General features: G+C 36.6%; 2 protein-coding genes, 1 non-coding gene and 2 pseudogenes across 8 annotated transcripts; 2 read left to right on the forward strand and 3 right to left on the reverse strand.

Moving 5' to 3' along the window:
• Positions 1-10,866: 10,866 nt before the first annotated feature.
• Positions 10,867-27,129, reverse strand: Eif1ax (eukaryotic translation initiation factor 1A X-linked). Its single transcript, XM_027927405.2, has 7 exons — positions 26,875-27,129; positions 20,941-21,024; positions 17,300-17,403; positions 16,311-16,361; positions 14,613-14,694; positions 12,940-13,031; positions 10,867-11,215 (listed from the first exon to the last, which is right to left on the reverse strand). The coding sequence occupies exons 1-7, from the start codon at positions 26,888-26,890 to the stop codon at positions 11,210-11,212; spliced, it is 435 nt and encodes a 144-aa protein (XP_027783206.1). The 5' UTR covers positions 26,891-27,129; the 3' UTR covers positions 10,867-11,209.
• A 5,054-nt stretch (positions 27,130-32,183) lies between these two features.
• Positions 32,184-141,169, reverse strand: Rps6ka3 (ribosomal protein S6 kinase A3). Of its 6 annotated transcripts, XM_027927350.2 has the most exons (23): positions 119,069-119,162; positions 118,040-118,076; positions 111,708-111,764; positions 86,528-86,644; positions 80,282-80,363; positions 71,998-72,078; positions 70,571-70,650; positions 69,879-69,985; positions 67,481-67,518; positions 67,145-67,287; positions 66,426-66,496; positions 57,203-57,291; positions 56,943-57,007; positions 56,538-56,640; positions 55,671-55,795; positions 51,331-51,456; positions 48,996-49,085; positions 46,435-46,593; positions 44,578-44,739; positions 43,475-43,551; positions 43,006-43,123; positions 37,948-38,088; positions 32,184-37,408 (listed from the first exon to the last, which is right to left on the reverse strand). In XM_027927350.2, exons 3-23 carry the CDS (start codon positions 111,747-111,749, stop codon positions 37,286-37,288), a joined length of 2,139 nt encoding a protein of 712 aa, XP_027783151.1. In that variant the 5' UTR covers positions 111,750-111,764; positions 118,040-118,076; positions 119,069-119,162; the 3' UTR covers positions 32,184-37,285. The 6 variants fall into 6 exon arrangements, with proteins under 6 accessions (XP_027783151.1, XP_071462830.1, XP_027783150.1 ...); XM_071606729.1 differs by lacking the exons at positions 118,040-118,076; positions 119,069-119,162 and adding an exon at positions 141,120-141,169; XM_027927349.2 differs by lacking the exons at positions 118,040-118,076; positions 119,069-119,162 and adding an exon at positions 140,682-140,788.
• A 47,818-nt stretch (positions 141,170-188,987) lies between these two features.
• Positions 188,988-189,060, reverse strand: Trnaa-cgc (transfer RNA alanine (anticodon CGC)). The gene has a single exon. It is a non-coding gene; the product is annotated as a tRNA-Ala (tRNA).
• A 61,995-nt stretch (positions 189,061-251,055) lies between these two features.
• On the forward strand, positions 251,056-252,852 carry LOC139701326 (sal-like protein 4 pseudogene; annotated as a pseudogene).
• Positions 252,853-252,867: 15 nt separating this feature from the next.
• On the forward strand, positions 252,868-253,846 carry LOC114086003 (sal-like protein 4 pseudogene; annotated as a pseudogene).
• The last annotated feature ends 34,512 nt before the right edge of the window (positions 253,847-288,358 follow it).

The raw sequence follows: 288,358 nt of genomic DNA on the forward strand, positions 1-288,358 counted from the left end.
AGATCACTGTATTCTGGCGCTGTAGTGCCATGACTCCTGACTGGGGCTCTTCCCTCACTCGGATAACAAGGTGTGTTCATTTGGAAGACCCTGACTGATTGTGTTTCCTGACTCGACAGAAAAGAATACATGATTAAGAATTCATAGCTGGGGGCTGGGGATGTGGCTCAAGCGGTAGCGCGCTCGCCTGGCATGCGTGCGGCCGGGGTTCCATCCTCAGCACCACATACAAACAAAGATGTTATGTCCGCTGAGAACTAAAAAAATAAATATTAAAAAAAAATTCATAGCTGGGCTGGGGTTGTAGCTCAGTGGTAGAGCGCTTGCCTTTCACGTGTGAGGAATTGAGTTCCATCCTCAGCACCTCATAAAGATAAATAAAATAAAGGTACTGTGTCCATCTACAATTAAAAAAAAAAGAATACATAGCTAATGGGTAGAGATTTGGGTGACGATGAAAATGTTTTAGAGTAATGATTGCATAATTCTAAATATACTACCATTGAACTGTACATTATTATATTATTTTGGTACTGAGGTTTGGAACCATGGCCTCATATGTTAGGCAAACTCTCTACCACTGAGCTACATTCTCAACCCTTTTTATTTTCTGCTGAGACAAGGTCTTGTTAAATTGCCCAGGCTGGCCTTGAATTTAAGATCCTCCTGCCTCAGGCTCCCAAGTAGCTTGCATTATAGGTGTGGTCACCACACTCCACTGAGTTGTACATATTAAACAGGTGAACTTTAAGATGTGTAAATTGTATCTCAATTTTTTTAAAAGAATAAAGCTGAACCCCCTAGGAACTGGCATTTTGACTCTTGGCAAAAAGCTTGGAAACAATCCCTTGTGGCACAAAAAATGTTTCTGTGATGAACATGTTCCTGACACACCCAAAGGTGTGCCTGGAGGAGTGTGTTGAGAAAGCCAGAAGGGGAGTTTAGACAGACACAAATGAGCAGGAAAGTGAGCAAGTCAGGGCCAGTGTCTGGAGCTATAATAAAGCTGTTTCTAACCCATTAAGATCAAGCCAAGTCAAGAAGAGCATGGGACCTTGGGTAGTTTAACCAACTCTTGAGCTCATGGGCCTGATAATATCTGTGTAGCATGCCTCTCTAGTTTTATGCTATTTTTTCTTTTATTTTCTATTCTTGCTCCCTTTTCTCCCATCATAAAGCTTAAAAAGTTTTTTGGTATGGGGGATTTAATCAAGCTTTGCCACTGAGATACATCTCCATCTCTTTTTATTTATTTATTTTGAGACAGGGTCTAGGTTGCCCAGGGCCTCACTAAATTGCTGAGGCTGGCCTTGAACGTGTGATCCTCCTGCCTCAGCCTCCCAAACTGCTAAGATTCCAGGCGTCTGCTACCTCACCTGGCTCCTGATATTTTTATAGCTGTATTTATGAGACATATAAGATATGTACATTTTAAACTTTGCATGAATATTGCACAATAGCTATCATTCTGTTTTTCTGAGCTTAGAATGATGACTTGAAGACCTATGTATCCATCGCAGCTATATACCAATCAAAAAATGATGGGGTCTGGTTTCCCCTTCTGTAGAGTGCCTGTTCAGTCTTTGTTCATCTTTTCATTGGCCTATTTTTTTTTTTAATTTCCAGGAGTTTCTTGTATTCTAGGTAATTTTTTTTTTGTGAGTTTCAATGTTGTGACTATTTCACCCTAGTTAACTAAGCTTTTCTAAGATTAGCAAAATTTTAAATTTTCATGCCAAAATCTTTTTAACATTTTTACTCTATAATTTTACCTTATCTTTTTTTAAAAAACTTCAGCTGTAGACAAATATTTGCATGTGTATTTCCTAGGATTAAGGATAGAATCTGTTGGGGGCTGCGATCAAGTCAAGATGGAGCCTGGCAGTTTGCCAGGAGGAGTGGTTTGTGAGGCAACACCACCGAGCCATTAAGATGGTGGGGATTCCTTATTGGCTGATTGCTGTATTTGGACGATGCTAATTGAGTCAAGCTGTGTGTAATCAGGTATATATACCTCTGCTGTTCCGTAATAAAGCAGTTCCCGCTTCAACCTTCAAGTTGCTTGTCACCTCCAGTTATTTTGCCCAGCCGGACTGCGGCAAGTATCCTTCTACAACTAGAGTTATCAACTTCAGAAACTTTTTAAAAATATTTTTTAATTGTCAATGTATTTTATTTATGTATAACGCAGTACCGAGAATTGAACCCAGTGCCTCACTTATGCTAGGCAAGCACTCTACCACTGAGCCACAGTCCCAGCGCAACTTCAGAAACTTTAATATGGACATAGTTATCTATTTGGCTGCCATTTTCTCCACCTTAAGAAATACTGTTCTTCTCTTGCAATAAGGCATCTGTGGGGAGACACTTGGAGGTCATGCAGGTAACTTATTCTTCATTCTCTCTCCATTTAATATTCATTAATAGTTCTTCCTTGATCCAATCTTTTTCATGATGGTTACAAAATGGTAAAATTCTAAGAATTTTTTACCTTATGGTCTGTGCTTTAAGAGCCTTTGTTAAAAATATACTTCCCAAGCTCCAAGATACTTCACATTTTCCACGTTCACAGGTCTACCTTTACTTTTTTAACTTTATTTATTTTTAATATGGTTCTGAGGATTGAACCCAGTGCCTCATACATGCCAGACAAGTGTGTTACCACTGAGCCACAACCCCAGTACCTACCTTTACCCTTAAGCAATATTTTTCTGCATATGGTAGCTAGGGATCCAAATTCACTTTTCTCTGTAAAGTTTTCTCAGCAACATCTATTAGTCTATCCTTTCCCCAATTTTTGAAGCCACTTCTATCATGTATGAAATTACCATATTCTCTTTTTGTCAATTTCTGCACTTATTATTATGGCTTTTGGTACAACTTAATATCTAAAGTGGATCCCCTCTTTACTTTTTAGTGTGTGTGTGGTGCTAGGGATTAAACCCTAGGTCTCATGCATGCTCAGCACACGTTCTATCACTGTGCTACATTCCCAGCCCTTTAGACATTTTTAGAATTCTTAGACATTAAAAATTCCCAGATTAATCTTCTTTGGAACATTTTCCAATCTCTCTTCCTCAAATCACGTTGTACTATTAATTGGAATTATATTAGTCAAAGATTAATTTCAGAATTGACATTTTCATAACATTATGTCAGAACATCCACGAATACAATCTATTTAAGCTGCTTTTTTTTAAAATGGCATTCAAGTAATAGCTTTCTCCATTATACTAACTTCCTAAAAATTTATACTTATAGTTAAATAGTATGTCTTAAAATATATACAATTTAGTTGTTAGTCCAGCACAGCAATTTTGTTTTTCTAAACTCAGAACCTGTCTCCCACCCTCGCCATTTTTGTGTCACTGGGGATGGAACCCAGGGTGTTCTACCACTGACCTACATCCCCAGAGAGGGATCTTCCTAAATTGCTGAGGCTGGCCTTGAATTTGCAACCCTCCTGCCTCAGCCTCCTGAGCTGCTGGGATTACAGGTGCCACCCTGCCTGGCTCAGAATCCATTTATAGAAGGTCAGTGAACTACAACTCATAGGTCAAATTACAGTTCACTATTTCTGTTAAGTTTTGCTGAACCATAGTTGCACTCAAATATTTGTGTTGTTTACTGTTGTTTTGTGCTACAATAGCAGAACTGAGTAGATGTAACAGAGGCCATATGGCCTGCAAAGTCTAAAATACTTACTACCTGATTCTTCACAGAAAGTTAGCCCATTCCTAATTTATTCTTAAGAATTGAGAATCACAGCTGGGCAAAGTGGCACATGCCTGTAATCACAGCTAGCTACTCAGGAGGCTAAGGCAGGAGTATCCTAAGTTTGAGGCCAGCCTGGAAAACTTGGCAAGACCCTATCTCAAAATAAAAAATAAAGGGGCTGGGGTTGTGGCTCAGTGGTAGAGCGCTTGCCTAACATGTGTGAGGCACTGGGTTTGATTCTCAGCACCACGTATATATAAATAAAATAAAAGTCCATCAATAACTAATAAAAATATTTAAAAAATAAATAAAAAATAAAAAGGGCTGAGGGTGTATGGCAGTGAACATTTACCAAATGTTCATGAGGACCTGGATCCTGGGTTCAACCTCCAGCACCACACAAAAATGAGAATCAGAGAAAGCTTTTATATTTGCTAATGGTGGTAGATATTCATAAGTTGATTTTCCTTGAAATGGCAAGCTCATTTGTGAATTATTTCTATCACTATTGACTATATTAGCAATCAAAAATTATGTAATTCAATCAATAATAAACCCAGTAACAACAAAAATAGGTTTAATGAGATGTGATTTTAAAAGCCACAAAATTTGAGTTGGCTTTATTTCAAAGTTTTGCAAACCTTTTTATTTGGCTTAGAAGACAGTCTCATATCTGCTTTTCTGTTCAATACTGCAGTACCTTGTTTTGGTTAAAGAACATTAAGAAAGTCTGGCCTTGGAGGAATATAGTTGGAATGGACTTTGAAACATCCTGCATGTGAAAATATTAATGGACAGAGCTAATATTAATGGACAGAACTATAAAGATCTACCAAATTTTTAAACATTTCATTCTGCAACATTAAAAAGTTGCACTTGCCAGGCACAGTGGCCCAACCCTGTAATCCCAGCGGCTCAGGAGGCTGAAGCAGGAGGATTCCAAGTTCAAAGCCAGCCTCAGCAATAGTGAGGCGCTAAGCAACTCGGTGAGACCCTGTCTCTAAATAAAATACAAAATAGGGCTGCAGATGTGGCTCAGCGGTTGAGTGCCCCTGAGTTCAATCCCTGGTACCTGCTCCCCACAGTTGCACTCATTAATATGACTGATCTTTTCGGCCAAGTCTTTACTATGAAGCTGTCAAGCTAATGGTAGTCAGATAGTAGTTTCCTTTAAAACCTTTCTTTCTGCTGGGTATGGTGGTCCACACCCAGCGGTTATGGAGGTTCAGACAGGAGAATTGTAGTTCAAAGCCAGCCTCAGCAACTTATTGAGGCCCTAGGTAACTTAGTGAGACCCTTTCTCAAAATAAATAATAAAAAGGGCTGGGGATGTGGCTCAGCGGTTGAGTGCTCCTGGGTTCAATCCCCAGTACCCAAAACCACCAAAACCCAAAAATCTTCCTTTCTGCTTGAAAGGTCAAGTTTTGTCACTGGCAAAAAAAAAAAAAAAAATCATTTTCTTTGAAGTAACAGACTCAATTCATCCATTTTTGTGAAAATGCTGACCACAAAGTTTTGAATAACTAGTTTGAGGTTTTTTTCCAAGTAAAAATTATGTTCCATGAAAAAGTGTCTAGTTGTTTGCAACTCATACAAGCACTTTTTTATTATTATTTTTTGTGGTACTGGAGGTTGAATCCAGGGCCTCCTACATGCTAAGTTCTCTACCAGTGAACTGCATCCCCAGCCCTTTTTAAGAATTTCTGAAACAGCCTTAAATTTGAGATTCTCCTGCCTTAGCCTCCCAAGTTGTTGGGATTATACGTGTGTAACCACCATGACTGGCACACTTGAGGCAACTGTCCTACCCTGGTATACAGAAATGTTTTATGTAGTACTTTCTACTCTGTCACAAAAAAATTATAAAGATGTATATTCAAGTGGTGGAATGTCCTTGATCTATATTAATGTACTCATTAGATTAATATTTTTATTGTATTGAGGGACATTCTTATGTAAAACTGGTTATCAAATTTTAAGTTTGTTTGCTTTTGGTGAATAACCTTGCAATATTGTGAAACTTATTTGATCTTTGTCCTTGTTTCTGGCATACAACTCCTATAACTGAAGTGATGTCTTTGTATACTGATATGACTGTTGACGGTAGACCCTTGGTAGCTTCAGTATGGGGACTAGTCATGGGAAACTCCAAGGTAGAACTAGAGGGTTGGGCCCTCAGCTGCATTTAGTCACCAGGAACAGTAGATGAGCTGAAGGTTAAGCTGATCACCAATGGCAAATTATTTAATCAATCTTGCCCATGTAATGAATTTCCATGAAGACTCCAAAAGGACAGGTTTCAGAGCTTCAGGATACCCAAATACCAGGGTAGTTCCTGGGAAGACACAAAAGCTTTGTCCCCCCTCCCCCATCCATCTCTTCATGACATTCATGCTTATCCTTTGTAATATCCTTTACAATAAAACAGTAAATGTGTTTACCTGAGTTTTGAGTTAATCAAACCCAAGGAAAGCCAGTAGGTCAGAGACATACGTAAAAAAAATCCAGGGCTTGTTATTATTATCTGAGGTGGGGTGGATTACAGCCTTGGACACTGAAACCACCTTTGGAATCTGATACTAGCTTTAGGTAGACAGTTATCAGAATCGAATTGGAGGCCACTCAGCAGGTTTCTGCTACAGAACTGATTGCTTGAATTGTGTGTGGGGAAGATACCCTGCCTACTTGGTCAGACATTGTCTGTGTGTACTTTTACTTAATATTCTCTACGAACCCATTTAGCAAATTCAGAGAAATCCCAGGCAGGGAATACAGCTTGGTGGTAGAGTACTTGCCTAGTAAGCTCAGAACCCTGGTTAATCCATAATGTCACAAAGGAAAAAAAAATCCATTATTTTTATTCCTGAGATGTCTAAAATAATAAATTTATATGCAATAAGCTTTTATTGAATTCACAAAATCCAACTAATTCTCTATCTTATAGTAATCAGAAAAGGACCTCAAGATTTTGGTGCCACTTTTTGATCTACTATTATCAACTTGTAAATTGAACAAAACATGGATTGGAATAGTAAGGGAAGTGATGAAGTTGGATTGGGGATATAGCTCAGTGGTTGTAGAATGTTTCTCAGCATGTTTGAGTCCCTGGGCTTGATCCCCAGCACCACAAAAAAGAAAAAAAAAACTGAACAAATTAGCCAGAGTTATAAATATTTAGTTCACTTGTAGGCCTCTGCATAGTACAAAAGAACGTCTACTGAATGTGATTTTGGCAATTTTCACTTTTGACAACTGATTTACCATTAGAAAATGACTTCTTCAGCACAGGTTTGTGACAGGTTTTACTTGCTAAGAAATGCAACTTCATACGTGGAATGATTAAACGTATTCATTCAGATCAACCAAAAAGACAAAATCAAAAAGTGAACAAGGCATATCTTTTCCTCATATATCACAATTAAGTTTAAAAAAAATCAAAATTTTAGAAAGGAATCAACATTAACAAAAATTCATAAAAGCATTACAAAGTTTGAAAAGAATCAATTGTATACTTTGGTGGAAGTTGATTCATATTTTATTTTCTAATTGCAGTTTGCATCTGATTTCTTTACAGTATTCCACATGATGGGAAAGGAAACCTCCAAACCAGTCAGTACTAATTAGTTGTCATGAATCTATAGTAAAAGGACATAAAAGGACTCACCAAAGACTTAAAAATGAAATATCAGAGCCATGAATATTGGTAACTATAAACTTTCTCTAAAGAAATATAGAGCAGTTGTTATTCTATAAAATATCAAGCAACTTTGAGTCTTTCATCTTTTAGTCTTATGCTGAATTAAATAAGGTTGGTAGCAATTACTTTAAATATCATGTCCACATAAATATACAAATATATACTCTACATGTTCTTTCTATCACAGTAATCAAAGACTGCAAGCAAAAGATATGGTAGAGAACATAGAAGACATGCATCTTCTATCTTACACAGTCCTGGGTATCAAAGTGAAAAGAGGCAGACACTGCTCTAAGTGCATTACACATATAAAGATCTATTGTTATTAATCCTCCCAACAATTCAGAGAGACAGGTACTATTCTCATCATCCCTATCTTGCAGGTAAGGAGCCTGAAGCTAAGAGAAGCTGGAAAAGGCACCCATGGTTACCTGTGGTTCAGGGCAGTGGAGGTTTTAGGTACAGGCCACCCGATCCCAGGGCTTCTGCGCTTTTCTTCCTAGCACACTGCCTCACAAGGAACAAGCAGGTGGGTGGGCAAATTCCAATATACTCTCTGAATTGCTCAGTTTATTCTATAACTGAGAGTCTAATATCTCTTCACACTTAGATACTAAGAATTCAGATTTCGTTGTTTTCTGAACAGGAAGGAAAAAAAAGATGACAGTTTAAGGTAAACCCAAACACAAAAGTGGTATGAAAAAGATCATGGAAAAGTTAACAGAATAAATGAAACTTACCCTTACTAAGTAGGAAAAAGATAAACATACAGGTAACATAAAGAACCTCATTTTCATTCTGATACTTTAACTGTCAAGCCATAGCCAATACTGGATGTCGATATATCTGCACACAATATGAATCGAGTAGAAATCTAGCTAGGTATTTTATTCAAAACATGCTTTTACCTATTTATTCAGAGTCACCCTGAAGTCAACAATGACAGCAGTTTATAGCTATTAAAGATGTTATTCAACATCATAAGTTAATGGTTATATAAGATAGATGAAATTTAGTTTAATTACAAGCCAGACAGTTTTTCAGCCATGATTCCATAGATGCGATGAGTAAACCAATGGCTGTTTTTCAATAAAATATAAAAATTGTCATCATGCATAGTGTACAGGCTCCTAAAGAAGTGGTCTTTTGGGGCTGGGGATGTGGCTCAAGCGGTAGCACGCTCGCCTGGCATGCGTGCGGCCCGGGTTCGATCCTCAGCACCACATACAAACAAAGATGTTGTGCCTGCCGAAAACTAAAATAAATAAATAAATATTAAAAAAAAAAAAAAAAAGAAGTGGTCTTTTTAAAAGCTGGATGTTCAAGAAAGATTCAACAAACAACTAAATCTTGGCACAACTTTTTACATGAATGCTTGGTTTGGTTATTCAGCCACTTTAGTAACATGATATGTATATACTCTAACTGGAAGTAGAATAAACTGCATGAAAAATGAAACCTTCTCAAATTGATTAGTAATAACTATTATACCCTCTTAGCATTAAGAAGCATTATTCTTAGATTTTAAGCCTTTTATTTTTCTTTCTGGGCATTGCTTATAGCATTGTAATATGGGAATCAAAGAGTATAACCCAAAACAAACAAAAAAAACCAAAAACATCAAGAGTTTTGAGGACCACTCACTCCCATGCCTTATTTGAAGTAAAATCAGATCAACAAAATTATAGTTTTCACATCATAAAATTCCTCCAAGTAGCACTGCATGAGGTATAACCTTACCTCAAATATTTAATCATTATCATTCCACATTTTTTCAGGAGGCAACAGCAATATACTGGGTCGTTACTACCCAAGCATGAAAAAATATACCATCAGTAAATACATGAATTGGGGACATAGCTGTAATTTTTAAAAACTCTTTAAAGAAATCATATTTGTTAGAGGATGTAAGTAGAAAAACTAAATTTTGAGTTGAACTATCCCTACCAGGAACTATATTACAAATGCAGAGTTCAGTCTTGGTAAAATTACATGGAAGATCTAAGGTACAATGTAAGTTTAGCAAAACACTTTTAGGTATAGAAACCTAAATATCTCATATTTTGATTACTGATGAAGACAATCACTAACTCTCCAAAGGCTGGTTTCTCATGAATACTAAAAACCAGCCCCTGGTCTCAGATGCATTCCATCCAGATAAATGTTCAGAAACTTCATAGAATAAGAAACAAACCACAATGAGGCACTCTATACTGTTCTAATAGTGTTTTATGGTACCTCAGATTTTAAATTCAGTTTTTACACTTAGGAAAGTAAATTATAATTGAGTGGGATTAGAGAAGCTCTGCTTGTTTTTTTAAGCCATATGAAGGTTTATTACCATGTGTATTACTTTTCATCACTGAAAAAAAATCTCTGGAGACCAATGGAATAGAACTTCAACAAGCAACACAAATAGATCTGTTTTAAAATCGTATATGATTATAATGTGGCTAGTGAGGTTTGAAGAATTGACAATAAAAAACTAAAGGCATACCTACACTCCTAACACAAAGGAAACTTTCCACATAATAAAATACATCCTTAATACAAACCAAGATATAATATACTCTGCAGCATGATGTTTTCTTTATTATATTTTTTTAGCTATAGCTCTTCCATTCAGAAACTGGAGACCATGTTTTCATTAAGTTTGTGATTTTTCCTTCTTATTTCCCCAGGTTAGGGATAGGTTGAAAAGGCTTAATTTGTACAAGTTTTTATGAATTTAAATCTTCATTTATATATTTTAAGTGTTAACAAAGCATTCAAAATGTAGCTTGTACATGATTTCTAAAAATAAAATAACACTTTTAACATAATCTTTCTGTTCTGCAAAAAATATTCTACATACATATGATCAAAACAATCTTTTCCTATTTAGGAAATTTCCTATGCACAGTAATTGAGGGGGGAAAAAAAAAAAACTACCTATATTTCCAATGTTAAGATAGCTGGGTGCCACCTAGTGCTCAATTTCTGTAACTACCACCTTTACAAATTAAAATTTGCTATTATAACCCAGGTTCTAAAACTACATTTTAGAAATATTCCCCATCCCCCATGGTTACAATGGCAAAATAAGATCATGAAAAGAATGCACATGATATCAAAATTAGTGTAAAAGTAAATGCTACTTAAATATGAAAAAACAGGTGTATTGTTTTGACTTCAAATGCAGATTTCTTTTTTTTTTTGAGAATTTTAATATTTATTTTTTAGTTTTCGGCGGACACAACATCTTTGTTTGTATGTGGTGCTGAGGATCGAACCCGGGCCGCACGCATGCCAGGCGAGCGTGCTACCGCTTGAGCCACATCCCCAGCCCTCAAATGCAGATTTCTGCCTCCTTCAAAATTTTTAGGGAACATTTGGTAACTGGAATATACAGAAAAATTCTGTATAGTCAACAGGCTAGTCAAAAGTAGGGCTTAATTATAATTCATAACAAGTACAAGGCAAATGGTTTATTCAAAACATCCATTTACTTACTGCAAGTGGTCAAAGTAGGAAAGGCAGTAATGTATTTTTTTTTCTTTTTTCTTTTTTTAAATAGATGTGCTCTTCTATCCATAAGCTCCATTACATCAATAGCATAAAATGGGCTTAATGTTTCACTTAAGATAATTCAGCATTATCAGTTTTAAGGAAACAAATACCTTAGAAACAAATCAGTCTGCCTTAACAAATCACAATCATGCTAATGAAAATTTAATCTTCTTTTAGGGTTATGGCCAAAATCCAAACTGCAGGACAATCTTCCGAAAAATTGGAATGTAAAGTGTTGAGTTCGATTTAGATCTGAAAAGGAAAAGAATATCAGGTCAAAGAAAACAACAATTATCCTCAATTCTAGTCTGCTATCAGTCCCTCTTTATGCTCTCCTTTGTAATGTTTATGTTATACAGAATATTCTTAATAGAGTGTATCCTTCCTTCCTTTCTTTTGTGCTAGTGATCTGAGATTTTATATTGTGGGAGCATTATCTCTTTAAGAACTGGACAAGCATCTCCTAATTCTCTTCTTCTCAATATGATTGTAGGAATATAGCTAGAAAACCTCTAGAGAGATGTCTAGAGAAAAAGGTATTGTTCTCAGGTGATTTAGCACACCCTTACAAAATGCTCAATAGAAATCAATTACCTTTAATAACCACTACCTTAGTCTGCTGGGCCCAGTTTTGAGAAGGTATGGGCACAGAATCAGAAATTCTTTTGAGAAAATCTTGCTTTGCTTAGATCCTCAACCTATCACTTCAGAGTGTGTGGCTTCACACTCATGCATTTTCTCTGGTTAAGTTCCTGAATTTTCTAAAGAGGCTTTCTATTTGAGCACAGCCATCAAAAATATTTGGATCAGTTCTTAATTCTTAACACACTGGCTACATGTCAAGTTCTTGTCACTTGAATATAACTGTTAATTCTACTGTCGTAACAGTTGTTAGAATCTTAGCTCAGGATCTCCAAAGTGAAGTACATTAAAAAATAATAAAACAATGCGTTTATTTTTCCCTTTTCATTTTCTATTTGGGGTATGCTTTAAAATGTACACAATGATAGTTGTGTACATTGAGTTTAATTCTTGGTGTGAGTATTCTGAATGATTTGGAGATGCACTGAAATGTAAGATGGACTGAAAGATGAATTGAGATATATGATTAATCAAGTATCTACAGGTTCTGGATCCACTGATTTTAACCAACCACACAGAGGAAACATTTCAAAAAATGTGGTCTGTATTCAACATATATACTTGTCATTAGTCCCTGAACAATACAGCATTACAAATATTTACTGAGCATTAACATTCACACTGTATTAGGTATTAGTAATCTAGAGATGACTTAAAGTATTTGAGAGGACACACACAGGTTATATAAAATACTACACCTTTTCATAAGGACTTGAATACCTGTAGATTTTTATATCCTTGCAATGTGTGTGTTGTGTGTAGGTATGTGTCTATCTGCCTGTCCTGAACTATGATCTGAGATGATTGTACAGAAGTGTTAACTGTAGAATCTTGGCGGTGGATATCACTTGTGGAGCCTAAATCAGACGTCCCCAAGACTGGCCTTGGTATCTCTTAAAAGCTCTGGCAATTCTATTACAGAATCTTGGTCAGGAACAATTACTCTAGGTATTTTGAAATTATATATTTGAATCAAATAAAATATTATTAGTTTTGATTATGTACATAGATACTTTGGGAACCTTATTTCACATGTATAGGGGATTGAAAAGCAGGGCTTATGATTATGATTACAGTGTCTGGCATTCATATTGCCAAAGCAAACATTTTTAGGAAGAAATATTGAAAAGGGCTGTTTAGAGTTCCCAAAATAAAAATAACAGTTTGGTTATTTTGTAAATAATTCTAAGGACTTTAATTCATGGACAAGATCCAAAATATACTCATCTAAGTGTTCCATATTCCCAGAATAAATGAAACTTAGTGCAAAGGGCTGGCTTTTCCATGCATAACTCATCAACGGAAATCAGAAAATGCAGAGTGCATCTACTTACATCATCAATGTCCTCATCATCATCTCCAATGTCATCAAACTGAATTTCATCATCATCTCCAGGACCGAATGTATCAGTTTCATTGATTTTAGCTGAAGACACAATAACAGATTGAAGTATACAAGGAGACTCTCATAAGTCAATGTTTAGTTTAATTTAATCAAAGTTTTCATCATAAGGAAAACTTTCCAAACTTCTACCTACCAACACTACTATACAGAACAAATTTCCAAGCAAGGTTATAGCTTTGTCAAGACAGAGTATTTATGTTATAATTATCTTTTGTCCACAGGGGTATTTTTAGCAAGGCAGGCTCTAACTATACTAATTCTGAAGCTATTTACAACTTCCAGGTAGACTTCAAAAAATGTTTGAGCACATACTAACAACTCTATTTCTTTAAGGAAAACTGGTTTGCATTGATGTCTGAGTCATCAACCAGAAAGATTTGGTCAAATCATGCTTAGGCCTACAACAATCACATGCTATTCCTATTTCCAGATATATTACCATTTTCTATGTCACAAAGGCTAAATAAATAATTTCAGTGGAATTTTCATGATTACATAAGACTGTTTCCATAATAAAATACAATGGGTCAAAAAATAAAAATAACTGCTAAGCAAAAAAATGTAGGCTTACAAATTAGTATATAAAGTACATTTCCCCTATGATGAGATTATGAAAGATTTAATTTTTTAAGTTTTCTGCATAAAAAATGCATTACTTGCTGGGCATGATGGCATACACTTGTAACCCTAGCAACTCAGGAATCTAAGGCAGGAGGATCACAAGTTCAAAGCTAGCCTCAGCAACTTAGCAAGACCCTGTCTCAAAATAAAAAAGAGCTGGGAACATGGCTCAGTGTTTAAGTGCCTCTGGGTTTAATCCCTGGTTTGAAAAAAAAAAGGAGGGGGGAGCATTACTTTTGTATTTGGAAGGAGTGGAACTAAGAATATTAGTTCTAAAATTTTACAGAGGGCTGGGGCTGTAGCTTAGAGGCAGAGTGCTTGCCTAGCATGCAGGAGGCACTGGGTTCAATCCTCAGCACCACATAAAAATAAACAAATAAAATAGGGCTGGGGATGTGGCTCAAGTGGTAGCGCGTTCGCCTGGCATGCGTGTGGCCCGGGTTCGATCCTCAGCACCACATACAAAACAAAGATGTTGTGTCTGCCGAGAACTGAAAAATAAATATTAAAAAATTTAAAAAATAAAAAATAAAATAAAGGCATTCTGTCCATTTACAAGAAAAATTAAAAAATAAAAAAAAGTCTTACAGGATGCAATGATACAGGGACATAATGGATTGAAAACTGATTTTTTTTCTTGTGGCGCTGGGTATCCAGCCCATGGCCTTGCATATACTAGGTCAAGTGCTCTACTGAGCCCCACCCCCAACTCTCCTCCAAAGGAATTTTTAAAAAGTACTATAACAAAATTATTCCTTTCACTGGCATTATACAGAAGTTAAAGGTTTATAATAAAATGAACTTACTAAAACTGTATTTTAGCAGGAACAGAATTCAGTAATTTCTTTTATAGTATCTAGTATTATGACATAAGCAGGCATTAAAAGTAACCAACTAAAGCAGACAAAATCCACAAAATTCTACAAAAATTCCTCTACCTAAACACTGATAACCCAAACACCATATGACAAGTGGCATTACCATGCTCCGGAAGCTCGCCATAAGCCTTCAGACTTCTAGCTTCATCTGCATTGTATTTTAAAATAACATCAGCTTTGTTATCCTTAAATAGAAACAAGAATTTTAGAACTGATTACACATACAAAAATATTATCAGTTATTTTACAAATTATTTTTGAATTGAATAACAACATCAAGTCTCACTGTTCTGTTATAAACCTTCCTAAAAGTTTTCTCCTACCTTTGAAAAACATCCTTGGGTTTAACCCAGAAGGAAGTAGGTTATGTGCATGACTAAATAATGAGCTTAGGAAAGATATTTACTGATCTTACTTTAAGAACAGAACTGTGAGCTGGGCTTGGTGGCGCACGACTGTAATCCTAGTGGCTCAGGAGGCTAAGACTGGAGGATCACGAGTTCAAAGCCAGCCTCAACAACAGTGAAAAGCAAGTCAGTGAGACCCTGTCTCTAAACAAAATACAAAATAGGGCTGAGGATGTGATTCAGTGGTCAAGTGCCTTGAGTTCAATCCCCACCCCCACCCCCCACCCAGTAAAAAGAACCAACCCCAGCCCCCTCTTTAGGTATTTCTGATACAAAAGTTCCACTGACAAATACTGCCTTAAAGTTTACACTTCCCCATTTGAAATGAATGACCCAATTAAGGAAGAAAACTGATCACTTCAGCCCATTGGGATCTTGTTAAGGTGCATGATCTGATTAAAGAGGCTTGGGACTAGGGTCCAACAAGATCCCAAAAGACAGTGATGCTACTGATCTCTGGGCCACCCTTTAAGCAGCAGGGGTATAGAAGGATCATGGGAGATTGCTAGTCAGAATGTTACTCCTTTCAGAACTTTGGTGTCCTTTCTAATGGGGAATTAATTTTTCTTCCTACTTCTGGGGTTAAGATCAAAAGAAGAAGATGGATATTAAAATGGTTTATGAATTTAAAGCAGGCTTTCTCAACCAAGGCAATAATGATCATTATGAACAGGATAATTCTTCGTTGTGGGATGCTATCCTGTGCCTTGTAGGATATTCAGCATCACCTCCAGCCTCTAACTATTATGCCAGTAACACTATCCACCTCTCACAGTTGTGACAATCAGAAAAGTCTCCAGGTGCTGACAAATCCTAGAAGAACAAAATCACCCAGAACTGAGAACCCAATGATTTAAATAATTCTTTATTGGGACTATAAAAATACAGATACTATCAAATGGAGATGAGTTCTAAAAGGTAAAAGTCAAGTGGATCTCCCAGATCCATAAAGTTCAGATCATAAAGGGCAACTACCATTTTCTTCCCCAGGTACTCATCTACATTTAAAGCATAAATTTATATCAATAGTGTATGCATTTTGTAATTACTCACATGCCTGTTTTATTCTCATAACAGGCTATATGCCTTTTCTGGGATGGGCACCTGACTCAGTATATGCCCTACAGTAATGGTTCACAGGTTTTTATTTAAGACTTATACATTTTAAAAACTTGGGGAAAGAGGCTAAATGTAAGATTATATTTTTATTTCACCATCTAAGAACAATAAACCACCATGATATATTATGGCTCATTCCAAAAAAGGGGAAAACTTTTTAAATATTAAAAAAAAGAGAAAACAGATCGTTTAGCTTTTAAAAAAACTTTATGTATGTATTAACTCCACAGATGGGCATCTGGAAAACATAATCCCTGGAATCATCAAAATTTTACCTGGTAGTCTCGAAGACCAACCAATATGATGTCTGAAGTATTTATCCAAACCTACAAAAGAAAAAAATCATTGTACAACATATTTAAAATAAAAATGAAGAGACTGTGAACCACTCCAAGTGGTTATCTACTAGAGAATAGAAAATTATGTGGTTTTATTTTCTTCTGTATTCCACCTACCCACATATACACAGCTCCCTTTAGTTTGGGAACAGAGGATTAATAGTACCAAATTTTAAAAAGTCACAAAATCAGAGCTGGGACTTTTTTTTTTTTTTTTTTTTTTGGTGCAAGAGATTAAACATAGGGACATGCTAAGCACAGCTCTACCACTGAGCTACGCCATCAGTCCCAGTGAGTGATGCCTATTCAAATTTTATTAATATGCTTTATAGCCATCCCACTCAATACAGAATCCAAAATAGGTCTACCTATCAGGTCCCTTATGGCTTCTTAAAACAATAGTTCCCAGCCTGTCCCCCCCTTTCATAACATTAACATTTTAAGATTTTTTTTTTAGTTATAGATGGACACAATATCTTTATTTAATTTATTTATGTGGTACTGAGGATTGAACCCAGTGCCCCATGCATGTGAGACAAGCACTCTACCACTAAGCCATAACCCCAGCTCAACATTTTAAGAGGTTATTTGCTTTGTAGAATGTCCCTCAATTTTCACTTGTTGGCTATTTCCTCAATGCTTCAGATTCAAGTTAAATATACTGGGTAGGAATACAACATAGGCAATGCAAAATATTCTTTATAAACAATGGAATATATATAAAATTACCAGCAAGACACTGTCATTTGACTAACAGGTAAATTGCTAAGCCCATAAAAACTGCAGGTGTGTGTGGGGGTAGGGGATATAGCTCAGAATTAAAGAGTGTGCCCTGGGGTTGAGCCTTAGCACTCACCCCACCACAAAACTATAGAGGCATTCCCTCACCAATTTTATATTAGATTAAAACAAATCTCCACACCTACCTTTTTTCTCAATTTCCCTCTGATGTGACATAACCTCTTTACACCATCGAAACACATTGCTTCTAATCGTCCATTTCCCAACATTTTGATTACTTGAGCATACTCTGGGGAGGTGGAAAAAAAGGAGGGTATGAAATACTGAACAATTTTTGATAAAAGTAAACTTAAATACATGCAGTAAAAGTATAAATACAATGAAGGAGTTATAAATACCACGCTAGTTAATGGTAGAGCCAGAACCAAGACTCTGTAATGCCATTTTTATAACTTGTACCTATTAGACATGTTTTAGTTATCTATTCATTTTGAATAAGTAGACTGTTGTCTTTATGACTGTATGCTCTATTTCTGGAGATCAAAGGTGGTTTATCCCAAAATGAATATTATACATCATAAATCTCTCACATTCTTTTACTCTTTTCTCTTAGAGTCTTTAGAAGCAAAACTCAAGGAGAGTTCTTAAAGCCAGAAAGGTGTTTCCAAGTAAAACACCAATTTTTTTTGGTGGTATTGGGGAATGAACCCAGGAGTATTTTGACTCTGAGCTACTTCCCCAGCTCTTTTTAAATATTTTGAGATGGGGCTTGCTAAGTTCACCAAGCTGGCCTCCTGTCTCAGCCTCCCAAGTAGTTGGGATCACAGGTATTTGTCCAGTTTAAAATGCCAAATTTTTATTTATTTATTTTGAACTCAGGGGCACTTAACCACTGAGCCACATCCTCAGCCCTTTTTTATTTCTCTGAGACAGGGTTTTACTAGTTGCCTAGGGTCTCACTAAATTGCTGAGGCTGGCTCTGAACTTATGCTCCTCCTGCCTTGGCCTCCTAGGCTGCTGGAATTCCAGATGTGTGCCAACATGCCGTGCGTGCAAAATGCCAAATTTTTAAATAGAATCTTTTCAAATGGGTACCCAGGTAGTTACCCCATTTCACTGCCAATAGAAAATACTCTGAGAAGATTATGTGACCCAAGGATGGTGGTAGTAGCACGTGGGACACAAGACTTCAGACACTTTAGGTTACCCATATAACTGATCCCCAAAGAGGATATACACCAACTTGTAAACATACTGAGAATATCTGAAAGGCTCAACCATGGGGCTGATGTGTAGAAGTGAGTTATTCAGACTACAGTGAACCTAGTGCCTCAGGAAGACTGGTCCATTCAGAGGCAGTCTCTCTTTAAAGTAGAAAAAAAACATGAAAAAAAGTATTGTCTGCCTAAATAAACACAACTGATAATAGAGGCAAAAGTTACTGAAGCTAAGAAATGAAAGGTCTTGTCAGGCATGGTGGTGCATGACTGTAATCCCAGCAACTCGGGAGGCATGGTGGTGCATGACTGTAATCCCAGCAACTCAGGAGGCTAAAACAGGAGGATTGCAAATTCAAGGTCAGCCCCAGCAACTCAGTGAGACTCTAAGCAACTTAGTGAGACCATGTCTCAAAATAAAAAAATAAAAGAGCTTGGGATGTAGCTTAGTGGTAAAGACCCTGGGTTCAATCCTCAGTATACCCCCACCCCACAAAAAAATGATCTTTTAGCCAGAAAACATGTTTCATTTTTAGTCACTTATGTGTACAGCATGAATATATTTACCAAAAATTCTATAAAAAGGCTATCAAGAAAAGTTATTTGCTGGGCTGGGGTTGTGGCTCAGTGGTAGAGTGCTTGCCTAGCATGTGCAAGGCCCTGTTCGATCCTTAGCACCACATAAAAATAAATAAATAAATATAATAAAGGTATTGTGTCCAACTACAACAGCAACAACAACAAAAGTTATTTGCTGAAGTGCTGAAAATTGAGGCAATTGGTGATACTGGAATATAATCCTATTACTATTTAATTACCTGTGTGTGATATGTAGTTCTATTGCAGTTATATAAAACAATAGGCTTAGCTTTAGGAAACACATGATGAAGTAAGGGAAAAGAAACATGTCTTCAACTAAATTTCAATTGGTCCAGGAAAAACCAAACTAAATCAAACCAAAACCATGCATTTCTTTTTTTTTTCTTTTGTATCAGGGATTGAACCCAGAGGAGCTCAACCACTGTGCCATATCCCCAGCAAACTCCCCGCCCATTTTTTTTTAAATACTTTTTTTAGCTGTAGTTGGACACAATACCTTCATTTTATTTATTTATTTTTATGTGGAGCCAAGGATTGAACCCAGAGCCTCACACGTGAGTGCTCTACCCCAGCGCCCACCCCCAGCCCTTTTTATATTTTATTTTGAGACAGGATCTCTCTAAGTTTCATAGGACCTTGCTTAATTTCTGAGGCTGATTTGAACTTGTGATCCACCTGCCTCTTCCTTCTGAACTGCTGAGATTACAGGCTTGTGCCACTGTGCCCGGTATGCATTTCTTAATACACATGCGTTGAAGGATTTAAGGGAGTTCATTATACTAAAATCACAACTTTTCTTTAGGTTTGAAATTACTCAAAAATAAAAATGTGGGGGAAAACACAAGTGATCTAGTCAGAAATTATGTTATATACCTTGGTTTGGCATTGACAAAAATCTTAACCAGTCTATAAAAGTCAATTGATTGTTTAGTTTTACCCTACTATATTTTATGAAATCATAAGTTAATGGCACTGGAGAACGGAGAGGCCTATAATGACCTCAGATTCTTCCTTCAACTACAGATGATATTCTGAACATATCATGTAGCATCATTTATTGGCAAAAATGTCCACTAAGCTGGTGCATGGTTGTAATCCCAGGTACCAAGTAGGCTGAGGTAGGAGGATCACTAGTTCAAGATAAGCCTCAGCAACACAGCAAGACCCTGTATCAAAAAAAATTTGGGGTGCTGGGGATATAGCTCAGTTGGTTGAGTGCTTGCCTTGTATGCACAAGGCCCTGGATTCAATCCCCAGCACCACAAAAAAAATTTTTTTTGGTACTGAGGATTGAATCCAGGGGTGCATAACCAGTGAGCCACACCCCCAGCCCTTTAAAAAATATTTTATTTAGAGACAGGGTCTCTGAATTGCTAAGTGCCTTGCTAAGTTGCTGAGGCTGGCTCTGAACTCACAATCCTCCTACCTCAGCCTCCCAAGCTGTTGGAATTACAGTTGTGTACCATGGCATCCGGCAAAAATTTTTTAAAAAGAGTGGAACAGGAATATAGCTCAGTAGTAGAATACCCGAGTTCAATTCCCAGCCCTGGGGAAAAAAAATCCACTGAATCAAGAAACTGTCAACTACAGCTGTTCAAGAATGTGCAATTCGTTCTTCACACAGAAAAATACAGAAAAACATTTTAACTCTGGTTCTAGAAACAGTTCACCTGTGGATGGCTAGCCACCACCAGAACACCAACAAGAATGGACTATTTACAGGGCCATCACAGGGCTGTACCATGGCTGTGTCCTGGTCATCTTTAAGTCATAACTCAAGTGTTCACATAAGTCAAGGAAACTTGTGTATAAATCCTCAATGCAGACTGACACCAGGAAATATTATGGAAAGAAAGGCTCTAGAAATGCAAGAAATGGGAAATGGAGAACAAAAAGGACAAGAGATTTACTGCTCAGGATTATGAATAGGATCCCCTTTAGAGATCTAATTCCATATTTAAGGAGGAAAAGATGTTACAAAAACAAGACTAACACATGAAACCACTTACCTTGCCCATCCTCTTTGAACACCAGCTCTCTTTTTTCAGACTCATTTTCATTCTTACCTCTGCGTCTATTTTTACCTCCTTTACCTAATCATTTTTTAAAAAGAAAAAAACATATAAATTATTTGCAAAACAGTATGAAAAGAAACATTAAAATAAGGCTTATAAATTATATTTTAAATCACTAAAGTGAAAAATTCACCTAATTTGAGTACTCTTAATCATATTTAATATTGTTAACATACCACCCTCCCCACTCTTCATGGATTTTTCTTTGGGGATTTTTCTGACCCAAAATACAAATAGCAAATATTATAAAGTCAGGCATCATGGTGCAAGCCTGTATTCTCAGACACTCTGGTAGCTGAGGTAGGAGGATCACAAGTTTGAGGCCAGCCTGGGCAGTTTAAGGAGACCCTCTACTAGAGATACAGCTCAGTGCAGATTACTTGCCTAGTGTGTGTGATACCCTGGGTTCCATTCCCAGTGCTACCACCACCAAACACATACACACAGAGAGAAATACACAGACAAACATTTTAACTTAGCACACATCCTTTCCAAATAAAACCACAATTCCATACAAATTCCTTGTTTTTCATTTCTTTTTAATACAAACTTGGATCTTTGGGTGTGTTCTGCTAACAGAAAACAAAAGAATGAAAAATAAGAAAGAAGAAAAACTCTCACAAAAATATATAGAACGCCTCATGAATTCGCCCCATACACATTCTTGTAGTAAAATCTTGAGTGCCTTTGGAAGGAATTAGATGTTTCTAAGATGAAGTGAACAGAGTGTCTGGACAAAGAACTGTGGTTTTTCACTTTTGGTATACAGCAGAGTACTCAATCACTGAAATCTCCATTCAAAATTCAATTTACTCTTTTTTTTTGAATTTTTAATATTTATTTTATAGTTTTCAGCAGACACAACATCTTTGTATGTGGTGCTGAGGATCGAACCCGGGCTGCACGCATGCCAGGTGAGCGCGCTACCGCTTGAGCCACATTCCCAGCCCTCAATTTACTCTCTTTTACAAAGATGATCCTTAAATGATACCCTTGTTGTTTGTTATATATTCACAGGAACTATGCTCTTAACTACCATGCAACCATGCTATCTATTTTGTCATGATTATCTCTATGAGATAATTTATTCCCAGTTACCAATGAGTTCACTGAAACTCAGATAAGTTAAATAACTCACTTAAGATCACAGTCAGTGAGCAGGGTCACCCAGACTCCCCCCCTAATCCTTTTTTGCTTCTAGTTCTTAAATTAGGTACCTCTCTAAAGCATTTTGCTCTCTTTTCAGAAATCTAAACCACATGCTGGATCTTGATAAATTCTATAAGTGTCTTGTCTCTCTCCTTCCTGAAACCTCAAGAAAGGAGCATTTGTAGGAAATGATGAGGGGATGTGAAGTTATAGCTACTGAAATGAACACACTGATTCTGTTGTGATACAGCAAGAACAACTCCAGGAACTACAAGAGTTTGAATTTTTATCTTATAAGATGCAGCTTAGACTGGATATTTGAAGTTAAAAAGGTGCTAACTGCCCCAACTTTGAAACAATGAAGATGTCCTTTATTTGGTTGGTGAATGGATAAACAAACTGTGGTACATCTATATAATGGAATATTAGTGATAAAAACAAAATAATTGTGATGTCCTGAAGAGACATGGAGGAACCTTAAATGCGTACTGGTAAGTGAAGGAAGCCAACTTGTAAAGGCTATGTACTGTATGACTGCAACTATATGAGACATCCTGAAAAAAGCAAAACTATGGAAACAGTAAAAAGATCAGTGGTTGCCAGGAGTTTGGGAGGGAGAGATGAATATATGGAGGAGATACTCAAGGCAGTGAAACTATTCTGTATGATACTGTAATGGTGCATTCATATACCAACCCTAATGTAAACCATGGACTTTGGTTAATAATGTATCTCTACTGGCTTAGTAATTATAACAAAGTACCATACTAATACACGATGTAAATAATGAAGAAAATGAGGGTGGGGGAGTGAGCAGAGAACAAATGGGAACTTTGTTATTTGCTTCTAGTTTTTCTGTAAACCTGAAGCTGCTCCAAAAAGCCTATTAACAATAACAACAACAAAAGCAGTAAGGTACACAAAGATACAATCAACAAATATGGACTGTGATGAGCAAATATATGATACATTATGAAAAAAATTTAAAAACCAGATCTTCATATTAAAAGATATTTAAAAGACCTGTCAGCCAGTCAACACACAGACCATATCTGGATCCTGACTTGGTGTGGATGATGCAAGATTAGTAATGAATTGGGAGTATCTGGAGTTAGGAGATGTTTATACAAAGGTTCATTATACTGTTTTACTTGAAATTTCATTTAAAAATAAGTGAAAAAGGAAGGTAGAAGAAGGGTATAAAACTACCAATGATATGAAAAAAAGAAATACATATTTGCTTATATATAAACTATTCTCTGAAGGACACACAGAAAATGTAAATATATTTACTACTCAAATTTTTTAAATAAAAAATCCTTTTTATGGGCCTGGGATTGTGGTTCGATGGTAGAGTTCTCACCCTTGCACTTGTGAGGCACTGGGTTCAATCCTCAGCACCACATATAAATAAATAAAATAAAGGTATATAAAAGATCCTTTTACAAAATGCAGAGCAGACCTAGCTTAGAGCATATGAAGAGGAAAAACTAGTCAGAATAATATTTATGAGATGGAAATGAGAGCTGTGACCAGATGTGGAGGGGAAAAGAAGGGGGAGAGTAAAGGATGCCCAGGGCTTTCACACAAACCCCTTAGGGTCATCAATTCAAGACTTTGTAAAATGAGGGAGTTAGTTCTAAAATTCTCATTGGAGTCTTTAAAAATTCTTAATTTCCCTCTCACCTATCATTTTTCTTCATACTTTAAATACAATTTCCCACCTTTTGAAGAAATTAATTTTTCTCTCACTTATCATCTTTATGCTAGTAATCTTATATCTCATCCCACTATTTCAATTTGGTATTATTCTCAGATTTCTAATGGCTCAGTGAATGGGCCTGTCATCAAACTCAATTTTATTCAAAGCTCAATTTACCTTCTTTTACAAAGCTTGTCCTTAATCAACATTGTTTCTGTTATATAACCTCAGCGACCATGCTCTTAACTACCTTATAATAATGCAAGCCAGGAACTGGGGTTGTGGCTCGGTGGTAGAGTGCCCGCCTAACACATGTGAGGTGCTGGGTTCAATCCTCAGCACCACATATAAATAAATAAATAAAATAAAAGTACTGTGTCCACCTACAATTAAAAAAAAAATGTAACCCATTTACTCATCACTTCCCTACTTTACCAGTAAGTTCACTGAAGCTACCTCTCCACAGTATTCTGTTCTCATCCCACAACCTAAACCACATTAGCAGTCATTTCCAAAAGGCAGGAGAAAGGCTGTTAAGTGGTAGTGATACCAAGGGACTCATGGGAAGAGCTTGGAAGCAGTAAAAATGTTCACAACCCAAATATAATCAAGAATGTGCGCCTGGCCACAAAGACACATATTTGACTTTCTAAAGCAGCACACTTACTCTCTCCTGAGCCAATGTCTGTCACCTTGCTCAATGCTATTGTTAGGTGGGCCACTACAATTTCAAGTTCAGTATTTGAGGCATTTTTAGGGAGCAAGAAAACTAATTTCTTGGAAAAAGACAAGTACTTCAAACCATTATGCCTGCCAGATCTTCAAACTAGAGCACAAGTTCTATTAGGGCCAGGATTATTCCTACTCTGTTCACTGGTTATATATCTGAGCTTGGCAATTCCTTAAATGAAGCAATTAAGAGTAGTCCAATATATTGCTAAGGAATGGTGATCTCAAAATCATAGGTAATAACCTCTTCAAAGAATTGGCTTTACAAGTACAGGAATTGACCTCAGTGGTTACTTCTAGAAAGAAAGGAAGAGAGTAAAAAGGGACCAGGGAGGGATGCACACAGGGCTTTGATTTGATGTGTGTTGTAATTCTTAAATTCACAATAATGAATTCCCAGGTGTTCATTATACTTTTGTATCTCTCAAATGTTATTTATTTAAAAAAAAAAAGATTCATTACTTGTCAACTTATCAGCCATGTAATGGGACGCTCCTTAAACTTTTGAAAGAGTAAGACCAGGTCTGAGTGTATGACAAAGTAGCATAAAGTAGAATAAACATTCTAACTTTTTAATCTTACTTTCTAGAATAGTTAGATTCTAAACTAAATCAAATTCTCAAATTCCTTCTTTAAACCAAACAGAAGTGTTTTGGAGAAATTTCCAAATGGTCTCTTTCTTAAGCAAAACATGAGGCTAGTGAACTAGGTGTGACTTTAGTGAACCAAAGGGGAACCTATTATTCACCAAAAGGTGCAATCAACAGAAGGGAAGTGACTTAGTCCAACAAATATTTATTGAGCATCTTCTAAGTAGCAAGTGCTGGCAATCTGATGTGATTAAGGCAGTTGCTATTCCGGTCCTTTAGAACTTATAGTCTAGTGAGGGAAGTGGAAATTTCATCACTCAAAGATGTGAATAAGATACTTATCGAAGTGATCCAGTTAACATGTCAGAATAAAGAATTCTATAGATTAAAAATTACAAAACTAGGTGTGGTGGCACATGCCTGTAATCCCAGCTACTTTGGGAGGGTGAGGCAGGGGGTACACCAGTTTGAGGCCTGCCTGGGCAATATAGCAAGATCCTGTCTCAAAAAAAGAAAGAAAGAAATGTTTTAAGACTTCTGAAGACTTATATATTTGTCCTCCCTTCTTTTTTGTAGCAAAAAATCTTGCTAACAAAAAAGACCTGCAAGTTTTATTTCTGAGACCAGTAAGCTGTGTAGCAACTTGAAGGACTGAATCAAATAGTGAACAGAAGTGTGACCAAGTACCTTGAGAGTAATGAGTAGGGACAGCTACAAAACAGTTAAATAGAAAAGAGAACATAAGTAGGCATGGATCAGAGGAGAAGATCTTAAGATGAATACCAAAGAAGACTTATGGGCTGTGTAATATGCCCCTCTCCAGTGAAAAATACAAAGCTTTATCTATTTCTACTTGCACATTTTTCTTCAAGAAATTCTAAAGGTATTAAAAGTAAAAGAATGACTGTAAGTCTATAAAAAGGCGAATTTCCTTACTGAGTGTTCTGTTTTTACTTAGATTAAGCCTTCCGTTTTAGAAACCCCAAATAAACTTATCCTCGGCTGATAATTTGCCAACGTTTAGCCCCAGAATGAGAGAATAAAGGTTTTTTATTCCCATCTCAATATATACATGATCTTAAGCCAAGTCAGAAAACTTCGCTAAATATGGATGGAGTCTTGGGGGGGGGGGGGGAGTTAAACCTCATAAAGAAACGGAGCAAAGTAAATCTCTAGAGATGAACCTTAAAAAAGCATCAAGGCATCACAGTTTATTAAGGACAGAGAGGAGCCTCAACAATACTGAACAACTGTCCATAAAGAAGCCCATGCAGAGTACCAGATGGGCACGAGAGCAGTCATCACTCTTAAAGTTCAGAACGGATCCCAGGGCTTAACTTTCCCTGCGGGGTAAGTCCACAGGGACCCAACTGCGAAGGCCAGGAGATCCCAAGGAAGGTCCTGCGATAAGTCCCTGAAGCGCCGCGGTCAGTCTGGCGCGAACCAGGGGCAAGAGCCCACATTCTCCCACAGGAGGCCCTACAAAAATGGCGTCGGCTCCACCCCAATGTGACCAAACTGGGAAACAGGAGTAACTTCCTCGGCCCTCTCCAGAGCTCCAAGTCGCATGTGGAGCACCCAGGCACAGGCGGGCAGGGCAGGAAGGTCACTGCGGCCTGGGTTGACCTGGATGCTGCGGGCAGGGCCAGGGAAATCGGGCCGAGTAAAGCCGTGGTCTCGGGATCCGGGTGGCATTACCTTTATTCTTGGGCATGGCGGTGAAGGTGGACTCGCGGGGTCTCCGACTTCTTTCCGAGCGGGAGCGGCGGAGGAAGGGACTCCTCAGAGGGGCGCGATGGGAGACACGAAAGAGCGCGCGCGGGACCAAGCAGGCTCCTGGAGGCCGAGTAGCGTGCGCCGGAGAGTCTGGAGACTGGGTTCTTCCGAGATCCGCTTGCGCCCACGCTCGACAGCAGCAAATGGCGTCGCGGCTGCTTGCGTCGCCTTTCCCCGCCTCCCGCCGCTGGCAGGGCCCACTCCCCCCACCCCACCAGCCCTCCACCCCCGGCTCTAGGGCGCAGGCGTGGCCGACTAACCCTTATTGTTAGAGCCGAGGGAGCTGAGTTCTGGGAGGGTTCTGAGGCGCCTGAGAGCACGCAGGGGGCGGGACCGTGAGCCGGGAGGCGGTGGAGTCTGGGATTGGATGGACGCGGCCCTGAGTCATAGTAAGGGGAGGATTGAGGTAGCGCCGGCTGCTGTCTAGGCCAACCGTCTGTTGGTTTGTAACAAACCCGGCGTCTCCCGGTTTGACAACTTGCTGACTCATGAACCTCACAGCTAGCTCAGTTTTAATGTGGCCCTTTCACCCGCCCAGCCAGGCTGGGAACCTGAGGGTAAGGGGAGACCTGTCTGTTATCCATTACCAAAGCATATTTACATGGCACTTGTTAATCCTTTTTAAATGTCTTCCCTGCCTCCTTGTTGCTTATCACTACCAGCACTTAACAGATTGGCACACAGTGGGTGCTCAATACACATTGGAAAAAAGAAAGGAAGGAAAGACAAGTTAGGTGTTAGGGGATGAATTATGTCCCTCTAAAGTTTTTTTTTTTTTTTTTTTTTTGCACCAGATATGCAACCCAGGGGTGTTTAACCACTGAGCTACATCCGTATCCCTTTTTAAATTTTTTATTTTATTTTATTTTATTTTGAGACAGGGTCTGGCTAAGTTGCTTAGAGTATCGCTAAATTGCTGAGCCTGGCTTCAAATTTGCAGTTCTTAGGCCTCAGCCTCTTGAGTCATTGGGATTACACAAGTGTGTGCCACCACTCCTGGCTGGAAGTTCAAATGTTTAAAAATGGAAAGTATCTGTCAAGTGGGAATGTAGTTCAGTGGCCGAGTGCTTGACTAGTATGTGTGAGGCCCTGGGTTTGATCCCCAGCAACACACACGACACAAACACAAACACACGCACAAAATCTCTGTCAATTGCCTGATATAAAACCTCGAAGGACAAAATAAACATCAGGGTTCATTTCTCTATGATAGATAGCATGATTCCCATGTATGACTGTTCATCAGAATGACTGGGAAAGAGGTGAATCATGTGAACATCTGGGGGAAATACGTCGCAAGAGCAAAGCCTCTGTATAGAAGCATGTTTGGTATATTCAAGGAATAGTAAGAAGGAGCTGGGCATGGCTGTATGTACCTGTAGTTCCAGCTCCTGGGGAGGCTGAGGTGGGAGGCTGAGCCTATGATTTCAAGACCAGCATGGGTAAAATTGAGAGAACCTGTCTCTTTTTTTTTTTTTTTTAATTAAGAAGTAGCAAGAAGTCCAGTGTGGAAAGAATGCAACAAGCCAAGGGAAGAGTTTGGGGAGGTAAGATCAAGATCATAGAGGTAAGGAGACCAGATCTTTGAAATCCATAGGAAGTTTTAAACAGATTATTTTGACTTCTTTTAAGAATATGGGGGCTGGGGACATAACTGAGTTGGTAGAATGCTTGCCTTGCATACACAAGGCCCTGGGTTCAATTCCCAGTAACTAACACATACACAAAGAACAGACTGTAGGGGGCAAAGACGATAATAGAGATCATACCAGATGCTACTGCAGTTATCCAAGGAAAAGATAATAGTAGCTTGGAATAGAGTATAAGGTTTCTTTTGGGGATAATGAGAATGATAATTGCTGCATGCCTCTATACTAAAAACCACTGAATTGTACACTGTAAATTGGACTTTGTGGCTTATGAATTGTATCTCAATAAAAGTGTTCAGAAAAAGAAATGGGAGAATGGATCTGATCATGGAAAAATAAAATAATTGACAAATACTACTGGGGACTTAGCTGAGATTAGAAAATATTAGATTGCAGTGGTATCAGCTTGCATAATTGTATGGTTTCTTCCAACATACAGTGTCCAGAAGTGTATACACAGCATAAACCAAAGCAATCCAAGATTGGAGTTTTGTTCAATGGCTGCAGTATAAAGGCAAAGAGGTTAGGAAGTTCAGAGTGCTTCTGAGAGAAAAGTTCAGATGATCAATTATGAAGCTATGAGGTTCAGTCTGAGTGGTAAAGGAAATAGAGTGGATGAAATTTAAATTTTTAATAAGATTAACTATGCTTTTGAAGATCTGGCCTCTGCCTACCTCTTAAGCCTCAAGTCTTCTTATATTTTAAACTCTACATATACAAAACAGTTTGTTTTCTCAAGAACCTCCAATTTGTCTGAATCTCCATACATTTTGTTCTCCTCTTCTCCTTTCCTCTTTTAGGCCTCAGCTTAATCAGTTTCCTTGGAATGTCTACCCTAATTCCTAGGCAGCCTGTATATATATATATATATATTTTAAAGCATCATCCTACACTTCCTTTACCTATATTTTTTAGTGTCAATTCTATCAATCCAAGGTAGATTAACACAAAACTGCAGAAAGCATGACCATGACAAATACTCCTACTCCAGGTCAGCTTAAGGAGTCAGGAATTTCTCTAGGTAATCATGGCAAGTAGCCTAGTAAACTCTAAAGATATCCATGTCTAAATCCCTAGAAACTGTGTATATCATCTCACACGGTGAAAGGGAATTTAGGTTGCAGAAGCAATGAAGGTTGCTAATCAGTTGACCATGAGATGGAGCGATTATCCTAGATCATCTCCATAGATCAGATCTAATCACACAAATCCTAAGTGAAACAGGCAGAAGAAAGAGGTCAGAGAGATAGATGCATATGAAGAGGACCAGACTGCTATTGCTGTATTTTTTGTTGTTTGTTTGGTTTTTGCAGTGCTGGGGATGGAACCCAGGGCCTCCAGAGTGCTAGGCAAACACTCTTAATACTGAGCTGCCCCTGCAGCCCCAGGCATGCTGCTGCTTTTGAAGATGGAGGAAGGGTTCCATGAGTCAAGCTATACAAGTGGTCTTTAGAAACTGGAAAAGGCTAGGAAACACTTCTAACCAAGAACCTCCTGAAAGAAGTACAACCTAGGGCTGGAACTGTGGCTCAGCGGCAAAGCACATGCTTAGCATGTGCAAGACCCTGGGTGCGATCCTCAGCACCACATAAAAATAAATAAAGGTATAAAAAAATAAGAAGTACAGCCTAGCTTGAGACCCTTTTTTTTTTTAGCCCAGTGGCACCCATATTAAACTTCCAGCCTCTAGAACTGTAAGATAATACATTTTCATTGTTTTGAGTCACTAAATTTGTGGTTATTACAAAAGTGACAGAAAACAAATACAGTTAACATCCTTACAGTGTCTCAGTATAATGCCAACTAGAACTTACCACTGGCCATCATATCTGAATACCCAAATCTATATAAGCGGCTAACACCTAAACCAACTTGTTGAGAGCCACAGTTTCCTCAGAATGAGGCCTGGCATTTTTGCCAGAGGGAACGGTTGAAAGGTGACCCTGCTCCAGGATTAGGTCGGATCCTGCTGGGATTAGGGCGGATCGTGCCTGCTACTTTTGAGTTTCCATTGAGTTCTCTGGGGTTCTGAGAGAATTGGCCCGCGGAGCCCGGTGGAGGGAGTGTGTTCCTGGGAAGTGTGTATAGAGTGCCGGTGAGAATTCGGGAATAAAGAGTTGCTGTTTGAACCTACAAGGCTTGGTGGCGGCTTGGTTATTTTGTGCCCAGCCAGACTGCGGCACCAACTGTTATGGAATGAATTGTCTTCTCCAAATTCATAAGTTGAATTTCCAACCCCTGGTACCTCAGAATTAAATATCACAGTATTTTGAGACGTGACTGAATTAAGACCATTAGGATAGGGTCCTAAGGCAATATGATTGGTGCCCTTATAAAAAGGAACAGGCTGGACATGTAGCTCAGTGATAGAGAACTTAGAACATGGGCAAAGTTCTGTGTTCAATCCGAAGGAGGAGGAGAAGGAGAAGAAGGAGGGGGAGGAAGGGGAGGAAGGGGAGGAGGAGGAGGAGGAGGAGGAGGAGGAGGAGGAGGAGGAGGACATCCATGGTGCAGAAAGAGGGCACCATCTGTAGTCAAAGACAGAGGTCACAGCCTGCAGGTACCTGAATCTTGGACTTCAGCTTTCAGAACTTTGAGAAAATAAATTTCTATTGTTTAAGCCACCCAATCTGGTATTTCAGAATATAAAAACATTTACAGGAAAAGGGGTAACTTCAGGCTTATTATTAAGTACCCTCTCTATTAGAAATCAGTGACCTCAAATTTCCTTTCAAACATGCTAATGAGACTTGCTAGTAGAAAGACAATGGAAAAATCCTTCTAAATGCTTTTAGCAAGATATACTTTGTCAGCTTGGCATGGTGGTGCATGCTTGTAATCCTAGCGGCTCTGGTGGTTGAGGCAGGAGGATTGAAAGTTCAAAGTGAGCCTCAGCAACTTAATGAGGCCCTAAGCAACTCAGCAAGACTCTGTCTCTAAATAATATAAAAAGGGCTGGGGATGTGGCTCAGTGGTTGAGTGCCCCTGGATTTAATCATCAGTACCCCCCTCCCAAAAGATATACTTGGTCTTTATAGACGGCTTATTGTAAAACCTGCAATTCATGCTGTATGGCTGACTGGAGAGAACAGGGGCTCATCATTAAGTTGTGTAAATAATGAGGTATGAAAAGGCAAAGCTGAAAAAGCAAATGACTCCCTTTGTTTGAACAAGGTCTCCACATATAAATTCACCAGGAAATTTATCCTTTAATTCTGAACCCAAAATATACTGTAATGAGGAAGGAAAGGGGCATTTTTGGAGTAGAATCTGATCATTTTGGACTTCTCCAAGAAAAGAATGTTTCATTTGTGCCTACTAACTTGTATCTTTCAAATCATTAATCAGGTTTTGTATTGGTAAGATGTGTAACTAATGTGAGTTATGTGTGTCTGATCTGACAAGTCCTTTGGGTCAAACAAGATGATGCATAACAAAATTATTTTGCACTTATTTCAGAAGTATTCCTGTTTTAAGTTCTATTAATACAATTTCAAAAATATGCTTTGGATAGAATAATTTCATATTATAAGGTTTGATCATCATATAATCAAAATAATAAAATGATAAAAGGGACATATGTGAATTTATTTGAAACTTTATTATATAAATTTTCATTTCTTTTAAAGATTACAAAACCTGTTCTATGACAGGAATACAAGCAATATTGTTCCAGGATTATTCATGGATACATCTGAAAGAGCTTAGATTACACATTAATAGTACGATTTGCAAACTTCCCAGATTAGACTCTTAAGTAAAACAATTTAAAGTATTCAGTGATATTTGATCCTTTACAAGCAATTCATAATTATATGGCAGCAGTGCCAAGCATCTGATGTGATTTAACCACCAATAAAGGGTACAGTATGTAAGAACTTGTGATATGGAAACTTGGGCTTCTGGCATGCCTTTACTAGAGAGAAACTAGTATAAAGTAAGATCATATATAATAGTAGAAAAATATTTGTGATTTTTCTTTTTTAAAAACTGCTGAAGAGATACCCATCCCATTCCCACCCATGGAGAAAAAGGCAAAATAATTACATCCCATAGGTGTAGACCTTCCCTTTTGTTTAGGGCAAAAATTAAGATAAACTAATATATGTATATGATTTTAGGAATCACAAACTCATCACCCATAATCACTAAGGATGCTAATGAATGGCAATACCTTGAAGCTTTTTTAAATTAAAAAACAAAGCTTTAGATGGTAAACTACACATATAGACACACAAACCAAAATCTTTATCCTTATGTCCTTGCTTTGTATTTAAAAGTTCTATTTTAAATACTTGTTTGAAAGACTCAGTATACAGTTCAATCAGTACTACAGTGATAATAGGAGTAAAGATGCTCACTTCCATTATATTGAACTAATCTACTTAGAGAGGACTATTATAGCAACTCTCTTTTCATATACATTTACATATACTTTACTCAAATGGTATGTGCTCTAAAGACATTTTCTTAAGGTTTGCACCTCTGAACTTCTATCTCTAAATTTCTTTTCCACTAATCTCTATTCAAAATGTCATATACTTTGCTAGTTACGCTGGGAGAAGTCATGGATATTTAAACAGCTTATCATGCAGTTCAAGGTTATATGGCAAAATAATGAGGAAAGTGCCTGAAGAGGTAGGAAGTAGGCTCTCATCCCAACCCTTGGTATGCTCTGTTATTAACAGTTAAAAGACTGGAATCAAAGTGGTAAATGAGATTGATAGTAATACCAGACTTAAGAAAATTAAGTTGACTTAGTTACTATTCTTTGAGAACACTCAGTCACATTGGAACCAGTTACAAGTCACTTGATCACACAGAATGCAGCAGTGTCAAAAATACATAAAGCACATTGTAGATACAAATTCTTCTTGGTATCCATATTTGGGTATCATCATTCTGTAGATTCTTCACTGCAAAAAGTGGTTAAGTGTGGCTCTGTAGAATACCAGTCTCAAGAAAGTGAATTTATTCTTTCGTTAATTGATCTCCACTAATGGTCACTAGGGGGAGACCAGTAAAATGTAAGCAACCTGGGGCTGAAAGAGGACTATTTTCATTAATTGAAATAAAAATGCTGACTTAAGTCAACTTATCTGTGAATTAAATAAGGCTCAAAGTATACACCCAGTTTAAAATTAGCCACAGGGAATTGAACCTTTCAGGACAGAGAGATCTAAACTGGAACCTTCTGGTTGAAGCACCAAGATCAGCTAAGGAATCCTATGTATTTATGAATCACAGAAAATAGACCTTTTACATTCCTGAGCTATCTGTCTTAATACCTTCTTAAATCTCAAATGCTTAATACCACTATAAGATCTAGTTTACTCTATAAAATATAGTAAAGCCAGCTGAAAAAATGGTAAGTCATTTATCAAGGCCAAGGAGTGTGCACTGCTGGCCTCAATATGATTAAGCACATCTGTGCCAAGGTCCTTAAATCTTGAATGCCAACTCTCATTCTAGACTGGGCCTACCAAGTCGTGTTCCTACCAAACACATTCTATCTTCTCTTGGAGTCTTTGCACTCACCCACCCTCTGTTCAAATCTTGCCTGGGCTGAGGGTACAGGTCACAGCTAAATGAAAAGCCCCATCTCCCCTGATGTATCTGATCCCAACAGCAGTCACTTCTTAAAAAAAGACAGGAAATGCTTGATTCAAAACCACTCACTGGAGTGCAATGCATGTGAAATGGGTAAATTCTACTGCATAGACACCACACCCTTTCTTCGGATACTCAAAAGTGACTTTTCCCACATGGCAGCCTCACAGCATCTTGATGTTAGGTTCTACCAAAATCACATTTTTGGACTTCTGGGGTTGTAAATGTACTCACATAAAATCTGTTAAAATCAGGGGTCTAATGTATTTAGAAAGAAGATATCACTATAAACCAGGAAGAGATGAAATGATTCATAAAAAGGAAAAATAAAAATGGGCAAAAAACTTACCTTCATTTAATATCATTACTCGAAAGGGAAGATACAAAACGCATGGTAGTGTAATTCATATTTTCCAGTGCATGCTTGGCAATGTTAAATGCAATCCATCATTCTGAATATTATTGTGTATTATAAACTAAGAGGAAGTTTGTAAAAGGTACTGATAGCTTTAAGACTGGACTAACAACTCCTGGGAGAAGCTCGAAAAATTGGCAGCAACTTGTAAAGGGCAAAATATTTCAGGGTTCTCAATACCACAACCATAGAGGTCTGGAAGAACTGGGACTTTGAGAAATTAATGAGAAGTTTAACTAAGCACAAACACTACACTTGGAGCACATTGTTGGCCAAGTCTGCCCAAAGGCAATGAGAACATCAGAACCACAGAGAGAACAATTTAAGTTAATAAACTGCATTTTAGGCAGAAAGCCTTCACTTTTGCTTTTCTCCAATAAACTGACAGTTTGACTAGATAAAGAAGGCAATGATCCTTGAAAGGAAAAAAAATCTTTGTATCATATAAAAGTAGATGACTACCTTAAGAATTTTTTTTAATTTGGCTACTGGTCAGGGGATAATATGAAGGAAAGGCAGCATGGTGTTACGAAGAAAAAAAATGAAATGGAGAGAAGAATTCTAGCCTTTGATTTGGGTCACAGGTTCTTTACATGCAATATGATAAAATCTAACCAGGTAACTTATAAGGATTTATATATTTACTTCTAGTTCTAAAAGATGATGGTGGACAATATCTCTAAACAATTAGGGAGTAACATCACTGGCAAAAATCCGAAAATATTTTTTGCTCAGAATTATATTAACAGTTAAAAAGTGACAAGAATTTGGGTTGACCATGGCTTGAAAAACTGAACAGAAAAGGAAAAAAAAAACAGCTTTCTTTCCAAGCAACAGAAAGCAGCTTTTAATAGTTAGCATCCGTACACTCAAGAGCTTAAAAATTTTTTTATCTAGATCTTCTGATACCCTTCCTCTTTTATATTTTTCATTTAGAAGGTAAACATACATTTGGTTTCTATGCAACTATCATTTTATGTTGTTTGGTTGGGTTTTATGTTGTTGTTGTGCAAAAAGGAATTTTATAAATTTCCTCTTTGTCTTTAATTGCATATAGGAGAAATTAAGGAATTAAAAGTGGCTTTCAAAACATTTAGATAAAGCACACTCTCTTGGCTGAACATTCTTATGGGAAGATTTAAAGCTTCTGGCAGATTTCTGACGTAAATGGCTTAGTACATGACTTAGATCTGTTTGGGCACATTCCTGATGAGGTACGTTAAATCACCTTTTCCTTGCTCTTATGTTTTTTACATTACATATTGATGTATGCTAGGTAGTTTGGCAAAGATATAGGTAATGATGGGTACAGAAGTTTCTTTCATCAAAAAAAATTCGCGAAACTAGCAAATTAGATGTAGATAATGAACACTTCAATCTAAGTGGACCCAGGAGCCATCATGAAAGTCGGTCATTTCTGAAATCAAAGGAAGAATTATATAGGTCTAAATCATCAGGAGAGATTCAGAAAACAATTAATATTCACTTGGGTTAACTTAGCCATGATTTCAGGTTAGAACAGATAATGTTTGATCAAGAATGTTTTATTCCCTAAAATAACAAAGTTTTAAGTCCAATTTCATATAGAGGCCTGTGGCCTTTACTACATTCAAATTAGTGTTTAATATAGAGTATTTATTTAAACATGAAATACCCAATAGGACTTCAATTACGGGATGCTATATTTTCCTTCACCAAACTTTTTACCATGACTCTTGAAGGCCTTTGATGTATATTGGCAAGATCCCAAGTAATATGTCAAATACTAAGTATGTATACTATGTAAGAGTGAAAATGCAAGGATTACTTCCTTAGTTGAAGAAAAAAGAATCCTAAGGAGTTGCAAAGTATATGGACTAACTTCATAGGTGTACTTGATTTCATGCCCCCCACACGATAACTTTCTGTACCATAACAGCTCTCTAGGTTAGTCTAACAGAGCACCTGACTTTAAGAAACAAACAAATGAACCAGTGAAACAGACATGGGGAAAAGATATGTACATTTTGAAAGTATTACATTCAACAGCTGTTCCACATGTGGCTATTTTTAGGGCTGTCCAACAATACTGTTAATCCAGGTGAACTATTTAATCAGATTTAATAGTCAATTGATTAATAATAGATTCCAAGTTAAACAAGGCATGTATACATTAAAGAAAGTAGTACAGAAATGTACTGTATATGAACTGTTTACAAAAACATACAAAATGTTGGATGGCACAAGGGATACAGTGCTAATATAAACGGATTGTTTAAGCTAAGTGCTTAACATAAACTGTCCATCCCTATAACTAACAAAGAATATTTAAGGGACATGAAATATTTCCTATAAAAATAATGCTATATGGTGTAGAGTACTTTATTCAGTGTATTTTAGGTGGTATTCATATGTTCATTATTTTTCTTGTTGATTCAGTGAATATATCTTCATCATGTTTTCATTTTCATTTCATCCGAAGCTCCAGGAAAATCTAACTTGCTAACAATCATTTAAAGCGAGAAGAGACGAAAGCAGGAGCAGCAGCAGGAGCAGCAGCATTATGGGTACCAGCTGGGACAGTGTGTGCTTGCAGGTGTCTCTCAGATATGTGCTACCTGTCGCCAGAACTTGTGCTATCAGCTTACATCATGGTACCAAATATCTCACTGAGGTCACTTCACAGGGCTGTTGAGGTGATTTTTTTAATACCTCTCCGCTGAGCAAGAGTAGAGCGGCCTACTGGTTCCAAAACTGGTGACTGATTACGGTTTAAAGCAGAATATGTAGCTGCCATGGCACCCTGAGAAAAGAAACGAAAGGTAACAAAGTGATATGTACTCAAATATGAAATAAACATTTTCCCCCAGATTTTTTTATATACAAATGTACATAGATTTTATTACTTTCACAATGAAAACAGCCACACTGGTCAAATCCTCTGATTTAACTAAAACTCAGACCAATGTGGGAGGTTGGAATTAGATCTGAAAGTATAGGGATGGGTTTAAAACAAGAGGTCCTTATTTTTCTCAGGACTATTCAACTTGTGACTTTGCAATCCTTAATATATTAAAAAAGGAACATCCATAAACTTATCTGTCCTTATTGTTAGTGAATACCTATTTCTGTAGAGTGATAGAAATTTAAAAGTCATCTTAAACTAATTTTATTACTGACATTTTGGCATGCCTTGACTTTTCTAAGTCAGCCATGTAAGAGGACCCCATACTAGAAGGTAAAGGTAAGTTGCTGAGGGTATGAGAGGGCTTCTCAGAGTCTCTTCTGGCCCTGACCCTTCTGGAGGACATACAAAAACACTGACTGAATGGGGCTGCTCACCTTTACTAGATGTGGTGCGTCCTGCCTGTTTAGTTGGTATTGTGGCAGTTGATCCCAATGGACAATCCAAGGATGTCTGAGCACAAGAGCAGCAGTCAATCTCTGATGAGGGTCTACATGAAGCATCTTTGACACCAGGTCCTGTTATGTGAAGAAAAAGAGTAAAATAAGTTGAATGCCCCCTCTCTTATTTTTTTGCTTCTATTTCTGTGGCATGTGATCCTGGTAAAGATTCTTCCTTAGCTTCTATGACACTGTTCTTTCCTGGTAGCAGTCCTTTGGGCTCAAAGCAATTTGGCCAAGATGACAATTTGGAAAAAAAAAAAAAATACTCCAATCTCTCTTTTTTCCTCTCTGAGTAACAATAATTTTGGTGCATAATAAAGGGTCAATATACCACATTTTATATATATTTAAGTATTCTGGCTCTTCTCCCCCTCAGATTTTTTGAGCTTCTGACATTTTTGGAGGTTTATTTCTAAATAATATTCAACTACCTAAGACTTTGGTGTTGCTATTGAAAAGCAGAACATAAACATCCATAACAAGAATTCAATTGGAGAGGGCTCAATGCCCCCCTCAAAGCCCCCCTCAAAGATTACAGGAGTCTTTAAAAAATTTTTTTCTACTTCAAAAGCAACTCACGGGCATTACACATAAACCAGAAAATACAGAGAAATGAAAGAACATAAAGAACACCCATAATTTCACTCTTCCAGAGGCAATCACTGTTAACACTGAGTATATATCCAAACACCTTCCTAGGCATAGAATATAGATTCATGTCACCACCATATGGTTTTACACCTTTTCAAAATGATAACATAATTGTCATTTATAAATGTCAGAGAAGAACTCTGACTCCATGAAGCTTTCAATTCAGTGAGGGACAGACAAAGCAAACAAGAAGTTCTTTGATGGGAGGGACAAGTAAGTACAAGGTGTATCTAGAGGAACATAAATAAAGAGACACCTGACCTCAACTAGATGGGATGGCTTGAAAGTGACCTCTTAAGAGGAAGGTGAAACCTGAAGGATAAGCAGGAGCTGGATTAGAGAAGGGAAGGGGGAAACACAGTATTTCAGGTAGATAGAAGGGAGTGCATTTAGAGAAAAGACCTCAGGTTCAAGAGAACAGGTCATAGTTGAGGAACTGCCTGGAGTGCAATGTGGATGCAGTACAAATTGTCAAGGAGAATGTGGCAGCCAATGAAGTGGGAGAGCTGAGAAGGGATTAGATTAGGAAGGCCTTTGTAAGTTGTATCAGCAAATCTGGAGGTAAGAGGGTAATAAGTTTATAGTTTAGAGAGATCATAATCACTAAGCGTGGAGGAAAATGGATTTGGGGGGCAAGCCTGGAGACTCCATTTTAGAAAATGACAGCTTCAAGTAGGGATATAAGAGATGGAGAAAAATGGGTGGAAATGGAATATTTAGAAGAAAGAACTAACAGAATCTAGCAGTTGACTATATATAGGGTACTGGGAAAATGTTGCTCCAAGTACTCTCCTACTAGGCAGTATGGTTTCTTTCTTTTAGTTATCATTAACAGCTAAGAATAGGAATAAGTTACTGAAGAGAATTAGAAATAAAACATAAGCTGGGTATGATGGTGTGCACCTATACTAGCTATTTGGGAGGCTGAAGCAGGTAAAGGATTACTTAAGCCCAGGAGTTCAAAGCCAGTCTGGGCAACATAGAAAGACCCCCATCTCAATCAATCAATCAATCAATCAATAAATCAGTCAGTCATTCAATAAGGAAGAGTCTAAAAAAGAAAAAAAGAAAAAGTGAACAAAGTAGCGATCTCTCCTATCTAATTCTGAAAGTGGGCCAAAGTGCTTAAAATGAATAAAATATTGCAAAACTGTCCAGGGCAAAACCAAATTCATAATTTTAATCTAATCCGTGTGCTTGATTTTTGGCCCAAGTCACTTTGAATTTCTCTCTCCTACTGCTACCCCATTCAATGGCCACTCCTCCTCAGCTTTTTCTTTCTCTCCATATTTTCTTGTGGCCCTGAGGATGGAACCCCAGACCTTGTCTATGCTAGGCAAGTGCTCTTCTACTGAGCTACATTTCCAGTCCTGGTTTTCTCTTTAAGTAGTGGCACTCCCTTTAATTCCTTCCTTGGCTTTTTAGTTATCATGGATGATACCAACTCCTAACTTCAAACTTCACCCCAAACTTCTCTCTGAAACCTGCATCCATATGGCCAGTTGCCTATTGGACATACAAGTATTATGTCACATAAGCATTTCAAATTCATTATGTCCAAATCCGTAACCACTGCTCTTCTCAAAGCTTCTTTCATTTTCTACTTTTTGTTGAAAGACCACCCCCCTGCAATGTTTGCCCAAGGTAGAAATGTGGACTGCAAGCTTGATACCCGTTTCTTTCCTTCTCCCTCTCCCCGCATCCCTTTCAAAGAACTGGGATTGAACTCAGGGACACTTTATTACTAAGCTACCCCCAGCCATTTTTATTTTTTATTTTGAGACAGGGTCTAAGATGCCAAGGTTGGCCTCGAACTTGCAATCTTCCTGCCTCAGCCCCCTGGGTTGCTGGGATCATAGGGGTGTATGACCATGACTGGCCAATATATCCTTTATTTATGTCCAATAAGTTACCAAGTCTATTCTGCATCCTAAATATATTTTCTATTTGGCCCAAATTCCATCACAGATGCTCTAGTTTAGGTCCTCATCATTCATAACCTGAAATATACAAAGTCTTACAAGTAATGTCCGTATTTATTAGGTTAGTAAGTACTGAATGAACTGGTCCTGTAGGTAAAAGTGATAACACAGTCCTTGTCTTTTAAATGCTCAGTAAAGAGTGGCTATGTTCCTGTTCTTCTCAAAGCCACATGTGATACACATGGCACGAAAGGACTGATAATGTTCACATAATGTAACTTGCTCTTAAAGGGACAAACCCAAATTGACAGAGAAAGCCCTCCCTCCTACTTTGTGAGTAATCAGTGTTACATCATGCTTGCAATCACAAGTCTTAACTGTACATATTAGCAAAAGTTACTAGTAATAATGTGAATTTAAGATAGGCTGTTAGTTGGATACAATTTTTTGTGCTCTATATGTATCTTCATCCTCACCCATATTATTCTCTCCTACCAAAAATCATACTGGAATGAAAGTAAATAAGGAGAAAATTATAGAGATAACCTCAACTGGCCTTGGTTTACTAAAAAACCAAGAAATGTGTAGCTTCTGATACTTCACTATTTGGGAACATTAATTGATATACTTCTCAATGGATTAAGGAAAATCTGATCACTGCACTACTTAATGTTTTTAACAGTTCCATAAAACCCAGAGTAAGCTCGCAATCCTAAGCAGGAGCCACAAAGGTTTATCAGCTATTTTCTCTTGTGCCCTCTGTAGTATTCCTATCAATTGTGCATTTCTGGCTGCCTCTTAGATTCTGAGCTCCCTGAGATCAGGAATTCTATCTTTTATCTCTACAGCTTTCATTTATTAAGCACACTGTAGGTGCTCATTAAGAGAATTACAAAGGAAACAGGTACCCAGAAAAATGAAACAAAGGCTAATATTTTATTGAAATTTTTTTTGTGGTGCTAGGAATTGAACCCAGTGCCTCGTGTTAAGCATGTGCTTTACCACCAACGTACACCCCAGTCTAATATTTCATTTTAAATGCAGTGAAAAAACAAATATTAAATGTATATACATTAAACTGGTTAGCTAAGGATTCATGCTTTATCCCAAAAGAACCTATATAAATTTTTGATATGCTTTATTTATTTACACAATCATCTCAACTCAAGCTTCCATCCCTAAGAAAACTCAGCACTTTTACCAATGTTTCTTCATTTCCTTTATGTTTTTCTTATTTTGAAGCGTAAAACTTTACTTTTTTAAAAAAAACAATTTTCTTCCAGTAAACTGAACATATAGAGTCAGTGGTATTCTTGGGATGGCAGATCTAGAGAGAAGGGCTTTTCAATTGGCTTCAAGCAGAGGCTATAAAACTATGCTATTGTTTATTGTGAAAAAGATGAATCCCCTTTCTTCTTTAATTTTTTTGGGTACCGGGGATTGAACTCAGGGGCACTCAACCACTGAGCCACATCCCCAGCCCTATTTTGTATTTTATTTAGGCTGGCTTTGAACTTGCAATCCTCCTACCTCAGCCTCCTGAGTCACTGGGATTACAGGCATTTGCCACCACGCCCAGCTGAGACTCTTTCTTCTTAACATGAATCAAAACTAGAACATGGTGTAATTATTCTAGGGAACAAGGGCTTTGGAATAAGACATTTTATTTAAAGCATCTACATGTTCCTGGTGCGTAATCATAGACGAGTTCACACTAAAACTCTGATCCTTGGTTTTCTTTTGTAAAGGGGATACTATCATCTATTTTACAGAGTTGTTATGAGTATTACATGAGACACTGAGGTGAAATCAAGTGTGATGCACATAGTAGACAAATGAAGACTACACTACCACCATTATTATCCACCAAGCTTGTCAGTAAGAAGTAGCTTTATCTGTAAGGATAATAAGGCCAAACTGACATCTTCTGGGAAAGAAACAAAATAAACGGTCCATTTTGGAGTTCAAGTTATTTGAACTAACATCACTTCAATATACTACTTTTTAAGTTTTTTTCCCCTCAGAACTAGGGACTGAACCCAGGGCCTCATGTATGCTAGGCAAGTACTTTATGACTGAGTTACATCCTCAATACCCTTCAAAAATTTTAGTTAGTATTTTGCTAAAGTGCCCAGGCTGTCCTTGAACTTGCAATCATCCTGCCTCAGCCTCCAAGTTGCTGGAATTACAAGTGTATGTCACTGCACCTGGCTTAAGAAGATATTTTTAACTGAGAGTATTTCTTCTCACTATGGATTGTGACAAATTATTTTCTCAAGAGCCAAAAGCTTGTAGCAGTCCTGGGCATGTAGCTCAGTGGTACAGTGCATATTTATTATGTATAAGGTGATGGATTTGATCCCTAGCACCAAAACCAAAACGGAATAAAAAAGAGCTTGTACAAGGAAGCCAAACTTACCTTTGCTGTATCTGAAACAGAATTCCAGTAACCGCCGCTCAGTGAGAATTTTCCACTACCTATTCGTGCCAATATTTCCTCTGGTGTATCATCTGGACCATTTGCAAATGGAGTGTAACTAGTTTATAATAAAATTAAAATGTTAATGAATAAATTTTTCTTTTTTGGTTGGTAATTTTTATATTCAGTTGAAGTTTCCAAAAGTATTGAGTAATTCAGTTAATATAATACTTTATTAAAACAATGCTCTATGGCCCAAAGTAGTCTAAATATATGGTACTCTAAATATTTTAAGTTAAAATCAACTTAAGACCAAGACATTGATGATACAGCTATAAATGCAGTGTTTTTATTTTATATGTATATAAAAGAAAGCATGATAAAACATGGAAAGATATTATAACATAAGGATTTTAAAAAACCTACATAATTTAAGCAAAATATTGATGAATAAATGGTACACACTCACCCAGTAAGCATTGTATAGAGGAGGACACCAAGACTCCATATATCACAAGCAGCATCATAGCCTTGTCGTTTTAAAACCTGGAAAAAATAAAAGATTAGCATTACCACACTACTGTTTTTTATATATATTTGGATAGACTATGAACTAAATTATATTTTCAAAATCAGTGTATAAGAAAAACTTCAACAGCACACAAATGACAAGGCAACATATTAAATCTATTCTAGAACATTCTACCAACAATTTGTATATATAAATTTAATTTGGTATTTGAATAACATTATTGAGCTGCTGTAGTTACAAAAAGAAATATAAAACAAATTGATCAATTTCTTATTTTAATTTATATTTTGTATAGCACTAGAGAAATATTTACAGACAATACTTTTAATAACACATAACCTAGTACAAATGATATAGTGCAAAATACCACATATATAAAAAATATATGAATAAGTTGATTCACTCAAGCAAATAATCAATAGTGATTATTTAATAATCATTATTATTAGGCATGAACTATGACAAATAAGAAAAAAGATCAATTTCCTAAAATAATCAAGATATGGCAGGGAAATATATATAGTTAATAATTCAACATGATAAACATCATAACAAAATTATATCTGAAGTTGTATTTCACATGCTAGGCAAGTGCTCTACCATTGAGCATAACCTCAGCCTCAATTTATTATTGATAGGGGGAGAGAGGACAGGTTAGAGGGCAGCTACCTTGTGTGCGACCCATAAGTAAGAATTCAGTATGAAAAGGGAGGAGGTAGGGGAAGGGCAGAGGTCATTCAAATGTTAGAGAAAAGAGGGCGGAAGAGTCTTAGTGATAGGCAAGAAGTTCTGAGTAGCCAAACTTTAGGTAAAGGATAGTAAAGACCGCAGAGATTTTGTAATATTAAAGAATTTAGATTTTTTTTCTTGTAGGTACTCAGATGTGATTGAAGCATTAAACAGGAAAATAAAGGGTTGGCATTTTACCATAATTATTTGTTCAATAAGTCTTCAATTAACAATGATTAACTATTCTATATTAAACACAACAAGCAACTTTTTACATACTAAAATACATAAGCAAACTCTCTCACAATTACCTCTGGTGCAACAAAGTTTGCAGTATAACAAGGAGTCATGAGAAGACCATTTTCCGCTCTCAGCTGTTTTGCAAAGCCAAAATCACAAATTCGAATAGATTCTGGATTACCAGACTCATCCACATAAAGAATGTTGCTAGGTTTCAAGTCCCTGTGAACCACCTAAATTGAAATACAAATTAAAGAGTTAACATTAATGATTCATTTCTATTATAAAACGTTATTCACAAAATGTGAAGCAATGCATTTAACAAGATGATGAGTCCTGACCTTTAACTTATCCCAACATTATAAAATACTGATAATGTAAGTATAACTCTCTTACATAGACTCCAGGGCAAGGAGGAGGAGGAACAATAATAGTTACTTCTTCCCTCTTTATCCAACTGAGCAATTGGGTTAAGGATAAATACAAATAGAAACAATATCTATCTCCAAGTTATTCACTCATTCCACAATATTTACTGAGTGCCCATCATGTACTAGGGTATTCTATAAGGAACAGTAAACACTGGTGAACAAGAAACTTAAGATCCCAGCTGTTCTGTACTGAAAGCTTGCATGGTAAGTAGGAAGGGCAGAGAACAGACAGGTTGAGTAATGGGATGTAGGTGGAAAGGTCACTTTGAATAGCATTGTAAAAGAAGGTCTCTAGAGGGGATAGCATCTGATCTAAGACCTGAAGAACACAATAAATAAATCATAGTAACAGTGGGATAAAGTCATTCTAAGTAATGGGAATAGTGCATACAAGGTAGGCACATGACAAATATGTACTGACAGCAAAATGGAATAGGCATGTGTTGAGGAATAAAAGGGGAGAAGGGAAAAAATAAACCCTCTTTCAAGTATTGCCTTTTGAAGTGAATATGTCACACAAGCAAAAAGATATATTTTCTTTAGAGTTTTGTATTATTTTCCTCCTCTAGTAACCTACTTGAATACTTCTTTTATCATATGCTTCTCTGACAATTGCTTTTTAGACTTGTGTTTCTCCATCACCAAATTCTAAGTCGATATTCTAATCAATCATCTTAGTTTTAGTTCCTAACATCTAGAGTATTACTTCTCCTTCCTTACTATTTTACTAATTACTGATAAGATACTGGAAAAAGAATAAAGAAGACTTAGATGACTGCAAAGTAATGAATTCTCCAGTAAATACTGAGTTCTGTTAATTTAAAGGTTCAATACTAGGCAAATCTTAATTAGCAGTTAGAAAGCTCTAGAAATGACAATTTCCATTTGTTAGCTTCTAAGGGCAAAGATAAAATGAGAATAAAGCTCTGAAAATGAACTCCTAAAAGAAGAACTCTTTTTTTGCATACACGTATCAAAATATGTTGTACACCATAAATATATACCATTTTATTTGTCAATTAAAATGTAAAGAAGAAGCAATCTTTGTTTCCTTTGCTTTCTATCCTTCTTCACTCCTGATTTCCTTTCCTCCCCCTTTCCCTCATTTTCTCCTTTCTTTCTTTCCTTCCCAGAATTCCTGATATTTTTGCTTTTTACTAAAATTTTGCCTACCCAGATCTCCTTTCTTTAAAAAAATATGATGATCTCATTCATCTTTTCTTGGAAAGCATAAGGATTTAGTATAACAAGCTAGGATTTCAAAGTAGTACTTCAAAGTTCAATGGAAAAAGTTTAATGTAGGAAAAACCAGTAGGATAATGAATCTAATTGTAGTTATTTCCTATTACATGCAGAAATTAACTCCCACATTTGTAATTTTAGCTAAAATATTAAGAAAAAGAAAGCATGTGCACGCTCGGGGGTGCGCGCGCGTGCACACACACACACACACACACACACCTATCTCTTAATAAAAACAATGTTAAAAATACATACCCCTTGTGCATGAAGATATTCAACAGTTTTGGTTATAGTAAACAGGACGGCACTGGCCTCTCGTTCAGAGAAAAATTTCTGTCTAAGAATTTTATCCAGCAATTCACCTCCTTTCATAAGTTCTGTTACTACATACACGTATTTCCCGTCATCATACACCTGTAAAATTAAGTATCAAAATATAAAACATTATTTGAAGATTTATGTGTATCCCAAAGTTTAACACATTGAAGAGATATACTTTTTTATATTTATTTTTTAGTTGTAGTTGGACACAATACGTTTATTTTATTTATTTATTTTTATGTAGTGCTGAGGATGGAACCCAGGGCCTCACACTTGCTAGGCGAGCACTCTACCGCTGAGCCACAACTCCAGCCCCCATTGAAGAGATATTAAAATTCATTTTATATTCAAACAAAATTTTGCTTTTCACAACCAGTGGAAGATATAAAATCTGTAAACAATTTTATATACCTAAAAATATGAAAACAAAAATTGATGAGATTGAATGTCAGAAAAATACCTTGTAATTTTCTTCTGTGAAACTTAAGTCATGGCAATCAAAACAACTATGGGTAGGATATGCAAAGGGGACACTGAACTTATATTCTCAGGGTTTGTTTCTCCTCTTGATCTCTTTCTATCTACTGATGACAGCAGGGACTGGTATCAAAAGTATAAACTCCTGTGATTTTCCAATTTCTGCAAAGGCAGAACTTCTATAATTATATACACAGAATGAATGAATTATTCTGGCTTTGATTAAACTGAAAAAAACAAGTTATATGAAACAATTAGGAAGGAAGATTAATTATTAAAGATAAATTCCATCCAACCACAAAGAAGTGAACTCTTAACACAGAAATAGAAAGCTCACTGGAATTTTGTATTTATACCCCAGACAATCCCTAACTGAAATAATCCCTTTATTAAACTTAAGTTCTTTTTATTTCCTTCTCACTATATTGTTACTGGAAAACTTTAGGTAGCTCCATAAGCAGTACTAGATACTATATGGGTGCTAGGGCCTCAAGCACAGAGAAAATGAAGTTAAATATCTGCCCTCAAGTTTTCGTACTCTATATGGAGAAACAGACATATAAATAGGAGTAAAACTGTGCTGGAGATGCTGTAATAAAAGTTTGAGTAAAGGGGCTAGGGTTGTGAGTTAGCGGTAGAGTGCTCGCCTAGCATGTGTGGGGCCCTGGGTTCGATCCTCACACCACATAAAAATAAAATAAAGGTATTGTGTCCAAATACAAAAAAAAAAAGTCTGAGTAAAATTTTAGCATATATATATATATATATATATATATATATATATATATATAGAGAGAGAGAGAGAGAGAGAGAGAGAGAGAGAGAGAGAGAGAGAGCCAGCTAGCTTAAGGAGTTTCCAAGGCTAGGCTGAGAGAAAGTATTTCTAGATTTCCTTTTTAATTTTCTTGATTGCATTCTTGGAGATTATGTTTAGAGTCACTGTTCAGCTTCACACTTTGATGTGATTTAGTAAACATTTTTCTTCCAACAACAAGCAGAAATAAATCAATCTGATTAAATTGCAGTTTTTATAACACCCAGATATAGCCTTTGGGCCTATGTGAGCACCAGCAATAAGAGAGTGAGCTAAATGCTACCTGGGCAGTGCACGCCCTTTGCCGATACTGTTATAATATAAGCCATAGGAGATAAAGTAAGCAGGGTAACATGACAGCTAGGAAAGGATACCTCATTTGTCCTAAGGGTGGTGATGTGCAGGGCAGACTTCCCGGATGAAGCAGTACTTTAGCACTGTCTTAAATGTGTGGTAGTTAGCCAAGCAAAGGAGGGGAATAGTGTTCCCAACTGAGGGAACCATAAGTTCAAAGACAGAGGAATATGAGAAAAAGAGGCATGCTCAAAAAAATATATAGGGGCTGCGGATGTGGCTCAAGCGGTAGCGCGCTCGCCTGGCATGCGTGCGGCTCGGGTTCGATCCTCAGCACCACATACAAAGATGTTGTGTCCGCCGAGAACTAAAATAAACATTAAAAAAAAAATTCTCTCTCTTTTAAAAAAAAATACATATACATATATATACACACACACACACAATATAGCATGGTTGGAGCATAGGGGGAAGTGTGACAACTGCTATAGAGGAAGGCAGGGGCTTGAAGGGCTGGGGAGTATGAATATAAATTGCAGAAAGGGAAGTAATATAGGTAGATAAGTGCATTTAGCTCTCTGGCAGTATTGTGTTAAACAGTTTGGGGAGTCTGCAGAGACTTGTCAATCCTGAATGTTAATTAATAGCAACATTAATATTGGACATTTATGTATATGTTCAAGCAAATGCAGATACTAAAAAGAATGTTAAAATACTTTTCTTCTTATGACAAAAATAGAAAAGTATAGAAAATTTTTTTCTTTAGAAATGGAATTATGCTGCATATGTTGTACTCAAATCTACTTTTTAAATTTACTATATGGAGGCCTTTGTCTACCACATGATATTTTAAAATATGCCAAATGAGAGTTAGACAACTGAATCAAGTGATCCTTATTAATATACTTACATCCTTTAGAGTAATGATATTAGGATGCTGTCCATAACGAAGAAGGATCTCAATTTCTTCTGTTGGGTCTCTCTTGCTTTTATCAATAATCTAAAAGACAAATATTTATCACAAAATCTCATGAACATAAACTTTGAATGTTTGTAGCCACAGACCTTAGGTATCATCTCTGTGTGTGTGTACACACGCGCATGCATGCGTGTGATGTGTATATGCCATTTATCATTAGGTGTGTTCAACTACCTGGCTAGACTGTTTAATTAGAAAGGTAGTCTTGATATAGATGGCAAGATTGTAAATGCTAACCCATGAGTCACATTCCCACCAATCTCTCCAGTGTAAATTTGTAGTAAGTTTAGGACTTACTAAAAACTGAAAAGCCTCAAGAAAAGATTCAAAAATACAGTTAACATATCTTTTCTTCTTGAACGTCTTAAACTTTTGGGAATTCAGTTAATTTCTAGCCCTCTACCAATACAGATAATTAAGAGCTGGATGTATCTATAACACCACCACTAGCATCTGTTTATTGAACTAACATCATTTCTTTTAATACAGTTCTTTAATGAAATATCCCATTAGTTGTAAGCTACTTATAAAAATTAAGAGTTAAGTAGAACAAGCTTATTTTTGTAGCTAAATAGAACACTATGCAGAAAACCACACCTAGAATTTTACTTGTTTAGAATTAAGTTTAATTATTATAATAAAGCTCTTAAAATACTAACATAGCTTTCTATGTTAGTAAACATTTTCTAATAGCTTTCTAATCCTTGTATGTCAGCTGCTTCTTAAAACATTTCTCATAATGTTTTCATCTGTTAAAGTAATAAACTTGTCTTTTTAAAAAGACAAGTTTGGTTTCAATTCTGAAACAAATTTTGTGGCTTTCATATATTCAATTTTAAAACAGGTCAGTAGTAAATGTATTCAGTAAATACCCAATCACTCCAGCAACTTAGGAAAGAATGTAAATCAGTATTGAGTCCAATCTTTCTGAAATAGATTTAGTTGTAAAACAAAATACCCTATTTGGAGAACAGGGAAGGCAATTCCACACCACCACTGAAACCAACTGCAAATGATAGTGTGGAATTAGGCAAATGGATAATTAAGAAGGTATATGAAATAGGCATGTTAAGTGAAGAGGCTCTTGGAAACCAGAACACATTGACAAGTGTCATTTTAACAACATAATCTGATCTGCTAATCTGAACCCAGTTTACATCATACTTGTGCTTGTGGACCTCAGATTGGTAGTATTACAGTCATGTTGGGATTGAATTTATGAATTTAACTTAAGTCACAGGAATCTACAAAGAGCTTGGAGAAAACTTCAAGGTTTTGAGCATACTGCTCCTGGTTTCTGCAATTCAAAGGGTGCCTCAGTCCATTTTTGTTTTTTTTCTGATGTGTTTATGGTGGCAAGACATATCCTTAAGCTGTACATGAAGTGTATTATTCTTTATTTCTCCTTTTATGCAAACAACTTAAAAATTTCTATGTATTCTAGATTCTAATGAGAGCAATAGTAAGAAAATATGTTATTTGTTATTTCTATGGTTCATCTTTATATCTGACAGAAAGCCTTATGGACACCGATGACTTTTTAAAGTGTTTAGATCCAAGTTTGAAATAGTAATAACAATATTACTCTCTCAATAACTAAACATATTCTCATATTTATAAACTAGTACTAAGATTCAAGAAAAGTTGGAAGCTTTAGATATTAATTGAATTGCTTGAAAGGGAGAGCAGACATTACAATTCTGAGATGTGAAAAGGCAGGTACTTTGAATATAGTATTTGTTCATTCATAACTCAGATTTGAAAAATCAAACTTCATCACAGAACTAGGTGTCTTAGAAAATTCTGTCTTAGTACACTTGATGAAATGAAAATTGCTAATGATCATAAATTGTATGACCATGGCTCTTATTCTTTTGAATCACAGATCCCTTTAGATGTAAAGACATTATGAAGGTTTTTGCCAGAAAAATGTAAACATACAAAATTTGGCACACAATTTTGGGGAATTCTCTGATACCCTGATGATAAAATGGGGACTTCTGAGAGTAAAAGGAATACTATTAAGAGTGAGAGGTACAAATTTGTATTACCCTGGGCTAACTGGATTATGAATATCTTATTTTTAGCCTCAGGGGAATTAATGGTTCCAGATTAAGATCTTTGAACACCACTAGCCCAGATATTTAAATTTATCTTAACTTTTTATAACAAAAGGCACTTTTACCAAAGAGTGTACTTTTTAACTGGTACTGAGAAGTATAAGAATGAACTTAAAGAGCCACAGTTTAAATCTAAATATACTTACCTTCACTGCAAACTCCATATTTGTGGCTTTATGTATACATCTCTTGCAAACAGAGTATGAGCCAACTCCAATATCTTCTTTTACTTCATATCCATCAGTAAACTGAATACTGTTCCTGTGCAACTGCTACGAACACAATTATTAACTGATGAAGAGTTCCATAATGCCTTTAGTGCATTTCATAACAAGGGAATATGTTACTTAGTATGCATTGCTGATGATAACTATAAATGTAAATGAATATTGGTGAAAATAAAAAATAATTATTTATAGCATTTATTCTACAAGTGCTGTTTTACCCTCCTGAGTTGCTCAGATTTCAGGCATGCACCACTGTACCAGGCAAAGTATACCTTTTTAAAAAGCTCATGATCAGAGAAAAGATAGGCTATTCAACAAATGATGCTGGGAAAAGTGGAAATCCGTATGTAATAGAATTAAAGTTAACTACTATCTCTCTCCCTGCACAAAAATCAACTCTAAAGACATAGGATTTAGTCCAGAAACCCTGTACATACTAAAGAAAATGTAGGCCCAACACTTCAACATATTTGCTCAGGAACTGACTTCCTTAGTAAGACTTCTAAAGTGCAATAAATAAAATAAAAAACCAATAAATGGGATGACATTAAACTAAAAAGTTTCTTCACAGAAAAAGAACCAGTCAAGAGCATGAAGAGAGAGCCTACAGAACGGGAGACAATTTTTGCCATGTGCAACTCAGATAGGGCACTAATTTTCAGGACACACAAAGAACTCAAGAAATTTAACACCAAGAAAAAAACTAAAGAACCCAATCAATAAATGGGCAAAAAACGTGAATAAACCCTTCTTAAAAGAACAAATATGAATGGTCAACAAATATATGAAAAAATGTTCAACATCTCCAGCAATTACAGAAATGTAAATTAAAACTACACTGCAATTTTATCTCATTCCAGTCAAAATGGCAGTTATCAAAAATACAAGGAACATTGGGCTGGAGATGTGGCTCAAGCGGTAGCGCGCTCGCCTGGCATGCGTGCGGCCCGGGTTCGATCCTCAGCACCACATGCAAAGATGTTGTGTCCGCCGAATACTAAAAAATAAATATTAAAAAAATTCTCTCTCTCTCTTAAAAAAATACAAGGAACAATAAATGTTGGTGAGGATGTGGGAGAAGGGTACATTTGGGGATGGGATTGTGGCTCAGTGGTAGAGCACTTGCCTAGCATGTGTGAGGCCCTGGGTTTGATCCTCAGCACCACATAAAAATAAAAAAATAAAATAAAGATATTGTGTCCAGTTACAACTAAAAAATAAATATTAAAAAATTTTTAAAAAGGGCACACTTATACATTGTTGATGGGACTGCAAATTGGTGCAACCACTCTGGAAAATAGTATGGAGATTCCACAAAAAAGTAGGAATCTGGGGGCTGGGGTTGTGGCTCAGTGGTAGAGTGCTTGCATAGCATGTGTGAGGCACTGTGTTTGATTTCCAGCACCACATAAACAAAACAAAACAAAAAACTAAATAAACAAAATAAAGCTTAAAAAAAGTAGGAATGGAACCACCATTTGATCCAGTGATCCCACTCCTTGGCATCTATCCAAAGAATTATAAAATCAACATACTACAGTGATGCATCCACATCAATGTTCATAGCAGCACAATTCATAATAGCTAAGCTAAGGAGCCAACCTAGGTGCCCCTCAATAGATGAATGGATAAAGAAATTGTGATATATATACACCATAAAATATTACTCAGGCATAAAGAATGACTTTATGACATTTGCCAGTCAATAGATGGATCTGGAGACTATCATGCTAAGTGAAATAAGGCAAACAACAATAAAGGGGAGGAGAGAGAAGTTCAATAGACAAAGGGTAATGAAGGTAAGGAAGGGGGATAGAAATAGGAAAGACAGCAGAATGAACCTAACATAATTTTCCCATGTACATGAGTGAATCCCACCATCATGTACCTCCACAAGAATGGGGTCCTAATTAGAATAAGATATAATCCATGGTTATATAATTTTATCAAAATGGTTTCTACTAACATCTATAACTAAAAAGAGCCAATTAAAAAAACTCATGTTCAAGGGGCTGGATCTCTGGCTCAGCGGTAGCCACTTGCCTGGCTAGTGTGAGGCACCTGGTTCAATTCTCAGCACCATGTAAAAACAAATAAAATAAAGATCTATCAACATTAAAAAAAAATTCATGTTCAAGAGGAAATATTGAATATGTACAACAGAAAAAGGGGCCTATAGCTTTGTCTGTTATTTAGCCCCATTCCATTCCCCAAAGAGCTATAGGTTTTTTAAAGCACCTTTGCAAATAAGGAGACGTTTAAAACTTCTCATATACAAGAAAAGACTTATGAGAATTCAGAATTAGAACATCTGGATGGTTTAAGATGTACCACTTATTAGGTCATGTAACCTTGAACTTGTGTTTTCTCAAATGGTAATGATGAGGATTAAATGAAAATATCTGCAAGTGCTACCTGTTATTTTGGACTTTCAGTAGTCATGCTCTCCTTTCTTTACCCCTAAATCATAGTTTTATACAAATTCTCAGAAAAAAAAAAAAACTGCTCATGAGTTAGGGACTAATAATGTCCGGTAGTTGACAATTAGCAAATTACTCTTTCCATAAAGGTAACTGAGGGAAGTTGTGTTGCCCTTATCTATACTGATATGAGATCCTCCGTGACTATGTGCTTTGCATAAAGTAGAACTTGAATTTTTTAGAAAATATGTTTATGGTTGCTATGTTAAGTATAGAAGTTATAATTTAAAAAACTTTCCACACACTTATGTGCTTGTATAGTAAAAGGGAAAGACTAACATAAGCTTTGTTTAAAAATGAGTGTTTAGGGTTGGCGGTGAGCTCTGTATTACATCACCTACCTAGTGTGCACGATGCCCTAGGTTTGATCCCCAGCAATACAAAAATAACTAAATAAACAACAACAACAAAAGCAAAACAACCAGTATTTATGGCTGGGGTGTAGCTCAGTAAGAGAGTACTTGCTTAGTGTGCATAAGGCCCTGGGTTCAATCCTCAGGACTGCAACAAACAAACAAACAATCAAAACCCCATAAATAAACCTAGTGTTTAAACTGATTCTCTAGAAAGCAGAAAGCAAACAAATGACTCATGAAAAAAATTTTAGAGCAATAGCAACTTGGGCTGGGGATGTAGCTTGGTGGTAGCATATTTAAGACCCTGGGTTTGGTCCCTAGTGTGTGCATACATGCTCACAGAGAAGCAACTTGGTCATTAAGCAAATGTAAGCATTAATTATACCCTAAAAATGATTTAATGCCTCAAAAGAGATTTAGTTCTGAGTGAAAAGATGAATTAAAATTTTAAAATTTTATTTTAATTTTTAGTTGACACAATAATTGTATGTATTTATGGCATACAGCATGACATTTCAATGTATGTATATGTGTTTACAATGTGTAATTAACACATCAGCATGAATTAAATTTGTCTTTCCATAATATTAGAATGAGAGGAAAGAAATATAATGGTTTGTATTATTTGTGTTCTTCTAACAATATTTAATTTACTACTCCAGCTTCCTGTTATAAACACACTCCAACCTGTCTCTATGGCCTTACCTACTTTTTCTGTAACTCTGATAAACAGCTAGGATGAAGAGTAGGGGGCACTCTAAGGCAATGCCCATAACCATTTCTTCCTAATGACAATGGGGGGCTCCAAAAGAACGAGGGCGTAATTCTTGGAAAACTTAAGATCTGAGTTCATTTTTAGTTCTTATGCCTTTCTAAGGCAAAGATTGGTAAACTATGGCCTGTGGGCCAAATTTGGTTCATTGTATATTTTTTGCAAATAAAATTATATTGGCACTCAGTCATGCCCATTTGTTTATGGACTGTCTATAGCTGCTTTTGTGAGACAACAGTAGAGTTGATTAGTCATGAGAGAGAAAATATAGCCCATAAGACTTCAAATATCTATTTTCTGACCCTTTACAAAGTCTGTTGACCCCTATTCTAAGGCATCAGGAACCAGGAGACCTCAGCCCACCACAGCTAACCTGATAGAGGCAGGGAGTGAAACACATTGGCCTGATAAACATTTTGAGGCATGGGACAGGAGACAGAAAAAGTAGAAAGAATTCTATTTTCACATCACATAGGCATCTATTGGTTCATGCAATCTTTTCAATGACATATGAAAGGAATTTCTAAGAGTAATGCTAATAAGATAAAATATTTTAAATTGCTTACTTAATAGATAAAATCTAATCTTATTATTCATGTAAGAAACTATATCTTAAATTTCAAATTTAAAATTATTTAGGAATCCACTCACCTGAACAATTGAATGTACACCAACTGTTTGCATAGCTTGGCTTTCATCATCTGAGGTAATAGCAACAAAACTAAACCCCCGAAAAAGCTGATGTGCATTAGCACTAGGTGGAATGCCAGGTGAATCTGAAAAGAGGAAGAAATTACTAAGAATATTCCTTTGAAATGTAACTAAGGGAAGAATTGTTGATTTGTGTCCTTTATCACTTACTCTGGTGTTCTTCTCAGGCACCATGTACCTTCTGCTATCTAGGATACTTCAGTGAGGTGCTGTGTCAGATCTGTCCTGGTTACTCTACATCCTACTAGGATGTTACCACTCTAACATCCTACTCTCCAAAGCCTAGAAAATAAGTTTTTTTTTGGTGGTGTTAAGGATTGAACCCAGGGCCTTGTGCATGAGAGGCAGGCATTCTACCAACCGAGCTATATCCCTAGCCCAAAAGTAACTAATTCTTTTGAAGAATATAATAAATTGAATTATTGGGTTAATAGTATTTGAAATTAGTGCCATCCTATTTAATCCCCTAGAACAATGGACAGTTTTATTATCTGAGTTGTTCAATATGGTAGCCAGTAGTCACATGAGGCTACTGAGCATTTAAATGTGCCTATTGGGACTGTTTAATTTCAATTAATTTAAATTTAATTAGCCTCATGTGGCTACTCACTACCATACTGGACAGTGAAACCTTATATGATAATCTATCAATGCTATGGCTCCTAGTAAGTAGGGGAGACAGGTTGATATTTAGCAAATTTAGGGTCTTTTGTGAATACCATCAAGTGTTATCTTGGAAAAGATTTTCTGATTGAACAAGAAAATAATCTGCCATCTTATATTTGAGTGTTCATGTTTCCTCTTTACCTTTGGGAGTTTTTGCAGTAAACTCAGGATCAAAATAAAATGTATCTTCAGGCCTGCCAGTTGCAGGCTTAAAAGGTGGGTGAATTTCTCTTCTATATAGTTTCTGGAAGAAAAAAGAGAAACTTAGACATGTGTCAATTATAAACATATTTTATTTTTATTTATTTTTTTTTAATATTTTTTTCTCAGCCCATATTAAGACTGATTTTTTTGAGAGAGAGAGAGATGAGAGAGAGAATTTTTTAATATTTATTTTTTAGTTTTCGGCGGACACAACATCTTTGTTGGTATGTGGTGCTGAGGATCGAACCCGGGCTGCACGCATGCCAGGCGAGCGCGCTACCACTTGAGCCATATCCCCAGCCCTATAAACATATTTTAAACAAGTTTTTATCCTATACTTACATTCCAGTCTATTGTTGAGAAAAATGAATGCCTTTTAATTTCTTCAACTCCATCTGGTCCTGCTCCTATAAAAAATTGGTAGGTTCATTTCAAGGAGAAATGAATAAATAGATAATTATACATATTTACTTAGTTCTGATTTTGCTTTTAATATTTGTCTGAATATTTAATAATCCCATCACAAAAAAATCCACCCCACCCCCAAATAACTCCAAACACCAACACACACACAAAAGAAACAAACTAATTAGAATTTTTACCTAATCTGTTTGCAGGATTTCGTTTGAAAAGCATTCGTAAAAGACTCTGAGCTTCAGGACTCAAAAACTGTGGCATCCCAAGTTTGGCTCTAAATAATAGATCCACATAATAACATTTCATTTTTGAGACATCTTCATTTTTATTAAAAAAATTTAGACTTTTTATATTGAAATACTCATAAATTCACACTCAGTTATAACAATAGAGATCCTTTACCAAGTTTCCCCAATGATAACACTTTGAACTCTAATGTAGCATCACAACCAGAATAATGACAATGCATGAATCTCATTAAGATGGCTCCAGTTTTATTTGCACTATGTGTTTATGTGTTTTTAGTTCTTTTGCCAGTTTTTTTTACTTTCCACATTTTTTATTAGTGCATTATAGTATGGACGTGCCATAGTTATTTTATCCATTTGCCTGTTGAAGGAATAAAACTGCTATGAATATTCATGTACAATTTTTAAATTTTAGCCCCCAAATCTTCTAATGGACTTCTTCATTTTCAGAAATTTGCAAAGAGTACTACTGTGAAAATAAGGTCATCTAAGCCTTAGTTCTGTTACTAAGAACTTTGTGATGCTGGGAAAACCAATCTCTTTCTGCTTGTCTTCATAAGCAAAGGAATGGGTGGGGGCTGGGGGTTTGGCTCAGTTGTAGAGTGACTTGCCTGGCAGGCATGCAGTTCTGGGTTGTTAGATCCCTAGCACCACCAAAAAAGTAAATAAATAAAATAAATAAATAAAAGGAAGAAAAGAAAGAAAAGCAAAAGCAAAGGGATTGGATGCTAGATCAATGACCCTAAAACTATACACTTAGAAGTCTTTCTTGAAGGGAATTTTTAAAAATCCAATATTAAGAACGTGTACTTCATATGCTACTTTCCCCCTCTCAATCCCTTTAACAGCTCCTGCAGGGAAAGGGAACTGATTGATGGAAAAGGGGTTTGTGGAACACTGAAGACTGGCACACAGTCTGAAAACCACTGGCCTGAATGAGCTTATGGTCTGGTTCAGCTACAGTATATAATTTTCTTCTTTTTCCAAACCTACAAATTAAAGAAACCATGGTCCTGTAAGTATGACAATAATAACAGAGTTAGAGAAAATGGCTAGAAGAGAAATTCCTATTTCAGAAATAGATCCATTTATTATTCACTGAGCTGTTACTGAGTTATTATGTGCCAGACAGTACTTAGTGCTATGGATACAGAACTAAATACAGCCCCCCCATGGTCAGTGGGGAAGATGAATATAGATAACCTTAGTACATTAGGAGGCAAACCTAGAAAAACATGGAAAGAATGCTAAGTGAACAGTAATGGATATCTAATTTAACATGGGACATTCTGAAAGGCCTTCAATGTAACCTAAAGGTTGAAAACTTAGTAATTTGGCCAGCATTCCCCCAAATTTTACTGAATAACATTAAGTTCCTCCAGACATATTGTACAAATAATAAAACATTTCATTAATATTATAGAATGAATATTACAGAATATGAATTTGTACAATGCTACCTATCATAGCCTTCTGTTGGAGACATAGAATAAAATACATTGCACATAAAAGGTTGAGAAATCTAGAGTCAAGAAATCATTCTTTTTTCTCTTCTATTTTTCTGGCACTAGGGATTGAACCTAGGGACATTATACCACTGATCTACATTCCCAGCCCATTTTATTTTTTTGAGACAGGGTCTTGCCAAGTTACCTAGGCTGTCCTCAAATCCTCCTGGGATTACAGGCATGTGCCACCATGCTGGGCTAAGAAACCATTATTTTCTGAACATTTGTCTCCAGCACCTCTTTTTCAGAGAATTCCTATTAAGTCTGTATAATTAGAGTTCTGGCCAGGGCAGCACACACCTGCAACTCAAGAGGCTAGAGTAGGAGGATTGCAAATTCAAGACCAATCTGGGTAACTCAGCAATACCTTGTCTCAAAAGTAGAAAAGGGCTGAGGGTGTAGCTCCCGTAGTACAACACCTTCCCCCCCCCCAAAAAAAAAAAATTAGGGTTATATTGAACAAAACTGAAGAAGCAGTGCTATATTAGGTATATTAGGCAGAGCTCTTGAAACAGTAGATTTTTTTCCCCTAAGAAATAACTCCAAGGGTAGTAGAGAATGATCTGGATTGGGAAGAGGTGGTAGTAGATATTCTACATTGGAATGTGGATAAGAGGTATCCATGGCCTAAATGCTCAGACCCTGGGTTTAATCCTTAGCACCCACAACAACAAAACAAAAAGAATTCAATTGGCTGAATCACACTAATTATCAAATCTCACGAGTTCACCATAGTAAAAAAAAAGAAAAAGCAAAGTTAAAACAAACATTAAAAACCAAATTCATTAGACACCACTCCAAATGAAAGTTACTCGGGCTCTGAACAATTGGAAATAATTAAGAAAAATTAAGAAAATAATAAAGTATTCTGCGTTTCTTGGATGACCCTTAAAATTAACTAAACAGCCCCAGTCAATGAGAGAAAGTTCACTGTTTCAGAAAACATTTAACAAGTGAGAAAGGAATAATAGTAATAGAAAAATCACCATTTTTGAATCTTTTAAAAGATAATTGATTCAAGTACTTATTTTCAATGGATTAAAACATTAGACAAAAGCCTAACAGGGAACTTTGTAGTGGTGGGATCACAACTGGAATCACAGGAACTCATCACTGGTCGGACAACCTGGCATTGTAAACCTCTTAGCTTAACACAATAGGGAGCACTAAGTATAAGCTATGAAATAATCTTGCCAAAAGTTTAACAGAAAAGATGGAAGAGGGCTGGAGATGTGGCTCAGTTGTAGAGTATTATGCCTAGCATGCATGAGGCACTGGATCCTCAGCATTTGATCCCCAGCACCATAAAAAAAGAGGATAGACAAACAAGTTAATATCACAAGGACAATAAAAAGGTTGTACATTCCTAAGAAAAGACTAATTGCTATGTAACCATGATAACAAGAGAACTATCAGAACTGGTTTTAAACCCTTACTTGATTCTCTCTTTTTTTAAATACTTATTTATTTTTTAGTTGTAGTTGGACACAATACCTTTATTTATTTATTTTTATATGGTGCTGAGGATTGAACCCAGAGCCTCACATGGGCTAGGCAAGCGCTCTACCTCAGAGCCACAACCCCAGCCTCCTTAGTTGATTTTTAATTCATTCAATTATCAATGACAATTTGCCTGGTGGAAACTTCTAAGCCAATCAATCAGTAAGTGTCCCTGAAAATTAGCCAAACAGGATTGGTCTCACTCAAATAAACACATGTGAATGTCAACTGATCAATAACAATCCCTTCTTAAGTAATTATACTTAGTGATGATGTCATCCCATGTTTAGACCTGAAAACCTGCCAATTCTTAAACTCTATATTTTCCCCCAAGGATCATTGGTCTACTGTGCTGGGACTGTGCTGGGAGAGTCTCTACAAGAACAACATTATTCTTTCTTACTATGAACAACTAACAAAATCAGCTTTACATTCTTTGTTTTGGATAGTGAGGTAGTCCCTTCCCTTGACAGAAAATCTGAAAAATTTGGTTAAGAACTGGCATTTGATAACACTCAAGCATTATTACTAGATTTATTATGTAAGAAAACACGCATATTTTCTTTTTGAGTCTTTTACCAGAAGAAGAATTTTATTTTTATTTTTTTTTAGCTGTTGATGGACCTTTATTTTATTTATTTATGTGGTGCTGAGAATCGAACCCACTGTCTCACACACTCTAGGCAAGCACTCTAACACTTAGCTACAACCTCAGCCCAAGAGTTTTATTTTTTGAATATGTGCATAGTTTGCTATGGCAGGAGTTTTCAGATTGCAATGCTCTCCTATTCCCAAATAAATATCATTATTCTTGGGGAAAATAAAAAAAAATGCATATTTGAGCAAGGAAAACTGAATTAAGGTGAGAAATGACACATCTGGAGTGTTTAAAATATTTCAGTTAAGAAGAAAAGAAGAGGGCTGGGGTTGTGGTTCAGTGGTAGAGTGCCTGCCTAGCACATGTGAGGCACTGGGTACAATCCCCAGCACCACATTAAAAAAAAATAAGCAAAATAAAGGTATTGTGTCCATCTACAATTAAAAATATTTAAAGAAGGAAAGAAGAGAAAAAGGAATACATGAAGCAAATGTGACAAAGTTCTGATGATTGCTGAATCTGGGTGATGGGTATATGTGATACCTGTATATTCCATTTTTCAAAATTTATATTTGAAAATGTTTATAATTAAAGAAAAACAGAAACAAAGAATGGGCATGCAAAAGACAGCAAAGAGAAGAATGCTTAGAGAGGTAGAAGAAATAGATGAGGAAATAATAGGAAAAAATGAGGATGAGGGAGGGGCCAACAGTGTCAAATATTCCTCAGAGCAGCCTTCCTTAAGTGTCTTATCTAAAATGGCTCCTGTCCCTGCCCCTTCCCTCACACACTAAGGGGTCACTGGCAGAGTAAATTACCCTGGCTTATTATATACCTACAGTTCCCATTACTATCTGAAAGTATTACATTTATTTACTTAAATATTAAATATTAATTCCTTATCTCCCCCACTAGAATGTAAGTTCTGTGAGACCATTGATGATTGTCTGTCTTGTTCATACTGCATTCCCAGTACCTGTATAAAGTACTCAATTACCTGTTGAATGAATTTTGTGAATGACTGGTAGACAGTCACCTTTGTGACAACCTTCCACAAGTTTTAGCAAACCAGAAGAATATTAATAACCATAGTGAGAGCAATTTCAGTAGAGTGGTAGAGATTAATGACAAACAGGCTGTGGAATAAAAGAAGCCAAAAAATAGTAACAGAAAGCATAGACTATTCTTTTAGAGGCTTTGTACTGAAAGGATGTAGGAAGATGGTGTAATAACTTGAAAGGAAGGTCAGGTCAAAGAAAAGGCTTGGTTTTCATCAACACACAAGAAAGTGTCTGTCAGCTGAAAGGAGGGGGATCAGAGTAGATGGAGTGATGAAGGTTCAGTTCAGTGATGAAAGCCAAGTGAACATTCATTCATTTATGTAGTACATATTTTTACATTTGAAGAATAACATAAAATACAAAAAAATTCAAACAAACAAACAAAAAACCCTGCCCAAATCATATAGCTTAATGATTTACCAAAAAGTGAATAATTATCTGGCCAAGAAAGACAACATTACCAGAATCCTTCACCCAATGTAACCACTTTCCTTATTTTGCCTCTAGCTTGTACCATGTAATACAGACCCTAAAAATATGCTTTAATTTTGCCTGCTCTATAAACTGTATAAATAGAAACACATAGCATTTATCCTTTTGAGTTTGAAATTCCTTTGCTTAACGTTCTTGTGAGATTTATCCAAGTTGTTATATGTAACTGTGGTTTGTTCATTTCTCTGCTTGTGGCACACCATGCTCATGGGCCAAAGATGTGGACCTGTTTTTGTATGGGTCCTAAGAATTGTTTTCTTCCTATAGAGTTGGACCAAAAAATACAAATAAAGAATAATATGTGACAGAGACTGTGTGTGGCCTATAAAACCTAAAATATTTACAGATAGTAAATACAATTCCTACTCTATTCAACTGTATAAATATACCAGGGTTTATTAATCCATTCTACTGCTAATGAAGTACCTTCTACTAGTTCAAACAATGGTGCTATGAACAGCTTTATATTGTTTTTTTAATGTGAGTTCCTTGATGCATATAAATTGAGTGCATGGCTAGGAGTGGGATAAATGCATGATGGTATACATATATTTGTCTTTAGAAGATAATGACAAAAACTGTTCTCCAAAATGGTTATAGGAGTATTTGTATTTATATTCCTTCCAGCTATGTATGAAAGTTGCCACTGCTCTACATCCCACCAACAATCTATATTTCCAGTCTCCCATTTTTTGACTGGAATTTAAATTATATTTAATGAAAACACTTTCTTGCCAATTTGAAATAAAAATGATTTTGTATATTTTAATCTAATGCTGCTGTGGCATCAAGGCATACTGCTTCCTGCTCTACAGGTTTTAGATACCATTGCAGTGCGAATTCTCTAGTGCTTTTTAAAAATTTTTTTTTAGTTGTTGATGGACTTTATTGTCTTTATTTTTATGTGGTGCTGAGAATCAAACCCAGTGAGTGCCTCATGCATGCCAGGCGAGCACACTACCACTGAGCCACAACCCCAGCCCCTCTCTAGTGCTTTTGAGGAATGTGTTAGACCTGTTCTCCTTTGCTGGAAGTCCTTGTGGTAATTTAAGGCTACATTGTATCTTTCTCCTAACATGGATTTAAAAAAAATTTTTTTTTAGTTGTCAATGGACCTTTATTTTATTTATTGGTACGCAGTGCTGAGAATCAAACCCAGTGTCTCACACATGCTAGACAAGCACTCTGCCATGGAGACACAATCCCAGCCCTTTTGGTACTTTTTATTCTGGTAAAACTATGCAGTTTGGGGCCAGGGTTGTGGCTCAGTGGTAGAGCGCTTGCCTAGCCTGCGTGAGGCACTGGGTTCGATCCCTGGCACCACATAAAAATAAAAACAAATAAAACAAAGGTATTATGTTCATTTACAACTAAAAAATATTTTAAAAAATTATGCAGTTTGAAGGTTTTGGATATTTTTTATGATCTGCAGGTAAAGGCTGAAACACTTTATGTGGAATTCTTTGTGTGTATGTGTGTGTCTGTTACTGGGGACTGGACCCAGGGGCATTCTACCACTGAGCTATATATCTCAAGCCCTTTTTTTACTTTGAGACAGAGTCTCTCCTAAGTTCCCCAGGTTGTCCTTGAACTTGCAATATACCTGCCTCAGCCTCCTGAGTAGCTGGGATTATATGTGTATACCACCATACCTGACTGAAATTCTTGATTTGGTAAATTTGTGATGGAGCCAATCTGTACAAATCAGAGACTCCACACCTTTTGTCACAGTCTGTAGTTTGGATGGGAGTCTCTCACCTACTGAGCACAAAATCTCTGCCATAAGTATAGTGATTATTCTCTTTAGAAGCAATGCTGCCCTAAATGTTTAGCCTGCTAGTCTCTTTAATTTTAGCCATTTAGGTGGATATGCAGTGGTACCTAATAGTAGTTTTAATCTTCATTTTCTTTTATTTTGTTTTTCAAGAGATAGGGTCTCCCTATGTTGCCCAGACTGGCCCAGGACTCCTGAGCTCAAGGGATCTTAACTGCCTTACCTTTCCAATTAGCTGAGACTACAGATATGTACCACCCCACAGGAAATTTTGCATTTTATGATTAATGAGTTTGAGCATCTTTTCATAAGTTTATAAACCATTGAATATCCTCTTTTATGTGGTCCCTATTTCTACCCACATTCTTATTGTTTCTTTTTCTTATTGATTGGAGTTTGATACATTCTGGGTACAAGTCTCTTTGCCGATTCTGTCAGAAACTTCTTTTACTCTTTTTTTTTTTAAATATTTTTTTCAGTTGTAGATGGACACAATATCTTTATTTTATTTATTTATTTTTATGTGGTGCTGAGGGTCGAACCCAGTGCCTCACTAATCTAAGGTAAGTGCTCTACCACCAAGCTAAAACCCCAGCCCCTTTTACTCTCTCTTAATGGAATCTTTTGGTAGGAAGTATTTTCCCTCTACTGCTCTGCAATTCCCAATGGTTATAAATTAAGGGTATACATATATGTAGGTCTGTTACTGTTATCTCTAATCATTGCAGAAGTCTACATAATTGTTTCAATGCTATATTGAGTTACTTACAATTATAATACTTGATACCTGGCAAAGGAAGTCTAAATATCTTAATCTTCTCAAAGAGTATTTTAGTGATTCTTGGTCCATTATCATATTAGAATCAGTATATCAAACCCTCCATATAAAACTGGATTAAATTTTTATTTTATTTGCATTGCAACTATAATTTTATTATCTAGTATGGTAGCTACTACCCATATATGGCCACTGGACACTTGAAATCTGGTCATCCAAAATCTAAGTGAAAAATACACGCTGAATTTCAAACAAATATGAAAAAACACTTTAAAATATGTCTTAATCATTTTTTTTTAACTAGAGATCGAACCTGGGGGCGTTTAGCACTGAACCACATCCCCAGCCCTTTTTATTTATTTTGAGATGGGGGTCTCACTAAGTTGATTAGGGCCTTGCTTGGTTGCTAAGGCTGCCTTGAACTTGCTACCCTCTTGCCTCAGCCTCATGAGTCACCGGGATTACAGGTATGCATCACCACATCTGTTTCACTAATCATTTTTTATGTTGGTTACCTGTTGAAATGATAATATCTTGGAATATTGGGTTAAATAAAATATATTATAATTAATTTTGTTCCTTCTTACTTTTTTAATTGTAGCTTCTAGAAAATATAAAATTATGTATATGGCTTGCATTATATTTCCATTGAATAACATGATGTATAGAACCTACATCTTTATAACACTGGGTCTCTTATAATGTGAACATGGTTTATCCTTTCATGTTATTTTGGTTGTTTAAATTTCCTTTAAATAAAATTCTCTTGTTTTCTGCATAGAGTTCTTGTATAACTGTTGCTGGATTTAACCCTAGAAATTTGAAAATAATTTTTTTTTTTTTTGGTGGTACTGGGGATTGAACCCAGGGAGCAGTACCAGTGAACTATATCCCTATTCCTTTTTATTTTGAGACAAGGTCTTGCTAAATTACCAAGGCTGGCCTCAAACTTGTGGATCCTCTCCCCTTAACCTTCCAAATAGTGTGGATTATAGGTATTCACTGCCATGACTGTGGAATTCAAATATTTTATTATTGTAAACAGTATCTGCTTTAAAATTGTCATTTTCTGTTACTCACATACAGAATTTACTTTTTTGCCTGCTTTAACATACTGTCTAGTACCACTGGTACAATGCAGATGGAAGTGGAATAATGAACATATTTATCATATTCCAAATGTCAAAAGGTAAACTTTCAGTATTTCATTACTCACATGAAGATAATGAGTACTCTAAACCTATGTAGTTTGTTTATATTTAAACCAGGTAATAGTGATGAATTTACTAGCTATTTCTTTATTTTTCCCCCCGAGCTTTATTTATTTATTTATTTATTGTTTTTTGGCTATTTCTTATACTACATGTCCAACACTCTAAAATCTCATTTTTTTTTAGTATGAAGCCTTTATTTTAGAATATCAAAACATCTTCATTAGGGAGTACTTACTTAAGGATCATTGTCATTGTTTCTTTTCGATCTTTTCCTTGGAAAGGTAGTGTGCCAGTGAGCATTTCAAACTACGGAAAGGTAAAATAATCAGAGGTATAAGTCAATAAATATAAAAATCTCAAGGCCAGAAGTACAGAAAGCATTATCTTAATTATAAGTCAAATGTTTAATACTTACACTATATTCATTACAGAAATTCCTGATAAGTCCTAAAAGATAATTGAGCTCTGTAGTTTTCTTGCATAAATTAATCATTTTATTTATTTTTAAATCACATTTCAAATGGCAATTTAAAAGTGTAGATATGTGAATAACCTGACAGATGTCAATTTCATATAAACTTTTTTTTTAAACCAATACTGGGAATTGAACCCAAAGGCACTTTGTCACTGAGCTTTTGCTACATGCCAAACCCTTCTATTTTTTAAGATAGTCTCTGTAAGCTTCTGAGGCTGGCCTTAAACTTGTGATTCTCTTTCCTCAGTCTTCTAAGTAGATGGGATTAAAGATGTGCACCCACTGGGCTTGGCAAAAACTAAGGAGTTTCATAGTCCTTCTACACTGCAGGCAATAATTTTTCTTATTTATTATATATACTATAAAATATAGAAAATAAAAATACCAATTTCTCTCTTATAGAATTCACTTTTGATTATCCTTTAATATACAAAGCAACAAATCCCAATTCTCCGAAAGGCCAAAAATCCAAACCTTACCATTAACACACCAAAAGACCACCAGTCCGCGCTTTGAGTATGACCTCTACGATTAACTACTTCTGGAGCCATATATTCCACAGTTCCACAAAAAGAATATGCCTTCTTTTCATGGTCAATAGACTCTTTACTTAGGCCAAAATCTGCCAAAATAAATACCACACAATAATTTTCACATATAAATTTTAAACTCTGAATTCCAAAATTTACATTATTAAAAATTCTAACTCAGGTTTTAAACATAATGTATTAGTCAATATTTGCACCATAAATAATCTTAGAAGAAATTATATAGAAGAGAGTATTTTAATAAAATGAAGGGTTTTTCTTTTTTACCTGTTAACTTGATGTGGCCTTCTTCATCAAGAAGTATACTGAAAGAAAACAAAGTCAGAAAATCTCTCAAATCACTGAATAGTGATGTATAGCAACTAAAATGAAATAACTTTTTTCCCCTTCCCCTCACTTCCTCTTGTATGTACTTTTGTATAACTCTGAGGGTCTCCTTCCATTTCCATGGAAATAACTTTCTTAAGCATCAGATCACATTTATTCTAAAATATTGCTTTAGACTGAGAATTACAAAGCAAAGGTAAAGGGTGAAAATATTTTTTTGGATACATATTTATAAAAGACCCAAAACAATGCCATAACTTAGATTAATGAACAATAGGCACTCAAAAACTATTAGGGGAAACCAAACCAAATAAGCTATATCCTTCTAAGCTGTTCTCCCCCCGCCCAGTTGGCCTGACTAAACATTCCAGTTTCATTTTCATGGTCATTTTTTAAAGTATCTAATTCAAGCATCCTTTCCAAGTTCTTTTTTCCTGACACAATCTACATAATCCTGTTCTCAACATACCATGTTCCCCACATTCCTCATTTTCACTGACCTATCCCTTCACTATAGACATTCCTCAGTGTTTTCTGGGGAATTACTAAAATCTTATAGTAACTTTTTCTTCTGTTTGAATATTTATTTCATCAGGAATAAATTTCATATCATGATAGAATTTGGGAAAATAACAAGAAAAACTCAGTAATTATTTGGAAAATAAAAAAAGAATCATATGGATGGGGATATAGCTTAGTGGTAGGGAGTTTAGGATATTAGCATTTATGAGGCTCAGGGTTCCAGTCCTAGTACCAACAAATAAACAAAACAAAAAACAATAAATAACATATGAAATGTATCCAAAAACAAAATAAATGACAAACACATGTAAAAGTATTACAATTTCTAAATAATCACTTAAAAGGGTTCCAAAGGAACATTTTCTCTACTGCCTGTCACAATGTGTAATTTAATTTCTGCACATAACATTTTAAAGTAATAATAAAAATAGCTGATAAAAATGATGGTTACACAACTCTGAATATACCAAAAACCAATTAATCAAACTTTTTTTGAGATGGGGTCTTGCTATGTTGCCCTGATTTACCTCAAATTCATGGGCTCAAGCAATCCTCCTGCCAAAGCCTCCAAAGTGTTGAATTTATAGGTACACACCACTGACTGAATTATATATTTTAAATGGATCAGTTATATAGTATGAGAATTATACCTCAATAAAGCTATTCTTCAACCTCCTAAGTCACTGGGATTACAGGCATGCACCACCAATATCAGTTTTTTTTTTAAATTGGTGCATTATGATTATACATAACAGATTCATTGAATTAAAATAATTCAATCAATTTCATTTTCCAGTACCTACCCTGTCCCTCCCCCTGACCCTTTTCTTTACTTCACTGGTCTTCCTTTTATTTTCATGAGGTTCCTTTTTTCAATGTTTGCTTCTCCATTACTGCTACTAAAAGAGTTGGAAATTTTGCTCAATTCAGACTTAAAAGTTGAAATTGTAAGAAGAAATTTCCAATAAATGGTATTTGGGGGAAAGTGTTATCTCTATAACATTCTTCATATCAAAGAATTTCTAGATGGAATTATAGTTAAAAAACAAAATTAGAAGAAAAATATATGATCATGGGATTGGGAAAAGCATTTTGAACAATAAAAGTCATGAGAGAAAACACAAAAGAAAAAAATGGATTGATGTAAGAAAAAAGTGTGTAGATTAAAATAACAAATTTAAAGAATGGAAAGCTGGGCACAGTGGCACATGCCTGTACTCCCACCTACTTGGGAGGACGAGGCAAGAAGTCACTTGAGTTCACCAATTCAAGACCAGCCTGGGCAACACAGTGAGACCCCTGTCTCAAAAAAAAAAAAAAAAAAAAAAAAAAAGTAGAAAATGCAGATATAACGTGGGTCAAATGTCTAATTTTTTTTTTTTTTTTTTTTGGTGACAGGCTGGCTCCAACAACTCTCTTGTCTCATCTCAATCTCCTGAGTAGTGGGGACTCTAGGTATATAGGTGCATGTGACAGCACTTAGCTAAACAGTTAACACTCTTATTTGTGAAATTCTTTTTTTTTCTTTTATAAATTAATGGGAAAAAACAACATTCTAAAAGAAATACAAGCAGCAAAGGTTATGAACAGAAAACTCACAAAAATACAAACTTCCAATAAAACATATTTCAACCTCATTAGAAAATCAAATAATGCAAATGAGAACAAGACAATATTTTTGTTTAACCAAGATTTTAAAAGTATAGAATATACAGTGCAACAGAGATGTTACACACTATATGAAGTCACTTTATTTTTTATGACCTCCTAAACAATTATATTACATTATATTCAACTTAGTAGAATGATTCCTTACTTTTCTGGTTTTAGGTCTCTATAGATTATTCCCAGGCTATGTAGATGATCTAAAGCAAGTGCAAGTTCAGCCAAGTAGAATTTGACATCTTCTTCTGTGAACATCACCTAAAATAAAATAATTTTTCTATCTTTATTTTCTTTTAAGGTCTGTGAGTTTTATTTAAAGTTCCACTTTAGAGTTTAAATAATTAAAGAGTTTATAAATATGCTAATTAGACATAGCCTTATCCACAATTTACTCATGAAAGAAATTTGCAAAATAATCTAATTGGTCAATAGCAATCGCTTGTTAAATGCTAACTATGCACTATGGGGGAAATAGGTTTACATTTTATTTAAAAACTATATTTAGATTGTGCCACTGTTGTCTCGCCATAGTAAGAGCTTAGAAATGAAAAGTTAAAATGCATGCTGAATTGCTACTACTCATTTTACAGTTTATCTTGTGGATATATTTTCACTTCTGAAAAACTATGAAAGAAGCTGGGTTAATACAAGGATAGTTTGTCAATTTTAAGTCCTACTTTTAGGATAAATTCAAAAGATAGGAAAAAAAAAAACTCTTGTAGCTCAGTTTCTTCAATGTAAGAATCTTGTGCCAGTGGAGAAAATATAATATTGAAATATAACAAAGCTTTAATTGAAACAGGATGAGTATAAATAGATTTAAAACAGACATTAATCATATACCTCTTTGGATAAGCGTGTAAACAAATCTCCTCCCCTGAGAAAATCCAAAATAAGGTATAACTTCCCTTCAGTTTGAAAAGCTAAATGAAGAAAAGAAAATTCAACAATTGTAGTTCATTTTTTAGGTTTATATTAGGAAAAGTCATTCATAAACAAATATTACTTTTATCAAATTAATGATTGACATCAGAGACTTAAACTTACTTTCAACTTAGACAAAAACTACTCTTTCACTTGGTTTCTACATGGAAATGTTAAAATCAAGGTTTCTTATTGTGGAACTATTAGGTTTTCTACAGGAAAGAGTCTCTTAGGAACATGACAGGACTAAACACGTAATTAATAAGAAAAACCCACGACAGAAAAAGACTTACTTAACCATTAAATAAAATGCAAAAACCATGTCACTAACTACAAAAAAAAGTGGGTTGGTTAGATTTAATTACACATACTTTTTTATTTGTTCTTTTTAGTTATACATGACAGTAGATTATATTTTGACACACTTATACAAACATGAAGTATGTCTTATTGTTAATTAACACATAATAAGAATCACTATACCTTTACCCACTGAGAAGTACATGGCTTTGGAGAAAAGAAAGGCCACTGATACTAGGGTTCTTTCTTGCCTTCAGGTTGGGCTAACAGGTAGGGACTATAAAAAGCTGGTTGTTTATTATTATTATTATTATTATTAAAAAGCAGTAAATGCTATTAGCTAATCCTATGGCTAACACTTAGAAACTAATTTTTTTTTATGTTATACTCCATGTTTGCATACGTTTATTTTATTTATTTATTTTTATGTGGTGCTAAGGATGGAACCCAGTGCCACACATGTGCTAGGTGAGCACTCTACCACTCAGCCACAACCTCAGCCCCAGAAACTAATTTTATTTTGTTTAAAAGAAACAATAGCCGGGTGGGCTGGTGCAGGCCTGTAATCCCAGAGGATCGGGAGGCTGAAACATGAGAATCACAAGTTCAAAGCCAGCAAAAGCAAGGCACTAAGCAACTCAGTGAAAGCCTGTCTCTAAATAAAATACAAAATAGGGCTGGGGATGTGGCTCAGTGGTTGAGTGCCCCTGGGTTCAATATCTGGTTACCCCCACCCCCAAAATAAGTAAAATTAAAAAATAAAAGAAACAAAAATTTCTGAAGTTGGTCTAAGAAGTAGACCAACTTCTACTTGGGGATGCAGTTCAGTGGTAGAGCACTTGCCTGGGATGCGTGAGGCCCTTGGTTTGTTCCCTGGCACCATCAAAAAACAAAAAGTTTAATTTCTATAACTTTATTTTATTATATGTATCTGTAAAACACATACATACATACATATATATCTACATCTATATCTATATTGGAGTTTATCCAGGAAGTGGGCAAATTAGGTAAAGTGATGAAATGACAGTTCGTTCATAACTTACCATAATGCAACTTGACAATAAAAGGATGATTAACTTCTACCAAGATATCACGTTCCATTTTTGTCCGAACGCGGTCTCGAACTAAAAAAAGATCACAAATATGCTGCTTCGCACTATCTTTCAAAGATAATATTAAAGCCATATTCTTTGTATTGCCTATTTTAAGTAAAATTTTGCTTATGTGTATAGAAGTATGTAGTATTATTGCTCTCAAATTCATAAAATTAATACAAATATCGTTTACTACATTACATATCCAAAAGATACTGTGTTTATTTATAGAATCTATGCTTTAAATTTAAAAATACACGTTAGGCTTAATGTCAAATTTTTAAGTATTTAAATCAAAGTTGTGGACAATGAAAAAAAAACACAACTTCAAAAAAAAACAAGGCATCTTAATATAAAATATTAAAACAACAAAGTGGAATAGGCTTCAATACTTCCACCAATCATTATCAGCTCAATTCAACAAACATTAAGTACTTATAAGATGAGGCAGACACAGTAAAGGATGGGAGAGAAAGGGAGAAAAAAGGAAGTGAAGAAGAGGAGGAGGAGGAGAGAAAATACTGTGATACAGGTAAAAGATGTTTCTTTGAAGTTGGAAAGATCTGGAGTCATCTTTGTAATCTTGATTAAATTACTTACTTAAATTCACTGAACTTTAGTTACCTCTCAGTTACAAAATAGATATATTACCACTGTACCATTTGAGATAAGGTTTGTACTCACAGCCTGATATGCAAGAGATATTCAACTAAATGGTAGACATCATTATATCAAATTATAGCACTAGGAATATGATTAAGGGATAAAACAATTTATTACAGCAGTAAGTAGTGCAAGAATTCAGAGGCAGGCAAAATTGGTTTTACCTGCATAGGAAGGTTTGAAGAAAGAGGCAGGGATATGGCACAAGCTTAAGACTTTTTAAGTGGAATTTAGGGTAGGAAAGACTGGGTTTAGAAGAGACCAGGTATGGAGTACTAACAAGAGTAAAGACATGTAAGCCTAAATGTTGATTAGGAAGGAGCCAAATCAGTATGGAAACAGGTTTAGTACTAGGGAGAGGATGTAGGGAGGATCCAATTTGTAACAAGCTGGAAAACCAGGATGTGTGGACAAAGCTATCTTCTAGCCATCAAACATTTCCTGAGCAAAGTTTTGTGCACTAGGCATTAGGAATATAAAAACAAGACAATCTTCAAGAAGCTCATAAACTAGTGGGAATGGCAGAGAAGTAATAAAATGATAAAACATTTTGATCAAATATTATGAATGGTTATGACAATGATTAGGATAGAAAGAATGGGAGAGTTTTTTGAGGGAAACTGGAAACAGGGAGTAAGATGTGTTGGTTTTATTTTCAATTTAAGGTAACCACAAATATTAAAACAGAAATAAGACCTTAGGGCAAAATAAATAAGGTAAATAAATACACATATTCATACACACACAGTTTCCCCCATTCTACCAGTTTTCTACTCCCAACTATGAGATTTTGGTACCAATTGACCAAAAATGGGCAAATCAGGAATAGGAATCAATAGTTCTTAATGTCTATGCAGTTCGTGTGTGTGTGTATGTGTATTACTGGGGATTGAACCCAGAGGTGCTCTGAGTTACATTCCCAGCCCTTTTTATTTTTTATCTTCAGACAGGGTCTCACCAAGTTGCCCAAGCTGGCCTCAATCTTGTGAGCCTCCTGCCTTAGCCTCCCCAAGTATCTGGGATTACAGGTATGCACCACCTTGCAGCTAGCTCTGTGTTCTGACTTGTCTTGCTAGTATATCAAATTTAATATCAATCTGTGATTTCATTATCTTGTTCTATCACTATCACTACAACTCTGTTGTCTTCCTTATTATATCCAATAGGCCCTTTCTATTTTTTTTGTGAATGAAGTCCATCACCAAGGCCTGTTGATAATTCTGTTCCAATCTAGTCTATATTTGTTCTTTTTTATTATTACTCATACACTCTTAGATTAGTTCTTATTACTTAAACCTGGAATCTACATTTCTTTTTTCAATTTTTTTTCTTAGTTTTAGGTGGACACAATAACTTTGCTGTATTTATTTATTTTTATGTGGGGCTGAGGATCAAACCCAGTGCCTTGCATGCGCTAGGTGAGGGCTCTAACGCTGAGTCACAACCCCCAGCCCCTGGGATCCACATTTCTACCTCTTGCAGTAAGTATACAAAGTATATCATTTAAACATCATTCTTCTCATTAAGTAGTAGACATATCCATCAATATATTCACTAAATAGCTCTCTCTTATTATTCTCCTACAATGAAAAGATCAATTACTTGAGAGTTAAGAACTATGGTTTAGTGGCTGTGCTACTAACTAGAAGAATTACCTTGGTCAAATCATTTCATTGCTCAGGGATTATTTCTTCTTCTATAAAATGAGGGACTAGAACAAGATGATTTTCTTCTGCTTGTGATTAGCTTGTGAAATAGTTGTCTTTCTTACATTTTCTTATAATTAGCCTTGATGAGACCTCATTTAGTTGAAAATCAGCAATGAGATTTACTCATTAAAGAATTCCTTCATTTTTCTGAGGTATTATACTATAATAATTATAATTTGGTTTCCTTTCATTATGTAAAGACCTAGTGACAAATATAAATCATCCCACAATCAGGAATTCTGACCAGAGTATATATTAGTTCAAAATAAAGCATGTTTTATATTGGTCAACTTCTAAATTCTAAAATAGAAATTTGTTAATACTTGCTTAGGCAACTAGATTCTTCTGACATAGTTATTAGATTTAAACCCTCAATGACTTGAACATGAGTGTGAATAGGAAGAATGCTGTTTATATTTCTTGGGCTATATATTAAGAAACAGTTTTAAACAATGGCTTACAAAATCTTTTTGGCAGACAGACCACTTTAATAGGAAAAATTCCCCATTAACTTGACCTAATGTCATTGACTTCTATTTGACCTCGCTTACTGTACTAATAGGAACTTTCAAATGGAAAGAGACTTCTGGTTAAACATGGATGTTTTACTCTCTACCTTTCCCCCAACCCCCATTGAAATGATATTAATGGAAAAATTAAAGTAGTACCCTCTTATCTGTGAGGGATATGTTCTAAGACCTCTAGTATATGCCTGAAATCATGAATAGTATTAAATCCTATATTTACTATTTTTTCTTATACATACATAGCTATACTATGATAAAGTCTAATTTATAAATTAAGCACAGTAAGAGAATAACAACCTTTAATAAAATACAACAATTATAACAACATACTATAATAAAAATTATGTGAATGTGGTTTCAGTTGCTCTCCAAACATCTTACTGAACTTTCAATGTTGCATATAAAGGAAGCAATTTACGGCTTCCTTTTAGAGTGTCTAAATTGCCAGTGTCGTTACTTTTGTGCTTAGGAGACATTATGAAGTAAAATGAGGATTACTTGAACATAAGTACTGCCATAACCATCTAATGACCAAGATGACTACTAAGTGACTAATGGATAGGGAGTAACATATAAAGCACGGATATGATGGACAAAGGGACGATTCATGTGGTGGGCAGGACAGAACAAGATTTTATGCTACGTAGAATAATGCACAATTTAAAACTTACAAATTGTTAATTTCTGGAATTTTCCATTTAATATCTTTAGACCACTGTTGATGGCCAGTAACTGAAACTGTGAAAAGCAAAATCACAGATAGGAGGGGACTATTGGTCAGGCATGATGGCACATGTCTATAATCCTAGCTACTGGGGAAGGTTGAGGCAAGAGAATCACAAGTTCAAAGCCAGCTTTAGCAACTTAGCAAGACCCTGTCTAAAAAAAAAAAAAGAAAAGAAAAGGCGGGCGGGGGGATGTGGAGAGGAGGGAACAGCAGAAGACTGGTAAATGGTAATTATCACAGCAGATAAACTTTAAACCTAAAACCCTTTCAATCAGCTTTTTAGTATCTTATTCCTCCCTCTATTTCTATTATTTTGTTCTGCATTACTAGGGAATGAACCCAGGGGTGCTCTACTACTGAACTACATCCTCAGCTTTTAAAACTTTTATTTTGAGACAGTGTCTCATTAAGATGCCCAGGCTGGTCTCAAACTTGAGATCCTTCTGCCTCAGTCTCCTCAGTAGATGGGATTATTGGTGTGCTCCATAACACCTGGCAGTACATCGTTTTTGTTTTTTGGTACTGGGGATTGAACTTAGAGGCACTCAACCACTGAGCAACATCCCCAGTCCTATTTTGTATTTTATTTAGAGACAGAAACTCACTGAGTTGCTTAGCACCTCGTTTGCTTTGAACTCATCATCCTCCTATCTCAGCCTCCAGAGCCACTGGGATTACAGGCATGCGCCACCATGCCCAGCAGTACATCATTTATTTTTTAAACTTTTTTTGTAGTTGTAGATGGACAGCATACCTTTATTTTTTTTATGGGTTGCCAAGGATCGAACCCAGTGCCTCACACATACTAGGCAAGCACTCTGACTGGGGATGTTGCCCAGCACCACTGAGCCCTAGCCCCAGCCCAGCAGTACATATTTTTAAATGAAGAAAAGTTAGTGAAGGGTCCCTAGGCATTTGAGGGAAGGTCATAAACATGAAAATCATCAAAAAGCAGTAAAATAAAACAGACAATATTAAGAACAGAATAAAACTAACAAAATGATACGGTACCCATGGAATAGGAACAGGAAATTTTAATGGGGATGTGATAGCGAAGCAACAACTATACTCAACAAATAAGTGACAAGAAGTGGAAACAATGGAAAATCAAGAAGTGGAAACAGAGCTCATAGATGAAAGATACAGTGATATCAATCAATTGCAAAATGCAAATTCACATTTGAAATTTGAACACTGATTAGATAAAATTATGTTAATTTTTAAGGTATAATACCAGAGTTCTATTATTTCTTTTAGGAGTATCTTTTAAATATATATACAAAAATATTTATGGAAGAAATTACACAGTATCTGGGATGTGCTTCAAAATATGAAGAGTGGAAGGGAGAGAACATAGATAAAAAAGATCAACCATGAGTTGATAAATGTTGAAGCAGAGGAAGTGTAGGTATATGGTGATTCACTAAATTTTGTTTTTTTTCTTAAATATTTGACACTTTCATAATAAAAAAGCTTCTTTTAAAAAATAGAATAATTAGTCAGGTGTGTGATGTACACCTGTAATTCCAGTGGCTTGGGAGGCTGAAACAGGAAGATCGTGAATTCAAAGCTAGCCTCAGCAACTTAGCAAGACCCTGTATCTAAATAAAATATAAAAAAGGACTATTTCCTAGTTAACTGCCCCTGGGTTCAATTCCCAGTACTCCCCCAAAACAGAATAATCAGAAAACAAGGCAAATCCAGGAAATTATAAATGATGGTAGAAATAAAAAGGCCAATAGAAAGGTTGAAAGACAGTTGATGAAATTTACCAGAAAAGAGAAAAAAAAAAACCCAGAAAATAGAAAAGGGAAAAGTACAGAAAATTAAGGAATGATCCAGGAGGTACAATATATTCAAAGAGCAGAAATTCCAAAATGAAGAATAAATTTCAATATAAAAGTTTCTAGATTGAAAGAAATAAGTTTTTAGATTTAAAAAGCGCTAAACTCACACTAAAGAATACTATTATATAAATTGTAGAATACCAGGGATAAAAAATAGATTCTAAAGATTTTTAAAGAGAGGGGCTGAGGATGTGGCTCAAGCGGTAGCGCGCTCGTCTGGCATGCGTGCGGCCCGGGTTCGATCCTCAGCACCACATACAAACAAAAATGTTGTGTCCGCCGAAAAGCTAAAAAATAAATATTAAAAAAAAAATTCTCTCTCTCTCTCTCTCCACTCTCTCTTTAAAAAAAAAAAAAAAAGATTTTTAAAGAGGAAAAGCTGCTTACACACAAAGGGCCGCGAAACAGAATGGCAATAAACTTCATCACTGCAATACAGGAAACAATGCCCTCAAATATCTGAGAGAAAATTCTTTCTGACCTAGAATTGTACACCTAGTGAAATCATAAATTGAGGAAGTAAAATAAAGGCATCTTCCAACATGTAAGGTCACAAAAGTTTTACCATGCATTCATCCTTTTTTGAATTGGCCAATAGAAGACGTGTTAGACCAAAACTAAAGTAAACTGAGAAAAAGGAAGATACAGAATTCAGGAAAAGAGAATATAATAAAGATGTGAAGGAAATGTGAGTCCAAAAAATTATTTGGGGGACTGGGGCTGTGGTTCAGTGGTAGCATACTTGTTTGGCATGTGTTAGGCACTGGGTTCAATTCTCAGCACCACATATAAATAAATAAAATAAAGGTCTATCAACAACCCCCCCCCCCACACACACACACTATTTGGTTTAGCTAGGAACAATTTGTAAAGCTATAATAATAAAAACATTACTGGGAAGATGTGAAAGGAAAATTATACATGGGTGGCTGTATGAGAACTAAATCCTAATCTTCCATGTTAGAAAGTCAATAGATGATGTCTCCAAGTGAAAACCACCAAAGAATTACAATATAGGAGTGTTAAAGGTAAAGAAAGGCATGAAGCAGCAGTTAAAAAATGAAAGTCATTGTCTGTGATGGGTTAAGAAGCTAGATAGGTAGGAGGGTGGGTGAAGCACTGCTATCTTAAGTGATAAGATTATACCAAAATCACTTTGAATAAAAATGAAAGTTATATTTAAGAACATATTCAGAATTATCCAGCAGCCTACAATTCCATAAGTCAAATAAGTCAAATATTTTAACCTTTTTAGGATCCCTTTTATAGTTTAGATCTATGTAATTTTACTTGTAGTAAGCCTAATTTGTTAAAAAAAATTTCAAATGCATATTTTCATTTAGTTTTTGTAATTCAAGTATTTCATTTTAATACTATCCTATTAAGTGATACACTGTAATTTTCTAAATATTCCTCTATTTCAATGTTTGTGATTTTTAAATTCTTACTATTTTAAATAATTTTGCAATGAGAATTTTCAAGCATATGAGTTATTTTTCTGAGTTTATTTCCTCAGGTTAATTTAGCAACATTAATGGCTCTTTGTACTTGTTGCAAAACTGCTTTCCAATTTATACTGTGATTATATGAAATAATAACTCATTATTTTAACATCCATTTCTTTGATTTTTTTTGGCAAAATGGAACATTTCCAAAGATTACTTATCTCCTTGGGTAACAAACAGTATTTAGAAATAACTTCGAACTCCATCATTACTTGTACATTTATTAATTGGAATTCTACTGCAAGAAAGAGCTTTTCCTTTTCATTAATTAACTTATGGATTAACTCATGGATTCTTATTTTATTCAAAGGGTTACAATGTATCACTATCATTCATTATTGCAGTGCTCAAATTGTCCCATATTTGGTAAGTAGGAGTCCCCCTGACTCCTTGTATTAATATTTTGTAATATTCAAGGCAAATATTTTCTTCTTTCTTATTTATATTATTTTTGATTACATGACAGGTTAAAAATTTTTGTACTGCATCAAGTAAGTGGCAATGCCATGAGTGTAGACTCTGTATAGGAAAGAAAATACACTCAGGAAGGGAACAGGAGAGTGAAAGGAAAGGATAGTGTTTATTAAAAAATGTGAAATTTCTTAGTATGATATTATCCACAGTGGGTGACTAATTGGGAATAACATCAGAAATAATAAATGATCATTTCAAATATTCCTTCCCAGATGGTTTAAAGCTTTATAAATCACATGTAAATTATATAGAAAAAAATGACATTAGGAATCAATACATAAAACATTTAGAGATTATGTGGTAAAATAAGCAATACCACTAAATAAAAAGAAGATTTAATTATTTTTAAATCTACATATAATATCTTCTAAATGATTCTTTACCTTTAAGAGTCAGATCCTGCATGAGATCTCTCAAAAATAAAAATTTAGAGACTAAAAGTCAAGATGATAAAGTCTCTTAGAATAAAAGCTATTTTGCCTCCAATAAATCAGTACTTTTTCAAAACATTAATAATTACATTAATTTGAAGATGAATCAAACCCACTAAAGCTCAAGCTGAATTTATAATACTTCTTTTATAACGTGGCAATTTCTGTTCTCACTAGTCATATGATTCCTAGCCCAGTAGGAAAATTTCACCAAGTCAGTCTAAATTTAAAGCCAGTAACAGGAACAAATTCAGAATATAAGTAAGTGGCCTCAGAGTCACATGAGCTCTATGGAGACCTTTCAGTTTGTTTAAGACTGCATGAATATTACAAATAGCAGTATCACTTACCTTTCAGTGTGGCCTTCTTTAATACCTTCATGGCATAAAGCTGTCTAGCATCAGAGCCTGAGATTTTTTTAACTAAGAAAACCTGTATTTAAATAAGATAAAACAAATGTTACAAAGTACCAGAAACTATATAGCTTCTTATGAAATAAGACCCAAGCCATAATAAAATTTACTATTATACAGATTCTGATACATGGTAGATTAATTTCCCCCAAAATGTGTTGAGAGCCACAGTTTAGTCGGAATGACCTGGCATTTTGCTAGAGGGAATGGTTGAAAGGTGACTCTGCTCTGGGATTAGGGCGGCTCCGGGATTAGGGTGGATCCTGCTGGGATTAGGGTGGATCCTGCTGCCTAGGGCGCCTGCTACTTTGGAGATTCCGGGAGAATTGGCGCGCGGAGCCCGGTGGAGGGAGTGTGTTCCTGGGAAGTGTGTGTAGAGTGCCGGTGAGAGTTCGGGAATAAAGAATTGCTGTTTGAACCTACAAGGCTTGGTGGCGGCTCGGTTATTTTGTGCCCAGCCAGACTGCGGCAAAAATGTATTAATTATACATAGGAGTTGTAAACTGTGGATATAACCTAGGATATAAATGTAAATGAACATATTTTTTCATTTGTTGTTTGCTGGTTCCCAAAGAGCATGTAATACATTAATACAGGAAAAAAGCCTTTAAATCATGTATGTAGCAATTACATAAGTTACACATTTTAAATGCATAATACAGGTAATGATGGCTCTGTATTTATTTATTTATTTATTTTTTTGGTACGGGGGTTGAACTCAGGGTCTTGCCACCACTGAGCCAATCCCCAGCCCTATTTTGTACTGTATTTAGAGACAGGGCTCACTGAGTTGCCTAGCACCTCATTTTTGCTGAGGCTAGTTTTGAACTCACAATCCCGCCTCAGCCTCCCAAGCCACTGGGATTACAGATGTATGCCACTGTGCCTGGTTATGGCTCTGCTCTTAACAAAATAAAAATTCTTCTAATCCATAAAAAAATTTCTTTTCTGCTCTGGAAATTGAACCCAGGACTCCCATATACTAGGTAAGCACTCCATCATTGAGTTATATTCACAGCCTTGTGGAAAAAAAATTATTTGCAGTACTGGGGATGGAACATAGGGGTACTATACCACTCAGTTACATCCCCAACCCTTTTATTTCTTTTTAATTTTTTTTTGTGGTGCTGGGGATTGAACCCAGGGCCTTATTCATGCGAGGCAAGCCACTATACCAACTGAGCTATATTCCCAGCCCTCTTTTTTAATTTTTGAGATAGGTTCTTGCCGTTTCCCAGGGTAGCCACAAACTTGTTATCCTCCTGTTTGAGTCTCCTGAGTCACTGGGATTAAAGGCCTGTGCTACCACACCTGGCACATCAAAATTCATATATAGGGATTCCTCTTGACAATTTTGTTGATACAATTATTCACTGATGAAAGGTCTTTTCTGTATCTGAAAACAGCATATTAATCTCATTGCTGGGCAGAACAATTTAAAACACTAATACTGAAGAATCTTATTAACAAATATTTAATGTATCTCCACTCCCTACCTTTTTCTAAATCAAATTCTCACATATTCTAAAATTTGAGGAATACATTTCTCAGGTGTATTATTGAACGCCTTTATTTTCCAAATTATTTTTGGTTATCATTTTTTTTAAATATTGTTTTTTAATTGTAGATGGACAATACCTTCATTTCATTCGTTCATCTTTATGTGGTGCTGGGGATTAAACCCAGTGCCTCACTCATGCTAGGTAAGTACTTTATCACTGAGCCACAACCCCAACCCCATATTTTTGGTTATCTTTAAAACAGTGTGGGATTTATAAAAAATAGAGCCTGCTCTAAATAACTCACAGTCATGCTATAACACAGCTAATACTAGACTACCAATATCTATATCAGTATCTACTCATTTTGACCATTACATTCATGATCTTTAAAAAAAAACATTTATTTTTTAGTTGTAGTTGGACACAATACCAATACCATTTATTTATTTATTTATTATGTGGTGCTGAAGATCGAACCCAGGGCCTCACATGGGCTAGGTAAGTGCTCTACAACTGAGCCACAACCCCAGCCCCATTCATGATCTTTTTGTTCCAAGCCTTTAAGTAGACCAACTAAATAGCCTGAATTACGTTACCCATTCCTTAACAGCTTTTTTTTTTTTTTTTTTTTTTTTTGTATTACTGGGGATTGAACCGGGGCACTTCACCACTGAGCTACTTTCTCAGACAGTATTATTTTTAATTTTGAGACACTAAATTGCTGAGGCTGGCCTTGAACTTGCCATTCTCTTGCCTCAGTCACCCAGAGAGAAAAGTATTCTTAATCAAGGTGGTCTTAAGGTGGACTGCTGCTAAAATGTTAAAGGTAATCAGAGATTATTAATATTTTTGGACAGAAATAAATTCTAATTAGATTAGGATTTATCTGATATTTATTCATCTTAAGATTCTCTAATCAAGCACCTTTGTTCTAATCTATTAAAAAATTCTCTTTGTAGATTCCACCTTTATTCAACAGTATTTTGAAAGCACATTCTTAACACTTTTCAGCATTTCTTAGCTTGCAGAATACTCTCACAAGCATCTGTAATAATCACGACAATTTTGGGAGACAGGCCTACTAAACAATGTCTGTTTTATAGCTACCCAAATTAGGGCTTAGAGAAGTTAAACAATTTGCCTGGTGTCATAGTGCAAGTATTGGGACAAGATCTGGGTCAGCCATCCAGTCCCGGACTTCTGCTTAGGGTGCTCTTTATTTGTTCCCTTTGGCTGATGACCAGCCACACTAAGCATGAGCACCAACAGTCCCAGCTGACATCCAACCTTCTTCCACTAGAGTATTTCTGACCTTTCTCACTGCTCCATGAAGCTATTCTAGGCTCTGACAGGTCATCCTTGTTTCCTTGGCTTACATTGGCCTTTAAGGATGAGTAAGAAAGGAGACACCCTATTTTTAATGTTTTCTATTTATAGTAAGGTATTTAAGCTACTTCTAAAGAAAAAAGGGAGAAGCATGCTAATTCCTAGGAACTTAAATACTGTGTTCCCTAAAATCTACTCTATAAAATAAGCTCATCTATTGGGTTTATTGAGCAGCATGATAATATAATTTAATACCAGATATTATGTGTTTGACCTCATATCATTTAATTCTCACTACTATTCCATGAGGTCAGCACTATTACTCACTTGTTACTTCTTTCCAGAATTATGTGCTAGGTACTGTGCTATTGGTTCAATATATTACCCCTGCACTCATGGATTATATAGTCTAGTAGGGAAAATAGCCAATAAATAAATCATTATACAAAAGAAAAACTGCAATTGTGCTAATGATTCTGGGGCATATAATGATCTGAGAGGATATAATGGGAATATGACCTAGACAGGATGGCAGAGAAATCTTTGAGATCTTTGAGCTCACAAGCAGGAGAGGAGCTAACCAGTTAAGGAAGGGGTGGAAGGGGCAGGATGTTTCAGGCAGAGAATAAACGGAATAAGGAAAGGCTTTATATTGGGATGGAGTCACAGAGTGAAGAGCATATAAATGGATGTTCTAGAGATTGCTAGTGATCAGACTGAGGGATTCCTTACCCATCTTCTTAAGATTTGTCCTTATCAAAACAAAAGGAGGCTACTGAAGGGTTAAGAGGGTAGAATGTAAGACTAGCTCATGCTAGCTGTCACATAAATAACAGACTGAGGCAAGAATAAATTTGGGAAGACCTAGTTAGAAGATTCCTTCAATAATAAACCAGGGAGAAGTAACAGTAGCATAATCTGGAGAGGTGAATGCCTCTCAGTGCAGAAGACTAGCATGATTTGAGAAATCTTTACTAAATCAACTGGACTTGGTGACAGATCAGATTGGCTAGGGTGTTATGTGTTTGTGTGCGTGCATGCATGCGCTGTGTAGAGAGACTTGAAAGAGATATCAAAAATGCCCCCCCCCCCAAATGCCTCCCAAGATTCTGGCTTGCTTAACTGGATGCTATTCATAGTGACAGAGAAAAATGAAAGAGGATAGGTTTGAGGGTAGGGGAAGATCATGAGTTTGGTCTTAGACATGATGAGTTTAAAGTGCCTTTGAGACATGCGAATGGAAAAAGTAAGCAGCTGTACAGAAGAGTTTAGAACTTGGAAGAACAATTTAGGTTGAGGATATAAATCTATCATGTCAGCAGTATGTGGGTTACAATTAAGATAATGTAATAGAGAAAATCAATTAGTAGGAGCTACAGAGGAAATGGCAGCTTAAAATCAAAACTGGAGGAACTTCAATACTTAATGACTAGAAGAAGAAAATAGGATTCCAAGACGTCAAGTAACTTGCTCAAGAACACACAGTAAGTAGGAGAAAAAATACTGAATACAAGTCTGGCTGACCTAGAGCCTAAACCTGCAACCATTATGCTCTGATGGCTATTTAGTCAATATTTGGATTAAAAGCATGATTTGGGTTTGAAAGAGGTTAACAACTGTAACAAATTACCCATGTTTCCCAAGCACTGTTAAGCACTCTCGCTAAAATACACAAGAGAGCTAAACTGGTGCAGTTCTGAAGGTTGCTAACAAGACATTTTCAAATGTTTCCTTATAGAGAGGCAGTAAGAAATTATTGCACTGTGAAAATTGAATGCAATCTCAGAAATTTTCTCTTGCTGAAAACCAGTCTAGATAGATAGAGTAGCAGTACTTTTAATGCTACTTCTCAAAATGGAGTACAAAAAGTTCCCGTGCACTTAATAATTCACAGGGAACAAGAACTATTTGAGGAAAACTGATAAAGAATGCTGCATCTTCTGAAGTAATTATTTGTTGACTTTGGGAAGCACATTTTAGATATTAAAAAACAAAGATGTTGTGGCTCATTGGTAGAGTGCTCACCTATCATGTGTGAGGCACTGGATTTGATCCTCAGCATCACATAAAGATAAATAAATAAAGGTATTGTGTCCATCTACAACTAAAAATATTTTAAAAAAACAACAAAGATGTTATTGAATAGAATGCAAATTAACATTCAAATTTTAAATGCATTACCTTCCAACCTCAACACAAGTACTCAGATGCCAGTGTATCAAGGGAATATTTTGTGATTTTTAATCATTCAAGAAGCACAGCTAGGCTGGGTGTGGTGGCACATGCCTGTCATTCCAGTGGTTTGGGAGGCTGAGGCAGAAAGATCACAATTTCAAAGCCAGCCTCTGCGACTTAGCGAGACCCTGTCTCCAAATAAAAAATAAAAACAAAAACAAACAAACAACAACAAAAACAGGCTGGGGATGTGGCTCAGGGGATGTGGCACCCTTGGGTTCAATCCCTGGTACCAAAAAAAAAAAAAAGAACCATAAAAAACACAACTGAAGAATATATATATACTAAAGAGTATAAATACTGCCAATTAACTAAGGTTTGCACAGTGCTTTTTTAAATTAGTTCTTTTTAGTTATACATTCAACAGATGAATGGATAAAGAAAATTTGCTATATATACATAATGGAGTATTACTCAGCCATAGAGAATGACATTATGGCATTTGCCGGTAAATGGACAGAATTGTTGATTATCATGCTAAGTGAAATAAGCTAGTCCCAGAAAGTCTAAGGTCAAATATTTTCTCTGATATGCAATGTACTTTTGACTGACTTTATTCATTTTTCCACAATGATAGTAAGAAATGTAAAAACACAGAAAGCACTGCTGGCATGGAGACTGGTAGCATTTCATAAAATATTTCCATTTCTATATGTATGAAATATACATAAATTACAAAAGTCAACTTTTTAATCCCAAAATCTTTTGATTAAAATTTTCATTCAGTTCCTTATAATTTTTTAACCTAAACCTTACTTCTTTCTCCAAGGTGTGTATAACACACACACACTTTAATTGATACATAATAATTGTATATATTTAAGGGTATACTGTGATAACTGATACAAGTATATAATGTGTAATGATCAGGGTAATTAGCATTTCCCTTTCCTTAAACTTGTATATAATTTGTGTTGGGGAAGCTTCAAACTCTTTTCTAGTTCTTAATAAAATAATAACAAATTACTGGTAACTATAGTCTTATTCCCACTATGTAACTGTATTTGGTCCCTATTATCCAAACTTCCTCTATTTCTCCCTATCCTTTCTAGCCTCTAGTGACCACTATTTTACTCTCTACTTCTATGAACTTTTTAAAAAGCACATATTTATAACTTACCTTTCCAAATGATCCCTGCCCTAATACTTTTAAAAGTTCAAACTGGGAAGGATCTGCTTTTTCATGTCCTTCCTTTACATGATGTGTGATGGCAATTTCCTTGATGCTGCCTTCTTCCTGTTGAAGTAAATATAATATAGAAAAAAACAGTCAGTCCAAGCTACTTTTTTTTCCTCCCACCAGAAACCAAGTAATCTTAATTTAGCACAACATTAGAAATCTTCAAGTTAACATACAAAAACTACCCTTTACTGATCTATGAAGTGAATAGAAAACACAGACCAAGCAAATATCTAGAGATAGAATTATACCAGTCAACTACATGGGCCAATTTAACATTAGTGATAAGTATTTCCAAGTTTTAATTCTCCCTAATGGAGATAATTCAAATAGTTGTAAGGCAGGGAAGAGGGTGAAGAAATCTGAAATGGATTGATTACAGTAAATATTGTACTCTGGCATGTGATTGTACTAGGCAGAACAAAGGCTATATACAAAAATCCCTGTTTACTAGAGAGAAGGGTTAAAAAATATTCCAGGGTAAACATGGATACCCTTAATAAAGTTGTTTAAGAAAGTACACTGAAGTTTTATTTGTTTGAAATATCTAAGTTACTTCCCTTTCTAGAATAAACTGGGGTCTGACGGGGATAAAGAAGTAACTCTAAACTGAAAAATTCGAAGAAAAGATTTAACAATTAGATGGAGGATTAGTCACTGAAAAAAAATGACTATTCTGCATAACAAAAGTCTTAAAAAGTCTTTGGATTTTAAAAGACAGTCAACACTTCAGTATATCTAAGGAAAGGTATCAGAGAGGGAGAAGTGTACATAAGATTTCAATTACTTTTTTATATTGAGATCAGCAAATTTAGCATAAAGACATATTGTGTATAACAAAAATGACAACATAAAACCAAACCTAACAGAAACATAAGCCTGTCAAATAAAGGCTACCATATCTATTTGACTATAATCTTATTTTTTCTGGATGCATAAATACTATTAGAAGAATCTAAATGTGCTATACAAATAATTATTTTTATTACTATAGTATGCCAAACAAATGTTTGAGCTCAATTTACATTTATTCTCTCACTCCCTTCTCTTTGTTGGGGATTACATCCAGGGGTACTCCATCTATTGAACTATATCCCCAGACCTTTTTGTTTTTTATTTTGGGACAGAGTCTTGCTAAATTTCTTAAGGCCTTGATAAGTTGCTGAGGCTGGCCTTGAACTTGAACTTGAGATGCTCCTGCCTCAACCTCCAGAGCCACTGCACCTGGCTTCTATTTACACTTTGAGATATCCATTGGATGTTGGCAATGTAAACAATTGCAAAGATTTCTCAAAAACACTAGGATATCCTAATGTGGCAGCTTCTGAAAATGAGTTCTAAAAGGAAAAAGCAGCTCCCAGAAGAGGATAAAAAGGAATCCAAACCTACTGTTTTACTTTCTAAGACAGAGGCTGTAGTTAGTAGGTTTTCCTACTACTTATGCAGCCTAACTAATCATTTTAGATTCCTGTGGAATTTATGTAACAACAACATCAAAAATCAATCTCCTAATATTGGGGGGTTTTTTTAACAGTTTTTAAAAAATATTTATTTATTTATTTTTTTTGGGTGTAGATGGACACAACACAATGCCATTATTTTTATGTGGTGCTGAGGATCGAACCTGGGTCCCGCCCCTGCTAGGCGAGCACTCTACTATCACTGAGCCACAATCCCAGCCCTTGGTTTGGTTCTTTACTTTGTAATTTCACTTGCATTGTCTCCATTAATTCTCACAAAAACCCTACATAGCAGGTATTAGGGTAGAACCAAACATTAGCAGATTCTAAGATGCTACCATTTTTGTGGGCATTTTTCTCTTCAAATGAGATCAAAGTACAAGGGCTTAGAGTAATAGCTGTTAGCAGATACAATAGGAAAGACAGGAAGCAAACTACCAAATTAAAAAAAAAATCTTTCAAAGAACAATATATGTAGGATTGATTAAGTAAGATATAGATTGAAATCCAGCAAATACTTAAGCACCTACCTCATGTCAAGCCTGTTTTAGGTGCTTTTTTCATTTTTTAAGTCTCATTAATGCTTTACAACAAATATTTGACCACATATTAGTGGGGTTTTTTTTGACAGTTTTTTTATTGGTTGTTCAAAACATTACAAAGCTCATGATATATCATCTTTCATACATTTGACTCAATTGCGTTATGAACTCCCATTTTTACCCCAAATACAAATTGCAGAATCACATCAGTTACACACTCACATTTTTACATAATGGCATATTAGTGACTGTTGTATTCTGCTACTTTTCCTATCCCCTACTATCCCCCCTCCCCTCCCCTCCCATCTTCGCTCTCTACCTCATCTGCTGTTGTTCAATTCTCTCCCTTGTTTCCCCACCCCCTTTCCCCTCACAACCTCTTATATGTAATTTTGTGTACCATTGAGGGTCTCCTACCATTTCCATATGCTTTCCCTTCTCTCTCCCTTTCTCTCCCCCCACTCGTCTTTGTTTAATGTTAATCTTTTCCTCATGCTCTTCCTCCCTGTTCTGTTCTTAGTTGCTCTCTTTATATCAAAGAAGACATTTGGCATTTGTTTTTTAAGGATTGGCTAGCTTCGCTTAGCATAATCTGCTCTAATGCCATCCATTTCCCTGCAAATTCTATGATTTTGTCATTTTTTAGTGCTGCGTAATACTCCATTGTGTATAGATGCCACTTTTTTTTATCCATTCATCTATTGAAGGGCATCTAGGTTGGTTCCACAGTCTAGCTATTGTGAATAAACAATAAACAATAAACAAGAATAAACAAATGGGACTTACTTAAACTAAGAAGTTTTTTCTCAGCAAGAGAAACAATAAGACAGGTAAATAGAGAGCCTACATCCTGGGAACAAATTTTTACCCCTCACACTTCAGATAGAGCCCTAATATCCAGAATATACAAAGAACTCAAAAAATTAAACAATAAGATAACAAATAACCCAATCAACAAATGGGCCAAGGACCTGAACAGACACTTCACAGAGGAGGACATACAATCAATCAACAAGTACATGAAAAAATGCTCACCATCTCTAGCAGTCAGAGAAATACAAATCAAAACCACCCTAAGATACCATCTCACTCCAGTAAGATTGGCAGCCATTATGAAGTCAAACAACAATAAGTGTTGGTGAGGATGTGGGGAAAAGGGTACACTAGTACACTGCTGGTGGGTCTGCAAATTGGTGAGGCCAATTTGGAAAGCAGTATGGAGATTCCTGGGAAAGCTGGGAATGGATCCACCATTTGACCCAGCTATCGCCCTTCTCGGACTATTCCCTGAGGATCTTAAAAGAGCGTACTATAGGGATACTGCCACATCAATGATCATAGCGGCACAATTCACATATTAGTGTTTTTTAAAAAATATTTTTGTTGATGTACCTTTATTTATTTATATGTGGTGCGGAGGATCGAACCCAGTGCCTTACACATGCTAGGCAAATGCTCTGCCACTGAGCTACAACCCCAGCACCTCATATTAATGTTTTTGAGGGCTGATAACAAAGCAAGCAAAAACATTTCAGAATTCTCTACGTACTCTCCTATTTACCACTAGAAATTTTATCTAGATCTTTGAAAGGCATAATGGTTGAATACTCCATAGTCTGCAGTTTAAAGAGATTAAGTGAGGTCTAAAGATCATAAGCCAGGAAGTGTCACACTAAAGGCTCAAGTTCAGGTCTTCTGACTTCAAAAACAAGGCCCTTATCATTACACCACTCTGAGACTCTCTGAAGCTTTTGGTGGTTTACCATCCCAAGATCAATGACAGGAACCTATAGACTTATACCCCTGGTCTTTGTAACTAGCCAATTATCTCTTGGTTTAGTTATCTCAGTTGCTTAAAGAAGTGGTGTTTGAATATTTGACAGCACATTTATAGTACAAAATATTAGCATAATCCAATATTTGAATAATTAGTGGTTTATAAATTATATACATGTAAAGAAGTTCTTTCTTTTCTCTACCCAGAAATATTATTACAATATTAATACAATATTATTGTATTACATTTTACATACTTGACTCATGAGCCAAGTTCATGGGCTGGATTCCAGCATGTGACACTTAGCCTCCAATGATAAAAACAACAACAAAAACAAAAACTATCCAAGAGCTTAACTGGAATACAGCAACCATTTATGCCCATAAATTAGAAGGGCATGAAGAACTATACTCTGTAACATTTCATGTTTTACCCCTTTTCTTTCTTGGGAAAGTGGGATGCAATTTATCAGGTCACAATATTTTTTCACTTGATATATTGTAGCAAATGCCTATCACAATCGTCTTCACAAATAAAGATGCAACACCTGTAAGAAGGAATAACTCCTGAATTATGAACATTCTGCATATTGTAGCAGTCATACAGGATCAAGGTAGTGTGAGCTGCTATCAAGCTGTGAGTCTCAAAATAAAGAGCAGTTACTACTCTCATCTTTAATGACTACCCTTTCTTTCCTCCCAAGTAAAATAAATTACTAAAAAATGTACTCTTCCTTTGATCCCTTCATTCAATAAACATATATTGAAATACCAACTATGTATCAAGCATGGTACTGGGGATACATTTTCTTAATTATTTTTCTATTTCCAATAGTATCATCCAGGTATAAGCCTTTCAATATCTTTCATGTAGAAATCTGAAACTAGTGTGATAAATCATTAATACCCCTTTTATGCCTGTGTCCACTCCAGTACATCTTCTTGACAAATTCATTTTCTAAAAGTATACAGCTCCAGTCATATGAACAGGTTACTCAAAAATTCCTCCAATTTTCCCACATTAAAAGCACTGCTTCATGTGGCATAAAAGGCCTTCTATAATATAGTGTCAATCTACTTCTCTGGTATTATCTTTCAACATTCCTTACACATAGCCTTTTGTCAACCTGAGTTATTTCCTGTTCCTTAAACTTTGTTTTTAAATTGAAAACAATACGTCCACATAGGCAACAGATCAAACAGTGGCAGAATAGCTTAGGATAAAAAGCATCCTCTTTGCCTAGATTCTCAAAACAATTAATATGGCATTTACTTTGATAATTCATTAATTTATTAACCTTAAGACAATGTCTATTAACTTAAAAATGAGAAAAATTTAAGGTTCATTTTCATTATGTCCCATCCTCTCATCATCTTCCTCCCCATTGTTAAGATAGTAACTTCTGGGCACTGTGGCACATGCCTACAATCCCAGAGGCTCGGGAGGCTGAGGCAGGAGGATCGTGAGTTCAAAGCCAGCCTCAGCAACTAAGTGAGGCCCTCAACAATCTAGTGAGATCCTGCTTCAAAAATAAAAATTAAAAAAAGGGTTAGAGATGTGTCTCAGTGATGGCGTGCCCCTGTGTTCAATCCTCCCCCTCCAAAAAAAAGTTATATTAATTTCACATAAACTTCTTACTTTTTCTCCTAGTTTTGGATAGAATCCTAATTCCTCACTTTTTAAAAGGAAGTTAACAGTGCTCATTCTTTCTCCAATTTCCCCCACCTGCTGCTAACTATATTTTTTACATTTTTATTAATATTAAGGCTATTAAGAAAATGAATGTTCTCTTCTGCAAGTGCAACTAATACTTCATGCTCTTGCCACAGCCTGATTCTGAATTCAAAATGGATGTCCCTATAGGGACATCCATACTACCATAATAATACATTGTTCAACTGTAGGCTAAGTAATATATTAAATTTCCTTTTATCTGGGCCCATAGCACTGATTCCCAGGCCAATCAAAGGAAACTTAAACAATAACACTCCATCAATGCTTAAATTCATGATAAATTTTACTTTCTTATTTGGACCCTGAATTTCTTATAAGCAATTTTCTACTTTTCCTGTTTCTAATAGGTCCTCTAACATTCTTGAGTGGAGAGAGAAGTTAATTATTTTTAATTTTTAGCCCTTAACCATACTACTGCCCAGTCTTCTCAAGAGACCTTTCCTATACTGGAGACCTTCCTTACCCTCCCACCAGGATGGGCGGGGTTCTTCCAGGCCTGCTACATAGCAGTGTTTTTCTGGCTGAATGAACTATTTGCAATTTCCTATTAAAATATCCCCTTATAATTTCCTAAGAATGATGGTGTGGAAGAAAACTTTCTGAACTGTGCATATCTATAAATGTCTTTGTCTTCATATATGTATAGTTTGGCTTGGTATCAAAATTTAAAATAAAAATAATCTTGCCTCAAAACTTTGATGCCACTGGTCTACTGCTTTCTAGTACACAGTGCTGCCATGAAATAAATGGATGTGAACCTGGTCACACTTTGAGGGGAGGTGACCTGGTTTTCTTTTTGGAAGCTTAAGGATTTCTCTGTCCTTGTTTTTTCTGAAAGTCCATGATTTGGGATAAATAAGGGTCTTCTTTTCTTAAGAATGCTAGATGTTTGGTGAATTTTTATCATATAAAGAGTTAAATTCTTTACCTCTGAAGAATTCTAACACTTCTTTGATAATTTCCTTCCATTCATTCTTGAGGGCTTCTCTTTTTTGAGACTCCTCTATTAGTTGAATATTGTTTTATGTCTAGAATTGAACCCTTTATGCTTCTTATCTTTTTTTCTCCTGTTTTATGTCTCCAGTTTAATGGAGATTTCATTGACTTGACCTTTCAGAATACAAACTAGAATAATGTATATTTATATGTGTATGTATATGTTTATGTGTGTTTATACATAAATACTAGGGATTGAACCCAGGGGTGCTTTACCACTGAGGTACATTCCCAGACACTTTACTTCTTATTGAGACAGGGTCTCATTAAGTTGCTGAGGCTGGCCTCAGCCTCCTGAGTTACTGGGATTACTGGTATGCACCACCTTGCCCAGAAAAAAATATTTATCTCTAAATTGGGGCACAAAGAGTACAGAAAATTTTTCTGCAGATGGAAAGGAAAGATCAATGCCTATGGCAAGTTTGACAATGGCTGATTTCCAAAAAATTGCCACTGTTTTGACTATGTTTCCCATTCCAAATTTAAATTTTATAAGACATAAATTCTTACTTATCATATCAGCACACTCTTTTTCTAGCTACTTTTATATACATGCAAAGCTGCAGTTGTATAATAGGCAAAATATTCTTGGTTGATCTCTCAATGCCCAGGTTGTACTTAATGCTACCAACTCATGGGGCCATGGATATTTCTGAAATGATCTACAGTTCAGCTAGGTCATAAACTAATGTTCGGGCAATCTTGGGCAACAGGTTATAAAGCAACGATATATTCTTCTAGCTTATACCATGTTTCAGAGAGGAGTATCAAATAAGGCACCAATAAACCTAGAACAGACTGACATGTGCATGTGAAAAACACATCTTATGTTACTAAACTACCTGTTACTGAACTAAATCACACAAAAATATAAAACTACAGTCCAATGGTTTGTGAAACTGCAGTTTTGCCTACCTGTCCATTTGTTACCATTAAAAACATTACTTTGTGCATTTACAACAGTTATAAATTCTATGTAGTAACTTTTTTACAAAGTATATGTTTATTTGATGAGCAAAGTTCTAACTGTAAGTAAAATGTTGAGGCTGGCAGTGAATCTACATAATCCTGTATTATTCTTCTATACTTCCCTCTGTTAAAGACATTTGTCACCCACAGCTTAAATAGTCTTTAAGGTTCACCTTTTAAATGGAGGGAAAAAATAACCTAATATTTCCTTTTCAAGTTGTGAGGGAAAATTATAATTGATCCTAAAATGTAAAAAGGATTAAAGAAAAGAAACTGAAATTAATGATGTCTGTTTGAGTTATAAATATACTAATATTGTAACATGCTAACATTAAGGAAACAAACTGGGTGACATTAACTGATTTTAAAAAATGATTCAACATTTGGCATCATGCCCTGCCTTGTATACATAATTTCCTTTTTCCTCCCCTCCCTTGAGTCAGGAAGTATGTTCTTGAGGCATTTGTATTTTCTAAATTGTTTTGAATGCCAGAAAATATTATTAAAGATTGAAGTAAAATATTTAAATGTTCCTTGGTAAAAGTCAAGAAAAAAATCTTTTTCTAACATAAATATGTAACCATTTTTGGTATAACATAAAAATGACATTAGAAATGAAAAACGCATACTTTGCTCCTTAAAGTTAATTTCAAAGTAATGGAAGCATCAAGATCTCTATAGATACCTGTAATTCTATGATAGGCCTTTGAAAAAGGCAGGTTAACTTCCTTTTTAGATGATCAAGATAAAAATTTTTTGGTTTTAATATAAAATTAGGCTGGTTAAAGACATGGTAAGAGCACATTTTAATTTATTCTAGATTATAATTTGATCAAATTCATTTTACTTCATCTGCTAATGGAATGATAAGCGTGCTTAGCATTTTTTATTTAACAAAATTCTTTAACAGAGTGTTATAAGCTAGCTTCTTACATGTTTGGGAAAAAAATATTGCTGGTTCTCCAGACTTACATTCTCAATCAGTGCCATGAGGAGCAGTTTTCTCCCAACTGAGAATCCCAATCAGCAAATTTAATGTTTTTTTAAAGAGCAGCAGAATAGCACAATTCTCATGGCAAAATATCAAGTTGATTTTGACAGAATTTTAGATTTTAATACAATGCAAATTACTATCCACTAAGCCCATTTTAACAAAGTAATTGTTTGAAAATTGTGTCTACTTTTAGTCAGATAAAATTACTTGCTTAAGGTTACTTCAATGTGGAGCTTAACTTTCAAGTTTTTACAAGAATGAATTTCAACAAAAAACTGATTTTAAGTTCTTAGCTGCTTAAAATAGCACTCTCCTATCTGCCAAAATATTCCTTACATAATAATAATAATCTCCTACATATTAGTAAATTTGTAATTCTGTTCATTACTGGTTTAAAAATGAGAATTAAGTCATTTGTTTTATTAAACAAAATTACAAAAACTAGCAAGATAAAAATTATTCCAGCACAAAAAGCCAATGTAAAAATAAGTTGCCAAAATACATCAAGTTGAAACGTATTATACAATTGGCTTACTTTTACTTAAAAAATATTATTAAGTTCTATCAACACTGGTTTTGAATTCTGAAGTTTCTTAAAAGAGCATATAAAGTAACTATTTAATTAGCACAATTAGTTAGCTCAACTAAAACATTTTATTTTTTTAAAAGAAGTTGAACAAAGCTTACCTGTATAGAACGAACACGAAAAGACAAAAATTTGAACATGGCTACGAAACCATGTTGGTGATAAAGGAATTTCTGACGGTAAAACTTAAGTTAGAAAGGGAAGGCCAAGCCCCTGCAAAGTTTTCTCCTACCAGCTGTTCCGGCAATTAGAAAATTTCCTGTCAGGCGGGTCCTGAAAATGCTAGAAAAAGAGGCTGTACAGTTTTCCTGTGGTAAAAGAAAGAAAGAAACCTGCCGGCAGGGGGACTAATGTAGCTGATAGGTAGGGAGGCCAGAACAGGAAACCCAAATAGATTTGCTGATAGTCAAACCCTGTTGAAATGTTCTTTTCTTCTCATTCCTAGCAGTGCAGACAATTTTCATAACCAGTAAAATGAATGTTATTATTTTAGAATCCTGAGAAATGCCAGTATTTCTTAACTAGTCACCACTATTAAAATAATAAAAGTCGCTGATGCGCATGTGGAATTTTACCCTTTGTAAAGTTTATACACATACTCAAGACATGGCCTCAAGATGATTTTAAGGTTATATATAGACATGTCATGGGTGTTCCCTGTCAATAAGGAAGAGCTTTATAACTATGGGTAGGAAATGAAGACCACATGCAAAAATATTTAATTGTGATTTAAGTATAAATTCTTCCCATCTTAAATGAAAAAAAATATTTAAATTTACACTGGTTATAAACATCACTTATCAACCAAGTTAAAGACTTGAAGGATCATAGCTAAAACTCAATTTCCAGCTAACAAATCTTTCTTTTTCTTAAAAAGCTGATTCCTGTTATTAGTGAGAAAAAAGGAACACTTTGAAAGAAGTTTGAAAAAAAGAAGTCAACTTTGCATTTCATCCTTTAATTATAGAAGTTCTTCAAAGATATTTTCACCTTAGAAAAATATTTTCTTTAGTTGTAGATGGACACAATACCATTATTTATTTATTTTTTATGTGGTGCTGAGGATTGAACCCAGTGCCTCACACACGCCAGATGAGTGCTTTACAACTGAGCCACAACCCCAGCCAGAAAAATATTTTCTAAAGTCTGTTAATACCTAGAACATGATCATTACAAATAAAACACTAACTAAACATGGCACTAAAACAAAACAGCCCAAGGAACAGCACTTTAAGAGCGGCGGGGAAATGTTTTATTTAATGTAGAACCAACAAAAGGTATTAATATACATAGCCTATGAGAATTCAATAAAGCCACTGAATTTTCAAAACCTGAAGAGACTGGAGAACACCAAGAACATGGGACTGAGGGTGTAGTTTTGTGGTATAGCATTTGTTCAGCATGAATGAGGCAGTGGGTTTGATCCACAGTACCCAAAACAAAACACCACACCAAAACTAAACAAATATTAAGGATAATCAGCTCACTTTATGAATGACGAAACTATCGTCCAATCTATAGCTGGAGCTCCATTCAGCACACTGATGGAGAAAACACTAAAGTGCCCATTATGTGCTATGGGTATTATATGAGAAGCCAGGGCTTTTCTTTTTCATTTTTGATATTGGGGATTGAAGCCAGGGGCACTCAACCACTGAGCCACATCTCCATCTTATTTAGAGACAGGGTCTCACTGAGTTGCTTAGCACCTCACTTTTGCTGAGGCTGGCTTTGAGACTCGTGATCATCCTGTCTCAGCCTCCCTAGCTGCTGGGATTACAGGCGTGCACCATCACGCCTGGCCAGGGCTTTTCTTGTTAAATAAAATCTTTATGGTGATTAAAAAAAAAACCTGATCAACTAAAAATTATCCTATGTAATCAAAACATTAGAATCAACTTAAGTAAGTATCCAGGACAATTAATTCTTCCTGGACAATTGTGCACTACTCAGTTAAAAATGCACGCCTTGGACTGGGGTTATGGATCAGTGGTAGAGGGCTTGCCTAGCATGTGTGAGGCACTGAGTTTGAGTCTCAGCACCACATAAAAAAATAAAGGTATTGTGTCCATCTACAACTAAAAAAAATTTTAAAATGCATGCCTCAATTTTTCAGCAAAGCAAGCAGTTTTTCATGAAAACAGAGTTCTCCCATCTCTCAAAGGAATTACTAAAGCCTCCTTCTGATGCTCCAAAAGGGCAGCAAGGTTAGGACAACTACCTAATACATAACTTCAGTCTAAACATGAAGTGATTCTTAAGACTAAGTTAGGAATATGAAAATATCATGTTTTATATAATCAATTAAGGGGAGTATCTGTAAAGAGCAGTCATCAACTTTATTCAAGTCTGAAGAGGGGCAACCAAATAATACTTTTTAAAGAATTAGTTGAAATTGGCTTTAATTATGACTAATGCTCAGGTTAATAATTCATTTTGCTGTGTGTGCTTTTTTAACATTAGTCCTAAGAAAATGAAGCAATATTTCAGTTGCCATAACCTTAAGTCTCCCTAAACTGAAACAATATCTTAATTAAAAACTGTGATATTGCTATATAAGACAAAAAGACAGGTTGGGGTTGCAGCTCAGAGGTAGAGCACTTGCTTAGCATGTGTGAGGCCCTGGGTTCAATCCTCAGCACCACATAAAGTAAAATAAAGAAACAAAATAAAGGTATTGTGTCCAACTATAACTAAAAAATAAAATATTAAAAAAAGACAAAAAGACAGAAAATAGTAAATGGTATTTTACATCATAGGGAGATGTTAGGATATACAGCTACCTGTCTGGAAAATGCAGAGAGAGCATAAAGAGAGCATAAAGGAAAGTAATATAGATCTGATTTAAAAATTTTAAAAACTTCATCACATTATAACTTATCACAGACCAACTGCTATAATTGGGTACAATTTACCTCCTAACTTAACATGAGCTCTGAAAATTTATTTGGTGCATCTCTTATGGGATTTGTTACTGTTTAAGCATATCCCACTCCCTGACCAGATTACTCTTGAGAATAGGCATCATACTTATTTCAGTATTCACAAAGTAGATAGTAAGAACTCAAATAATGTCTGCCTGAATAAATCATATGCTAAAATGTGAAATGGAAGCTACTTTGTGTGGTTGTGCACATAAAACAAGATATTATTTATACTTTTTTCTACCTCTAAACTAAATTTCTTAGAACTTATCTTTTTCGTTTCAGCTAATTTTCTTCATTTTTTTTTCTATAGATTTTATCATTTACCTTTAAAGTAATATATGTCCATTATAGAAACAATAAGGATAAACAAAAAAGGATAAAAATAAAAGGAAAATATTCCCATCTGAGGTTCTCTCTAGTCTTTTTTTTATATGATTTTTGGGATCATCCTATACATATTATCACTTCTGTAAAGGGTGAGGTAGTAAATATTTTCAGCTTTGCAGGACATATGGTTTCTATGAACTCTGTCAATGCAGTGGGAAAACAATTGGGTGAGGTTGTGTTTTAATAAAGCTTCACTTACAAACACAGTTGGCAACTGGGGTATGGTGGTGTATGCCTGAAATCCCAGTGATTCAGGAGGCTGAGAGAGGAGGATCACAAGCTTGAGGCTAGCCTCTGTAACTCAGAGAGACTCTATCTCAAAATTAAAAGTAAAAAAGGGCTTGAGATGTAGCTCAGTAGTACAGTGCCCCTGGATTCAAGCTCCAGTATCAGAGTAAGAAATAAACCAGGTGGTAGACCAATGGTTATAGTTTGCTGACCTCTGTTCTATTATTAAATAAATTTCAATGCATTATTAAAACTGCCAAATACTACTACAGAATTCTGTTGGACATATGACCTTCTAAAACATTGTGATGTCCCATCTTTAGTGTACATCCATACTTATAATTTCTCCAGAGCAACCCTTTCTCTTGTCAGCATCCAGAAAAATCTTAAAAACACAAATTAGACCAGATTATGCCCCTACTTCAAATTCTTTATGGCTTTCTATCATAGAAAAAGAACCCAAACTTCTCAGTCTGAAGTTTTAAGTAACCACTAACAAAAGTTTTGTTGGTCCTGACTTAAGGAAAATACTCATGAAAGCATTCAGATGATATAAATACTTATAAATATAAAAGATATAAAAGAATAAATGTTCAGTTTTATAACTGTTTTTATCTATTACTATGGTCACCTATTTTTTCCTCCTTTGACCTACTGATTTGACAACTTACATGAATATACATTTCCTAATATTGACCTATACTTGTATTTCTGGAAAAAATCCATTGTTTTAATATAATTCCGTACTTTATTTATAATATAAGTATTTATATTTGTAAATATTAAGATTTTTGCAGTTTTACTCATTAATGGAGTTGGTGCATGGTTTCCTTTTCTGTGCTAACATTCAATTTCAAAGCTATACTAACTTTATAAAACAAACTAGATGCAATGCAAATTTTGTTTGTTGGGGACTCAACTTAAGACCACAGGAGTGATCTATTTCTTGAAAGTTTACAAGGTTTCTAGTGATTTAAATTTCTCCCATGGTCATTGGTATAGTCAGTTTTTCTTGCCATTCTCAAATGAAATAATTTAAATTTTCCTTAAAGACCATATATTTCAAGCTGTGCATGGCGGCACACTCCTATAATCCCAGCTGCTCTGGAGGCTGAGGCAAGAGGATTTAAAGTTCAAGGTCAGCTTGGGCAATTTAGGGAGACTCTGTCTCAAAATTTAAAAAAATTAAAAAGGCTGTGGATGTAGCTCAGTGGTAGAGCACCCCTTGGTTCAATCCCTAGTACCACAAAACAAACAGAACAAAAAAACCCCTCAAACCCCAAATAACCCAATCCCCCAGAAAAACACAACCACATATTTCAGCAAGACTTTCACATTAGTATACTGTTACACTTGTTATTTAGTTTTTGAAACTGATCTTCAGGAAGATTTCAAGCATACCCAAAAGTAGACAGACTAGTTTAACAATCCCTCGTGTGTCCAACATTCAGCTTTTATAACTTTCAACTCATGACCAATCTTTTCATATACTCACTTCCCTCTATTCTCATAATTATTTTGAAGCAAATACCAGACATTATATCATTTCATCTGTAAATATTTCAGTTGTTATGATGTTTTAATCTCCTTCCTATCTGTGGTTATATCCTGTTTTGCTTTCCTAATGTGGTACATTTGCTTCCCCCTCCCGCCACGCTGTTTTCTAATTAACTGATTTGGAATTTATATTGAACTTCTTCCTTTTGCTTTTTATAGGTTTACTTTGTAGTTTTTTTCTTTTGCTTTTTTTCAGAGTTCTTAATTACTTTATTTGAATTAATGAAGTTTTCTTTCAAAGAATAACTATCATATTAAGATAGTACTATATTCTAGGTACCATGTTTTACATGAAATTATCTGTTAATTTCCACTATAGTAAGGAAGTACTATTATCCATACTACAGATGAAGATAATGAGGCTTAGAAAGAAGATAAATAGCCTGCTGCACAAGTCTTTACAGATTAGAAGAGGAAGTGGTGTGATATTGGTAGAAATATAACCAAGCAATTCAATCTGAAGGAGAGTTCATGTGAATAGTCAGTAGCTGGCAAAATATCAGGAGGTGCTCAATCTTTTGATAAGATCCTGTAGCAAGAGGATTCAGTAAAATGTCTATAGCAGAGTTCCTAAAAAACTTTCTGCAATATGTACTTGTTGGTAGGACCCTAACCACAGTTAAATGCAACTATTAATCATCTTCATGACCCTGTGACAGCTGAATCCTTCTGGAGAAAAGAATCAACTCCCACAATAGAAAATTAAAATTGACATGTTCTTTAATTTGTTTTCAGTGTTGGGGATGAACCAAGGGCCTTATGCATGGTGGGTATGTACTTTATCAATGAGCTAAATCCCAAGCCCTGAACCTGCTTTCAACTGATTCCTTTGGATGAATGGAGAAGAAAAAAATCTGTATTTGTATGAATTACCCAGTTTTTCAAATACTAAAGGGTTTTAATATCTAAGGATTGCCATTTATGTGCAAGAGCTTCTCTAGCATACATATCAATAGCTAATGCAAAAAGTGCTAAGATTTTAAGGTTTTAAATCTGAGATGGAAAATAAATTTCATAAAGGTGATTAACTTGAATCAAATGGTAGTGGTTTCCTAGAGCACTGAGAAGGCTTTCTTCTAAGACCTTGTCTCTGAAAAGCATGCTGTGTTCCATTTTCAGTCTTTCCCATAGGCAAGAACACAGGGCAAGGGGCAGCAGCACCATTGTCCCAGATCAGAATCTTGCAGTAGACAGCAATATATTATTCTTCTCCTGTCCACACATTTTTCCTGCTTAACCTGAAATTCTTTTTACTTAGTCATACCTGTCTAAAAGAGTTAAATTAAAATATTCATTTAGGTAAAGGGGTTACAACTTTCCATATGCCCATATTTCAGGTTGACTCAGCCAACCATTCATATTTGAACATAATTTAATTAAATCACACCACTTTCTTTCCAAATAGATGAGATCACTTAACCTAAAGAAATGGGTATTGTGATGAATACACAAGAGGCTAGGAGAAGTGAGTTTGAATTAGAGGCACCATATGAAGGAAGCAAGGCATGAAAAAAAAAGAATTTTTTAAAAGTTCTTAGGGGTGGAGAAAAGGGATACCAGGAAAGGAGAAAATAGCCCTGAAAGAAAGCCAAAAAACAGCAAAGGGAAGACTTACATGCTTGGAAATTCTGCCTACTACAAACATACCCTATTTATTGCCACCATACAGTGCTAATTATAATGCTACTTTTTTCAGAAATATTTTCCTAAGTGGTATATACTTAAATCTACTAGATTATTTTTCCCCCAAGCTGAGTACTAAAATATAGTCTCAGCCAATGAGAGAACAGACAACATTCTATACAGTCAATAAGTATTATTAATGTAAAATGCCAAAATTTTTCTCTGCCAGTGACGACCATATCATATTTTCCTGTGTTGAATAGCTATTGTCCTACTCTGCTAGTGTTTCTCTTTCTATTGTTTATTTTGTGCTTGAACTACAATGACTACAAGAGAGAATTAAGTATGTGTTAGACTCATAGCTATGAGTATCATTCTGGATGCTCAGATGCAAGTATAAAGCAGTTTGAGGGAAGTTTTAAGGAAATGGGGGGGGAAAGCAGCAGGTAAGCAGTAACTGGATTTTATGAAGGGCACCACACACATCACTGGAGCTTTATGGTTACTATATGAACAATAGGTAGAATAATAGTATGAGTGGAATATGGGGAAAAAAAAAAAAACAAAAAAAACTAGTGCTACCAGCCCAGCAGGACTTTGGGGGATTTGAAAAGAGCAGGACACTGCCTATGTCCTCCACAGAGACGCTATTAATTAATCTGGCTTTTAAGATCACCTGCACTCTCCTTTTAAACCAGTTTTACCACTACTGGTTGAATAACATTTATCCAAAATGCTTGGGCCAGAACTGTTTTGGATTTAAAAAAAAAAAAAAAAAAAACAGGGTTGGGGTTGTGCCTTAGTGACAGAGGCACTGGGTTTGAGCCTCAGCACCACATAAAAATAAACAAAATAAAGATATTGTGTCCATGTATAACTAAAAAATATATAAAAAATTGAGAACATTTACAAATTCATAATGAGAAATCTTGGAGATGGGACACAAGTCTAAACCTCAAAATACAATATTTTTAGTGTACCTACAATTTTACTGCAGTCTGTCACATGAAGTCAGGTGTGGAATTTTCTACTTGTGGCACTGTTTGAGTACTCGAATAGTTTTGGATTTTAAAGCATTTTGTAATTTCAGATTAAGGATACTCATTCTGTACTAGTTTTAAAAAGTTTTCTCTAATTCTTAACAATTATGCCCATGACTATGACATAAGAGCTATGAAAAAAAGAAATAAACAGAGGGGAGTCTTTAGTTCTAGCTACTCAAGAGGCTGAGACAGGAGGATTGCCTAAGCCCAAGAGTTTGGGGCCAGACTGGGCAAATACCAAATAGCATTTATCTTATTTATATATAAATGAATGAAAGAAGAATGAGAGGGTCAAAGGATCAAGTTAAGGGAAAACAATTCATTTCACAATTTTGCCTGACGGCTAGGCCTATTGTCAGCCAAAAAATTACTGGCTATCATCTTGGTTCCTAAGTGGGGATATTTGATCCCTGGTGAACAGTCTGAGAAAGCAAGACCAGCCTCTGGAAGGAAGAGGACAGGGAAATTAACACTTATTAAGCTCTTACTTTGTGCTAGGTACTTATTTGTCTCCTTAAATTTTCAATCCTCAAAAGGAACTTTGCTGGTATTGCATCAACTGTTAAGAGAACTATTTCCTCATTATGCAGGATATTGTTTTAATTCTTCTTTGATAACCAAGGGTACCTCAACAGTTAAGACTCCCTATTTCTTCAGCCTGGATCATGCAGAGCATGGATTCCTCTGGCCAGATGAGAAAGGATAGACAATTCTGGAGTTTAGGTAGCTGTCTTTTTTGTTGCTGTTCTTTTTAGGTATACATGACAGTAGAGTGTATTTTGACATATTATATATACATGGAGTATAACTCATTTTGAAGTGCTATAAGGGGCATTCTAACTTCTGCTATGGAGGCAGTCTCCCTCCCTAGTCTCACAGAAATCAGAAAACAAAGGGTACTGGTTAGCATTAAGTTAATTGTGTGAGAAATTAAACTAACTATGCATCAATATGGGTTAACAAGCAAACATTACTGGGGAAGGAAGAAGGTGATGATGGTTAATCTTCTGGTATAGATCAATTTAGTGGGACAAATTTTCTTCTATTTTATGAGATACATAAAATACTCACTTTAGGTGGGTAAAGATCGGAAAGGATTGAACTTTTAGAAAGTCAGAAGGAAGGAAAACAGCATTAAAGTTCCAGAGGATGGAAGACAAGGGGATCTAAGATATGGATGGGAGAAGCAGATTTTGGGGCAAAGACCAAAGGGAAACAGGAAAGATGAGGTATGGATAAAGGAAAAATCCAATCAAAACAAAATAACTCTACCAGAAATAGAAACCTAGGAGATCTATTCAGGAGACATTCCATTGACTATCTCAATATATCAAGAAGGACTGGGTAAAGATATTTTATATTCAGGAGAAAGTGGGCTATCCTTTATGTTTATGTTTACCAATTTAATTAACATATCTCATCACCCTGCCCCTAACTTTGGCTTCTGTTTATACCATTTCCCATGAGAATGCTTTCACCCCAATATTGAGATTTACTTCTCAAAACTCTATCTATTCTTCAAACCTCAAGTTAAGTTTCATGTCTTCTGTGAATTTTCATTTTCTTACACAGGTTATACTACTTCTAAAATTTTAGTTAAATCGTCATCAAAAGTTAAAGGGTCAGGGCTGAGGTTGTGGCTCAGCAGTAGAGCACTCACTTAGCATGTGCAAAGGTCTGGGTTCGATCCTTAGCACCACATAAAAAAAATAAAAGGTATAGTGTCCAACTAAAACTAAAAGAAGGTTAAAGGGTCAAAGATTGCTACTAGGCTTATAACTGAAAAGCAACAGTACCCTACACTCTTGGTACCCTTTCAACTCTTTTTTGTAGTTCCCTCTGGTATTTACCTCTATGTGATAAATAACAACTTAATAGTACTTTCTCATTAATTTCAGATATTACTTTTAGACATACTATTATGTAGATGACTTAGCATTCCTATTGCCAATTTTGGTTAAGTCCATTAGTCTTTGCAATTCGTGTGTCTATTTAAACATTGCTCATTGATGAGGTACTTTAGTTACATTTCTTATTTTTCCAGTGTACAACTTTTGCTCTTCTCTAACTTATAGTTACTTTGTTTTAAAACTTTTTTTTTTTTTTGAGAGAGAGAGAATACTTTTAATATTTATTTATTTTAAAAAGTTTTTGGCAGACACAACATCTTTGTATGTGGTGCTGAGGATCGAACCCGGGCCACACGCATGCCAGGCGAGTGCGCTACCGCTTGAGCCACATCCCCAGCCCCAAAACTTTTCTTTTTCTCTCTGAATTTTCCCACCCTGCAACAGCCTCTCCAGCGAATTTCCAATATTCCAATCTACTGGAGAATTCATCACTTCTATACTAGTACAACCACCACCCCCAGTATTGCTCTGGAGGACAGTATTGCTGGAGCCGTCTGTCTGCTACAATTTGAATTGAGTACTCTCTAAGCCTACTGAATGAACTAGTCTTCTGAAGCCTCCTTTATTCATCAGTAGTGTTGGATCCTTTGTTTCCTGAATACCACATCTCATTTTTTTTCTTAGTTAACAACTCTCCAGTGTGGTGGAGCCCTTTTTCCAGCAATTTCCTAAAATAGGTGATGTCTGAAAATATCTTAGTTAATAATCAATCATTTTCACTAAGCATTTTAAAGGCATTGTTTTCTAACTTCAATATTGAAAAATCTAATAATATTCTTATATTCAATCCTTTATATATGATTTTTAAAAATCTGTAAAACTTTTAGGGCCTTCCCTTTATTCCTGGTGTTTTTTACCTTTATTTTGTTTATTTATTTCCCTATACCTTGTTTTGGAATTCCTCTTTGTTAAACAGGAGATTGCTCTTTCTTTTTTTCTTATTTTTAAGATTGCTCTTTTTTTTCCTTATTTTTAATCTCTTTGTCTTACTATTTATTTTGGGAGAGTTTTCCTCTACTGTAGCTTCTAAATATTCTACCAAAATGTAAAACATTCCTATAATGTTTAATTTCTAAAAGTATATTTTTATGATTTTTAAAAAGAAATAGCAAACATTCTATTTTAGGGAATCAATTCAAACACATTAGCTTTTCATTTTTCTTTATCTTGTATTGTGTATTCCTCTAAAATTATTCTTTCATGTTGGAAGCCTTCCTCAAGCATCTGATATTTGGCTTTTTCAGAGTAAAGCACTGCACATTTATAGTCTTAGCTACTTGAGAGGCTGAGGCAGGATAGCTCAATCCCGGGAGTACCTGGCCAGCCTGGGAACATAGTGAGACCTCCACCTCAAAAAAAGAAAAAGAAAAAAAAGGCAGGGGGAGAAAGGGAAGGTGAGTGTTTGTGTGTCAGGCAGTAGAAATGGCTTGGATGTTCTGGGCCTGGTCAACTGGAAAGCTTTCTTGTAGGTTTATCAGCCAAGTAGGAAGTCTTTACAAATTTCTTCAGGTAAGGTCACCCCACTCTCCTGCCAGGAAGACATGGACCTGTGGGTAGAGTGGGGCTCTATCACCATTCAGTAGTAGGATTTACTTGACCTCCCTGTTTCTAGCCCAGTGCCTCACCATAGCTCCTACTGTGCCTGAGATCCCCAAGTCTAGAGCCTCTCTGGTTTTCTTTATAATTAACTTTTTTGTTGTTGCTGTTTTGTGGTATTGGGGAATAAACTATGGGGCACTCTACCACCGAGTTACACCTCTAGCCCCCCCCCTTTTTTTTTTTTTAAATTTTGAGAAAAGGTCTCACTAAGTTTCCCAGGATGGCCTCAAACTTGCAATCCTCCTGCCTCACCTTCCATGGTAGCAGAGATTACAGGTATGTGCTACCATGCCCAGCTCCATCTGCTTTTCATATTATATCTTGTTCAAGTTATAGAAATTTTCTGATTTCAAAGATTAGGTTTATGTTTCTTATTCACCTTTTTGTTTGGGGTGATAACTTCCCAGAGAAGAGGACCAAAACAGCTTTATTTTGCCATTTTAAAATTACAAGTTTCCTTATATGCTTTTGTGCCTCTAACAAGGTAGCAGAATACCTGGCACTGAATATATATTAAGTACTTGGTTAATCAATGACTAGAATTGGTTACATAAAGACTAATATGCTGTAAGAAAAACACTCCAAAATGCAATTATGCAAACAAGGTGCCTATTTGTCTTTTTCAAAGAGTGGTTCATAGGTAAGAGGGTAGTTTAGGGTGAAGAGGTGTCACTAGATAATTAGATTATTAAGGGACTGTGGTCTCTTCTCTCATGTTTTTACTCTGTTCTCTCGACTGTCTTTTCTTGGTCAAAACTGGCTTATCATCACTACCTTGCATTCTAGCCCATGGAAAAGGGATCAATCAATCTATAAGAACACCCACCAGTTGACAAGTTCCCTATTATATTTATTATCTCTCAGTTTCTGTGGGCTAGGAATCTGGGCCAATGACCATATGAGCTTGAAAACAGATCTTTCCCCAGTCAAGTTTCAGATGAGGCTCTATCCTTGGCCAGCACCTTGACTGCAGTCTAGGAGAGTCTCTGAGCCAAAAGATCTAGTTATGCTATGCCTAGATTTCTTGCCCACAGAAACTCAGATAATAAATGTGTATAGTTTTAAATAGGGCCCTAAGTTTGAGTAATTTCTTTTTTCAGCATTGGGGACTGAACCCAGAGATTGTAGCTCTACTATTTTTTATTCTTTGAGATGGGGTAATTGCCCAGGCTGGCATGGAATTTGCAAATTGCTGGGGTTATAGGCATATGCTACCATACTTACCATACTCAGCTAGTTTGAGATAATGTGTAATTCACTAAATAGATAACTAATACAACATTTCAACTTTCATCATATAAATTATTAGTTGACAAAACTTCTGATTGTGTATCAGAGATAAGAACAGTTTAAAAGTATAAGGTTAATATACATTTTGACAATATTTTATATTTCATACCATTAAAGTAATATTAAATACTAGGGCTTTATCTGATACCAAACCCTAATTTTTAAAATCTGGAATGATCTGCTGAACAACCTTATCCAAGTTACTAGTAATATGTTTGTCCTGTACCTTTCTACCTATCTCTAGAATGCATTTTTTTTTCTTCCACAGGTTTAAGAGCTACTAATGCCATAAAAAATATATAAACATATAAAAATTTTAAAAAAACCAAGGCATATAATAAAGCCATATAATAATGCTTTAATTTTAGCCTACAGAGAATAGAAGGTTTGGAGGTTTCCCTTCCAAAGGAATATTTAAAAAAAGAAACAAGGCAGTTGAAATCAGGAAAATCAATATTAACACTGACTGTTTTTACACCTGCTTAGACGTAAATACATACTATAGACCACTGAAATAAAACGCCTCAAATGGTTTGGGAGTGGGTAGAAATCTAGACCAAATTTGAAGGTAGCCCCAGGCACAAGGCCTCATGCATGGGTCCCTATGGTAGCTAAAATAAATCCATACTTTCATTTAATTATAAAATACTTAATAGCAATGGGGTACTACAAACAAGGAATAAGTCAGACCAGGTCATTGCAGCTCACAGTTTAGTAGGGAATACAGACAAGTAAATGGGATCTGGTGTGGTATTGTCATTAGGGTATACACAAGCTGGTATAGTGGCACAAAGAAAAATGTCAGAATTGGAAGTGGTAGTTGTCTTGGGAAGATGTATCCATTGAAATTATATATAAACTTGGACTTTAAGGATGACTAGGAATTAAATGGAGGGGGTTGGTAAGAAAAAAATATGAAAGAAAGAACATCACCTATGAAAGCCCAGATGCAAAAGATAAGCTAATGCGTTAGGTGGATGGCCAGAGAGGATGTGGAAAGAAGTATGTAAAGAACTTATAATGCACCGCATGGTCATTCACACTGAAGAGTTTAAACTTTATTTAAGAAACCACAAAACTATTCAGGGGTTGTTAAAGCAGAAGAGTAAATTGGTCTCACTCTTCCCTAGATGACATAAGGTCCATGACAATCTGATTTCTGAAAAATAAACTTTCCCAAATGTTAAAAAGCATATAGAAACACATAACTGTATATATATGTACATACATAATGGCAATATCCAGATGAAAGACATAGCACAAAATCCTGTTTACAACATAAAAACTACTACAAATTACCTTAATAGGAAATGCATAAGAACTATGTCACAAGCTATAAAATTTTGATAAAAGAATATCAGGATAAATGTTGTTTCTGGATGTGAAGACTCAATTTTATTATTTTTTTTCATGTTAATCTATAAATTTAATGCAGTTCTAACAAAAATCCCAATATATTTTTCAGGGAGTAACTGACAAATTGATTGTAAAGTTTAATCTGGAAAATTAAATGCATAAGACTACAATTTTGAAAAGTAAAACAGTGGGAAGGCTTGCCTTGCCACATATAAAAAAACTTGATTTCAGACTTCTAAAACTATGAGATAATAAATTTCTGTCATTTAAAGCCACCCAGTTTGTGTTAATTTGTTATGGTGGCCCTAGAATACTTATATTTGGGGTATAACACAATTTTAAATATGATGAGAGGTATCTCAAAAGAGTGAGAAAAGAATGAATTTTATTTATTCAATAAATAAGGATTAAGAAAGTGGACTATTTAGAAAGAAAAATTAGATTTCTGCCTCATATGAGATACTAAAATTCCAAGTGGATCACAGATCTAAATGCAAAACCCAAGCCAAATCAAACAAACAAACAAAATCCACAAACAACAAAACCCAAAAAAAGTAGTAGATGAAAATGTAAGAGTATATTTTTATAACTGTGGTGCAAAGAAGGATATTCTAACTAAAACATGAAACCAGAAGCCAGATGTGACCATTTAAAAATGAAAACTTCTGTATACATACAATGAAAGACAAAATCAATGTTCCAAAAAAAAGGGATAAAATAATTCAAAGGTATTCAACAGATATGGAGTTAATATTCAGAATATATTCAGAGATTATACAGACAAATAAAAAAACAACAAATAACCAAAAAGAAAAATGGGTAAATGATAGAATACATAGGTCAATCAATAATGTGTGGATATTTAACCAAATAATCAACTGAGATACAAATTAAAATGAGAAACTATTATTTATTTAGACTGGTGAAATAAATATTTTCTGATAATATCTAGTATTGAATAGGGAATGGTTGAACTAGTACTTATACACTGAAATTTTTACAATCTTTTAAAAGAGCAATTTGGTAAAGTCTATTGAAATTTATATGGCCATATCCTTAGTTCCACCTCATCCTTTACTAAGAGTACATCTAATCAAACACAAGTTTACAAAAACAAATAGGATAAAATTAGAATACTAGGTAACCATTTAAAAAGACATCTATATATACTGTCATAAAAAGATATTGACTGAAAAGACCAAGTTGTGCAACACACGTATTTTCAGAGAAAATGAAGCTCAAATTATTTTGTAAACATAAATAATATTTGTCTATGTGTATAATAGCAAGATTAACAACTAAGCTGCAGATATGGTTATTTTGTGGGGGAGGTTGGGAACAATTTTTTAATTCATTTATGTAATATTTAACAAGTGTCCATTGTGTACCAGATATTGGCTCTAAGTGCTGGTGATTCAGTAATAAAATGACAAAAAATAAACAGGTGAGGAAATGGCTGATATCTACTTTCTATGTTAAATAATTCTGTAAATTATGATCTTTCTATATATTTATTATTAAATTTATGGTCAGTTTGATATTTAAAATAAACTATAATGCATTAATAAAAAACTTGACAATATAAAGCAATGTGTTTTATTATTCTCTTAAGAGTCAGTCATGACTTTTTATAAAAGTCATTGACATATTTAAAAATATGTTTTGGGCTGAGTACATGCCTGTAATCCTAGCAATGCAGGAGGCAAAAGCAAGAGGATCAAGTTTAAGTCCAGCCTGTGCATTTTAGCAGAACCCTCTCTCAAATTTAGAAAATTTTTTAAAAGGCTGGTGTGGGGATGGGGTGTAGCTCAGTGGCAGAGTGCCTGCTTGCCTAGCATGCAGCAGGCCCTAGGTTCAATATCTGGCAACACACACACACACACACACACACACATCAAAATAAAGAGATGGTTTTAAACATGGGAAAGTGAATTTTAAAAAAAAGGGTGGTGTGTAGCTCAGTGGTAAAATGCCCCTTGGTTAAATCCACAGTGCCCTCTGACACATGCACAGGTAAATTCAATGTGAGATAGTGACAAGTTTCTAATACTGTAAAATGATTGCTTTGCTCAGTTTAAAAATAAGAATAATTTTGTGGCATCTGATTTGTCTCTATCCCTTGTGATACAATATTCTACTTACGGTTTGTGGATTAATCTCCTCCTCTCCCATAGGTTCATCCATAATTTGCTGTCCATTCTGTGAAAAGCACATCAAGTAGAAAGTTACCAAAACAGATTTCACATCAAAGTTAAATGAAGACAAAAAAAAAAAACCCAAAAAACTAATTCAGAAATATTTTCTCTATAGTGCTCTAATGAAATACAACCACCATCTAAGAATGCAGTTGCAAATTTGCCAACAGGTTGTGCTTCAAAAGTTCTTCTGTAAACTAATTATTTGAAATTATAAAAAATATTTTCCCATGAAATAATATAACAAATGATGACTACCTTTCCAGGTGAGCCCTTGAGTTTATTTCAATAGTTAAATGCATTGCAAATGGTCTTAGTTAAGCCTCACCAAAGAGCATTTACAACATTATGTATGGCAAAACACATTCTAAACTCCAACTTCATTAAAAATTAATCAGGGAAACATTGATTATTTCAGAGATAATTAAGCTTAATTTCTACATCAAAATAAATTTCAGATGGATTAAACATTGAAATGTCAAAAAATAAAATTATGTAAGTCTCAGAATACAGGTGAATAATAATCATGGAGTAAAGAGGTTAGAAATAATAAGGAAAAAATGACATCTGAATACATAATACTTTAAAACTTCTTCTGCTAGACACAAAAAAAGATAAAAGACAAACTGATTACAAAAAATAAAGTAACATATGACAAAGGGTTGATATCCTTGATACATAAAGAGCTTTGTTTAACATACCTGTAAGAAAAAACATGAACCTCAACAGAAATGAACAGGGGAAAAAGTTCATTCGGCCTTAGTACCAATCACAAAAATGCATTTAACCCAAAGATACCTTTTGCCTTTCAAATACATAATGGTTTACAAATAACAGCAACACTCAATGCTAAAGTGGGCATGGAAAAAAAGAACATTCTGGATTAACTACTGGAAAAACTGTGAAATCAGCACAACCCTTCAGGAAGGCAATCTATGTCTATTAAAAAAAAAAAAAACACAAAATTCTGAAATGTCTCATTGATTCTATTTCTGTTTTTTTTTTTTAAATGGACAAGTGCACAAAGATGTATATACAAGAATGCTCACCATAATTTTTTCCAAAAAGAACTCCAAATTGGAAACCTAAATTCCTAACAATAGAGAACTAGTTAAATATATATTATGGTACATCCATATAATGGAATACTATACAGTCATTAAAAACAATGATAAAGATGTAATTTATTGACATGGAAAGACAGTCACATGTAATAAGTGAAAAAGGAGTTTACGAAACAATATGAATTGTAATGATCCCATTTTAAGCAAATATATACATTCAAATATGCATATATTTGTATGGGGAAAACTCTGGAAGGATATACACCAAAATGTCAACAGTGGCTATCTGGGTGGTAGAATTTTAGACAATTTAAATTGTTTATTTGTTTTCTTATTTGAATGTTCTAATATGTTTACAATGTCTACAATGAATATGTATTACTTGTGTAATTTAAAAAACAAAACAAACAAACATAAGTCAGGAACACAGGGATTTCTCTCATTCCCTCACTGGAAAAAAGGAGTAGTCCTTTGACTACTCGTTAATTCAACAAGTACAGAAAGATCTAAGCTAACTGTCTTATGAGAATTGTAAACTGGGAAATAAAGGCAGCTCACCTATTATTATTCCATTTACCACATGGGGCAGCTTCTCTGAATTTGAACTCCTCTCTCTAATCTTCCCATCCCTATTTCCATCTCATACATTCCATCTCATTCATGCTCTGTTCTAAGTACTGATCTGGAGAGAAAGGGTAAATAAAATATGGCCTTCATCCTAGAAGGTCTACTGACTTATACAAAGGGTACCCTTCAGTTTTACCCACTCACAGAGGATGTTCCTGGGTTAGTTAATATCTATATAATACTATAAAGCACAAAAATGGTGCTAATGTGCAGGAAAATTGGGGAGGCAGGTAGAACATCTTTAGTTTCCTAAGACATTTTCAGAGGCTACAATATTGCCCATTTCTATGGTAAACACATCCAACTGTCTCAAGGATACTATTTTCTCCTAAAAGCTACTACTATTTACTTGACTGGCTACTGATTATCTTTATCCTAACACCCCAAAGAAACCTTAAACTAGCTCTTAAGAACTCTGTTTCTGGAGTCAAACACATACATTTAAAATCCTGTTGTTATTACTAATTATGAAGCCTTGGACAGCTTAATATAAGCTCTAATGAAGATTTTTAAAGTTTCATCTTCAGAGAGTTGTTGTGGAAGATTAAATGAGATAAAATATATATAACCCTAAGCATAATACCTGGCATTTAGTAATCAATGTTATTTTTATTATGTCCAAAATTCAATCACCTTACCTATGGCCCACCAACTTGCCCCCTCTCCTATATTTGCTATCTTAATGAGTGGCACCATCATTCATCTAGTAGCCCAAACTACATTTTCTCATTAATTGTAAACCATTATCCTCTGTATCACAAATCTGCTCAATGTCTGTTCATCATTTGGGTTTTTTTTTTTTTTTTGAATACTTGGTCTAACTTGAGCTGCACTTACATTTTCCTAAATTTTATTTTGGAAATAAAATTTGACAACCATCTGCTCCTTGTAATTTTCAATGTATTCATAACAAGTATCACAATTTATAACTTCATTTAAAGCAAACCAATACAGTAGAAACAGCATTGAACTTGGAATTGGTAGATCAGGGGTAGAACCAGAGATCTGCCACTTACAAACTTTGAGATTTGAGACTTTTCTCTTAGCCTATTACTTTATCTGTTCAAAATGGAGATGTTTTCCCTATCTACCCAAAGATTTATTTATTGAGTCAAAACTGAAATAACTCATAAGAAAGCAGTTGATAAAGAGCTGTACCAATGCAAATTACTATTAAGGTGAAGGTAAGGTAGTTTCAGGAAGATAAAATAATACTCTATCAAGTCCTTTTGATTTTGAAATTAAAATACTTAGGACTGGTAAAGGATCTCAAATGTCTTCTGTTTTAACTACACATCATGTGCTTTAATTCTTTTTACCTTGTTATCGCCTATGTTTGAATACCACCAGGATAAGAATGCAGGCTCATCAGGCAGTCTTTTACATTATCTCAGAAAAAGCACTGCCTGCTAGTAACTTTCCTCAGCCACAAATTCACTTTAAGAGGATTACTAACAAATGGTTAACAAATGAAGAACTTGTCTGTAGGCTATCTGCAAATTCACAGGAAGTAAATCTACATCTATGATCATAAATTACTCTGAATCTCAGTTTTCCTAGATAACTCAAGTTTCCTCAAGTCTGTCTTTGTTATTATTTCTTTTAGATGAGACTTGTCACCCTCCTCTTTTCTGAGTAAATGCCAATTCATCTTAAAGAATGGTATATGGAATTAACATTCCAACCTTAGTAGGACCAATGCAAAGTAAAGGGCATAACACCTCCCTTGTCCTAGATAATACACTTATATAAATGCAATTCACATCTGCATTACTTCTGGTATCTGAACAACACACTTTTGACTCTCTGTGAGTTTTCTGTAGATTAAATACTTATTTTCTTTACTTATACTACAAATAAGCCCCACATCTTCTATCCCTACCTGTTATTACTTCCATGAATAAAACCTTAATTTTATTCTTTTTTATATGTACTTTTTAGTTGTTGATGGGCCTTTATTTTATTCATTTATTTATATGTGGTGTTGAGATTCAAACCCAGTACCTCACACATGCCAGGCAAGCGCTCTACCCACTGAATTTTATTCTTGATTCATCTTTTGCACCTCTTAATTTTATTCTTGATTCATCTTTTCCACCTCTGACCCATTGCTACAGTTTCTAGAGATTATATTCTAAATTTGTCAATCAGCCTCGTCACTATTTTCAGCTTCATGTCATCCACAAATTTCCAATATACTTTCTTAACTATCCAGCTAACTAACAGTATAAACAAAGCAATCTAATAAAAAAATTAAGTCAGACATGATCTAAAAGGTATTCTATTCTCTACTGTTTGCTAAACTTAGAAAGGAAATCGATACTTTGCAAAGATTTAAAATTTTGAACAATTTGCCAGGTACAGTGTCACATGCCTGTAATCCCAGCAACTCAGGAGGTTGAAGCAGGAGGATCCCAAATAACTTAGTAAGACCCTGTCTCAAAATAAAAACTAAAAAGGGCTACAGATATAACTCAGTGGTAAAACACCCCTGGGTTTAATCCCCAGTACCAAAAATTTTAGGAAAATTAAGTTTTGGCCGGGCCCGGGGGCACATGCCTGTAATCCCAGCGGCTCAGGAGGCTGAGGCAGGAGGATCGCAAGTTCAAAGCCAGCCTCAGCAAAAGTGAGGCACTAAGCAACTCAGCGAGACCCTGTCTCTAAATAAAATACAAAATAGGGTTGGGGATGTGGCTCAGTGGACCAGTGCCCCTGAGTTCAATCCCCAGTCCCCAAATAAATAAATATAATTTGAATGACTTAATTTTTAAAATAGGAAAATATGAAAGTTGATATTATAATACATATTTGAAAATCTTTACAAAGCTTTTTCTACCAAAAGCATCTCCATTACAAAGAAACTTTTCTATCTTTGAAACAAGAATTCTAATTTCTATCTATTAGAAATGAGCATAAATTTACTTTTGCAGTTGAAAAGTTTACATTTTCTTTTTGAAAAGATGACCCTGTTTTCATTAGCAATTAGGTTCCATGGGTTAGCAGTCTGACTCAATACTGTACATTCTATAGTTCCCAAAGTTCACGGAACAGTACTTATTAAACAGGAAAATATATTTCTCTAAAGAAGCAACAAATAGATAAAAACATGTGTTCTAAAGATGTGTTTACTGGATGTAAACCTTAGCTCTGTCACTTACTGGTGTAGTACTTGAACTTGGGTAAATTACTTAACATTTCGAGCCTATTTTTTCATTCATAAGATGCATATAATATTTATCTCACAGGGATATTGTAAAGGATCCACCAAGGGACAGAGATGCTCAGTAAATGCTACTTCTCTTCCCTATTTGCCTCAAATGGCTGTGTAATGTTTACATTTCTCAGATAACTTCTAAAGATGTAAAGCAATGAAGAAGTATAGGAAAGATGCCCGTTTTACCACTTACTACAGTCAATTTCCTGCCAACTGGGGTGGAAAAAATCTTTAATATGTGTGCTATATTTCTATACAGTGTGGCTAAAGAATGAGTATGGACCAAAAAATAGTTGAAAAGTGAGGCAAATGTATTTATCCTCTCTCATCCCACCACGTCGTCTCCTAGCCAAAAAAACTGGAGCCTGGCAGATTGTACGTATGCAAATATGATATGAAATACTGAAAAAGGTTAGGAAATGCTAATCATGCTTTATTTTGTTAGTCTGAAATGTGTAAAAAGTCACAAATTGGAATAACCTACAATATGGGTCTCATCAGAACAAATCAGATAAAGGAAACTGCTTGAGTTTCAGCAGGAATTACTTTCAAAACAACCTTCAATATTGTATAAAATTATCACTTAAGATCATCCTCCAGGTTTAGAAAAGAACAGTTTAATCAGTAATTCTGAACCAAGGTTTCAGGACTTCTAGAGCATTTCCTAGGTGTTTTTCAGGGAAATGCTGACATGTTAAAATAAAGAATATTTCCTTAATTTAAAAAAATTCATTTTAAGAAACCCTATTAAGCAGATTATTTTGCTGTAATGGCATGTTACAATGCACATTCCCAGGCTATTGTGACATCTCTGAAGAATATAAGTTAAAAAATTCTTCAAGTCCAGCAGATCATCATGTACAAGTATACTAGGACTGAATAAATGATCAGATTGATAAAATACAACCTTGACTTTTTAAAAGACATATCAACTACTGACATTCTCTTACCTATAAATGAAATGTACATATGAACACTGGCAGAAAAGGATACCTGACAAAGAAAAAACAGTCTGAAATAATAGGAAGGGAAGAAGAAAAGAAAGGGTCCAGAGCCATAGTGTATTTATATGGAGACCCAGGTTGTAGGAACAAGCAAGGACCACACTTTTTTTTTAAAACCACCCTCAAGTTTCCACAAGTATTATCTGCCTTCCCAAACTTCCTGATATCAGCAGAGGTTTCCTGCCCAAAGCTTATGTAACAGGTGTTTCATCATGAAGGTGCCGAGTATGAGGCATTAAAAACCTCCCTCCAACTTTGGTTAAGATAACATCACATTGTTCAGAATCCAAAGAATCTTCTATGCAATCACATTGAAACAATAAGAAACAAGCATTTTATATTCTTAATAAGGAATGTATATAATCCTTACCAACGTGACAGGATTAAGAATCAGCTCCTCATTTATCCTAAGGAAATATCAGAGATGTGCATAAAGACTTATGTACAGTGATATTCATCATACTCATTATACTGAAAAATAGAAAACAATCTAAATGACCAACAGGGGACTGGTTAAATAAATCATAATACATCTATTAATATGTAGGAATACTATTAAATGGTTAAAATTAGGGCCTCAAAGAAAAATTAATGATGCAAAAATATGTTTGCAATATATTAAATTAAAAAGGATATGAAACTATCAGTATGACCCCAGTTTGCATCCTCCCTCCCAGCATGGGTGCATGTCATTGGCAAAACATAAAATCTTATCAGTAGTTACCTGGGCCATAGGATTTTCTTCTTTGTACTGTCTTTTCAAAATTATATACACTTATTATGTATTTTTATACAGAAAAAAACAATAAATGTAATTAGAAAAATCAGTTTTATTTCTAGTTATGGTGCCCTTATACCTGCTTTATTATTCCTCTAGCTACCAAAGACCTGTTAGTACCCAAGATTTTTCTATTTCCTAGACTAGGGTAGAAATGACCTCTGGTTATATCTACATTTCTAAGTTTATGAGGACCCTTTCAGAAGCTTTTATTTTTATTTATTTTCTCTGGTCCTGTGGTGTGGCCTCAGAAAATAAGCTTTAGGCAGGCCTGAATCCACTTCATGTTTTTAAAGTGTACCCCTAAGGGGAATTCTGCTTATGACACAAGACATGTTGAGATAAGAATAAAGAAATGAAAACACAGTAGCCAAAATTAAGTTTGTATCATGAATAGCAAGTATTAGAACTGACACTGCAGAAAACAGAATCCATGCCACAGAGGACAAATTTGAGTAAATGAAAAAAATAAAATAAAAAAGTAAAAAAAAAAGATTTTAAAACTATGGAAGACAAGACAGAAAAATAATCTATGAACAACAGATGTTCCTAAAAAATACAAAACAGAGCAATTTAATTAATCAAAAGTACAAGAAAATTTTCCAGTTCTGAAAAAAATACCTGAGACTGGAGACTGAGAAGGTTCAACAGAGATCATCAACACCAAGACATGTCCTGGCAAATGTTTTTAAATTTCAAGGATAAAGATATAATCCTACAAGCATACAAGCAGAAAAAAATAGGTTATTTCAAAGGAACTAGAATCAGGTTGACCTCAGCTTTCTCCTCTGCAACAATAAACTGCCAGAAGACAATGAAGTAATGACCTATAGGGAGTTGAAAGGGAAAAGTTAAGATCTAAGAATTTTATACCTCACCCTAGTTTTTCATGTACAAAGGTCACAGGAAATTATTCTTAGATTTGCAAAGTCATAAAATTTCATCATCCTGATAGTATCTTTTTAAAACAAATTGTTCGAAGGTACATCTTAGACCATCAAAAGAGAATCAAAAAATAGTTCAAGAATATTTGAGGCGGGAAAGAACTATTGAAGTATACTGACACCAACTTAAAAATAACTGAATAAATACTTAGTTCTACTAAAAGAAAGGGTAAATAATGAATAAAAATTGATAAGTATAAACAATATAAAAGAGAAAAGCACCTCAGGCTAAATTAATGTGGACTTAAAAGAGGTAATAGGAGAAGCAAAGACTCTAAATACTCCATCTTTGCTACAAGGATATTTAACAACTATTTTTAGTAATTATCTAATAAATTTTAGAATATTTTGAAAAAACACACAATAATAAAAAATAGACATCATTACAGTCCAAATCACTAAAGAAGATAATAAATGGCAAATACCATTAACAGTCCTTTATGCAGACATCGCATTCAACCCTAAGAACATGAAGTGAGTATAATTACCCCTAACTTTACAGTTGAGGAAAGCAAGGATCAGCAAAGTTAGTGATTGGCAAAAGCAGAATTCACACCCAGATCTTTCTAGCTATATAATTTATTTTTCTATATTTCACGACCTCCTCAAACAAAACAATCCATATGGCAGAAGAAAAAAACAAACACAAGAAACAAAATGACAGAACTCATTCCAAAAGTAATAATATAAGAAATGTAAAGAGTCACTCAATGGCATTTTATTCAGCCTTAAATAAAAATAAAATTATGACATTTGGAGGAAAATGGATGGAACTTGACATTATGATAAGCAAAACACTTCAAACTTAGAAGTTGAAAGGTCATGTGTTTTCTCTATGTGGAAGTTAGAAGTGAAAAAGGAAAAGAAAGGTGGGGGGAAGGTCTTATGAAAATCATGAAATCGTGAAAATCATGAGATCAGTAGAGGAGAGGGACTAGGTGGTGAGAGGATGCTGGGGAATGTTATTGGTCAAATTATATTGTTAAGTTGTATTCATATAAGAATATATAACAATAAATTCAGCCATTATGTACAACTTTAATGTGCCATTAAAAATGTGTAAAAGAGTGACTTACTAGGTATTTGATGCTATTACAGAATTATTGATATTTTTATGAGTAATAAGAGTAAGGTAGGTATATATTTTTAAGTCATTATTTTTAAGAAGTATAAATGCAAATATTTACATCTGAATTGGTGTTTCTAGGATTAACTTCAAAATAATCCTCTGGAGTAGGAGAGGAGAAGGTTGTAGGGTGGGTTGGAAAGGCTAAGTAGAAATGAAATGACAGGGTAGGAGTTGATAATCCTTGAGGCTGGGTTATGGATATAGGGTAATTCATTACACTACGTATTACTCTGCATTGAAAAATGTTTCACAAAAAATCTTGGATTTTCCTTGCATGCACAAGGCCCTGGGTTCAATCCCCAGCACCACATACACACACAAAAAAAAATCTTGGATTTTATTTTTAATTAAAGTACTCCCTCCAAAACAGGTAAGTATAGAGACACGTAAAGAAAAAGAAAGCAAGTGTTTGTAACATTAACACCGAAAACAAAATGTAAGGCAAAAACCTTATGCTGATTAAAATGGTCATTTTATTTGGACTAAAGATATAATCAGTATTGAATATACATAGTAATCGTAATTGGTATAATTTACTGAGCTCTTACCCACCAGGTAAATGCTAAACACTATTAATTATCTTTGATGCTTCTAAAAACTTTTAATCACCAATTTAAAAATGAGGAAATTAAGCCAAGATGAGTATATCAATATTTTAAAGTACTGTATTCCCAGCCCCTAGCAAAATGTCTGCCATGCAATAGGTACACAATAAATATTTGTTGCATACACAAAAAGTCTAATATCCTGTGCAAAGCGAAGAACACATTCCACCACAAAATCTAAAACTCCTAATCACATAAAAATCTTTTAATAATGACTTTTCATAGTAAGAATACAGACACTTATTTCCTTCTGTGTATATTTCTCTATTTTTTCAGATTTTGTACAATTAGCATGTGTTATTTTTTTAAACACAAAGTCATTAAAAAAGAGCAAGTGCATAATAGCACAGAACATTTAGCCACAGACTTGACAAACCACAAAACACAAAAGTAGATGCTTTGGGACTATAACATGAAATCAATGGAAACATAGTGGATGGGAAAATTTTAGCACACTAATACCAACTAGCAAAGTAAACAAAATAAGGACAAAGCATTTGAAATAATTTGTATTAGGATAGGTAGAACAATATTTTTTTTCTTGTACTGGGGACTGAGCTTAATGGTGCTTCGCCACTAAGATACATCTCCAGCCCTTTTAATTTTTTGAGACAGGGTCTCATTAAATTGTAGAGGCTGGTGATCTTTCTGCCTCAGCCTCTTGAGCCACTGTGCCCTGTATAGGATAGGCAGATGATGAATTTTATTATATAAAAAGACTATGGGCTCTTTTCAAGTATTTACGAAAAGTTATAAAAACTGACCATGTTCTAGGTCTTCAAGTAAATCTAAAATACTTAAAAGCATGACATTTTCTGATTGTTATAAAACATTTGGTTAAAGAAACAAACTAAAGCACTCACTCAGAAATTAATATTCTTCTATATAACTACTGTGTCAAGAAGTAAATAATAACAGCTATCATTTATTCACTTCCTATTTTGTCCAAACTACAGAGCTAGCTGTATTATGCATATTCTTTCATTTAATTCCAATTAATCATTAATAAACAATTAGGTATACTGTTATGTAAAGAAAAAGGTTATTAATTTGTCCAAGATCACAGAACTTTTAGGTTTGAATATAATTGAACCTAAGTCTGAATAGAAAAGCTACTATTATCTGTACTTAGAAATGTATTACTTCTTCAATTCATGTACAAACATCTAACTATGCTCATTTATCTCTATTCATACAGAGAAATTTTGTAAAAAAAAGTAGAGAAAACTGGAGTTCTTTAACAAGCATATTTTATTTTATTTTTTTTTAGAGAGAGAGAGAGAGAGAGAGAGAGAGAGAATTTTTTAATATTTATTTTTTAGTTCTCGGCTGACACAACATCTTTGTTTGTATGTGGTGCTGAGGATCGAACCCGGGCCGCACGCATGCCAGGCGAGCGCGCTACCGCTTGAGCCACATCTCCAGCCCCAACAAGCATATTTTAAAGTGTCCATTATTTAAATACACTAGTCTAAGAAGGTTATGGTTCAATCAGAAATATTAATAATAATATTAATAATACATAGTAAAAATGATTCCATTAAATATATCCATTCTCAGTAGGGTAATGAAGAAAACAAAATTAGATCAATTAAAATAAGGAATATAAGGTAAATACTAGATTTACTTCTAGAAACCAGTATGACCTTGGAAAAGTCACTTTTTGATGGTACTTATCTACAGTCCATAAGAGTTGTATGAAACCCTGACCTACATGGATTTCAAAAGTTGGCCACCAAGTGTGGGCAAGGCTCTGAGATGTGGTTTCTTCATCCATAAAATATGTGGCTGAGAACTCTTCCAGCTTGAAAATATTATGCACCTTTGACTTAAAGGATTAAAATTTTAGATTATTTAAGATTTTGTGGGGTTTTACACCTAAAGAAATCACTGATTTTATATTTAAGGAATTTTTATATTTCTGCTTCCCTTTTGTTTGCATTCAAAATAGTTTTTTATATTCCCATCAGTGGTATGTTCATTCCCTAGTGTAAACAAAGATAATGTCACTTAATGTTGTCACCTAAAAGAAAAATGCTAAATATAAAATACTCTTTTTCTGTGCAGATTAAGGAATCTAACAATTTTGTAATTCCATTTCCACCATCCAACTTTATTTTAGTAAAGCATCAACTTTAAAAAAAACTCTTGCCTCTCTAATACCTTCAGACACTACCTCTTTAGTACAAAATGATAGTATTTCCCAAACCCGCCTGATGATCAGAATTACTTCAGATTCCTATTAAATTGCACAGGGATGGGGGACATAGTTCAGTGGTAGAGGACTTGCTTAGCCTGCATTCAAGGTCCCCAGCACTGTGGCCTTTCCCCAGATGGAAACTGAATCAGAATTTCCAGAAGCCCCATGGCTTAGTAGCTTATTTTTCAAACAGGTACCTTAGATGACTCTTACGATTTGACAAATCTGGGAAATCAGTGTAGTGAAATGATTATGGGCTTTGGAAGCTGACAAACAAGTTTCCAAACCTGGTCTTTTTGTCCTTTCATAGGTGTGACTTTGCGCAAGTGATTTGATGTGATTCAGTTTTCTTATCTGTAAGAATCAGATACTTGTTTTGCCAAAGGCTGTGGTCAATTCAGTATGTTTAGCCATACTGGGTGTTCAGAATGTATCAGCTTTTCTTTCTTTCTGCTCATCTTGCCAGGGGAAATGACAAATCCTTATATTTGAGGGTATTTTGAGGAACCCCTTGCTCTAACTGGCCCACTTACATTTCTTAGGAACAAACCTAACGATTTCTTTAGGCCAATTTCCAGAGGATCAATGAAGCCTTTCCATCCAAATCAGATGAACCATCATGCTGGCTTCAAAGTCCATGTTCTTATTTTGCTATGACTATGGCAAAACCACCATGACCTCTTTTTTCATCTATAAAACAAGTGATGCTTAAATGTCTACTACATTGAATCCAATATACACTGTTGATGATACAACTGTTAACTGTTAATAATCACTTAAAATAATTCAACTTATACAAAGCTTTACAAACATCCTTATATACAAAAAGACAGCATTTAATAGCTTACAAGTAAGTGAAATGAGACAGTGGGACTTGCTCAAATACACAATAAATCAGACTCTACTTAACAGTATTTGTGTGGTATGATCTATATTTCAATATAAAGAGTTTTAAATTCTGAGGTGAATTTACTAAGAAATAATCCAATTAACTATATAAAATCACTCTAGGTATAAATACAATCTTGGCTTATAAAGCTAATAAGACTTCTTTCTGAAAAGATAACCACAAATTATAGTTGTATAGTTATTAAGAATAAACACTAAGAGCATTTTAATAAAAATTGTTAATTTTAACTGTTAACATAAATTCTAAAATAACTGAGAGCTACTTAAAGAAATCTAAAAAACTCTTAAAAAATCAGAACATTCATTCAAGATACAAGGAAAAGTTATGCTCAATTCTTTAAAAAAATACCCTCAACTCCTATGAAACTAAATTACATTAAAGAACCATAGCTGTCTCCCAATTTTTTCAAATTATTCTTTAATGTAATTTAATAATTTTCTTCATTTAGGTCCTATTCTCTCCTCGCTAAGGTTATTTCCAGACATTAAATATTTTTATTGTTACTTTGAATGAGACAGTTTTCACCAATATAATTTCTAACCAGCTATAACTGGTAAACAGGAAAGCTACTTATTGATTTCTGAATTCATTTTGTGTAATATCACATTATCATTAGTTTTAACAAACCTTTATAAATTTCCTCAGATTATCTAAGTAGATGATTATATCATCTATGAATACTTGTCTTTTATATTCCTTTTGAATTCTCTTATTTTCTTGCCTAATTGCATTAGCAAGGTCTTTGAGAATATAAAAATAGAAGTGAAAATAGCATGCATACTTTTTAAAATTTTTTTTGTTTTTATTATTTCATTATAGTTTTACATAATTATGGGGTTTATTTTGACATATTCATAAATGGATATAACATAATTTGCTCCATTTCAATCCCCAGTACTATCCCCTTTCCTCCCCTCCTCTCTGATTCCCTTCCTCTACTATACTGGTCTTCTATTATTTTATTTTTTTTAAATCAGTGCATTAGAATTATACACAAAAGTGGAATTCACTGATATATTCATACATACATGTAACAATTTGGTCAATTTCATGTAGCATATATACACAATGGGGTTTTACTCAGCCGTAAAGAAGAATGAAATTATGGCATTTGCTAGTAAATGGATGAAACTAGAGAACATCATGCTACATAAAATAATCCAGACTCAAAGTCAAAGGTTGAATGTTTTCTCTCATCTATAAATGCTAGAGAAATAAGGAATTTGAAATGGCTGGTGCGGGGGGCGGAATCTCATGAAAATAGAAGGGAGAACAATGAAGCTGGGAAAGGGAATTGAGCAGGAGGGATGGGAAAGGGGAAGAATTGTGGAATAAAACTGACCAAATTATGCAGGCATAATTTTAATAAAACTATAATATGTGCCCATCAAGCATGATGCTAGCTAGTTATTAGTTTGAGTTGTTTTAATATGAAGGATATAGCCTTTCATTCTCATTAGTACAATGATTGGAAATAAGGTTTTCAGTAAAAATACATTTCCAAATAAACAATAAGAAACAAAGAATTAGATAAATGATCATAGGGTCACAGGAAATTGCAAAACAAATAGACTCCATATACCCTTAATCCATTTTTACTCCATGGTAACATTTTACATAATTTCCTGTCAAAACCAAGAAACTGACACTGGTACAGTGCACAGATCTTATATTCAGATTTCACTGGTTTTACAGGTACTTATATGTGTGTCCTATGCCATTTTATCATATTTGGAGGTCATTGTATCCACCACAATAGTAAAGATACTTAACAGTATATCACCCAGGATACCCATGTTGCCTCTTTTTGATCCTTTCTTCTTCCTAATCCCTGACAACTATTCATCTATTCTTCACTTCTATAATTCTATCATATCAAGAATGTTATATAAATTATATCATACAGCATGCAACTTCTTTTCACTCAGCATAATTCCACTGAGATTCATCTAAATTGTGTATTAACACTCCTATTCCTTTTCAGTTGCTAAGTATTATTCCGTGGTATGGATGTGCCACAGCTTGTTTAATCACTTACTATTGAATTATCTTCAGTTTCTAATTTTTTAATATTACAAATAACGATGTCTGCATTTGAGTACAAACTTCTATGTGAAGTAAGTTTTCATTTCTCTGGAAATAGCCTAGGAATGCAACTGATCATATAGTCAATATACATTTGGTTTATTAAGAAATAGCCAAACTGTTTTCCATAGGGGCTTCATCATTTTACATACCCACAGCAATGTATGAGAGATCCAGTCTGCCTGCATCTTCACCAATATTTATCACCATTTTAAAATTTGGCTATTCTAATAGGTATGTAATGATAGGGAAGTGAAAATTAAAATCACAACAAACTAACAGTTAACCATGTTGAACATCTTTTCAGAGTCTTATTTGCTATCCATATAGTCTCTTTGGTGAAGTGTCTTTTCATTTATCCATTTTCTAACTGGATTGCTTCTCTTTGTTCCTGTTGAGTTTTGAGAGTTCTTTAAAAGTCTCGTCTCATATACATGTTTACAAATATACTCAAACTGTACCTTGTCTTTTTTTTAAAAAAAATTATTAGTTATAAATGGACACAATACCTTTATTTATTTTGTATGTGGTGCTGAGACTCAAACGCAGTGCCTCACACATACTAGGCAAGCACTCTACCACTGAGCTATAACCCCAGGCCCCTTTTTATCTTCTTCAGAGAAAGAGTTATGGATTTTGATGAAGTTCAATTTAGTTTTTCTTTTATGGACTATGCTTTTGGTATCAGGTCTAAAAACTCTTCACTTAGCCCATGGGCCCAGAGATTTTCTCCTGTCTAAATTCTAAAAGATTTCTTCTTTTACATTTAAATCCACAATCCATTTTGAATTAATTTTCATATAACGAGTGAGGCTTGGATGGAGGCTCACTGATTTACCTACGGACATGCAGTTGCTACAAATACCACTGGTGAAAATGCTACCTAACCTTGTCTATCAAATTCTTTTACAACTTCGACAAAAATCAGTTGCCCATACTTGTGTGAGTCTATTTTTAGTTCTCTATTTTGTTCCTTGGATCTATGTGTTTTTATCCCTTTGTCAATATCACAGTATTTTGATTACTGAGGCTATATAGTAAATCTTAAATTTTATTTTTAGTTTTAGATGGACACAATATTTTATTTATTCATTTTTATGTGGTGCTGAGGATTGAACCCAGTGCCTCACATGTCCTGGGCAAGTGCTCTGCCACTGAGCTACAACCTCAGCCCTATATAGTAAATCTTAAAATTGTGTGAAGTGGCTCCTCCCACATTATATTTTATTTTAGTTTATTTAGTATTTTTTTTAGTTATAGTTGGACACAATACCTTTATTTTATTTATTTATTTTTATGTAGTGCTGAGGATTGAACCCAATGCCTTGCACATGCTAGGTGAACACTCTACCACTGAGCCACACCTCCAGTCCCTTATTTTAGTTCCTTTAATTTTCCATTTCAATGTCAGAATAAGCTTGGGTTAAAACTATAGATGAACTTGGGAGAACTGACATCTTTACTTCAAATCTATAAGCATGATATTTATCTCCATTCATTTAGACACTCCTTCATTAGGATTTTTTACTTTTAGCATACAAGTCCTATACATGCCTTGTTAGATTTACACCTAAGTATTTTTTGAGCCATTATGTTACTGTTATTTCAGTTTCTACACATTTGTTACTAGTATATATAACTTATTCTTAAATGATACTGTCTTACAAACTTGTTGAACTCATTTATTAGTTCTAGGGATTTTTGGTAGATTCCCTGTGATTTTCACTGGAAACTATCATGTACCTAAAAATAGGGAAAGTTTTATTTCTCCCTTTTAAATTTGTATCTTTCATTTCATTTTATTGCTCATTATGCTAGTAAAAATTTCCAGGATTATGTTGAATAGCAGTTGGGAGAGTAGACATCTTTGTCTTATTCCTGATCTTTAAAAAAAAACATTGCTTTTCACCTTTATGATGTTAACTTATGGATTTTCTTTTTGCCATTCTTTATCAAGTTAAGAAAGTTCCCAACTCTTCTTAGTTTGCTGTATTTTTATTATGTTTAATACTTATCCAAATGCACTTTCTGCATTAATATGATTTTTCTTCTTTAGCCTTTTAGTATGCTGACTTGAATGTTTATTGGGTACTGAAACAATCTTAAATCCTTGGGAAAAAAAACCCACTTGGTTTATATGCCTTCTTATGGATTTGTCTTCCTATTTTGTTGAGGATTCTGTATTATGTTTTTGAGGTATAGTTTCTGTACCATCTTCAGGTTATGATGTCAAAGGGTATAAGTTCAGGTACCCAATTTTAATTTTTAATTGATCTCTGTTCTTTTGCCTTAAATAAGAAACTATAGAATAGCAATAACAAGACTGAGGAGACTAGTGACTGCTTCGATTTTTGTTTTCTTTCTGTAACTTTCTAAAACTAATCTAACTCCATGCTGCATTCCTTTAAACTCTGCTCTAGCTGATAAGGTTATGATAAGGTATCTAAGGCATTTTCATAGAACCTAAGATTGTGTGAATCCAGTTGGAAAACCACAGTTCAAGGAACAGCTTTGTTTTTTTTAATCACATATTAAAAAATGAAGAGGGGCTGGGGCGGTAGCTCAGTGGCAGAGCACTTGCTTTGCAAGTGTGAGGCACTGGGTTCGATCCTCAGCACCACATAAAAATAAATAAAGATATTGTGTCCATCTACAACTAAAACAATTTTTAAAAAATGAAGAAAATATTTAAAGCATGTGTTGAAAGTAAGTTTTCTGAGAATACACACATAAATACGTAACTACAAGGAACTTCTACATCACCATTCAAGCAAAACTCCATTTAAAATCCCCAAATCAGTTACAAAATAAGCCTAAGAATTATATATACAAATGGACAATAAAGCACATGAAATGATCCTTAACATCCTTAATCATTAGTGGGATTCAAATCAAAACAAAGTATAATTTTATACCACTATGATGGCTATAGCATAAAAAAGTAATACATGTTGAAGAGAATGTGGAAAAACTGGAACTTTCACACACTGGTGGAAGTGTAAAGTGGTGCAGGTGAATTGGAAAATGGTTTGGCGTTTCCCTCAATATGTAAAGCATAGACTGACCACAGCAATTTCATTCCTAGGTACATAGAAAATTCAAAACATTTACCCAAAAACCTGTACTCAAATGTTCACAGCAGCATATTTCATAATAGTCAAAAAGTAGAAACAATTCAAATTCCATCAACTGATGGATAAACAAATGTTTATACCCACAAAATGGAACATTATTAGCTATTAAAAAAATGAAGCATTGATAGAATACTATAACATGGATGAACCCTGAAAATATTATGGTAAGTAAAAGACACCAGACACAAAGGGCACACATTGTAGGATTCCACTGATATGAAATGTCCAGAAGAGGCAAATTTATAGAAACAGAAAGAAGATTAGTGGCTGCCAGGAGCTGAGGGAAGGGACGAATGGGGAATGATGGATAATGTGTATAGGATTTCTTCTTGGGGTAATGATAATGTTCTAGAATTTGATACTAGGGATGGTTGCATGATTATATGCATCTATCAAAAACCAATGAATTATATACAAGAGAGAATTTTATGGTATATAAATTAGACCTAATAGTTTAACAGTCTAAAGAAAAAAACCTAATAACTATATAATTTTTCTTTTAAATTTCCTCCCATTGAAGTAATGTCAAATAAGTTTTCCTGAAAAGAGGATGCAAATATAAACAGATAATGATTTAACAAGCTGCATAAAAACAGAGCACATTACTCAAGCATACACCTAGGGGCTTCTGCAAGAGCTATTAGGAAATGTCTCAGAAGCCTCTTTCCCAAATACTGCATTTTTGCTTTAAATATAAGACATTTTTGGGCTGGGGTTGTGGCTCAGCGGTAGAGTGCTCACTGCTCATCTTGCATGTGCGAGACCCTGGGTTCGATCCTTAGCACCACATAAAAATAAATAAGTGAAATAAAGGTATTGTGTCCAACTACAACTAAAAGATAAATATTAAAAAAAAACAAATATAAGACATTTCATTTCTAATACAGCTGTTCATAAATCTCAAAGCATCTCTCAAATGTCAAATGTTTTCTCTCAGGCCAGCTTACAAAACCCTATTTAACTCATTCTGCATTTGAAGAGTAATACTGATTTTATTAACTTTTCTAACTCTATTAACTACTTAAACATTGGCTCTTTTATGAACAGCATTCCTACTTCATGCCAGAACTACATGTTCACTATTGGCACCGTTGGGAAAAGGAGGGCTTCATGCTACATATGTATGAGAAAGCACCTATCTTTCTAGGTGATTACCCTCTACATTCCCACAAAAATAGCAACTCATGCAAACCAACTGGCTTCTTTCTCCTCTGTAGACTATCTAGGTATCTAAGATGTTCTCAACTCAAGCACGCACTCTAGTGGAAAAATCAATGGAATTTGCAATCTGTTGAGACTTGGGTTTGAATCTTTGCTCCACCACTTACTAGGTGTGCAACCCTGAGCCTGTTACTTAACCTTTATAGGCTTCAGAGTTTCCTCTTTTGTCCATCTCATTCAAGTTGATGTAAATTAAGTGTCTAATCAAAGGGGGCATTCAGTAAATGTTTCTTCCCATCTTCACTTGGGAAAGAAAGAGCCATGATCTTGATCCATGCCCCATTATTTGTCTGTAGGTAGGACTGATTTGATTTTGTAAACCGAGGATTGACTGTATTTAAGCCAAGGCAAGAACATATATTAGTTTTTTTTTTTTTTTAGTACTCTGACACAGAAAATAAGGATTCAAAATTAGCATGATAGTAGAGAAAAAAATTGAACTTTGATGCATTATGCCTCTTTCAGAATTTATATAAATGATGAATTTAAAAGTTATAGATATGTTGTAGACAGCAAAATAAATTGTAACGAAATGAAATGTACTGCATCATACCCTAGCTGACTTTGTCAACACATTACCCAGGGCAGGCCTTCCTGAACAAATCTCAATTTTCTTATATAAATAGGGTAGATTTAAATTGTTCTCAGCTCTAAATTTCTATGCTAAAAAAACCTAAAACAGTTTCATGTTCCAAGATGCAAAAGTCCACTTTTCCAGTTTTAATTAGCACAGTGGAGTGAACAGAATGCAATATTTAAAGAAATATACCAAGAAGTAATTTTTTTTAATCCAACAGCATAGAAGATAATTCTGTATTTTCACCCTGAGATGTTATTTTTGTTCTATATCTCTGTCCACAAGTTCAGCCCACAAGAGGAAGTTTGTAATTTATTTTTGTGGTACTGGGAATTGAACCTAGGTATGCTGTACCACTGAGCTACATCCCCAGCCCTTTTCAATTTTTGAGACAGGATCTCACTAAGTTATCCATGCTAACCTCAAACTTGAAATCCTCCGATCTCACCCTCCTGAGTAGCTGGGATTATAGGTATATGCCATCCCATCCTGCCTGCAATATTATTTTGATAGTTAAATTTCCCCAATGTTTTCATTTTATCACTCAAGTGAGAAACGTCACTATAAAAACTAGTAAAGTTGTAGAACAAGCAGAATGGTGATTTGTAAGTTATATAACCTAAGAGGGGTTATCAAAGTTTTCAGGGTAGAACAGGGATAAGACCACCTAACTAACACAATTTGGAAAAGCATATAAAATATACTTTTCTTTAGAAAAAAGTTTAACCTATTGACTTCAAAAAACAGACAACAGAATGTAGAATTGAAAAAAAACACTGGTGTAGGGAAAAAGGGTATAATTTGTACAATCTATAATTTAGGACTGCACTGATCAATATGGTAGTCAATAGTCACTGGTTACTGTTACATTTAAATTAATTAAAATTAAAAATTCAGGGCTGGGGATATAGCTCAGTGGTAAAGTACTTGCTTAGCATGCATAAGGCCCTGTGTTGGATCCTTAGCACCATGAATGAATAAATGAGTGAATGAAAAAAAGAAAGAGGAAGAATAAAGGGAGAAAAATTTATTTCCTCAGTCACATTGGCCATATTTCAAGTGGCTACTGTATGTACTGAACAATGTTGATCTAGAAATTTTGTAAAGTAAATCTTTTATTATTTTGTATTGTTTTCAGGTAGAAACTTCTGCTCCTAAATGGGAAATAACATTTCAGAAGCTGAGGATTTTACAATAGGTTTTATAAGATTTCTAGAAGAGACTTCTCCTAAACCACTGCCCTTGAGATGCAATTCAATTTATTAATGTCAAAACGATCTTTTGCTTCAGTCTATCATTTGACATCTGTTTCTAACATATCAAATGACTGAACCAAGTTTCCTACAAGCTTTGTGAACCAAAAGTTCAGAGCTAAACTCACAGGTCTGATTCAAAGATGAGATCATAAACATATATAAGATTATAAAAATCAATTTATTCCATGGATATATTCCTAAGACTTTTTTGGGCAGTACTGGGAATCAAACACAGGGCCTTACACATGCTAGGCAAGTGCTCTACCACTGAGCTACATCCCCAGAGATGTTCTAATTAAGATGGGGAAATTTCATTTAACTTACTGTGGCATTAATTATATTTATACTACAGGAGAGAAGAATGACAAGAATCTAAAAGTGCTTTTGGATTTATCCCTCACATAAGTATAGGATACCTAATATTTAGGAAACTGGCACTATTTCATGAGAGCAACAACGAAAAGACTCACAATGTGTTGTCTCCAAATGGGGCAGCAGGCTAGCTTTCCATCTTATAGCTGCCTGTTCTTTACTTCATTTGCAGTCTGCTTTCTGGTTGACATCTTCAAGAAAGGTAAATATGCAGCGCAGGTAATGGCAGCAATTGAACATTCTGTCATGGTTTGTCAAGAACATAAAATAACCATTTATTATTAGGTATGACCAAATAATAATCTTGATCCCAGAGGTGTGTGTTCATGATGGGCAGACACTAGCAAAAGGGTGAGGATGCTATTTTACATTGTTTGGTAAACTGTAACTTCTTAAAAAAGATGAAGTAAAAACATTCCCATGTTAAAAATGGCTGCATCAAATACTTTTAACCCTCGCTATATATTCTCTAGTAACTGCAAGTTAGAATTAATTAATTAATTTAAAAAGGAGAATGGGGGGAGAGTAAGCAAAAGGACAGTAAAATAAAGTGGCATATGATTAAAGATTTTTTTTTCAAATTGAATATTATCAAACTGAGTACTGAGCCAGTCAATGTAGAGATCATATAGGAGGGACAACCAGCTTGATATTAAAATAGATTATGATCAATAGCTGTCAGAAAATTGAATAAAAGTTAAAATTGTTTTTAACTTTTTTTGTGTAATTTTTTTATTAGTTGTTCAAAACATTACAAAGCTCTTGACATATCGTATTTCATACATTTCATTCATGAGGATTATGAACTCCCATTTTTATATGTTTAAATTTTTAGTTCACTATTAAGCAAGAAAACTATTATATGATTTAGGAAGATTTTAATTCAAAATGAAATGAAAACTCTTGATGGTTAAAGAAAAAGCTTTGATATAGTCAATTAAACCTAACAGCCCATTTCTAGGCAATACCAGATGAGTTTACTGTAGTTATCAGACTTTTCAAAGTCATATTCTGCAAAGCACTTGTGTCCTTTAATTTTTATTTTTAGGAAGTTGTAGATGGACAGCATGCCTTTATTTTATTTGTTTATTTTTATGTGGTGCTGAGAATCAAACCCAATGCCTCACACATGCTAGGCAAGTGCTCTGCCACCAAGCTACAGCCACAGCCCAACTTGTGTCCCTTTAGACTTCAATAGGTAGTTTATGAAAAGGGGTGCCAACATCAAATCTCAAATGCTGTGGGCTATATATTTGTTTTGCAGATTCATTGTGAACATTATCTTAGAAGTTCTAAGAAGTTATACAGTTAATATACTGGTTAAATCTTGTTTAACTCCATATTTCCCAAACTTATTTGATTATTTCACACTCTCTTGGCTTTTTGGAAGGGAGATGGTTGTTGGGGCATAGCTATATCTTTTTTTAAAAAAATATTTATTTTTTAGTTGTAGTTGGACACAACACTTTTATTTCACTTGTTTATTTTAGTATGTGGTGCTGGGGATCGAACCCAGGGTCTCGCACGTGCAAGGCAAGCGCCCTACCGCTGAGCCACAACCCCAGCCCCACAGATATATCTTTTAACATCACATCTCTAGATACTTCTGTTTAAAAATTACTGTGTAGTATTTTACTGTTTCTTAAGTACCAACACCATATAACAGACAAAATCCAAAGGATTACATTTCTAGACAGGGAAACCCAGTATTTATAGCATATCTAAATAACTAAATTTATTTGTAGTAATGGGGAAAGAGATGTGCTATATTATTTTCCTAAAATGAAATTAACAGAATTGACTGACCCTAAAACTTAAAAAAGGTATGCATACTTAGTTTTGGTATGTTTTAGAAAGAAAATTAAAATTCTATGTATTGATGCTATATATTGACTTTAACCATTTATTCTGGGACTCATCTTCAAGAGGTTGACACAGGATATTCCATGTTTCTTCATATACAATATTATTTTATGTAGTGTGAAGGAAAAAAAAAAACATTAAATCATGACATGTCACAGACTGTGAGACACCTTCGATTTTGAGCAATGTTAAAACCTAGACCATACTTTCTTCCTTCTTCCTTACATATTCTTCACCATGTTCTTGATCTCTTTTTTCCCTTTAAAGACAATATTGAGGCTGGGTGCGATGGCGCATGCCAACAGCTCAGGAGGCTGAGATAGGAGGATCGCAAGTTCAAAGCCAGTTTCATCAATGGGGAGGCACTAAGCACCTCAGTGAAATCGTGTCTCTAAATAAAATACAAAATAGGGTTGGGGATGTGGCTCAGTGGTTGAGTGCCCCTGAGATCAATCCCCAGTATTAAAAAAAAAAAAGACAATATTGAGGAAAGACCAAGAAGGACAAGACTTAATCCTTACAGCTATATTCAAGTATTATGATGTTCCATGCTCTGGGACATGTATCTGCCAGGGTGTAAATGATGTCTTTTTATTTTTTGTGTCCTTTTTTTTATGATGACTGTTTACACAGATCAACCAATAAAATCATTTTTATTGTTCTGCTTGATTCTGAAAAAAAATCTGAGGAAAACAAAGAACTTTCTCAGATAGAATGAATCATCCCTCTTAAAGAACTATGTATTATTTATTAAACACTTAAACCATGTATTGAACAAGTGTTTTATATATACCATTTCATTTGTTTTTCACAACTGTGAGGTACATATTATTTCATCCCTATTTTACAGATCGAAGTACAGAGATATTAATTAACTTGTGTAAGATTACAAAAGTTATTACGTATCAAGAGCCAGGACTCAAACACAAGTTTTTATGCTCGGAAGTTTATATTCTTTAAAATTTTGACATTAATCCAAATTATCCCACTAAACTCCTTCTAAATTTTAAGGGGATAAGCAAAGTTGAAATACTTAATTACAAGTAACTAATGTATTATCTTAAAATAGGCCAAATGTAGTAAATTATCATTATGTCCTATATAAATATATTTTCTCTCTCTTGAACTTGTTTTATAACATATATATTTATGTTTGTTCTGTTAAATCCTGACAGTTTACTTAACAAATTATGTTTTGTTTTTTTCTTTGCTTTTATATCTTTTGGTTAAGTTTGTTCCAGATTAGTGATACAGGTTCCTGTATTAACTTTAAAAGAACACACTGAATGGTGAGTGGGAAGGAAATAACATCTAATGCTAGGCATTATCCACCAAAATACTGAGCACTATTACACTTATGCATTACTAGACTAGGGAGACCAACAACATGTCATTGTCCTTCATTATAATATGAACTATTAGATCTAAAACATTCAGTCTGCACTGGGTGAATTGTGCCACTCTGACCTCACCCATCATTTACGCCCTGGCAGATACATGTCCCAGAGCATGGAAATGTAGAGCAAATCTTGTTAATTATCACAATGGTATGAAATTTTTAGTGGATGATCATCTTAAAAAGCCCCTCAGAGTAATTATTCTGTAATTCAGACATCTGGATAAAGGATCTGCTATATTTTTGATCATTTTATAATTTACCAAATGTTAAGTCCTTGGTCAGGAGTGCATACCTCAATTATGCCACTCTTCTTATATAAAAATAGGATATACTTATTGTGATTTCCAGAAATATACTACAGAAAAGGCAAAATCTGTCTATACTTGTTTCTTTAGCTAGATAAAAAAAATTAATTCTTTATCTTAAAATTTAAATGCACCCAAGAAGTTTCACATTTTGGATCTACCCCATTCATACAAATCAAGCTGCCAAAATGAGCAAACTTTCCTAGATTAAAAAAAAAATGGCATCCTATATTATAATCACTGTAAACAATGAAGTGTTCAGCAATATGTCACAGTTACTTGACAGTTGACATGTAACAATACCTGTTCTCTCCTCAGATCTTCACTTGGGGGAAAGAAAAAATCTAAAAGGTAGTAACAATGAAATAGGGAAAAGAAAAGAAGCTTAATAAAACATCTTTTCCCCCCAAAATCAATGGTCATACTTTAATAGGACATTGTCCCTACATATGAAATATAAGAAACCTATATAATTTCGATATAGAAATACTATAGGATCTCTATAGTATGCTGTATATTATAATACAGAATACTATATCATCTCTTGAGGTTTAGAATGACTGCACATTCACTAAAGATGATCTCCAATACAAGGATCTTATTTTTTGTGAGCAAATATTTTTTAAATTTTTTTAGTTGTAGATGGACACAATATCTTTGTTTATTTATTTTTATGTGGTACTGAGGATCAAACCTAGGGCCCCCATCTGCAAGATAAGCGCTCTACCACTGAGCTACAGCCCCAGCCCATGATCAAATATTTTTATAGTTAAAATTCTTCAATGCTTTTCAGGTGCTTATTTAAAGACGTTAAAGTGGTTATTTTTATGCAACACATTGTATACAACACATTGTATTGTGACTATTTTTATACAAGAAACTTCTGTAGAACAAAAATAATCTCCTTAATTTAGCTATTTTGAAAGTTGTTTAGATTTACTATCATTTATACCTATGCCACTGCAGCTGAGGAAAAAAATATCGAAGTTCGGGACAACACTTACTAGTTTGTAAGCCTAACAGCAGTGACAAGGGTTTTGTAGAAAAGAAGAGCCAGCACTCCTTGATATTCATTTCCTAAACAGTCAAACACCCCAAAATGTACTAGCATCTTTAAATAACTCATTAAAGCATTCTGAATTCACCTAGACCATTTAGGAAGTGATTTTGATTTCTATCTTGCATCAACCCTTACTTTGCTTACACAGTACTTCCTTTATTATCCTAAATTTGCTTCTTTAAACATTCGGCCTAGTTCTAGCCTATCATGTTCTGACCCATGTTTGAGTTCAACCACAAGGGTTTTTTTGTTTTGAACACCATGAGACTCTCGTGTGAGGTCTTAAAGCAGGAAGGCTGGTGTAAAGGAATAAAGAAACTGCCTATGTTTTTATTTTTAGTGAGGCACTCAGGTATTTTACATTGTTCATATTTCAATGTAAGAGTAAAATAAGAAAATAAAAATAAAGTAAAAATCTGACCTTCATGATTCCCTTGGCAGACATTTACTAATTCCACAATATGTCCATGTCACGTATTATGTTAAATGCTGAGGATGTGGAGATAGAAAAGTGTCTCTGCTTTCAAGAGTTCACAGAATACTACAGATAAGACCATAATATAAAATTTTATATAAACCAACCCTGAAATCTTTTAGCCTGGAGAGAAAAATTTTGATGTACCTGCTCAAGTAACTATTTTTAAAACTCTCAATGTTACTCTGATAAAATTTTTTCTCTTATGTGAACATACTACAGAGGAGATAGCATAAAATAACATTAGACCTCAGAGTGAAAACTCTTATCTCTTCCCTCACTGGCTTCAATATTTCCAAATTGTATCATAACTGACTTGAAACAGCTGAACAACCAAAGGAAACAAAATATCTAAAGGCAATATGTTCCAGTTTAGTTTTAATAATTCTAGGTAATGCACTCTGTTTGACATACCTTATGCCAGAATAGCAATTAAAAACAGATCTTTGCAAACTGCAAATTGTGGAATCCTATTTGCCAGGTTTTGGAAAACATGACAGTAACTGAAATAACAAGGCTTTACCAAATGAGATCTCTTACAATAATCTGTTTCTGAAAAATACATGACCTCTAATTACTGGCATATTTATATCCTGAATTTTTCCACAAAGGATTTGAAGCAGCTACCCTAACATAAAACAAAGCATATGAAATGTATCCACCTGGCTTTGAATTATGGCTCTACCATTTACTATGTATAATCTTTGTGCCCTTAACTTCTGAGATTCGGTTTCCTAATCTGTAACAATGAGAACCATAATCCCCCTGCTGGGTCATAGCAAGGATAAAATGAAACAACACATTACCGGGTATATAGTAGATGCTAAAGAATATTAGTTTTACACCTTCCTTACCTAAATGCATGCTATATTGAAAAAGGATAAGGCAGAATTTTAAATGATTTCCCCCTACATATCAATACATGCCAAACATAAACATGTGTTGCAGTTGTTAATGTCTACATCTAAAAATTCAGGCTCAAAGTTAATTCAATTTCTTTCACAAGTTCAGCACTTTGAGAACATTTTATTAACCTTTTGTTTTTAATGTAAAAAAATTCTAAAAAAAAAATGAAAATTGGACCTTGGCACACAGTTTTTCACACTGGCCATTTGAAGGATAAACATTCTAAATTTGATTTTCTTACAAAAGAATTATAGTATTAAACTGGATAGCGATTTTAAATGAAATTCTCGTAATTCTGGCAATCTTAAAAACATGAATTCCTTTTTCTTACTTTTCTTTTTAAGGCAACATATCAATGTCTTTCCTATCCAAGCGTAACATTTAGATTTTAAAAGCATGATCCAAGTCGCAAAATATTAAGCACAAATCGTAAGCACTATTGCAACTCTGCATTAAGATGAACAAGTAAACATTTTTTACAGTAGTGGAGGTAGCCGGGGAAAACGTTGAAAAGCGATTTGAACTGATCTCCCTCCCCCTCTATCATACCGGAGAAAGCAAGTGTCCCGCATCTCAGATCAAACTGAGCCTCGGTTTTACTGACGTAACCAGTAACCCTATCCACCTCTCACACTGCGGAGGCCGGCAGGGCAGCGGCTGCCGCCAAGTACACCACTCATCGGAGCCTGCCCCATTCCACCCCCGCGTTTCAGTCATGCTTTCCAGAAATGGGGTCACTCACTCAGTAACTATTACACACACGCAGCCTATCATCCTCTAATCCCCCAAAGTCCGCTGCGAGGAAAGAAGACAGCAAAAAGTCAAGAAGGAAGAATCACAGACGCGCCACCATCAGGAATTGATTTTCCACTTCGGAGCGGAGCGCTGATACCCTGGAATGAGTCTTGTCTGGATTATTTTCGCAGACCCCGAGTTGGTTCTGGGATGAGAGAGGCTGCAAAAAGCTCAGGGCTGTGATGTGTCCGGGGAAATTCTGTTTTGCCCGGTGGGGATATAGTTTGGGTTTTCTGGCACTCGGGGGGGGGGGGGGGTGTCTCAGGGACAGTCACCAGATTCCGGACCATGAAACTATGAAGCCCTTTACGGCGGGCGCTGATCTTGAATATTACCCGCTCACCTCCACGGACAGGAAGCTCAAGTTTAAACTCGCAGGGATGGGGGTTCTCGAGCTCAGTGACCTCAGAAACCTGGGGGTTGGGGGTGGAGGACTTCAAGCTTCCACTTTCTCCTTTGCAGCAGCAGGAATCGCTGCTACAGATGGGGAGGCAAAATACTCAGCAGTCCTGCACCCCTTACCTGAAACCCCCATGAATCGCCACCCCTGCCCAGGCGCGCCCTTCTCCAGGCAGCGACTCCCTTCCCCTGGGCTGGACTGGAGTCCAGCTCCCCCGTGAACTCCCTCACCCCGCAAAGTCGCCAAGGTCCTTGGAACCCTCAACCCTCCAGGGCCAAACTTCTCAACTCTCCGCCGGCCCCCGTTCCGCCTCCTGCTTCCCCCACGCAAAGTTGATTAAAATCAGCTTCTTGCAAAGCCCCAGCACCCACTCCAAACCCCACGCGCCACCACACTGGCAGCCTCCTGGGTGAGGGTGAGGAAAAGACAGACGGGCAAACACACCAACCCAACAACCCAAACCGGAATCCCGCACCCGGGGCAGACACGAGAGAGACAGAGAGAGAGAAGGGACCGAGTGGCCAGCTCCCGGGGAAGAGGTAGTCCGCGGGGGCGCGGGGAGGAGGCGCGCCGGCCCTAGCCGCCCAGCTGCACTCACCTCAGCGCTGTCGGACGGGCTCTCCACAGCCATCTTCTGCCACGGGTCCGCCAGCTGCGCCAGCGGCATCTTCCCCCCCTGCCCGCCGCCTTCACCGCCTCCTCCCTCCCCGCCCGCCCCGCGGCCGGCCCCGCTCCGTCGCCGCCCTAGCCCCACGGCAGCGGCGGCTAGCAGCAATAGCAGCGGCGGCCCCAGAGAGAGCTCGACGCCGACACTGACCGCCCGAATGCGAGCGCCTGGCCACAGACGCCCGCGCGCCAAGCAAGAGCCTCGCGCCACCGCTGGGCACCGGGTCTCGCCCCTTTCTTTCTCCTCCTTCCGCCGCCGGGACTACGGCTCCGCCCCCCGCTCCCGCCGGTTCCCGCGCCCGCTCCCTGCAGAACAGCGACCGCCGCGCGCTCCCCCACTTCCGCTCACAACATGGCGCCTAAGCGATACCTGTCTCTCAGAGCGAGGCTCAGCCGCCGCCGCCACCGCCGCGCGCACCCAGGGGCGGGGCTAGCTGAAGACTCTGCCCCGGGCCGCTGCGCTCCGCTCCTCCCTTTTCCCACCCCCACCCTCCTTTTAGCCCCAGCCTCAGCTTCTGGGCCTCGCCTACTTTCAGGAAGGGCGAGCCCAAGAGATCTGGGGGCGTCGGCAAGAGGCGGGGGAAAGAAATGGGAAAGACAGGAGGAACGAAAAACTGGGCGCCTTTAACTGCCACGGGTCCAAGCAGATCTGAGGCTTCTTGGGAATGAGAACAGTGGTCCCCGCCCAAATAGAGAGGAAGATAGGCAAGGCGCCGGGGGCGCAGTCCCGTGCCAATGATCCAGGAAGGAGGCGTGAAATGTCTTTTAGGCCTTTCTCCTCTGGGGGTGCATGTAGGCGCGCCTAGTCTATGAGCACATCCCTTAATGGCCCAAGATCCTCCCTCTCCAGGGTCACATGCCGGGCATTCACCTGCCCCCCACCCCCGGACTCGGGGAGCTTCGTGCCTGGAATCCCCACAGGGGGTTGGCTCCTGATTTGATTCAAGGCTTTCCAAGTTGATGCTATTGTGTTGAATTTTTATTTGAGATCCATTCGTCCTCCTTGAGTCGCCCCTCTAACCCAACAAAGCCAGTACCTCTCCCTAAGTATGTAGAGCCCTGGATCTTCAGCCCAGACTCTCGCCCTCCCTCTCTTGCTACCTAAGTGTTAAAGCAGAAAGCAGGGAGGTTCCTTAAGGTTGCCCTTCTCGGCAGAAATGGGGAGTTATTAAAATGTCTTGTAGGCAGGAGTGCGGGGTTCCTGCTTCTCTGTTGACTTTAAATAAAAGATTAGATTAAAAAAATCAGGCTGGTCGTGGGCGGAGGAGGAGGAGAAAGGGAGGGGAGGGGTTCTGACTCCTCCTCCTGCTCAAGATGGGGAAGCCCCAGTTAAGGAAACCTCAGCCGGCAATCAACCCCGAGAAGAGAAGGAGAACTCGCGGATAGAGGCCCGGGCGTCCGTATTGGGTCCCGGAAGGGTTCGACTCCTGGTTCACCAAACCAGGTACACGCTTAGTGCGCCCAGGCAGAAGTGTGTAAAAGTCCCCAGCCTGAGTGGAAAGCTACTGTATGTAGCCCCTGGCCAACCGCCCTGTAAGGGGAAGGGAAGAAAGCAGAGGGAAATCTCTGGGCCGGCCTCTTTTCAGTCCCTGGAGCATTGGCCAAAGCGTTCAGATCCTCCCACGCCTGGCGACCACAGCGCGTCCCCCCGCTGCGCTCCCCTTGTATGCCTTTTAACAACTTCCTTTCATCATCCCAGGGCACAGACACCTGGAGATCCCCAGCCTTCCTCCCTAAGCAGGTGTGAGAATGAGATTAAAGACTCACACACAGCCGGCCAGGTCTGTGCGGATGGTGTAAAGTTTCTCATTGGATCTACAAGAAGCAGGTGGTTGGAGCTCTTTTTGTTGCCTTCAACAACGCATCCCTTAACACTCCGGGCCCAGGAGCCTCGTGGGTGGGGGAGGCACCAACTGTTTAGAGAGTCTGAGAAGGCAGCTAGAAATCCTTGATAGGTGGCCTGTCCCTCAGCCTTGGACTCAGGGGCCACAGTTCAGGTTGGGCAACATCTAGACAGGCTCAATCTGATGGTGGAGGTGAAGGACAGACGGGACCACCTGGCTCTGTGGTCTTGTCACTTCCCTCAACATACTTGATTCAGGTACTGCAAATCCAACCTGGGTGGGTCCAAACTCAGCTAATTTGGTAGTGCCTTCTTTGTGTAATTCCCGATGATAAAACGTGCTTCTGCTAGCAGAAATTTGAAGATAAGGAGTTGTGCAGTTATTTTGCATTTATGTACAGAATGCTTAATTTATCTTTCATTTACATTGCCAGGCCATATTATCATCTTCATAGCAAAAAGAACTTCGTCAATTTGGTTGGTTTAAGGTAAATTAGCTCCCCAGTGATCAATTAATCCAGTTATATTCTTGCTTTAGTAAAAACACAACATAGTTGAAGACAGTTACTGTGTCTAACACTTGCCAGTGCTAATTACTGCACACAAAGCATGAAATACCCTTTTTAAAATAAAGAAAATTCTATGCCATTTTCAGTGTCAACTTTTATTCATTTCTGTTTACCTTGAGAACCAAGAGGAATAACTTTTTAAACAAAGTGATCTGTAAAAGTAATGTGAGCAGTGGTCATATTGTGGAAATTGAGCATTAAATGGACTGTTAACAATGGGTAATACCACTACCACAAATGCCTTGCACAAAGGATCAACTTGAAAAGTATTTGTGATTTGACTGAGAAAAAACACTGTATTCTCTTTGCTCTGAAAGAAAAGATTTTTCTTACTGTTAAGAAGCTTTTTCTTTTACTTCTTCTATTAAATCTAGTGATGCAACAATTTTCTTTGGTTGGGGAATTTGGGAAAAATCAAACAAGGCTGGAGGATTTTGAACATAGAAGTTGATGTTGCCCTAAGCAGGGTTATTTCCTCGACCAATGAAGGGTAACTATTCAAATAATAGTTATCTCCTATCTCTAGACTTGCAAAGGCTAATAAGGTAAGCACTAGCCACCTGTGGCAACTGAGCACTTCTGGGGATATAGCTCAGTTGGTAGAGTGCTTGCCACCCTGGGTTCAATCCCCAGCACCACACAAAAAAGAACGAGGTTGACCAATTGAAATTGAGGTATTGTAAGTGTGAATTCATAGCAGATTCTTTTTTAGTTAAAAAAACAATGTAAAGTATGTCATTAATAACTTTTACATTTACCACATGTTGAAATGATATTTTGTATTGGGTTAAACTATTTCATTAAAATTAACTTCACTTTTTAAAAAACCCTTTTTGTGTTACTATAAATGTATACTTACATATGTGGCTTACTTGTCAAGATTCACACTATAATTCTATAAGACAGTACTGTTGTAGAATTTTCTTTTGATATTGAGCATTTTATGTATTCCTACAAGACCTATAACTTTAAGTGATATCTTCAGATTCCATTGACTTTTTGGCCTTGTCAAGGCAAAATCAGAAGAAAGGGCTGATTCAGTTATCTCTTGATCTCTCTACCCCAAGTCTCCAGAGCCAAAATATTGGAAAGTCATTACTTTCTCCTACAGCAGGGGAAACAGCAAACCTCAGTAGAAAAATCTGAACTAGGTTTCCAAGAAATCATTCCTAATGCATGACAGGACAACTAGATTTAACCTCCTCTGCCCCCAACAATTTCCTGCTATAATTATAACCTTTGTATACAAGTTTAAATGGGCATTTATTTAACAAAATAACATTTGTTCAAAAATGGAATTTCCTCAGTCTGGAAAAGTTGCAAAATGACTAACTATGGCTTATGATGCAATCTCTACCTCACATATATCCCAAATTCATGCCTATATAGATACAGATGTGTCACTACTATAGAAAACCCACTAAATGTAATCATCACCTCCAGGAAAATGCTTTTCCTTTTACATTATCTAAAGCATATTTATTTTTCACAAAAAAGAAAAAAGTAATCAATAGGACTATTTTAAATGAGCAAGATAAGATTTAGACTCCTATTTTGTCTCACACGAGACAATAGTTTAAGATAATAAGTGATGGCATATCTTTCATGGATATGAATTTTTTCCTTGAAAATTCTAAAAAAAAAATATTAAGAATATTTTCAGTATAGTACTGCATGCCTGAAATCCCAGTTACTTGGAAGGCTGAAGCAATAAGAATACAGGTTAGAGGCCAGCCTAGGCAACGTAGGGAGACCCTGTTCAATATAAATTAAAAAGGAGGCTGGTATGAAGTTCATTGGTAGAGCACTTACCTAACATGTGAGGCCCTGGATCCAATCTCAAGTACCTGGGGCTGGGGATAGTTTTCAGGACTGGAGATATAGCACTTGCCTACCATGTACCATGCTCTGGTTTTGGAGCTATTGTTAGCAGCTTCAGAAAGGAACTATTACTGCATACGTAATGCAATTGGAATATGGCACTCTTAAAGTTATCTCTTTCCATTTGTTGTATGAGCATGTACACACACACACACACACACACACACACACCACTAATTTGGCATCTATATGAACAATTTACTTGAGAGAATTCAAATTTTGGAAAATGTAAGGATCTTCTCTAGTTTCCCTCCAGACATGAAGTTCAATGATTTTAGACTGATATATGATGAAATACATTAATAAAATCTATAAGGAACTAAGGTAAAGACATTCTATGATACAAATAAATTAACTTTTTTTAAAACATTCTTTCCAGTAAGGTAGGATGGGGTCATGGTAAGAGCAGAGATGAGCTTGTGTCAAAATTCCAGGTTCTTTTATCTAAGATTCAACTTTGCCCAGAAAGGGATTAGTGTATAGTAGTTGCTCAACAAATATTTGCAAACTAAGCTTAGTTTCCCCCTTCTTAAATAGGAATAATAATACCTCGTAGGATTTTTGGGAAGATTAAGTGGAGATGAAGTCTGTAAAACATTAAACACAGTGTCTGCCCCCTAGAAAGCATTGAAAAAAATGGAGCTATTGTTAGCAGCTTCAGACAGGAACTATTACTACATACACAGTGCAATTGAAATATGGCACTCTTGAAAGTTATCTCTTTCCATTTGTTGTATGAGCATTTTATTGTAGTATGATCTGTTTCTTTGGGGCACTATTATATCACAAAAAAGATACTATGAGTAACTTCCTGTGGAATTCAAATAAAACAGCATGTAGAGTAACTGACTGTTCTGTTTTTCAAACTACATGTGTTGAAATGTAAATGATTACAGGTCAGTTGCCTCATAGGCTATGATCAAAACCTTGTTTATATAATGCTCAAAAGAAACTAACAAATGTCTGATTCAAAGTTAACATTACCTGACTCATGTAGGGAAGATGGGAGGAACAGGGAAGTATGGAGCCTGTGTCAGGCATGCTTTAATGTTTCTTCTTTATTGGTTTCCAAAATGTTTAATCCTTAGAGGTGTCATTTTGTCTCAGAGTTGTTTGAAGGGAAAGAATTATGGGGCTTTGAGATTTGACAAGGAACTGAGAAGCCATTCTTGGAGATTTAATAAGCTACTTTTTCCCTTCAGTTTTCATTTTATTGGAACAGAAAAGACTGTCTAAATGTTCTTGTTTATAAACACTAATTCATAAGAGGGAGATAATACATTAAAGTTTCATTCTCAAAATGATATTAAAAGTGACTGCTTTAACATTAAGCAAAAATCATGGTATGAAATATTCCTCCAGGGGATAAACATTCCTATTTTATAACTATCAATTTTCTTTGGTTAGTTAGAACAGTGGTTCTCAAATATTTTTCAGTCCACAAACATTTTGAAGCAAAACCCAAAGACCACCAGTTCCTACTCATCACCACAGGACAAAAGAAAAAGTAACTCCAAAACTTTATGGAACTATTGCTTTAGAATATGGCTGCTATTGTGTTTTTTAAAAACATATATATGTATATGTTGTAGTTTGACACAATAAATACCTTTATTTTATTTATTTATTTTTATGTGGTGCTGAGGACTGAACCCAGCGCTTCACATGTGCTAGGTGAGCGTTCTACCACTGAGCCATAATCCCAGCCCCAGTTATTTTCTTTAAAGTTTGTTTGTGCTTTTGAATGTAGATTTGAGTTTTCTTTAAGAAAACTATCATTTTTTTTAGTGACTTGCATTTAAGACCATCCCCTGACCAGACCTCAACTGGAAGTGACACTATGGAATTAAACAGAACTCTATTCCATGGCTGCTAGCTAAATCCCAATTTGGTGCTTGGGAAATCTGTAATTTAAGTCACAAAGTTGTGAGTTAGGCAGTGTCAAATCAGGTCTGTTGCTGGAAAAAGTGGTCATGGATTAATTATGGCATATATATAAATAAAGTACATTTTCATCAAACAACACATTGATTACAATTTCAGTAGCAAGTCAGTTTTCTGGTATGCAGTAAGATTAAGATAAATGGGGCACAGTGGTGCATGCATGTAATCCCAGTGGCTCCAGAGGCTGAGGCAGGGGGATCTGGAGTTCAAAGCCAGTCTCAGCAATGGTGAGGTGCTTAGCAACTTAGTGAGACCCTGTCTCTAAATAAAATATGAAATAGGGCTGGAGATGTAGCTCAGTGGTCGAGTGCCCATGAGTTCAATCCCTGGTACCAATAAATAAAATAAATAAATAAGTATTAAGATAAATATCTTAGGGGGCCATAAACATTAAGGAATTCCTTTGAAAAAAGACAAATTGTAAAGCTGTCTACTAAACAAGGAGTGGATTCCATAGGTAAATGACTTTATTTGAAAAAAAAAAAAAAACACTACATATACATAGAAAGTTCATGTTTAAGCCAGAATAAAGCAATTGGAAGTCTTATTGGCAGTTTTGAACACTACCAGTTTTTATAATGATAGTTATGATGACAGTCACAGACATTTATTGAGTACTTATTGTGTCAAGCACTATCATCAGTGCTTCACATGTATTAATCTTTTTAATCATCATTATAATCCTAAAGATACTAAATACGTATTAGTAGCAGCTAAGGACTATTAAGTTCTTGCAAATTGTTAAATGGTTTATATACATTATCTTGTTTCATTTCAATACTAGATACTATTAGCAAGAGGTAGTGTTTCACAATGGAGTTCAGCCATAAAAAAAGAAAAAGAAGTAATGTCATTTGCTGGTAAATGGATGGAACTGGAGAATATCATGCTAAGTGAAATAAACCAGACTCAGAAAGTCAAGGGTTGAATATTTTCTTTCATTTGTGGAAGCTAGAGAGAAAAATAAGTACAAGGAGACCTCTGGAAAATAGAAGGAAGATCTATAGAGGCAGGTTACTAATGGGGAGGAAGAAGGAGGGGCAAAAGGGAAGAACTGTGAAGTGAAGTTGACCAAATTATGCTATGCTCATGTATGAATATGTCACAATACATCCCATTTTTATATATAACTATAGTGTACAAATTAAATAAATAGAAGGAAGTATAATAAAATAGAGGAAGGGGATCAGGGAGACAGAAGAGAAGAGGGAAAGTGAAAGTTATTGGTGACTGAAGTGGAACAAATTATGTTATATGCATTTATGAATATGTCAGAATGAAGTCCCCTATTATGTATAACTATAATACACTAAAAACTATTAAAAATCATGTAATAATCTCTAATCCAAATGTTTGAAGATTGTTATTAATTAATTGGTATATTTAAAAATAAGAATATAGGCATCATTAAAGTTGCTATATTTCATTGAAAAACAGTTAGTGTTTCAATTTGTTAAAGAACATTTTCAGTGCTAGGATATAGCTCAGTGGTAGAGCACTTGCCTTGCATGTGCAAGGCCTTGGTTCAATCCCCTGTACTGAAAAAAAAAAAAAAAAAAAAAGAATGAATATTTTCACTATAATTAATTCTTTCAGAAAATTTCGGGAAAATTCTTGGGATATTTTACCATAAAATATAACTAAATAAACATTTAAAGGAATATCTTTATGAAATATATCTGCATGCCATATTTCTCTATTATGAATTCTATGACATGTCATTTTGAAAAAAGAAAAAGAAAATTAGTTTCACTTTCTCCAAAGAGCAATATAAGGTTTTTGGAAGGATGTTAAAATAGATAAAGCAAGACTTCTTCTCCACAGGTCTTTAGACCACTGAAAGGGGTTGAATTACTTCCCTATCCAAAAAGATATTGAAGTCTTAATCCCTAGTAACTTAGAATGTGACTTTATTTGGAAATAATGTCTTTGCAGATACAATTAGTTAAAATGAGGTCATACTATAACAGAGTGGGCTCCTAATCCAATATGACTGGTGTCCTTACAAGAAGATGACCATGTGAAGACAGAAACACTGCTAGAATTGGAATGATGCATCTACCAGCCAAGAAATGTTAAAGATTGCTGACAAACCACAAGAGGCTAAGAAGTGGCAAGGAAAGGTTTCCTATAGATTTCAGGGGGAACAGAGTCTTGCTGCCACCTTGATTTCAGACTTCTAATTTCTACAACTCTAAGGCAATAAATTTCTATTTTAAGCCATCCAGTTTGTGGTTCTTTGTTAAGGCAGTTATAGCTGACTAATAAAACCACTGAGATGGGTTTTGCTTAAATACTTGCAAGGCATTTTTCACTTCTGAAAGCACTGCATCTACTATTAAGGATTTCCTAGAGTAGTAGGTACATATGTAAGCAATGGGGAAAAATAACAACAGAAAGGAATTTGTAAAAATTTTAAACCTGGATTAGCAATAGATCATAGAATTTAATTTCTTCAGGTTAAACACTTAAGGCCAACAAAGAACCCCAATTCTTCTTTAAAGATCTCTGAAATCTGGATGACTCCATATGAGCAATTTTCTCCTAGTATGGTGTAGTGTTATTATTTGTTAGACTGCAGTGAAAACATATACTAGCTTCTTAAATCTTCTTATCTGGGAGGTCCATATTAGTTCAGATTTTGTGTTTTATTTAGAAACTAACTCTTCTCTATTTCTCTTCCTGTATTTCTCAAGATGGTTTATGGCATTAATATCTACTTAGTTTACGAAATTAGAAATGTGGGTTTCAGGGTCTGGACGTTTAGTTCAGTGGTGGTGTGTGTGTTTAGCTTGTGCTTAGCTTGAGGTCCTGGGTTCAATCCTCAGCATAAAAACATATGAAACAAAACAAAACAAAAAAAGGAATGTAGGTTCATGGTGTCATCTGACCCTCCTCCTTCTCCCCTTCTTCTTTAACCTCATCCCCTCCATTATTTGACAGCTAGATTGTGTTGATTCTGCTTTATATTCTACAATCTGTCAAACTCTCTCCTACTCTGCCTGAGGTTAGGCCCCCACCATCTCCAGCCTGGATTATGACAGCTTCCTTCAGAGTATTTCTGACTTTCACCCATTCTCCACACTATGGCCAAAGGGTGATCCTAATATAACATTTTGTTTATTCCCTGCTTAAAACCCACAATAGCTTCCTAAAATGAAAGCCTCATCTTGTTTATCCACTGCTTAAAACCTCAGTGGCTTTCTATAAACCAGGATAAAACTCTAGCACCGTTCCATAGATGGTACTGGCAAAATGAGAAAGAAAGCTGGTTGGATCAGGGATTGGAATATCCATCAGAAACTAAGTCAGGAAAACAAGGTAATGGTGTAAACCCCAGGATCCTGGAGAGATAATGTCCAAATAGCAGGTGGCTCCCCTCCTTCCTTCTTCGGGGATATACCTTTATCTGATTGTGGTCCTTAAAGACAGAAGAGTAGAGAACCATTTTTAAAGCCCACTTGCTAGATTGGTTTCCATTACTTCCAGACTTGGCAAAATGTTTCCTTTGGTTCTTTTTCTCCTCTCCCAAAAATATAGGTCATATTTAAAGTTCTATCTTTTAATATTTTATTTTATAGCAAAAAAATACATCATTTAAAATTTACCATCTTGCCCGTTTTTTAAACTGTTACAGTTCAGTAACATTAAATACATTCTCATAGTAGCACATTCAATCTCAAACTCTTTTGTCATGTAAAACTGAAACTCTGTATCCATTAATCAACAACCCATTATTTCTCCCTCTCCTCAGCCCCTGGTAGTCATCATTCTACTTTCTGTCTCTATGACTCTGTCTACTTAGATACCTCATATAAGTGGAATCATATGTCTTTTTGTGACTGGCTTATCTCACTTAGTATAATGTCCTCAAAGTTCACCCATGTTGTAGTGTGTGACAGGATTTCCTTTGTTCTAAGACTGAAAAATATTCCATTTCATGTTGTGAACAGAGATCCTAAAATCCTTATAATTTCCTGAGTGTTAGGAATGACTTTTTAAAAAAAATATTTATTTTTCAGTTTTCGGCAGACACAACATCTTTATTTTATTTTTATGTGGTGCTGAGGATCAAACCCAGCGGCCTGTGCATGCCAGGCAAGTGCGTTACCGCTTGAGCCACATCCCAAGCTAGGAATGACTTTTCTAATAAGGGACTTTTCCTGGGCTTCTGTATGGGCACTGGTCACCAGCAAAACTGAGCATGATTAAAAGCTTGAAACTTAAAAAAAAAAAAAAAAAAAAAAAAAGCAGGAACTTTCAGCATCCTCCCCTGTCCTTTAGGGAGGAGAGAAGAACTGGAAATTGAGTTAAAAATCAATCCAGCCTACATGATGAAGTCTCCATTAAAAATTTAAAAATTCCTAATTTGTGGGGTTTAGAGAGTTTCCAGATTGGTGAACATATCCATGTGCCCAGGTGCATGATATACCTCAACTCCACAAGGATAAAAGTTCCTTTACTCAGTGAAGCCAGATTTAAAGATAGGTAGTTAGTGTAGTTAGATAAATCAGGTTTAATATCGAGTAAGATAAAGAAAATGGAAACCATTATTGAGAATGGAGTCCAGGAAACCAGAACAGCACTTAGGGAAATTGAAATGTTAATGTCCCCAAGGCCTGGAACCCATCCTAAGGAACTGTTAATGAAGCAGGTCCCAGCAAACAGGGAGGTGCTAATCAAATCATCCTAGGCCCTTCCTGCCCAGATTACTCCTCCACCCCATCCCCAGGGTCATACCTATTTCCCACCTTTTGGCCTTCCAACCTGCATTCTATCACTGCAGGATAGAGGGAAACAAAGGACAGGAATGTGGAAGGACTAAAAGAAGACCTTAGCTATAAAAAAGGGAAGACCTCCCCCTTCCCGGATTTTGCCTTTTGGGTCCCCTTCTTCCTCCGGGGAGAAGTCTCTTCTGCTATCCTTTAATAAAGCCTTCCATTTTCTATTCTACCCTTGTCTCGGGTGCCTCTCTGGTGTTATACTTCAGCATTTGGGGAAGCAAGGACTCATCACCAGTAAACAGCGGTAACATCAGGACTCATCTGGACCTATTCCTACGAACCCTTTCCATCTGGATGTTCATCTGGATGTTTTTAAATATCCTTTATAAACAATGTTTTGCTTATTCATTTATCTGTCAATGGACAATTGGTTTACTTCTGCTTTTGGTTATCATAAATAATGTTCCTATGAACATGGGTGTGCAAATTCATAGTTCTATATTTGATTATATGGTAGATTGACAAATGGTCACAAATTACTCCCCTTCATACATCCATACCCCTTTGAAATGACTTTGCATCAGAGTACAGAGTTTACTTTTCTACTGTGTGAATCTCAGACAGTTTGATGACTATCTATGACCAATAGAATGTGATGGAAGCAATTTGGTACTGGTTTCAAGTTTGAGCCTCAAGAGTTCTTGTACGCTTCTGCTTACTCTCTTGGAATCCATGTGAACATGTCCAGATTAGAATTGTTCAAGGATAAGCAAGTATATGAGCAGAGATGAGCCATCTTAGATGAGGCCTGAAAGAAGTGGGAGTGCCCCCCCCCCCAAGCTCAGCAAAGCTGACCTGATAGCTAACTACAGATGCATAAGTGAGCCCACAAAAGACCAGGACAAACATCCAGTTGAACTCAGCTTGAATTTCCAACCAGTGGGATTATGAGCCAAATATATGATTGTTGCCTTAAGCATTTGTGATTTGCTACCTGGCAATAAATAATTAATATATATTATTCCTCTTTAAACTATAGATATCTTCCTTTGGAAATCTAATCTAATTTCATAGGGACCTCAATGATCACTTCTATATTGAATGACTCCAAATTACTCTTCTCAGCCTTGACTCAACTTTTCACATAGTTCCGTCTTGAATTTGGAACTCCATCTTGGATATTCCAACTAGATACAATGTTAACACTTCAAATTAAATATTTCCAAACCTGAATTTCTCATCTTATATCCAAGCCTGACATCTGCCATCAATGTTTCTATTTTTGTTGGTGGTACTATGATTTTTTTTCAGTGAACCATTCTCAAAACCCTAGTATCATCTCCAATTCCTCTTTCTTCTTCTCAGAGTCAGATGTTATCTTTCAAAATACCTTTTTGTTAATTTTCTTAATTTTTATTTATAGGACTATTTACCTTAATAGCTTACTTACTGTTCTCTCAGCTCTGGCCTTTTCATCTTTAAATTAATCTTATCTAGTGACTTGAGATTCAGTTTCCTGAATGATGAGTTTACTTCTCAGCTTTATTAACTACAAGAATGTTTTTCCTTTGTCTTTTTATTCTTAACATTTGGATCGTTTCCATTGACTCTCTCCCTTGATAGCTTTTCTTTTTTCTTAAAAATATTTATTTATTTTTGGTTCTGGGGATTGAACCCAGGGGCTTTTTATCACTGAGCTACATCCATAGCCTTTAAAAAATGTTTATTTTGAGGCAGGGTCTTGCTAAATTGTGCAGGGTCTTGCTAAGTTGCTGAGGCTGCCTTCAAATTTGCAACCTTCCTGTCTCAACCTCCAAAGTCACTGGGATCACAGACATGCAGCACTGTGCCCAGCTTGCCTTTTCTCTTGAGCAAGGGTCATGTTTTCCCTGTTTCTTCATATGTCTAATAAATTTGGATTATATCTTGGATATTATAAGTGACATGTGTTAGGGATTCTGGATTCTGTTATGTTCCTCCAAAGGAATTTTTGGTCTTTTTGTTTGTTTTTATAGGCAATGAACTTAGTTGAACTGAAATTCTAAATTCTGTCTTCCCTGTGGTGGGTGGCAGCTGAATTCTTAGCCACCTACCCCCACACACTTTTTTAGCTTTATCTGGGCTCTTGTAGTCTGTCCTGTTTATGTGCTTCCAGGATCAGACAGAGATTTAGGCAGTTAACACTCCGTATCTGGCTCCCTCCTTTCAGCGATTTTTACTTCCTTCCCTAAATTCTGTCTTCAGATTCTTCAGTCCAATTGGACTGCTACTTTTAGCTACCCTGCTTGGTGAAGACTGAGACTTGTCTTTAGGTAGAAAGTTGTAAAATACATATGAGAAACTCACAAAGAGCTGGTGCTATCCTTCAAGTATTGATCCTTTTTGCATCTGCCTGCTTTTGTTTGTTCTTCAGTGCCTTTAGGAAGGATTTTTAAAAACTTGGTCCAATGTTTATAGTTGTTATGTAGCGAAGCATGGTCACATGAGAGCTACTCAGACATTATTAGAAGCAGAACCATTCCACAAATTTAACACCTTCCATGATTCTCCATTGAAGTCTGTGGGCCAAATTAAGTCTGTGGGCTTGATAACTACTATGGTGTCCCCTCAAATAGATTACTCATGCTTTCCCACTTATGTCAAGCCATTCCTTAATGGAACTTTTGTTCACTCTTTTCTTTCCTGTTAGAGGCCCTTTCCATCTCTGTCCATCAAATATCATCCATTTTTTAAATGTTCTGTATCTTGGCCTCAGGTCTTTGTCTTCCTCTATCAACACTTTCTCCCTACTGATTTTATCCAGGTCCATGGATTAATTCTATTTATATGCTAATGATTCATAGATTGATATCCTCACCCTTTATGCCTCCCTTATACCTCACAGACAATCCATCAGAAAGTTCTTTTTGGCTCTAGCTTCACAACAGATCTGTACTCCATCCACTTCCCTTTAGACCTACAGCTACAATTTGAATTTAAATCACTATGATCTTTTACCTGGACTTTTCCAGTAGTCTCCTTAGAGGTGTTCCTTCTTCCATTCTTACCTCCCTAACAATCTATTCTCCAATCAGCAGCCACAGTCACTTTTTAAAAATGCAACCCAGATCATGTTACCCTTCTCCTGCTTCAGTAGTTTTCCAAAGCACTTAGCATAAAATCCAAACTCCTTTCTATGGCCACATAGTCCTATGTGATCCAAACCCTACCTATCCATTTGATATCATTTTCTATCACTCTTTCCTTTTATCATTGCACTCTGCCCACATTGGCCCCTTTTCTGTTTCTTGATATCTCCAAGCTCTTTCCCTTTTCCAGGAATATTCTACCACCTTAGTTTTCCCTATTGGATTGTAGTATCTTTGAGAGTAGGGACATTTTTCTATGTTTTTCTTGAAAGAAGGAGTGAATTCAACATCAATAAACTTTCTCCAGAGAGCCTTTACTGTATCTCCTTGATGGAAATATAATCTCACTTTCCTTGAATTTTATGTCCATGTTTCTTCTAGCATTTACCACTTCCTATCTTATGTTACAGTCACTTGCATATGTGTTTTATTTTACCAAATTAACAATCAAATCAGAATGGGCAGAGTCTCTGCTGGATTCATTTGAGTATTCCCCACATGGCCTGCTGCAGGACTATGCACAGAGCAGTTCTGATAGACGTTGTGTGAATGAATAAATAACCATGCCAATACTTATTTCTATTGAAGGGGTGTGTTATTAACATTATAAACAGTGCTAACAATAGTCTTAGGTTATTGGTTATTGCTGAATTCCTTTGGAATTAATGAAATATCATTCACTCGCTTAAGTCTATATTATAAAATGTTCTTTAAGTGGTTCTTAAGTGTTTTAGTGCTTAATTAGAAATGTTGAAATCTCCTGCAGTATTCTGATTGAGGCAAATTTAAACAACACTGCCTGAAATGTTCATGCAACCAATATGACTAAATGTTACAAAAACATGGCAAAGAGTCATGACTAATTTGGTCAGCAGAATTCCATGGGTATATTCTATATAATGGATAGGTAGCAATTATGGGGTCCTACTAATAAAAATTGAATAATGAATTTTATCAAAATCCATTTGAACATAATTCAAGTCCCTGAAATGGAAAAGTTTTCACTTTAATTACATAAATCTCCTGAACCTTTAATAGGCTGCTTTTTATGATCTCATCTTCTTCCTTGACTCCATTTCATTTGTTCTTTCTAGTTTTCCAGGACTTGCTGATGAACTATGCTTCTTTTCTGGTACTATTCCAGGCTTGTACTTGGTGTCTAAACTCATTCACCAAACCCATTAATATCATAGCAGCTACACCTCAGAGAGAAATACTCTTTAATATATTTTCACCTAATAGAATCATTCACAAGTTTTACTGCCATAGTTTTCTTGTCATTTTTAGTTCTTTTTACTTGCTTCATTGAAACTTTGGTCAATGTTTTAGATTGGATTCTTTTAAAAATTTTTTTTTAAATTTTTTAGTTGTAGTTGGACACAATATCTTTATTTTGTTTAGTTATTTTTATGTGGTGCTGAGGATCCAACCCAGGGCCTCGCACGTGCTAGGAGAACACTCTACCACTGAGCTACAACCCCAGTTCGAAGATTGGATTCTTTATTTAAGGTGATTATCAATTATTTCTATTTTTTCTGCTTTTGTATTTTGTATATATTGCTGTATTTTGCACAGGATCAATCCAGAAGTTTTCAATAAATTGAAAAGAGAAATTGAAGCACAGCCAACCTGGAAAAACATACAATCAAAAACTATGTGAGCAAAGTAATTTAAATGCAAAACTAAGATACTTCTAATCTTGACCTGCAAGACATTGCTCATAAATGACAGTGTGGAACAAAGTATTAAATAATTCAAGATCATTGATGTCATTGTTGTCTGCACAAATACAATTGACTGAAAATGAATAATCTTTTCTCTCTTCAAGAGAAATGATTTTCTTTCTCATACAAAATTTCACTTCTACTCATCTTTTTATCTTGGTGGTCAAGTTTTTATAGTAGTGCACAAAAGCTAATGTGAAATAGAGCTAAAGTATATCCTTCTTCATACCAGGGGAAGCCTCTCAATTAAGGATGCATTTAACTGTAGAAAACAGAATAGCCAACCAAAAGTAACTTAAGCAATAATGGTATTTTTTCGTATATGACTAGGGATTGGGTGATTGCAAAGTTAGTTAATTCAGTGGCTTCACAATATCATTGAGTATCCAGGGTCATTCCATATTTTTGTCCCACCATTCTTAGAGAGTTGGTTTGGCCTTCTAAAGTGTCCCATCACAATTGCAAGATATGTACAACAGTTCCAACTATCATGTGTAGACAAAATATTAGCCTGAGGAAGAGTAGTGGCATTTCCCCTCATAGGTCTATTTTTTATTCAGGAGAAAATTCTTATCAGTTGTATGGCCTACATATTTTGCCTCAAGTCCTATTGGCTAGAATTCAGTTCCATGTCCAGGCACTAGCTACAAGGGAGGCTGAGAAAGCAATTATCTGTCATTTGTAGCTTTCAAGGCCCAGAATACCCTCAAGGCTCTATATAGTCCTCCTTTTCTAAAGCTTCGTCTCCTACCTCTCTGTCCTTTAAGTACATAGTTGAAATATCTCAGGTTTTGTTGTTGTTGTTGTTTATGAGGACATTAAATTGGGCTAATGAAGCTGGGTTGTAAGATAATGCTTTGCCAATTGGTGTAGCCATATATAATATGACCTACCCTGATTTGGATATCCTTAGGCATAAGTATAGGTTGATGCAAACAAAAATAGCTCTTTCCTTTATTGAGTTTGTACACCAAGCTTATTAATCATGCATACCTTTTTGTGGCCTGTATAATAAAGGATAAGGAGGTCATGAGAGTTGACAGTTTCTAGAAGCCATTACCTCACAAAGAAGTTCAAGAGGTTTTAGAAGACATCCTTAACTATCAAATATATTAACAGTAATAAAGAACAGGGACAGGGTCTTGTGAGTTTTGGTTCACAGTATGAAATAGTTTGTCAATTTTTTTTTACTGGTATACACTTTAGAACTGTCATTGTCTGACATTCAAAGATCACACAGGTTATGATCCCTCTTTTCCAATGGAAGGCCTGATCTTTGCCTCCCATTACAGTAAACTGAAAGGCAATACAAAACTAGATAAACATCTATACATCGCCAATAGATTTACTATACAATCTGTCTGTCTTGGGATGATAACATTTTTAGTTTGGATTCTAATAATTTAGAATTTGTGGGAATCTTTTTTATATATACCTTGTATAATCCTTAAGGTAATTTAATTAATAATGTAGTACAGAAATATTGAAGGGGGTATATTTTTATATGATCTTGGGTGAGAGAATGTTTAAGGACAGAAGCTGCACTAAGGCAGTAGTTCATAAATATTTTGAGGTCAAGATTCCATGGAAATTTGATGGAAATTATGGATCTATCCCAAGAAAACACACATACACAAGACAGCAGACATACATTGGAATTATCTGCTTAGTACTCTTTGGAAACTGATTTTCCATCCACTTGGTTTTCATAGGAGTCTCAATTCTGGTACAACATAAGCTCATCACTGGCTTCCTCTGATTGGTCAGCAATGATCACTTGAACCAAGTCAAGCCAATCAGAGTCTGAGCCCAAAACTTTTTAGAACTAGAAAGGAGAAATAGGGCCAGTCTCTCCTAGGATGTTTGAAAAAGTAAGACAAAAAAATCTAGAATCAACTTAGTGGATGAAAACATCTTTTCTTTACCTACTCCTAGGTTCACGGCTGAGGTACCTATAACACAAGACAGATTGACAAGAGAAAAGCATACAAATTCATTTAATATAAGTTTTAAGTGACATGAGGGCCTTTATAGGGAAATTTAAAATTCAAAGAAATAAGTAAATCAGTATTTTTCATGCTAGGCTTGATGGAGAAGTAGATAGTCATAGAAAAATATGATTGGATAACAAAGCATGATCCAATAATAATAAATTGGGGGATGAGACTTAGTAAACCTGTTTGTTCAGAGAGTCTTTGTGTTCCTGTGTCTTTAGAGATAAGGATGTTCCTTACATGTATAGAGAGGGCCCTCTTGAATGAAGGTCTTATGATTTGTTTCAGGGGAAGGACAGAGAATCCTTCTTAGATTTTATGACTTGCTTAAAAGGAGAAGGGCAGAGGAAGGTCAGAGAAGACCTTCCTGCTTCTGTGGTTTTCTTGAATGCCAAGGTGCCATATTTTGGAGTAGCATGCCCTGAACCCCATCATGACCCATGTTTTCTGTGTAATGGAGGAAATCAGTTTGTAGCAAGGAAGAAGAGTAAAACTAACAAACAGAAAGAAGTAGGAGAGAATTTAACAAATGTGCCCCTTATTCTTTTTTTTTTTTTTTTTAAGGCCCAGCCAATCACAAATCTTATTTTGAATTTTATGAAAAGTCTTTATTCTAACTTCCTTTTTCTGCTCAAACAAAGTTGATTTGAGCATTTACAGCTATATGTAAAACTGAACTTACAATATCAGGGGATTCACTAGGGGCTAAGGATTCCTCTGTGTATTAGTGTAACTACTTGTGATCAAATGGATTTTGCTAATTAGACATGAATTATCTAGTAAATGAAGTAAGTTTAACAGGTCTTCTATATACAAAAAGTTATCAGGTTGGATTATAATATACATATATTTAACTTTTTCATTAGCAATGTCCTACAATTCAGACTTTCCCATATTTTAGACTTCTCCACCCATATTTGCCAAGATTTTTAAAAAGTTTTAAGTGCTTTTAACGTTATATTGATTTTCTTTTTGAATATGAAATGAGAGAAAAAGAAACAATAGCACACAAGTTTATTTTTTCCTTCTCTGGGAATCAATCAGGCCCTAGCAAACTATAAAATAAAATTTATTGTTGTCCAGTTTGTGAAGCACAGTGAAACTTTCAGTAATTTATAGCAGGATGTAGACTTTTCTAGTGATATGAACCACAAAGCCTTCTCTCTAAAGTACTCCTTTCCCGGTATACCTAGATCTGAAGACCATGCTGAGGATGGAATTACAGAGAGGAAATCAGATGATGATAAGTGATGTAGTATTCAGGCTTTGATGGATCCTAATGAACTACTTTTCTCAAAAACAAAATTGTAGTCAGTGAGAAAGTTCTAGATATCCTTCTAATTGAACTGACATTTTTTTTTCTTGACAGCTGTTCTGCCAGATGAATCCTAAATGTCTTCTTGACTTTTATTAATTTTCATCAGACAAAATTGCCTTCTCTGTGACTTTTGCCTAATTTACTATTCACCTACATCCTAGTTTCTGCCTTTACCTCCTAGGCTTTTAGTTCTTGATTATTCCTAAGGTTCAGAAAATTTGATGAGGAGAAGGTCCACAGAAAGCTGGATACTGAGATTAACTCCACTTTCAATAATACTACATTTAATAAAACCTGAAGAAAAAGATGGAAATTGTAGTTAAGTTGTAACCTAATATTCAAAAGATACATCGAGCTCTTGGAGGATGGAGTAATTCTCCCCAACCACGTCTGCTCCTGTTTCATTTACATGAGGACTCCCCCTTTATAAATAGGTGGATGTAATAGTGTGTCCATGATGACAGATATTACCATTTATTCTACTTACAAAACAGTAGCAGATAATACATGGTATTTCATCTATCTTATTCTCTCAAAATCTGGAGGCTCCCCATATTTCCTGTTTTAAAATATTCATGCTTCCTTTTTTACCATCCTCTTGATCTTATAAATGCTATTGTGCTTCCAAAAGAGAGTACTTATAGGCTTTAGAAATGTACATGGGTTGTGACATTTGTAGCCAGAGTCTGACATTTAGATGGGTTCATATTCAAAACATGTCTTTTAAAATTAGCATAGAAGTCAAGGAAATATAGTCAGAGAAAAATGGTTATGCATACACTTCAGGGTTTTACTTCAGGCATTAAATAGGAATTGTCCTTGGATGTGGGCAATCACAAATATCTACAGCACAGGAAATCATTGTAGAAATAGATCCTCCAGCCCAAGTCAAGTCTTATAGCACTTTTGGCTAACATCTTGATAGCAATCTCAAGAGCAATCTCAAGAGCAAGAACTAAACTACTGAAAAATTCCTGATCCACAGAGATTTTAAGATAATGTTTTTGCTTTAAGTTGCTAATTTTGAGGTAATTTGTTATGCAATTATTAATATATTAATTTAATTAATTCTGTTAGAATCCCAATGGTGATTTTGGGGGTATATCTTTTTTAAAAAACTGAACAAATTATTCTTTTTTCCTGAGTGGAAGAATGTCTGAGAATAGTCAATATTTTTAAACAAGTATCACAGTAGAAGGAACAATGTTTTTTTGCCAAATTAGTGAACATATTATAAGGCCTCATCGATATTGAATCAAATAAGAAGTGACAAACAGTTTAATGGAATAAAATAGACCTAAGTACTTGAGGAAGAGAATTCCTGTTCTCTTGTGGGAGAAACCAGAGAACTGTAGGGAAGATGAGGAGTGTGGGAAGAAACAGGGAACTGGGGGAAAAACAAGGAACTGGCGGAGAAAATGGAAAACTATGAGAGAGGCAAGGAATGGAAGAATTGTAAAAGGAAGGGAGACATGTGGGAGAAGGATGGACTATTAAATAAATGGGGAAGACCTCAGTGTCCTGTGTACCTGAAATAAAATAAAATCAGACCTTATCTATTGTAGACAAAAATAAATAAATTTAGGATGGATTAAATGTTTACATATAAAAAACAAAACAAAATATCCTGATAGAATATCTAGAAAAGTACACATAGAAACTGAGGTGGGTTAGACCTTCTTAACCAGAATTGGCTAAGGTATATGTTACTTTATAAAAATGTGAAAATGGCAACAACATACAAACATTATATCTTTAATAAAAATAGCTTTTAAACTCAATATAAAAATGTGTAAAAAATTTAAAGAGGCAATTATTTCAAAACTCACAGTTGAAAATAATTTATTAACCTAATTTTTTTTAAGGGACACATGTTTTTACTGGACAAGTGAAAAACATTTAAAAATCTAGATCAGCTTACACTTTGAGAATGTCAACAGTGTTTTTCGTAGAATAGGTAATTGGAAGATAAATACATAAATGTTGCAGTTATATTTCCTAAGCTTTCAACATTTCTATTTTATACATATAATTTCTCTGCAAATAAAAAATGGGCCACAAAGCAAGCCCAGATGGTCAATAGCACAGGAAAAGATACTTTTAGCAAAGGGAAATGCAAAATGAAGTAACAATAAGATATTGCCCATGAAGCAGGTACAAAATCTAAAAAGATTTATAACACATATTGTTGGTTGAATGCAGGGAAAAGGGCACTCTCATTCATTACTGAGGGAAATTTGACCTGCTACAGCTTTTTGCAAGACAATCTGGCAACATCTATTAAAACTAAAACTATCTATGCCACTTGACCCAGTCATCCCTTTTTAGGGTATTCAACTCTTAAGAAATTAAGAACAGAAATTGATATACACATACTCTGCTTTTATTAGAAGATGCTTACCAAAACAAATGCCTATTAATAGGGAATGGTAAAATAAATTATGATCTATTTACCCAATGGAATATTGTTCATTCAGCTAAAAAAAATAAGAGTTATACCAGTATACTTAAACTTTCTCATGGTATTTTTGAATGACAAAAGCAAGATGCAGAAAACATGTATAATATAATCTCATCTTTCTAAGACAGTGACCAAATAGTCCATTTTGTGTGCATGTATGTACAATTATATGAGCATGGAGAAGATATGTATGGAAAGACACTAAATTTCTATAATGGTTTATTTGGATTGGGGATACATGTGAGAGAGGGGTCAAGAGAAGGGGGAGGAAAGCTAATCTGAATAGGAAAAGAAGGAGTAAAGACTGCGTGGAAAATCCAAATGTGTATGATCTGATTACATTTACACATTTTTGTAAAATTGTATTTGTGGGTAGAAATGTAAAAGGCAAAAAAAAAAAAAAAATTGAAATGTGAATACCAGATTTTTAAAAAAGGAAATCAAGTGTTCTGAGCTCAGGGTGTAATTTGAAAACATTTTTATTAGGTGAATTCCTTCCATGAAATTCTTTTCATTTTTCTTCCTGTCCTTTTCTTTTTTACTATAAGCCAAAGACCAGAAAAAGTGGTAATGCAGAAGTTCTGATTGAGTTCTGGTGATCATAAATCTTCCCTAAGGAAAGAAAATAACATTTACTAATGTGCTTTGAAATTTCCACAGAGATTCCCTTTAGCAGAGAACAGTATTTATATTTTGTATTCTCCTCTTTAAAATATCAATTTGTGATAATATAAAAAATGCTTAAATTACTTAGTCAAATTATTTGATGTATTATTTATTCTATGTCAGTTAGGGTCTTACCTGAAAACAGATGGCCCATTCAAACTAGGTAGCTGGGGAAGGTTTGACAGAGGAACCATTTACAAAAGCATTAGCAGGAATTAAGGAAACTGGAAGGCATTGTGCCCCTACCCTGGAATGGTAATAGTCATTACCACTTCTAGGCGTGGAGGAACAAAGGGAGGGAGCACTATCCGGTACTGTCTGGCAGTAGCCCAGGCCTTCCACAAAGGGATGCAGACAACCTGTAGAGATCCTATGGAGAAAGAACTTTAGGAATCACTACCCCAAGTTCTTGATCCCCTGCTGGTTTCCTCTTGTTTTTGAAAGCCAGAATACAAGGAAGCACATTGATGCAGTCCATACAGATCAGCAGGACCACAGAACTGAGGAGAGAGCTGTACAGAGTTATTTTGAAGGGGCAAAGATTCTTCTACAACAAATTTCTTCAGAAAATTTTATGATTGATGAAGATGAATTATAATATTCACTCTATGGCTTAAATTAACACATGGAAGTTGGTTTTACACTGATGTGAATCTGTTTGAAAAGCTTAGCATGAAGCCACATGACACTCACTATCCTGTGATTTAATTAAATTAGTTAGAAGTCACACAAAACAAAGAAAATACCCAAGACAATCTATGGTAGGGGTCAAGTCAAGAAAAGAGAAAAAACTAAGAGCATGAAATATAGGCGATGAAGTCGAGAAGTTTAAGTTCTTTTTTTTGGGGGGGCGGTTATCATGGATTGAACTCAGGGGCACTCGACCACTGAGCCACATCCCCAGGCCTATTTTGTATTTTATTTAGAGACAGGGTCTCACTGAGTTGCTTAGCGCCTGACAGTTGCTGAGGCTGGCTTTGAACTCAAGATCCTCCTGCCTGATCCTCCTGAGCCACTGGGATTACAGGTGTGCACCACTGCAACCAGCAAGACAAATTCTTAATGTAACTTTTTTCTACATGTAGATGAAAGATCACTTGTCCAGGAATTAGAATACCTAGGTTCTGAATCCCAGTTATTTTTTAAAAATAATTTTTTAAAGTTTTAGATGGACCCAATAACTTTAGTTTGTTTATCTTTATGCAGTGCTGAGGATGGAAACCAGTGCTTCATGCATGCCAGGCAAGTGCTCTACCATTGAACTATAACTCCAGCCCCTGGATCCCGGTTATTATTACTAAATAGCATTATTTACTTCTGCTAATTTAGTCACTAATTTCTTCTCTCTGTGCTTATTTCATCATCTGTATAAGAAAAGCGTAGGACTAAATATCTCCAAGCTGTAATTTTACCCAATCAAAAATCTTAAGAATGAAGTAACAAAAATTGAATGAGAAAAATAGAACACTCAGAACAAGAGTCTAATTAAAATAATTATTTCAAACAAATTATAATTTTCCTCTTAGTCTACCTCACAATAGAATAGGTCACTAAGAGATAATAAACTCCCCTGCTCAATGAACACCCAGTTGAAAGGATCATATCTTCAGGAAACACCATCACTGGACAATGACAATGGAGTTTTTAGGAAGAGGCAGTAAAAATCAGGGCCTAATCTAGTCTCTGTATATTATATCATAACTGAAAATCATTGAACAATCTATATTCTCCTTCTTGTGATATCACACAGAAATCTCAGAATAAAACTTGCTAATAATGTAAAAGGAATGGAAAAAAATTCCTTTTTCTCATTCTCCTTCACGGGTTCTTACTCTCATAACTGGAGAAATAAAAAAAACTCATACATATGTAGATATTTTGGTGACAGTATTTGCTACCCAGAGTACCTCTTATTTCTGGAATAGCGTTGATTTAGGCCTGCTTGATTAATGCACATAAAACAATAACAAAAAAGGAGAGGGACTTCAAAGAGAGGAGAGGTGGAAGCAGTTTATAATTTGTCAAGATATGAGTATCTTTATTTTAAATATATAAATCCCTGGAATGGGAAATAATATCTAAAATTCCAAAAAGCCAATATTGTATTATAGTCAATATTATATGAGGATGTCCTATAATAGAATATGGCATAGCTTGTTACTCAACCTTTTTTCTTCCCTAACTTGTCTCTCATCTGTGAGATTCCACACATTATGTTCAATAATTCAGGTGAACTCTGAAAAGGCAGTTTAGGTTATCCTCCTTTTATATCCCCACCAACACAGAAATCTAATAGTATCAAGAACCCAAAAGCAACCCATTGGCCCACACTGAACACCAGTACCCTTCAGGACACACCACAGGTAGTTGAGGAATCACTGTCATTATTCCTCTAGAACTAGCCTCACTCCCTTGAGTGTGATTTACCTTTTATTTGAAAGATATGTATATTAAAATGTGCTAGTGGATTCCTGCATTGTTAGAAATTATTCTTTTTCTTTGGCTCTTATTTAAAAATGAGAATTACAAAAGAATCTCTCAGGACTCTTTATTGTTGCTTAATAAAACACATTTAGAGGCATAGAAGTCCCTTAACTTGAGCTCAAACGGCACAAAGTGGTAAGCATGAATGATTACATCATCCTTCACCCTGCTCATGCTTTATTACTTAATAATGCGGTCTTACATGGAGTGTAAGCAGGCCACCTAAGGGGTGATTACAATATTATTCTAAAGAGGTGGCACATTCACTTGCTGCTGCTTCTACAAATGTTGCTCTGTGATCTATGCACTTAATTTGTACTTAGCCTTTCTTTCATTATTTCTGTAACAAAATTTGGTAGCAAATAAATGAATATATACATAAACAAAATAATAAACAACTTGCTCTTGGAGAAAACTGAATGCTAGTGGAGCCACATTACTACTGATAATTCAACTAATGTGTTTAAAACTCAATATCATTTCTTACTAGAATGCTCAGTGATATTTAACTGTACCAATTTAATCCTCCTGCCCCTCAGAGAATCCCTTAAGATAAACATATATGTTTGAGGAAAATGTTTTTAAATAAAAGTAGTAGGAATTAGGGCTGTAGCTCAGTGGTAAATATATGCTTAGCACGCATGAGACCCTGGTATCAATCCCTAGTAACAGATTAAACTAAAGGTTATTAAATAACAGTAGAACCAGGCGTGGTGGTGCACACCTGTAATCCCAGCATCTCGGGAGGCTGAGGCAGGAGGATCTCGAGTTCAAAGCCAGCCTCAGCAACATAGTGAGACTCTAAGCAACTCAACAAGACCCTGTCTTTAAATAAAATATAACAAAGGGCTAGGGATATGACTCAGTGGTTAAGCACCTCTGGTACCAAAATAAAAATCAATCAAATCAATCAATAAATAATAGTATATTTGCTAAGAAAGACACTGGAATCTTCTTGATTTAATTTTGTTTATGTTTTACTCACATTTCTATGCAAGAACATGGAGTAATAATTAAGGCATTGCTAAGGAAATTTACATAATTTTTTTTTCATAATTTTTTATTTGTAATTTTATTTACAGAGAAGTCACTAGAAAGACACTTATATCTAGGGTACATTTTTGAACCTCATGATATTAATGCTACCACAAAAGGATTATTTATCCCATTTGTTTACTGAAACTGTATTGTTTGTGGACCCGTACCTAAAGGGAATGGTAAGACCCTTTCTTCATATTTCTTCTAAGTGTGGAGATTTAGCACCAGTTTAAAAGAGATATTTTATTTCCCCCTGCAAGAATTGAACCTCTTGGGCTCTGTGCCTCCCTTTTTATCCTGAGAAGCAATGCATGTGTAACATGAGAAAATTTAACAACATATTTGTTATTTATAATCTTTAATGTATTGTTGTATTTCCATGAGAGGTTATAGTGATTTTCTCTTGTAACTTGATTCATGCAAAATGTCTCAAATCCTCTGTATTCTGAGATCTTTTTTAAAAAAGCCAGTAATACATTTGTAATAAGTAGGGTACACATGACAAACTGTTACAAGATTATAATTGTCCTACTGTGACTGCCTCGATTTATTTAGGATATTTATTAAAAGTCAGAGAGATGCTACTTGTTGGTGTCAGTGGAATGATTGCTGATTTGAAATTCAATAGGATAGCATATCTTCAGTAAATTTGGCTCTCTCCTTCCCTATCCTGTCCTTTTTTTTTATTGCAAAAACAATATTATAGCACTAATGAGTATTTAGAGAAAAGAAATAAAATTCCTAATATTGATACTATTATTTCAGTTTGTTGTCTTCTACTTTTTGCCCATGCACATTTATATTTTTAAACATAGTAGTAATCATAGTATATATACAGGATTGTATGCTTTCTAAATTTATTTTGACTAATGCATAAAACATAAAATATTACATATTTATTGGTACCATGTAATGTTTTCATGCAGGTATATGCTGTGAATTTTTTTTTGGCAATGCTAAGGGTCCAACCCAGAGCCTCATGCATGGTAGGCAAGTGCTTTACCATTGTGCTACATCCCCAGCCACACATTATGTAAGGCTTAAATCAGAGTAAATACACCTATCACCTCAAACATTTATTATTTTTTTTTTCTGGTAAAAACATTCAACATTTTTTCTTCTAGCCTTTTGAAATATACAGCACATTATCATTGACTATAATCATTACCTAATGTGCAATAGCACAGAACTTCTCTAACTATAACTTAGTACTCTTTTGGGCACAATTTGGGGGCAGGGTGCTGGGGATCAGCTCTAGGAGCCTTGTGCGTGCTTAGGTGAGTGCTATTCTACTGAGCTATACACCCCATGTACAACCTGATATTTTGATATATAGTTAAATGATTAAATTGAGCTAATCTCACATATTATTTTGTGCTGAGAATACTTAAAATCTACTCTCCTAGCATTTTTCAAGAATATCCTATATTGTTAGTTATATTCATCATGTTGTACAATAGATCTGCTGAATTTACTCCTCTCATCTAAAATTTACATTCTGCTTTTTATTGTGGACTCTTTTGAAAAGAGAACTGGAATTTCTACAAGGAGATTGCAAAATAGTACTAAGGAGACTATGTCACTGTAGCTGGAGAGAATGGGGGGGGGGCGCAGAGAGAACATGTGTTGATTGTGTGAATTTCAGGTTTTTCAAATGTGATGTAACATTTACCTCAGATTTTCTTAATCAAAGATTTGAACCCAACCATCTTTGCTTGGAAAAGGGTACAGAATGTAATTAAACTAAAATTTGTGAATGAAAGTAGATCAGCATTTTCTTCCTGCCAGATTGCTAATTAAATGCCATGGAGGACTTGCATATTTAATTTTAGTCATGTAAAGAATGTGCAATAGTTGGTAGGCAAGAGTTTTGGCCAGGAAAGAAATGATTATATTTTTAGACTATTTTGATATGTCTGTTAATTTATTACCTTGTGATGTAGCTCAAGTGTAGAAATGGAAACATTCCTTCATTTGATTCAGAGTTAGGGTTTTGTCAGGCAAAAGAGAAATGTACTACTTGAAGGTTCAAGTGATGGACCTTGGGGTTCAAGGCAGAAGAGGGAAGAAGATGGAGGTAGATGAAGGTTAATGGATGAAGATGAAGTAGGGGATATCAAAAGGCTGGAGCTCTCTATAATAAGAACAGCAGTGGTAAAAACAGCAAGAGTACTGGAAGAATGGTGGGTTGTTTTCAGTAGGTTTATTAAAACTGAAATAAAATCTAATATGCAAGTGAGTTAGTTTATTTAAATTTTTTTTTATGTTGTCAAACTTTAGGACCAGGACCAGAACAGAGAACAGTTTAGGAATTGAAATCCATTCATTAAATAATTAATTAATTCATTCAATAAATACCTTACTTACCACTCCTATGTAGCAGACACTATTTTGAATGCTGAGAATACAGTAGTAAACAAGGCTGAAAATTTTCTGGTTTAGAATTTATACTCTAATGAAGGAGTTAGACACTTAATAAATAAAATAGCAAATTTTAATGGGAAAAAGATGTTTCAAGAGCAGGAGGTCTGAGGAGCTATTTTAAATGCAATGGTCAGAGAAGTGAATAGGGAAGAGGGCATTCTAGGTAGAAGAACAGCAAGTGCAAAGCCCCTGAGAGGGAGATGTGCTGGGTAAACCAATCTCTAATGTTTGAGAAATGCAGGGAAAGAGTACAAATGGAAGCCCAGGTACTCTATGTTTAAATGTTAAACTTTATAAAATGTATTTTGTATCCTATCTTGACTAATATACCCCAATATTAACCTGGAAAACTAGGTCCAGGTTTAGAAATCTTGACTTCCTCAGGGTCCAGCCGTTACCAGAACCTGGTGGTTCAGTGTGAGATAGCTGCTGCCTTCTGGGCCTAGTATGAGGTCAATCTTCCTTTCTAATTTCACCCCAGGATCCTTCCACTACCATGAGGGGTACTATACAATGTGGGTAAATACTCTGTATGTCTAAGCTCTGTCCACACAGCTCCAAATAGTTGTCCTTTGATAGTTTCTTGGGACTAGGAATGTACACATTCATGATACAGTCTGTTCTTGGGAAGATGGACCAGGTAAAAAGCCCAGGTCAGCCCTGGAAGGAAGTTATTGGCCATTTGAGCAGCATATTATGGGGCCTGGCTCCCAGAAAGTGGTCCACATGGGCATAGGCTCTGGATGGGCATTGTCCTTTGATCTCATTGACTCCTGCCCTAAGGGGAAGAGTGCTGCTGTAGGGGAGGAGTTGGAGTCGGACCCTTGGAATTATGGGGCTTAGAACAGCAGCCCCTTTGTCAGGACCTATGGATAGCACTTTTGCTTGTCACGTTTGAGGAGGAGCAAGGAGGCTATTCCTATATCTTTAGGATTTGAACTGTGATGATGGAGGAGATATAAAGCTTCTGTTCTGTGGAGGGTCTATAAAAAGTAAAGGAAGGAAGAAAAGGAAACCAGAATGTATGGAGCATCTGTGATGAGCCTGGCTGTGTGAAATATGCTTTTGCTTGTGTGATCTAATTTAATCTTCTGAATAACCCCAGGAAGTAAGCTTTGTACTTTCCTGTGTAAGGTTAAGAAAATAAACTCAAGGAGGGCACTTCCTTGCCCAGAGTCACACAGCTAGTGAGCCGGGGAGCAAAGGCTCAAACCTAAGGCTCTATTTCTAAAGCCTATATTCTTTCCATTATGCCACATTGCCTTTGAAAGATATTCTCAAAGCAAGACCTCATTTGTAATGAGAGTGAAGAGCGACAGAGAAAGTTAACTCATACCACATAGAGGTGAAAATGACTGCAGGGGTCCTCCATCCAGGACTAATTCTTGTACTGAGGTCCCCAGATCTCCTGGGAGTCCATGAAGTTAACACACATATTTACCAGCTCTAGGTAGTTTAAAAAATTGAGGTAACATTTATATGCTGTGAAATGCATGTAAATGCATATAAATACATACACTCTTTGTACAATTCCGTTTATTTTTCAAATGTAAACACCTGTGTAAGTAATTGCCCCAATCAAGATATTTCCCAATATATGTCCCTCACTGCCGAAATTTCTGTGTGCCTATTTCTAGGCAATCTTCCCCCACAATAGGCAGCCACTGCTCTGGTTTGTATCTTGATGGGTTTGTTTTTGCCTGGTTCAGAACTTGATGTAAATAGAACCACACAGTATGTATCTGGCTTCTTTGGTTCATCATGTTTTTTGAGATTTATCCATATTATTAGATAAAAGGAGTTCTCTCCCTTTTATGGCTAAGTAGTACTCCATTGTATGAATATATCACAATTTGTTTATCCCTTTGCTTATTGGTGAACATTTGGGGTCTTATTTTTGGTTATTATGGATAAAGCTGGCATAAACATTCTGGTACATCTCTTTTTTTGTGTGAATTATTCATTGGTTTATCTTAGGTCTATATCTAGGAAGGGAAATGCCAGGTCATGTGGTATGTGTAGGCTTAACTTGTTAAGAAACTTGCAAACATTTCCAAAGTGGTTATATCATTTTACATTTCCACCAGCAATGTTTAAGAGTTTCAGTAGAAAGCTTATTTTAAATTTTGAAATTTTTCAAGCATAAAAAGATAGTATAATCTTAATAACTGACAGTCATGTATAGACTACCCAAATTTAACATGTTAACAATTTCCTGTATTTGGGCCAGATCTTAATAAGCTTAATAGGACAGATACACTTGTAGACTATCTCCCCCATCTCCTTCCTTTTCTTCCTCCCTGGAAGTTAGCATCATTCTGAAGTTGGCGTGTATCTGTCCCACGTCTGTCTATTTTTAAATCTACAACACAGTATATGAACCATTTTCAATATTTCACTAAGTCTAACAAAGATGGCATATTTTCCTGTGATAGGGCTGGGAATGTATTTAAAAACAGCAGCCATCTTGGTAAATAAGTTGATTTAATCCTTTAAACATTTTTATTTCTTGCTTACTGTTGTTTATTGATTATAACATTAATTAGGTTGTTTACACCTGTAATTAGTAGAAAAGGGGGAATGATAATTTTTAATTTTAAAAGGCAGTTTTTGTGGCAGATGGAATTCTTGAAGGGGAAGTATTTGAGGGAGTTCTTGGTATTGCACTGGTGGGAACTGTGGAGCTAATACGACCCTCCCAGATTATGAGTAAGGAAACTGAGGTGTGACTTGCTAGCTTTTTACAGGTAAAAATTGCCAGACTAGTACTAGAAACAGGTCTACTGATGATCAGTCTACAATTTGATCATACCATGTAGCTTCCATGCTTCTAGGGGTGATCAAAGATGGAGAATGGAGAAAGAAGAAAAGAAAATGTGATATGGAGGTGGGAGGAAGGAAAAAAATTCATAAAAACAAGAAAGCAGAAATGTGGTATTTTAAGGAAGAGGTTTGCCCTTCATATGAATGATTCTTAGATTTTGGTGTATATTTTTGGTAGCAGTATGTGGTGAGTCACTAACAAAGAGCTTAAGACAGATGAGTTAACATAAATGGACCAAAATAAGCTGTGGTCTCTAGGCTGAGCAGCTGTTGAACAAACCTGCCAATATTTTATTTCCCAGAGAAATTTGCAGTGGATTAAAGTGAGCAGGCTGCAAGTACCTCATTAGAAAATTCCGTACCTTTCCGTTTTCTGTGCCTTAGGTATGGCTATCCATGGGAAAAAGAAAGACCCTAGCTATTCACTGAAGCTCTACTTTGTGGAAGAGGGTTGACAGTGAAGTGTGCTGGTGGAGGCATAATGCAGAGAGACACAGGAATCACAAAGTCTTGGATTTTCAGCTCTGATAGTGCCCTCAGCTGTGTAATCAACAAGGGCTTCTTCAGCCTTCTCTGTGGTTTTGCTTCCCATCTTTTGAATGAATGTCTTGGATTGGATGACCTTCAGGTCCCTTCCAGTTAAAAAATGTATAGTTCACATTTATCAAGCACTTAATTTTTAAGTGCTTTACATATGGAGCCTTTCCTCTCCATAAAACTATTAAGGTTGTTTGAAAGATCATCCCATTCTCCATATGAACAAACTGAGGCTTATAGAGGCTAGGACTTGCCTGAAGTCAAATTGCAAGCAGTGGCAGAGCCTAGAATCCAACCTGAGGCTGACTGAGTAATGTGGGTTCTTAACTACCATTCTAATTGCCCCTTCTCCCTTAGCAGGAATTTAGGAAAGCATTGTCTTCATATCCTCTTCCTTTCTACAGTTATCTGTTTTAAATCATTAGGCTTCAATTTCACTGTAGTGGATTTTCAGTTCCTAATTGGAGCCCCTTGCTGCACCCACACACTACTCTGTGGGTGAATGGCATTAAAGCTAGTAAATCAAATTCAGGACACACACCTCACACAAGACAGAAATAGTGTTGAGCAGGACACAGCAGGGCCATTTGATTCAGAGGATCTTCATCAGCTTGAATATTTTGTACATTCTCTCCAGTGGACAATCTGTACCCAATGTTCCTGCCGATGTCACTGGCAGAGATGTCTTATGAGGAGATACCCTTTTGAAGAGCCGTTTCAGTAACCTCCTCTATCCTGATTTAATATGATATGGCCATGGCAACATCAGTAACAGTGATGGCTCCTTTGTTCCCTTTCATAAATGACACACCTTCTTGCACTGCCACTCTTACAATGAAGACATCAGATATGGGAAGAACATTCTTCTTTCTAATTTAAAATAAAATAAGTAAACACTAAGATTGTGGGTGATGTTATCTAACTTACATTCAAGACGAATCTTTAGTCAGTGACTGACAACCCTGTTTTTAAAGTCTGCAGGGGATATTTAGGAGTGATATCATACTTTTACAGTCCTTTATTTTCCATCTACAGATAAAGAAACAGAGAGCCAAAGCACTATCTAATAATTCAAACTAAAAAAAGAGCCATGCTTCTTATGTATTTGGATGTTTTAAGCTATAGAAACTTTGAGCTGAAAAGGGAACACTCAATCTTCTTTTTTAAAACCACTTCGGGGCTGGGGATGTGGCTCAAGCAGTAGCGCGCTTGCCCGGCATGTGTGGGCCCGGGTTCGATCCTCAGCACCACATACAAACAAAGATGTTGTGTCCGCCGAAAACTGAAAAATAAATATTAAAAATTTCTCTCTCTCTCTCTCTCTAAAAAAAAAAAATTAAAAAAAAAACACTTTACTGAGGCATGTTGACATACAAAATATACTCAACTTCCCAAGTCAAAAGGCAAGAATTAAAGTGTGATAGATTGCATTAATGGCCTTAATCTTTCACCTTTACCTGTATTCACATCCTTTACCACATGACCTTGCAATTTCATTCACTAAAGAGGCAGAGTCTATTTTCTGTACCCTTGAATCTGGACTGAGCTTGTGGCTTGTTTTGGGCAACAGGATGTGAAAGTGATGGTTGGCCAGTTCTGAGTCTAGGCCTCAAAAGGCTTTGAGCATTTTCATTTACCTGTTGTGTGTTTCCATGAGAACATGCCCAGGGTTATCCTACTAGGAGACACCACATGAGAACCAGAGATGATTCACACTAGTTATCGCAGCTGAGGTTATCCTAGATCAGTTGAGCTACAGCTGGCTGACTGTAAAGCCTACTAGTGAGTTCAGTGGAAATTGAGAGCACTGCCCATCGGAGCCCAGCCTAAATTGCCAAACCCCAGACTTGTGAACTGGACAAATGATTACTGTTTAAAGACATTGAGTTTTGAGGTATTTTATTATACAGAATTAATGACAACTGGTAACTGATATAGTAAGCGAGACTTCAGTTGTCAGGAAAACATTCAGGAAGTACCTAAGGATTGGGAGGATTGCAGGAAGTAGCAAGAATCAAATTGTGACTTAAAAGCACTTTGAAGTCCTTCCAAATCAACATGGTTATGGATCCCCTACTAATATTCATTCTGTGTGCATATACTGAGTCTATTATTGGCAAGAGACTTTGCTAAGCAGAATGCTTAGTGAATAGAAGCTCAAGAAAAGCAAAAGTAAATGGGAGACTTGATCCAGAGAGGCTGGCCAGAGGAATGAAGGTGGGTGAAATGGCTGATGATATTTAGGGTAGTGGATAAGGGCAAATTTAAAGACTTGGTTATGGGGCTAAAGGTCAAAGAGAAGACCAATGAAAACTGAATGACATTAAAGCTCTGTATAAAAAGGAAGATACTGAATCTCAATCATGGAAGAAAATATTTGTACTTGATGCAGAAGTGTTGAAAAATTAACATCCCTACCTCTAATATGCCAGCAGCAATCTTTGGCCAATGAATTTGGGAGTTGGTACATAAATAGCCAAGCTCTTCTGACTCTCAAATGGGATAATCCTGAAGCTTGTATTTTATACCTTCCCCATAATTTCCCTACAGAACTAAACTTCAGTCGCCTATTGGGGTAGCTGGGTCCATAACACAACCTCTATCTGTCTTCTCTTCCCCACAAGGCCACTAGACTCCTTTCTGTTTCTTAAACAAGCCAAGAGATTTCTTGCCCAAGGGGCCAAGGGCCCAAGGGCCAGTGGTTTTACCTACTGCCTGAGATGCTCTTCTCCTTTTATTGGCAAGGCTAGCTTCTTCCTGTTGTTCAGGTTCCAATTTAAACTTCACCTTGTTAGAGAAGCCTTGCCTGGCCACTAGATATAAGGTAGCTTTCTTGTCTGATTTAAATTCTCCAGATCACTTTTTTCATTATGGGATGTTTTTCTTATTTATTTTCACATATAATTGATCAGGGTAAATTGGCACCACCTATCTGGAAAGGTTGTTGGGTGGTATCTACTAAAACCACCTGTGGCCTAGCGATTTCATTCTGAGGTATATATACAAGAAGAATGAGTGCTTATGTTCATCAAAAGATACGTATAAGAATGCCAGACACGGTGGTGCATGCCCGTAATCGCAGCAGCTTAGGAGGCTGAGGCAGAAGGATCCTAAATTCAAAGCCAGCCTCAGCAAAAGTGAGGTGCTAAGCAACTCTCAGTGAGACCCTGTCTCTAAATAAAATACAAAATAGGGCTGGGGATATGGCTCAGAGGTTGAGTGCCCCCGAGTTCAATGCCTGGTACCCCCTGCCCCTCCCCCAAAAAAGATATGTACAGGAATGTTTACTTCAGGTTTGTTACTAATAGCCAAACTCTGGGACTACCACCAAATATCCACCAATAGGAAAATGGAAAAATAAATTGTGGAATAGTCAGCAGAATATGCTACAAAGGAACACTATACAGCAATAGGAAGAACTAATTGCTGCTTCACATAGCCACATGTATGAACTGCATAGAATTAATGATGAATGAAAGAAGTTAGGCACAAAATAACATTGTATGATTCCATTTATATGACATCCAACAACAGGCAAAACTAATCTAAGGTGGTAGAAGCTGGAATAGTGTTTACTTCAGGCAGGAGGATGTGATGTGCTGGAGATATTGTATATCTTGATGTGGGTGGTGATTCCATGGGTACATACATATGTAAAAAGTCATGGAGAGCTGGGTTCAGTGGTACATATCTGTAATTCTCCTGACTTGGGAGGCTGAGGCATGAGGATTGCAAATTTGATGCCAGCCTCAGCAACCTATTGAGATTCTGTCTCAAAAAATAAATCTATAGGCCTGGGGTTGTGGCTCAGTGGTAGAGTGCTTGCCTAGCATGCATGAGGCACTGGATTTGATCCTCAGCACCACATAAAAATAAACAAATAAAATAAAGGCATGCTGTCCATCTACAATTACAAAATTTTTAAAAAATAAAATTATAAGTAAATAGCAGAAAGATCAATAGAGTAGAGGGAAGGAAACAGAGGGTGGGAGAGAGGGAGGGAGGGGAAGGGGAAATAGTGGGGCCTGAATTAGAACAAATCATATTCCATGCTTTTATAATTATGTCACTACATATTCTTTTGTCATGTATAATTAAAAAGAACCAATAAAAAGAGAAATATCAAGGGTTGGATCATAAAAAATAAAATAGCATAGCAGTAATACAGAATTTGACAGACAGAATATAATAGAAAGTCCAAAAGACACCCTATTTTTAGAATAGTTTTGCAGGTAATAATATAAACATATTAGTGTTCAATAACTGGTCCTGGGGCAACTGGATAATTATTGGAAAATCTAGAGACCTTAGATACTGCATATTTCATACATTATTCCAATAAAAATTCTAGATGGACATAAAAAATAAAATTAAAAGGGCAGAATGATATAGCTCAGTGGTAGAACATCCCTGGCTTCAATCCCTAGCACTAAAATAAGTTATTGAGGTATGCACTTAAGACTTGTGCATACTCTATGAATTTTCTACATGATATTTCATGAGAGCAAGGACATTTTCTGACTTGGGCATTACTGCCTGAAATAGCAAGCCATTACTAAATTCTTGCTGATTGAGCCAATATATAAATGTGGATTTGCTCTTTGTGATTTCTTGGTGACAAATACATGTAATAAATATGTTTACATTAAAAATGTGGGTTTGTATTTCTCCTCAAAAAAAGTAAACAAAAAATTAAAGTTCTACAGACAAGGTATCTACTTCGTGTGCTCTGTTTTAGAGGAATCAAAGGTGAATCAGCCTAACTATAAAGACACAACTGATTATATAAAATGGAAACATGGCATTAATGCCATAAAACAGATGCTAAGCAAAGTGATAACAGAACTAGGAAGAGAGATTTCAACTGCCCAGCTTTAGGGAAGTGAGATTTGGTCTGACCCTGGAACTATTTCTGCAGGTAGTGCTGGGTGGGAGAGAGAAACAAAGAAAGGGGAGTAAGTGGCAGGGACAAAGGTGAGACAATAAGCACAGAGCAGGTTCATGAAATGAAGACATTGAAGTGTCTGAAGTCAATGGGAGGAGAAGGGAGGGAGACTGTCAAAGCAGGGGCCTGCTCACAAAGGATCTGGACAACTTGGCAAGGAGTTTGGCATTAACTCTGTGAATAGGGATTAAGTTTTAAGGAGGGTAATTTTTGTTCTTCCTAAATTATGTTAGAAATATATTCTATCACTTTCATACATCCAGTCTGAGATACTAAATTCACATAACATCAAATTTACCATTTTTAATAACTCAATCAATAAATGGGCAAAGGAACTAAACAGATACTTCTCAAAAGAAGAAACACAAATGGTCAACAAATATATGAAAAAATGTTCAATATCTCTAGCAATCAGGGAAGTGCAAATCAAACCTACATGAAGATTTCATCTCACTCCAGTTAGAATGGCAATTATAAAGAATATAAGTAACAATAAATGTTGGCGAGGATGTTGGGAAGAGGGTATGCTCATACATTGCTGGTGGGACTGAAAATTGGTGCAACCACTCTGCAAAGCAGTATGGAGATTCCTCAGAAAACTTGGAATGGAACCATTTGACCCAGCTATCTCACTCCTTGGTTTATACCCAAAGGACTTAAAATCAGCATATAACAGGGACACAGCTACATCAATTTTATAGCAGCACAATTCACAATAGCTAAACTGTGGAGCCAACCTATATGTCCTTCAGTGGATGAATGGAAAAAAAATGTGGCATTTATACACAAAGGAATATTACTCAGCAATAAAAAAGAATAAGATCATAGCATTTGCAGAGAATGGATGATGTTGGAGAAGATAATGCTAAGTGAAGTTAGCCAATCCCAGAAAAAACAAATGCCGAATGTCTTCTCTGATATAAGGGGGGTGACTCAAAATGGGGTTGGGAGGGAGAGCAAGGGAGGAAGATTACCTCTAGATAGGGAATAGGGGTGGGAAGGAAAGGGAGAGAGAAGGAGAACAGCAAGGATACTGGAAGGAGATGGGCATCATTATACAAAATACATGTATGAAGATGTGAATTTGGTGTCAACATACCTTATATACAGAGATATGATAAATGGTGGTATAAACGTGTATTAAGAATTTTAATGCAAAAATAAATAAATAAACAAAAATTTAAAAATAAATAAATAAAATACAAACGATAATAAATGCTGACGAAGATGTGGAGAAAAAGGAACACTTTAATATTGTTGGTGAGATTGTAAATTAGTATCACCACTATGGAAATCAGTATTGCAGTTCCTCAAGAGACTAGGCATGGAAGTACCATATGATCTAACTATACCACATGTTGGAATTTATTGCAAATAATTTTTTTAAAGTCATCATACTATGGTGATACACACATACCCATGTTTATAGCAGCACAATAGCCAGATTATAGAACCAGCCTAGGTGTCCATCAACAGATGAATGGATAAAGAAAATGTGGTATAGACATACAATGGAGTTTTATTCAACCATAAAGAAAAATGAAATTATGTCATTTGAAGGAAGATTGATTGAAGTAGATAATTTTATGTTAAGCAAAATAAGCCAAACTCAGAAGGTCAAGGGTCGTATGTCTTCTCTCATAGGTGGAAGCTAGAGAGGAAAAAGGAAAAGAAAGGTGGGGGAGGCAGGGATCTCCTGAAAAATCAAAGGGAGATCAGTAAAGAAAAGAGACCAGCGGGTGGGAAGAGAGGAAGGATGGGGGAAATGCTGGGAAGTGATGCTGGCCAAATTACATTGCTATATGGTGTGCATGTATGAAAATATAACAACAAATCCCATAAATATATAAAGTATAATGCACCAATAAAAATATGGAACGAGAAAAAATGAAGTTTATAATTCAGTTTTAATATATTCACAAGGCCTTGCTAATTCACTAATTCCAGAACATTTTAATTAATCTAGAAAGAAACCCCATACCTATTAGTAGTCACTCTCTATTCCCCTTCCCCCCAAACCACTAGCAACATTCACTAATCTACTTTATGGGGTTTTCCCATCCATCCTCTGGCACTTAATATCTACTTTGTGCCAGAAATGAGCAAAATGAATAAGACCTGGGTCTTTTATCCAAAGAATCCACTGTGTTTAAAGGCAGATAGAGAGTAAGCAACTAATTCTAATACAATTTGCTGAGCCTCTAGTAAATGATTGGGAAAAATGAGGAGGAAATGAAATACTGCCAAGGGTTTAAGCTAGGGTATCCTGAAAGATGGTAAAGTCATCAAGTGACATGAAGAATGCAGATGAAAGAGTGTAATTAGAAAATATGTCAAGGTTTATATATTCCCCAAATTGTTGGGAAAGTGGGTTTGGAACTCCCGAGAGAGGTCTTGAATAGAAATTATATTTAGGTGCATTTATATAGAAATGATAGTTTATACTTTGGGAGTGGATGAGATTCTCAAGGGAGATCATGGAAGACAGAAACTTGAGAATGATCTATAGCAAATCTGACTAATGCCTGAACTCAGCCTACCCTATGCCAATACCCATGGCAAGCAGGTTGTAATTGAACATGTAGCCTCAGAATCCTTCTCAACACACGGCTTCAGCCAGTTATTACCAATAAATCCACTTACCATTTCTGGTTTCTTCTCAAAGTTTAGGTAGGGTAATGAGCGATTGTAGACCTCCAAGGAAGAGTGCCTCCAAGCAAGAGTGAGCTGCTTGGTTGTTAGGAACAGAGTTAACACCCAGGAATTGAAATAGGAGGCTGGCGGTGATCTTATAAAGGTTGGTTTCACTAGAATTGAGAAGTGATATGATAAGATTTGAATAGAGAATGGGAGGTGCTTTCAAACGCTCATCTGCCTTGAACCCACCTGGGGGGTTTATTGAAAATAACCTGAGGCTATACTCTGGCTCCCTGAGGCTTATTCTGCTTCCCCTTCCCCGCCCCTAGAGCATTTTGATCAGGTATATATGCATGCAAAGAGAGGGAAGCTACTAATAGGTTCTCACTGTAGCAAGTGCTGTTTGTGTCCCCTTCACAGGCATTTAGTACTTACTATTCAGTACACATCGCTTGCTTTATGCAAAAGCACATATGACTGCCTGAGGACTTTCTTTGGCCACTGGAGCATGCTTGACCTGCTTGCTAGAAATGCCAGAGAGTTAATTTCCCAGGGATCAGACCTCAACCAAGTAAGAACAGGAGTTGGTAGGTAGATAGCTTAGTTTCTTCACTTCTCAGGTTTGTTTTATTAAGTATCCCAGAAGTTCCCAGTAGGGTTGAGCCTGAGATACCCCAGGGGTGGGTCCATTAATGCACTCTGTATCAGCTTCTTTCCCTTCCCTGCCTCACTTCCCTGCTCTTAGCGTTTGCTGAGATTACTGCTCACCTCAACTATTAGTACCCATATCCTTGTCTCAAAGTGGGCTCTTGGGGAACCCCAAACCATGATACTTAAAATCTCATTCCTTCTTCCTGGGCACACAGAATGACACATTCCAGTAGCTCTTGCAGTCTGGTTGCGTCCATGTGTCTGGGCTCTGACATGTGGGCAAGAGTGATAAATATCATCTCCAAATCTAGCCACAAAACTCCTGGTGTGATGATCCCTCTCAAGTGTTCCATTCTGTGGTGATTTGTGGAGCCATGTGTTTATGATGGCAGTATCACAAGATACAAGTTGCTTGGATTCCTGGGTCATTAGTTGGAAGAAACTAATTCTGTACCAGATTATGATCTGAATGAATGAGAAATAAATATTTTTTTTTATTTTGGGGGGTACTGCGGATTGAATTCTGGGTCACTCAATCACTGAGTCACATCCCCAGCTCTATTTTGTATTTTATTTAGAGACAGGGTCTCACTGAGTTGCTCATATCTCCCTGTTGCTGAGGTTGGCTTTGAACCCATGATCCTTCTGTCTCAGCCTTCTGAGCTTCTGGGATTGTAGGTGTGCACCACTGCACCTGGCTGAGAAATAAATCTTTATTATGTTAATTTACTGAGGTTATTTTTATTACAGAAGCTACTATTAATTGCCTTGACTAATACACCTGCCCTCTCAGTTGTCCCTCTCCCAATTCTGCAAAATCACTACCCTCCACCCTCTTTGAACAGTTTCCATTTCCTCAGTGTGGCTGACAACACAGTTGAAAACAGCCATGTGTTAAAGGCAAGGCATATGATTAACTGATTAAAGTGCATTAAAATCTGAACAACAGTTTCTGAAAGATAATTCTGTTTTCCAATGGTGAATCTGTGAGGGAGATGTTTCCAAACACTGGAGGCTTCTTGTTCTTGCATAATCATTGGTACAGAGTGCTCTCAGTGTTATCTGTGTTGTTTAGAAGTATAAGAAAGAAGGGTCAGCACTTCTAAGAGATTATTGACTGCTGGCCTCCTGAATAAAGTTCAAACTCCTTAACCTGGCATTTCCAGGTATCTCCAGTTGATCCCAACCAACGTTCCTACCCTGATATTTGACATTCTACTCCCAATGGAAACTCTCAAATCATACTGTGCAGGACAGGTTATTTTTCCCACCATACCATCTCTCTGCATGCAGTGCCCTTTCCTGTCTTCTGCTCCTTTCTAGATCCAGCTCCGGCTCAAAGGTCTTACTTAAGTTGCCTCCTCCATGAAGCCCTCGGATTCCATTTTTCCTTCCTGTTTCCCCTACTAGTCATCTAACTTTTGTCATTCCATCTCTCTCTCTCTCTCTCTCTCTCTCTCTCTCTCTCTCTCTCTCTCTCCTCTTTTCTTTCTTTCTCTCTTTTTTTTTTTTGGTGGTGCTAGGGATTGAACACAAGGCCTTGTGCATGTGGGCAAGCACTCTACTATTTCTGTCTTTTTATGTGTTTGTGTCATCTCCTCTAACGTAGAAATACACTATTTAAATAAAAATTATGCCTATTTCTTTTTAAAACTTCCTATAGCTTTTACATAGTACTGGGGATATGATTACTGAAAATAGAGACAAAGATATAGCAATTGAAGACAGGTGTGGTCTCCCACACCTGTAATCCCAGCTACTTGGGAGGCTGAGGCAGGAGGATCACAAGTTTGAAGCCAGCCTCAGCAACTTAGCAATGCCCTGTCTCAAAATAAAATTTTTAAAAGGCTGAGAATATAGTTCAGTGGTAGACTACTTGCCTAGCATGTATGAGGCCTTGGGTTCAATCCCTAGTACCATAAAACAAAGAGAGATAACAATTGAACTTAAATACCATAAATGTAAAGTCTTGTTCAGACCTGATTTAAAAAAAAATACTTTTATTTGGAAATACTTTCAAACTTGTGGAAAGGTTGCAAGAATAAAAATAGTATGAATAACTTATATATACATTTTGCCTGGGTTTACTTACAGAAAACTTCTCATTTTATTTCTGTTTTTCTGATAAAAATCGATCTTCTCTATGCACCAACACACACACACACACACACACACACACACACACACACACACTGCTTTTCTGGACCATATGTCAGTGAATTACTTATGTTATAGGTTTTTATACTATGTATTTCAGCATGTATTTCCTAAGACTAAGAATCATCAACTTTCACCAACCTAATACTTTCCCCCAATTTAATATTGATACATTTCATTTCTTGCTCTCATTCCAACTTTGTCACTGGAGCCAATAATGTCCTTTATGGAATCTTTCCTCCCCAATACAGGATCCACTATTAGACCATGCCTTGTATTTGGTTGTCATCTTTCCTTTAGTGCCCTTAAATCTGCAACATTTTCACAGCCTTTGTCTTTTATGACATTGTTATTATTTTTGAAAAATATTTTTTAGTTGTAGATGGACACAATATCTTTATTTTTAAAAATTTTTAAATTTTTATATGGTGCCAGGGATTGAACCCAGTGCCTCATGCATGCTAGGCAAGCGCTCTACCATCCAGCCACAACCCTGGCCCTGACATTGTTATTTTTAAAATTAACCCTTACTGCCCCTTTTCAAAGAATGTCATGAAATTTTAAAAAATCTTTTGGGTTTGGCAGATTATTTTATATAGTTACATATGGATGGTTGTAGAGTTTCTGAGTAGTGTCATAATCATTTCCAATGCAAGACACCAAACTTGAATGTCCTTTTATTCTCATTCTGAACTTGTAATCAATGGCAATATTTTGAATACCACTGTACGGGAACATTTTCCAAATTTTATTTACAAGACCTTTCTCCTTAGTTAAGTGGAGTTGAAGTGGAAGAGGAAATCACAAATCTCTTTCTCCTCCAGCTTCTGCTGGGTTGCAGGCTGCATGGGAGGAAAAGTCAATAGAGGAAGTGAGAGAGTAAACTGAGAAGTTGAAATCAAAGTGGTGGGCTGCTGAGTCTCTGCTGTGGTGTATCTGAAGTTAAAGCATTTTTACAGACAGCATTCAACCATAGTTAAATAGAATCCCTATGCGTAGAAAGGGAAGGTATTAGTAATTTCCGTTGTCTATGAGTGGAAACAGAGACACTGACAGGCTCAGTGGCTTCTTTTTTACGTTGAGTCTGAGAGGCAGTGAGGAATCATGGAAAAAAGAACTGATAAAGGAGTGAATTCAATCAGGAGATTTGGATCTATTTATTATTATCGCTGCCAAGTCATATAGCTCAGTAAGTCATATCACCCCTGAGCCTTGGTATCATTATCTGTAAAATTAGGGTTTGGAAAGTACTGAATTTGCTGTTTCCTTTGGTGCATCTGAAAGTCATTGGTGAAGAATTCCGGCATGCATTCAATGTATATTTATGAATACCAGACTGTGGCAGATATAAAGAAGGGTAGGGCCTCACCTTTTTTCTCGAGGAACTCCCAGCATGTTGATGGGGGCAGGCATGTGAACAAAGAATTGTGATTCAAGGTGATAAGGAGCAAATTCAAGGTACAATGGTGTTAAATGGTGATAGTAAGCAACTTTCTCTGTGGGAGTGAAATGCTTCATAGAGGAAGTGACAGTGGTTGTTGAGCTGAGTCTTGAAGTGGGGACAGAGCATTCAGGCAGAAGATGCACAGTTGATGTGGACTGTACCTACTTTGGGCTTGCTGGAATACAATGTGCCAGACAGAAATTGAGGGTAATGAGACTGGAATGATAGGTAGTCAGTGGGCCACTTTATCAGGCAGAGAGGAATTTGAGGCTGTGAAGAAAGGACAGAGCTGATAACTCATGGCAAGGAGATAAATAGGGGATTCTGGTGCAGTAGCTATAGAATTGAAAGACACTGGGGAAAGGAAGCAGCTGAATAATTGAAATATGTTTAGGAGAAAGATTTGGGAAGGCTCACCTATTTGCCATGGGGGTGAAGTGAGGGAATGACACAGGAATTCCATGTTTCTACTTTGCCAGGTAGACTGGATCGTGGTGGAATTTACTGCAATTGGAAATCTCCAAAGAGAGGCAGATTTAGAGGATGCATCATGAGTTTAGTCCAGACTACGTTGGCCTTTAGGTATATATGAGACACCCAAGAAGAGATTTCTAGTAGGCAGTTGTACAGATGGATCTAGAACTCAAGAAATAACATGTTATAAGTGTGAACACTAGCACCCAGGGAGAGCTCAATTCTAAGAAAGGACTGTGTTAAGTCTGAATTCTTACTTGCTGAGATGTTATTAGCTGTATGGTATCAGGGGAGTAACTTTGAATCTGTTTCCTCATTTTTAATGAGGACTCCAATTTGTAGACTTGTGAGAGTTTGAGATTAAAAAAAAAATCCAATCGATGGAAGTTATAAGAGGAGCAGGAAAGGCACCCTGGGAGACACCATTAAACCTGAATTTCATTCATCTGCTTCCTAAAGGTGTCAGGAGGAGCCATTTGCTAAGTTGCTGCCTCTGACTGTCTTTCTTGTCATCTAAGTTATCAGTTGCTTAATTTCTCTGAGTCTCAGCTTTCTCTTTGTAAAACAGAGACCATAACAACTCTTCTGGTTATCTTAGAAAGTTCTTTTGAAAAATCAGTGAGATAAGGTTTGTGTGAACATTGCAAACTGTCATATAAATGCTTGTTATTATCATTACGAATGGAACAAACAGACTTGCACAATTCATCAGCATTTTTCAGGCTGTTAGGGAAACAGACTGAAGGCGGCCCCTTTCCCCGGTGAATTAAGAGGAACTCCTCATGCTGAGAGTAAAGGCTGGGAGGGCTGTGACCCCCCACAGCCTGACTGCACTGAAGAAGCTGAAAGAGAAGATTGTCCCCTTAGACCAGCCTAAAACAGAATAACTAAATTTACATATGTATATTTCCTGTCTTTTTGTCTCACCTCACTGCCTCTTCTTTAAAAGTTCTGCTCCTAACTGATGATAAAAACTAAGGTATCTTAGTTTCCTGGGCCTCCAAAGATGATAAATCTGATTATCCTCATATATGAACTTAAAATATGGAAAATGTTAAGGACAGCAAATGGTTTGTAACTTTGTAAATACTTAAAATACGGTGTATCTTTTTTTGCTTATGAACATTCTGTAGTATAACCATTGTTTCTGTAGTTTAATTAAAATGTTTTCTTGGTGTTAAAAAAAGTTCTGTTCAACTTCGGGAATTTCAGAGAATGAATCTTTGAAACAACTTTCTTCCATCTTCCTTCAAAACTGGCTTTGAATAAAGTCTATTTTCCTATCAAATTGATTCTGAATATTTCTGGAGCAGAGAGCATTATGGACTAGCTTCTTCCTCTCCAGGCAGGATCTTGTACCACCCCATAACTGTACAGCTCTGGAGTGTCAGTTAGCATGAATACTAAAGAATGTTTTAATTAGTGAGAGAGGTAGAAGCCAGGGTTGCTGACTCTCAGCTATACTTATGCTAATCATCGTGTGAGGCTCTTATCCACTTGGGATTTACCTTCCAACAGAGTAGTGATTGTGGGTGCAGGGTAAGAGAGGTGGCAGCAGGAAGTAGAATTGTGGATTGGAATTGGGATACCACCTGGGACTTGGGGTCCCTCTTTGGTTTCTTCTTATCTCCTCTGCCATCCCCACAATGGGGAAGTAAAAAGACAACTCTGCCCTTAGTGGTGTGATCTCAACTCCTCTAGAATTTCAAATTTTATCTCCAGATGGAGAAAGATAACCCACCTGTGTAAACAGTAGCATTAGCACAAAGCATGCTTGTACCCAGAAGCCCCTTAATAGATGTTAGTTCACTGGGCAGACCAGATATTCAAAATGGAAAAGGACAGTAGCATTCACTGGCGGAGGCAACTCCAGGCCCAAACTAGTCCACAATTGGAGATGGACTAGGCCAGATTCTGATCTAGGGGCAAGGATGGAAAAGGTTAATAACTCAGCTCCTGATGAAGTTGCTTTTACTTTTATTTTCTCCTAAAGCAGCTAATAAGGCATGCAAATGCTGTAAAGAATGCAGGGAAAAAAGGAAAAAAAAAAGAATGCAGGGATGTATATGCAGCTTCCCATCATGTGTTTCACTTCTTAGTGATCTTGGCAACCTGAAAACAATGAAATGTCCCTTAGACCAGAGGAGCCCAGAGTTGTGGACCCATTGTCTTTTAATTCAAGGGTGTCAGCATCCAGAAACAACTCATACAATCAAATAAGGCAGTGGTCTGGCATACAATAAGCCCTCTCCATCAGGTCTAAGACCCAGATCTGATCCCTGAAATTCTTGCTAGGGCACCATAGGGCAATTGCATCTTATCTGTGCTTGCACTAGGAGTTTTCCATTTATGTTGACTTACAGGCATTCCACAGCAGACGTGGCCATGACATATATATATATATATATATATATATATATATACGCGTAAGGGTAAGTTGTAGATCTCTGTCTCCTTCTTTCCTTCCTCCCACCCTCTCTCCCCTCTCTCCTTTCCTTCTTTCCATTTTTAAAAAGGCTTTTCCAGAATAGTTTTATTTTTACAGAAAAATTGATCTGAAGGTACAAATAGTTCCCATATACTTCACTCCCTGCCCCCCACCCAGCTCATATTTTCTTCTATTATTACCATTTTATATTAGTATGGTACATCTGTTAAAATCAATAAATCAATTTTAATATATTACAATATATCAAAGCCCATTGCTTATTCAAACTTCCTTGGTTTCCCTAATGTTCTTTTTCTGTTTCAGGATCCTATCCAAGATACCATGTTACATTTAGTTGTCATGTCTCCATAGGCTCCTCTTAGTTGTGACAGTTTCTCAGACTTTTCTTGGTTTTGAAGACCTTGACAGATTTACGGAGTACCAGTCAGATATTTTATAAAATGCCCTTCTAGTGGTATTTTTCTAATGCTTTTCTCATGATTGTACTGGGGTTACAGGTTTGGGGGAGGAAGTCTACAGAAACCTAGTACCATTTTCATCACATCATATGAAGGGCACATACTATGAAGATGATTTATGACTTTTGATGTTAACTTTGATTACTTGGCTGAAGTAGTACTTGTCAGTTTTGTCTACTTTAAACCTATCATTTTTTCCCTTCTTTCCATTCTGTATTCTTTGGAAAGAAGTCACTTTGTGAAACCCACAATTAAGGAGTTCCACTTCTTTTTTGGTGGAGTGTCTGCAAAATTTGGAATTCTTCTGTGTGGGAGATTTGTTTCTTCATCCCCATTTATTAAATCATTATTTATAGCAATATCTACTAATAGATATTTATTCTATACTTTGTGTTCTAAATTCAATCATACTTCAGTTATTTTTCTGTTTAAACTGTTCCATCTTTGACCATTGGGAACTCCTTCAGTTGGTGCCTATGTTACTTTGACATGTACACATTTTTTATTTGTGTGTGTGCATGTATGTGTGGGTTTGTGTGTGTAGAGCATTTTCTGACTTTTGGGCACTACATGTCTCTTTTTTATTTTTATTTTTTGGTACTGGGGATTGAAACCAGGTGTGCTTAACCACTGAGCCACATTTCCAGCCCTTTTTATTTTTTAAGACAGGGTCGTGCTAAGTTGCTGAGGGCCTCACTGAGTTACTGAGGCTGACTTTGAACTTGCAATTCTCCTGCCTCAGCCTCCTGAGCCACTGGGATTACAGGCATGTGCCATCGTACCTGGCCTACATATTTCTTTCTTTTTTTTTTTTTTTTTTTAAAGATTTGTTGTTGTTGTTGTTTAATACCTTTATTTTTATTTATTTATTTTTATGTGATGCTGAGTATTGAACATAGGGCCTCACACATGCTAGGCAAGCACTCTACCGCTGAGCCCCAGTCCCAGCCCTACATATCTCTTTAAAAAAATTATTATTAATTTAGTCATTCAGTGTGAGTACACTGTGTACCACACAGAGAGAATTGGCAAAAGCAGAACCTGGCACCTTGCCTTCAAGAACTCTCATTACAGGTAGCAGAAGGGAGGACAGACATGCAAGAAAAGAGATCAAGACAAGCAAGTGTGGTGAGAACTTTGGCAGAGGGAAGAAGCTCAGGATGCCCAACTTAGTTCTAGGTACCCTCCCTCCTTCCTTGCCTCCTCTAAGTATAATTTTTCAAAATAGTTTCTGATTGTATTTCAGTAGTGTCCATTGTGATATTTCCTTTTTTTTCAATATGTATTTTTTTAGTTGTAGGTGGACACAATACCTTTATTTTATTTTTATGTGGTGCTGAGGATTGAACCCAACACCTCACACATGCCAGGCAAGTGCTCTACCACTGAGCCCCAGCCCCAGCCCCAGCCCTGATTTTTTTAAAAAAAAATTTTAGTTGTAGATAGACACAATATCCTTATTTTTATGTGGTGCTGAGAATTGAACCCAGGGCCTCATGTGTGCGAGGCATGCACTCTACCACTGAGCTACAACCACAGCCCCTAATATTTCCTTTTTTATCATGAATTTTAATAATTTGAGTTTACTCTCTCTCTGTTAGTGTGGCTAAGAGTTTATCAATTTTATTTATTTTTTCAAAGAAGCAATTTTTTGTTTTGTTGATTTTTTGGATTGTTTCTTTTGTTTCTGTTTCACCTCTGACTTTAATTATTTCCTGTCTTTTACTACTTTTGGTATTGATTCATCCTTCTTTTTCTAGGGCCTTGAGATGTAAGTTAGGTTATTTACTTATTGACTTTCTATTCTTTTAATGAGTGAACTCAATGCAATGAACTATTCTCTTAGCACTGCCTTCATAACTGCCTTCATTTGATATGTTGTATCATTATTCTCCTTCACCTTTAAGTATTTTTTTAAAATTTCATCCCCGATTTCTTCTTCAATCCTTTTGTCATTTAAAAGCATATTATTTAGTCTCCTGGTGTTAGAGTAGCTTCTATATTTTACTTTATTGTTGATTTCTAATTTCATTCCATTATAATCTGATAGCAAATACAAAAAATAGAGATAATACCTTGCATTCTAAGAGTTGCTTGGTAGCCTAAGATATGGTCTATTTTAGAGAAGGATCCATGTGCTGCTGAGAAGAAAGTGTATTCAGTCATTGATGAATGAAATATTATATGTATTTCAATTCAGTCTAAATTACTAATGGTATTTTTTAGTTTTATAGTTTATTTAGTTTTTGTTTGGAGGATCTCTGCAGTGGTGAGAGAGGTGTGTTAAAGTCATACAGTATTATTGTGGTCTATTTGATTCTTGAAGTTGAGAAGGGTTTGTTTTATATATGTAGATGCTCCATAGTTTGGGGCATAAATATTTACAATTATTATGTCTTGTTGATGTATAATTACCTTAAGCAGTATGAAATGACATTCTGGTCCCTTCTGATGAACTTTAGCTTGAAGTTCACTTTATCTGATATGAGGATAGAAACCCCTGATTGTTTGCAAGATCCTATGAATGATATGGTTTTTTCCTCATCCTTTTACCTTTAGTCTGTGGCTATCTTTGCCTATGAGGTAAGTCTCTTGGAGACAGCATATTGTTGGGTCCTGTTTTATAATCCACTCTACCAGTCTATGTCTTTTTTTAAAAAAAAAATTTGTTGATGGACCTTTATTTTATTTATTTGTATGTGGTGCTGAGAATCGAACCCAGTGCCTCATGCATGCTAGGCAAGTGTGTTACCACTGATCCACAACACCAGTCCCCAGTCTATGTCTTTTGATGGATTAGTTTAGGGCATTTACATTCAATGTTATTATTGAAATATGATTTTCATTGCCTGTCGTTTTGACTTATTTCTTGTTTTTAATTTGAATTAGTTTCTCCATTGATTGACTATTCTTCTAGTGTAGTTCCACCCTTTGCTGGCTTTAAAATAATAACAGGGCTGGGATTGTGGCTCAGTGGTAGAGTGCTTGTCTAGCACACGTGAGGCCCTGGGTTCGATCTTCAGCAACACATAAAAATGAAGTAAAGATATTGTGTTCACTTACAACTAAAAAAAATAAATAAAATAATAATAGCCAATGCAAACAATATGCAGCATTAAGCCAAATAGTTCCTGCTATGACGTCTACAATGTTGTCACGATAAACAGAAATGATGTGATTAGTTATTGCCTACAAGAAAAAAAAAAACAATAAGTTTGCAATTGTTTGGTGGACAGGAGAGAACAGAAGTGATGTAGGATGTGATGATTATGAGGGAGGAGGAGAGAGGTTAGAAGTAAAATTAAAAGGAAGAGTGAAAGAAAGAGATTGGCTGTTAGCAGAAGAAAAGAAAGATTCCAGGGAAACAGATAAGTGAGTAGGGAGAGGAAAAGAAAGAAACATGTCCATTTTAAAAATAAGTTGCAGTGGCAGAGCAGCAAGGGCCACATTCAAAGCATAAAGTGAACCACTGTTATAGTTTCACACTGTGAAACAGTCAGGAAAGTGACCTGCTCTATTCTGCCACCTTGAAACCTCCCTCCTCTAAGCATTCTTGACTGGGTCTTTTAGGAGAAGCTTCAGATGCACACCTTGGTCTACTTTCTCTGTCTTCCCTTGGTCTCTGTTTGATCCTTTCACTTTTCTATGTCTGGTGGTACAGGAGAAAGAACAAGTCAGCCACTACTGATAAATATTAATTATAATCAATGTTGATATTTAACATAGGCAAGATGGCTCCTGGCTATAGCAAAGGAGGATGATGGCAGCCCTTTTTTTTTCCTCTTCTAGGGTTGAAAAGATTTTTTAAAAAATATGTTTATTGGTGCATTATAATTATACATATTAGTTAGACTTGTTGTTGCATATTCGTACTTAAACACAACATAATTTAATCAACTTTACTTTCCAGAACCTTCCCTTTTCCTTCCTTCCTCTGGTCTCCTTCCTCTACTTTAATGTTCTCCTGTCTATTTTTGTAAGATTCCCCCAACCACCCCTTTCCCTCAGCTTGATGGCAGTCCTTTCTCAGCCCTTTTCAGGTCCTGCTGGCACAGAGCAGGGAATGGTTATGGCAAATAGGAAGGGAAAATGAGTGAGAAGTGCACTAGCAGGAATATGATTTTATTCCCTTCCAACCTGCAGCCTTATTGAATCTCAGTCTCAGGAAACTGCACTCTTAGTGCCTGGCTTCACTTTTCCAAAGCCTGGCTCATGGTCAACTTTCGGTTAATCAACATCTGAGCAGCAATTATTTTTAGATTGTTCACTATATGTTCTGCTACTCAGTGTTATGTGATCATGTAATGAAATCCATGCCCTAGTGCATTAACTAACCTTTTGAAAAAAGCTTTCAATAGTATCTCTCTGGGCCTCCTCCTTCACAAAGAGCTGGCAAAATGCTCCTGAACTTGAGTGCTAAATGTTGAACCATTAAGAATGCTGGTGAAAGCTATGAAGTCATCAAGTATTGACCTGAGAGAACATTTAGCACCATCTGATTCTCCATCCTGACATCAACATGAAACGGACCTTACATGCCAATGAATCACTTTCCCTATTTAAGTTCACAGGGTTTGTCTAAAATAGCTCCCCTGGTACAAAATAGAAATTCAGCTTAGGGATTATAATGGTGAGTGGTAGATTTAAGTTCTATGCTTTGATCATATGGAAAAGAAGGTTTACTAAAATTAGATTATTTTTGGTGGGGGAGGGATGATGGTGGGAGGTGCCTTTTTAGTCACAGAAGCCCATAGAAAATTATAGATTCAATCCATTTATGTTTCCTTAATATTCTGTGTTTTCCAACTGTAGTGCAAAGAGCTATTTAGGATGTAATTTCTAGCCATATGTGTCAATTTAGTTGGTGTTGCATTGATGTCAGCTCCCCACCCTTCAGTCCTTCCCATTTCAGTATACCCCAGTCTGACCTCTAACTACATCACCTGTGGGTTTTTTTTTTCCAAGAGAGCTCTGATTTTGTAGGCCAGAAGTGTCACAAGCTTTTGTCACAAGCTGCCATCCAAGTGGCAGTTTCAACAACAAACACCCTAAGATGATGCAATGCATATAGCATAATATAAAACATTTTTAGAAACTCTGCTCTGAGAATTTTATGATTATTAAATGTAAGGTTATTAGTGTTCTTTTTTAATTGGTCTGTCATTTTCTCTAGCTTTGCATTTTCCTTGAGTTTTATGACTATTTCCTCCAGGGTCCAAGCTGTGGTGGTGGGGGGGAAGCCAGATCATACCCAATTAGATCTTCCTACAAAGTCAGAGTGTATGAAGGAGACTTGGAGGCTAATGGGACCATCCCTGAAAGAGTTGTTTCAAGGAAGTACCATAAGTGGAGGAAGAAAAAAACACCAAGAGTGAAATAGGATTGCTAAGTGTTGGAGTAGTAGGTGGTTGGGTCACAAACTAGATGTGCTAAGCCAAAATAAAATCAAAGAGGCAAAGGAATGAACTGAGGGTGGAATGAGATAGAAGGCCTGTTTAGGATGAATCACTTAAATGCCAGAAGTTCCTTGATGTTCTTTGCTGGGCTGGGCTGGGCTGGGGATAGACCAGCATAGAGGACCCTTATAACAGACTAAATGAGATTATGGTGCACACACATTAATGTGCTTGCATGTACATATGCGCATGCACATACATACAATTGAAGGCATTGGATATTAAGAGAACTTTGTGGGGATAGGAAAGATAGGAGAATGAAACAGACATTATTACTTTATGTATATATGTGACTTCATGACTGATGATTCTACAACATGTACACTGAGAAAAATGAGAAATTATATCCCATGTATGTATAACATATCAAATTACATAAGTGCATTCTACTGTCATGTATAACTAAATTAAAACAAATAAAAAATTAAGAAGGTAAGAAAAGACAACTTTGAAGAAGACATCATGGGGAAAAATAGAATGATGGTAGACTCCATTATACTTATTTTCTGTTTTTTTTTTTTCTGGTTTAGTGTTATTTTATTCGATATTATTTGTCTTTTCAGGGCTTAGTGCCTCTGATGTTCTTAAACTGGCCCTGGAACACACCTTCAAAATGCTCAGCAGGCAGCAATCATTTACCCATCAGAGTGTCCTTTGTCTTGAATCCAATCTGGAGTGTACATTCTAGCCTGTGAGCTGATTTTTATTTCTGTTACTAAGGTTCCCAAGTGAATACCAACTCATTTTACTAAGATACTATCCCCGACAAGCCTTCCCCAGGCCTCTTTCCTTGAAGGAGCTGGCCTATCCCCTAGTGCCTCCAGCTACTGGCTGGTATTGGAATCTTGTCAGATTCCACTGAAATCAAGATGGTGTCACTCTTATCAAATCTTGCCCTGAGCCTTCTGCTCTTGGACTCCTTCCCAGTAGATTATCAGATAACCTTGACTGTTGGAGCCAGCTGGACAGGCCTTGGAACATTTCAATATAGATTGCTATTCATATTTCTTGGGACTAGCCCATAGAACACTCATAATATTTGCTGCAAGATACCAGCATGCTTTACTGCTGAGCCTGCATGGTTACTTGGGGGGAAAAAGCTTTAAAAAGTATGAATTACAAATGTAAGCTCCACCAACAGATTTCTATCTTTTCCCTCCTTATTGGTGTTTCCCAAGTCCTTTGAAGAGTGCCTGGCACAGTAGGCATTCAATCAAACTTTGTTGAATAGAAGAATGATATGATGTTGACAAGGAGGAAAAGAAATATGGCATGTCACATAGGGAGCTTTTCAATTAGCTCAGATATGTATGCATTATAAATGGAATGGAGACTAGACATAACTGTTTAATGAAGAGTCTCAACTCAGTGGGGATAGAAACATGAAAGTGTTTTATTTAGCTTTAATCCCTGCTTCCAACTGTGCTCTGTCGTATTGCCCTTCCTGTTTTCTTAATAACATTTTGGGCAGATTCCATAACTTTCTGGTTACTTTTGATTATTAAAAGTCCAGTTTAAAAATCACAATCTCAATTTTGATCTCAATCTCATTTCCTCTTCTGGCCAAACCCAAGGTTGAGCTGGGTTGGAGTGGCTTGGTGTAGCTTTAAAGTTTATCTTACTCCTCTTCCAGGGTATACCTTTCCAAGCACATTGGCTATGGGGAGGTGAGAAAAGAAAAAGGATAAAGGCCTCTGAACTTAGTGGGCTGTTGTTGTCACTCTTTCCCTTGGCTGTTGTGGCTACTTTGGTGTACACTGCCAGGCCTCTGTGCCCTCTGGAGGCAACCTTCCAAATGTTGGCTTTCTTGTGGACCACATGGTGAGTTTCTTTAGGGCAATGGTTCTCAGAGAACCTTTCTTTGGTCTGCAAGATCAAAATTATCTTCATGTTAATACTAAGATGTCATTTGCCTTTTTCACTGTGTTGGCATTTGCAGTGGTGTTGTGAAAGCAGTGATGGGTAAAACTGCTGGTGCCTTAGCACAAATCAAGGTCATGGCACCAAACTGTATTGGTAGTCATGATATTCTTGATTGCTGTGTGCTTCTGGCAACAAACCAAACCAAAACAGACTCCAATTCCAAATAAGAATGTCCTTGATGAAATAGTAAAAAGTTACTAATTGTGTTAAATCTTGACCTTTGAATACATTTTTTTTACTACTTTGTGAGAGAAAATCAGAAGAATGAACAAAGCACTTCTGCTTCATACTGAATTGTAATTGTTGTCTCAAGAAGAAAGATGACATCTGATCAAGTTGCAGCTGAACTGGCCACTTATTTTGTTTTCTAAATATTTTTTCTTTTAGTTGTAGACAGACACGATACCTTTATTTTATTTTTTATTTTTATATGGTGCCAAGGGATCGAACCTAGCATGTCACACATGCTAGGCAAGTGCTCTACCACTGAACCACAACCCTGGCCCCACTGGTCACTTTTTAAAAATATTTTTTTAGTTGTTGATAGATCTTTATTTTATTAATTAATATGCAGTGCCGAGAATCAAACCCAGTGCCTCACACATGCCAGGCAAGTGTGCTATTGATGAACCACAGCCCCAGCCCCTGGCCACTTATTTTTAAGGAATATTATTTCACTTGAAAAAAATGCCTGACTCATAAATGAGGGTTATTTAGACTTTGCCATTTTCTTGCAAATGAGTGAAGTAAGGCTTGTCACTTTAAGGAAAACAACTGACAGTATTTGTTGTCAATGATACAATTTGAGCTTTCAAACAAAAATTAAAATTTTGGAAGACTTGTCTCCACCACTGTGAGCTTAAAAGCTTTCCGGTACTTAAAAACTTTTCTGGGGAGCTGACTGGTGAGATCAATGGTGGTATTGGCAAATTTGACTTTTTGAAATCATATAATGAAATGTGTCAACATGTGGAACATCTGCATAACTTAGTGAACTCATATTTTTAAAATACCAATGTAACAAAATCACGTAAAAGATTCATTTAAGGTACAGGGCTGACCAATTGATTTTCATGTAACAGAATATGAAAAGTTCACTGTTATGGTTTCAGATTCCACAGTGCAATTAACCTTTAAGAAATTATCTTTTACTGAGTTTTTGGTGTATCAAAGAAAAATAATTTATAATTTCCTGAAAAGGTCATTAAAATACTTCTCCTTTGGGGCTGGGGTTGTGGCTCATTGGTTGAGTGCTTGCCTACCACATGCAAGGTGCTGGGTTTGATCCTCAGCACTACATAAAAACAACAAACAAACAAATAAAAGGTATTGTGTCTAAAAAAGTATTTAAAAAAAATACTCCTTTTTCCAATTACATATCTGCATGTGGCCGGATAGTCTTTATATTCTTAAACAAAGCCAATATATTGCAACAATTGGATGCAGAAGCAGATGCGAGAATACAACTATCTTTTAAGTCAGAGACTTGCAAAAATGTAAAACAATGCCAATCACTAATTCTTTGTATTGGAAAGTATAGTTATTTTTCATGAAAATGTTATTTATGTTAATATAGTTGTTATTGTTATTTTAAAGTGAATCAATTGATACATATAAAATTATCAGTTTTAATTTCAAATACAGTAAAATATCCATAGCTATAGCCCACATGAACAAAGGGTCTTTGGGATTCTCAATAATTTTTTTTTTACTTATTTTTTTATTTAATTGATTTTATTTTTTTTAAATACACAACAGTGGAATGCATTACAGTTCTTATACGCATATAGAGCAATCTTTCATATCTTTGTATATAAAGTATGTTCATGCCAATTCATGTCTTTATACATGTACTTTTTTTTGCATTACAATTTTTAAATTTTTTTTATTTATACATGGACACAATATCTTTACTTTTTTGTTTATTTATTTTTATGTGGTGCTGAGAATCAAACCCAGTGCCTCACATGTGCGAGGCAAGCGCTGTGTCACTGAGCCACAACCCCAGCCCTACAATTTTTTTTAAAGAGAGAGAGAGAGAATTTCAATATTTATTTTTTAGTTTTTTTCGGCGGACACATCTTTGTATGTGGTGCTGAGGATCGAACCCGGGCCGCACGCATGCCAGGCGAGCATGCTACCGCTTGAGCCACATCCCCAGCCCCTACAATTCTTATTACACATATACAGCACAATTTTTCATATCTCTATTTGTATATAAAGTAGGTTCACACCAATTCATATCTTTATACATGTACTTTGGATAATGATGTCCATCACATTCCACCATCCTTGCTAATCCCCTGCCCCCTCCCTTTCCCATCCTCCCCTTTGCCCTATCTAGTGTTCCTCTATTCCTCCTATGCTCCCCCTCCCTACCCCACTATGAGTCAGCCTTCTTATATCAGAGAAGACATTCGGCTTTTTTTGGCGGGGGTGGGGGTGGGGTGGGGGGGTGGGGGAATTGGCTAACTTCACTTAGCATTATCTTCTCCAATGCCATCCATTTACCTGCAAATGCCATGATTTTATTCTCTTTTATTGCTGAGTAATATTCTATTGTGCATGTATGCCACATTTTTTTTTTATCCATTCATCCACTGAAGGGCATCTAGGTTGGCTCCACAGTTTAGCTATTGAGAATTGTGCTGCTATAAACATTGATGTGGCTATGTCCCTGTAGTATGCTGTTTTTAAGCCCGTTGGGTATAGACGGAGGAGAGGGATAGCTGGGTCAAATGGTGGTTCCATTCCCAGATTTCCAAGGAATCTCTATACTGCTTTCCAGATTGGTTGCTCCAATTTGTAGTCCCACCAGCAATGTATGAGTGTACCTTTTCCCCCACATCCTCACCAACACTTATTGTTGTTTGTCTTCATAATAGCTGCCATTCTGACTTGAGTGAGATGATATCTTAGAATAGTTTTGACTTGCATTTCTCTGATTGCTAGAGATGATGAGCATTTTTTCATATATTTGTTGATGATTGTATATCATCTTCTCAGAAGTGTCTGTTCAGGTCCTTGACCCATTTGTTGATTGGGTTATTTGTTTTTTTTTGTTTGTTTGTTTTTGTTTTTGGTGTTTAGCTTTTTGAGTTCTTTATATACCCTAGAGATTAGTGCTCTATCTGATATGTGAGGGGTAAAAATTTGCTCCCAGGATGTAAGCTCTCTGTTCACCTCACAGATTGTTTCTTTTGCTGAGAAGAAACTTTTTAGTTTGAGTCCATCCCATTTATGGATTCTTGGTTTTAATTCTTGTGCTATAGGTGTCTTATTAAGGAAATTGGGGCCTAATGTCACATGATGAAGATTAGGGCCTACCTTTTTTTTCCCCCCAATTTTTTAAACTTTATTTTTATTTATTTCGATGTGGTGCTGAGGATCAAATCCAGGGCATTGCACATGCTAGGTGAGTGCTTTTACCACTGAGCCACAACCCCAGTCCCAGGATTCTCAATAATTTTTAAGAGTGGGGAAAGATCTGAGAACAAAGTGTGAGCTCTGCTGTTTCAGGTTGGTGACTGGAGGAATCCGAATCATTTGGGATCTCATTAGAAATGCAGAGCCCCATCCTAGATCCGATAAATCAGTCCTGCATTTTAATAAGATCCCCAGGTGATTCGAAGTCATAGTAAAGGCTGAGAAGTATTGCATTACAGGTACTTGGGAGGCCTCTCCACTATGTAGGTCTCCAGGGGGAGAGAACTGGTTTAACCTCGTCTTCTTCCCTTTCCCTCAGTACCACTATTAGGTGTATGCTCCAAGCCTCTTGCTGCTGGGGTGGGGGGTCCCTTTATCTAGTGAGCAGTCCTCTTGAGTGGGCTGCTCAATTGCTCAGCACAATTGCTCAAAGCCCAAAGACCTTCCTCAATGTCTCCTTGGCCTGTAGGAAATATGTTCATTCTTGCCTTGACAAACTGTGGCATACAGGATGCCCACTGCTAGTCACCCATCTTCACTGCCATATCCCAGTGGGCTGTTTCAGAATTTGCCCTGTCTTGCCCCATTCTATACTAGGCTAGAAGCTGGTCCTTCCAGGGCCCCTTAAACCTCCAAACTGCTCAACTGTCCCTGGCCATGCTCTGATTTGCAATAGGATAGGCCTGCAAATTCTGTACCTAATTAAGCATCCAGCTGGAGAAGGGAACCCATCCCTATTGCCAATTCTTTTTCTTGTTTTAATTTTCTACCGTCTCCTTCCCCACAATGACTACTACTACACTTCTTATTCCTCTTCTTTGTCTCTTCCTTCCCCTCTTCCTTCTTTGTAATAGCTTTATTGAGATATAATTAATATGCTACACAGTTCACCTGCCTAGTGTAAAATTCCGTGGCTTTTAATATACTCATGATTTTCACAATCATCAACACAATCACTTCCAGTACATTTTCATCATTCTGAAAAGAAACCCTGTACCACTTGGCCATTTTCTCCAACCTTCCCCTCTACCCTGTCCTAAGTGACCACTAATCTACTTCCTGTCTCAGTGGATTTGCCTATTCAGGACATTTCATAAATAAAACCATATACTATATGACTCTTTGTGTTTGGCTTGTTTCACTTAGCATAATGCTTTCAAGGTTAATCCATGTCATAGCATGTATCAGTATATCATTCCTTTTTATTACTGAATTGTATTCCATTGTATGGATAGAATGTCATTTATTTACCCATCTGTTTGTTGATGAACATTTGAATTGTTTCCATAATTTTGTTATTATGACTATAGTACTACTGAGAATGTTGGTGTACAAGCTTGTGTGAACATATGTTTTCTATTCTCTTGGGTATATACCTAGGAGTGGAATTGCCTAATCACATAGTAAATATTTGTTTAATTTTTTGAGGAAACTGCACACCATTTCCCAAAACAGCTGCACCATTTTGCACTCCAACTAGCAGTGTATGTGGGCTACAATTTCTCCACATCCTTATCAACATTTGTTGTCTATTTGATTGTAGCCATACTGTATGGAGTGGTAGCTCATTTTTGTGATTGTGGTTTTGCAGTCCTTACTTCTGGTAGGCACCACTTCATCTTGCTCAAGGGTGTTGAAGGAGACACTCCTCCTTCATTCCTTTTTCATTGGGATGGAATAAAGTCTGCCTCTTATCTCACTGTGTTCCCACCTGAGGAATGGTACTGTGGCTCCTGTGACTCCTTCCCCAATATGCAACACATAGAGATTGGAAGAAATTGTGCCTCCCTGCTTTCTAGGTCTGATGACTGACAAGAGTGGGGCACCCTTTGTGGGCATCTGGTCCCGATTGTTCATAGTTCTCCTTAGAATGTGGAGCCATTTAGTACTTCTATCTTCAGCTCAAATTCAACATTCTCTGATTTATAAAAAGAACAAATACAAACCTGTAAAACTATTATCAGAAATTCTTTAACCCCCAAATGAGTTGAGGTTTGATAAAAAAAAAGCTCACTCTTTTGGGGGGATGTTTTATAATTTATCCTTTGCTCCCCCAAAATACAGACTGGATTAGCCTGTTTGGTTCTAATAGTGTCATGTCAGTGGGCAGTGGGGACAAGGCAGAAAGGTCAGAATGCATTTGGCTAAGAGGAACCAAACCCAGAGATAAGTGAGATGATCATAAGAGAGCCACAAGCTGCTATAAATGGATTTATGTCTTCTGACACAGAAGAATGACAATCAGAGAATTTAGACAAATGTAGATGAAATTGCCGAGCCACTGCTGGTAATTCTGAGGAACTGTGGGGAAGAGGAGAACTCAAGGACTGGAAAGGAAAAATGTCCTAATTTCCCAAAAACTCTAACCTCAAACTGGAAATAATTGAATTCACTCAAAATTCTAGAATGAATTATTAAATTGAGTGGTTTATGGGTACTTAGAAAGGATCGAGGGTTTGGCTATTCAGAGTGGGGTCACTAAGTCATGTTGGGTAAGCTCTATTTCCACATGAATATAGTTAGTATCTTGGCAGATTAGAGATGGTCTGGCATCTGGCATCAAGCCTCTACAACTCAATTGTAGTTGGGTTTACCACAGTGTCTTCATAAAAATTTACTTCCTGATAAGATGGAAAATTATAGTCTGGATGAAAAGCAGTGGGGGATGGTGTGCATGTGGAACTGGTTGAACAACATTACCAAGAAAATACTGATTTAATGTTAAACCAGAGAATTTCTTGTAATAATGGTAATAATAATGATAAAAATGATAGTAAGAATTCAATAAGCGACAGTTACTATTACTATGTGCCAGACATTGCTAGAAATGCTTTATCTAGATTAATCTATTTAACTCTCACAATTCCTTCATGAGGTAGAGACTATTATGGGAAGTCTGCAGATGTGGAAAGTTGAGCTATTAAATTATTTTGTCTAGCTGGGTGCCGTGGAGCATGCCTGTAATCCCAACAGCTCTTGAGGCTGAGGCAGGAGGATCTCAAGTTCAAATCCAGCAACTCAGTGTGACCCTTTCTCTAAATAAAAATACCAAATAGCACTGGGGATGTGGTTCAGTGATCAAGTGCCCCTGAGTTCAATTCCTTGTTACCCCCCCATCCCCCGCAAAATATTTGTCTAATGCCATAGAGTAAATGATGGAGTTGGGTATTAAATTCAGAGATTGTCCTCTTAACAAGCATGTTCAGTCCTTGTATATTAGAAAATACTCTTTCAGATCTGGCTATTTAAAACCCCAGCTCTACAAAGTAATACTTTATTTCTTCCATAATAGGTTACCACTTTTGGGTTTGCAATTCTAGGGGTTTGGGGTGTGTGTGGGCAGATAGACAATGTAGCTACTTCAGGCTCAGCACTGTAATTTCTTCCTCTGTGCCCAGTGTAGGTCATTTTTGCCTTTTGTGGGAGGATGAGCTGAGCTGGTGAGAAAATCTGAATTGTGGAGTCAGAGCAAGCAGGTTCTTGTGTGAATTTGGTCAGTACTCTTCCTCTCTCAGGAGCCTTCTTTTCATAAAACTTGTCTTTGATTGCGAAGTGAAATGTTATGACTCCTATTCAAGGGATGTGAGGTATTTGCCTGCATATGGGCATATTTTGGGGTCTTTGAGCTCTTGATTTCCTCCCAAAATGTGCCTCATTGCTGGTTCCCAGGTGGGAACTATTTTTCCTATCTTTTTAAAAATCAGAGCTTCTCTAACTTTAATGTTCATTGTAATCCCCTGGGGATCTTGTTAAAATGCAGATTCTAATCCAATAGGTCTGAGAAGGATCCCAAAAGTCTGCATTTGAATAGTTCCTGGGGATGCTGATACTTGTGGTTCCTGGACCCACTTCAAGTATTGAGATTCCACATCACTCTTAAGAACTGCTGAACTCCAAAAATGCTTAGTAACCCATGAATTGATCTTGATGTTATCTCTTTAAGAATATTAATCACTAGTTATCAGGCTACAGAAAGCACTATAAAGTATAAGGCATACCTAAGTGGGTTTGTGGAAAAGGATACTTTATTTGTAGTTCATATCAAGATTTGATTGAATTTGACTTTGATTGTTTGAGAATGAAAATATTGCTATTACATAGATGGTCAACATAGGGCTTGATTCTCACCATATAATCGGAAAGATAAGCACAACAGAAATTCATTACTTACATGATGACTCAGTCGTGAGAAAAACCCACAGATGATGTCAACTATTCTCAGTCTATATTTACTACAAACTCTGTAGTTCATTTTCCCCAATACCATTAGCATTAGATTCAGCATATGAAAGTTAAAAAATAGGATTTTTATCAAAAAAGAAGGACTATCTTGATGAAAGTTCTAACGAAATCTTTGTCCAGAGTACCAAAAAAAATAAAATAAAATAAAACAAAAAACAAAAAAAGCTAATAATATGAGATCTAAGGTTGTCTTCAGAAAAGTTGTAAATATTCTCATTTTCTACATCTGTACAACTGTCTTCTTATCCCTTCTGAAATGAGCTAGTCTACCTGTCTACTTTCCAAGAGTAAGAATAATTGGGTGGACCCCTTAAACATTTTAAAGTTGGAGAAACACATCAGAAATGAAAGCCTGTGAAGACTGATGGAGGAGAAAATTTTACAGAGACAACATGAAGCATAAATCCATTGTCCATTTCTAGGTTTTTTAAGCAAGTCCATTTTATTTAATTATTATTTTTTCAGTGCTGGGGATCAAACTCAGGGCCTTGTACATGATAGAAAAATGCTCTAATACCTAGCTATATTCCCAGCCCCCCCCCAACACACTCATTTTAGAGTGAGGGTAAGAGGGGAAATGTGTAATCAAAGATTAAGTTTGAAGCTCTTTCCCGTCGAATTTTACTTTATTAAAATTTGGATAGTGTACCAAGATGATTATTGAATATATCTAGGTTTTCATCGATTCAACTGACTTGTGTATCCTATCAGTGGTTATGAGTTCACATTTGAACATTAATTATAACTGTAGGAAGTTACTGACATACAAAGGCAGCAAAATGTTAGACCTGGATGCCATAGTACATCCCCGACAAGCTGTTATTTAATATCCTTTTTGCTTTATGAGACCAATTTTTGCTCTGGTGTAGAGATTTCTGTAAAAGGTCAGTTCTGATACTGGAAGGGAACATTTAATAAAAAATAGTAAGTAAAAAGATAATGCAGAGATTACACCAAATAATAACCTTTATTCTGACACAAACCAACCTCTACCAAGAATATAAAAATGCAAAGCTATTGTGTGTTGAGTCATATTTAGAGAATTAATGTTAGTTATAAAGTAGCTATTATGCAGAATATTACAATGTAAAAACATCATGTTATATTTAGAGAATTAGTTTCATCCACTGAAAAACTTGTTTTTTATGTTATTAAAGTTAACAAACACTTTTGTTTCATCCAAGACAATGCGTCATTTAGTTATTCATATCATCACTAAATTTTTAAAAGTCTTATTTAGGTTCAGCTGCATTGTTTTATTTTAGAAGAAAAAGAGAAACCCAAGTACAGTAAAAATTTTGTTTTTTATGATCAAAAGCTTCAAGTATTATTAAGGTAAAGCCATGCAAAAATTATTTGTATATGTTCACTTTTCAACAAGTTAGTAGGAAACATAAGATTAATAATCTAGAATGAATATCAAAATTCAAGGAATGATGGTGATTTCACTAATAGGCACTAGTATTATGTGTTGTCTTAGAAATTTTGGTATTCTGCAGGATGATAGTCAAATAATTCATACTTGAGTATTCATCTTCATTCAAAATGATAGTTACCTATGTCTGTTCCCTGGAACTAACTGCTTCAAGACCCCCTCCTGCCTCAGATTTCTCATTCAGCCATTTTTCCTTCATACATTCTTATCTACTCCTTCCCCATCCAGGTCCTCACATTAGCTGTGGTCATTACTAGCACGCACTTTGGTGGTGGACTATTCTGAGTTCAAACCTCAGATCTACTTCTTAGTCACGTGTTTTATACATAATAATAATAGTACTTCATTGTCAGTGTGATTATGTGAACCAAATAAGGCAAGATAGGACGAGTGTGGGTGTGTAATAGGCCTACATTTGTCCATACCATTTCCTCTGTTTTCTCCATTTCCTGTCACTTGTCAGAGTCAAGTATTTTCTCCCCATCTGGGACTGGCCCCATCTTCCACCCCTTCTTGGTCTCATACCAGAGTTTCCATTAGTGGGTGCAGTGTACTCAGAGCCTTGAGATGGCTACTACACAGTCCTGTAATTAGGCATGCAGTAGGTCATGTGGGTGGTTTCAGGGTATGTGGATTCTGGAAATTGGATAGTAAATTCTGCCAAGGAAGGTGCTGTGTATTATTCATCCCCAACACAATCCCAGTACCTGGTACATAGCAGGTACTGAGTAAATGTTGACAGAATAAATCCACAGCTGTCTCCTGCTACTAATGGTCCCAGACTGGGATGAAGGAGAAAATAGGGAAGGGCATTATATTGTGTAAATAAAGATGTCTAGTGTAATTTACATCAGGATTCAAAATATTTCACTGGTGAATTATCATTACAGTTTACATTGTGCTTTCACATCCATTATTTGATTTAAGTTAAGATTTCACTCCAGTCTACTCTCAGCAGAGCCTTCAGAGTAATTTTTCATAACATGAATCTAATCGTGGCACTCTCCTGCTTGAAATCTTTTAGGTCTGACCAGCTGACTTCAGGATAAAATTTAATCATTTTTCACAGGGTGTGCCCAGACCTTTAAGATGTAATCTCTACTCCCTTCTTTTTTGTCATCACCAGCCCTTTCTTCTCCTCAGATACATAGAACTGTAGTCATACAGAACCCCTTTTAGCACCACATTTACAAATGCATCTATGCCTTCCACTCATGCTGTTTTCTTTGTCTAGAACACACCCTCATCTATCTTCTTTATGGGTCCCATCCATCATTAGGCATTAGCTCAAGGGTTATTCTCTCATAAAAGCATTTATTGGCTCTCTTAGACTGGAATCCCTTAGAAGCAAGTTTCTGTTGGTAGATTGTAATATCAGCCTACAATGAGTCACATTTCCCTGTCTTCATGCTCCTTTGTAATATGAGTTTGCCACTCTTTCTATCAATAAGTAGAGCCTGGTTATATATCCTTTGAATCTAGGCTGATTTGATCAATGGAATGTGATGAAAATGACATTCTGGTCCTCTCTAGCCTAGGTGTTAAGAGGCCTTATATCTTTTACTTTTGCTCTCATAACCCAAATGCCATGTAAAAAGTCCAGGCTGTCTTGCTTAAAAAGAGAGGCCATGTGGAGAAAGAGTATGTAGAAGATAATATAGATGCCCAAGTCAATGGCCAGTGCCAAGGCCTCAGATACACTGGTGAAGCCATCTTGGATTCTCTAGCTCCAAGTAGGACACCCCAGATGATATTATTTGGAACAGTGACAAACCATCTGTTAAAGAATGTTTGTATCTCCCTAAAATTCATGTTATCCCTGATGAGCCCTATCCAAATTTCTGACCCCTAGGATCATGAACAATAAAAAAATTGCCTTTTTGATTAAAAAGTGTATGTCTGAAATTCTTAAGAATTAAAACAAAGTAGAGAATAGTAGAATGTACTCCCATGTACCCATTATTCAGGTTAATAATTTTAATTCATGACCATTCTTATTTCAAATATACCTACTACTGTGCCTCCCATAATATTTTAAAAGGAAGTTGCTTTGAGCCACTAGATTTGGGTGTTTTGCTACTTAGCAACAGATAATCACAACATTCTGAGACAAAGATTTGAGTACAAGTAATTTATTTGGGGAGGATCCCCAAAAGTACTGGTTTGGGAGTGGGCAAATGAGACAATTTGGGGTATATTAATGAGCAGATTATCACTGTGGGCTATGAGGTTCATCCTGCTGGGGACCTATGGGGACTCAATAGAACAGGCCTCAGAGTTGTTCCTCCCATAGGATGAGGATGGCTGGGGTACATATCCACTGATTCCCCCCTTATCTTCGTTGAAGCATTAGTTTCCTGACTTTTATGCAGGGCCCACTGCATAAGAGGGTTGAAATATAATGAGATATGAGAGGTTAATTAAATTCTGAGGGAATGATGCCTTCATTGTTTAACATCCAGTGAGGTGCTCTTCTTCTGAGATACTCCTTTGTCTACTAATATAACACCCCATGCTGATCTCTATTATAGTATTTGTTATACTAAGTGTATTTGCTCATTTTCCCTACCAAGTCCTCCAGACTGTAAGCTCCTTTGTAGCAGGGGCTGTATTTTATTAATTTCAGATCCACTAGAGCTTAGCATAATACATTGCACAAATCACACGACAACAAATACTATTGGAATGTTTATCTTTGTTTCCTCATAGCAATCTTGTAATAAAGGCAGGTCAAGGCAGTTGCAAGCCCATGATACCTTATCCTTAACTCCCAAACTGAAAATATTCTAAAGAACATTTTTTTTCTGAAATTTGTGTTAAAAAAATCATTTGGTGGCAAAACCTACCCTGAGCATTGTGGCAGTTTTTTTTAGGCTTAAATAGTGTGAATATTCCTGCTTGTGACAGAAATATTGAGGTGTTTGATCATTGGGTGTGCCTGGCCTTAATATTAGTGATGTGAGAAAACCTTCTGGGCTATAGGATCAGGAACTGGCCAATCTGACTATCTCTCAGGAAATCTGACTTGAGACAGAGAAACCCCAACTGGTCAGGGAGTAGAACTGCTTCTTTATATGGAATGCTGGGAATCCCAACCTGGAAGTCAAATTGGGAGGAGGCTAGAACACATGCATGAAGTCTTAGTCTGTATTTCCTCAGAAGCAGACCCAGAGACAAGGATCTGAGCAAAATAGTTCATGTGGAAGGTGATCAGGAAGCATTGGTAGGGAAGTAGGAAGTGATACAGGGAAGGAAAGGAAGCCAACAGAGGGGGGATTATAGAGTAAATCTACCAGGGTTTGTGCTAGCTGATTGAGCTGCATACTTCTGTGGGCAACTAAGGCTCATTTCACCTGGGGAACAATAGGAGAGAGTGTAGAATGTTATAAATTCTACCAAAGTGGCAAGGAAGCTATTGGTTAAGGGCTGTTTCTGGATATACCAAAGAGATGTTTTGGGGAAATGGGGTGTTATCTACCTACACACAAACTGAGAGGGCTCCAGCAGCCAGAAAAATCCCCAGACAGGCAGCCATAGGTACTTGTAATTGAGAATCATTGGATCAGCATGTGTAGGAATAGTAAATTCCAAAGGAATATAGGCAAAACTCTGATAGCATCTGTGGCACTATATCAGGAATGATATAGGTAGAACCAAGGGGACATCAATCTCAATGGTGGCAGTGCCAAGACAATTCAAGAAAATGATCAGGAACCGCAACAGTGGTTTCTTATAGAAGATGGTGGCCAAACAAGCATGAGAATAATTGTTACAGAACTGGGTTAGGTGATAGGAGTTTCTCATAAGAGTCTTTTCTCTTTAATTACTTAATTGTATACTTGTTTCCAAATCACTGGACTTCTTTGATATTTGTTTCCTCACAAATAAAATGGAAATAACATCTGTATTACCTACTTATAGGGAAGAACAAATGAAATATTTATAGGAAGCCCTTGGAACCTGAGTAACATCATAGAATTATCAAAAGGAATGAGATGACAAACAACAAATTAGGAAGAAGTTTAATTACTTATTTTCAAAATTTAAATTTTTTTTTAGTTGTTGATGTACCTTTTTAAAAATTTTTTATATGTGGTGCTGAGGATCGAACCCAGTGCCTCACACATGGTAGGCAAGTGCTCTGCCATGAACCACAGCCCTAGTCCCAGGAAGAAGTTTAATTCTAATTTTTCCCCTGTTTCCAGATAAGGGGCTTTGGATGATTCTTATGAAGGCAAATTTCAATGTCAAGTCACTAACAAAGCTTGTACATTCAGGTGTAAACACCTGGCTGGGATAGAAAATGTGTGGACAGGATCCAGAAGCTGCTCCTGGCACCAAAGTACTGACTGTTAGTACTGTTACTGAGACAGGCAAGGCCCATTGTGTCACACTAACAGGTGACACTAGTCACCTAAGAGATGGGTGTTGGTGTGAAATGGGAGCTAAGGACTTCCGATTTTTAAAAAAATGAGAATTTAAACCTTAAAAGGAGTGAATGCAATCCAAATACAAATGCTTTTCATGTAATTTCTCCAAATTAATCAATCACTCTAATCACATTTCTTAAGGCATCAACTAGATGTGAACTTTCCATGATGTATAGGTCAGACTTTTGGTTTCCAGAGGAGATAGGAGGATAGGACTAATCAGTCACACTTCCACCTAAAGCAATCCTTGAAGTGGGTCTTGCCAAGTGTAATCGCTTCTGGAGCAAGTATGAACTGTCACAAAGGGAAAATAATAGTGTTATCTCAGCATCTTGGGGATGACTGCCATTTTTACCAGGATGCCTAATGTCCTTTGCCTTGAGGGTTCTTAATGATGGTATAATTTTCAGCAAATGATGTTTAATGGAAGGCCTTTTGAAAGGGTTTTACAAAATAAAAAGGCTTGACTTGTTGGTTCAGCCCATATACTGAGATTTTCCAAATGTAGTGCAATAGTACTATTAAGAAAACCATTGAATGGACTAATAAGGGAGGATGTTGCCTGTGATAACAAAGAGAAGGCAATAGAAGTTTTATTAGCATCAAGTAAGATAAAAATATCATAATAGGCCCATCTGGGAAGCCCCTAATTCTGGGAACAGGAAGAGTATAGCTAGTATTTAATAAATAATCTCTTTAAATAGAATTTCCCCCTACTTTGGCAGATTCTTCCCTTGCCTTATGCAAAAGTCCTTTATTCCTCCCTTTCTATGTGCCTGTTATTCCCCCCCCCCCAGTTTACTAGTTTCCTCCATTTCATTCCTGATTGTTAAATTCCCACTGACACTTGGCTTATTTTCAAATAGACAAGAAGGTGGTACTGGAGTTTGCCAAATGGTGATGCAATAACTCATTGTAATAAAAACTGGAACTCTGGGCATCTATGCTGAGCTTATGAGAGATAAGAGCTTCCAAACAACACGATTCGATTTGACTCCAAACCAACATTTTATGTTTTTCATCCCTGCCTATATTCCTCCTGGAGCACAGAGAAATAAGACTGTCAATTTACAGATTTTCTGTGTTCCTGTCCACTGACTCTAGCTTATTTTTCCTCTTCTGTTTTCACAGTTGGGTACCTGTAGGAATGCTTGGGTGCAGCAAACCCACTTAGAGCCTCTGCTCCTGGCCCTTGTATAAATATATGAAAGGATCCCTACGGCATTCTTTTATATCTTTGAGCTTAGTCATTGCCTTACATCACCAGACAAGTTTCCTTGGATATTTCCTTTTGTCCATATTCAATAACTTATCCTTTCCCTAAAGAACTTATTCACCTATGCTTTTTACTTCTGGGGCTTTACTCTGAAGATACATCAATTTCTCCAAGACCCTCTCATTAATTCATATGGCCAAGGAACATAATCAGAAGTTTAGGAGATACATTCAGACCATAGCAAAGCCCAAAGGAGTTCTTGATTCATAGGTGGCCTTCCAAGTGGTATTTAGGACACACGATCCTTTCCTCAAGAGGCTTTATGTCTGCATTGTGCTGGCAGAGATGAAAGAGGCTACATAGCATGGTGCCTGGGAGGCTTTCATGGGCTGGACCTGGAAGTGGTACATAAACTTCCTCTGATGTTTATTGCCCAAACTTTGATACATGGTAATGTCCAACTGCAAGAGAGGCTGGGAAATATAGTCCTACTCTCTGCCAGGAAAAAGAGCTTTGACAATTAACTAGCCAGGCTGTAGTATCATAATGGGTATTTTAGGTCCATGATAATTTATTATAAATTCTAGCTAGTTTATGTCCATGATAAATTCTAGCAAGTTTATGTCCATTATTATAGGGCATTATTGGCTCAAAAAACATTTGGAGGGCCAGAGAATCTGGTTTGGTGGCTGTATGGACATTAATGACACCCAAGTTATAGTACCTAAGTGCTCTAGCAGGGGTCTATCTGACTGCTTTACATCTTATTTACCATAGCCTTATAACATGACCATGTTGCATGGTATGCTATGGTCAACACTGCTCAATGTCTACAGCCATGTTCTGCCACCCTCACCTGCACAATGATTTTGTGTAATACCCATTTTCTCACCTTGCTTTCTTCAGTATCAAAGTTCATGGGGGTGCATCCGATTGGTTGAAATTTAGGCAAACACCTGTGCCCAATTATGAGGGAAAGCAATGTAGGTTTCTATCTGCAGGACACAGTGACTTAATATGGGAATTCTCCAAATATATGAAAGTTGTTTAAGGGGTTAGGGCTGTGGCTCAGTGGTAGAATGCTTGCCTGGCATGTGTGAGGCCCTGGGTTTGATCCTCAGCACCACATAAAAATAAATAAAATAAAGGTATTGTGTCCAACTACAACTAAAAAATATTTTAAAAAAGAAAGTTGTTAAAAAGGTGCTGTGCACTTTTAAACAACTATTTCCTTGAGTTTTCTTGAGATCAAATACAGAAACAAAGACTTGTAGCTTATTAGGAAAATGATCCCAAGAAGCAGGGAGGAGGGAATTGTGAGAGTGAGGGAAGCAGGAAGGACCAATTAAATGTGAGGTGATTATCCTTTGGTCAACTGGGGCTCAATGTCTCTGGGACCCTTTGAGGAACTGTGTAGAATACACCTCAGAAATGTCTTCCCAGTGTGGGGACACAGGACATTTATTCACTCTCATTATTTATTTGTTGGTTTTCTCTGAGAATATATCCCTCACCCCATCTGTGTTTCTGGACTGCCTTGCATAGAAAAACAACCTTACAAAAAGCTTTGAAAAACTTCCTGAGGCAAAAGAGGAGAAAACATGGGAAGGTCATGATGTGGCACATAGATCCTTATAGTATGCTGTATGTTCACACAGCTGAAGTGGAAATTAGAGGTATAATGAGGGGATTCCCTCTCCATTAATTCTACATACATATTAACTGATAAAAGGTGCAACTGTGGTCATATTGTCCTTCTGCTTAAAGACTTTAAATCCCATGATAAAACTATGATTTGATCTAATATTTTCAATTTTTAACTTATTTAAGGTTAATGCTAAGTACCTGACATTCAAAGTCATCTCAGGTCTGGCCCTTCAGACCTTTCTAGTTTTCTCTCCTGTAGTCAATATATGAGGTATAGTGTGTTGTTCTTAGAATTTGGTCATATTTCACAAGCTGAAATCTGGTGGATAGAGTGGTGTCAAAAACGGTACCTTTCATGAAAACATTAGTCTAGTATACCTCAACGAGACTACCCCAAAAACCACCATGTAGACCTCCTTTCTCTAGAGGAATGAATTGAAATCTTTTTTTTTTTTTGAGAGTCTTTTTTTTATTGGTTATTCAAAACATTACAAAACTCTTGACATATTTCATACATTCGATTCAAGTGGGTTATGAACTCCCATTTTTACCCCAAATACAGATTGCAGAATCACATTGATTACACATCCACATTTTTACATTATGCCATATTAGTAACTGACTTACACGGGAAGGGGCTTAATGAAAAGATTTTGGGTACATTCCAGGATGGCTGCAACCTAACTCACACATTGGCAGATGAAGCCGAAACTTTACTAGAAGTCATACCTCATTGTAACATTCTTGTTTTCAGTGAACATTAGATGCTACAGCTTGTGTCACCATACCAGTAAAGCTGGACAGTTGGATGTTGCCACCTCTGCTCTGGCATTTTGACATGGCTACCACTGCTGCTAATGCTGTTGCCATCATCACCAAGATGGATCTTCTACTGCCCCCTGCTTCATTTTGTTAGCTTCCTATTCCAGTCTGGAAGAATGCATACAATTGTTGGAGTAGTCTCACACTGGCAAGGAATGTGAAATAATAAGTGTAATAAGACATCATCCACCTTGCGGCATCTTTTTTCCATTGCCAAACTTCTTGCTCTCAAAAAATAAATTACACAACTTGGTCTACAAAATACCAGATGATCGCTAAGGTCCTTTTGCCTCTAAGAGCCTGTGCTTTCCTCATTTTCTATAGCTAACTACTTTTTCAGTGAGAGATTTATTCTCCAGGGCAAGGCTATTACAAAGAATATGGACATCTTTCTTGGCTCATTTACTTCTCAATTTTATGCTACCAATTTTTGTTTCAAACTAGAATAGAAGGGCAGAATCCACATTTCTTCAGAGCAGCAGACTGCATTAACTTAATGTCTTAGTATTTCAAGACAGCCAAAGGGCTCTGTCAAAGATATTTTGTTGTTTTTACTCCCATAATTATACTGGTTTTAGAAAGGTGGGTGTAATCTCGCGGGCACTCTATTACAGTTGGTTATATGAAACTGCCTTTCAAAATTGCTAAAAGCACCTCAGTGTATCTGCAGTATGATAATACTAATCTTGGCTTGACATAAATGCTAGTTTTATGGCTGTACGCTCCGTGAAAAGTGTATTTTAGCCTGAAGAAAATGCCAGTGTTTAGGTAATTTTGACTTTATTTTGTCTCTCTTGATCTGTAATAATCATGTTTAATTTTGACACATTTAGTTAGACATCTTGATACCCTAAATGCTCTGTTATAGTAAAAGAACTTGAAGCAGAATTAAAATTTCAGTAATTTGTTGAAGAATTGTGTAATCTACTAGAGACTATTTAGTTCTATGCACATTGTCACTTAATCATATCAAAATGTAAAAATAGCTGGTCATAGTTCTCTCAGGTTTCAATAGAGGATAAAGTAATAGAATTGTGAAATCCTGATTTGGTAAGGGTTGTTAATGTTCATCTTGTCCTGTGTTTCACTGAATTATTATTAGGTATTTTTTGAAAAAGGGTGCTTCTTAGAGAAGTATGGGGAATGCTATATTCTGTATCTTTCTTATGGACATTCATAATGCATGTTAATACTTTAAAGGCACTGGGAAGTTTTGTAATAAAGAAACCTGTTTACCTATATAGCATTCTTCTTAAATTTGACATGAAACCTGTTTTGTTTATTATTATTGTTATTTTTTTACAAAAGTTTATTGACATAATAATAAGATAATGTTTCCATGCAGCTTGGGAAACCTATCTATCATAGCCTATTACCTATTCAAAACATCCTTGCAAGACATATACTCATCCAGGCTTTATTTGGTGGTTACGTTGGCAAATTCAAAGACAGCATTAAAAAAGATAGACTTTGGTATGAGATGAACACCACAATGACACTCATTATTACATTGAGACTTTCAAAGATCAAATTCACCTTAAGTATTAAGTTACAAAGGAATAATTTGATGAGTTACAGTAGTTTATCAATGTAACTTATTCAAATTACCTTATAGTCAAACATTATTCTTAGAAAGACTGTCTAGAGAAATTCTTAATTTTTAAGTGTTATCTTCAAGATGTCATCTCATATTTGGATTTTTTTAAAAGAGAGAGGGAGAGAAAGAGAGAGAGAGGATTTTTTAATATTTTTTAGTTTTTGGTGGATACAACATCCTTATTTTATTTTTATGTGGTGCTGAGGATCGAACCCAGAGCCCCGTGCATGCCAGGTGAGCGCATTACCACTTGAGCCACATCCTCAGCCCTCATATTTGGCTTTAACTTTACTTTCCTGTAGTATTATTATTTTATTGTCCTTCATTATGGTTGCTACATATCAATAATGTGCTATAATTTTGTGGTTCTTTCCATTTGAATTAGGAGATATTTTCACAGATTTGTAGCCATAGAGTGATGTTCACCTCACTGTCAGATTTGAAAATGGAAGATGTGGTGCTAATGTATTGTTTTCTCCATGGGGGCCAGGCCCTCTCCCTGTTTCTAAGGCTATGGCTCAGGCCTGGCCAGTCAATGCAATCCTTCCTTTAACCACAATGATTCAGAGTGATGCTAGGTAAAAAAATTAAACTGACTTCTGGAATTCTGTGCTGGGAACCAATTCTCCCTGGGTCTCTAGCATTTCTGGAATTCTGTGTTGGGATCCAATTCTCCCTGGGTCTCTAGCATTTCTGCACATCTCATAAGTGAGGAATTGAATGCCTGTTGTTCTGGACTATCTTTTCAAGGAGGTTTATGTGTTCTATAACCTTGAAAGAATAACCTCTGTCTCCCTTCAGAGCAAAAGACAGGCATGCTTATTGTCCAGTAAAATAAAGATAGTATCTCTCTCTGAACCAATTGGCAGGCATGCTTTCTGCCCATTATAAAAGATTCAGGTTCATCAAGTTCAAGGTTCCTTTCCTGTAATACAATCCACTGCATGTACAGGTGTCATCTAGCCCTTCTCGTATTGCCTTATGGGAATTGGGTTTGGGGGCACTAGCACAATACTGATGAGCTAACATGCTAGCTACTGCTGTTGCTAAGAAATTGTCCTTCATCTCTGACCTAGTAATCTCAAGTCTTCTACCAGCAACAGTGACAAATGTAAAAGCTCAGCTCCTTCACAGTTCTTTACACTTTGATGGAAACTCTGAAGTGTCTTTTCTGCTGAAGTTTCTGAGGAGAGGGGATGTAAACTTGAGCCTGCTTGCACCACCTTGCCACTGCAAGAGGAGAGATTATTTGTCTCAGAATGGAACCAACACAGAAGAAAGAAAAGCACTGAGGGATAGAGGTGGTAGATCATCATTATAGCTGTCACTTATTCATCACCTATTTTTGTGTCAGGTAGTGTTAGGCATTGCTTGTATTGTTGTTCTCAAATCCTTTTGTAACCTTAAGAAGTTTATTCCTGTTCTACTGAAGAGGTAACCGAGTTTCAGCAGTTTGCTTCTTTTCACATATGGACAGAGAATGGTTTTGTGTTTCTCTTTTCCATTTTTATTTAGGCCTTTTCTATTAAAATATTATAAACATGAAAATAGTTTTTCCATAATTATTTTTAAATACACTGAAGAGAAATTTTAAAGGGAAAAAAAAGGAAAATAGTCATAAGTCCAAATGACACATTTTTTCTTTAAACTGTAATTATTGTCCATCCCACCTAACTGATGCTTTTTTCCCTCTTAGCATTATTAGACTCAGAAGTGCAAAGACCTTGGAAAATTACTTTACCTTTTTGTGTCTCATTGCCTCATCTATAAGATGAGGATTAATAAGAGTAGCTACCTCTTAGGCTGTGGTGATAAAATGAGTCACTATATCTGAATTGTTCAGAATATTGCCTGCATGTAGCAAGGCTCAAATACATTGTAGCTATCATTGTTACTGATGATGTTGTTTTTATTTGAGGGGATGAGAGTGGGTGAAATGAGGAAAGCAGGGGGTGGGGAGCAGAAACATCACTAAGGCTTCAGAGAACCTTTTCTGTTAGAAGACTTCTCACCTCCCAGTTTCCCTTTGTTCCTTTTCTTGGTTCCATTCAAGAAAGAAAAACATGAAGAGTATAAATTTAAAACTGGGCATGGTGGCAGGTGCCTGTAGTCCCAGCACTCGGGAGGCTGAGGCACAAGAGTTGCTTGGAGCAAAGGAAAGGAGCTTGAGGCCACCCTGGGCAAAATGGCAAGGCCCCATCTCAAAAAAGAAAAAAAGAAGTAAGTGTATGCAATCTTTTGATACTGGAGATTTAAACCAGTGGTGATCTACCACTGAGTTACATACCCAGCCTTTTGTTTAAATTTTTATTTTTATTTTTGAGACGGGTCTCACCAAGTTGCCAAGGCTGGCCTCAAACTTGTGATCCTCTGATTCTCCTGCCTCAGCCTCCCAAGTAGCTGAGATTGCAGGCGTGTACCAGCAGGCCTCTCAGCAACTTTTTGATAATCTCCCTCGAATTATCATCCTAGGTCCCAGATGCTAGGTTTCTCTTTATTAATATTTTAACTTTGCCATGGTCTTTGGTTTTATAATCTATTCACATACCAACAATTAAAAAAATCTTTAGATATTACCTACCACTTCTCTGTTCCCAATTTCCCAAACTCTAGGTGCAGTTTCAGATGTATTTACACATGGCTTCTTCCTGTGCAACACTGATTCCTTAGCAAAAAAGCGAATTTAAACTTAAATGACTTAAAACAGATACTTTTTAAGTATTATTATTATTATTTATTATTATTTGCAGTGCTAGGGATAGAACCCAGGGCCTCATGTGTGCCAGGCAAATGCTCTGCCACTGAGTTCCATCACCAGCCCTAAGCCCATTTTTTTGGAGGGGGGAGTAAACATTAATTTCTAAAATGGTCAAGTACATATATTCATACTCCTTAATTTGTTTCTTAATGGGTTATTTTAATTACAATCTTATTAGCACTCACTGATTTGATCAAGACCCTTGCTTACCCGGGGTTTGGCTTTTTTCTCTCCCAGATTTAAACTTTTCTTCAGTTTCTCTGTTAGGTTCAGAGGGCAGGGTTGGGTTGAAGGAGAGCAGGCCTGGTGGTGGGGGGACATTCCTGCTGTTCATGTACTCTCATTGCCAACTGCTCTGCTTCCTGGAGAGAGGTTCATTTTGCTAGTTTATAAGTGGGACAACAGAGCTCATATTTTCCTATTCATGCCAGTTTCTTTATTCAAGGAATTTGAGATGACTGTCTCCTTAATGTTGCTGCAAGACAAGCTGGGAACAATGGGAAAATCTGAGCTAGGACTAGTCTTTCTTATGTAATGATGGGTATATGTCAAAAACAAGAATAAAAACAAAGATAATGAATGATATCATTAAATCTAATAACTTAGCTCAGCAGTGCTGATAGCTTTTCTTTTCACAAACCCTTTATATTCTTAAAAAATTGAGGACCCCAGAGAGCTATTGTTTTTTGTGTTATATAACTACAAAAAATAGTTTTGACCTTGCAGAATCCCTGAAAGGTTCTTGGAGATCCCCAGGGATCTCCTTACTCTACTTTGAGAGCCACAGACATAAATGATTTTTAGATAATTTTAAAGGCAAATTTGAGCAGGTGCAAGTCATACAGGAATTACAGGATCATAAACACAAAACCAGATTCTGTATAATTAAGGAGGACAGTATTTTTTTTTCTTGGTGACTCTGAGAAATAAGATTTTGACTAAATCAAGTGTAGTGAAATCTTTTACACCAGCCCTGTCCGACAGAACTTTCTGAAATGAGGGTGTTTTAGCTGGCTTATTTGTCATTATAACCAAAACACCTGACAAGAAAAATTAGAGAAGGAAAAATTTATTTTGGCTCATGGTTTTAGTAGTCTCAATCCATATAAGGCAGACTCTATTGTTCTGAGCCTAAGGTGAGGCAAACCCTCGTGGCAGAAGTGCATGGAGGAGAAAAGCAGCTCAGGATATGGCAATCAGGAAGCAGAACCCTGGTCACCAGAGAAAAAATAGAACCCCCAAAGGCATACCCCCAGTGACCTACCTCTTAAAGCCATATTCTACTTCCCTATAATTACCACTCAGTTAATCCATATCAGTGGATTAATCCACTGATTAAATTAGGAGAACTATAACCTAACCTAATCATTTCACCTCCAAATATTCTTGCATTGTCTCACACATGAGCTTTTAGGGGATACCACATATCCAAACCATAGTCGATGCATATGTTTATATGTACACTGTTTAATATTGTAGATGGCTACTGAGCACTTGAAATGTAGCTGGTGAGACTGAGAATTTTATTGTATTACTTAACTGATTTACATTTAAATTGAAATAGACACGTGGAGAGAGGGTACCATATTGGGCAACATAGTTCTAGACACTAGAACTGCCTGGAAGAAGTCACTTCAAAGAAACAAGAAATCTTGTTGGAGAAAGATACCTCATATAGAAAGTAGTCTCTAATCACAGGTGACCTCAAGGACAGGGTTGAGAAGATAAAATTGAAGCTACAAATGGCTTTTTTCTGTATGGCTGCTACCACTCTTGATTTTACCAAGGAGTGGCTTAATTGTTAGATTCAAAGATTAATTTCTCATTGACTAATATTGCACAACTCTGTCACTTCTTGAGGTGCTTAGTTCTGCCATAATTGCTTGCATAATGTCACTTTTGATGTTTTGACTCTGTCAGTGACAACAGGATCAGGACATCCCCAGAAGATGGTTGTTCCTATCTGCAAGGGGGTCATCTTGGTCTGCCTTGGGATAAGGAAACTCTCTTACCTTACCCTAGTCCTAACATTATTCTTAGTGAGATGTTTAAAGGAGATAAAGAGGTAGTATATATATATATGATAGTCCTGGTACATTGTCTTGAACACACTAATGGCTCAATAAATGTTACTTTCATTGCTTTTTAGAGTGAAGGAGCCTGGAAAGCAGGTGGTATGCTGAAGTTGGTGAACTGGCTGCTGCTGAAGGCCCTTAATGAGGTCCTCATTGTAAATCTCAGGCCAGGATACTCCCAGGACAAGAGCAGGTATGCATCACTCTAGATGCTAGAACTGTAGATGTCTGTATGTATGTATGTCTGTATCCATCCATCCATCCACTTGAAATACTGGGGATTGAGCCAGGGCCTTACATCTGCTAGGCAATGCTCTATCAGTGAGCTACATTTCCAGCCCCAGATGTTCTAATGCTGTGTTAACACATGTCAAGCCTTCCATGTGGCAATTCCAGACAATTAAAATGAGTTGGATAATTACCCTGTGGCTTTTTTTTTTTTTTTTGCGGGGGGGGGTTCTTTGTTCTTTTGTTTGCACTACTAGGGCTTGAACCCAGGGCCTCATGTATGGTAGACAAGTGCACTATTGAGCTACATCCTATCCCCTTCCCTATGGCTTTATTCAATGTCATCCAATAAAGGTAATTCACATTCATCTTTGTAATAATTACCCCTAATCTAGGTCTGATGGAATAAGTGTGCACTAGAGTGTTAACAATGGGAATGGAGAGGAAGCAGTGTATCAGAGAGAATTTGAAGAAATTAAGAGGATACTGAGCTAGACAACAGAGGAAAAGGAGAGGCAAGAGGCAAAGTTGATTGATGGAGGAGAATCATTCTCAAATTGTGGTTCCTGGGACCAGCAGCATAGCTTCTCCTGGGAAATGCAAATTATTTAGTCTCTTTCCCCACTTAATAAGTGAAAGACTCTTGAGGCTGGGCCCAGTGATCAAGTTTAAGAAGCTTTCCATGTAATTCTGATTCACACTTGAGTTCAAGAATATCCTAGCTCAAACAACTGGGCATAGAATGAATTCAATCTTCCGTCTTTTTCTTCTTAGGTCCTTGATGGATTGGATAATGTCCATATTCACTGGGCAGGGACACCTGCTTTACTTAATTAACCAATTCAAGTCCTAATCTCTTCTGGAAACACCATCACAGACATACCCAGAAATACTGATTAACCACTTATCTGAGCATCCCTGGCCCAAGCAAATTGACACATAAAATTAACTAAAATAAATTAAATCAATAAAAAATAAAGTTTCTAACTGCTCACAGCTGCCCTTTATTTCTTGGCTTAACAGGAGAGATTAAAGCTCTCTGTCCCCACTCTGGGGTCCAGAGTTGGATACTGAAGTACAAATATTTGTCCCTTTGGTTTTGAGAATTGACAATTTGTGGTGTGGTTTATGCTCCTGAGCCCCTATATGGTTTAGCTCAAGACTGGACTTTCCTGAGAGCATACCCTTGCTTGACTCCCTGCCCTATTCTGTGTCCTCTACTCCATAACATCTTGCTTGACTCCCTGCCCTATTTTCTGCTCCTATATATTACAGGGAAACCTTCTCCAGAGAGCATTCCTCAGTTCATCATGAGCATCCAAATATGTCTCAGGCTCTGCTTCTAGAAAAAGGAGATGACTCTAATGTCAGGAAGTTCAAGAAGACCCCTAGGAGTGGAAAAGATATGTTGAAATTACATCATTTAGGATCACCTGGAGTTTTTGAACATTTTTAAAGTGCTAATACACTTACAGGGTTTGAAAACTTGAAAAAAAATCTGTTTTAACTCATTCCCCTATCTGCCCACTCACCTCCCTTCATAAGTCAATGCAGTTATTAATTGCTTTTGTATTATTCCAGGGATTTCAGAAGTGCATAGACATGCAGATACAATTTTCATTCTCCTCAATCTCTTTACACAAATAATTTCTATATCCAGTATTCTGCACCTTGCTCCCCCCCAGGTGGATTTTGGCAGACTTTCCACATACGTGCACAGAGGACATCTTTACGTTTTTAATTTTTTTATTTTTACAGCTTCCATTGTAGAGAGAGATCTTGTAGCCTGTCCTCCATTTATAGGTTATTGTCTTTTGTTGTGTTTTTGGATAGTTACTGAAACATATAAAGTTGCCTCGATCAGTGTGATTCTTTACAATGTGGATGACCTATATTTTTGGTAGTCAGGTGTTCAAGGGGGACGTTAATCCTTTCATAGGGGGGCAATGTTAAAAGTCAGAAGGTTTTATTACAGGGAAACCTCCTCTTTAGGAAAACCTATGATGTCTGGATGAATATGTTAAAAAAGAACACATAGGAGGTGATGATATATTTTTTTTCCCTTTTATTTTGTTTATTTATTTTTTAAATTTTCACTCAGAATCTTGCTAAATTGCTGAGGCTGGCCCTGAATTTGCAATCCTCCTGCCTCAGCCTCCTGGGTCACTGGGATTATAGGAAGGTGCCACTGTGCCTGGCACCCAGGTCTTTTTTAATTTTTATTTTATTTTTATTCATGTATCACAATATTTATTAATAGACGCAAGTATATAAAATGAGGACATGAACATGATTTGATAAATTAAGTAAACTGAATTTCAATACTATAATTAAGAGGGACCAATTCAAATTCTCACCATTTGATGATATATTTTTTAAAATGTTTCATTTAATATGTTTACTGAAGTGTTTCTTTGGGTGGAGAGTTGCTGTGATTTAGTCTTAAAAATATGAATTAAATTCATCTTTGTAAAAGCACATTTCTTGTATTTAAGCAAGCTACTCCTATATTGTTTTGTATTCATTACATACAATGTATGTATTTTAAGGCCCATTTAAGCTGGGATATTATTGTGCTGAAGTTTTTGTTATAGTGAATGGACATAGGTTAGGGCTTGGCAATATTATTGTTGAGTTAACATTTCTGTAAAAATGATACTTATTTTTATGAAATTTAATGTGGAATGATCCTTTGGGGTCTTGAAAGATGTAATTCATTTTTTAGAACCTGGCTTTGGAAGATATTTTGGCTTGGCATTGTAGAAATTTTGTTTTTGAATGAAAAACATTTCAACTCTCTTCACTGGTTTTCTCTTTATTAGAATACTTTAACTAAAAGAATAATTAATATCGTCTCCAAGAAGGGGTCAAAATGAATATTTAAAATTCAATTTCCTAGAAATGAAAATTCGTGTTTTCTCTATTGTTGCAGTAGCTTAATTAAACCAGAATTATTCTTATGACATTATCAGTAGTTTTCTGAATATTTCCTTCCCTTTTTTGATATATCAGACCTAGACTGCATACATTACAATTTCAGGCTCAAAATTTGTTGTTTTAGTTCACTTGAAGTAACACTTTGCTACTAATTTCTACCAATGTTACACCTAAATAGATTGCAAATTCAGGGAAGTGTTACCAATACTGTTTTCACAGAGCATGGAAGTTGTTAAATGTTAATTGAAGGGATTTTTTTTTTTTTTTTTTTTTTTTTTTTTTGCAGATTAGTGGTTCTGCAGTTACCCTGGAAATTGGGACATAAAAGTTCTTGGCCCTCCATATTATTCCCTGAAAATGCAAAATAAAAGAGGGTGTTGTAGTCACATCAATATATATATATATAGGTAAGCATTAGTTCAGGTAAGAAAGGAAGGTGTTAACAAAGGCCAGGGAGAATTCTTTCATTACATCTGGGAGGAATTTTCACTGAAAGGGCACTTAATACCTAGATAAGTCTACAGAAAGACAGATATTAAAGAGTCACAGACTTTTTTGAACAGAATTTTGTGGCAAAACATGGAAAACAGAGAAAGCATGTCATGTTTTATCCATGTGCTCGGTTGTGCCAATATTGGCTGAATGTTGCACAACAGCACGGTAGCTGTACTTACCGCAGCTGTCGTTTAAGGAATGTGGCAGATTTGCTTGACTTGAAAATTGTTCCAGCAAAAATTTCATTTTTACTTTAGGAATTTTCTTTAGAAATTGGGGAGAAGTCTTAGAAAAATGCAGGGTTGGATGCTCCTTGTTATTGACTTGTCCCATCGTCTTCCCTGATAGTTGGGATAGGGGAAGGCACAGCTGAGACTGGGTTTCAGGGGCTGGAGAGGGGTGGGAAAGGGGAAAAATTACCTTTTACCCAGGGTAACAGTTGTGAAACTGTTGGGCAAATAACCAGGATCAACTTGGCTGAAGTTGGGGAGGGGGTCCCTCATCCCCAAACAAAGCAAAGTCCAGACAAGTGCTTTGTGAGGACTTCTCAAGCCAGTGGTGAGAAACTCGGCTTGCAACAATTTTGGAGCCCCAGTGCCCTTTTAATAAAATTTATTTACAGCATCTCAGGACACCAGTGCATCTAAGTCTCCTTTCTCTCCTATTCTTTCCAGCTTCCTTTCACCAGTTGACCTGGTGTGGAACTCTGAAAATCTAAGAGCTCACCCATCTGGAATGTTAAGAGGCAGCATCTAGATAAGAGGGTTTGGATTACACGAGAGAAACACGGCTGCTTTTTCCTGGTCTTTTTATTCCTTTTATCAACTTGTTTTACAAAAACTGTTATAAAATATACACAATGCAAAATTTACCATCTTAACCATTTCTAATTCTACATTCAGTGGCATTAAACACATTTACATTGATGAGTGACTATAACCATCATCCATCTCCAGAACTTTCCATCTTCCCAAACAGAAACTCTATACCCATTATATACTAACTTCCCATTTTGCCCTCCCCTCAGCCCATGGCAGCTACTCTTATTTTCTGTCCTTATAGGCCTCCTGCTTTACCACTGAGTGACACCCTCAGCTCTGTCCTTATGAATTTTACTATTCTAGGTGCCTCATGTATGTGCTTTATCTTGTTTTATGAGCATAAAAATCTACCATAGCTCCATTTGCATGCACTTGCTCACTGAGGGCTTGCATTTAGATGTAGATACCACTGATGGGGACAGATATTAGGGTGTCTGGGCAGCTGGGCAAACACTGATCTGGAACACACAGCACATTAATAATCTGCATACCCAGGTGCACGCTGCCAGGGACCAAGTGAGGAAGCTGCTGCCATATTAGACTGGAGTCTGGGATGAAGTGTCTCAGGATTTCACATATTCACTAGTAGACAGAGGAAGCTGAATTCTGAAAGCTGTGTAATGAGGGGATGGGGAGGGCTGGGCAAACACGATTAGTCACAGAGCACCAGGCCTAGGTTGTTTATTCTCTGGAGAAACCCAGGACTCTTGAGTGGGATGGATTGCTGACAATGAAGCTGAGTAAATTTGACCAAGAGGCCTAAACTGAGGGGAAACTGGTCTCTTTATGAGCTCTATTGACACTGAATAGAAATGTGGGCTTAAGTCCAATTTGTTTCCTAGCAAAATAAATACATAATATCAAGGGAATTTCCCTGTTTTCAGAAAGAGGAAAGAGTTGAAGTTATTATAAGTAGAAAAGGCAAATGAAAAGGAGAGGAGTGGTTTTGAGGATACGATAAAAATATCTTGGTAGGCAGTTACGCATAAGTGTAAAAGGATACTCTGAAATCTTTCCTGGCTGCAAGGGCGAGGGGAGTGAATTACAGTACCCAGCAAGGTTGTGGGTGTGATTATATTCACGGGTATGCTGGACTTGGACGATGGACCAAGTGACAACATAAACCTTAGAAATAGCATGTTTGTTTTTGCCAAAATCATGACAAACTCATCTCACTTAAAATGCCAACATTGTATTAAAATTTAGATCCAGATATGCATGTAACAACATTATATATATGTATGTATGTGTGTGTATATATATATATATATGTATATATATATATATATACACACACACACACACACACACACACACACACACATATATAATTTAGAACTATAAAGAGTTGTCGGTGTAAAGAAATACTATGTGTTTTAAGATGCCTAGACAAATCCCCTGTTCCTGACATTGTTTAGCTCTCAGATCTTACCACTACACTCACTTTAATTAGGGATCTTAAGACTGTGATGTGAGCCCCTTCTCATTAGGAACTAAATTGTCACAACCAATACTTTGCACTTTTCAAGCACAGAATAGTCTGTTCACAGGCATTGTCTATCCATTATTCCTTACAAGGAACCAAACATTTAAAGATGAACTGAGAATTCAAGATGGGTCCTTTCATAATTTCAGTTTCTTATATCCATTTAGATTATTTATTATTTATGTAACAGTTTTGTGTCCTGATACTACATGCTTATTGTAGAACATTTAGGAGACACAGACAACTATAATAAAAAAATAAATTACTAGTAATCCACTATCCAGAGACGAATATGGTCATATTCTGATGTATTTTATCTAGTTCTACTTTTTTTTTTTACTTTTCTATAAACTCTTTTCTCTATTACTGTTTTTCTCCTGTTTTTACCTTTTACTTTAACATTCCTTTATGCACACTTTTCTTAGCTCTGAAAGAATTTTTAAATATTGTTATTATGGTCATATCATTTCACCATATGGCTACAACCGTACTTTTATTCTTCCCCTGGTATTAAGTATTTAGATTCTCCCAAGTTTTTGTTATCAGAGATGACTCTTTGATGAGCATTCTTTTACAATAATCTTTTGACTTTTTCCTTAAATTAGAATCCTTAAAATTGGGCATGATCAGTTCTTAGAAAAACTTACTATATTCCTTTTCCTCAAAGTTGTACCAATTACACTCTCACTATCAGGATATGAGATATCTGCTGGTACTATACTTGATACAATAATTTTAAAATAAGCTTTTCTTCTTTGGCAAATGGAAAATTACTATTTTAGTGTTGTTTGCATTTCTTTGAGTAAATAGGCTAAAAACTTCAGTATGTTAATTGGTTATTTGTGTTTCTCCAGAAAATTGTCTGTTCATATTCTTTGCTCATTTTTTTCCATTTGTTTGCCTTTTTATGTTTTTGGACACTAAAATATCATCCTTTGTTTCCTGTAGTAATTAATATAACCCAATATTTTAAAAAGATGTTTATGATAGCCATATAAAGTACCCAGAAGGATTAGATGGAGAAAATTTTCAGACTTTATTAAGGAAACTGATAAATGGAAAGCGTGCTCCATCTGCCTTTAGGAAGACTTAATACTCTGTAGATATAATTCTCTCTAGGTTATGTTATAAACTAAATGTAATTGAAAAACACTTATGGGACTTTTTGGGGACTTCAACAGCAAACTGATTCTAAAGTTAACATGAAACTTGCTGGTGGGACTGCAAATTGGTGCAGCCAATTTGGAAAGCAGTATGGAGATTTCTTGGAAAGCTGGGAATGGAGCCACCATTTGACCCAGCTATTCCCCTTCTCGGTCTATTCCCTAAAGACCTAAAAAGAGCATGCTACAGGGACACTGCTACATCCATGTTCATAGCAGCTCAATTCACAATAGCAAGACTGTGGAACCAACCTAGATGCCCTTCAATAGACAAATGGATAAAAAAAAAATGTGGCATTTATACACAATGGAGTATTACTCTGCATTAAAAAATGACAAAATCATAGAATTTGCAGGGAAATGGATGGCATTAGAGCAGATTATGCTAAGTGAAGCTAGTCAATCCCTAAAAAACAAATGCCAAATGTCTTCTTTGATATAAGGAGAGTAACTAAGAACAGAGTAGGGAGGAAGAGCATGAGAAGAAGATTAACATTAAACAGGGATGAGAGGTGGGAGGGAAAGGGAGAGAGAAGGGAAATTGCATGGAAATGGAAGGAGACCCTCAGGGTTATACAAAAGTACATACAAGAGGAAGTGAGGGGAAAGGGAAAAATAATACAAGGGGGAGAAATGAATGACAGTAGAGGGGGTAGAGAGAGAAGAGGGGAGGGGAGGGGAGGGGAGGGGGGATAGTAGAGGATAGGAAAGGCAGCAGAACACAACAGACACTAGTATGGCAATATGTAAATCAATGGATGTGTAACTGATGTGATTCTGCAATCTGTATATGGGGTAAAAATGGGAGTTCATAACCCACTTGAATCAAAGTGTGAAATATGATATGTCAAGAACTATGTAATGTTTTGAACAACCAACAATAAAAAATTTAAAAAAAATAAAGTTAACATGAAACAATGATGTGCTCAAAATTTTTCAAAAAATTTGAAAAAAAAAAGAACAAAATGTAGTAGGGTAGGGAAGAGATCCATCTTTTCAGATAACAAGACACATTAACAAATTACAGCAAATAGAAAAGAATGGTATTGAAACAGAATAGACAAATAATCCATTAAACAGAATGGAAAGCCCCTCCCAAACAACCTTTGATGTAAGACAGGGCTTGCTTCACAAATCAGTTGGGAAAAAACCAACTATACTCAATGACGATGATGTTGGGATGCTTGATTCTCAATATGGAAAAAAGTTAAAATCAGACCCTTACAGCATATCCTCAAATAAATTCTGCTAAAGTCCTGAAGGTTAAAAACAACAACAAACTCAACTGTAGCAATAACAATAATGAAACAAACCTTCCTCTAAAGGAGAAGAAAATGTAGAATAATGACCTGGTACATGTAGCTTTTTTTTTTTTTTTTGCCTGGACACTGCAGTTGCTTTCCAACTAATTTCCTTGTTTTCTCTCATGCATCCCTCCATCTGTTCTCTGTCCTGCAGAACACAGTGACCCTTTTAAATTGTAAGTAAGATAAGATCTCTTTTCTGCCTCTCTATAGTGGCCCACAGATCTCCCTCCCTTGCCTACCTCTCTCACTTCATTTCCTACCACTTGCCCCTAATAACTGAATTTCAGGTCCATTGGGCTTCTTGCTGATTATTCTTCAAAGACTTCAGACATCTTTGTCAACTCAGGGTGTCTTTCCTGTCTTTCCCCTCCACCTGGGATGTGCTTGTGCCCCTGATACATGCATAGCTTATTCCCTCAGTGCAGCCATTTCTCTGTTCAGAATGACATTTCCTGACCATGCTAGTTACCTAGGGTAGCTCTCTGTCCACCTGCCCTTGTGTACTTTTCTTCATAGTACTTTCACTCCCTGACAGTAAATTGTATATTTATGTAAGCTCCACAAGGGCAGGAACTCTGTCTGTCTTATTTGTCACTGTAAGTACTAACAGAACAAAGAATAAATACTTAATATTTGTTCAATGAATAAATGAATGAATGATCTTGGGTTTCTTCCCTCTCTGCCTCTCTCCCTTCCTTTCTTTACTTTTCTCCCTTCAAGTCTTTCTTTCCTTCTCTTTCAATAAGACAAAGCTCAAACCATTAAACATTGATAAATTCAGGTATCAAAATACAAAATGTCTGTCACATGATAACACAAAAATGTTAAAAGCATATGATAAGCAGGAGGAAGGCATTCAAAATGCATATAACAGATAAGTGTCTAGCATAAATATGAATAAACTTTATGCATACAGATTCTATGAACATTGGCATACAAGTCTTGGTATAAACATATGTATTTAATATTCTTTGGGAAATAGCCAGGAGTGAAATTACTAGGTTGTGGTAAGTATATGTTCAATTCTTTAAGAAACTGCAAAACTGTTTTCATTTACATGAGTGATGAAGAAGACTTCCAGTTGTTTTACATTGTTGTCAACACTTGGTATTGGGTAGTCTTTTTACTTTTAGCAGTTCTAATGGATATATAACAGTTTTGTTTTGAATCTAATGAGTAATGATGTTGAACATCTTTTTAATATGCCTTTTGACCACTTCTATATATTATTTTATATAGTGTTCAAATCTTGTGACTATTTCAATAGATTATTTGTCTTATTTTTATCGAGTTATATGAGTTCTCTATATATTCTGGATACAAGTATCGTGGATATCTATTGTGCAATATATTTAATATATATAACATTTCTTGCTAATTATGGTTTATCCTTTGATTTTTCTTAGACTCTTCTGAAGAGAAGAGGTTTAAATTTTGATGAAGTTCAATTTATCATTATTTTTTTCTTTTTATATTTCATGCTTTTGTGCCCTAAGAAATCTTCGCCTACCTCAAGGTCATGAAGATATTCTCCTATGTTCTCTCCTAGAAATTTTAAAATTTTAATCTATTCATTTAGATCTATGATCTATTTTGAGTTAAGTTCTGTATGATGTGAAATAAGATCTGTGGTTAATATTTTTCCAAAAGGATATCTAATTGTTCCAGCACCAAGGTTGAAAAGATTCTCTCTCCATGTGAGTACCTTATTAAAAATCAATTGCTCATTTATGTGTGGGTTTATTTCTGGACTCTTTATTCTGTTCCATTGATCTATGTGTCTATCTTTATGCCAATACTATTTTTTTCTTGGTTACTGTAGGTTTATGGTAAGTTTTTTTTTTTTTTTGATATCACGGATTGAGCCTAGGGGTGCTCTACCACTGAGCTGAATTCCCAGCACTTTTAATTTTTTTGTTTAATTTTGAGACAGGATCTCTTTAAGTTGCTGAGGCTGGCCTCAAATTCGAGATCTTCCTCTCTCAGCCTCTTGAGATTACAGACATGTGATACTATGTCTGGCCTAAGTCAGTCTTGAAATCAGGTAGTACAAGTTGTCTAACTCTTGTTCTTATTTTTCTGAACTGTTGTAATTATAAAATTTACATAGAAATCAAAAGGACAGTATAATCAGTTTGTCAATTTATAGGAAAAAAGCATGCTGGGGTTTTGATTGTGGTTAAATCAAATGTATAGATTAATGTGGGGAGAATTGCATATTAACAAGCTTAAGTTTCCCAGTCCATGAAGACTGAATTTTCCCATTTATTTAGGTTATCTTTAATTTTGATAATCAGTGTTTTGTAGTTTTTAGGGAACATTCATTTCACAAGTTTGTTTAATTTTTTTCCTATTTCACATTTTTTAATATGTATTTATTTTTAGTTGTAGGTGGACACAATACCTTTATTTTATTTTTATGTGGTGCTGAGGATCGAACCCAGTGCCTCATGTGCCAGGCAAGTGCTCTACCACTGAGCTCCAGTCCCAGTCCAGTATTTCACATTTTGATGCTATTAGAAACGGAAAACATTGTCTCCTCCATTAAATGTGATGTGAACTGTAGGCTTTTCATAGGTATATTTTAATCAGGTTAAGGAAATTCTTTTCTATTTTTAGATTGCTGAGAATTTTATCATAAATGGGTGTGGAATTTTGTCAAATGTGTTTTCCACAACCATTTAATGAACATAGTTTTTCCTCCTTTATCTCTTCTTGCAGCATTGTTCTTAAGAGTGAAAAGTTAGAAACAACCTCAGTGTACCTCAATAAACAAATCAAGTTCATACAATGAAATAGTTTATAGAAAAATGATAAAATACTTGCATACATGATCAATGTGGACAGATCTCAAATATTCAATGCTTAGTGAAGAAACAAGATGATACTGCATCATTTTAGGGGGTGGGGGTTATACTCAAATTTCAAATACTTTATTTTAGAGGAATACCTGAATAGCCTGAGAACAGAAAGCACATGAGTAGTTTTAACAATTCTTTAAATTATATCCTTTCTGGTAAGTAGGTACTGAGAACAGAAAGCAAAAAGGAGAAATCAAGGGTTATGACCCCTAGGGATGGAAAAACAAAGGAAAAAGGTCAACATTTTGAAAACTAAGAGACTTGTGGGAGGGGCCCCATAGGGCATTGACTTGAACGTCTGAGGAGGGCAAAGGCTGATTGGCTGGTTCTGGTGTCTATGAGCTCAAAGGGGGCCTAAACTGTTTTTGGGAGTGCTAAAAAGATCGTAATTTGGAATAAACTGTTACTAATAGCATGAGTCTTCACTGCTGGGGTGAGGAAACATTGCTAAAGTAATGCTGAAAGGCACATAAATAAATAGGAGCATTGACCTTCTTATCTTACCCAGCCTTCCAGTTTGCTTCTAGAGTCTTCTATTGGCACAGTCAATATAGAGAACAGGTGGTGAAGGAGAAATGTGGTTACAGAGTTTCAGCCTCAGCATCACAAACTGACATACAGGAGACTGAGATTGAGGTTGAGGAAAAATAGTTTCTTAACTGGCACTTCTCTATTTTGTCTTTTTTTGGGTGTGTGTGACAGAGTCTTGTTTCTTCAAGGGGATCAAATATACTTTCTTCCTTGTCTTTGTGGCTAGAGTATGACCTAGGCCATTTGAAGGGACTTTGAATTTTGAGAGAGTGATGTCAAGACTCAGGAAAAGTTGAAAAATTACTCATGGTTGGAACAGCCATATTGAGAGAGTCCAGAGGTAGGGATGTTTAATGTGCAGAGGGGGTTGGACCAGTGATGGCACCTAATAAGACTGTTCCTGTGCCATAACTTGACCATGCCTCCCATAGTCTGGTTGGCTTTGCATATGCCTGTCTTAGGAGACCATCTCCATGCTTCCCTTTTATATGCTAATGATCCAATAAACCATAAATCCTCCTTCTTTTTACTTTCAGCTAAGTACTCAAGTTGATAAAATACCATGTATGTAAATTTTAACAAATGAATAGAAGCAAATATTTAAAAAATGATAATTTTGTTAACGCTAAAGTTGCTAATTCTGGGTGATGGCCTAGAAGTTGTGATCTTTTTGCCTCAGCCCCCCAAAGTCACTGGGGTTACAAGTATGCTATAGTATGACCTGAACTGCTTATTTTTGTTTTTCCTAATATTTTAATAAATAGATTTCAATAAATTGTATTAGTATAAGCCAGGGCTACAAATGATTTTAAACCTCAAATTCTAACCATTTATTTATTTCTGTATTCTCTTATTGCAGATTGTCTTCCATGAGGAGCAGGGAAAGTTTAGTGTGCAGGAAGGGAGGAGACAGAAACAGGAGTGACCAGAGAGAGAAACTGACCTGTGAAAGGGGGCCTAGTGACAGTTTAGGCCAACCCCATAGAGAGCTGTGTGACTAAAATAACCCACAAAACCTGTCCTGTGTGAGCCTCTCTGCAGCATAGGGTGATCTTAGTAGAGTGGCTGAAAGCTGAAGGCTACCTAACAGCACTCCCAGTAGTGGGGGCAATGAGCTGTCCACTGAAGGTGTCTTAGGTGGCGAGTTCCATGTCTACCATGTGTTATAACTTTCCAGAAGCACTTTCTACATGTCAGGTCTGTGCTAGGGCATGTTCACATTTGTTATATCACAAAATTCTCATAACACTCTGAGATACGTATTGTGTTCTATACATGAGGAAATTTGGCTTGTGTTTGTTTTTCCTGATGAAAATCTGGCATGGGGGCAATATTTCACAGGTGGCCAACTACTTGCAGCAGTCTTCCTGCTTAAGCAGAGAAAGAGAACTAACTCTTTATTGGGGTGTGCTGAAAATTTGGACTGGATGTGTTCTGCTTTTAACTTCCTCTTGTGCTACAGAGTAATCACTCTTCTTTCCTTGTTCTTATTCTCCCTCTCTCATATATAAATATATACATATATATTTATATAAATATAAGTTTATGTATAATATATTATACATATAAATTTATATAAATATAAGTTTATGTATAATATTATACATATAAATTTATATAAATATAAGTTTATGTATAATATTATACATATAAATTTATATAAATATAAGTTTATGTATAATATATTATACATATAAATTTATATAAATATGTTATATATTTATATAAATAAGTTTTTTCAGTGGGATGGGTTGCCTTGACATGAGAGGTATAACCAGGATTGTAACAAAATAATTGATATACACTCTTCTGACTTGTTGCCCCAGAATCACTTCTCTGCCTTTCATAGAATTTCTCATTAGTCAGCAACTGGATGTTCTAGCCACATGGAACACAGAGGTGACTCAGTTTATTATCTGATGATCTGGAAAGTTAACAAGAGCAGGGCAGTGCTTAAGTGTCATTAGGAGAAGCAAATAGGTACCTATTAGAACTTTGAAAGACACTTCTGCTAGGGAATCAGTGGACAGTTTTCTTTGAGTAGTTAGATAGGGAGACTTAGGAAATTCAGGTGTTTCAGAAGAAAACAAGTAGGAATAAGATTAGCCCAAGACTGCATGGAGCAGGAGAAAAAACTGAAGAAAAATTTCAGAACTGGCTCCCTATCCAGTTGTGAGGCTAAGGCCAGCTCTCTGGGCCTGTTTCCTTTTCTTTCTTTCTTTTTTTTTTTTTGCAAAGGTTCTTCAAAGCTCAATCTTTCTTTTATTACTTAAATAGAGAGGTAGAGCCAACAATTAAAAAAAAACTATATAAAAGCATAAAAAGATGAAGCAAAGGGATTGTATTAAGTGTTCCTGTTACTTAGGTTCTTTTAATCATGTAAGACAGCCAAGTTTGTTTCATTTTAAGATTTAAATTTCATTTCAACTGATACAGTGGGGAGGAGGATTCCTGAGTATTTCAAAAAATGATTACCAAAAGTCAATTTTCTTTTGGCAAGTTTATAAAATTGAGAGCCTTGAGGTGGTCATCTTTATACTTGAAAAGGTAAAGCTGATCTTTTTGTAATGAAAGGAATGTTTTTGAAGAACTTGGCACATTATAGAGAGAATTATAAATTCCTGGAAATAGTGGTTTGAGTCTCATGTTTACTAAAAATACTTTGTTGGCCCAAATAAAATGGTGAGAGAATAATTCAGATGAGCAGAGGCACAAGATATAAAATTAATTTTGAAAATATATAAGGATAAAGAATTAGCAGACTTTGCTACAATCATTAAAAGGAAATAGAGACCTCTTCTTTTTATTTAGCAAAAGTAATGTCAATGAGTTCAAGGATATTAGTGTGTTGAATAGGGAATGTTGAACTGGTACTCATACACTGAAAAAATATTTTCTTTTTGGTCCTGGGGATTGAACCCAGGGTACTCTGCCACTGAGCTACATTCCCAGTACTTTTTAGTTTTTTTACTTTTTGAGATAGGGTCTTGCTAAATTGCTGAGGCTCATCTCGAACTTGTGATCTTCCCACCTCAGCCTCCTGGCTTGTTGGGATTATAGGCATATACTACCCTGCCTAGCTAACTTTGTGTCTTTGAGAAACCTACTGAAACTTCTTGAGCCTTAGTTTCTGCCATTTTGAAATGGAGAAAATATTAGTACCTATCCTTTTGAGAATTAAAAGTGCCTGCATAGTGCCCAGTATAAAATAGGAGCTCAAAATAGAAGAATATAAATCAGAAATAAATGCATTCCTTTTTACAAAGCCTTTCTGAAAATGATAGCAATTACTGGGCAGAGAGAGCTGCAAAATGAGGACATCTGATGAATGAAACTAATGTCATCTACAAACCCAACCATGCAGATTTTAGCACAGAAAAGGGAAGCCAAGACTCAAAATTCCCTATTCTAGTCATGATGCCATTTTATGCTAAAACTCTAAAGCTTCATTACTATTTCCTGTCACTTTAAATATTTCACTAATTACTACAGCCTCTGAGAATGAATTAACAAAATTTCGTCTAGACTCGTGAGTGTAGAGATCATCTTATTTTTATAAAGATTTTAAATTGTTGAATTATGAGCAGCTATAACGCATATAGCAGGATATTCATGTAATTGATTCCTTTAGAAAAAAGGTTAATCAAATGCTCTGCTTGATAAATAGAAAACGGTCTTTACTGTTTGTGCTTCTTTGAAATGCTTTTCTGGCATTATCAGTTGGTTGACTCAAATGTGACCTTATCCTGTGGGCAGTGAACCAAACCCTTTTGTCTAACTCAAGAAATTGTGTGTCTGTGTGTGCGCATGTGCATGTGTGTCTATTCCCCCTTTGAGGTCACTTTGATTATTAAACTCTATAGAATACTATGCTGTACCTACTCTGAAGAATGGAAGATTTATTTTGGTTCCTTCCTTTTCCTTGTTGCCTAAGCAGGTTTTTTTGGTGTGTAAATATATATGTGTGACCATGTGTATGAATAAAATATTATTCTAACACCTCATTTCAAAAGAATGCAGTGATGTAGCAACCTGACCTTTCAGGAACTTAGTACAGAACTAATAAATAAGTAAAACAGCTCTGAGTAGCTAAACTAGATATCACTCAATCCTTGCATAAAAGCAGATGCACCTTCTTACAGGATTGTTTCCTGGTCCCTTCTTTAAAGTTTATTTGTACTTAACACACTATTCTTATCATGAAGGTTATCTGCCCTCAATCCTATCCACAACAGTTCACAGCAGATTAGTAGCCGCTAGTTAGAAGTGTCATTTTGGCAGAGTACATTCACAGGGGGTGTGGATGTTGAGAGGTCACAGGAACAGGGGTGGGGGGATAAAATTGATAATGCAGATACAAAGACGAAAATAGGCAAGTGAGTTGGGATCATTTCATGTAGGGGAAAAATACATCAATTTTATATAGAAGAGAACAATTATTAGAATTCATATTCTTTTCAAATCCCAAAACAATGAAGGAAAGATTATGTTTTGATGTAGAAAATTCAAGATGGTATGTGATAAAATTTCAAAAGATTTCAATCTGAATTAATGAAAAAAGTTTAAAAAGTGTTCATTTAGGCATAATTTACATGCAAATTTCACCCTTTTTAAGTATATAGTTTTACAAACTTTGAGAATATACAATTGTGTAACTTCAGTATGTAGTCTTTTAAGTCTGGCTTCTTTTATTAAGCATAATGCTTGAGACTCATCCATGTGATCTGGTTAAAATAAAAAAGTTTGAGCTTAAAATTGGAAGAACTAGCTCATTATCTAAGTTCCTGATAACTGAGATTTGCTGTACAAATGATATAAAAATAGTTCTTTTGAAAATAAATCCATACTAGTATAAAACAGGTAGCAATATTTACCATTGGTGTGGAGAGTAAATTGGTACAGACTTTCTTATCCATTCCTCAGTTTTTCCTTCTCCCCTCTTTTCCTCATTTAGCAAACACATCAGAAAACCTCTGATAAGTGCCCAGAATTCAATAAGGTGTTCAGTAAATACTTATTTCTTTACCCTTCCCTTTTCTATTCTTTGTTTATATCTCACTCCCCATTTAAATGCTCTCCCTTCAGTTTACTTAATTGTTTAGCTAAGGTGAATAATTATGGTAAGAATTGCTCATCATTGTCCCATTCTCCTTGACTTCTAAGGCATGCCCTGGCAAATGTCAATCTTATTCCAGACTTCAGGGAATTAGTCACCTGTTGAAAAGTTATTCAAAGAGAAATAGGGCTTACTATTTCATACTATGGGCTTTCATACTATGTTTATTTACACACATGTATCGGACTCATTTTGGGATGCCAACTGAACTTACTCTTCTTTGACATTGCCCTTGATAAAGGGGAAGGTCCAGGCAGTCATGTTTCTAGTGTGTGACACTTGGTCTCAATTGATTGGTTGCAGATATCTATTCCCAGCCCAATCATAAGCTGTACTGGCTTAATCTAATATTCTCTCTTGAGAAATGAAAAAGAACCCAGAGACAGCCCCATGGTGGATTCTTGAATCAAAAAGTCATCTAGAACTGACCCTCAAAAGTTTTTCCTGAGAGAAACTGGAGTCTGAACCAGACTTTGAGAGATCTTTGGGGACGAAGAAAGGCCCCAGAATTAATCTTTCTTCAACACGCCAGTTGCTGCATCTCATGGTCCACCAAAACTTTGCTTTCTACCTTTGGATTGCCTGTTGTGTCTTTGCAGTCATCATTTCCCTTTTACTCATGCAAATGTGAATGGGTTCCAGTTTACTGCAGTAAATGTCTATTAGAACATTTTCCTTGCAGTTAGGATTTTAAAATTTTCTGACAGAGGGCTGAGGTTGTGGCTCAGTGGTAGAGTGCTTGCCTTGCATATGTGAGGCACTGGATTCGATTCTCAGCACCACATACAAATAAATAAAATAAAGGTCCATCAGCAACTAAAAATATTTAAAATATTTAAAGTTCTGATAAAATATACTTATCTATAAAAGAGTCTTCATGAAATACATATTTTAAAATTGCAACCTGACAAATGTATTAGTTTCTTATTGCTGCTGTAACAAATTGCCACAAATTTTAGTAAAAAACCCTATACATTTGTTTTCTTATAGTTTTAGATGTCAGAAGTCCAGAATCAGTCTGATTAGACTAAAGATATTGGCATGATTGCATTCCTTCTGCAGACTTCAGGAGAGAATCTGTTTCATTTGAGGCTGCATTCCTCAGCTCTGTAATCTCTCCCCTTTACTCAGACTTCTTATTTCTGTTGTTGTAGTTCCTACTGCCTCCTTTGTTGTCTTCTTCCCTTATGATTATACTTAGGGCCCACTCAGATAACCCCAAATAATCTCACCATTTCAAGATCCTTGGTTTAACAACATCTGCAAAGTTCTTTTTGCTATATAAGGTAACATTCATAGATTTTTGGGATTAGGGTGTGGATATTTTTAGGGGTCATTAGTTGACCTACCACAGGGAAATTTTTTTTTCAGTCTTAACGGTTAGAGCATATCAGGAGGAAAGATGTATTACTGGCATATATGAAGCCAAGTGGAAAATGGAGGAAGAATTAAGGGATAAGCAGCCAGAGGGCAAATGGAAAACTGTATAGATTATGAGTCCTAAAGACTACCAGTGGGCAACTGCAAGCATAGTGTCATAAGCCTCTTATGCTATATATGAATTGTTATATTACTGAAGGCAGAGAGTGAGAAGTTCAAGAGGTATACTGTAAACCATAAAGTAAACACTAGAACAATAAAACAAAGAGTTTCAGCTAATAAACTGAGAAAATGGAATCATTAAAAAACAAAACAAAAACAAAACAAAAACCCAAACCCTCAGCTTGAGGATGATAAATCATGAATGCTGTTGAATGTGAGTTTGGAGTTTCTCCCTATATATATATTTTTTTAATTTTTAAATTTGTTGTTGTTTATTAATGCAGTGCTAAGGATCATCACCAAATAAAAATATTTAAAATATTTAAAGTTCCAAAATAAGAAGACAAAACAGGGGAAAAGGAAATAAAGAACAGATGAGATAAACAGAAAAAAATCCAGTAATATGGTAGATTCAGACACAGTTATATAAATAATAAGATTAAATGTAAATGATCTAAATACTCCAATTGAATGGCAAATGCTGTCATATTAGATTTTTTTAAAAAGCAAGACCCAACTATGTCAGAAGTATGAGGATGGCACATCAAATGTGTTTGATGTTTTAAAGATTATTATTTTTTTCCTTTACAAATATGGTTAAGCCTTTTAGATATAACATCTTTTGTGTATTTTTTCTTGAAATTTTACTCATCAGGAGAAGTGTAGATGTATATTTATTATTTTTAATGTTGCAAAATGTATTAAAATACAATAATCAAGAACTCTAAAATGATGAAGAAATAAATGCATAGATAATAGAAATATACAGAGTGTATTAGCTGAATAACTTTAGAGACTTCATTATATCCTGTTTTAGTCAATAAATGCTTAAAAATGTAAATAAAAATATAGGGAGAGGGCTGGGGCTCTAGCTCAGTGGCAGAGTGCTTGCCTAGCATGTGTGAGGCACTGGGTTTGATCCTTAGCATAAATAAACAACAACAAATTTAAAAATTAAAAAAAATATATAAGGAGAAACTCCAAACTCACATTCAACAGCATTCATGATTTATCATCCTCAAGCTGTAATATAATGAAAGATACAAAAAATATGAAGAGAGAAAACTGTCAGAAAAAAAAATGAGCTACATGAAAATAACTCTTCTACCCACTTCAGCTGAAAGTGAACATACTGCATATCCCAAGTTATTGTTCCTTTATCATAATGGTAACTTTAAAATTTTGACTAGAACAATTTTTATAATAAAATTGTAATTATAGTTAAATTTGGATAAAAGTTCTGACTTACTATTGTATCCCAGAAGTTCTTTCTGTTATGGAGAGATTGTTTTAGCCAAATATAAATTTTAATACTCATCTATTTAATGCCAATCCAAAACATGTATTCTGTATGACTATATTATCTGTATATATGTCTATATCCTGTTTTAAACTAAACATTATAATATGAATATGAAGTGCTCTAAGTCCCTAATGTTCTTTTAAAATGTGGTTTTAAATAACTATATAAAATTGAATCATTAAAATGTATCATGGTTTAAATTCCCTTTTATTGGCTATTCAGTTGTTTTCCAAATTTTTAAGTAATAAATGTGCTGAATGTCTTGTACAATATATCCTTGACTTCGTCTCTGAATTTTTCCCCCTTCTTCTGAAGCCTTGCGCTAATTTCCACTCTCACATCTAATATACGAGTGCCATTTTCCTAAACCCTTGCCAACGCTGACTATTATTAGTTTTATGATTTCTGACAATTTAATAGGCAAAATTGGCATCTCATTATTAATTTAGTTTGTGGTTTCTTTGGTTAGTTGGTCCAATTTTTTCTTTTGTAAAATTTCTATTTATGTCCTTTCCCTGTTGTCCAGTTGCTGTTCGTATTTTTGTGTTTATTTATAAGTATTCTCTGTTTATATAGTAAGGTATTGACATTTATTTATTAAAAATGAAAAGTGTTGACTTACAAATGCCTTCTGTATTCTCATGTGCTAGTACTCTGATAGGCTCAGATGGAGTGGGTGGAGAGAGAACGTGAGGGTGTTTACTGTGAACATTATTGGTGGGGAGCATGTACAAGTGAGCGGAAATTCAGTTCATCTTCTCTACACCTCCAGATGATTTTTTCCTAAAATAATACTGTCACTATGCCTTCTGCTCAAAATCTCCCTATTTGTCATTATTAGCCATCTACCAAAGCGCAATTTCATCATCTTGGCATTCATATTTCTCCATATTTGGACTCCCAGTATTTGTTTCCAAATTGTGTCCAACCCAACCCAATCTAACCCAACTCTGTCTAGACTAGTCTAATGTGTTGAAGATATAGAGATGAGAAGATCTCTTTCTTTCAAGTGACTGCAGATGAATTAGGGATGTATAAATAGAAGATTACAATTCTTGATTTTTAAAATTTTTTAAAAATTTTTTGTTTGTATGTGGTGCTGAGGATCGAACCCAGGCCGCACGCATACCAGGCAAGGATGCTACCACTTGAGCCACATCCCCAGCCCATACAATTCATGATTTAAAAAAAAAAAACTCATGTCAGGAATGTGCAAAAGACATTATCAGGGAAAAGGGGACAGGCAACTTGGCTGGAAGAGAGGGATCAGGGAAGTTTTCCAGAAAAGAGGATGGATGCAATACATTTTGACAGTGGTCCAGCAGCTAATGACAGTTCAGGGAGTAGAAGGAATATTCTAAAAAGAGAGAAGATCATGTGGGATCCAGTTTGGGTCAAGTGAAGGGATGTGGGTGAAGTGGTCAAAGATGAAATAGGTGGGGTCCAGATAGCCTACTGCATCAAGGGATTGGGTTTTAACTTTAGAGTAGTGGAGATTAATTGAAGAATTGTAAACAGAGGACTACTCTGACCAGGGTTATGCCTTAGAAAAATCACCCTGGCTGTATCTTGGCCTGAGTGTTTTGACTCATACCTGTTGTCCTGGGATTCTGCCCATGTTAGCATTTGTGATAGAGGTTTCATTTTAGAATCAAGAATTTTTTAAAAAATATGTTTTTTAATTGTAGATGGATAAAATATTTTTTATTGTTTATTTATTTTTATGTGGTGCTGAGGATTGAACCCAGTGCCTCACATGTGTGAGGCAAGTGCTCTGCCACTGAGCCACCACAATCCTGGCCTTCAAGTATTATTATTAATAAGCATTAAAATAAGTCAGAGCAAGTTTGGTAGACCTGTATTTGGTACTTACAGCTTTTGTCGTGGTCTTGTTTAGTAATAAGATGAATATTCACTGAGCACAGGCCTTACTTCATCATGTACTCAAATCTGGAAAAAACCCAGTGAGCCTGCCTCTTTTCCTGACTTTTCTGTTACAAGATAGCTAGTTATCTACCTTCCAGCACAGGGGAGCATTCAGGCTGCTCCCTGATAAAAACCAAGTGGTTCCAACATTAACAGCTTGGAGGGATCTAAGTTCTTCTGGTCTCTGGTGGTAGTGGGAGAAATATTTAAATCTATTGTCCCTGCCAGTCTCTTTGTGTATCAGTCAGTTGCTGTGGCTCATGCCATAGTCTGAGACATATGTCTTATGTAAAGCTGCATAGGCCACCACTTGGCCACATCAGTGGGAAAATGTGGGACATCACTGGTGAGTTGTGTGTGAAGTATGTGCAGGAAATAAAGGCTGAGAAGTACTGCTGGAGGTTAGAAAGGGTCAATTGAATGCTTTTGCTACAGGGATTTTGTCATTTATTGTACAGTACAAACTTATATCTATTATTTATTATATTGTTAGCTAATGCTTAATATTTTTGTTTTTGCAATAAACCCTTTTGGCAGCAATGAGCTCAAGGGAATGTTCAATGAAATATTAAGTAGCAATTTTCACCTCTCAAGACCATTGATGTTGAGTATATGACCTGCACAAAGTGTTTGTGGACATTTATCACCTGCCATGGAGGCAATGGAGCTGTAACTAACCACATGAAAAACAGAGGACACAAAGTTGCTGAAAAAGCATTGTCATTTGTTTCAAAAATAGTTGCCGTCTCCAGGAAGCTTCTCATAGTGACAATTTACCACATGAAGTGGCAGATGGTGTGTTCTGTTACCCTGGACATTTGTGGGCCTGGGGCAAGAGAAAAAATGAAAGCCCACATTTCATTAGGTTTAAATATTTACAAGTTATGAATCAAACTAGTAAGTTGTTAAATAAAATGTCCTATGCTTCTACTTAAAAAAAAAAATCTTCATTATGACAAGATAACAAACATGTGTAAAGCTATGCTTTTTTAAAAAATATATTTGTTTTTTAGTTATAGGTGGACACAATAACCTTTATATTATTTTTATATGGTGTTGAGGATCGAACCCAGTGCCTCATGCATGCTAGGTGAGCACTCTACCACTGAGCCACAACCCTAGCCCCAAAGCTATACTTTTTATATGGAATTGGACAAAATTCAAAGATGACTATACTTTCGTGCAGTTGATAAAGTTGAGATGATAAATACAGAGTTTAGATGATTAATACAAATAATATAATATATAATTCATGAATTGTTGTGTATTTCATAAAATGTAGTGTCCTTGGGGCTGGGAGTGTAGCTCAGTAGTAGAGCATGTGCTTAATATACATGAGGCCTGTGTTCCATCCCTATCACTACCCTCCCCCGCAAATTTATATTATTTCCTTCATTTCAGCAGAATCACTTTTTTATATTCAAAATTTTCATGTAATTTGCATTCTTTTAACAGCAAAGATTTAAAGGATGAAAAATAAAACTGAATTGTATTCAAGATATAAAATTTGCCTATATGTGTTCATCCAAATATATAAATGTAAAAAATTAAGTTACTTTTTGTTTTCAAAAACGATTTTTCTAAAATATTTAAAATTATCAATTAAAAGGTAAAATATAATTAATGAATATCATGAATTTTTTAAATCAAATTAAGTACCGATGAAAAATGTATGAAGGAATTTTATAAAAGTAGAATTATTCACAATTCTAGGGTTTACTGTGTTTCTACTTGCCAATTTAAAGAATTTGAGGCTCGCTTCACCCAAATTACAACTGGTTTGATATATATAATTACATATTTTAAAATATAGATATTTGTATGGATATATGGACATGCATGAAAGTAAGAATAATTTGAACTGTTTGATATTGTAAAATAGTACAAATACATGCTAAATCATTAGTATTTATGGAACCCAGGAGGGGAACAAAAAAAAAAAATATTCTCAGCACTAATGGGAAATAATACTTGGTTACACATATATCTATTGTATTCTTTCTATCTTGGGGAAACATTTAATTAATTTTACTTTTATATAAGTCCCTCCACTTCCCAGCTCTTGACTGTGCTCTAAAATTCTTTCAGTCTCCGATTTTGAAAATAGCATTTGATGCAGTTTTCTTTCCAGGACACTAGAATAGAGCTGTGGAAAAGAGGTGCCTTAGCTTTGAAAGTATTAGTCTTGAGTGTGGACACTCAGGGTGTTGGCTCACAGTCTACCAGCTCTCAGTTTGGGATCTCAAGTAACAGGGTGGCCCCTGAGTTTTAAAAGGCATTTACTTAAAAAAAAAAACATTTTTCTTTAGTTGTAGTTGGTACAATATCTATTTATTTTTATGTGGTGCTGAGGATTGAACCCAATACCTCACACATGCAAGGCAAGTGCTCTACCACTAAGCCCAACCCCAGCCCAAAAGGTACTTACTTTTTGAGTGCATTTATGCTGTGTAGTGCCTCAGGGAAGGGGTCCTCATCTACATTTAATGGTGTTTGCATATGGCTTTGTGTAGTATATATTTTCATGTAGATCTAATTGCTAAACTTTCATTCCTTTTTTTGTATGTACGTTGTGTTCATACAAAAAGTGAAGCAACAGGGCTGCGGCTGTGGCTCAGCAGTAGCACTCTTGCCTTGCATGTGTGAGGTACTGGGTTTGATCCTCAGCACCGCATATAAATAACCAAAATAAAAGTCTATCAACAACTAAAAAAATATTTTAAAAAAGTGAAGCAACATCTGTCAATGTGTTGGCTTCATTAGAAGATAAAGAAGTTCACAAAGAGTTACATGACATCAGTTTTATATTAGTGTCTTCAGATGCTTGGAATATCAGTTCATTCCAGTTATAGCTTGATATTTTCATCCAATTCATGGATCTAAATAAAGCTTTTGGAGCTTCATTCTGTCAAAGGTGTAACATCTGCCATGATTGTGAATGCTATAGTAAATTTATTTTAAAAGTTTAACATTTGAAGATAAAATAATTTGTTTTAGAGATAATGGCTAAAATATAAATTTTGGTGCAGTGAAGACAATTATCTTAGTAAATTCAATATAAGGAACTGAACTATATTTGGAATTAGTCAAGGTGCACACATAATTTATTATATAAAGAGAAGCTACAATACTATATCAAAATAGAAACTACAGTTGTCAGAATTTACAAATGTTTCTTTTTATACAATGTTAGAGTACCTGAAATACAAAATTTTTATAACAAAATATGTTGAATCAAAAATACTTAGATGTTGGGATATGTGTCATAAAATGGATTTTAGAAATGTTTGAGGCTTTAAAGAATTACTTTGTAAATCAATCAAAGTGTGCTACATTGGTATTGAACATTTTTGTAAGTCCTAAATTTTATTTCTTGATTTCTTAAAACCATTTGGGTGTCTTTAATCAAAGTATTCAAAGAAGGTTCACATTTGAAGATTTTGGAAAAGAATCATTGAAAACAAAGCTTGCAAACAGACATTAGATTTCTTCTAAACAAATTAAATTATGTAAGTTCAAATGATCTGTAAGACCCAATTTTGCAATTCTATAATTGAATGTTGGAATACCTTGACTTTGAAGGGTCTTTTGATGAAACTCCTATTTTTAATTGGATAAATTTATAGTTCGTACCAAAATAGAATGAAATTGAAAAGCCCTACAATTTTGCAGCATCTGAGTTGTGCAAAACATTAAAAAGGATCACAAACAGAGTCAACTCATTTCAACAGCCTTGTCACATAAAAATATTTGATAAGGAAAGATACTCCACATGGAGGCAAAAAGTCACTGAGAAAATATTTTGGCTTATATATTTACACATATCAGTAAAAATATAACTTTAGAATATCCTTTAGGTACAGAATTTACATCTCAGATATGTTTCTCTCAATCAAAATATTATATCTAAACCACCCATCTATGGCCAATTGTTTTTCAACAAGGGTACCACAATCTTTTAACAGGAAAAAACAGTCTTTTTTAAAAAAATGGTGCTGGGACATGGACATCCTCATGCAAAAAATGCATTTAGCCTCATAACTCACACCATATGCAAAAATGAACACAAAATAAACCAAAGACCTAAATGTAAGTGCTAAACCTATAGAACTCTTAAAAGAAAACATAGGCATAAATATTAATGATATTTGATTAGACAGCAGTCTCTTAGATATGACATTCAAGCACAAAAAATGAAAGAAAAAATATGACTTCACCCAAATTAAAAACTTTTGGCAGGGTACAGTGGTACACACCTTTAATCCCAGCATGTTAGGAGGCTGAGGCAGGAGGATGGCAAATTCAAGGCTAGCCTCAGCAATTTACTGAGGCCCTCAGCAATTTAGCAAGACCCTGTCTCAAAAAATAAAGTGCTGGGGATGTAGCTCAGTGATAAAGTGTCCCAGGTTTCAATTCCTAGTATCAATAAAATAAATAAATAAATAAATAGATAGATAGATAAAAACTTTTGCATATCAAAGGATGCTATCAAAATGCACAAACAAACCTACAGAATGGAAGAAAATACTTGGCAATTATTTATCTAAAGAAAGTCTAATATCCAGAATAAATAAAGAACCCTTAAAATTCAACAATAAAGTATCAACACAATTAAAAAATGGGAAAATGGCCAGGTGCTGTGGTGCATGCCTGTAATTCCAGCGAGTCAGGAGGTTGAGGCAGGAGGATGGCAAGTTTGAGGCCAGCCTCAGCTACCTAGTGAGGCCCTAGGCAACTTAGTAAGACCCTGTCTCAAAATAAAAAGGGCTGGGGATGTGGCTCAGTGGTAAAGTGGTACTGGGGATTAAATCTAGAGGCAAAGTTGTGGCGGGGGGAAGGAAAAGGTTTTGAATAGATATTTTCCAAAGAAGACAGGTAAATGGACCAATAAGCACATGAAAAGATGCTCAACATCATTGATTATCAGGGAAATGAAAATCAAAACTACAATGAGATACTTCATATCTACTAGGATGGCTATAATAAAACAAATGAGAAGTGAAGAAATTGGTCTCCTCATGTATTGCTGGTACGATTGTAAAATAGTGCAGTCCCTTTGAAAAATAGTTCGGCATCTCCTCAAAAGGTTGACCATATAGTCATCATTTGACCTAGCACTTCCACTCCTGTGCATATACCCAAGAGAACTGAAAACACACTCACACAAAAACTTGGACATGAATGTTTGTTGCATCTGTATTTATGATAACACCAAAGTGAAAACAACCCAAATGTTTATCAGCTGATGAATGGATAAACAAAATATGATGCATCTATATCATGGAATATTATTCAGACACAAAGAAGAATAAGTACTGATTCCTGCTAAAACATAGATGAACCTTGAAAACATGGTAAATAGAAGGAACAAAAAGCCATGTAATTTATGATTCTATTTGTAAGAAATATCCAAAATAGACAAATCTGTAGAGTCAGAAGTAGATTGGTAGTTTCTGGGGGCTGTAAGGAACAGGGAAATGGAATTGACTGCTAATAGGTGTGGAGTTTCTTTAGGATAATGAAAATATTCTGGAACTACATAGTGTTGATTGTTGCACACCATCATGCATATACTGAAAACTACCGAATTGTACAATTTATTTATTTTTTAATATAAGGGATTGAATCCAGGGGCACTCTACCACTGAGCTACATTCCTCGGCCCTTTTTATTTTTAGTTTGGGATTGGATTTCCCTAAATTGCCCAGGCTAGCCTTGAACCTGTGATACTCTTGCCTCAGCCTCCTGAGTTGCTGGAATTACTGGCGTGCACCACCACACCCAGCCTGAATTGTATGTACACTTTAAAATGGTGAATTTTAGGTTGTGTAAATTTTATATTTATTTATTTATTTATTGTACTGGGGATTGAACCCAGGGTGCTTTACTGATCTACATCCCCAGCCCTTTTTATTTTTTTCTTTGAGACAGGGTCTAACTAAGTTGCTGAGGCTGGCCTGGAACTTGCCATCCTCCTGCCTCAGTCTCCCAAGTTGCTAGGATTAGAGGCATGCACCACCCCTCCCAGGTGTTGTGTGAATTTTATATCAGCACAAATGTAATGCCCTGCTAAGACCAGTCAATGTAAAATGTCAATAGTTCAAAATTTAAAACCAAAAGATTATAAGAAGCTAAAGAGGATTATAGGAATTTTAAAAAATATATATTTATTTTTAGGTGTAGATGGACACAACACAATGCCTTTATTTTTATGTGGTGCCGAGTATTGAACCCGGGTCCCTCCTGTGCTAGGCGAGTGCCCTACCACTGAGCCACAATCGCAGCCCCATTATAGGAAATTTTATAAAAAATTTAAAATAATACAACCATTTTGAAACAATTAAATTCTTTAGAAAATGAAATGGTACTATAGATATGATGTAAAACTAAAGTATGTTAATTATGAATATACATTGAGATTATTTTGATTATTATATGACTATCAAAAACAGTTTGAGTTTTTGCCTTCATATACACAGATATACATAATTTTATATTAAATTTGTTTTTTTAAAGTTTGTGAATAGAACTATCTTATAAGTCTAGCAATATAAAAAAGATGATTTATTGGTCAATAAGTATTTTAAAAATTATGTGATTTTACTTTTTAAAACTTTCCTTTTTAGTCAATTATCCCAATAAATTATATGGCCACACTATGGATGTTGGAGCAGTAAGCCCAGTGAGGAGGCTACCACCTCCAGGTAAGAGATGATAAAGTCTTGAACTAAGGCAGAGGTTGTGGGGATACATAGAATTGGACAGGGCTGGATATATTTAGGAGGAAAAAGTGATAGGACTTGATAGCTGGTTGGAAACTGAAGCTGAAGGAGAGGAAAGAGGTAGAATGATCCTCACATTTTGGGTTTGGTAGTTGGGTATGATTTACTTTAGGAATACAAAAGGAAAAGGTTATAAGTTCTGTTTTGGACACGCAGAATTTGAGATGCTTACTTAAAACTCTTCAATGGTTTCCCAGTTGCTTTCCATTATCTTAAGATTGAAATTCTTCAATTCCTGAATAACTAACATATATACATTGTATATACACACTTGAAAACAGCCCATTCTCAAGGTAGGGAGAAGACTTGGGAACGATTGCAGTAGTTAATTGCTAAATTATGGTACAAAGCTGAAATGTCATAGAAGAGGAAAAAGTTAGGAATGTGGGTGCCGGATTGGCTAGGAATGCAGGACCAGTAGGTTGGCAAGCAAATACTTAGTGTCAAATGAGGTGGTTTGGAGCACAATATGGTAGTGAGGTAGGACAGGGAACCAGGCAGAGCAAGGACTCCTGCTTCCTCTCACTCTTTTACCTGAATGCTAAAAACCAGGGCTGTTACTGGGTGAAGCAAGAGATCTGCCAAGGGCATAAAATTTAAGATGGTACTCAGCTATACTTATCCACACCTGAAACTAACACAAGAGTGAGAGCCTCATTAAACCCTAGGTGCTTCTCTTGCCTCAGTATAGTCCAAGCTCTGCTAAAAACATTCTTTCTATACCCCAAAATGAATCATCAATTCTAGATGAGCATTATAGTAACCTATGGAATTATTCTTGGTGTTCATTTTAAAATGTAAATACTTTGAATATAATAAAGTAATCCCTGAGGGCCAGATTTCACAACTACACACAAACTTACGGGATTTTGATACATGAGGCCTATAGAAGCCACTGGTCTTAGCACATAGATGTTGTTTCTTCATGCATCTGATCTCACAGCTTGATAGTAAGATCCTGGTAGCTAATTGTGTTCAGTAAAAAACATCCCTCTCCTCCAAAACTTTGTTGGTGATTTCTATTAATCACTTAAGGAAGCTATAATACCATTGCTATACCAAATCTTCAGTCAAATAGAATAGGAGCAATATTTTCCCAACTTATTTTATGAGGTCAACATTACCCTGATACTAAAACCACACAAAGCCTAACAAGAAAGGAATAGACTAATATCCCTCATGTACATAGATGCAGAAAAACTTAGCAAATAAAATCCAGCAAGATATGAAAATTATGTTACACAATGAAAGAACTGGGATCAATCCCAATTATGCAAGACTGGTTCAACATTTCAAGACAAAACAAAGTTGATTTAAGATAACAGATTGAAAAAATGATCATTTCGTTAGATGTAACAATTATTTTTGACAAAAAAATCCATACACGTTTTGGATAAAAAACCTCAGAAAACCAAGAATAGAAGGTAATTTCCTCAATCTGATAACCCTTATCTATGAAAACCCTGCAGCTAAACTGAATGGTGAAATACCATACTTTCCCTCTTGGACCAAGAACAATACAATTATATTTGTTCTGACCATTCCTATTCAATATTAAACTGGAGGTCTTAGCCACTATAAGGTAAGAAATACATGGCATACAAATAGGAAAAAAAGACAATTGAAAGAAATAAAATAAAATTGAAAAATGAATAGGTGAAATGGGGCTGGGGTTGTGGCTCAGTGGTAGAGTGCTTGACTAACAAGTGTGAGGCACTGGGTGCGATCCTCAGCACCACATAAAAATAAAGATTATGTCCATCTACAACTAAAAAATATTTTTAAAAAAATGAGTAAGTGAAATGACCTTCCCTGTAGAAAATGCAAAAGAATCTACCAAAAAGCCCTAAAACTAATGTTGATTTAAACAAGACTGCATGAAAGAAAGTAAAAATATAACAGTCTAGCAATGAATAATTGAAAATCAAAATAAATATCATTAAAAACTGACATATTTAGATATAAACCTAATACAATATATGCAAGATTTTAATGCCCAAAATAAAACACTGCTGAAGGAAGTGAAAGAAGATCTAATGGAGAGCTATATCATATTTATGGATTGAACCACTCAATATTAAGATGCCAGTTCCCTCTGACTCAATCTATAGATTTAATGCAATCTTGATCAAAGTCCCTGCAGGAATTTTTGGTTTGCAGTTGATTCTAAAATTTGTGTTCATGTGCAAATTATAACATCAACTTTGTTGTTAGATAAAATTGTGCCGAGAAACATTTATTGACTGTTTATTGTGTGCCAGGTATTGCTTCACATTCTTTGAATGCATTGAGAAATCTAATCCTCACAACTCTCTGATGGAGGTGAAATTATGTTATCACCAGTTTATGGATATGCAAACAGAAGTCCAGAGTGTGAAGAGCTTGTCTGGGGTTATCAGTTTTGATTTGGAGAGTTTGCCATTGCACCCAACAAACTGGAATCCAACTGGAATCCAGAGTCATGATTTTCATTTACTTGCAATCACAGTTTCTGTACCAATTAGCTATTGTTGCAGACAACCACACCATCTCACTGGCAAATGATGATAAGCATTTAGTTTCCATAAATCTGCAGGTTGGTTGGAGTGGCTTTTCTAGACTCAGCTGGACGCTTCCAACTGTAGGTTGAGTTCAGATCTGCTTCATCTGACTCTCATCCTCCTTGAATTATTGGGCTTAGTCATGACCTGTTCTCATGGTAGCAAAAGAAGAAAGAAGGGCTCCCATTGCAACTAAGGCCCATATCAACCTGTGTATTATTTCCATATTTAATTGCTTAAGTACAAGGGGGAGCAAGTAGAAAACTGAAGATATTTCTGCAGGCCAAGGAAGCCCCTCTCTGTTCTGCTTATAATGCAGAAACAACAGGCCTATGAGTGACTTCCATAGGCAGGCTATCTCAAAGAAAGTCAAGTGCAAAAGGAGGGGCCATTTCTGTTCAGTGACATTTAGACCTCACCTGATGGAAGATAAAGGGATGTCAGACTTTGATCTATATCTGTTAAAGTCTTATGGAGGGGTGAGTGATGGGTGAAAGCATCTGCCTACCACTTCCCTGAGGATGAAGAAATGTTAGGAGAAATGTTAGGCTCAAGGAGGAATATACAGAGAAGTTTTTCTCTCATAGAAGATAAAGAGTGGGTTCTGTACTTCTTGGCATCCCTTTTCTAGTCCTTAACATAGAACTATTGACATAGAAGGTGCTAAAGAATTATATATAGTTGAACAATGAAAGAAAAAGTTGCATTTTCACTAATGAACTACAAACTTCCCTCTCCCAAACATGACTTCTTGGGGCTTCTGTTCCACTTGGCAATAGACACACGTGTTTGCATTCTGAGAAGTATTTTGACCATTTGTTTTGGTTTCCCTGAGTTACTTCAATACAGTCCAGAAGAAGCTTGTTCTGCTGGGGTTTATCACTGATTGCAAAACTAACCCTGGCTAGCAAATCTGGTAAATTTCACTTAGTGCATGTTTGTGTGTCGTCATGTTTGTGGTGTGTGTATGTGCGTGTGTCTGCACCCATGTGTAATTCACTCTGAGCAGTTTCCATAGGAAAAAGAAAGGCAAGATGTTGCCCAGCTGCATTGTTCTGGCAGGACTTCTTCATATAATCCTCCTGGAAGTTTCTGTAATGCTCCTTTCCTTTCCTGTCTTCCTGTTTCTATAGAACTGTGAAGATTTACTGAGTCTCTCCAGCTGTCATCATCGAAAGTCATCACTGAGACATTTTCATATTGCCCATTCTGGGGTGTGAGGGTGTAGGACAGGATGCAGTGAGGCATGTGACCTTATTATATAAATCAAGAATTATTGGAAGAAAGTTGAACTCATCGAAAATGTTAAGATGTATTCTTTGACCATGCTCTCAGAAGCTGGCACTACTGATTATTGATAATAATTACTGGGACATGCACATGAAGTGGGTAGGTTTCCCAATTCCTAGAATTTGTGGTGGGGAGGGCAAAAAACTGTGGCTCTCCTGGCCCCCAGATGTTAGCACCAATGAATAGGCACAAGCAGGTGAAGCCCCAATAAATGAACTCTGAGAAGAACCAGGGCAAGCATTCATGACTTCAGCTGACTTTAATTACACCCCAGCAGCACAGGTGTACTCCAATGAACCCTCTAGGGAATGGTGATGAAGGGAATGGGACAAAGCCATGGTGAAGTGGCTCTGTTGGGAGAAGACTTACATCTGTGAGAGATGCTGTGCCAAGTTCTTTAGTCTTTCTGAAATCTTAAAATACAAGAAAAATTGCATTAGAATTCCACCTGTCCTCATCATTAGTGACAGTGAGGGGCCAGTACCTTCAGAGGACTTCTCCAGAGCTGCACTGAGCAACCAGTTACATAGCCCAAGCAATAGGAATGGTCACAGGGAGAGTGGGGGAAGGAGAAGCTGAGTCCAGAGTCTGTTGTGTACTTGAAGGCAGAAGCTGCCCTGATGCCCACATCCCAGGACATGACTATTTACCCAAATGCAAAGTGGCCAATACTAATGTGACTCTTCAGGCACTACTGATCACAAAGGTGGAGGTGAACCATTAGAGTGTGGATGAGCTGCCAGCCAATCCTGGTGCCTGGTGCCAACAGCATCCCATGTGGGGCCTCAAGCAGATTCTGTACCTGTAGCAGAAGCAGCTCCACATCCAGGTGAATGTGTGGGCTGCACACACCCTCCACTCTATTGTGGCTGTGGCTGACACCCTGAAGACTTTAGGCAGCCACTTTCCCAGCAGGTTTCCACTGCAGTAACTGCTCAGCTAGAAAGATGGAAGACAATGTCTGTTTCTGGATGCCTTGAAATGAATCAAGATATCTCATGGCAATATCCCTTCCATGGCCAGCTCTTTGTCACCAGGGCTGACACCCTTTCCCCTGAAGCCAGATGGGTCATGAGTGCTCCTGAATGTCATCTCTTACCTCCCGAGTGCTTGGCTACCTCAGGCCCCGACACTAATCCATTTGGGAAAGGGAAAGGGAAGTCACCAAACATCTCTGCTGTGGGTATCAAACCCAAAGACAGGTAGATTCCTATAGTACTTTTTTCCGGATTGATAACTCTTTGCAGATCCACCTCTGCTCCCATATTGGAGAGAGCCTCTTTGTGTGCTGTCTGTGGTCATCACTTTACCACCAAGGGCAACCTCAAGGTATACTTTCATTGAAAGTCTCAGGTAAAGACGAACCAGCTGTTTTCTGAATTATATAACTAAAGGGCAGCAGGCAATGGCATCCTCTATGCACTCGGTTCTTGTCCTTCAGACAGCAAACCTGTCCTTGTAACAGGGACCACTTCTGAATGGGTCATCAAAATCTCTCTTCAGGGACTAAACCTTAAGGACCTCATGGGTGGCCCATTGCCCATTGACTGCAGCATAGGCCTTCTCCAGAAAGTGAGGGTGGACCCACATGACCTGGGCTGGGGCCAAACTATAATTCCCCAGTGGTTGGTGGCTTCCAGGGGGAATGGAACCCCAAAGCTAGGTTCAGAGATCTGAAATTACAGCAGGTAGTGGTGAATATCAACAATGCAACCACTGACCCTAGTCTAATTTGCCGCTGGGTCTTGAGCTGCCAAATCTCTCTCGAGATGTATTAACGTACCCACACTGGAGAGAGGCCATTCCACTGTAAGATCTATGGACAAGCTTTTTCCACCAAAGGCAAAAAACATACCATTGGATGAATGCCTCTGTAGAGATTCAGCATTCATACCCCATCTGCCTAAAGAAATTACAAATGTACATGGGTGGTTGGATTCCCAAAACACTTTGCTGGAGAGTCCCTCCCACTTGACATCACTCTGAGGTGATGACTTCCTTAGATGCCCCAGAGAAAGTGGGTCCTACTTTGGGCCTGTAGTGCTACAGCAGCTGAGAAAATGACTTGGTGGAGATGCCTGACCAATGACTTGTCCTCACTCATGGGTGATTAGGAGTATCAAAGCTATGGAAACCATGTCCTTCCAGGCAATGTCTCTGGCTAATAGCTAAGCAGAAGCATCAAGTCAAGGTCTCTTGATGCTAGGGGCAAAGCTGAGAGCTCTGAGAACAGCTGCCCTGAGATGAAAGGTCATAGCAGTCTCACATCAATGTTTATTGGAGCACAACCCACCTATGTCAAAGCTGAAGTTCCCAGCATTTGTAGAACCATTCCTCAGGTCCCCCAGCTTGACTCCTTTGTTAGTGGCCCAGGCATGCTAACAGGCCAAAAACATGGCATAACACAGCGTGGGAAGAACTTCTCATCCACCAGTTCCCTTCAGATTCACGAGTGGACGTGCACCAGAGAGAAGCCTTGTGTGTGCAACATACATGGGCCAACTGTTACTACTGAAGGCAGTATGAAGGTCTGCTATATCACCTGTGGGGCAAACAATAACTCAGCTTGCTGGGGCAGGAAGCTGGCCATCAAGAACACAATGACTCTGTTGGGTATAGATAGAAGAGAGTCTCAGAAATTTTTCCCAAGGAAATCCTGGCCCCTTCAGTGAGCATGGACCCTATTGTGTGAAACCTATTACACCAGCATGCTCAATAGTGGCTAGGCCATGAAGACTAATGAGATATCAGTGGTTCAAAGTGGTGACATTTCCACTCTCCCAGTTTCCCTGGGGGCCAGCTTTGTGGCAAATAATGTCACTGTTTCCAAGATGGATGGCTCCCAACAAGGTACCAGTGCCAATGTGGGAAAACCAGAAGTTGCTGAAAGTATAGACAAACACCAATTCCCTTACTTCCCGAGAAAAAACACGATTGTGGTCAGTAAAGCTCAAGGAGAACTTGCATGAAAGGAGAAATGCAGACCAGGTGAAATTGCTATTATCTGTGCTATTTTGGGCTTTAAAGAACCCTCTCCTCCTCCTTCTTTCTTCTTTTTACTGATATGCAAATGATATTTACATTTGTGACTACAACCTTGAACAATCCTACAAACACAATTGTTGCAATGCTTCTTTGAAAAAAATGAAGAGGAAAAATTGAAAAACAACAACAACAAAAATGCATACCAAAGCAAACAGACTAGATATTTTTTGTTTTTAGTGTATTTATGAGTGCATTATAGACATTACTAGGATTTATTCTGACATATTCATACATTCCCAGAATATAATTTGCTCTAGTACAAATTTGAGAAGCAGCAGGTCTTGCAAAGCAGCTTTGTTACTTGTGACAGACTATATGGAATCCTTCTACAAACTAGAGTGACTGTTCTCAAGGATTGTCACTTATTTCAAAGTGAAACAGTTGGAACCACAGTGGAAAAGACAACTACTTAGCCTAATCAGGTGTGTAGAGTACTGTTTACTTCTATGATAACCATATGCTAGTGAATGGACAAGTTCTGTTGTCTATTTAGAGACCCGTTTTGTATGCCCCACCAATCCTAGACCTACCTTTTTTTTTTTTTTAATGTATGCTAAGAAAAACAACAACAACAAAAAACAAGGTTGTAGAATTAAGAAAATTCCTTCAACCTTAAGTAGGATGCCCTCACATGGACGTATTTTAGTCCTTAGGGAGCCAATGTGTGTGTTGTTGCTTACTTAACTACAGTTCATTTTAATCCCCAAGAGTGCCAGCCACTCTGCACAATTCACAGATGCCTTTGTCTTCCTGGACACCAGAAGAGGTGGCACCTGACTAGGGACTCTCAGGTGACTTAAAGAAGGCCCTGAAGAACTACATTATTAAAGAACTGCATTTTCATTCTTTTAAAATGTGTCCCTCCCCTCTTGCCTCTTCCTGTTCCCCTTACTCTATTCTATTGGTCTTCCTTTTATTTAGCTATAGTTTTTAAAAATATTTTATGTTTTAGTTGTAGTTGGACACAATACCTTTATTTTATTTAATTATTTTTATATGGTGCTGAGGATCAAACGCAGGGCCTCGCACGTGTTAGGAGAGCTCTCTACTGCTGAGCCACAACCCCAGCCTCTAGTTTTTATAATTAGTTCCTTAAAGATACACATACAGGTGAAATTCACTTTGGTACATTCATATATGTACATACCATAATTTGGTCAATCCCCACCCCCAGTTCCTCTCTTTTTCCCTCCTTCTCCCTAATCCTACTCCACTGATTGCCCTTCTATTTCATGGGATCCCCATTTTTTAAATTTCCTTGTTGCTCTGTAGCTTCCACATGAGAGAAAACATTTGGCCCTTGACTTTCTGAGTCTGGCTTATTTCACTCAGCATGGTGTTCTCCAGTTCCATCCATTTATCAGCAAATGCCATAGTTTCATTCTTCTTTATGGCTCAGTAAAACTTCATGTATAGATACCACATTTTTATTCTTGAGAAGAAACTCATAAGAGGGCATACTTCCTATCACAGGTTCATACACTTTAAATTTTTTTTTCCTGTTGGTGCAACTTATGCCAAGTAATAGCGAAGATTTTAATTTTTCCCCCCGAGTATTTCATGAAGGCTATAAAATTGGAACAGGCAGATCCTGGGTGTAAAGCCTTTAATTTATCTACCTCATTTATTTTTTATTTTTGTAGCCATAGTCTTTATTTTTCTATTTCATGACCACTGAAGTAATCCCAGGCCCTGTCTTAAAGCTAAGAGTTGATGTGTTGTTGGTAACAGCTGAACATTCAAGGTATCTTTGTGATTCCCTTCTTTATAATCCCCTTTTGGACATGTAATAATATAGCACAAACAATGAAACATTGCTCTAATGATTTAATAAGGAAGGAGAAACAAAGACCCCACTTCTGAGCCAATAATTCTTTCCCACTATGTGGCTTTCTCTCTGCTGAGCTCATGATTCCTTGACAATGTGTAATTTACAGAGAAACCCCTATAGGACCTGACACTATTGTTCTGGGTCAGGAGCAATAGCATTTCTTATAAGCCACGTTTCACCTCCTTTGAACCCTCAGCACAGCACAATTTCAAGGCCCAACTGTGGTGGATTCTTTGTGAAAGGACCTTCAAGAGAAATGCATGGCCAGAAATAGATGTACTTTCCTCAAATTTGGAGTGAGAAAGTTTCACTCTCACATGACTTTTACAAGGAGTAGTCCAGAAATATGTAAAATATTTCAAATTGTGCCCATTTAGTTCCAATTCTATTATTCTGTGAGCCCTGTAAGGTCAACAAATGTGTGTTGTTGTATATTGGCACTTAGGTGCCTGGAAGAGACAATAAATATGAGCTGAATGAATGCATGGATATAATGAGATATCACTTCCTTAATAAAGCTACCTCCCTTAAGCCACTAGCATTTCTGGGAATTTTGTCATTTTGCATTTTTTGTTTCTTTAAATTGAATAAGTTATACATATTTATTGAGTACCATGTGATGTTTTGATACATGTATACATTATGTAATGTTTAAATTAGGGTAAACATATCTATCTCCTTAAATATTTATCATCTTTTTGTGGTAAAAACTGTTTACTGCAGCGCTATTCACAATAACCAAGGAATGGAAACAATCTAAGTGTCCCTCAACTGATGAATGGATAAATTGTCATACATACACACAGTGGAATACCATTCAGCTATAAAATGGCTGTCATTTGTGACAATATGGATATGACCACAGGTCATTTTGTTAAGTGAAGTATAGTAGGCCCAGGAAGACAAATACTGTATGATCTCATTCATACATGGAATCTAAAAAAAATAAAATAAAAAAGCTTACAGAATGGTGGTTACCAGAGGCTGAGGAAAGTAAGGTGGAGAGAGGGAAAGAGTGATCATTGGGATTTTTTTCATTTTAAAAAAACTCCACTAGAATTGTCAAATACTATAACATTTACAAATTGATTACCACTCATTTTGATTATCTATTTTGGTGTAACCACCCTGAAACTTAGTAGCTTGAAATAATAACCATTTATTCTCTCATGATTTTCAGGGTTGATGGGGCTCAGCTGAACAATTCTGCTATGTGGTGTTGACTAGGTTGTAGTTGTCTGGGGACTTCACTGGGCTGTGCCTCATGATGGCTCCCTCACATGACTGGCTGGTAGTTGATGCTGGCTTTTGGTTGAACATTCGATCAGGGTTATCATCAGGTAGAATGCCCATCCATGGCCCCTCTATTTGACTTGGGCTTCTCATAACATGGCAGACAGCTTTGAGAGTGTCTATTTTTTGGAGATGGGGTGGGGTGGGGCTAGGGATTGAACCCAGGGGTGATTAATCACTAAGTCACATCCTTAGCCCTTTTTATTTTTTTGAGACAGGGAGGCCCTAAGCAACTTAGTGGGGCCCTAAGTTGCTGAAGCTGGCCTGAACTTGCCATCCTCCTGCCTCAGCCTCCTGAGCTGCTGGGATTACAGGCTTGTGCTACCACACCCAGCCTCCAGAGTGTCTTAAGTGTGTTTGAAGAGAGGAGAAATAGTCCATTTGCAGTCTAGGTAAAGAATTTCTCAGTGCTATTTTGGCTGCATTCTATTAGTTAAGCAGCCACAGAATCATCCCTGATTGAAGGGAAGAAACATAAAATATCTTTTGGTGGGAGAGTTAAGAATTTGTGATCATCTTTAACCACCATATTGCCTATGTATTAATTAACATGGAGGACAAAACAATGGTAAGAAACAACAATAATCTAGAATGATTAAAAAGATTACATCAGGAGGCTGGGTGCAGTGTTGCACAACTGTAATTCCAGTGGCTTGGGAGGCTGAGGCAGGAGGATCATGAGTTCAAAGCCAGCCTCAGCAAAAGCGAGGTGCTAAGCAACTCGGTGAGACGCTGTCTCTAAATATAATACAAAATAGGGCTCGGGGTGTGGCTCAGTGGTTGACTGCCCCTGAGTTCAATCCCTGGTATCAAAAATTAAAAAAAAAAAAAATTGCATCAGGAAAGCTTACTGATTAAGTAGATTGGATTGATTGTTAGAAAACAATCAAATTAGTTGGAAGTAAAGTCTGAGATGAATACTGTGAAAGAGATTGCTGAATGGTCATTAAAAATCTTTGAGGAATTATGGTAAACAGGGATATCCCAGAAATCCAGAGATGTGTAAATGTCACTTCTATTTTCAGAAATGGGAAGAAAGTGGAATTACAGCAAAATTTGATTTTGATCCCAAGAAAGATGCTAAAAGATATTATTAGAATGATTAACTTTAGCTACATGTGTTACAAATTCAAAAGAAGTATAAAAATATGGAAGATTATTTTCTCTACATAAATAAGATACATAAGTAGGCAATGTGAGGTTGATATGGTAGCTTCATGAAGTTATTGAGGATCCATATTTTTAAAGCTCATTAGTTGGCTATCCCTTGTCCTCATGGTCCAGAATGGTGGCTAGCATTCCAACCATCTCATCTACATTTCATAGTGAAAATCATGGAGAGGGGGAAATAGTTCATCATCTCATCTTTTAGAGATTTTTTTCAGGACGCCAGCATACAGGCTCTGCTCATATCGCATTGACTAAAACTTAGTCATAGTCATGCCTACCTAGAAAATATAGACTTAATTTTAGGTAGCCATTAGTTCATTAAAGAATTGGAAGTTTTGTAAAAAACAAGGGCAAGGCTGGGGTTGTGACTCAGTGGTAGAGTGCTTGCCTAACATGTGTTAGGCACTGGGTTTAATCTTCAGCACCATGTAAAAATAAATAAAATTAAGTTATTGTGTCCATTAACAAAAAAAAATATTTTTTTTTAAAAAAAACCAGGGCAGAATTGATTTTGGAGTAGGCAACTAGTAGTGCCTGCTCCAGATGTTTAGTGACTATCAATAGAATCTAGTGTGAGTTTTCTAAGAAATTATGTCCGAGATGCTATGGTTTCAGGAATGTGGTTTCCTTTCCCTTCTGGATTTTAGCCAATGATGTATGCAGGCTCATTGCATATCAGACCATCTTACCTGCCTTCTCAGACTCTCAGCTTCTTTGTCTCCTGTGTCCAATGCCATTTGTGTTGCAGTAATCTCCATGCGAGCTCAAAGGATCCTTGAGGCTAAAGCCCAAATTCTTGGTTCCTTTTGTCATTTCCCAGTGACAACACAAGCTTAGGGTATGGAATCTAGTTTTCCCAGTGACTGTCAGGAAACTCAGGTAATGCAACAGAAAAGAAGTCTGAGTTAATTCTACATGGGTGAACTTGGACTTAGGGAAACAGGAGACAGGGGTTAATCAACAGATATGTTTTTCATCCTTCCCTTCTGTGGACTATTCTCATACTCCACTTTATGGCATAGTCTGCCCAGAGATGTCTGGACAGACATCAGTCTCCTATGATTGCACAGGTTGGACAGAGAGTAACAGACAACGCAGGGATATCACCAAGGAGATACCTCATTTGATGTTCCTTCTGCATAGAGAAAGAGTGACAAAGTGGGCAGGAGCTGAAAGAGCCCATGCACTTGACTCTCAGCCAGTCTGATGGAAAGAAGAATGGGAAAGCACTATTGGGTGAACTTACTTCATAAGATCTGGCAGCAGAGGCAAACCCTGGTCTTCCCGTGTAATCTGGCTGGCGGGTTATAAGAGCCCTTGTGGTACTGTGCTCTTATATCAGAGGCATGGTGGCCCTGCCCAATGGTAAACATAGCCAGATTAGGCTAATACCACTCCTATTTGCTTTTCCTCTTCCCTTGGAGAGGAACAAGAGATGAAAAGTGAGAGGGGGAATGGAAAGCCCATTCTTTGGAAAATCTGAAAAGAGAAGGGTAAGGACTGCTTTCTCTAGGAAGAGAGAATCTCATTTCTTTCTTTTAAAGGGTAACTAGAATTTTAAATAATCATAGACATATGTTAGAAACAGCTTGTCTAGATTTCAAGAAGTCAAGTAACAAGCCCTCTCATGATATCCCCTGACCAGACTTTTTCATCCTTGGCACAGCTGACACTTTGGGTAGGGTAATTCTTGATTATGGGCATTGTTGAGTATTTAGCAACTCCCTGGCCACTACCTACTTGATCCTAGTAGCACTTTCTCCTGTTATGATAACCAGAAATGTCTCCAGAAATTATGTAGGGTTCCTGGTGGGCATAATCTCTCCTATTTAGAAATCTTTGCTTTAGATGTTGGTGTGCACTTACTCTAATCTCTGATCATCCCATTGTCTCTCTGTACAGTCTGAGTGGTTTATTCACACCTCTGGATTTAAACATTCTCCCTCCATGATGATTCCTACATCTGGCTTTCTGCACTCAAGATTTTTAAATCCAATTATCTATAAGATATAGGCAACTGGATATAAAACATGTACCTCAAACTATGTGCCAAAAATGAGATATACTGTCTTCCCTGCACAGCTAGTCTTCTTGTATCCCTTCTTGGTAAACAGCATCACCATGTTACTTAGTTATCAAGGTAATGTTGAGTCTTCTCCTTTGTTACCTCCACACTGAGTTAGTCAGTACACTTTCAATCCTGTCTCCTTGATAGCTTTCTAAGCACCCAGTGCTCTCTAGCCCCACTGCTACTGTCTTAAACCAGGCCTTTATACCCTCTTGCTTGAATTCATCTCCCCGCCTTCAGACTTCCCTCTTTCCGATTTGTTCTTGACAAAGCAGCAAGAATTAGCTTTCAAAAACATGAGTGTTTTGCTCAGGTTGGCTCAAAGCTTCCTCATAACCATCAGGATGTAATTTAAGCTCCTTACTTTGAAAGCAAGACCCCTTTTTCATGTCTGGATGGAAGCAGGGGGAAGCAAGCAAGTTGCTTTGGGTATAAAAACAATAAACTCAACAGGGTTGTTCAAATGCAGGGTTGGCTTTTGAGAGTGAGCATCACTTTAAATGCTACTCCTGAGGTGGCTTGCTTTCCCTACCCAGGTTGCTTTGCCTCTGCTATTCTCTGATTTCCTATCTCATCGCTTCCCAACCCAACTGCTCACTTGTAACAGTGTGCTGCTTGCAGACCTTTGGACTGCTACCATAACACCTGTCTTACCAACAGACTCTTCCTGGAGCTTCACGGTAATGACAGAGGGCCAGAAACCCAGATAATGTTGGCCTCATGATGAGTCACAAGCAGCAAGAAAGTAGCAGATGTGATTCTTTCCTTCAATTATTTTATTGTGGTAAAATACATGACATAAAATTACTCTTAACTATTTTAAGTGTATAGTTCAGTGATAGTAAGTACATTCATATTTTTGTCAACCATCTATTTCCAGAACTCTTTTCATCTTGCAAATTAAAATACTTATATCCATTAAACAAACAACAACTATCTATTCTCCACCCCCCCCCCCCAATCTCCTGGCCACCACCATTCTACTTTGTCTCTGATTTTGACTGACCTTGGTACCTCGTGTAAGTGGAACTATACAATAACTGTCCTTTGCGATTAACTTATTTCACTTAGCATAATGTCCTAAAAGTTCATCCACGTTGTAGCTTGCATCAGAATTTCCTTCATTTTCAAGGTTGAATAATATTATGTTGTATGAAGGCACCACATTTTGCTTATCCATTCATCCGCTGATGGACTTAGGTTTCTTCCATGGTTTAGCCATTGTTAATAATGCTGCTATGAATAGGAGTGTGCAACTATCTCTTTGAGTCCTGGATTTCAATTTTTGAATGTATATTCAGTAGTAGAATTACTGGATCATGTGGTAGTTTTATCAAATGTCACATTTTAAGCCTAGATCAAAGGCATTCATCTTTTTAAGGGAGGTCAGGTAGACTTTATTCAGGAGAACTATTGATTCATCACGTGGAATTTTGCAGTAAGAAACAGATTGCTCTCATCTCTGAATGTAAAAGAAAAAGTAAAAAATTAGAACTAAGGTTAGAACTAAGGAGCAGAGTAGGGGTCAGTGGGCAGAAATTACTAAAAAGAAATAGCAAGGTAAGAATGATTGTGTGTAGACCATCCTAACAGGATTCCTTAGAGAACACTATCCTGTATTTTTTTATGTCTGAAGCAGAAATATAATTAATTTACTCCTGGCCTCAAAAAATTAAAAGTAGAACAAAAATGTAAAGTCTCATCCTTTCATCTTGGATAGAAGACTAAATCCTTGCATTCTTTATTTTATGTACATAATAAATAAAAATAATTTAGTATTAAACAAATACTTATTTTTGACTAGTTTCTAAAAATGGAAGCCAAAAAGCAGATTTCTATGTCAAAGACATTCATTTTGACAAAAGCTTACACATGTAAAACACATAAAAATTTTGGGCTGGGGACATAGCTCAGTTGGTAGAGTGCTTGCCTTGCATGCACAAGGCCCTGGGTTCAATCCCCAGCACCAAAAAAACAAAACAAAACAAAACAAAAAGTTCTTAAAATTCATCTTCTATTACAGTTATTGTCACAACAACATCATACCTCATAGCATGTGATTGCTGTGATGTAATTTACTTTAAAATAGTCCATCAAATATGACATTTTTTCATGTTACTTTTAATCTATACCCTAGGGGTGGTAACATTTGAAGTCCTCTAATTATGGATGTTCATCCCAGAGATTATTAGCTCTCCAAAGACTCTAATCACAAACCAACATTCCCAAAGCACCTACTATAAGCCTTCAAATATCTTAATCTCAAATCAATATCACAGGCTTTGTTAATTAGCCTAATGGATGTTACAAATTAGTTTTCAATGGTGAAATAAATGATATCCAAGAAGTATGCATTAACTAGAAATATTGTCTATGAGGTCCTGCCTTTGCATAATAGGAGTTTAAGAATCCAGTGAGGCCAATAGCCCCTAGCTCTTTAAAATGACCTTCTAGACTCAGAATTCTAGATGGAGCCATCGTTTAACATTTATTGTAAGTTACCCGATTCTGTCTAGAAGGTTTGATACATTCAACAGTTCCAATATTGTATGTGTAGCTAATGGGAACCTTTCATGCAAGGTATAGTAGAAGCAGTTAAAGGATCATTAACAGTAGAACTTCATTAATTTCCACGATCATCTAGGTGTCTCCTTGTAAAACTGTTAAGTGTCAGAATTTGGTCTGATTCTTCCCCCCACCTTTTGGTACTGAGGATTGAACCCAGGGGCACTTAACCACTGAGCCACATCCCCAGCCCTTTTTATTTTTTATTTAGAGACAGGGCCTTGCTAAGTTGCTGAGACTGGTTTTGAATTTGTGATCCTCCTGCCACAGCCTCCCAAGTGGCTGGGATTACAGGCACGCATCACTGTATCTGGAGTGATAATTTCTTCTAGCACACTATTTGGTAGTGATGTTGATGAGAAGATCTAGTAGACTCACCTATTACTATTGAAGCCTATTTCTATCCATCTAAAAAAAGTCATAAAATAGATGAATCACCAATTTTCTTAGATCAAGTTGCAGCATGTGTCTTATTGGAAGACAATGGAAGGGTAAACCTGCCCATGTAATTTTTTAATCCCAATTTGGAGATGCTTGCCTGCTTGTAGAGGAAATCTTGCCCAGTAAGTCTACCATCCTTTGGCCTTTAGCATCTTGTAACATAGTTCTTTCTGAAAAGAACTGGAAAGAAACTATGTCAATGGAGTGGGGTACTCTTAATACTTCAACAATTGGAATTTCAATTCTTGCTCCCATATATGACTTCCCCAATGTTCAGCAATAAAGCTCAGGTAAGTTTTAAAAATTACATGCTGATGAAAGATGAAGGTGAACTGTTCTATCACATTTTCCTTTTATGGTTTTGGGACGATAAAATAAAAGATATTGGATGTACCTAAGCTAAATTGTGTCTGGCAGAAAAACAACTATTTCATGATGCCACAGCCAAGGATCATTGACTTATTTAAATAGAAAATCATAGAATTTAATAAAAATTAAATGGAGAAAAAGCAATATTATGATTTGTGTAACAGTTAACATTTTCTTTAATTGTTAAGTCATGACTATATTTTATGAGGAACAAATTAAAGGCTGAAAATTCATGATCTAATTATAAAATGAGAAGATGAATCTTCATATATTTCTCATGGATTACTATCATCAAATACAATTAAAAACCATATCAATAGGACACATTTTAATGATATATATATGTAATTGCTATTGTGTTGATTAGTGATTTAGCTTAAATGGTAAACAGATCACTTAAATTGTCACTGAACCAATTTTTGTGCTTTTCTCTCTCTGATGTAAATTATAGACTTTGGAGAATTAAAACTAATAATTTTCCCTCATCTTCAAATTGTCTCATATACACACACAAAATACACCCACTTAAAGTCTGTAGGCTTCCATAGTCCCTTATTCTCCACTCTTCCAGGCCCCAAGATGGAGATGGTCAATGTACCTCAAATTTCTATGCTGCCACTCTCCCTGCTTGAGGTCCTTTTTAGCTTTCAGCCTGGGCTGTAGCATCAAGGAAGTTTTAAGGATGTGAGTACTCTGTGTCAAAGACTGTGGGCATAAGAAACAGGGTATACCCCTGGGGTAAGAGGGATATAACTAGGAAAAGGAAGAACCTGAGATGTGAAGAGCGTATGTCCAAGGCAAGAGCCAAGCAGGCCCTCTCTTCTTGCTCTGTTTTGACTCTTCCCAAACCATCTTAGTGCCAGGACAGGGAAAACAGGAAATGAAATTGAACATTCAGTGCACTGGCTTGGCAGTAAATTGCTGTGAAAATCTGTCAAAGTAAAAATTTTATGTCAATATGTTTTAAGTTATTTGTGGCTAGATTAAAGTCTCTGGGTAATTTTTCTTAGGGTTTTAATTATTTAAAAAAATGATTCCCTTGTGGCTTTGTTGAGATGCCTACTCAAGGGTCCCTGACTATATACTCTGAGGTGCTCTTTCCCACTCTTGAGACTGCCAGTATAGGCAGTTCACCTTTGGCTCAATGGTGCCGAGTCTGTATCCTCAATATTTCCTTGATGCTAACCCTAACCCTGGGCTGAGAGTTGATTAAAGATCCTCAAGGTATGGAATGGCAGCATAGTTGCCCCTTTGAGGAACGTTCAGAGCCATAATCCTGGGTCATGGAGAGTAGGGTATCCAGGGCAAGGTAAGCAAGGGAAGGGTAGGTATGTTCGAGCCCACATTTAACTCTTAAGTGGGTACCATTTTATAATACTGGAATGAAAGCCAAAGGGAAAAGAAAGGAAGATAAAAGGGTATCTTTGTTTTGCTCTTCTACCACAGAATACCCGATGGAAACATCCAGTGAATACATTCCCAGGAATTGAACTTAATCACATGTTCTGAAACTAATATGACGTCCTATGGTTAGTGGATTGAGCACTGCCTTTGGATTTAAATTTAATTGGATGATTTTGGAATAGCTCCTTATCCTCTGTAATACTCTCTTTAATCATCAATAAAATGGGGATTAATCTGGATTTATTTAATGAAAGAATATACTAAAGCACTTAGGACTATAGTCTAGAGGAGTCATGGTAGTCTGTCACATCTATGGCCCCCACGAACCATGTGTCTCTATATTTGTGCCCTTGGGTCCTTGAATCAGGGTTGAATTTGTGATTCAACAGAGTATTTTCAAGGCCTAAGCCTTAAGAAGCCCTGGTAGTTTCTGCCATGTTGGTTGTGGGAGCTTTGAGCCACCATATAAATCTGGCTATTCTGCAAAAGAGAATTTGTCAGGAGGATATGTGGAGGGAGAGAGAGGGAGAGAGAGGGAGAGAGAGGGAGAGAGAGGGAGAGAGAGAGAGAGAGAGAGAGAGAGAGAGGGAGAGAGAGAGAGAGAGAGAGGGAGAGAGAGGGAGAGAGAGAGAGGGAGAGAGAGAGAGGGAGAGGGAGAGGGAGAGGGAGAGAGAGAGGGAGAGAGAGGGAGAGAGAGAGAGAGAGAGAGGGAGAGAGAGAGAGAGAGAGAGAGAGAGAGAGAGGGAGAGAGAGAGGGAGAGAGAGAGGGAGAGAGAGAGGGAGAGAGAGAGGGAGAGAGAGAGGGAGAGAGGGAGAGAGAGGGAGAGAGAGGGAGAGAGAGGGAGAGAGAGGGAGAGAGAGGGAGAGAGAGGGAGAGAGAGGGAGAGAGAGGGAGAGAGAGGGAGAGAGAGGGAGAGAGAGGGAGAGAGAGGGGAAGAGGGAGGAAGGAAGAGAAAGAGAGGTCTTGAGACTACAAGGTCTTGAGACTACCTTCAGCCCAGGGTTAGGGTTAGCATCAAGGAAGTATTGAGGATACTACCCCCAAGCTTCCTAGTGTCTCAGCTGAGCCTACCTCTCAATCAACCTGCTAGCTAAATGCAGGCACATGAGTGATTACTGGCAAGACAAGCTGAAGAACTGTAGTAGAAACCAGACTAGATTGTGGAATTGTGAGCAAAGAAAATATTTGTTACTTCAATACATTAAGTTTTGGGCTATTTTGCAAGAATAGATGAAACAGAAAAGAACGTGACTATTGTGTAGATATTGTTTATGTAGTAGAACATGGTCATTAATGAGGTGTGTGTTCTAGGCCCTTCTTAAATAAATTACGATATTTAAATTCACTCACATGGTCAAGTAAGACTGAGATATTAGACTGACCCCTTTAGACTGATGATGATTTTTAAATATAGCTTATTTGTAGTCTATTTATTAAAGACCTTGCCACTTTTTCATGTTCAGCATCAATATCAATAGATGCTGTCATCCAAGGGAAGTTTGAACTAGGGAGTAAAGTTTTCCTCTCACTGTCAGCTTTCTGTGCAGATGCATGAAAGAGCAAAGCTGCTCTGAGATGTGGTTGACAGGTGGTCTTCTAGGTTCATTCATTTGATAAGCAATTTTCATGGCTCTCTGGCTTTGTACCATGGGCAATGTGATTTTGTGGCTTAGAAAAATGATACATTATGAGTGTCATGGGTGCTTAAGGTGACTCAGGAATAGTTGGCACTGTGAATGTGAAATCCACAAATGAAAGTAAGTGAACTGAGGTAGTTGGACTTACAGTCTACCTGATAATATTGTCCCTTTCTCCCAAGCTGCCTTATTAGAATTTATTTTCATTATGGAAAATCCATTCCAGATGGACCAATTGGAGATGACCTCTCCTCCTTGCCACAGGGTTGGACACATGACTGAACCTGGCCTTTCAGCAAATGTTGGCTTCTCTTGGTAAATGTTGGGAGTCTGTAGTGGTTAGTTGGTGGAAGTCATGTGTATTTTCCCCAGGACACCATTCTCGGATAGCATCCTATATTGCAAGCAAGTCTTAGAGCAAATAACCCCCCAATATATAAGTATTTACTAGTGAGCAGGTCCCAGACATACCAGTGTGTTCTTTGATTCAGGAGTGTTCCATTCTTACCTAGACACTTGAAGAACACCTTGTGTGAGAGTCTCTGGTGGATGCTACAATATTCTGGTAGTATAATGGGCCAGACCTGTAAGTGGGCCAGGTGACACAGCTCTCCTAAAAGGGAAGGAATGCAGGGCAGTGGGTCTCCAGCCTCAAGTGCCACTTATATCATTTGACTGTTGGGCTTGCTGGGTCCTCATGTGGCAGGGGTGGTTGTACATTTTTCCAAATATTATTCATTTCATCTATAATATTTTCTAACATTCTTTATGTTAATTAGGAAACACTTCATGTGGAGATTTTGATTTTCAGGATTACATTCTCACATCTGCTGTTGAATATTTAGTTTGCCCATCTAGATGCCACCACTGGCCTTTCTCTATTGGCTCTCTGGCCCAGGACACCCATCTCTATGGACTGGCTTGCTTCCTGACTCTTGGATCTCCCTTATCCTCCAGCTTCCAGAGGGCTTGGCTAATGGTAGGCCCAGCAGGTATCTGGGATGAGAGGAGAGTGGGATTAGGATATTTATTCCCCCAACCCCTTCCTGCAGGACTGCCTTGCCGGGCTGTGACTCTCACAAAGGTCACAGCTCCTGTCAATGTGGCATTCTCTACATGACCTTCTTTTGCTGGGTTCAGGTAACCACCCCTTTCCTTCATCCTAATAACAGCTATTCCCTGTGGTCACAGTCCTGTTACTAGCTCCTGAGTACTGCACATCCTTTGAGACTTCTGTATACCCTCTCCACACTCCTTTAATTATCCTAACTAGAGTAGGGTACCTTTTTTTCTGCTAAGATCTTGCAAAGGTGCCAATTCCCAATTAGAGGGTTTCAAATATAACCACCCCTAGAGTGGAGATCAGACTTGATTTACATACATATCTTACATTGTTCATTCAGAAACATTTTAAAAGCAAGTTGCCATGTACACAATTTAACACTAACTTCCTGGCAACAGTGATTGGCTAAAGATGAACCTAGATGGACCAATTGGAGCTCCTCCAGGAATTTTTGCTGGTATGAATGTTAAAGAGGCAACCTCTTTTTGCTGTGATTGCTAGATATAAGGGTAAATAAACATTTAAACTTCTAGTAGATACTTTTGCTATCCAGAGAAAAAAGCTTACCAGAGACCAAAAGTCAACAAAAGGAAGACAGAATTGACAGATGGATAGAAAGGGACAAATTCTTCATTATATTATTGGACTCCTGGATCTAACTATGCCTGAAGTTGAGATTTTTTTCTTTGAACCTTCAAGTTATGAAAAGAAATACATTCCTTTTTGGTTGTGTATCTAGGCTAGTTTGAGACTCAACTAAATGAGTCTTGACAAATATACAAAGCGTCTGTTTTCAAAATGTTTTTATCCGTTTTGGGGCAAAAGATGCACCTATAAGGTACATTGGTTGAACTCATTTCAGGTAAGAACTGCTACATTTTGATAGAGGAGGAGAGTATTATCAAGGAAGGCTGGCTGGCTGCCCAAACTGAGGTTCAGTAGGCTAGTGAGATCTTTGTGAATCTGCACGTCAAGGTTTGAGCATTGCAGGCTTAGAATATTGATTCTATTAGTGCAATTGAGACTACCCAAGTTTGAGGGATTGGCTTCTGCTAGTCATTGTACAGAGCAGAGACAGGCATAAATCTGAAGTGAATTCCCAATGGAACACCTAATTGCTGAGCAGACAAAAAAGTTTGTGTCTTCTTATTGGTGTGGTCTCTCTCTGTGGCAAATCTACAAAAGCACTAAATTATTATCCAGAATCCTAATTGGAGAACAAGGAGTCAGAGCTAGGACAGTAGGGCATGAAGGGCCAAAGGGGAGGAAGAGGAGATCAATTACCTGAGCATAATGGTGAGTGTCCTCAAGCTCCAGCTGCCTGCAGCACTCACCTTGAGGTAGAGTTTGTGTTAGTTCCCAGTGACAACAGTAACAATTTCCCACAGAGTGGCTTAAAATAAGAGAAATATATTCCCTTACAGTTCTGGAGACCTTAAGTACAAAAATCAGTATCACTGGGCCAAAAATCAAGGTGTTGGCAGGGCTTCACTCTCCCTGGAGGCTCCAAAGGACTGTCTTATTTCTTGCCTCCTCCGGATTCTAGTGCTGCCAGGTATTCCTCAGCCTGGGGTGCTCCAATCTCTGCTTCTGTCTTCACATAGACTTCTCTGTATGTCAGCTCTCCTTCTCCCTCTCTCTTCTAAGGACACATGTGATGGAACTTAGGCCCACTTGGATAATGCAGGATAATCTTCTCATCTCAAGCTCCTTAATTTAAGCACATCTGCAAAGTCAATTTTGTCATATAAGGTAATGTCTGCAGGGTTCAGGGATTAGGATGTGCATATTTCTGGGAGGGAATTTTACAAGCTACTTCAGAGGTGGAATGCTCATTTGGGTTATACAGAGCCCCTTTACTCCTGGATGGTTGTAGAGACACTGATGATTCTTGCTTTCTGAGCCTTCTTTATGTAGCTCCAAATATGAACATTCTTTTTTTCTGCTATTAATATCTTTTTTTAAAAGAACAGTATGATTCAATCAGCATTTTTAAAAATTCCAGTCATATTCCAAAGATATCTCTTTAAGACCATTCTCAAAATCTTTTTGATGGGACGTGGGTGTCCTCAAATTTCCATCCACAAATTGTCAGGAACTACACAAATTATTTTGGTGAATGCTCATCTGTTACTTCATCCCTTCCTGGATATGCCTAGATGTCACACTTGATTCCTCCCATTTATTGACTGCAACGGACACTCTGGAATATCCACATGCTAAAATCTCTTCCCAGCTATTCTATCTCTTCTGCCACACACCCCAATGCACACAAGCATGCAGACACACACACACAAACACACAGAGTCCATTTATTCTATTTATGGAAGCTTCTGGATAATTGTCTCACTTCTGTGATTCTTTGGGCATGTTTAGATTTGGGCAGAATTGAATTTTCACCTCTTATTAGATGTCAATACAAATGCGATTTAGCTTACTTAGTGCTCCCAGCCAGCTTTGAATTAGGACTACAAGTGTACAAAACAGGCAGACTTGTTATATGTCAATTTTCTCTTACTTAGTGTAGAACATTTAGGATATCTGTGATGCTGGGCAGCTTTCTGAAAGCCACAAGCCATTTCTTCCATTTTGGCAGGCAGGAGAGCTACAAGAAAACTGTCAGCATCTGCTTGAAAATATAAAGAGTAGAGAATGAAACCCATGCATTTGACAAGCTCTTTATGTTCTGTGCCCAAGGGCTGGCAATAACCAAATCTTGATTAAGCATTTATCGTGCTGTCATTGGCTTTCAGAAGAAAATATTTAATTCTACTCTGGTTGTAGATTATGCTTCTTGGGACCCATGCCTCTCTTTATCAACATATGGCAGATTTGATTCAATATTTAACATGTAAACACATGGCTCAGTTTCATGGGTGACCACTTCTGGTCACCAGGCCCCAGGTGAGTGCAACATCCCCATTCAACGGAAGTCTTTGTGTTGGTTTAAGGTGGTTGAGGGACTTGTGTAAATTGTCTTTGCTTTTGCTATATAGTATTTCCTCTATTAAGTAAATGACAAATTGTATTCAGTTTGCCTTGGTATAAATAATGCAATAGTGTTTTGCCTGTTGGCAAAAACAATTTCGAGAGGAGAGCTTATCTGATGCCAATTTATTGCAAAAATATTAATCTATGCCTCTTTGCAGAATTAAGGGTGAATGAGTCTTCCTATATTCATGTCTCTTCACCACCTGCTCCTAGGAAAACTCCCCATCTTATCACCAACCATTTGCTAATGTGAAATGATCCCTGAGCATGTTTCATTAATTTGTGCCCCCTTCTCTCCCTTTTGTATTTCCTCCTTCCCTCTTTCCCCTTTCCTCCCCTTCCATCTGTTCTCTCTCCATTTCTATCCTTTCTTCCTTCCTCTCTCCATCTCCTTTCCTCTTCTTCCCTCACCCCTTCCTCTCTCCCTGTCGGAAAGAAACAGAGTTTACTTATTACATGTCTACAGTGTGGTGGGCACTGTGCTTGGCATGGTGGGAAAGATGAACTCAATAATGCAGTTCCTAGCACTCTGGATGTAGCGCCTGACTTGACTTGAGAGGATCAGATACATGTTCAGGGAAATGATGACTTTGAAGGAGAGTTGGGGTTCACCAGGTAGATAAGGCCAAGGCATTGATTGTCAGCAGAGGCAATAGCACAAAAACAAGAACAGGGGCAAGGAAAACCACATCCATTTTCTCTCCCTTCCCTCCTTGTCTTCCTTATGCACATATTTATCGAGTGCTGTGTTGTAGCAAACACTTCTCTAGGTCCTGAGAGAGGACCAGATCAAAAAGACAATATACCTGACTTCTGGCAACTTATCTGCTACAAGTTGGAATGGCACATGACTTTCTGGGACTGACATGTCTCATAATGTGCTCAGGGGCACCCTTGTCCCATGAGACTGTTCAAATATTGGGGAATTGTACATTCTGAATTCTCCTGGAGATTCACAATGGACAATTTCATAGTTAAGGCTCTGGGAAGTCTTCCATCAAGAAACCTGTTTTTTTCATTTACTCGACATTTCTACAATGTGTTTAACTAAAGGCACCTTATTTTAAGTAGGAGTTAGAAAACTACCATTGCATGATATTACTAATAGTCTCTGCAGGAAATGTTCAAGCATTCCATTCTTTCAACCTCTTTACCCATTATATCTGTTACCTATTTTCAGAATAATGTTGCATAGAAAGAGTCACCAAACCTCCATGGCATATAGCAATAAGTACTCAGTAATCACATATCTTGGCTGAATTTGCTTTTAGGTTGGTCTGGTTAGCTCTTCTCTGGGGCAACTGGGGTGATTAGCTGTGTCCTCATTGTCTCATTCTCCAATTCTCCAGAAGACTAGCCTGGGCCTATTTCTCTGGTGGTGGCTGATGTAAAAAAAAAAAAAAAAAGTCACGTGGCACCATGCAATTTTTCAGATCCCTGCTTCGTCAAGTCTTCTAACATTACAATGTCCAGACCAAGCCACATGGCCAAGTCCAGAATCAAAATGGCAGTGGCAGGGAACTGGTACAAAGTTACAGGGCAGAGGTCAAAGGTACAGGCTAATGATGGCAGGGGGGAGACTTAGGGCAATTTTAGTATTTGTCCACACCTACTGAAGGCCCCAACTCAAGGATCACCTTTTCCATCAAGATTTTTCTGACTTCCTCAAACCCATGCCCATTTTTTCTTCTGAGATTCTTTTAGATATTTTTTTAGTGTAGATGGACACAATATCTTTATTTTATTTATTTTTATGTGGTGCTGAGGATGGAACCCAGTGCCTCACATGTGCAAGGCAAGTGCTCTACCACTGAGCCACAACCCCAGCCCTCTTCTGAGATTCTTTACTGTGCATCCAGTTCTTCCTGCTAGGTCCAGAAACTCTTTAATTCTCAGCTTCCTTCACATTGGCTCTCCTAATTAGATGATAAATTCCTTGAAGGTAGAGATTACTTTTTAAAAAAAAAAAAATTATTCATATCTCCCAGAGCACCTGGCATGTTGCTAGTCATGCAGGGGGCAATGGACATTTACTGAAGACCAATTCATTGATATCAGAAGTTTCTAGACATATGGGAAGCAGGGTCAAAGGTCAGGCTAGCTCCTGGGGGCTGCCCCTGAAGCATGGTGCCTGTACTACCTATGTAACCCAGGATTATGCCTACTTACAGGGCCTGGCTCAGCTCCAGGAGGGCAGGATTTTCTGCCAAAGAAATATCAGAAAAGCCCTGCAGCAGAGCTGGAGGTTGTGCCTGTGTGCATGTGTGTCTTTGCTCTTGTGTTTACAGCCTTTGCAGGGACTCTAACCACTTCCTCTGAACTTCAGGCCATGTGGGCGCCTCACTTCTCTTGTGGTAGTGGTCCCCTAAATTTGGGGCCACCCAGCTCATTCCTTCCTGTCTTATGTGGGCTTCCTGTCTGTTCTGGTTTCAGGGTCTGCATTTCTGATCCTGTGGCAGCCTGGTTGGAGAGGAGGGTGGGAGTATGAGCAAGACACTCTGGGAGTGTGCTCCTCAAAGTACAGCCCCTGGACCAGCAATGTGGACTTCAGGGGAGAACTTGTCAGAATGGTGCTACCCCAGGCTTCCTGAACCAGATTCTGATTTTAACCAGAGCCCCAGAAGCAGCTAGTCTGGTGCCCCTATTCCCCAGCTCTGAAACCTAAGCAAGTCACTTCCCTGCCGTTTCATCTCTCATAAAGCTGAGGGACTTGGACACATTCATCTTCTCCCTAGTGTCAAATTGGATATATTTGATTATGCTTGCAGTCATTCTGATTACTTTGTTGCTTTGTTAGAGAAGTAAATAGGTGTGGGAAGTGATGCAAAGTCATATTCTACACAACACTAAGAACTTATAGAGCTAGAAGAAACTATTGAATATCTCCTCTAGCTCCTTTTTGTTTTATAGCCACTTAAGGCCAAGCCTTTTTTAAGGGAAGTATCCATCTCTTGCTGTCTGTACCCTTACTATGCAAAGTGTGGTCCCTAGACTGGCATCAGGGTCATGGGGATGTATGCTAGAAATGCAGATTTTTGGGGTTCCAAGAATTAGACCTTTCAAGTTAGAATTCACATTTACCAAGACCTGCTAGGTGATCCATACAGGAATATTTAGGGAATGCTGGGCTAAATGACATGAACACTGGGAATGCTTAAAGACAAATAAGGCCCAGAATAGAAGCAGCATTTCACAAGTCATAAGAACACTGGCCTTAGAAACAAAAGAAACCTGGATTTGAATCTCAACTTGCCACTTCTCAACTTGTGGTTTTGAGAAAGGTACTTAACCCTCTCTGAGCTTCAGTTTCCTCCTTCATAAAATGTGTAAAGCATTTAGCATGATATCTGGCACTAAGGAAGTGCTTGGTAAATGTTAGCACAACAGGGTTTATAGCTAAAAACACAGATTCTACAAGACTGATTGGGTTTATAATCCTGGATATGCCACTTACTAGCTGCATGAACTTTATCATGTCACTTCTCTGTGCCTCAGCTTCCTCATCTGAACAATGGGAAGAACAATGAGATTGTGATGAGAATTTCATGGGATAATATTTGCAAAATATTTAATTATGGCCTGGCACATAGTAAGAACTAAGCATCTGTTAAAAATTATAATATTATTATTTATAGACTTCATGAAATGAGGAGAGTCAGGTATACATACACTTTTTTGTGTGTATGTGGGATGTTGGGTTTCAAACCCAAGCTCATACACGCTAGGCAAGTGCTCTGCCACTATGCTATATCCCCAGCCTTCATGAACATTTTAAAATTTTACTAAGAGAAGGAGCTATTTCTTCCTCACATAAAGGAAACCAGGAAGTATGCCACCCCATGTTACCTTTCTGGTATCATCCAGATCCATCCTCACCATGTGGACTCTAGCCTCATGGTGGAGGATGGCTTCTGTAGTTCTAGTTCTCATTCTCATGCACCAGGCCAGCACAATGAAGAAGATAAGGAGAGTCAAGGGGCTTTGCATTAGTTATGGATTGCTGTGTAATAAATAACCCCCCAAAACCTGGGGCTGGAAATAAACGTTTATATGATGTCATAGTTTCTGTGGGTCATAATTAGGAGCTGCTTAGTTGTGTAGCTGTCCCTCAGGCTATCACAGGCTGCAACCAAGGCATCAGATGGGGCCACAGTCATGTCAAGGCTCAACTGGGGAAGGAACTGCTTCTGAGCTCACACCTGCAGTTGTCAGGCCTCAAAAGATCCCCTTCCAAACTCACTTTTGTGAGTCTCTCCACAGCTGCCTCAGGACATGGTGGCTGGATTCTTGCATTAGAATTTCAGCTCTCACTCAAGGGGAGGGAATTGCATAAGGGCCTGAATACTAAAAGGGGACTTTGCTGCCTTCAAGCAGCCTTTCTCGAATGCCTACACAACACTTTTGCTTATAGATCATAGGCCAGAACTCAGCCATATGGCCATACAAATTTGCAAGAGAGGTTGAGAAATAGTCTTTCAGTTAGATGCATGTTTTACTCTGAATGAAAAAAAATCAGAGTTTTATTACTAAGGAAGAGAGGGAGGATGGTTAGTTCATAGTCTATAGTTCTAACTAGTTCCAAGATGGTGCTGATGCTGCTGGTCTCCAAGTGTGGTTCTAGATTCAGCAGCATCAGTATCACCTAGAAGCTAGTTTGAAATTGGCAAAGCATTTTGTGGTGCACACCTGAAGTCACAGCCACTTGGGAGGCTGAGGCCAGAGGATCACAAGTTTGAGGCCAGCCTGGGCAATTTAGGAAGATCCTGTCTCAAAATAAAGAAAGCTGGGAATGTAGCTTAGTGGAAAGTATCCCTGGGTTCAGTTCCCAGTACTGAGTTGGCCTGGACCCCAGGCCTGCTGACTCAGAAACTCTGGGGATGGTGCCTAGTGATTTATTCTCACAAGCCCTCTAGGGGATCCTGATGCTTGCTCAAATGTGAGAGCCACTGCTATAGAGGATAAGTTAATTGCCATTTTTTAATAAAACATGCAATTCTTTATAAGAACTGACAATTTGGTGTTGTCTTTATTAGCATCATCTTAAATGGAGAGGCTTTTAAAGATGAGATGTGCACTACCTAATGATCACAATTTACTTTGTTGTTTCCATCTTGAGGTTGCATGGAATTTTATCAGGTGATAAGCTCTATTGAACAGATAAAGCTTGAGGGCACACTTGGCAAAGGGGATCATAAATGAAATTTCCTTTATGTTGGGCAAAGAGCTGTAGATCCTCAGTGGCTGGAAATTCCATAGAACCAGAGTACGGTTATGTAAAGTAGCACTTATATAATTAAATCCAGCAGAACTGGTTTTAATCAAAGCTCAGGAAACAATAAATGAGAGTAGGCTGTTAAAAAGGGGGCTTCCATAATCCACAAGTAGATTGTTGGAAGGCATATGCACTGGTGTGGAAGAAAGATTATGGAGTCCACAGCCCAATTCCAGTTGTCCATGAGCCCAAATTTCAGTAAGGAGAAGACCTCTGAGCTTCTTTTGCTTCCTAAGACAGGGGTGGTAATAACTACAGGTTTATTTGGCAGATGTAAAGCACTGTTCTGAATCTCTGATGCATAGTTAAGGTCAATATTATGATGTAGCTTCTCTTCTCCATCTTTATCCAAATAATATGTAGTAATGACTTGTAGTAATAGCACTTTTAAATGGTTTCAGAACTTACAAGGAAATAAAGTGTTCTAAATTTGGTTCTGAATTCCTTGAAAATCTGTCCTTTGTTTTATTTCATTTCTCTTCATTATGCCAGTTTACATCAAGTTACATAATTCTAGTTCCATTTGGTGTTGATTGTCAATCTTCATTTTTTTCCCTTATTGTTGCTACCCTCTTTTTTGCAAATGGGTTTTGCAGTTTAAACACTCTGGTTCTTTTTTGTTTTGGTTTGGTTGTTTGACTTTCCTTTTAATTAATTGGTCCTGACAACTTCTTGCTTCTGAAGAGCAGAGGAGAGCAGTCAGAATCCATCACTTCCAGTGTGTGTCTACTACAGAAGGGAAATATGACCTTATGCTAAGGTGACACACTGCTGAAAACTGCCCTTTCTACTCCTATGTCTATGTATCTATGTATGTATGTGGGGAGGGGTTTCTATGCACTTGAGTTCTAGCATCCTCTCTTCTCCCCCTCATACCTCTACTCCAGTGTGATGTGCAGCCTCCCTTGTTCAGCTTCTTGTTTGAAAGGCCTGTTGCTGTGGATTTAAGATCCCCAGCACTCCCATTCCAACACAAGAGGAGAGCTAATCCTATTGCATTGAATGCCAGGTCCCTTCTCTTAGTGGGACTAGATGGTGGCATATTTTCTCTGGGGAGAAATTCAACAGTGAAAACTAGCAGGCCTTCTGAGGGCTCTGGGCCACACAGGAGCCAGTAATCCAGAGTGTCTTTTATGGCCCTCTTCTCTATGATTTTAGCTTGGGGCCTTAAGGACAGTTGGCACATCATTTCAGAGAGAAAGGCCTTTATTTCGGGGCTGTGGAGTGTGTTGTTCTTTTTAGGCTTTCCTTGTGGTGAGTAGGGTAGAATAGAAGGTTGTCAGGTTGCCCCATGGGAACAGCCCTTGTACTAATTTAGTGTATTACCTTGGGGTCTAGTCAAGGACAGAAGCCCTCCTAGTTGTTTGAACAGTGAGATTTGTATATAAAGATATTGTTAATTAGGTATAAAGTTGTTAACTAGGTAACCAAGAGGACAAAAATGGAACGTAAGGTGTCATGAAGTAGTAACTTGAGGGAGCAGATTCTGCCCCTGAGATTGAGGGATCAATGGAAGATACTTGAAATGACATAACTAGAGACCTAGAGGACCCCTTTTTGCTGAAACTCAGACTTCCAAGGACAGGCACTACCTAACTGCAGCTAACCTCAGAGGAGAGTGTTGTGGGCCTGAACACAAACCCTAGGGAAAGGGATTCTGGTTTGCAGAGTCAAAAAAGATGCAGGTGCTTTGTGGAGACCCATAGAAAAGCAGAGAAGGGCAGGTTTGTGTGCTGATAGAAAATAAATTTATAATGGAACAACTTAATAACTGGCTACAAGAAGTCTAACAAGGCCTCAAGTTTTTCTTCCCCACTGTTAGGTACATCCTAGGACAATGCTTCTCAATTTCTCAACTTTAGAGTGTGTTATAAATCACTTGGGAATCTTATTAAAATGTAGCCTGTCCAGAGTGGGGCCTAAGATTGTATATTTCTAATAAAATCCCAAGTGAGGTGCAGGGCTTGAACAGTAAGATCCTAGGAGGCCTAGAAGAACCCAGTACTTCTGCTTTTGCATTAGGTGTGTAGAACTACCTTCTGCAGTGCTCCTTATTGTAGAGCTGTGTCCTTGTGATACCCACAAGGAAGGCATGTCTGAGGCTCTATTCTCTTACATTCCTTCCCATCTAGGACTATTTCATTTCTCTCCTCCATATCAAATTTGCCAGGACTTGGTTATCTGTTGGAGGATATGGGTGGTCACAGGGCAAAGATCGGGCTCCTTTTTTTTTTTGTACTAGGGATTGAACTCAGGGACACTTGACCACTGAATCACATCCCCAGCCCTATTTGGTATTTCATTTAGAGACAGGGTCTCACTGAGTGGCTTAGCACCTTGCTTTTGCTGAGGCTGGCTTTGAACTTGAGATCCTCCTGCCTCAGCCTCCTGAGTTGCTGGGATTACAGGTGTGTACCACCGCGCCCAGCTAAGACTGGGCTCTTCTAAGTGATATTAATATTTGCACCTAATGCTTTTATTGCCTCAAATAGGGATGTAGGAAATGGGCCCATTGGGCTCTTTATAGGTAGTTTCTCCGAAGGACCTGAAGATGAAACTCTATGGATAACCACCATTTTGTGATAACTCCAGAGGGTGTTTATTGTCTGATGTCCAATTTTCTGTTTAAAAGTTAAGAAAGAATTATAAACACACACATGATCTCCCTGCAAGCTTTCAGTACCATATGTTTTCCTGAGGGGATTATCTTACCAGATCAGAGTGAAGAGAAATTATATTGTCCTCAAACAGCTTGAATGACAAGACCATGCTTCATAAATTGAAGGTATAACAAGTAGGGTAGAAGTCTCAGCCAAAAAGCAGAAATCTGGGAACATCTTGAGAAAACAGCAGCCAAAGAATAAACTGAAAGCAGCCCTGGCCACCATCAGCCTTTGGCAGCTTGCTTTGGGATGCACGTTGGTGCTGAGCCCAGGAGCTCCATAAGTGGACTCAGCCACTGAATTCCTGCTGGTGCAGGGTGGGGTGGTATTTAAAGCTGGCTGTATGCCTCTTTTTCACAAATGAGCCTTCCCATCTGGAAAGAGGGTGCAAAGGTGAGTGGACAGTTAAAAATAAATACCACAGGAGAGAGAAGATGGAGGATTAGAGGAAGGTTACACTCCCCAGCAGTTTCTTAGCACCAGACTTAAAAAGCAGAAACACTGCTCCTGAGTGAGGTGGGTAACTAAGGGAACTCACTGAAATTCAAAGGACCATAGAGACAAGGAGACTCAGAAACTTCAATATAAGAAATAATGCATTAGAGATTCTCCAGCTTGGTTGCTGAGGGAAGGAGGAGCACAGGCAGAAAGAGGAAAGCCAAGAGGATAAAAAATTGGCTTGGGGGAACCTGTGCATTAGAGAGGGAAGCTGATTTTAACAGACCCAGGGTCAGTGGGAGAAATTGTTGGGTAAAAAGCAACCAAAATTGCTTAGCCTACCTGTGGATAGTTAGGTGGGAAGCATGGTTGCCTGCATGGGAACCATTTATAAGCACTACATGGCAGCAAGCAGAGGCAGAAGATCAGGAACTCATAAAGGAAGTTGACAGCTGACCCAGCAGTTACCTATTTTGGGCTGCAGAGTATGCCTAGACAAGTGAGATTGAAATAAGCACAAAGAGATTTGTGCCTAGGCCGTTCAGGCTCTGTATACTGAGGAGACAGAACTCCCTTTGTTGCTAGCATCCCATAAGAGCCATTGGGAAGATGCCTCTAATGGCCAGACAGGAGCATCTGGACTCCAGGGCAGATTCTGGATAATTCACATCTATAGCAGCAAATATGAAATATGTGGGAGTTTAGACCTTACACCCTAAAAGTGGAATTTATAAGATGCACCTGAGACTCAGATGTCCAGCAGAGATCAACATGTCCTCAGCAACAGGGGATGTGGATCCAAACTTAAATACTCACCAACAGAGTTCCAAAGGTCAGCCAAGACTAAATCCCAATTACAGGAACTTCTAATTTAGAACCATTACAGGAGTACACAGTTTGTCAGCACTCCCCAGTCTCTCCTACCCTATACTGGGAAATGGGAAGCTGAGAGCTACTACAACCAGCTTTGGCTCCTAGCCACAATGTCTGGCAGCTGGGTGAGGAACACAAAGATGTTGGACCTAGCAACTCCCAGCCCTTGATCCAAGAGTTACAGAGCCCAAAAATAAATACAAAGAATGAAAATCCATCAATGCCAGTAGTTTTGATCACCTCAGTGGAAAAAAGTCCTTTATTTGTCATTAAAATTTTTTATCTTGTTTCCCTTGTATTCCCCCTCCATTATTTTATTCTTTTTATTTCAATTTTAAAATTGTTTTTTCAAATTTCATTTCCCGATTCGTTACTTAAAATTTTTTCTTTCCTTTGATACTGTGTGCATGTGTGTGTGCTCTTACTACATAGATAGGTGTGTATACACACATGCATATACATATACACATATACATATACACACATGTGTGTGTATATATATATATATATTTCCATATAATTTTACCCACACACATATTTTCCATATAATTTTACTTTCATTTTAATTTGTTTCTTCTCCACCCATTCATTATTTAGGTTTGGATTGACTTAGGTGGAGTAAAATCATGTGCATTTGTTTATACCTTGGTTTTTGTCCCTTCTTCACTCTCTTTCCCAATTAATAGTCAAATTTTCCTTTCCTTTATTTGTTCTAATTTGTTTTTCATGCCAGCAGACTGCTTTTAGGTTCATTGTACACAAATGGAGCACAGCTTTTCATTTCTCTGGTAATATACATTGTAAAGTTGCACCACGTGTGCAGTCATACATGTACCTAGGGTAATGATGTCCATTTCATTCCACCATCTTTCCTACCCCTATGTCTCCTACCCTCCCCACCCTCTCCTTTCCCAAAGTTCCTCCATTAGTCCCATGCCCCCTTGTTTTTATTACTTTTAGTTATCTTTTTACTCTTCCTTTATACCTGTTATCTGTTACTTATATACTGCCCGTCTTCTGTTCACTTTTTTTTTTTTTTTTTGGAGAAAGAGAGAGAGAGAGAGAGAGAGAGAGAGAGAGAGAGAGAATTTTAATATTTATTTTTTAGTTTTTCAGCGGACACAACATCTTTGTTTGTAGGTGGTGCTGAGGATCGAACCCGGACCGCACGCATGCCAGGCGAGCATGCTACCGCTTGAGCCATGTCCCCAGCCCTCTGTTCACTTTTAATATATTTTAAAAGTTTATCTTGCCTTCCTATTCTATTTTCACTTAAGAAACTGTAATCCCAATATCTGATAGAATCATATAGTTTATATAGTTCTTAACCCATTTATTTTGTTGATTATTAATTCAGTGGACAACATAGTAGACCTCTGTTGTTTAATTCCTAGTCTAGTTTATGGTTTTATATTGTTGGGGCTGATGTTAAATGCTGACCCCACCATTCCTATACAGGTAGCAATTAGTGTCATAGATGGCAAAGTAGACACCAAACATTTATATTTGTTGCTAACATTAGTGAAATTCCTGGATCCCTCTTCCTCTAAGGGCTGGGAAGTGATTAGGACACTTCAAGTTCACAGAGAGATCCTGCTGCCTAGCAATACTCACAACATAGTCAAGTAACAGTGATTCTCACCCCACACATGATCTAGCACCACCTGAGCCTCAACAATCTTCAACACATAGAATAGGGGAGAGAAAATTCCCAAACCAAAAACTAGGCCCCAGGCAGGAATATCCAGATGGGGAACTCAGGTCCCATCCCTGGATATCTACATCAAAAACAGAAAGAAGTCCCAGAACAAAAAATAGTTAACTACACACAGAAGGACATGTGCATAAAAAAAGGGAAATCCATCTCAATAGATGCAGAAGTCTAAGACCTCTGAAAACATGTGGAAACAGGCTAACACATCTCCCCCAAATTTCATAATCCCCCAACAAAGGATCCCAGATATGGAAGTGAATGAAATTCCAGAGAAAGACTATGAAAAACTGGTTATTAAAATGTTTGATGAGCTAAAAGAAGATCTAAGGAATGAATTAAGAGAGCAAATACAGAAGATGAAAGATCAGTTTGATAAAGAAATAATGAAAACCCTATCAGAGCTCCTGGAAATGAAAGACAGAATGAATCAAATAAAAGTTCACTTGAAAGCATCACTAACAGATTAGATGCTGAAAATACGGCTGCTAAATTCTGAGTCCCATACTTTGGTTAATACACTTTTTCTATAAAGGGCTAGATAGTAATTCTTAGCTTTGAGAACTGTATGTTCTCAGTTGCTACTACTGGACTCTGCTGTTGTACCATAACAGTAGCCATAGACAATACATAAACAAATAACTTTGGCTGTATTCCAACAATATATCATTTACAGAAACAGGCAGAGGGCTAAGTTTGACCAGTAGACTGTAGTTTGCTAATTTGTTTTATACACATGGCAAAAATTGAAAACATGATACATGTTCTTGATTTAATTCCTATAGGAATTGAGAAGGATAAATAATATGAGATGGAAAATGACAGGAGGGAACAAAAGAATTGCATGAGAAGGAGGAGTTGGGCATAAGAAGGAGAGAATAGATGAAAAGAAAAACCGAAAAAGAAGGAATAGATATTAAAACAACTTCAGTTTCTTTGAAACCAATAAGATAAAAGAAAGTGAGTTTTGAGCCTTACCCAGGGCTGTGTTCTAGTTTTTCTGTACAAGACAAATTCATGTTCCTCACACCATTTTATTTTCAAATGACAAACTTAATCAAAGCAGGCACAATGAAGTTTGTGATATTAAATCACTGTCAAGTTATGCCTCTATAAAAATAATTGTCCAACTGACTGTCAGCTAAGTAACAACAATTTAGAAATACATAATTTATGACCAGGGATGATGAAATCTAGAAAATATTTCCCAGGAAAGAATTATGTTTTAGCTGCCCGATAGCAAAACAAGTTCTCCGTTATGAATACACTGATTCCTACAACATTTTTGCTATCTCAGAGATTAAAGTGTTTCTTTGAGATGTCAAATGCCTGATATTGCTAAAACTCTCAGAAAGTTTTGGAGATGGTTATTCTTGTTTTGCAAACATTTTCCCCTTCAACATACTTTGAAAGATGATTTCAGATGTCTTTAAAGAAGCTTTCTTTTTCATAGTTTCCTTATTGGCTTCTTTGCTTTCCTGTGCCAGCATGGAAATTATGTGAGCCAGCAGTACAAAGCCTTAAAAACATTTGAAGAGGCAATTCACACTGCTACTTTAGAGAATATTTTTAAAACACAAGAATCTGGGGGCTGAGAAATTCCACAACTATGAACAGTGGATCAAATAGGACCACTCGAGATTTCTGGAATGTGCCCTGTTTTCAGGGGTCCTTGTGGATGTAGATGTCTCCTTCTGTAGGGGGTGGTGTGGTGTATTGGTTATGGAAACTCACTGGCTTTGGACACAAATCACCTTGGCTTGAGTACCAGCTCTGTCTGTGGCTCAGCTTTTCCATCTGTAAAACGAACATGATAATATCAGTATTGTCTTAAAGAATCTTTTGAAAGATCAAATGAATGAAATACATGTGAGCACTTAAGAGAATGTCTGGCATATAGGAAGTATTCAATAAATGTTATTACAATTAATAAGGAATAGACAGAAACCATAACAAGTCTGATTTTCTTTTGAAAGTTTGGAAATACACACATCCCATAGGTGACAATCAGGTGGTTAAATATTGGCAATGTTAAGCTTTATAATGTATATATGCAATGCAAAATTGCCATGACAGTTTTTGTGCAGAGGCAATATTGAAGTTAATTATGTTTTAATCAAAATACAACTATTGCTGATTGAAAGTTGCCATGATGGTTAATGTATTGTAAGGTAAAGTTGATCATATTTTAATGTTAAACTTTAGCCTTGATATCTAAAAGGGGTCTAAGCTCAGAGGAGATGTTAAAGATAATTCAAATTCAACATAGCCCAAACTCATGTCAAACTTGGTCCAATTCCAACGTAACCCAACCCACTAATATTATTATTATTATTTACCCAGTTTTGTAAGCCAGAAACTTTGGAGTCTTCTTTGAACTTTCTTATCAAATCCAACCTACCAGTTTGCAAATTTTACCTCTTGCTATGTGATCTGAATGTTTGTATTCCCCACCCAAAATGTATATGTTGGAACTAATCTCCACTATGATTTTTAAAAGGTAGGGCCTTTGGAGGTGATTAGATCATGAAGGTAGAGTTTTCTTGAATAGGATTGAGATCTTTATAAGAGAGGCCTGAGGGAGCTTGTTAACCCCTCCCCTACCCTGTGAGAAGGTATCATATATGATAGAAAAGGACCTTGCCCAATACCAAATCTGATGGTGCCTTAGTTTTAGACTTCCCAAACTCTAGAACTATGAGGAATAAATGTTTTTATAAGCTACCCAGTCTATGGTAACTTGTTACAGCACCCCCAATGGACTGACACACCTAAATATAATCCCAAATTTAGACTTATTTTTCCATTGCCTTTATATATAACCATTGTAATCCAAGCTACCAATACCTCACATGTACTACTAGGTTAACCCCCTAATTGTCCCATAACCATTCATTTTCTCCCCTATAAGATCCATTTTTAAAACTCAGAATCAGCTTTATTATCTTAACTGATATCTACTTAACCTGCTGGATATACTAGCGCTTTCCATTTAGTCCCTCTGAAAAATAACCAATTTGTGCCCACGGCACATTAAGTGTTCACTGCTAGTGGATTACTCTTCAGGATGTTCACATATTTCTGTTCCAACCTGTGAAGCTGTATGTTTACTAAGAGCCCTAACCTGTTTGTGTCAGTTTTTGAAAAAGATTACATAATTTAATGAAGTATTATGTAAGTTGATGAAACATGAACACATTCATAATTCAAAGAGCTATTTTTTTCCTGCAAAAATTAGGTTGCATGCTTTGGGAAGACTCAATAAAGGCAAGTTTCTGTAAAGAAAATTGCTGTTCAATTAGGTATGAGCGAGATATCTGCAAAAGATCTGAAAATAAAACTCAAGGAGGATTATGCACTCAGAATGCTTGCAAGTGTATTTTAGTTCTTTCTTAAAAGAAATGGAAATTTGTAGATAACTTATAGATAAGAAAGAGGCCAGGGAAAGACATTCATCTAACCCATGCTTAAAGACAAAGTCTTGGATCTTCATGGAGAGATTGGTAAATGAGTGTACATTGTGAATAAAGTAGTAAAGTTGTGTGCATATGTCATTTTTTTTTGTAGTGGGGGTTGAACCCAGAAGTGCTTAACCACCCAGCCCTTTTTTGTATTTTATTTAGAGACAGGTGTCCCCGAGTTGCTTAGTGCCTCACTAAATTGCTGAGGCTGGCTTTGAACTCATGATCCTCCTGCCTCAGCCTCCTGAGCTCCTGGGATTACAGGCGTGTACCACCACACCTGGTACATATGGCCTTCTTAATGGTTATTTTTTTACCTTATAATTTTTTTATTTGTTCTAATTAGTTATACAGGACAGTAAAATGCATTTGATGCACTTTGATATATCATACATAAACAAGGTTTTGCAACCAACTGCTTAATTACCTGTATGGATCACCTGTGACAAAATTATACCTTGAATTTAATATATTTGAATTCCTTCCTCTTTGTTTATCTCATAGTCAAAAAATCCTTAATGTGATAGACAAGGTCTGACTTAGGTGAGTTTACTGAACTTCATCTTGAAACATTAAGTTCATGTTGAAAGTTTCCTCCTTGGGTCCCTGACCTTCTTTCAGTCTCCCTCAGCCCAGAGCACTCACTGCTTCCTTGTTCACCCCTCAGATCATTCCCTGATCTTCCCGAGGAGGTCAAATCCCCGTGGTCTTTGCTTTTGTTATATCACCTTAGCTTTTAGCCATGATAGTTGCAATTTTATATTTATTTTGTGATTATATGACTGGTGTGTGCTGTACGAGTTTCCTAGAGCTTCTATAACAAATAACCACAAATCAGATGGCTCAAAACAAAAAGAATTATTCTACCACTGTCTTGAAACCCAAAAGTCTGAAATCAAGCTGTCATCTGGTCCATGCTCCCTTTGAGAGTGCTAGGGAAGAATCCTTTCTTGTGTCTTTCAGCTTCTGGGAGTTCCTTGTATTCTTTGGCATTTTTGGAATTTAAGAAAGCAGCAAGAGAATCAGCACAAATATTAATAGTTGTAGAGGTGCCAATATTGATCCCCTTCATAAAACATGTCTCTACCAGGTAAGATTAAGGCTGACTCAGATTCAGTCACTGGATCAGGGGCTCCTATATTCTTCCTTATGAGAAACAAATATTTACTTTTGTGCAGACTTCTTTTGGATATAGAAATGGGTCATTGATGTCATTTTCATTCCTAAAAGCAACAGAAAGGAGGAGCTTGGAAACCAACCAGGAAAGACTATAATGTCCATTAGCAGATAACTACAAAGTATTTTACCATTTATTAAGCATCATCTAGGTCATAAACACTTCATATTATGGAAAATCCTCACAGCAACTGGTAGGATACAGATTCCTAGCCTCAGTTTATGAACAGTGAAACCAAGGCTCAGAGAGGTTAAGAAATTGGCCCCCAAGTCACACAGCTAATAAATGTGTCTTAGAATTGGAACCCAGTTTGTCTGGCTCCAAAGCCAACATATTTTCCATTTTGCCAAACTGTTTCCCAGAGTCTAACCTCTAAGGAAAAGAGCTAGTCCTTTGGTGTCTTCTCCTTTTCTTCCACTTAGCATTAGATGGCAATTGGATTTCTTGCTTTTCAAACTGCGATGTTTGCATCAGTCAGGGTGCACAAAACCACATAATCAACTTGATGCATCTTTCATGTCAAGTCATTTATGAAGCATTTTTTTTTATGAAAATAAAAATTCTAAGATGAAATGGGAGATTGAAAAATATATTTCCTGCTTTTAGGAAACTGCTTTGAGCTAAACAATCATGCCAGGTGTGGGAATAAAAGACCTCATATTCATCCTTCTAGACCTTTACAAGGGCTTTGATAGAAAAGTCTGAGAAATATTGCAATAGTATGGAAAACCACTTGTAAGAATGTATTAATCAGTGATCAGTTAGAGGCAGAAAAATGGAATCCATTCCAGGTATTCCGGAGAGGGTTCAACACCAGAAATTGTTTACAAAAAAGAAAAAAAAATGTATTGGTTGCCAGGAGCAATGGTGCATGCTTGTAATCCTATCGGGTCAGGAGGCCAAGGCAGGAGGGTCATGAGCCAGCCTCAGCAACTTAGCAAAGTGCTGAGCAACTCAGTGAGACCCTGTCTCTAATTTAAAAAATATGAAATAGGGCTGGGGATGTGGCTCAGTGGTCAAGTGCCCCTGAGTTCAGTCCCCAGTACCAAGAAAAAAAGAGTTTTGGTAAGGCACAAAAAACAAAAAGGGAAAGGCAAGCAAATGCAGCAAGTAGCCACTATAGAAAGCTACCCTAGGGACTGGCGGAACTATTATTAAGATTGGGGGGGGCGGCAAAAAAGGAAAAGGTGATATTTCCAGAGCCCAAGAGCATAGTCTTCACTGAAACTGTTCACAGCTGCTGCTTTTGGAATCCTGTCACTCCTGAAAATACCAAAGGCCATTGTAGCCTGTAGCTGCCTATGATGTCAGATCTGCTAATATCACTGTAGTGCTCAGTTGCTGGCAGCCACCAGCAATTGCCCATCACTACTTCTGCTGGAAAAATAGATGGCTATCTGCTGAGTCTGCTAAGTCTGCTAAGATATCACCAGGATTAGAGAAAAGTGTCTTCTCCTTTTCTTCCACTTTCCAATCTCTTGTCATTCACTCTCAGTGGCAGAACCTAGCCAGAGGCCAATAGGCAAGGGAGTCTGGAAAATGTAGTTTTTTGGTTTTTGCAATAATGAGTAAAGAAGGATTGGAATACTGCAATCAGGCAATTGACTGCTATTCCCTATTGTGTAATTAGTAATAAGAAAAATTCTCATAGAAATGTGTCCTTTTTTTTTTTTTGGTATCAGGGATTGAATCCTGAGCCACATTCCCAGCCCCCCCTTTTTTTAAGGGGAGGGGGAGGGGGAGAGAATTTTTTAATATTTACTTTTAGTTTTCGATGGACACAACATCTTTATTTTTATGTGGTGCTGAGGATCAAACCCAGTGCCCTGCGCATGCCAGGCTAGTGTGCTACCTCTTGAACCACATCCCCAGCCCCCCAGCACTTTTAAATATTTTATTTAAATGGCTTTGAACCATGATCCTCCTTTTGCCTCAGCCTCCTATCCCTCTGGGATTACAGGCGTGTGCCATCATGCCCAGCTACCTTATATTTCTTTCCAAGGAAGTT

The sequence above is a fragment of the Marmota flaviventris genome, chromosome X (genome assembly GCF_047511675.1).
Source record: "Marmota flaviventris isolate mMarFla1 chromosome X, mMarFla1.hap1, whole genome shotgun sequence".
Taxonomy (NCBI): domain Eukaryota; kingdom Metazoa; phylum Chordata; class Mammalia; order Rodentia; family Sciuridae; genus Marmota; species Marmota flaviventris.

What these genes read in the sequence shown, in the direction of transcription:
- Eif1ax (XM_027927405.2), bottom strand. An exon ending in GAGGGAAATTGAGAAAAAAG is followed by an intron (nt 16,362 to 17,299) that starts GTAGGTGTGGAG and finishes TTTCTTTTGTAG; the next exon opens with GTTTGGATAAATACTTCAGA. An exon ending in TTGGTCTTCGAGACTACCAG is followed by an intron (nt 14,695 to 16,310) that starts GTAAAATTTTGA and finishes TTTCTATTTAAG; the next exon opens with GATAACAAAGCTGATGTTAT.
- Rps6ka3 (XM_027927349.2), bottom strand. Translation starts at nt 140,750, where the DNA reads ATGCCGCTGGCGCAGCTGGCGGACCCGTGGCAGAAGATGGCTGTGGAG. An exon ending in GCCCGTCCGACAGCGCTGAG is followed by an intron (nt 111,765 to 140,681) that starts GTGAGTGCAGCT and finishes TGCTTTTCACAG; the next exon opens with AATGGACAGCAAATTATGGA. An exon ending in AGAGACCTAAAACCAGAAAA is followed by an intron (nt 67,519 to 69,878) that starts GTAAGGAATCAT and finishes GTTTTCTTTCAG; the next exon opens with TATACTTCTTGATGAAGAAG.